This window comes from Mustela nivalis, assembly GCF_964662115.1.
Source record: "Mustela nivalis genome assembly, chromosome: 10".
NCBI classification, from domain to species: domain Eukaryota; kingdom Metazoa; phylum Chordata; class Mammalia; order Carnivora; family Mustelidae; genus Mustela; species Mustela nivalis.
Window position 1 is genome coordinate 110,079,072 of NC_139029.1, and position 225,158 is coordinate 110,304,229.

General features: G+C 41.2%; 8 protein-coding genes, 1 long non-coding RNA gene and 2 pseudogenes across 29 annotated transcripts; 5 read left to right on the forward strand and 6 right to left on the reverse strand.

Moving 5' to 3' along the window:
* The first annotated feature begins 401 nt into the window (after positions 1-401).
* On the forward strand, positions 402-10,718 carry MINDY1 (MINDY lysine 48 deubiquitinase 1). Its single transcript, XM_082685961.1, has 11 exons — positions 402-1,167; positions 4,890-4,992; positions 5,141-5,708; positions 6,308-6,365; positions 6,773-6,837; positions 7,253-7,411; positions 7,763-7,865; positions 8,404-8,546; positions 9,337-9,528; positions 9,821-9,964; positions 10,191-10,718. The coding sequence occupies exons 3-11, from the start codon at positions 5,256-5,258 to the stop codon at positions 10,269-10,271; spliced, it is 1,398 nt and encodes a 465-aa protein (XP_082542087.1). The 5' UTR covers positions 402-1,167; positions 4,890-4,992; positions 5,141-5,255; the 3' UTR covers positions 10,272-10,718.
* Positions 10,719-11,286: 568 nt separating this feature from the next.
* ANXA9 (annexin A9) lies at positions 11,287-19,961 on the reverse strand. 4 transcript variants are annotated; one of them, XM_082686012.1, is made up of 15 exons: positions 19,809-19,961; positions 19,605-19,679; positions 19,388-19,488; positions 18,793-18,878; positions 18,514-18,610; positions 17,675-17,769; positions 17,397-17,510; positions 17,096-17,186; positions 16,051-16,130; positions 15,846-15,905; positions 15,217-15,301; positions 14,991-15,086; positions 14,848-14,906; positions 11,894-12,016; positions 11,287-11,662 (listed from the first exon to the last, which is right to left on the reverse strand). In XM_082686012.1, the coding sequence occupies exons 4-15, from the start codon at positions 18,865-18,867 to the stop codon at positions 11,600-11,602; spliced, it is 1,038 nt and encodes a 345-aa protein (XP_082542138.1). In that variant the 5' UTR covers positions 18,868-18,878; positions 19,388-19,488; positions 19,605-19,679; positions 19,809-19,961; the 3' UTR covers positions 11,287-11,599. The 4 variants fall into 4 exon arrangements, with proteins under 4 accessions (XP_082542138.1, XP_082542137.1, XP_082542136.1 ...); XM_082686011.1 differs by having other exon boundaries at positions 19,605-19,682; XM_082686010.1 differs by lacking the exon at positions 19,809-19,961 and having other exon boundaries at positions 19,605-19,759.
* Positions 19,962-24,995: 5,034 nt separating this feature from the next.
* Positions 24,996-34,464, forward strand: CERS2 (ceramide synthase 2). 3 transcript variants are annotated; one of them, XM_082685958.1, is made up of 11 exons: positions 24,996-25,540; positions 30,505-30,678; positions 31,100-31,217; positions 31,416-31,534; positions 31,762-31,819; positions 31,926-31,976; positions 32,203-32,295; positions 32,491-32,619; positions 32,823-32,929; positions 33,063-33,216; positions 33,400-34,464. In XM_082685958.1, exons 2-11 carry the CDS (start codon positions 30,506-30,508, stop codon positions 33,538-33,540), a joined length of 1,143 nt encoding a protein of 380 aa, XP_082542084.1. In that variant the 5' UTR covers positions 24,996-25,540; position 30,505; the 3' UTR covers positions 33,541-34,464. The 3 variants fall into 3 exon arrangements, with proteins under 3 accessions (XP_082542084.1, XP_082542086.1, XP_082542085.1); XM_082685960.1 differs by lacking the exon at positions 24,996-25,540 and adding an exon at positions 25,843-25,922; XM_082685959.1 differs by lacking the exon at positions 24,996-25,540 and adding an exon at positions 27,572-27,594.
* Positions 34,336-68,368, reverse strand: SETDB1 (SET domain bifurcated histone lysine methyltransferase 1). 6 transcript variants are annotated; one of them, XM_082685931.1, is made up of 22 exons: positions 68,191-68,368; positions 66,862-67,132; positions 65,920-66,071; positions 53,495-53,529; positions 52,323-52,422; positions 51,346-51,471; positions 50,974-51,175; positions 50,386-50,459; positions 48,893-49,083; positions 47,396-47,525; positions 46,565-46,739; positions 46,323-46,481; positions 44,208-44,834; positions 43,651-43,767; positions 39,228-39,397; positions 37,752-38,380; positions 36,900-36,928; positions 36,659-36,791; positions 36,262-36,427; positions 35,664-35,875; positions 35,313-35,401; positions 34,336-35,165 (listed from the first exon to the last, which is right to left on the reverse strand). In XM_082685931.1, the coding sequence occupies exons 2-22, from the start codon at positions 67,119-67,121 to the stop codon at positions 35,048-35,050; spliced, it is 3,894 nt and encodes a 1,297-aa protein (XP_082542057.1). In that variant the 5' UTR covers positions 67,122-67,132; positions 68,191-68,368; the 3' UTR covers positions 34,336-35,047. The 6 variants fall into 6 exon arrangements, with proteins under 6 accessions (XP_082542057.1, XP_082542060.1, XP_082542059.1 ...); XM_082685934.1 differs by having other exon boundaries at positions 46,323-46,478; positions 68,191-68,356; XM_082685933.1 differs by having other exon boundaries at positions 46,323-46,478; positions 67,994-68,332.
* Positions 68,369-74,279: 5,911 nt separating this feature from the next.
* On the reverse strand, positions 74,280-92,454 carry CTXND2 (cortexin domain containing 2). The gene is made up of 2 exons (XM_082686064.1): positions 92,189-92,454; positions 74,280-76,213 (listed from the first exon to the last, which is right to left on the reverse strand). Exon 2 carries the CDS (start codon positions 76,138-76,140, stop codon positions 75,973-75,975), a length of 168 nt encoding a protein of 55 aa, XP_082542190.1. The 5' UTR covers positions 76,141-76,213; positions 92,189-92,454; the 3' UTR covers positions 74,280-75,972.
* Positions 92,455-101,411: 8,957 nt separating this feature from the next.
* Positions 101,412-105,153, reverse strand: LOC309842120. The gene is made up of 3 exons (XR_014299502.1): positions 104,937-105,153; positions 104,637-104,671; positions 101,412-102,880 (listed from the first exon to the last, which is right to left on the reverse strand). It is a non-coding gene; the product is annotated as an uncharacterized lncRNA (long non-coding RNA).
* A 76-nt stretch (positions 105,154-105,229) lies between these two features.
* ARNT (aryl hydrocarbon receptor nuclear translocator) lies at positions 105,230-175,595 on the forward strand. 9 transcript variants are annotated; one of them, XM_082685937.1, is made up of 24 exons: positions 105,396-105,591; positions 117,043-117,156; positions 125,301-125,412; positions 132,940-132,984; positions 138,282-138,326; positions 141,493-141,537; positions 143,614-143,827; positions 147,508-147,721; positions 150,367-150,469; positions 152,162-152,227; positions 152,637-152,722; positions 154,249-154,325; positions 159,120-159,254; positions 161,591-161,665; positions 165,749-165,900; positions 168,211-168,321; positions 168,458-168,530; positions 168,702-168,813; positions 168,990-169,092; positions 169,476-169,623; positions 170,429-170,591; positions 171,169-171,335; positions 172,074-172,173; positions 175,481-175,595. In XM_082685937.1, the coding sequence occupies exons 1-23, from the start codon at positions 105,567-105,569 to the stop codon at positions 172,161-172,163; spliced, it is 2,475 nt and encodes an 824-aa protein (XP_082542063.1). In that variant the 5' UTR covers positions 105,396-105,566; the 3' UTR covers positions 172,164-172,173; positions 175,481-175,595. The 9 variants fall into 9 exon arrangements, with proteins under 9 accessions (XP_082542067.1, XP_082542069.1, XP_082542068.1 ...); XM_082685936.1 differs by lacking the exon at positions 175,481-175,595 and having other exon boundaries at positions 172,074-174,099; XM_082685939.1 differs by lacking the exon at positions 175,481-175,595 and having other exon boundaries at positions 169,479-169,623; positions 172,074-174,099.
* On the reverse strand, positions 161,672-165,735 carry LOC309842112 (small ribosomal subunit protein eS1-like; annotated as a pseudogene). Its single transcript has 2 exons — positions 162,892-165,735; positions 161,672-162,657 (listed from the first exon to the last, which is right to left on the reverse strand). The product of its transcript is annotated as a small ribosomal subunit protein eS1-like (transcript).
* CTSK (cathepsin K) lies at positions 175,481-186,694 on the forward strand. The gene is made up of 8 exons (XM_082686022.1): positions 175,481-175,597; positions 177,075-177,198; positions 177,854-177,976; positions 178,062-178,217; positions 179,155-179,373; positions 183,733-183,898; positions 184,142-184,247; positions 186,111-186,694. Exons 2-8 carry the CDS (start codon positions 177,076-177,078, stop codon positions 186,208-186,210), a joined length of 993 nt encoding a protein of 330 aa, XP_082542148.1. The 5' UTR covers positions 175,481-175,597; position 177,075; the 3' UTR covers positions 186,211-186,694.
* Positions 186,695-196,192: 9,498 nt separating this feature from the next.
* On the reverse strand, positions 196,193-201,284 carry LOC309843256 (glyceraldehyde-3-phosphate dehydrogenase pseudogene; annotated as a pseudogene). The gene is made up of 3 exons: positions 201,258-201,284; positions 197,221-197,315; positions 196,193-196,916 (listed from the first exon to the last, which is right to left on the reverse strand). The product of its transcript is annotated as a glyceraldehyde-3-phosphate dehydrogenase pseudogene (transcript).
* On the forward strand, positions 201,165-221,212 carry CTSS (cathepsin S). The gene is made up of 8 exons (XM_082686014.1): positions 201,165-201,317; positions 202,448-202,571; positions 204,653-204,775; positions 205,844-205,993; positions 207,084-207,311; positions 208,326-208,491; positions 209,790-209,892; positions 220,564-221,212. The coding sequence occupies exons 1-8, from the start codon at positions 201,283-201,285 to the stop codon at positions 220,661-220,663; spliced, it is 1,029 nt and encodes a 342-aa protein (XP_082542140.1). The 5' UTR covers positions 201,165-201,282; the 3' UTR covers positions 220,664-221,212.
* Positions 221,213-225,158: the final 3,946 nt, after the last annotated feature.

A 225,158-nucleotide genomic window follows, 5' to 3' on the forward strand; every position in this document is an offset into this window, starting at 1 on the left:
CTTCCAGCTCCACGGTAGTGCAGAGTAGTGAAAAGAAGTGTGCTGTCATCATTAAATGCCCCCTCTCTTATTGATCCATCCCTTTATTTCTTACTGCCAGCTTTTCTGGCTCCCCTCTCTCCTGCCCCAAGAACTGGAAGGAGGTGACAGATGGGAAGCAGGCCTGTGCTGGTGGGAACAAGGACCAGAGCACAAGGGTTTGGGATCTCCTGCTTATTCAGCTAGTTCTCTCCCTGCTGCCTCTCTTCCCAGAGCCTGAGGAGTCTTCCAAACTTTCTGCACCACAAGGGGCAGTTCTGCCCGACCAGATCTATTTCTAGACCAGAAGAAGAAGAAGGAGGAGGAAGAGGAGGAGGAGGAGGAGGAGATACAATAAGGGCTTGGAAAGTAGCAGGATTTTTTTTTTTTAAACTTTAAATGGGTGAATATGTAAATATCATGCTCTTTGGCCCTGTTTCTCTGGATCCAGAGCAAAAGCTTGCCATAGCCACCGAAAAAGCGCAAATCCACGCAGCCGCTGCTGTCCAGCCCTGCTCCTCCCCACGCTCCCGCAAGGGCACTTGCTCTTCCCTATTCTCACCAGAGAGGCACAAGCGCACCGTCCCTTCCAGCGGCAGGCGGAGGGAAGAGAAAGGGTCTGTTGTTTTTCTCTCGTTGTTTCTCCCTCCCTCACTGCCGATCACCAAGCTGCTGACCAGGTCAGAAAGCCCTGATGGAAATTCTCCAGGGCTGGGCGGGCTCCTGCTCCTCCAGGGAGCTTGTCCTTGACTAATTTTTCTTTGTCCCGATGGGAAAAAGAGAGAGAGAGAAAAACCACAAACTTCCTTTGAAAATCAGCTTGTAGTCGGGGCCTGGAGCGTATGCCCTAGACTCTGCAACTCAGGAATCCCGAAGACGCTCTGAGCAATCTGGGAGTACCTGGGCTGCCCTTCTGCCTGCCCGCACCCTCCTCTGGTGACCCCAGTCGTGGGCGTGAGTCCGGAAGTGGCCACCACCAAGCCTGGACAGCCGCTCATAAACCTGTGTAGACCTGGATAAGCTCTGGCCTTGACAGCTTGGAAGGCAGCTGGGACTGTGGAAATACCCCTCCTTGGGGTCACCTTCGTCATCGAATTGCCACTACTGGACCCTCTTGCTCTATCCAGGAACAGCACCCACTTCTTTAAGGTAAAAACTTTGTTTTAACCATTTCCTTTATGCCACCCCTCCCCCAACCTCGACTGGGTTCGTTTTCCTCTGCAGCTCTGGGGAGATGTCATGGAATGTATCACCACTTTTTTGGTGCCTACAAGTCTAGATTTTGAGAGGAGCTAAGGCAGGAGGGATATGTAAAAGCGACTAGCTTGTCCCTTCATTTCCTTCATTTAATGAAAACTTCCCTCTGTCGCTTGCAAGCAAATAGACAGGGCATGGTAGAGGTGATGGACTTATTTGGGGGCAAAATTTTAAACCAGGAGTGGCATGAAGATTTGGGTCATACTGAGAAGGAGATTGGGGTGGGAAAGTTCGTGGGGGTGTGCATGTGTTATTGAAGTACCTGCCCATTTTCTATGCTTCTTCCAACTTTTGGCTATTTACTGCCCATGCGAGGGAGGGGCGAGGGTTATTTTAACTGCCTCGCCCACCGCCAGAGGATAATTCGGGCAGGAGAGAATGCGTGGGACTTAAGAAAAAAAGAGGAAGATAATGAAATCCTGATTTGTTTGAGTGCCCTCCCCCTCATCCTTTCTTGCTCTGACACACTCGTGCCCACCCCACCAGGAGTGCACCTTGTAGAGTGGAAATCCTCCATTCCATTTCTTAAGACTTAGCCCACTGGGCTTTGCCCAGTTTCTCTGACACCCAACTCCCTCCGGTTTCTAGCCCCTGGTTTCTTTTGACTCACCCCCTCACCAGCTAGCCGCCTAACCCCCACTTAATTATTGATCATTTCTAGCATTGGACAGAAAAGATAAGAAATGAATGCTGCTTTTCTCCAAGCTCTTTTAACTTTCTAAGGCTCTGCTTGAAGGCTCAGCCTAACTGTCATTTGGGAGCAGAGGGGAAAAGGAGATGAGAGAGTGAAAAAAAAAGTGTAAGGTGCGCAGGCAATTTTGGCTAGTCTGATTCTAAGTGAACAACATGTAAATGAGACACAGCTAGCATAAGTTATATTTGAAGCAAAAAGAGGATCAATTTGGGTGACCAGCCTTCTTTTGGTAACTTTTCTTTCTTTTTCCTTAAAGATTTTATTTATTTATTGACAGTGAGAGAAAGAGAGAGAGTGCGTGCGCACAATCAGGAGGAGGGGCAGAGGGAGAGGAAGAAGCAGACTCCACTGAACAGGGAGCCCAATCCCAGGACCCTGAGATCATGACCAGAGCCGAAGGCAAAAGCCCAAATAACTGAGTCCCCCAGACACCCCAAATTTCTATCTTTCAACTTCACCTCCCAGGCCTTAACCTAGTCCTGAATTCCTGCCACTTTATAAGAAGGAAGCATAGTATCAGGTTAGTAGGATGCTGGGGAAAAGACAAGATTTCTAACGTCTAATTTCTCCCCTTTTCTCACCCCGAGTAAGGCAGGGAGGGGAGCTAGGAGGTTGAAGGAGGATATTTCCCAGGGGACAGAGTTTATGGCTTTTTACTGTTTGTTATCTACAGCCTTAATTAAATGTCTGTGCTGGACTCGATGCTTAGTGCTGATAGAGAGCAGGTTAAACAGGTCCAGGGTTACATCTAAGATGACCTAGGTGGTACTAGACAGAAAGAACATACGAAGAGGTAGGGAGATGACCGTAGAGGGAGTATTTATTTATTTTAGGTTTTTATTTTGATTCCTGTTAGTTAACATACAGTACTATGTTAGTTTCAGCTGTGTTGTATAGCAGTTCAGCACTTCCATACATCACCCAGTGCTCATCATGAGGGAGTATTTCAATACCTTTTTTTCTTTCTTTTTTTCTTTTTAAAGGTTTTCTTATTTATTTTAGAAAGAGAGAACATGAGTGGAGGGAAGGGGCAGAGGGAGAGGGAGAGAGAGAATCCCCAAGGAGACTCCCCCTGAGCATGGAGCCCAACAGACACACATAGGCTCGATCTCACAACACTGAGACGGTGACCTGAGCCGAAGTCAAGTCCACCATCACGAGTGGGCAGCCCAGGGACACCTGGGTGGCTCAGTTGGGTTAAGCTGATGCCTTTGGCTCAGGTCATGATTGTAGTATCCCGGAATCAAGTCCCACATCAGGCTCATTGCCCCGTGAGGACCCTGCTTCTCTCTCTGCCTCTGCCTGCCGCTCTGCCTGCTTGTGCTCTCTCTCTCTCTCTCTCTCTGACAAATAAATAAATAAGATCTTAAAAAAAAAAAAAAAAAGTGGGCAGCCCAACCAACTGAGCCACCCAGGGACCCCTGTGAGTGAGTATTTCTTATGTAAATCAGTAATCAGCACTGTCACATTTCATATAAAGAGTGGGCAAGAGAGTATCTCTGGGTTTAGTTGATTTGGGGAGCAGAGAGGAACTGAAGAGAAGTTGCTGCCTCAACTCCAGATGTGGAAAGTTTACTGACAGAATTTGTTGGAGGACTGGTTTTTGTGCCGTAGTTATTTACCAGAGCCAGTCTCTGACCCAGGTCCCCATGGCCTACATTTCCCCTCTCGGGCCCAGAGGAAGTCCCTCCCAAATCCTTTTTGCTGTGGTTTGGGATTGTGTAAAGTTCAGTAGAGACCTGTGAGGAGAAAGACTTCTTTCTCACTGGTGTTTTATCTTTTGGGGCATGATACTATCTGTCTTGTCTGTATCTCCGCTCTTCACCCTGAGCACTCAGTGACTGCTAATCTTTTCATCCTTGGGGTAGAGTGGAGAAAAGGGAACCCTAAGGATACCAGTTTGAGCTCTGGATGGCCCCTGAACAGCTTGGGGGGTGTGGTTTGGTGTAGGGTAGTTGGAGTGACTACCATCGTGGCTAAGATGGTAGATGACGCCTGTTAAAGGGTGAGCTAAAGACCACTGAGTTAATAACGATTTGTACAGCTAACCCTTGAACAACACAGGGGTTAGGGATGCTGACCATTCACACAGTTGAAAATCCATGTATAACTTTTTTTTTTTTTTAAAGAATTTATTTTATTCATTTGACAGAGAGAGATCACAAGCAGGCAGAGAGGCAGAGAGAGAGAGGAGGAAGCAGGCTCCCCGCTGAGCAGAGAGCCCGACGCGGGACTCGATCCCAGGACCCCGAGATCATGACCCGAGCCGAAGGCAGCAGCTTAACCCACTGAGCCACCCAGGCGCCCCCATGTATAACTTTTGATTCCCCCCAAACTGAACTAATCACCTATTGTTGACTGGAAGCCGTACCCAAAACACAGTCAATTGATACACATTTTGTGTGTTAGACGTATCATATATATTCTTCCAATAAAATAAGCTAGAGAAAAGAAAATGTTATTAAGAAAATCAGGGGCGCCTTTGTGACTCAGTGGGTTAAAGCCTCTGCCTTCAGCTCAGGTCGGGCTCTCTGCTCGGCAGGGAGCCTGCTTCCTCCTCTCTCTCTGCCTGCCTCTCTGCCTACTTGTGATCTCTGTCAAATAAATAAATAAAATCTTAAAAAAAAAAGAAAATCATAAGGAATACACCTGAAACTAATGTAAATTGTATGTCAACTATACTTCAAAGAAAAAAGAAGAACATCGTAAGGAAAATACATTTACATTTACAAAAGAAAACATTTCATATATTTACTGAAAAAAAAATCCATATAGAGTGAACCTGCGTGGTTCAAACCCCTGTTGTTTAAGGATCAACTGTACTGTTTTAACATTTCTTTCTCTTTTTTCTTTCTGTCTTTCTACTTTATTTCCCTCTTTCTCTCCATCTTTTTTCCATTCCTTGTCCTTATCATTTCAGGGAAGCTGACTCCATCCAATGACTTCAGTCCCACCAGAATCCTCCCTCCCAGCCTGAAAGCCCTGTACCCTCTTCGGTCCCATGTGGTCACAGCCTGTGAGAGGTGAGGGGAGGTCAGGCTGGGGCCCTTCTGTTCACCCAGCTAAGAAAGACATGCATTCCCTATAACCAGGAGTGACTGTGTAGATGCTATCTAGCCTTCCATACTATAGTCCTTTAATAAGACTTTTCTGGGTTCATTTGCTTTCCAGCCCAATGACTTCCTTCTTAGTGGATCAGTCTCTTTTTTCCATACCAAGCCTACATTAGGCAACTCCCCGAGGGCAGGAAAGCCCTTTGGTGCCCCTCAATTGACCTCTTCTGACCATGGAACACCATCAAGCTGAGCTTCCAGACTCTGGTGAGGCCAAGATTCCAGAAGCAGTCAGCTCTGAGAACCAGGAGGTCCTCTCACAACCCGAGGAGCGGCCCCAAGACAAGGATGCTGGAGATGCTGATGGGACAGCTGAAGAACAGGAGCCTGTAGGCCAAGCTTCACTGCTGGCCCAGGGCCAGGGTAACCTTGAGTTCCCTCCACCTGATATGAGTTCTAGCCAACTGGAGCCGGCCCCTGGGATACAGCCCGAGGTAGAAACAGTGGGGGCCTGCTCCAGGCCCCAGGAGCTCCCCCTACCCCTCAGGGCCCGACAGCCTGAGCTGGATTTCTACTGTGTAAAGTGGATCCCCTGGAAGGGGGAACGGACACCTATCATCATGCAGAGCACTAACGGCCCTTGCCCTCTCCTTGCCATCATGAACATCCTCTTTCTTCAGTGGAAGGTAAGAGAGAATTTGGATGGGGGGCTCAGAAATTGCTGAGGAAAGTCCTCTTCTGTGACCCACCTCCTTGATCATTCTGCTGTTCTCAGACCAGGAAAAACTTTCCAGATTATTCTCTGTATTTCTTTAGCTTGAACAAGTGAAATAAGAATTCATAAAAACGGGGCGCCTGGGTGGCTCAGTGGGTTAAAGCCTCTACCTTCGGCTCAGGTCATGATCCCAGGGTCCTGGGATCGAGCCCCGCATCGGGCTGTCCACTCCGCGGATAGCCTGCTTCCTCCTCTCTCTCTTTCTACCTGCCTCTCTGCCTACTTGTGATCTCTGTCTGTTAAATAAATAAATAAAATCTTAAAAAAAAAAAAAGAATTCATAAAAACAAGACAAAACAAAACAATTCTCTGTCCTACTCTCGAATCTTCTACTGTCTCGCAAATGGGAATGTCTCGCAATCCTTCACATTCATTCCGTCACTGCAGTTGCAAGCCTTCTTTTCCACCACGCCCTCCCCTTCCCCTGTCCTTCTGTGTGTTTCTCCTCCAGTGATCTGTGAAAGAAAACACACACATGCCTAACCCTTTGGTCACCACTTCTGCCTCTAGGTGAAGCTGCCCCCTCAGAAGGAAGTGATTACATCAGATGAGCTCATGGCCCATCTTGGTGAGTGATTGGGTCTTGGAGAGGAATTACACAGAAGGTTCAAGAGCTTACCCTTTCTACTCAGCCAGAAATCCAGAACATTGAGGGACTTCCCATTTGGGGTTCTGATGTGGCAAGGAGGGTGAAGGTCTACAGGGCTTCTGTGCAAGGCTGGGGAATGAAAAGCAAAAATCAAGGCATCAGGAGTCGGGGATTATAACCCTACTTCTGCCCTGAGATTTCGCTGTGACCTTGGGTGGGCCTTTCACCTTCATCAGTCTATTTCTTCCTCTGAGAAGTGAAAGGTCTGGATTAGATTCTAAGGCTCTTTCCAGCTCTGAAAGTCTGTGGTCCATGACCATTCTCCAGAAAAGGAAGCAGCTTTTGGGCCAATTGGGGAAAGCTGATGAGGGGATCCTATCTTGTAGGAGACTGCCTCCTGTCCATCAAGCCCCAGGAGAAGTCAGAGGGACTTCAGCTTAATTTTCAGCAGGTGAGGCAAAGGTCTCTGGGCACAGGAATTTGCAGGTTTGTAAGGGGACATGTAGGCTACAAAGAGAAGCCTTTCTTTTGCTTCTCAAGAAGGCCCCTTAACTATGATTTCTTTCTGCAGGAGGAGGAGGATATATCTCTGTCCTAGAAAATATGTTCCCTTATATAAGATAAAGAAGAGTTGAGGCAAGGGAGGAATGGCATGGCCTGTAAGAGAACCAGGGAAAAGAGGCAAAAAAGATTAATTTTTTTTATTTGTGGAGCTAGGAGTCAGGACAGGGGAGGCTAGAGTAGCCATCATTTTATTCCCCCTACCCAGCTTTATTGGGATATAACTGGCATATAAGACTGTGGAAGCTGAAGGTGCATATAACGTTTTGATGTGATACAGGCATCATTTTCTTTTCTAACCCCAGAACGTGGACGATGCAATGACAGTGTTGCCTAAACTGGCCACGGGTCTGGATGTCAACGTACGATTCACAGGGGTCTCTGACTTTGAGTACACTCCTGAGTGCAGCATCTTTGACCTCCTGGGCATACCTCTGTACCATGGCTGGCTTGTTGACCCACAGGTGAGGGTGAGATGGCTCAAATGAGACTCGCATCCAGCTCAAAGCGAGATAGACAAGCAAAATTTTACGGGGTAGGTGTTAGGGAGTTAGGGGTTAGATTGGCTTGGGAATGGAATAGGCTTCAGAGGCTGAACCCAGTGTAGAATTCCTTGAATTTTAACCTTTTTGTGTGTGTGTGGGGGGGGTGAACATTCAAATGCAGGCAAACCGTATGCAAGTAGGTCAGTTCTTCAGAAATGGAAAGTTTCAGGAACCTTTGGTTGTAGGGTTGCAATCCTGTGGGCGGGCTTCATTTCCTTCCTAAAAAGATCTTCATTGTTTTGGTACCACCCCATGCCACCACTGGTGCAGAGTCCTGAGGCTGTGAGTGCAGTTGGGAAACTGAGTTACAACCAGCTGGTGGAGAAGATCATTACCTGCAAGCACTCTAGAGACACCAACCTTGTGACAGAAGGTGATGGCCCTGCTCTCTCTTCTGTGGGTCTTAGGTGGAGGGAATTATGGCTGCCTACATTTATTGTTTATCATCTGTCTCCCCCCACCGCCTCACCCTAGAGTGGAAACCCCATGAGAGAGAGTTTGGGAGGGGGACCTGGGTGGTCAGTGGTTAGATGTCTCCTTTTAGCTCAGGTCAGGATCCCAGGATTATGGGATTGAGCCCTGCCTGGGGCTCCCTGCACAGCAGGAAGCCTGCTTCCCCCACCCTCCCGCTTGTGTGTTTTCTCTCTCTCTGCCAAATAAATAAATAAAATCTAAAAAAAAAAAAAAGAGAGAGAGTTGGGGAAATGTCTGTTGCGTTCAAGACGTAACGCAAGGTGGTCACTCAGTAACTATTTGTTGAATGAATGAATACAGCCAGGCTTCAAGGGATTTCAGAAAGTGGGACTATCCGCAGAGCTCTGACAGGGACTCTCTGGGTGATCCTTCTTTCTACTGGGGACTTTGAATTGAAGCCAAGCCCCTCGTCCCCCAACCTTATGCCCTTCTGACAGGCCTGATTGCGGAGCAGTTCCTGGAGACCACTGCAGCACAGCTGACCTACCACGGACTGTGTGAGCTAACAGCAGCTGCCAAGGAGGGTGAACTTGGTGTCTTTTTCCGAAACAACCACTTCAGCACCATGACTAAGCACAAGGTGATGAGGCTTTGGAGATGGGGGTGGGGGTAGAGTGCTGTCACTGCCTCTTGGTTTCTTCTTCTGGGTCAGTGTGTCAGACAGGATAGGGTAGATTAAATTCAGGTGACAAATCACCCCCCAAATCCCTTTGCTTTACCACAGCCAAAGTTATTCTTCATGCTGGATGGCCATTGTGGATTGGCTGCCGTTCTGTCCCACATTGTCTTTGCTCTGGGACCTAGGCTGACAAAACAGCCTTAATCTGGAATAGGGGAGGGAAGAGAGGGGGAGGGACACCGTGCACCCACTTTTAACCCTTCTGCCTAGAGACAACACGTTTCATTTCTGCTACCTTCTCACTGGCCACAGCGAGCCCTAAGAAATCAGCCTGCCCTTGACAGGACAGCAAAGTAAAGTCCTCTCCCCGGAAGGGAATGGAAGTACATGGAAGATGGAGAGGTCTTTGGCTCGCAAAGGATTTCTCCTCAGAGCCATCAGGCCAGCCCTGAGAGCCACTGGAAGTAGGGTAGACAGCAACATCTCGTGTGGGACCCCAGCACCGAGGTCTCACACTTGGACCACAGGGACTGCCACACTCCACGCCCACCCCAACAAGCCGATGGCACATGCATAGACATCTGGGCCTTCTCCCCGCAGCCACACCTGTGAAGGATGCGTGTGCTCACAGCGACATGCTCTAACTAGCACACCAGACGAGTCAAATGGTCTTTGCATCTCAGCTGATTCCTGGTAGTAAAGTGCCTCTGGGTTGGCTCTCCCACCAACGAGTTCGTCCTTTTCTCTGCAGAGTCACTTGTACCTACTGGTCACTGACCAGGGCTTTCTGCAGGAGGAGCAGGTGGTGTGGGAGAGCCTGCACACCGTCGACGGAGACAGCTGCTTCTGCGACTCTGACTTCCACCTGAATCACTACCTCGGCAGGGGGCCTGGAGCAGGGGGTGGTGGGGGCTCCCCTGAAAAGCAGCGCCAGGTAGACCAGGTATGTGGGAAGGGGCGCGGAGAGCTAGTCTGCTCACGAGCTCTTTGCTGGAGGCGAGTAAGATGCAATTCCTCCTGTAGATGTCACAACCCACGAGACCCGTGCCCACTTACAGTCACTTCCAGACCACCTCCGTCCCCACAGATGATGTACTTGGCTGTGGGTCTTGCCCTGGAGGGGGAGCTGGTGAATGTGAAGGAGAAGCGAGACGGGTTTGGAAACCTAAAACCAGGTTGAACTTCCCCCAAGCCACGGCCACCTCACTGCTCCTGTTCTCTCCGCCTCTTTCTAGGACTACCTGATCGCCTTGTCCCTGCAGCAGCAGCCGCAGGGCACGCTGAGTCTTAGTGACTTGGAGCTGGCCCAGCAGCTTCAGCAAGAGGAGTACCAGCAGCAAGCAGCCGTGCTGCCCACACCGGTGCGGGCCTCACCACAGGTGAGCAGCTGCCCCCAAAGGCCCTGAACCCCACTCTGCTCCTTCCCGCAGTGCCAACACTTGTCCTTGCAAATCCTGCACTTGTCTCTTTAAGGAGTTCCTCCCCCCAGGGTCCCATCTTCTCTCTCCCCACCAACCCTCCTGATCCGGCCCCCAGGACCTACTAGAACCTCTGTCCTTGTACTCTTCTGGGCTGACAAGTGACCCACTGTTAAATCTCATACAGGGGAGAGGAGCCACATCTGGTCGCCCAGTCGGGGAGCGTCGACAGAGGCCCAAACAAGAGTCAGACTGTGTCCTCCTATAGCTTTGCCCGGTGCTGGGGCTGCCCTGCCTCTTTCTCGGAGGCCATGGTTGTGCTGCTTGCTTCCCCCAGCTCCACCCCTGAGATATGCAGGGTAACTTATTTATGGACTGTGGGGGATCCAAGCAGGTGGTCAATGCCAAGGTCAGATTTGGTGACATCTTGCCCTCCTATGCTGCTGCCTTCTCTGCCTCCCAGTCATCCAGGGCAACACTGGGGTTGGTGGGGTGAAGATTTCTGGTTGCCAGCTCACCTTTCCTAGAACAGTCACACCCACAGACGGACTCAGGCTCCAGGGCGAGGTCCTTGTCTAGAATGCACCTCCCCTGGCCAGGCCCTCCTGCCGATCCTGCTGGCCCGACTCCAGTTGTTTCAGGGTTTGGTTTGGGTTTCTATCTCCATTATTTGTAATGCTTTCCTAGGGGTTTGGAAATAAAACTTCGTTCCTGAGATCTGTTGTTTGCCTTGCCCTGTGGCTCTTGGGGTTAAGTATTTGACCCAATTAAGGAATACAAAAAGGTGGGGGAGGTTACAGAGGCCCGCAGCGGGGCTTTGCATGTCATTCCTAATATGGCCAGCAGGGGGAACCAAAGCCTGCCTCTTGTCTTTTATGTCTCTTTACTAGTTTTTGGTAGGTCTTCGAAATGGTAATCTGGTTTGGGAGGGGAGTTTCCAAATCCCTGCTTTGGACAGATGCAGTTTAGGGGTTGTGCTCCCTGCTAATCTAAGACTTCCAAGGCAGGGGAGGGCAAATTGATCAGATGGTCCTTTGCTACCTCTATTTCTGACCTTATTCTGGCTCCTGTTTCTCAGTTACTTTGCCAGAAATTTCCTGGGGAAGAGAGAATAATTGAGGGGTGGGGGGAACCTTGAGGGGAGCACTTATTGCAGCCCTAGAACCTCAAACAGGATCCCTGCGGAATATCCAAGTGCATATCAAAGCACCTCCAGCTTCAAGGTCTCCTCCCAGCCCATGTCCTGCTCCACCCAAACTTCAATCAGGGAACACAAACAACAGTGAAGTTTGCCAAAAGAATTCAAGAAATCAGGAGATGTTCTGGTCTGGGTATGGGAAGGATGAATAGGGAAGAAACCATCAAAGAGCTGTCTATACCCAAGACAGAGATGGGGTACCCTGGTGCAGGGATCACTTTGAGATGAGGAAACTAAGGGATTCAAAAGAAACTTCAGATTCTAGCCTCAACAAGAAGCTGGAGCATGTGGTGCTCAGTGAGGGGTTATCCTATTTGGAGGTCCAGCTGATTTCCTGCAGGGCTCTCAGATCCTTGGATGTCATGGCGTGGTAGGGAGGGCAGGAGCCCAGGGAGGCCTCAGAGGTCTTCGGCCCTGCACAGGGCTAGTAGGGCTGACCGGCAGTCCCCTTTCACTGCTTCCTGCAGAAAAAAGAGTCAAGTGTTAGATCCCACTACCACCATGGCCCAGGCATTCTGTTTCCTCCGTTGTGCTGGTCCACAACTATCTGATGTCAAGAGTTGTGTATGAAATTAACCAAAGACTCATGAGTTCTCCAAGGCATGAATATGCTAGGTGGTGTGCACGGAGGGCAGAGTGGAGTTGATGGGTGAAGCTCTGGGGCTATAGGTTAAGAACTAGCCAAGTCTCACCTGGAGAGAAGAGTAGAGGGACTTGCCAAATTTTTTTTTGAACTCAGCTCGGATGCTTAGAAGGTCAGTCTCACTTCGGGAGATAAGGATACGCATCAGGATTTGGTAATTGGGCTTGAGGTTCTGGTAGAGGGAGAAACAGAAGGGGGAAAGGGTGATAGGTAGTTAGATTCTCACAGAGTGGAGACAGGGCAGCATGGTAAATTACTCTAGAAAGGGGAAGTGAAGGGTGAGTCCTGGCAAAAGAGAAGTGTAAGAGGAAAATTTATCCTTGTCCACCCTAATGGAAAGTGATTCCGTGGGAAAGACCAGTCTCTGTGGGAGCAGCTGGGGTATCTCTCCCTCTGGCCTCGTGTCTTTCCTGGCCATGCAAGTAGCTTAGAGTCTCATTCCTCCAGATCTTGGGCGGCTCCAAAGTCAGCTACTCACAAAAAGGATAGGAGAAACTTGCTACCTATAAAGACTTCCAGCATGAAAGCCAGGAAGTTATTAACTTCCAAGTCCAGGGACGATATACCCAGCCTATCCCCACACTGAGCTAATGGAGCTCTGAGAGGGTGCAGGGTCATGTGACTTATGGTTCTGAGCCTGACCTACCAGGGCCACCCCATGGCCCCATCTGTATACACCAGTTTCTCCTGGTTTGACCCCTGGGGTCCAACATCACTGTCTTCCTCCTAAACCTGTACCAAGCCTCCCGCCTTTTGGTTAAAGAAGGTAATGCAGGGTTTGGCTTAGAAATAATAGAGGTATAATATGTGAATATAATTATAAATCATGAATTATAATTGATTAGATCAAATCATGAATGCTAATGGATCATAATAAATGTGTTATCATGAGAGATTTCTAAATAAAAACGTTGGTTGCAAAAATTCTATTTATGTCATGGGCTGGGTGCTGGCGCTGTCACAATTTCCTAATAGCTTCTTTCCCAGTGTTTCCTGTTACTTGACTCACGAGACCCTTCCCAGAACTGCCTGATACCCACACTTCTGGCATCCACACAGATCATAAATTCCCATTAAAAAAAAAAATGAGGAAGTAACAACAGGATGCTGTATTTCATTTGGAATAATTACCTCATTGTCTGCGCTGATTTCTGCTTTATCTTAAATTTCATGTATTATCAATTTTTAATTGTGATAAAGATTATTGATGGCTCCCCAATATTCCATTCTTTCCCTTCTTCCAACTTTTATTACTTCAAAGTCGTAGAATTGGGGCAATGTCCTCACTAACTGACTTTTTTTTTTAAGATTTTATTTATTTATTTGACAGAGGTTACAAGTAGGCAGAGAGGCAGTTAGAGAGAAAGGAGGAAGTAGGCTCCCTGCTGAGCAGAGAGCCCGATGCGGGGACCCTGGGATCATGACCTGAGCTGAAGGCAGAGGCTTTAACCCACTGAGCCACCCAGGCACCCCACTAACTGAATATTCTTACTGATGCATAAGTACCCTTTCTAGCAAGCCTACATTAAACATAATTTTTGCCTTGTTCCTTGAGAATGTCCTTGGCATCTTATACTTCCCTGAGAACTTTTAATAAGCATTCATTCTCTGGTTCAGACTGGTCCAAATTTTCCTAGATAGGCTTTCACTGAAGGTCATTTTTCTGAATAAATATTTGTCACAACGTATGTTTTCACATATTTCTCATGAGAGGATAAAACTGAAGCATATTATTGAGTTTTTCCTTTTTAAAAGAAGTTTTCAGAAAAATAGGCCTATATTATTTTTTGACTCCTATGTCTAGGATAAACCTGGCATTTATAGCCAAGAGCGTGGGTCCTACAATCCAATTATATTATAATCACTTACTGCTGGGATAAATTTATTGATGACAGGAATCTAGACAGATAACCACAACTCTTCAAACCAGTCTTAGTGTTGGCTTGGTGTAACAGTACAGACATTATTGGGGAAGTAAAATATTTTTCTACTGTCAAAATGGAAATCTCCATTGATGATAAAATATGTACATATATGTACTATCTTTTGAATAATTGCCAATAAGGCATGGTGATTTCTCACTCAGTACACAAGAAGCTATGCCACATACCAAAAAGATAACAACTTTTATCTTTACAATTTGGATGAGTTTTTTTATTTATAGATGTTGGGGGACAGATGTTAGGAGGCCTCGCCCAATGAATAGAATGACTAGATTCTGTGTATGGAATTACTTAAAACCAATGTCACCAATTTAAGTGTGGATAATATGGGACAAAGTCCAACTATTGTGGAGGAAGGCGGTCCTGGGTGCTAGGACTCTAATGGTATAGTTTATAGTATAGACCAACACCTATGGTACAGACCAGGAGTTGACACATGGCAGTTCAATGTCCTATAGAACCATTATGTGTGTGTGGTTTTTAATTATTTTTAAATTCCAGCATAAATAACATATCATGTTATAATAGCCATTATATGTTTTATGGGAGGCCTATATTATTTATTAGCTGTATATGACCTTGGGCAAATAACTTAACCTCTGTACCTCAGTTTTTTCATCTATTAATTGGAATGTGTATATTGTTATACACAGCATAGGCCCTGGGACACAATGAGCATCCAAGAAATGCTGGCTCTTGTCATAATTCTTGCTAGCATTGTCACCATTATTACTCTGGTGATAATTGGTGAAATTGGACATGGTGCTGTCCTCCAGAGCAAATTCATACCTATAACTGGCCACCTAGCCATCAATTAGGCCCAAATTTTGGCATCAGTGCCCTTTTGAGTCAAACTCATTTAGTTTTAACCACAGTCCACACCTGCCTCTCTTCTTCACAAGACCGTTAGCAAGCCTAGGAAAAGAGAGCTGCACTATGTTTATAAGCTAAATAGAAGGTTGTCACATGATCAACAGCATGAAACGTCCTCTTTCTTGCCTAGAAGATGTCTCCCCCCAGTTTTTGTTCCAAGGGGAGGGAAAAGAAACCTCCCTCTCACCTGGACGGCTTGATGAAGTTTATCGGCAAAGTACAGCGGTGTGTTCCTGATCACCGAGACTGGAAGCAGAGAGGGAGAGATGGAGAGAGCTGGCTTCCGAGCCAGGTGAGAGCCCTACCCCGCATGTGCTCAGCAGGCCCTACCTAGGCTGAGCAGGGCCGCCTGAGCATCTCCGTGGAAGAGGTGGTGGACGGTCTTCTCTAGCTCGTGCCCAGTACACCGCTGGTACTGATCGAACACTTGTGGTAGGTGTGGGAGGTAGTTAGAAAGATAAATGGGTGCGGAGATTGATAATCACAGAGAAGGATAAGCCCTTGGCCCAAACTCATCATTACAGTAAGCTGGGAAGACAAGAAGTCTTGTGTGTACCTCGGACGAGGTGTTCAGGATTTCGCTGGGTGAAGATTAGGACCCATGTGCCCTCTGTGCTGGGCCCTTCAGCCTGCCTTAATGCCTGGGAAGGAGGAGTAATCCGGGATCATTGGTTGGGGGTAAGGGAGCCATAGTTGTGATGTTCCCAGAATCCATCATCATGGTGGTGGAAACGGGATTCAGAGTGGAAAAGCTTAATGGGACCTGTGAAGCTATTGCTTCTATTTATGATTAAAACAGACAAACAAAAAAGGAATAGGGCTAAGATAGGGACTCTGCCCTCACAGCTCAATTCCCCAATGTGGGGAAATCCTGGCACTCAATGAATTAAATAATCTCCAAGGAAAGGTCTGAGGAGGGTTCCCCCACCCAGATGCCCCTGAGAGGATACTGTGTCAGTTGAGGAGCTCACTTCCTGTGAGTTCAGGAATCAGAGGCTAAGTAAGTGAACGGGCTTCAGATGGTCACTAATTGACACTTCATGTCCTCACCTGTCCCTGAGGACTCCTTCCCCAAGGCAAAGAGAGGTTTGCAGGACAAGCGGGTACACCTGTCCCTGGCTCTAGGAGCCACTGGAGGAGGGTGTCTTACGTGCACGGCCAGGCAAGCTCCTTGCCCCTGCTCACCTGGACATCCTGTTCCACTAGGTTATAGTCGATGATTCCAGAGTAGCTCTCGCGACTCCCCTAGAAGAAACTCTCTCAGGAGGACTTTCTGAGGGGGAGCTTTTTACCTCCAGGACAACCAACCACACTCCTCCCCTCAAAACCTTCTCTTGCTAATTACACCCGAGCAATGCTGCCCGCTCCCCCACAGGCCAGTCCTCTTCACCTTGGCCAGGGCTAGGAGCAGTTCCTGCAAGATGCCGCTGGTCTCAGATTTGATGTCCTCCTCAGCCTCAACCTGGAAATCTGGGGTAGGGTTAGGAGCTCTCTGAAGTCTGATTTTTCCCAGTGTAGCTATTCCCTGTCATATGCCCAGCCCACTGCCTACACTGTCATCTCTGGCTGGGGGGAGCTTGATGGCTGCCAGTTCCCAGGATGGAAGACAGAAGCACCATCATGGCCACCCTGAAAACAGCCCGAAGCCAAGAGTAATGCAAGCGCTGCAGGGTCATGCATCAAGCGGGGACAACCTGCTTGGGGAAGGAGGCCTTTGTTATTTGAGTGGTAGGCAGGCAGTCAGCGGGGGACAGGGACACCTCCATTGTGAGGCCAGATGGCTAGGGTCTGACCCCCTCACTGAGGCAAGGAGAAGTGACGTGGAAGGATGTGAAGAAGTGAAAGAAAAAGAAGAAGGAAAAGAAAACCAGAAGCAAGAAGTGAGAGGTAGGAGATAGATTAAGACAGGCTGAGAATGGGCACAAAGGAAAACTGGGGAAAGAAAAAAAAGGGGGGGGGGTGTTCAGATGCGGAGGAGAGAAGGCCAGTAAGCAATGAGTGGCTGAGGCATGTGGCAGTCAAGCAGGGGCCTGAGGGGGAGTACCGATAACTTAGAGAGCAGGTCCCCCACCCTCCCCCCCCCGGGATGCAGCAAGGTTCCATTCAGCCTGGGATGTGGTGTGACGGCAAAATCAGGAAGGGGCTGGGAAGATGACATGGGTACCCTCAGGACTGTCACAGTGCCCAACGTTGTCATTACCTTGGAATCTGCCCCGGAGCCCCCGACTAAGATGGCTAATCATTGCTTCTCTTTCTTTAATGATCACATCTGGCTCTTGCCCCTGGGAGACTGAATACTGGCAAGGGTGAGTTGGGGGAGACACCACAAGGGAATAGCGCTGGGGCAAACAGGTCCCCAGAAGGCTTGCCTGTAGGGAGGGTGGGAGAGCAGGGGCTGTCCTGCCATCCCTTTCCCCCTCCTCATATGCTCTTACTATGTTTGTAGACCATCAGGCACTCCTGCAGCTGGGCTGGGCTTCGGGTGGCAAAAATTTCCACAGCCACATCCTCAGGAGAACCAGAGCTCTACAAGAAATTGGGAGACCACTTTGACACTGGGCCATGCCATGAGGATGGTAGAGAGCAGAGGCTGACCACCTGTCAGTGTGGGCTGTGTAAAGGGGACCCCTGCCAAGTCGACCTTCTGGAGCAGGCAAAGGCAAGTTGGTCAACCCTCTCCTCCCCTCATTGGTGTCCTCACTTCCTTGATGGCTAGTGAGCTTCTACTCCTGGTACCTTCAAGGCTGTCCTCAATTCCTGGGCATCGAACTGAGCAGCAGGCTGCAGCAAAGCCATCACGATCCTCTCGAGGCTGCCAGAGAGTGCCGCCTGCAGGGACTTCCGTAGGTCCTACAATAAATGGTCCCTGTAGCAGAGGAGTGGAAACCATGGGGAGGGCCCCGGATGTGTGGGGATCTCTGGGGAGATCTGGTGGGCTGCTGTTGGCTGTACTCCATTTCTTCTAAGGGGCTGCTCACCCCAGTCTGCTGCTCCTGGGAAGCCAGTGGCCTCACCTGTTGGGTGCGCTCCTGGAAGACTCGAGCGATGAGCTGCCTTTGCTCTCTGCTCCTGTTGGTCAGTACGCCCACAATGGCACTGTGGTCCACACCTGAACAGAGATGAGGGCTGGGCTATTAGCTGGGCAGAAGCCAACAGAGTCTATACAGGGCAGGGACCTCCTTCTTCCCAGACTTGAAGCCTCCTGAGGAGGAGAGAAGGCGATCCAGGAAAGGGCTGTGAACAGCTGGGGTTGCAACACCTCCACTTCCATTTGGCCTCAAAAGAAGATGCAGGGCTGCCTGGGGGTCTCAGCTAGAACTCTTGATTTCAGCTCAGGTCACAGTCTTAGGCTCTGTGCTCAGCAGAAGTCTGCTTAAGATTCTCCCCCTCTGCCCCTCACTTCACCACTCCTGAGCATTCTCTCTCTCTCCCTCTCAAAAAAAAAAAAAAAAAAAAAAAAAAAAGAATTAAAAAGAAGACCCAAATAAGATGCCAAAATGGCATGTGAACCTGATCCAAAATTAGGTGAAGCTGACCTGGTGTGGTGGGGGAGAAATGTCTTGTTGATCATAGACTTAGATTAGAACCCCAGCCCTGCCATTATGAGCTGTGTGACCTTGGGCCAGCCTCTTTGTCTCACCAAGCCTGTCTCCTCACCTGTAAAATGGAAATAAGACTTACCTCACAAGGGTGTCCTGAGAATGGGAATGACATACCTACCATGGTACTTGATATACAAGAATTAAGGCATTCCACAAACATTTACTGAACAACATCACTTCCTCCTTCCTTCTTGGTCTGCAGACTGGTTTCTAAAAGGTGGATCCCCAGGGGCAGAGGGAAAAGGGCTCACCTTGGCCTGCAATGGCCCTCAGCAGCCTTTGCACGTCCTTGTCCACGCTGAAGCTCAAGAAGGTCCTGAGGGTGCCCAGGGTTCCCCAAGCTGCAGTCTGTAAGAATATGAGGGGTGGGGGGTTGGGGGGAGCATCACATGTCTGCACACGCCTGCCCCAGTGCCTCAGCAGGGCCCTTGGCCTGGTCTCAGGGCCCACTCTCCCTTTTCCCATCCCCTATTCTCTCACAGCCCTGGAGTTGATATAGTAACAGTGACTCTGATGATCACAGTCCCTACCTTGTTGGCCAGGCCCAGGTGGCTGAGGATCTCCTGGGTCAGGGATGGTTTTGTCTTCCCACTGGTTACAGACATGGTATGACTGGCTGTCCCAAGGAGGGAAACAGGAGCGAACTGTGGAGAATTTCCTGGCCCTTTGGGCCTCTTTATGACCCCCAGAGCCCTGAGGCCCATGTCCCACGCTGTTCCTTTCCCATGTTGCAGAAAGAAAATATCGACCAGTTTGGCAGGTTTGGGAGCCCAAATGGAGGCCCAAATGAAAGTCCCCATCTTCCCTACCTCTCACCCCTCCTTCAGGAAGCGAGGATTGATCAGGAATGCTGCTAGAATAAGCACCAAACAAACCCTCCCTGACTCCAGGGTGGGTCCCAAGGCTTCCAAACTTTGATCTCAGGGGGATGACCCCTTCTGAGATCCACATCCCTTCCTTCTGGTGGTCTGGCTGGGGTTCCTGAGGCGGTGTAGGGGAGGTGAGGTGATGTGGCTGGATGAAGTGTGTGGGGTAGGAGATAATAACTCTGAAAACACCCACCCCCCTTCAGCCCCAGCCCAGGAGTAAGTAAGCTTCTGTCCCCCTGCCCACCAGGCTGCCTACCTGTTGCTGGCCTTTCCCTCTCAGAGTCTCTGACAGTGACCTTCAGCTCAGCAGGTGGGACTCCGGGGCTGATGTACTCGTTCCTATGGGTGCATAGGTCCCTGACAAGGGAGCAAGCCCTCACCTTAGAAAAAGAAAACTCCTTTCTCCCTCTCCCAAGGGATCCACAAGCTTTCCCTCCTCCCTTCCCCCACGAGGGCCCAGGGCCAACGCTTACGCAGAGGTGCTGGGGGAGAGGTGGCCGCTGTCACAGCCTGGCAGTTGCCAGTGTGGGCACCAGCTTCTGTGTGGTCTGCTAGAGGAGAGGGGGCGTGTGCAGCCTGGGCTGGGCAGCCAGTCAGATGACCTCTCTAGCAGCCCCGCCCAGCTGTCACCTCCCGCTGCCGGCCCCTCCCAAATGTGGGAGAGGACCAGGCCATACCTGGTCCCACAGGCAAACCCCTCCCAAGCATCTTTCCTCCCAGGAGCCAGGCCTCAGCCCCTGGAGAGAATTTTCCTAAGCCTTTGGGCGCTCAGCGGGACACAAGGGGCTTTGTGTGTCGCTTTCCCCCGTGGGGCCAGGTGGGACCACAGAAGCCCAGTCTTTGAGTCCAGATTCTGACCTGGCTCTGCCTCTGGCCCCAGCTCCCTGGGGGGACAGGTCAGACAGGCTCCAGGCTGATTTAGAAGGCTGATAGAGAAAAACCTGTTGGGGCACATACCAGCGGGACACCCCAGCCTGCACACCCCAGAGGGGGTCCTAACCCCCAAACTCCCTATTAACTTATCAGAGCCAGCCAGCCTGGGTGGGAAGGGCAAGGGGACTGTTTGGATCTGTGAGGAAGAAAGAGAGCAGGTATTTGAGAGTGGGAGCAGATCAGCAGAGTCACGAGAGAAAAATGCAAAGGGTGTTCCCTGTGGACAGAAGCATCATGGTCCCAAAAGGCGACAGGGAGATGGGAGAGGCTACCTGGGTTCCTGTGTCTTAGATTCTTTCTGGCGCCTTTTGGCTGCGACGCAACCGCAGCAGCTAGGCTTGGGGCTGTCGGTGCACAGAGTAGCAGCTGAACAGCCCTGGGGAGCCCGGGGGAGCCCCTGAGCAGGCAGTCACTTGATCCCCACAGCCAGCTCCCTGGGACCTAGAAGCTGTCTCCTTCCTGCTTCCCTAGGGAGGTCGGGTGGGGACTGGGCACAGAAGCTGGAGGGCTGTTCCCACTCCTCTGTCCCTCTCCCCGCCAAGGAAGGCCCTTGTTGGTTCTCTTACATCCCTGAGGAGGGATCTGCCTCTCTTCCTCAGAGCAGACTAGATCTCAGAATGCATGAAGGGAAATTTCCTGGGTGGCAGTCACTGCTTCTCACTTTGTGTCCTGTTAAAGTGGAAAACATCCACCAATTTTTGCCATGAGAATATGGGTTCAAGGCCCAGCTCTGCAGCTTTTTCTGTTCTGAAATCCCAGCTAGTCATTTCAGGTCTCTGTGTCTGTTTCTTTACCTGAGAAAAAAAATGGGACTGTTGGGAGAGGCTGAAGAGGCTGAAATGTGTGGAGAGGGCATCCTGGGTGGACTGAATTATGTAATATATGTGACTGCATTTGGCAGAGAAAAATGCCTTTGAAAATAAGTCTGCTAGATTTAATAAATAAAAATACAGGACACCCAGTTAAATTAGAATTTCAGGTAAACAACTAATGATTTGTTGGTATTAAGTATGACCCAACTTTTTCATGGGATATACTTAGGATAGCAATCATTTGTTGTTTATCTGAAACTGTGATTTAACTGAGCATCCTGTAATTTACCTGGCAACTTGGAAGATGGGACTCAGTTTCAGCATGGTGATTAAAAGCAAAGGTTCTGGAGCCAGACTTCTTGAACTCAGAATTCTGGTCTGCTATGTGACCTTAGCAATTATCTCAACTTTTCTTTCTTCTTTTAAAAAATTTTAAAGATATTTTATATATTATATATTTTATATATTATTTTATATTTTATTTATCGATCAGACAGAGAGAGAGAGAGAACAAGCAGGGGGAGCAGCAGAGGGCAAAGCTGACTCCCCACTGAGTAGGAAGAGTCTGATGTGGGGCTCCATCCCAGGACCCTGGGACCATGACCTGAGCCAAAGGCAGATACTTAACCAATTGAGCTACCCAGTTATCCCTCCCTCAACCTTTCCGTGCTCAATTTCCTCATCTTCAAAGCAGAGGTAATAATAGTGTTTATATTATAAGCTATTGTGAGAATTAAATAAATTAATACATGTAGAGCACTTTTTTTTATTTTTTAAAAGATTTTTATTTATTTATTTGACAGAGAGAGACACAGCGATAGAAGGAACACAAGCAGAGGGAGTGGGAGAGAGAAAGGCAGGCTCCCCTCCAAGCGGGGAGTCCGATGTGGGGCTGGAACCCAGGACCCAGGATCCAGAATCATGACCTGAGCCAAAAGCAGATGGTTAAACCAACCAGTTAACCAACCAGTTAATGGTCTGAGCCACCCAGGCAACCAGTTAGAAAAGTGCTCTGCACAGACTAGCAGGTCCACATTTCAAAATGTTAACTTATATGTAACAATAAATATTGATATAATGTATGTTATTTTATAATGATAACTGTTACTGTTAACTTGTCTCCCTGTGGAGTCCAGTTTTGGCTCTGTTCTGCAACTTCTATCTTGCCAATCTTCAATCTGGCCACAGGAGGGCATTAGAAGCCACCGAGAGCCGAGAGCCCCCTAGTGGCCACTTGAAGTCTTCAAGGCTCTGGCTCCACCCACAGATGTCCCCGGGCTCCTTTTGCGCACTTGTTAGAAAGTGCAGTCTCCGGAGAACGTCAGGTTCTAGGTGGAGTTGGCGGGCAGGCATGGTCAGCAGAAGAGCCCCAAGGAGACACCTACTCAAGGGTCCCCCCACTCCCACCCCCGAGACCTCAAGACACTTGCAGGAGACTTCCTAGGCTGGGTTACCCCAACAGAGTGTCTTCGCAGCCCCAGTCCCATGCCTTTGGCCTTCTCTGCCCTTTAGAGTCCATTCTGGGCACACGTTCCAAGTAGGTTTAGAGGGAAATGAAGGGAGAGAGGGCTCTTATTTTCTCAGTCCGAACTTCTGTGAGGGATTCCTGGCAGATCAGCAGGGCTGAATCCCGAGTTTGAAGGCGGCAGGCTGAACCGCAACTACAGGGCAGAAGAGTAATCCTTGGGGTCCAGGAGTGTGAGAAGGGAGAATGTAAGATGCGTTTACAGCTGCTTCACTGAAACTTGGTGGAATCTCACTCCTTTTGTCCCGGTGTTTTGTTTTGTTCAACTCCAGGGCCAGATTGAGGTTGTTTTCCAATTTACTAATCACCTTTCACCCCCATGCTCTGTATTTTAGAATTTCAGAGTAGGAGGGGTTCTTGGAGATGACTGGTCTGCCACCCTCTTATTACTGACTCAGGAAGCGGAGTGAACCAGATCCAGGTCTCCTAACTTCTCCTGTGTTTTCTTCATTACTTGGATGAGGGCATAGCTGATTTGGGGTCTGTCTTAGTGGAGGATATAGGGGACAGGCATAAAAAATACAGCCTCATCTGTTGACTCATGAATAAGGTTTCAACTCCAACTCCATATTGCTCTTCTGCAAAATCTCGCACTGCATGCTTTCTGAACGCATAGAAATTCCTCCTGGGTATTTTTCTCTTTTTATGAAACCGTTTCTCCCCAGAGCTCCTGGCACCTGAGTTCCTCTGCTCACGTAGTAGCCATGCTCTAGTCCTTTACCCAAACAGGCTTCTGCATTGCACAAGCCACCCAGACTTTCCTCAGCTGGGGTCCATGTCTTTTGCTGTCCTAGAAGCCTGCCTAGATACTTAAATCCCAGCTTGAAGGCTGATGGTGTCCTCTGCCTCAGGCCACCTCAGCAGCCCTTACAGAGGAAGTGAGTCACAGCCAGGCAGGCAGCTTGGGGCACTGTGGGCGTGGCCATGCCTGCCCAGGGCACTGGGGGATGGGTCAGAAAGGTGGTGATCAAAATCCCCTGGTCCAGCTGAGGTGGGGAGTGTGTGTGTGTGTGTGTGTGTGTGTGTGTGTGTGTGTGTGGTGTGTGTGTGTGTGTGTGTGTGTGTGTGGTGCGCAGGCCCGAGCTACTGTCCTAAGTATGTTGACAGAACTAGTAGCATCATTCTAATGCTGCCTAAAGGCACTTCCCTTTCTCCAGCCACCTTCTCTTTTGTCTCCTGGGGGAGGGGGGGTAACCCCTCTTATCTTTATTTCTCAGGCCTTGACTATCCGACTTCTGTCCCCAAACTTCCCCTGCCCACTACTATCTTAAAAGTAAGTTGAACAGTCTTCAGTCCTCTAAGGAATTATTTAAAAAGTCTTGTGGGCACCTTGGAGAAACTTGGCGTCTAGGAAAACTTCTTGGGAAAAGGTCTCCGAAGCTAAAGGAAAAGAACCAAACAGTACAGAGGCATGAGGAATTAGAGAGGGACCCAAAGGTTAGCTGGAGCTCTAAGCAGAGACACAACCCTTCTGGAAAAGGATGTGTTGGGTACATAGCAGAGAGGAATCTGGGGAGGACTCTCAAGAAAGGTAGAGGGAACTTTGGATTGGAAGGCAGAAGAGGGTTACACATAAGCAGAGCTAATCAGGGAGGAATTCATCCTGGGGCAAATGAAAACAGAGCTGGAGGGCTTGCAGAGAATTGTAAAATCGGGCAGGTCAGGCTAAAAAAGGTGGCTGGTCTGGGTGGAGATGGGCCAGGGGTTGGGCCAGTAGTTCTCATTTCTCTACTGGTAGGAATGAATGGGGTGAGGGTTCTGCTACAGAGAGCAAACGAACAAATAGCTTGGATATCAGTCAGCTTCTGCTTCTCTACCTTTCCAGAAAGAGCCTTAGGTGAGGGCCAAGCTCTCAATTGGGATAGTGGGGAGGTCGCTCTCCTTCCTGAGAGCTATCAGAACACCTGAACTTGACCAGATAAACCATGAAAGAAGCTACTGTCCAAGATTCTAACTGTGACAGGACAAAAATACCAACATTTCATCGAGGTAAAAAACGAAGTTACCCCTAAGTGGAGTAAACGCCAGCTCTCTTTCTAAACAAACTTTCAAACACATCCTAGCCGCATTCCGTCCATGCTAGGATTCCAGGTCGGTTTTCTAGGAGAATGTCGCATCTTGTTGAAACGCCAGTTTTACAAAAGACTTCTTAAAACTATGAATTAGAAGAGGGAAAAACAGTGTAGATGGCAAACTCAGATACATTTTACAAAACAAAAGCTGGCAGTCGACTCTTTCATAGAACTATGGCGGGTTAGAAGTGCTGCTGCGGGAAGGTTTTACATACTTGGGTGGAAACGAGGGTTTTGTGTTGGGGATGGAGTGGAGGACCTCGCAGGGACCGCAGGCTCTGCGCAGGGAAGGGCAAGGGAATCACGAGGGTCCGCTGCCTGGGTCAGGCGGGGAGAGGAGCTTGGCCTGGGCGCACCGCACTCGGAAAGGTCTCCCCCAGGCTTCGCTCGTCCGAAGCCTGGGCGCCGTCCTCCCTCCGCCGCTCAGTGGGGCTAGAGGTGGGAAGTGTGGCAATCGGTCGGCCGGGGGGAACTGGGGGCCGCAGCAGGGCTGAAGTCGCCGACCGCAGTTGGGGGCGGGAGAGTGAGGCAGGCGCTCGGCTGCTCCTCGCCGGGCATCTCGAGGGTCTGTCCCCGAGGGCCGCGGAGAGCCCAGAGTGGCCGCGGGGCTCCGGCACTGCCTTCCCTCCTCTGGGGCTTCTCCAGGTGCCGAGATTACAGTGGGCGCGGCCGCGGGGCTGGCCAGCGAGGGCTCGGGTCCCAGAGCCGGGAAAGGGGCGGCGGCAGGGAGCGGGGGCTGGGCGCGGCTGCCCCGCGCAGAGGCCCGGGCCCCGCTGCTCTCTCTCCTCTCCCTTGCGGTCGCCGGGCCACAGGCCCACGCCCAGCCTCCCGGTTCCTGGCCCGCTCGCGGCCTTGCTCTCCCGGGCTGGGCTCGGACGCGGCTCGGCTGGGCTCGGCGGGCGGAGGAGGAAGGAGGGAGGGAGCGGGCGGGCCGGCGGGCGGAAGGGGGAGGAGAGGAGCGAGCCTAGCCAGTCCGGAGTGGGGGGGGAGCCGGAGCTCCGCGGACGCCAGGAGAGACGGAGCAGCGGCTCCCGGCCCGGCCAGGTCCGCGACGCCGCCGCCGCCGAGTGAGTCGGGACCCCAGCTTGGGAGCCGCGGGCGCTGCGCGCAGGGGTGGGGCGGGGAGCGGCAGCGGAAAAGTTGGGAGAAGTGGGGGCGGCTCCGACGCGGCTCCGCAGAGAGGGCCCCGGCTGCGGAGCGAGTGGGGGGCGACAAGGGCAGAGGGAGCGGGGCGCGGGCTCCGGGCGGCCGGGCGGGGGGCGGTGGCGGCCGCGGGCTCGGGGGCCTGTGCCGGGCGCGCTCATGGCGGCGGGCCTGGGGGAGGGCGGGCCGGAGCGCCTCGCGGGAGCGGCCGGGCCCCCAGTGCCGCCCGAGGGCACGCTGGCCGGGCGCCTCGGCATTGTGGGGCGCGTCGTCCCAGCCCGGCGAGGCAAGCCCTGCTGGCAACAGGTAGGGGCCCGGGGCTGCTCGCGGAGGCCCCGAGCCACAGGCGCCCCCTTTGTTGGGGAGAGGAGCTTGGTGACCATTTGCGCGAGAGCCCCAGCCTGGCAGTGGGCCCGCGGCGTCGCTCCTGGCCTGCACGGGTCCCATGGCTGGAGTAGGATGGTGGGGAGGGTCCTGCCGCTTTTTCTTCGGACCGGCCCACTGTGGCCACTCCGAGAGCGAGGTCAGAGCGTCCATGTGCTTAACGGGAAACAGGAAGGAGCGGCTCTGAGTGTCTGCCCCGGCCCCCCAAGGCTAAGGCTCCTATACCGTTATGGGGTGTGTGTGGCTGGGGCGAAGAGGGGGGAAGCTGCTGGTGAAACTGGTTTTCTGGGCCACAGCTTGTTAATTACCGGCCCGGAGGCTCTCTGGCAAGTAGGTTAATTGCAGGTGTGTGGCACTAATATTTGGCCTCAGCTTGGGGGTTTCTCTGTCTCCCGGAGCCAAGCTCCTGGCATCACAACCTGGGCTTAGTTACCTGAGTTCCTAGACTCAGTACGCACGGGGTTCTGAGGATCCCAAGGAATGATGCCTCCTTCACAGGGAAATGAATCTGGAAAGGCCTCCAACAGGCAGTTACTCCCACGTCTGTGTTGGAGGGGTCTCTGCCCAATACCAAAGTCCAGGTGACTGGGTCTAAATGTGGGTGGTTGACTGCACTTGTAATGGGGCTCCTAGGGATAAGGACTTGTCATAGTCTTGTCTCTCTGGCCCTAATCATAAAGTGACCTGCACAGATTCTCTGTTCTAAGGGGAATTCCTTGTCTCCCTTGGTACCCCATAGCCCACTCCCTTCACTGGGGCCTCTGGCCAGCTTTCCCCCTGGAGGCAGGGCCTCCTCGCCTCCCTGTCACTGGCCAGGAGCCTGCAGGCCTGCGGATACTTTACTGTGCTCTTCAGCACTGTCCCCGCTCTGCCTCTTTAACCTGCCGGCCTCTCCCTGCCCCTGGAGGCTCTAGTCACACTCAGTATTTGGGTGTGTTGGGGCCTCTAGTGGGGCAGCCCAGACATGCTAAATTTGGGGACCTACACGGCTGCCTGGAGCAATGACACACCTCCTGTTGGCTCAACCGTGCTGCAGCCTTCTAGTTGCTTCTGTGCTGTTGCCAAAAGAAAGTTTTCAACAAGAAGACTACTCGGATCCTCCCCCTTTTTTTGTAGTCTCTCAGGCTTCAGTGGCGGGTGGCGGCTGGAAGCCTGTGGGACCCTGTGTTTGTACGTCTCTCCTCCTTTGCTGATCCTGGTTTCCTCAATTATTTCTTCAGTAAATCAGAGACCCGCAGGACTATTTTCGTGTTGAGTCTGTGAGATCCCTTCCTCACGGACTCAGACCTCTGCCCTCTCAGCATTCTGGGTTTATAAGCCCCCAGAGCCTTGTAAAGGGCTCTGCCCCCTTTACATCCTGCTCTGAGGGGTTGGGGGGGGTCAGTCAAGAGATGGGGCGGAGAGTGGGGGCTGGGCAGAGCCCTAGTCAAGTTCCTGGTAATGCAATGCCCATGAAATCCCTGCTCTCTTGGCCCCTGTCCAGCCTGTGCCTCAGAGAGTGGCGTCTGTGTCTCTGAGGCAGGTGTGTGTGTGTGAGAGAGGAGGGAGAGACATACACAAGACACACACACTCTGTTGTATCTCCATGTGTGGGGTGAGTACATTCTGTGAGTGGGAAAATATCTGTAGGTGTGATTTCTCCATCAGAAAATCAAATACCTACCCTGAGGGCCAACTGGCCAGAAAAGCAGGGTTGTCTTCCCTATGCCCAGTTCACATCTCCTCTTCTTGCCCCGGCCTTTTGTTTATGGGATCCCGTGCTTGGCTTGGTGCGCTGGTGCCAAGAAGCCACCAGAGCTGCTTCAGGAGCAAACCTGTTGGTTCTGTGGGGCTGTGTAAGTGAGGCTGCTGGGACCCTCTGTTGTCCTCCCTGCCCCTGCCCCCCCCCCCCATGTTGAGTCAGAAGCCCTGACTGTGCTGAATCGGGTGCCTCTCCCTGCTGGGCTAGGCCCTGGGGGTGGGGTACAGTGGGCAGGGATGGGTAGCTTTGCTCTGCTAATGGAAATACTGGGCAGCAAGAGAGGGCTGTGGTCACAGAAAGCCTGCAACCCAGGTATGAGAGAGCCCCCATTAATCTGCATTTCTGAGCTGTAGACACACCATGTTCTCTGGCTCTCCCTGCTTGGGATGGGAAGGGTAGACAGGTGTCATCTTGTCTTGGGGTTGAGATAATGGCCCTATCCTGGTGCTTGCCCTCGACCACTCTCTGACCCTTTTTCTGCTAACTTCCCCAACTCCTCACCTTCTTTGTAGGTTTAGACTGGCAGAAGACAATCCTGGGTTCCAGGAGTCAGGGAGAGGGGCCCCACTCACAACCTCTGGGACCCCAGCCAGCCCTCTGAATCTTTAATCCTAAAAATGTCCCTGACAGAGAAGCTTCCTGCGTTTCCACTGACCAGGGTGGGGATGGGGCCCGACATCCAGGCCTGTCTGTATACTTTTGCTTTAGATCTCAGTAGAGGACAAGGTGGTCTCCAAGAGATGTGGAGCCCAGGAGACACATCAGATATCTTTCCCCACCCCCAATCTAGCTAAGCTAGAAAGGTGGGAAGGATGAGCCAGAGGCAGGAGGCATGCTAGCACATCGAGGCATTCTGTATTTTCCTTCTCTGCTAGACTTTCTTGATCTTTTCTCTATGAAAGTGTGTTGTGCACTTGGTTGTGTGGGGAAAGTTCCACCGTGGAGAAGTGTATTTAATTTTGTTCTTTTCAAAAGGCTTCCATCTCTTTAACTAATTAAATATTTATTCTGGCTAAGGTAGAGGGGGAAGGGGCAGTGCCCTCGGGAGCTGAGCCTAGAGTGTGTGTGAATAAGTGTTACTGGGGGAAGGTGGAGCTGAAGCTCCTTTATTGTCAGTGCTGACCTCTGACTTCATCTGAGAGCAGTGACCAGGAGTGGGGACAAGAGGGTAAAGTCCTTGAGCTGGAATACTGACCCGTGACAGGCTGAGAGGGATTTCTGAGAGGGATTTCGCAAGTACTGTGGTGGGTGTGGGCGGAGCCATGGGAAGAGCAGGCTGTGGACCAGCCCAGCTCAGCTGGGATCTGATCAGCCTTCAGCCAGTGGCACCAACTGGTCTCCAGTTCCTGGTGAGAACAGTCTTCCCACTCTCTTCCCTCCGGGTGGGAGGAGACTACCTTCTGCGTCAGCTTTTAGTTCCATGCCAGCCTGAATACCAGCACCTCTCTTCCCTCCTGAGAGGATGAGGGCTAGGTGGCCCAGAAACTTCTGCCCTTGTCATCCCACTGGCGTTCTGAGTCCCAGGACTGCCAGGCATTCTGTTGGTATTGGCATCACTGACTCCATAGGACCATCTTGCTGCTGCTCTGAGCTCCCAGCAACTGCTCTCCCCCTCAGGAGCACTGGACAATGCCTTTAGAGGGAACCTCAAAGGAGGTCTGTACCCTCCCTCATTCCAGTATCCAAGTGGCCAGGGGTTGGTCACTGCCTCCCAGTGGACCCTGGGGAGGAGGGGGGAGATGGGAAGTAACAGCTTTTCCCTGAGTCCTTGGGATGGGTGTTCCCCTGCAGACTAGTTACTATTTTATGGATGAGCCTTAATAAATAGCTCTTACTTCCACCAGATGTTTTGGTCTTCTGATTCCATTGTCTGTCCATGAATCCCTAATCCTTTTTTTTTTTTTTTAGATTTTATTTTTTTGACAGAGACAGACACATCAAGAGAGGGAACACAAGCAGGAGGAGTGGGAGAGGGAGAACAGGCTTCCCGCTGAGCGGGGAGCCCCATGCAGGGCTCAGTCCCAGGACCTTGGGATCATGACATGAGCCGAAGGCAGACACTTAATGACTGAGCCACTGAGGCACCGCCCCCCCCCCATCCCTAATACTTTACAGCCTTGCCTTCACTTTGTTTTTGAAAAGGTGCTTCAGATAGTTCTTCTACCTTATGTGCAGGAATTGGATGGCTTGGCATGGGGTGTTAATCTCAGGTGGAATAGTTTGATGTTCAGATTGTCCTGGAGCTCAGCATCTTTTAGGGACATAATTTTGCTTTACTCTGGCCTCTTAATTTTCCCCAGGGACCTTCTGGCCCAGAAGGGTTGTAGGGAAGGGTTTGCTTTAGCCCTGCAATCTGTTTTTGGGCTTCCTTTGCATGGAGGCTTTTAACTGTGGGTTGGCTTGAGGGATAGAGGGGTAGTTGGAGCGTGGGGGCAGGGGAAGAAGGTGCCTCCGGTTTTACTCAGATTGTTACATCTTCCAGGGCCAGATCCTGTCTTCCCTGTTGGGGTAGCAAAGTGATGGGGAGACCCCAAGGTTTTTAGTTCTAGAGAACTGGGACTCCTGGGGGTCATCAGCAGCATTTTCAGTTGCAGTAAATGGTAAATGTTAGAACTGGAAAGCCACCATATTACAGACAAGGAAACTGATTTGCCCAACACCATGTGGCTGGGACCAGACTCCAGGGCTTCAGTCTGTCATCTTTCTCTTCCCCCATATAGCTGCCCCCTGTGATACCCTCTGACTTCCCCCCTCCTCACTCAGGATGCTCCAGACCTTGTATGACTACTTCTGGTGGGAACGGCTGTGGCTGCCTGTGAACTTAACTTGGGCTGATCTAGAAGACCGGGATGGACGTGTCTACGCCAAAGCCTCAGACCTCTACATCACACTACCCCTGGCCTTGCTCTTCCTCATCGTTCGATACTACTTTGAGCTGTGAGCATACCAACCTTCCCCCATGCCTGCCTTGGCTGCCAGCCACAGTTTCTCACACTTCAAGTTTGTTTCTTGCTGTTTAATTGGTCCCAGACCCCGCTGTTATGGCCACCCAGATCCCTGCCTACTGTGTGCCCCCCACTGAACGCAGCATTGTCTTCCTGAGGGCTCAGCATCCCCAGGCCCTTTCCTTCAATGGTTATTTGTTCTCCCTCTCCACTCTGCCTGGTCACTTGTGAACACAGGCAGCTTTGTCAGCTTTCGGCAGCCGAAGCAGGCCAAAGAGGGAGTTGCCGGGAAACTGAGGCCCAGGATAAAGTTGTCTGAGCTTGCAGCCCTTTCCCCTCCCAGCTTAGGGGCTACCAAGAAACTGAGGTGCTTTAAAGGAGACAGACCCTTTTCACTGCTCTCCCTTCCTCAGTTATGTGGCTACACCACTGGCCGCCTTCCTGAACGTAAAGGAGAAAACTCGGCTGCGGGCACCAGCCAACCCCACCTTGGAGCACTTCTACCTAACCAGTGGCAAGCAGCCCAAACAGGTGTGAGCCGCAGGCCCTGCTCTGGGAGTTGCTGGGTGCTGCTGGGGGAGGGCGCAGGTTGCCAACGCCATGTGGGCAGGCGACGAGATGAGAGGGCAGTGGTACTGATCCAGGTTCTTGCTGGGAGGCTGTGGCAGGAGGATGGGGGTGCTGTCGAGTTCCACAGTTGAACATACTGGGCTTCTTCACAACACCCAGGCGGAGGTAGAGCTCCTGTCACGGCAGAGTGGGCTCTCTGGCCGCCAGGTAGAGCGCTGGTTCCGCCGCCGCCGCAACCAGGATCGGCCCAGTCTCCTCAAGAAGTTCAGAGAAGCCAGGTAGGGGAGGTTGGGGCCGGAGAAGCTGGGTGGCAGAGGAAGGTCTGATGTCCTGCTTGGAGGGGTGGGCCATGGCTGTGTGCAGGGAGAGGTTGTGCCCTGGTGAGGAGGCGAATTTGGATATCAATGATACTCTTGAGAGGGAGATCTCCGAGCACTTGGGAGTGGTTGGAGGGCTGTGCCACTCTCCCAGCCACTCTCCTCATCCTTTCTGCTTCCTCTTCCAGCTGGAGATTCACCTTTTACCTGGTTGCGTTCATTGCTGGCATGGCTGTCATCGTGGATGTGAGTGCGGGGTTCCTGGGAGGTGGGAGTAGGTTTTCTGTCAAGGTGGTGTGAAGCCATAGAGTGTGGGCCCCTCCTCTTTTAACCTCTCGCCGTCTCTCTGCAGAAACCCTGGTTCTATGACATGAAGAAGGTTTGGGAGGGCTATCCCATACAGGTATGAGATGGGGTCCTGACTCCTTATCTGGGATGATTAAGAGAATCAAGGTAGGACAGGACGAGGACATGTACACCTGTGTGAAGAGATATCTCTGGGACACATGGCAGAAGGCACTGTAGTCATGGTGCTAAACAAGGGCTAGAAGGGCTGGGTTGGACAGGCGAGACCTTCGGGTCCTGTTGTTCAGGGTCCCTCACCTTTCTGTTTCTCTCCTCTCTCCCAGAGCACCATCCCTTCCCAGTATTGGTACTACATGATTGAACTTTCTTTTTACTGGTCGCTGCTCTTCAGCATTGCCTCTGATGTCAAGCGAAAGGTAGGTCAGGGAGCTATGCCCCTAAGCCTAGGAGCCAAAACAAAGCCCCAGGATGGAGAGCCTTTCTCTTTGATTTCTGGGTATTTGGATGGAACTGTGGGTTAAGGGGAACTAGGTGGAAGGGGAAAGAAGTAGGATTAGAGTGGGGGCTGGGGAACACGAAAAAGTCCCCTGGAGCCTGCATCTTCTTTGCAGGATTTTAAGGAACAGATCATCCACCACGTGGCAACCATCATTCTCATCAGCTTCTCCTGGTTTGCCAATTACATCCGAGCAGGGACTTTGATCATGGCTCTGCATGACTCTTCTGACTACCTGCTAGAGGTCAGGCTCGCTGGGCATTTCTTCAAACCTAAGAGACTCCGGTGCAGGTTCTCCTGTCCCTCTCCCTTTTTTGGGGGTGGTGGTGGTGTGGGGGGTGCTGACCTTCCTGGGACCAAGGCGGTGGGGGCACAGAGCCAGTGTATATATAAATGTATACGGGAGAGTCAGGAGCCTATTTTGATGGATGGGGGCTATCTGTACAGTCAGCCAAGATGTTTAACTATGCGGGATGGAAAAACACCTGCAACAACATCTTCATCGTCTTCGCCATCGTCTTCATCATTACCCGACTGGTCATCCTGCCCTTCTGGTGAGTAAGCCAGTCTATACTCCTGTCCTCAAGGAATCAGGAGCCTTGCCTCTCCCCTTATCTGTTCTCATCCCCGCTGCCTCCTCCACCTCCTCTGTGTGTTTCCAGTTCTGTCCATCCTTTCCTGATGCAGGATCTTGCACTGCACGGTGGTCTACCCCTTGGAGCTCTATCCTGCTTTCTTCGGCTACTACTTCTTCAATTCCATGATGGGAGTGCTACAGCTGCTGCATATCTTCTGGGCCTACCTCATTCTGCGCATGGCCCACAAGTTCATAACTGGAAAGGTGACTGCTCTGTAGGCCCTACACCCTTGAACTCTAGAAACAGCCCAGACTCCCTCCCATATGAGCAGGCATCCTGCTAAGAAACTACTGTGGGGCCCTGGGTACAGCAAGACAAGCCTGCTGAGAGAGGCATTCCTTAAGCATTTGAGGATAGCATGTAACCCTTCTTTTCCCTTTCCACAGCTGGTAGAGGATGAACGCAGTGACCGGGAAGAAACGGAGAGCTCAGAGGGGGAGGAGGCTGTAGCCGGGGGAGGAGCAAAGAGCCGGCCCCTAGCCAACGGCCACCCTGTCCTCAGTAACAACCATCGTAAGAATGACTGAACCATTGTCCCTGCTGCCCCTCAGATTAACGCATAAAGCCAAGGAACTAGCCTGTCCTCCCCAGAGGACCACTTAAGCCCTGGGGAGAAAGCAAGCAAGGAGAGAGTTCTTCTACGTCCCAACCTCCTGCTTCTTTGTCACCCAGTTGCCTTTAACCAAACTCTAACCAGCCTATCCCCAGGTAGAGGGGAGGTTGGTATATCCTTTGTTAGAGGGGGGATGGACTTATTTTCCCTCTGTTATTCTAAGTTGTCCTTTCTATTGCTTTGGAGGCCTGCCTCAGCTCTGGGGGTGGCAATTACAACTCACATTCCTTATTCTTCAGAATTTGGCCCTAGCTGTTTGCCTCAGATTCCCTGACCTCCAGAGCCAGGGTTGTGCCTTATTATCCCATCTGTGGGCCTCATTCTGCCAAAGACGGACCAAGGCTCACCTTTCTAGGTTCCCTAACTTGGGCCAGAAACCAAAGCTGAGCTTTAACTTTTTCCCCTCCCGAGACACAAATGAATTGAGTGTAGGAGGGTACATATGACCCCTACCTCTGCCAAAAAGGGGGGGGGGCGCATACTGGGACTGCTCAGGTGGTCTACGTGTTATTTGCCAGCTCTCTGTCGTCACAGGTCCAAGATCTTAACTGCCTCCTTCCTCTGGCCTCATCCCCTAGGCTAGCTGGTTTGGAATAGAATGGCAACTAGTTCTAATTTTTATTTATTAAACATTCGGTGTTTTGGGTTAAAGCCAGAATTACAGCTAGCACCTGGCATTTCAGCAGAGGGACCACTTCAGACCAAAATGTACTGTTAATGGGGTTTTTTTTTTTAATTAAAATATATTAAAGATTAAGTAAAACATGGCAATAAGTGTCTGAGACTAATAGGAACTGAGAAGGGAGATCAACTAAATAAACTAAGTTAGTCTTCCTCATGGTTATGTAATGTTTTCTTTTTTAAAATTTCACATGGCAATTAAGAAAAAGCAAAGGTAGAGAAGGTGTGAGATTAATGACAGCTGCCTCTTGGGAAAGATGAGGGGTGGAAACAGCTCTGTCTCTGAAGACCCAGAACTGGGAGAATGGGGGCTGAGGAAGATGAATCAAATCACAATCTTCATTTTAACATCTTGTTAAAAAGATGTTCAAGAAGCCATACAAATCAAGGACAGTAGATATGCAGCCCTCATTCCAGGAATACAGTCTGTCAGAAGCATGAACACTTGAACAAATAAAGGCTGGGAGGGAGGGGTCACAGGAGGACCAAGGGATATCAGGCCCAGGTCGGCGTGGCAACCTCTCCCTGCCTCCATGCTTTAGGAGGTGGGAGGAGGGACCCTGCCTGCTAGCACCACATGGGAAAAGATCTGATCCAGAGTTCCCATTTCTATCTACTAGGAGCTGGGGGAAGAGCTAGACTGGAGACGTGGGGGTCAGAGTTTAACAGTCAGGAAGACCCGGTTCCTGAGGAAAGGATGGTTCAGGGAGGGTTCGGAAAGTTCAGAAGAAGGCTATCCTTTAAAGAAGACGCCCTCTGCATTCGATGGCCCCGCAGCAGCAGAGCAGCTCCTTGCCTTCCACGCTGCCCACCTCGTAGTTGTAGTCCCAAGTGAGCTCTGTCCCAGCCCGGATCCTCCTGGACAGGAAAACAGGGATGGGGGTGGTGAAGGCAGCATGCCACCAGGTGTGAGCAGAGCTGGGGCAAAAGGTGGGGGCCTTCCCCCTCTTGAACCCTGGCTGGTGCTCTTACCCAACCTTCCCCCTCTCCCTGACCCCCTCTTACTTGCTGGCAAAGAAGGCCACCCAAGGGAAGCGAAGATCGTGAGTGTCCACGAAGACATTCTGGACAAACAGGTTGGGGCTGCAGCTATGCTGTGGGTTTAAGGACAGGACCCATAAGAACAGAGAAAACAGAACCCAGCTTTGTGGGGGTGAGTGTAAGCTGGACAAAAAACAATGCCCTTTGATCCTCCCCATCACAGAGAAGTTCTAAAAGAAAGCTACATCTTTAAGATCCTAGAGATCAAGAATTTCTAACAAGTAAAGGTAGGTTTACATAGTTGTGTTAAAAGAACTAGAAATCTGAGGACAGTGGGATAACCCAGCATTTAGAGTGGAGGGAGAGGGGTCTCACATTGAGGTAGCGGCCGAGGTTGCCTTCTAGCTTGGCATCAATGATGTAGCAAGACTCTTCCCCATCATAGAACTGGCGTGTGTTCTTACGAACAGGTGCACTCTCCCCCTTTTCCACAGATGCCATGTTGGTGGACTTAATGGCAATCCCATGAGTGGACTTCAGAGCAAAACCTCTGGTTGATTTTACTGCCACCTGGCGCTTTGTCGGACCTGGACAGGAAGGAGAACAGGGTTAGGCACCATCCCACGTCACGACTGGATCCTCTACTTGCATTTCCATCCCACTCATTGCACGTAGGAATACTGATTAGCCGTGACCCTGAAAGCAAAGATTCTAATTGGCAGTTTTTTCAAGCTGGATTAGATCAGCTGGGTAAAGGAGCTAAGGCAAAAGAGTGGGGAAATGGAAAGGAGAGAGAAGGGGATGTGCTGAACATTAGCAGTTGAGTTGGGAATCAGAGAACCCTCCCAGACATACATACATCAACTCTTTTAAGATCTGAATGTTTTCTAACTTCTTTAGCTTCCCTAAAAAAGCCCCTATCCCAGCTTTCCTACCGTTCCTTCCTACTACCCCCAACATTCTTCCAGACTACCAGACATGTTCTTCTTGTCCTCAAAGTCATCCGCTTCGGAGCCAGAGGAGATGGTCTGGATATCATCGCTATCCATTGCTGTGGCTGAAGTCTGACCAGTGGTGGGCTTCCGGCTCGTCCCACTTTCCCCCTCACTTTCTGTGCTGCTAGACAATGTTAACACATCCTGGGAAACACAAAGGTGAGAAGAAAGACGAATAAATGGAGAGGACCCATTCAAGTTCTTGCTCTTTCTACAGTTAGGTAGGAAGAAACTAAGTACAGCAAGAGAAAGATGAGACGCTTGCTGAAGGAAAAGGAAGCAAGAAGTCACAGCCAAAGAACCAAAGCATTTATTGGTAATTATCAGTAAGGCCCTGAAGAGGTGAGGTACAGCTTGAGGGAGAAGGCCACTTACATCAGCATTGGACTGAGCAGAGGCCATGAGTCGTCGGCTCTGATGCATACTAGTCTTACTAGGTGGGCGGCGAAGTCCTTCAAGCTTCATGGGAGAAGGATTGTAACCATAATTTCGAGAGGTTTCAGTAACTCTAATGGAAGGGGAAGGAATGAGAGATGAGAGGGAGTCAGATGATGGTGTCTTTTATAGGCTTGAAACAAGGCAGATCTGGAAACAGGTCAGAAAGAGAGGCTCTTACATTGACATCTTGTTTCGGTCATCAGGGTCCTGGAAGAGAGCAAGTGAAGGGTTAAAAAGTGTTTTCAGTGGTCCTAGGTAACAAATCCAGCAATCAGACTTGATCCCAAAGATCTCAGCTAGTGAGAAAAAAGTATGCTAGCTAGAGACTGTTCTGCAGCTTGACAGTAACAGTAATATTCTCATCACAACACCTAAAAGGGGGTTTCTAACACTTTCCAATGATAGACGTAAGATGCTCAAGGGTAAATCTTACAAGGACAGGGACATAATTTACTGCCCATAATGTGCTAAGTTTCAACATCAATAAAAATACATCTAGAATCAACATTTTTTTTCCCCTTTAAGGATTTATTTATTGTGGGGGGGGGGCAGGATGGAGATAGAGCATGCAAGCAGAGGGAGAGAGGGAGAGACTCTCAAGCTGACTTGAGCCCAACATAGGGCGCAATCTCATGACCCTGAGATCACGCCCGGAGCCGAAATCAAGAGTTGGATGCCTAACTGAGCCACCAAAACCCCCTCGATTCTTGGTTTTTAAGTATAACAAAAGACAGCAATGCTGCAGATAATTTGAAATCAATGCTGCAGATAACCTGAAATGTAACATTTAATCTTATAAATCCTTTACTTTGGAATGAACCAGATGCTTCTTCCCAAAGTTGATTTTTAAAATAATTTGGTTCTTTAAGCACTAGGAATGTGCTGAGTGGTCAGGTGGCTGGGGCAATAATCCAGTTTGCCACAGAAATCTCCACCCAGTAAAATGAATGAAGAGTGAAAGTAAGCCACATTACATTACTACACCAGTTACACAAAAGCCACTGCTCTTGAGTCTCCTGCCACCACTTACCTCTTTCTTGGGCTGCTTGATGTCTCCCTCATCCTTGAAGCCCAGCCCTGAGGTGGAGGCCTTCTCAGCCTCCCCTTTGCCTCCCCCAGCCCGGCCTTCCCCACCTTCGCTAGTCTTGAAGGATGAACGGCTATCAGAGTCAGCAAAGCCACCTTCACTGACACTATTGCAGCTCAACCACGAGGCCACCTTGTTTTTGGGTGTCTCTTCAGAGGAAGGCGGATTGCAACCACCTACAGGAATTGCTGGAGGGACAGGAATATGTGGGGGGCCGAGGTCTGGGGGGCGGGAGTCCTTGGAAGCGGTCTCAGAAAGTCCGTTCTCCTTTTGGCCCCGGGTCTGCCGCCGGGTAGCATAGCTGCGCCACACGGAGCTGGTGCTGAAGTCCTCATCTTTACAGAAGTTATCATCGGAGCTGTCATCATTGGACTCTTCAGGATCCTCTGTACCACTGTTGCCATCCTCCTGGTCTTTCAAGTCCACCCCGCTGCTATCAGAGGAACAGGGAGCATCACTCTCATAGCCTTCCTTGAAGTTCTCCACGCTCTCTATGTGGTCCAGATTGGCAAAGTACTCATCACCCATCTCCAGGCCCTCCTTGTCTGCAAAGTCATCTGTCAGGATCTTGCCTGGGAATGAAGAGAATTAAAGGCATATTCCATGGTTATGAGGATCTTTTAGAAAGTACAGGGCTCCTTCCAGCAATACCCAGCCACTGACACACAGTCAAGACACCTCTCTTATGGGCTCTCCCTTGTCACCTCAGTGTCTTAACTCTAGTTTTTTGTTAAAGATTTTATTTATTTATTTGACAGACAGAGACCACAGGTAGGCAGAGAGAGGAGGAAGCAGGCTCCCCGCTGAGCAGAGAGCCCAACGTGGGGCTCAATCCCAGGACCCTGGGATCATGACCCGAGCCTAAGGCAGAGGCTTAACCCACTGAGCCACCCAGGTGCCCCTTAACTCTAGTTTTAAATCTTGCCCTTTCTGCCATCCTGTCTTCTTCTTCACTTGGTTTACCAAAAGGGTGTCTGCAGCTATGCTAAAAGCCTCTGGGTGGAGAGACGTGGGAGGAAATGACACACCAGGCCCTGCTCCCATGTCCCTCATCTGAAAAATCCTCACGTCCAACTGGGAAGGGTTTGTGCTATGGCAAGTGCTGTGCAATGTGTAAGCCTGATGGTTCACAGACCTGTACCTCTGGGGCAAATAATACATTATATGTTAATAATAATTAAAAAATCCTCATGTCCACTTTCAACCCTTTTCCTTCTTGTTCTTATAAAGCTCTTTGTCCCTTCCTAGTCTACCCAGACAGGCACATCACTTGTCCTGTTCTTTACATAAGAACATCCTGGCCTCCTCTTCCTCCCAAGTTCACATGTCAAGCATTTTATTCTTCTGTTTAGCTTCTCTCTGATTCAATTCCCTATCATGTCCTAACCTCAGAGGCCACTCTTTCATTTCATCACCAACCTGCATAAATACAGACAAAGGAGCCTTTGGCAATGTCATCCAAGCAGCGGATACCCCAGCCCTTGTTCTGTGTCTTGAACAGCTGTAGCCGAACCTGGAGTCCGTGCTGCACCAGCCGGTTTGTGCACATGTTTGGGTCACATTTGCAGCGTTTGTTACACTCATAGACTCTGGGAGGAGGGACAATAAACTCAATCATAACATGATTACTAGATCCGTTCTGCCCACAGAACTGTAACAATTCTTAAGGTATCATCATTTAGTAGGTAGTGATCTAAGCGAGTGAATGTACTGAACTGTCCATGCTCTTTGATTCATTTGGAAATAGAGCCCAAGGAAATAACTCAGGAGGGGGAAAAGTGATTCATGGAGGTACTTATCACACTAGTTAACAGTGAATAGCAGAACGCCGAACACCTGGAGGAAAGCGAGCAAACTGATGTGAATAAAGATTAAGAGCTGTTAGAATATGTAGACAGACTACATCAATTTATAGAAAGAGACATATAAAATAAAGATGAGTGGGACAGGCAGAAGCCAATATAATAGATATGGAAAGAGGAGGAATTGGAACAAAAGTTCTGGCATAGCAGACTTTCATTCTTTCACTCTGTGAACATTTACTAACCACCCAGGGCTTTCTACATACTGGGACTCATAACCTTTCCTTTCAGGGAGCTCAAAGATCTATTAAGTTTAAGGACTGCACAGATTAAGTATTTAAAAAATAAACTATCAAAGTTATCTAGCAAATAGTTTTACGGAGAAAACTGTCATCTTCTCAGGCATCAATATTTCTGCTCCATCTACTTTGTTCAGTGTTGGGATTTCAATTAAAGTTTCCTGACACGGAGATTTGGGAGACATCTACTTCTGGAAAGAGGACACCAGTATAATTAGAGTTGATGACACTGGTCCTGTCCTTTTGGACAAAGATTATTAGCAGCTCCTCCCTGCTGAACATATACTTTGTGTTTGGCATTATGCCAATATGCTTCATATACGTTCTCTATTCTATCCTCGGAGCAGCCCTACAAGGATTTTTTTTTAAACCTCAAAAACCATGGAAACTAAGGGGCCCATCTGGCTAAATGGGTAGAGCATGCGACTCAGGCACAGGGGTCCTGAGTTGGAGCCCTACACTGAATGTAGAGATTCCTTAAAAATAAAACAATGAAAGCATAATATACACAGAGGAAAGAACATATACATGTCTACAGCTCAATGAATTTTCACAAACTGAACACACCATGTAACCAGCACCATCTCAAGAAGCAACTTCGTTAGGTCCCCTAAAGCCTCAGTGGGGCTGTTCTGTTCAATTCTCCTGTTTACAGCTAATAATACAAGATCAGCTTAGAATGGATGAAGTCAGAATTTGAATTTAGGTCTAATCACCACCAAAGGAACCTTTCACAGTAGGTATACTGTATCACTCATTCATTCAACAATGCTTCCTATGTGCCAGGTACTGGGTCAGTTAGATGCCGGTCATACCACCGTGAGCAAGACAGGTTCCCATCCCCATGGAGCTTATGTGCTAATGGAAAAGCAAAAACAAAAGCAAGAACAAAAGCAAGTCAACATATAAATTCAAGCTGCCCCAGATCCTATAAAAAACACAAAAGGACTGCTCAATGAGAGCATTAAGGGAGTGAAAATGACCTAGTTTTAGCGTCAGGAAAGGTCTCTCTGAGGAGGTGAGATTAAAGCTGAGAGCTCAAGGTTAAAGAAGATAACCATGCAACGAACAGTGGACGGACGCCAAGCAGAGGGCACAGCATGTACGAAGGCCCCTGAGGTAGACTGGCTAACACCAGGCAAACTAGATTCAGTAACTGAAGAATATCAGCGTGGTTAGAACAGTTTTGGAGGGAGAGAGATAGGAAGGGTCCAGATAAGCAGTGTCTTGTTGCCCAAGATTAAGAATTAGAATGAAATCCAAAATGCAGTGGGAAGCTATTAGAGTTTTAGGCAAGGAAGTGACATATTATTTGTGATTCTTTGAAAATATTTCTATGAAACATTTCAAACACGAAAAAGGACATAATGGACACTCATCTACTGCCCAGAATTAGCAAATCTGGATGTTGTTACAGACTCAAGTTTTATTATAATTAAAACATAAATGATACAGTGATGCAGCTGAAGCCAGTAACTGTCTTTCCCTTTGCTTAGCTTTCAATTTGCATTCAGCACAAATTCATCTCCTGACTTCCCTGGCATCCTTCATCTCTTGTGAAGATCCTCAGACATACAGGTTTTCTACTAAGCCTGTTCTTCCAGAGCTTCTCTTGCAGCTGGATCTGCACTGCTCGCACACTGGCTGTCCCATCTGGTGTGTGGCTGTCAGCCAAGTCCCCTTCACCCCACCACCTCCAGGGTTCTCCCTCAATCCTCTTTTTGTGTTGGAGCTGCTATTTCCTGGATCAAAATGTCTTCCCCTCTCTTGACTTTTCCCCTTATGGCAAATAATTCCAGTTAACTTTCTTTTCTTTTTTTTTTTTAAAGATTTTATTTACGTATTTGACAGAGAGGAGAGTATAAGCAGGGGGAGCGGCAGGGAGAGGGAGAAGCAGGCTCCCCGCTGAGCAGGGAGCCCAACATGGGGCTCCATCCCAGGACCCTGGGATCATGACCTGAGCCAAAGGCAGGTGCTTAACCAACTGAGCCACCCAGGTGCCCCCTCCAATTAACTTTCTCTGGGAAGGAAACTAAATTGACAATTTTGAGGTGTTTCATGTCTAAAAAATGTCTTTAGTTTAACACTTAAAACTCATTGCCTGGGGTTTAGAACTCTGGGTTATAAGTAATTTCTCCTCAGAATTCTGAATAGGGTACTTAATTTCCATCTAGCTTCCCATGTCATTTTGAGAAGGCCGAAGACATTGATTCTTTATTTTTGTGGTCTATTTCTCTTCTCTAGAAGCTTTTAGGATTTCTAGTTTGTCTTCAGTGTTCTGTGGACACAATGATTTCATTTTATTATAATATTTTTTAGTGGTGATCTATTTTCATCTGCTATGCTGGGACATGACTGGCATTTTCCATTTGGAAACAGACCCTTCTTCAATTATAGGAAAATTTCTGCATTATTTCATTGATGTTTTTCTCTTCTTCTGTTCTCGCTGCTAATTATGTATCTTGAGTACCAGGTTTGTTTCCGTGTTCATATATAATCATTTTATCAAGTTTTATATCCCCCTCTTTCATTGTCTGAGTCTTTGCCTGCCTTTTTCAATCTTATATGCTGGTTTCACCTCCTCTGCTCAGCCTCTGATTGGAGAACTCAGGGATGACTGCTGGGGCCCCTTTTCTTATCTAGTATCAATATTCTCTCTAGGTAAACTCATCCAGGCTTTAAATACTGCCTCTTACTTATGTTCAGGGTTCCTAATTCCTCATGTCCAGTCCTTATACTTCTCTCCAGAAGTCTCACTGCCTTCTTGATATTTCTCCTTGGAGTGTCTAGGAGGGACCTCAAACATAATATGGCCAGAGAAAAAGCTGAGTTTCTTCCAGACCTGCAACTCCTCCAGACCTCCATCTCAGTAAAAAGCACCAACACCCACTTTATCGCTGAAGTATAAAATTTAGAGGACTTGACCTTGATTCTGCTGCTTCCCTCCCACTCCATCAATCAAGTTCTGCAGCTCTACCTCCAAATGAAACCCAACTCTACCCTCTTTCAGCTCTACTTGCTGTATGCATTCTAGAACAAGGTCCAGCAAGCACTACCTCTTGCCTATATCCCTGTAATTCATCTCCTAAGTGGATTTCCCAGTTTTACTTTTGCTGCCCTAAGACACAGTCTCCACAAAGCCATGGTAACCTTCAAAAAGTAGATGGCATCATTTGCCTGCTTGAAATTCTCTAACAGTTCCCTATCACACCATGATTTGTTTCTAATTTTTTTTAAAGATTTTATTTATTTATTTGACAGACAGAGATCACAAGTAGGCAGAGAAGCAGGCAGAGAGAGAGGAGGAAGCAGGCTCCCTGCTGAGCAGAGGGCCCAATGCGGGGCTTTATCCCAGGACCCTGGGATCATGACCTGAGCTGAAGGCAGAGGCTTTAACCCACTGAGCCACCCAGGCCCCCCTGTTTCTAATTTTTATTCTCATTTACTAAGTCCTATATAATCAGGTCCCTGCATGCTTCTCTCTGAACACATCTCCCTTGCCACCATAACTGCAGTCTGTTAAGATATACATACAACTATGAAATGGAGAACACTTTTAACTGCAACTGCTAGATCCTATTCAATCATTAGAAGTCTTCATTTAAAAGAAAGCCCAAGGAAGAAACATGTGCTGGAAATTCAGTAAGATTTAAATGATAAAACACTTGGTTTCGGTTACTCTATTTTTGGTTCCAATTTTTAGAACTCTGTCTGTGAAGTGCTTCACTTTCCCCTACTTACCCTGTGGGCAGACACTCTTCTAGTCTCTTGTACTGGTAGCCAGAGTTAGGGTTGATCTGGCCGCCCGGGGTGCAGGCTGTGGCCTGGATAGTTAGTTGATGACAGGCACATTTGGACCTGAATTAAGACAGAAGGATATGACGGCTAGAGCTGTGAGACTTTCTTTAGAGGTAGGAAGTACTACAAAAGAATAGGGAGAACAGTGAAATTTTTCTTGTCATACATGTAAATGAGAAGGGAAAAGGGAAAAGACAGTAAGAACATGACAGACCACAAGGAAGACAGAATGAAACCAAGTGGCAACTGAAAGCACAATGAAGGGACACAAAGGAAAAAGGGGGAGAATCAGAGAAAAACAAAAAAAGGGCATGTGTACCCAGGGTCATGCAGTGGGGGCCATGTCAGACCCAAGCCTCTCTCACTGCTTCATGGAGGCCTAATGGCAGGAGCTCCAGCTGAGGGAGGATGTAAATAGGAAACAAATGGAAAAAGAAGGTAAAGGAAAGACAAGGATAACAAAGTTGGAGGCAGGGCCAGCAATTACCCTACCAACTCACTTGTCACGGCACCCATCCTTGCAGTCACAACCGACCAGAAATTCTGGGCCCGTGTTAATGAAAACACCCTTGCCCGGGATTCGTTCCTTACTGTAGGCCACCTGGGGTGGGGGGGTTGTGTCAATCTCATTGACACAGGATAGGGGAACATCTTCCTTCCCGTAAGTGATGTCCAATATATAGTAAAAAGGTTTATAGGGCTGAAACTTGCGGTCCACAAGAACATATGGATCCAAACAGAACATCTCCAGGAAGAGGAAGTCACAGCCAGTCTCAAAAAGATAGCGCTCGATCTCCTGCATTGTCCGAAGGCAGAGGCCACAGGGTGTCTTATAGATAACATGAAAGCCCATCTTGCGGTTAACTCGGCGGCGGGCTGTCATCCGCCGGAAGTCATAGAGTAGTGGGACCAGCAGAGGATTCTTGCCCCGGTACTGCGCACTTCTCATAGGTCTGACTCGGGACAGACAGGTGTAGCTGCACACATGAGGTAAGTAGAAGAGCTTCTCCATGGGGGCTCGGTAGGAGGGCTCTGCTGGGGCCCGCTCCAGCATGCCGTGGAAGGCGGGAGGTGCTGGGGGTACTGGGGGTGCTGCTGGGGCAGAGGCTGCTGAGCTTAACGGTGGTCTGCAAAAGACACGTGAGAGATCAGGTAAGAGGGCAACAGGACCCTTCTGCTGCAGAAGGCCCCTGCTGCTGGCTAGCTCACTAATCTTTCAAACAGCTGTGCCCGGGAAGCCACAGATGACACAAGGAAGTCACGTTTTCCCTTGCTTTACCCAACTTGGACACTAAGAGGTCCTGGTTACTCTTCACTGAATGAAAATATCTCCACCTCACCAGTATACCTTATTATTATTATTTTTTTAAGATTTTATTTATTTATCTGACACAGAGAGAGAGTGAGAGAGGGAATACAAGCAAAGGGAGTGGGAGAGGGAGAAGCAGGCTTCCCGCTGAGCAGGGAGCCCGACGTGGGGCTTGATCTCAAGACCCTGGATCATGACCCGAATTGAAGGAAGGCACTCAACCAACCAAGGCACCCAGGCACCACAACAGTATACCTTTTCCTAAAATTTTTTTTGCCTGTGAGTTACAGACATACAGTCCAGTTTACTACCAATATTTTCCCCCTTTTATGTGTCCTACAGACTGTGATTCAAGGAAAGAGGCAGGAGTAATCCCTTTCTACTGTACCAATTATGACACCACATTCAATGAAAAGTTTTAAACAAATGACTTCTAGTGATTCTGTATTTCTAGGCACTTTTTTTTTTTTTTTTTAAGATTTTATTTATTTGGCAGACAGAGATCACAAGTAGGCAGAGAGGCAGGCAGAGAAAGAGAGAGGAGGAAGCAGCTCTCTGCTGAGCAGAGAGTCCGGTGGAGGGCTCAATCCCAGGACCCTGGGATATGACCTGAGCCGAAGGCAGAGGCTTAACCCACTGAGCCACCCAGGTGCCCCACAGGCACCTCATTTCTAATTATTTTCACACCCTGTTTGTTGGAAACTTCCCAAGTTAAAGCTTTCTTTTCTGATCACCTGGGTGGCTCAGTGAGTATTAAATGTCTGACTTTATTTTGGCTCTGGTCATGATCTCAGCATTCTGAGATCAAGCCCCGTATCAGACTCCACACTGTGTGGAGTGTGCTTGAGATTCTCTCTGCCCTTCCCCACACTTACATGGGTGTACTCTCTCAAATAAATCAATCTTTTTTTTTTCTTTTTAAAGATTTTATTTATTTATTTGACAGAGAGATCACAAGTAGGCAGAGAGGCAGGCAGAGAGAGAGAGAGAGAGAGAGAGAAAGGAAGCAGGCTCCCTGTAGAGCAGTGAGCCCGATGCGGGACTCGATCCCAGGACCCTGAGATCATGACGTGAGCTGAAGGCAGAGGCTTAACCCACTGAGCCACCCAGGTGCCCTCAAATAAATCAATCTTTAAAAAAAAAAAAAAAAAAAAAAAGCTAAAACAAAAACCTAAAAACAAGAAAGCTTTCAAGTCCAACTCCTCACCATCATAGCCTTAAGTAAGCCCCTTGGAACCAAGAATGTCCCCAGTGAGTATTTAGTCCATGCTGCCACCTCCCCACAGAAAGCCTAGGAGTTTCTCACCTGTATGTCTGGTTGCTACCAGGCTTCCCAGCAGGGACATTTTCACTGAGTGCTGGAGATGTAGGGGAGGAATGACCAGAGCCCACAGATCCTGGCCGGAAGGATGTGCTCTTTTTGGCTACCTGCTTCCGAGATTGGGCAAGCTGACTTTCTAAGCTGCTAAGAGATTAAACATCATACAGTAAAGAATACAGAAAATGCAATGTGAAAGAAACTAGTAAATAAGAAAGAATATCACTCACTCATTGTCACCTGCCTGTGGGGACAGAGGGGGTGCAGGTGGGGCAGGTGGGACAGGAGGGACAGGGGGGGTAGGAGGGGCTGTAGGCTGCAGGGGCTCCATTGGCTTGAACTGTGTCCCAGTACTGGTCAGATCCTGGGTGTACTGGACCACAGGGCCTTTGCTCCTCACGGCACCTAGAGAAAAGAGGAAACTGACCACTGAAGATGACAGCTGTGTCGTGTATACTCATGCACATACCCAATCATCAATTTACATAATATACATAAGCAGCAATGGAAACATTTTGAGTAAGTGTCAAGACTGTCGTTCCATTATTTAAACCAATGAGTGAAAACACTTACTGGCACAGGCTGGCTTCAACCCAGTAAGGCTTTATCTTTCTGCCTTAAACACAGTTTATGCTGGTAATTAGGTTATTCTTTGGTGAAAAATTTTAAAAAAACATTCTTTGATCAACTAATGATATCAGGAAAAATCAACCAAAAAGTAGGCCAGGAACATATAAAAACAAAAGCTGTCCAGGCTTTTAAAAAAATTGACAATGAATCACATACAAAGCAGATAATTCTCATATGGATAACAGAGGTAACTATACTACCACATCCACCCCTAAGCCAGTTGTTTCAGATTTTTATGGGGTCGTTTAGAATGAATCAGAGCCATTGCACTAAGTGGAGGCACCACGTACTACTGGAAACTACTCAGGACACACCTCCTGTTTCCAGTGAGTCAGTGGTGTCATCCTGGTAAACAAAGGATAGCTATTGTACACACTCCTTTGCTGCTTTGCCTGTTTCTTTCCTCCCGTTCGGTGTCTTTTAAGACATACCCATATTTGGACGTGTCCTGAGCTGTCCTCCTTGCTTCTTCTCCAGTGCAGAGGCTGAGGATGTCTTCATACTGAACATGGGCTCTAGCCGCGTAGAGCCTCGATAGATCCATTCACATCTTTTGTCATCCTGGGGGATTGGGAGGAAGGAAGGTTGGAGGGAAATGAAGCAAAGGTTAGAAACTATATCCTGCCATTTGTGCAGAATATGCCTCCATGTGCTCCTTGAAGGAAATCTCCCTGATGAATGCCAAATTCCCTATCTACTCAATAAACTTATGTTCCAGTTTCCATGACAGCCATCAGGAAAATGAAAAAGAAAATCACATATTCTTCACTTAAAAAATTACAGGAGAGACAGATGTTTATATTGAGTATAAGTGGTGTGACACAGATCATTAAGGCCTTAAGGAACAAAAGACTGAGGATAGCTCAAAGACTGGAACTCTAAGAAAGGCATGAAAGGGGAGAAGAGGACAGGTACAGAAGATCCAAGAGTTAAACTGGGCCCTGAATGATCATCAGGGGGAGCCTGGGTGGCTGTCAATTAAGCATCTGCCTTTCAATCAGGTCATGATCGCAAAGTCCCAGGATGGAGCTCTGCATGGGTGGTGGGGAGGGTCCCTGCTCAGTGGGGAGTCTGCTTCTTCCTTTCCCTCCACTCCTCCCCCACTCCTGCTTGTACGCTCTCTCTCAAATAAATAAAATCCTAAAAAAAAAAAAAAAAAATCATCAGGACCTCTAATTCTTTGATGCCTCCTTTTTGTCTCACTATGCTACCAAAACCCTGATCCTGGACAATTGGAACTGTCTTCTCTATGCCTATATGCAATGTAAATATCCTGAGAGAGAGAGAAAAACAAACCAATATGCAAATTAGCTCACAGTTAAATTTGGGATTTTTTTTTTTTTTTTTAATTTTCTTAAAAGAGAGCAAGCATGTGTGCACACGAGTAGGGAAGCTGGGGGGAGGCACAGGAAGAGCAAGCAGCAGACTCTCTGCTGAGCAGGGAACCTTATGTGGGGCTTGCTCCCAGGACCCCAAGATTATGACCTGAGCTTAACCGACTGAGCCACCCTAGGTGCCCCAGGAATTTTCAATAACCACCAGAGAGAAACAAAAAGATAAAGTAAAATTTGCTCCCAAACAGTGAAAACAGATAGCATAAGAAAAGGGAAAATTAGGGGCGCCTGGGTGGCTCAGTGGGTTGGGCCGCTGCCTTCGGCTCAGGTCATGATCCCAGCGTCCTGGGATCGAGTCCCACATCTGGCTCTCTGCTCAGCGGGGAGCCTGCTTCCTCCTCTCTCTCTGCCTGCCTCTCCGTCTACTTGTGATTTCTGTCTGTCAAATAAATAAATAAAATCTTTAAAAAAAAAAAAAAAAAGAAAAAGAAAAGGGAAAATTATGGAGGACTACAAAATCATCCTCATTACTGCCTCTTATGCTCCCCCATCCCACTCTGAGCCTTGTGTCCAAAACTCCGGGAAGAACAGTACCAGGAAGAGGATCCTGACTAGGCTGCCATCCACCTCTTCGACGCGGGACTTCCACCACGTGCCTTCCCATTCAGTCTTGATAAGCTGGCCACTCTTGAGCAGTACCATGGGGCGGTTGGGGTAAGCCGTGATATACTCTTCTATGAAGTCCCGGCAGGAGATGTCTTCTATGTCCTCCCAAGTCTTTTTCACTGTGCCAAGGAAGAAGGAGGGCTGAGAGAGGGCAAGTGGAGCAGGTCTCTCTTTCTCTCTCTCTTTTTTTTTTGTTTAAAGTAATCTCTGTGCGGGACGCCTGGGTGGCTCAGTTGGTTAAGCAGCTGCCTTCGGCTCGGGTCATGATCCCAGGGTCCTGGGATCGAGTCCCACATCGGGCTCCTTGCTCAGCAGGGAGCCTACTTCTCCCTCTGCCTCTGCCTGCCATTCTGTCTGCCTGTGCTCCCTCTCTCTCTGATAAATAAATAAAATCTTAAAAAAAAAAAAAAAGTAATCTCTGTGCTTAATGTGGGCCTTGAACTCATGACCCCAAGGTTAAGAGTTGCATGCTCTACCATTTTTGCCAGCCAGGCACCCCAGGGCTTATCTTGATAGGAAAAAAACAAATGGTTGGCAAGGAGATGTTGGCCATTTTTCAAGTTGGGAGGGAGAGAAAAATAAAGAAAGAAAACATAACCTGAGAAGCAAAACCAAGACTACCTGACAGTATTGAACCTATTGTGTAAATGCACACATAGACCAAATCAATAATAACTAAGCAATATGCAAATATAGGTGAGACACTTATTTCATAAAAATGGATGTTTTGTTTAGGAAAATTCAAGTGAAAATTCTTGCTAACCTGATGTAAGTCTAGAGATAAATAAAAAAGATCAGGTGGCATGATGAAATTGATTTAAAAAAAAATTGTCCTTCCTTCTCATTCTGTATCAGGCTACTTTTAAGGGACCCAGAATGTATTTACCGTTCTGTTATATGGAAAGGGATCAGTGTTAGTTAACTCTTTTGTAATTAAAAACAACTGCTTTGTAGAGTCTGTTCCCAAGCCAGAGACACAAGTATGGAAGGCACTATGAAAACTCCATCTAACTCAGCTTCTGCAGAGAGCACTATGCAGCTACAGATTTATACAAATGTTAGATGAAGGACAAGACTAGGAAAGAAACAACATCTCCTTAAGCCTAAATCACTCAGAAACAAAATCAAAACACAACTACAATATGAGAATCCACCCAAGGTCAGTCATGATTTCCTAGTATCCCACTCTTCAACTACAAAGATCCAGCACTAGAGACAAGCAAATAGAACTGTTATCTCCCAAAAGACATTAATCAAACTTACGCCCTTTGAGATGGAAGCACCACATATATCAGGGCCTGCCTTCCTCCCTCCATTTTCTTTTCTTTTCCTTTCAGGGCTTTTCAACTGATTATCTTAACAAGAAATATAAGGTAGAAGAGGAAATGGATAAAACTCAGAAAGGAAAGAGGGACACTCACGTGGCCGGCAAATGGGATATAGTTCAGACTGTGTGACATAGGAAGCATAACCATCATCAAAGAAAATGAGAAACCTGTAAGTAAAGAGCGATGGCAGAAAGATCAGAGGTTGTATTTAACATGATCTACAGAAATTTCATAGCTTCTACTCTTGATCACAATAGGACATACTCCTGGGAAAATGTTCTGGTGTACTACTTCCTTCCTATTACTCTTCCAAGAGTTAGGAATTCTCCCTCAATCTAACCAATTTACCTCCACTTTTCTAAAACCTACTCATTCTTGTTTCATATCAGACTCCTATTTTGCTAAAACCATTTAGTTTCCCCTTCCTTCCTATTCCCCTAACAACCATTAAACAATCTTAATGACTCTCCTCCTAGTTTTACCTCCAAGTTTTTCTTGAGGAAAAAAAGAAAAAAACGAGGAAGAATCACCCACATGATCTCTGTTGCAAAAAAAAAAAAAAAAAAAAAAATCAAGGGCTTCTGGTCACAAAAGCTAATTGTGAAATATTGACTATGGTTTGAATAGGGCAGGTGCTTTGCTACTGGTCTCCACTCTCTTTACAATCCTCTGTCCAGGTACCTGAGCTTGTTTTTGACGTTTGGTGTCTCAGCTACAATGCCAGCATAGAGCCAGACCTGATTCCCATCCTTGTACTTGGCCACCACTCGACTGCCCACAAAGAGCTTGTCAGCAGGAGGGTGGTAATCATAGGCAATATGGTTCCCCGACAGGAGACTCTTCCCTTTGTTGTCAAATTTCACCTTGTACTTCTTTCCTGGTCCTGAGTAAAGGGAAAAAAACGAACAAAAATTTTTAAAAACCATCAGTTTCTGTGTAAATCCTGACTGCTACATGAGAGACAAAAGGCAAGGCTGTGGGGAAAAGAAATGATCAGCAATGGAGACCTGCAGGTTGCCTTTTTCATTAGCGCTTCTTCTAGCTTGAACATACCAACCGTCTGGATAGCGATAAGGGTGCCTTTGTGCCATGTCTTAGTTCTCTTCTTGCCCAGGATGCGCATGCTAACTATAAGGTCACCATCTTTGCTCAGTTCGCCAGACATCTGACTTAAGGTCCCTACAAAAGAAAGCAAAGATGTTCTAAAAAAAATATGACATAGATATGGGGAGTAAATGGGAAAGTTAAGAGAATATAATATAGTAACTGATGAAAATGGAGGTAATCACTGATCCTTAGTCACTTTTGCTGCTCTCTCGACAGACAAAAAGCATAGCTGACTCAACTATTTTTGCTAACAGGAAATACTTGCATAATTGCAATTCACATGTAATTCAAGAACATCTCACTTTAACCAAGTATCTCCAACTCCTTATTAACAATATTAATTACACTCACTAAGTGCTAAGTAGTATTTATAAAACAATTTTCCATTGGAGAGCTATCAACAGCCCTATTGGACAAAGTTTCCCTTAGATCTCTTTTTAAGATCTTGAGTTACGGGAGGCTTGGGTGGCTCAACTGGTTAAATGCCTGCCTTCGGTTTAGGTCATGATCCCATGGTCCTCAGACTGAGTCCTGCATCAGGCTCCTTGCTCAGTGGTGAGCCTGCTTCTTCCTTTCTCTCTGCCTGCCACTCCGCCTTCTTGTGCATGTGCACTCTCTCTCTGGCAAATAAATAAAATCTTAAAAAAAAAAAAGAGAGTTTGAGTTCCTCTCTTCTAAATGCCATCTAGAAGTGGTCATGAGCACAGAGCTAAGAAGGTATTTGGATAAAGCCACCACACATTAGAATATCAGCAGACAAGACTTAAGCAAGACAAGGAAAACCTGTGGTATTTAAAGAACCCAACATAGGTGGAAGAGAATTCTAATGCTAAAACAGAGCCAGTTACTCATGAAATCTCTGTAGGAATTCACTTCCCATCTCCGCCCCCACTCTCTATGCTGAGATAACTCCAGACCCTAACCTTTATGTAGATCCTGGGAACTGCTCTTCTTGTTGACAGCATCCATGAACTTCTGGACATCCTGAGCGGACTTTCTTAAGGCAGCCATAGCTTCACGGAGCTGTAAGAAAGGTGATGAGGGAAACAAGGTTTAAAATAGCATGGCTTAGCCCTGAGAGTAAAAACTCGTCTTTCAAAATTCTTTTTCTCCCCCCAAATATTTTATTTGACAGAGAGGAAGACAGAGCACACAAGCAGGGGGATCAGGAGAGGGAGAAGCAGGATCCCTGCCAAGCAGGGCGCCTGATGTGGGGCTTGATCCCAGGACCCTCGTTATTGCAACCTAAGCCGAAGGCAGATGCTTAACTGACTGAGCCATCCAGACACCCCAGAACTTTGTCTTTCAAGAAACCGAATAGAATGAGTTACGGTTGAGAAGGTATGGTTACTTTACTAGGCCAAATTGCCCTTATAAATCTGGTTCAGAAATCAGCTTTAGAAAAAAGAAAAAAAAAAAAAAAAGAAATCAGCTTTAGAAACCTTCCTTGATTAATCTCACCTAGTGGATTCTACATTTATATAGCACTTAGTGCATGCATCTCTAAGGAACCTCTGCTGCATCCTCAGAACACCTATTAGGGGACTGGAACCCACAGGGCTGATTATCTTTTTTTTTTTTTTTTTAAAGATTTTATTTATTTATTTGACAGAGAGAGATCACAAGTAGGCAGAGAGGCAGGCAGAGAGAGAGAGAGAGGAGGAAACAGGCTCCCTGCTGAGCAGAGAGCCTGATGCGGGACTCGATCCCAGGACCCTGAGATCATGACCCGAGCCGAAGGCAGCGGCTTAACCCACTGAGCCACCCAGGCGCCCAGGGCTGATTATCGTGATGGCTGAAGTGACCAAATGATCAGGCCAGAAGTTTCTCCCATCTTCATATTCTTTTTTTGTTTTTTAAAGATTTTATTTATTTATTTCATAGACAGCGATCACAAGTAGGCAGAGAGGCAGGCAGAGAAAGAGGGGGAAGGAGGTTCCCTGCTGAGCAGAGAGCCCAAAGCCGGTCTCTATCCTAGGACCCTGGGATCATGACCTGAGCCAAAGCCAGAGAGGCTTTAACACAGTGAGCCACCCAGGCACCCCAACATCTTCATATTCTTATCTTTCAGTTTACCTTCCCCATCCCAACTCACCTTCTGGTCTTTGGGAGTTCTGCTCCCAGCATCACCTATGGATGAGAGAAGCTCTAATGAGTGTAAGATCCTTCCACATAAGAATTTCCATGAAATCAATAACTAAGCTACTTTTTTTTTTCATTGAGACATTCTATTTCCATGTATTATATTATATTGTATTGTATTATATATTACACTGTATACATGTATTATATTATAAACTACTTAAAAATATTATCATGGAACTATTACTAATAACTATTGACAACCACATGTAAATATGTATGTAAAAGTACTAAACGGTCCAGAAGGGGACGAGAGGGAGAATGCTCCCTGCTCAGCATGGGACTTGATCCAAGGACCCCAGGATCATGATCTGAGCTGAAGTCAGACACTTAACTGACTGAGCCACCCAAGCACCCTGTATATTTAAGTTTTTATAACAACAATTTGCCTAGAGACTATCTGAATGATTTGAAAAATGTGGTCAGTGAATGAAGCAAAAATGTTTATTCTTGAGTAGCGCTGTCCAACAGAACTTCCTGTTGTGATAGATATGCTCATCAATACTTGTTAGTCTCTCCTTTTGATTACAGCCATCCTAATTAATATAAAGTGATTCTGATTTGCATTTCCTTAATGACTAATGATGTCAAGCATTTTTTCCATATACTTAGTGGCATTTACATTTTTTTTTTTTTTTAAGATTTTATTTATTTATTCGACAGAGAGAGACACAGTGAAAGAGGGAACACAAGCTGGGGGCATGGGAGAGGGAGAAACAACCTTCCCACCAAGCAGGGAGCCTGATGTGGGGCGGGGTCCGGGGATCATGACCACAGCAGAAGGCAGATGCTTAATGACTGAACCACCCAGGCGCCCCTGAAAGTGCCTTTTAAAAAGTAAAAATATTCATGTGGTAAAAAACTAAAACATTATAAAAGGACACAAAATAAAACAGACCTCCCTCATATTCCTGCTTCTAGTTACTCTCCTTAGAAGCAACCAATATATCAGTTTCTTCTGCAGCCAGATATTCTGTAAATGTACATATGTACTCTTTCCCCTCTCCATCCTTTTACTCATATTCAACATGCAGTTTTAATGTTGCTTTTTATCCCAGTATTCCCTCTCAGTATCTATAAATCTTTCTTTTCCCTCAATTTTTTTTTATTGTGGTAAAATACATATAACATAAAATAGATCTCCTTAACCTTTTTTTGTTAGAGAGGTATGTACAAAGTTTATTAAAAATTGACATGGTGGGGCGCCTGGGTGGCTCAGTGGGTTGAGCCGCTGCCTTCGGCTCAGGTCATGATCTCAGGGTCCTGGGATCGAGTCCTGCATCGGGCTCTCTGCTCGGCAGGGAGCCTGCTTCCCTCTCACTCTCCTTCTCTGCCTGCCTATCCATCTACTTGTGATTTCTCTCTGTCAAATAAATAAATAAAATCTTTAAAAAAAAAAAAATTTACATGGTAGGTTCAGCCAGATTTTGCATATTTAAGAAAAGTTAGAAAAAATGAGAAAATTGAATATTAAAGTTTTTACTAGAGACTGATTTATAAACATAATTTGAGATTTTTAAAGTGAGAGAAACACTATATACAGATTAAGGATATAACAGCTTTGGGTCTTTTACACTTACCATCATTCAGATCACCAGCTCTTCTGATAAAGAACTGGACATCAAAACCTCAAATTACCTCATACACTTAAAATGCAATTAGCATTTTATTTGTTTTGTTCATTATGTAGAAGAATAGTTACATGTTTTAATTCACTTTTATATCTGAGGGCCCATTTCCCTAATCTTTCCAAAGACTATTAAAAGGAAGATCGTGTTGACTACCAACTTAATTTTACATATAGGTTAGCTGAGATCTTTTGAGACATCAGGACAAATATTTGCCCTTGACTCTAAATTACTAATTTTTAAATACTCCTTTTTCTTTATTATTTTTTTAGGAAGGTCTACACACAACATGGGGCTCAAACTCACAACCATGAGATCGAGTCACATGTTCTACTGACTGAACCAGCCGAGCGCCCTTTAATTACTAATTTTTAAAAATATTTTTAATAAACATATAATGTATTATTAGCCCCAGGGGTACAGGTCTGTGAATCGCCAGGTTTGCATACTTCACAGCACTCACCATAGCACATACCCTCCCCAATGTCCATAACCCCACCACCCTCTCCCGATCCCCCTCCCCCTAGCAACCCTCAGTTTGTTTTGTGAGATTAAGAGTCTCTTATGGTTTGTCTCCCTCCTGATCACTTCTTGTTTTATTTATTCTTTTCCTACCCCCCCAAGCCCCCCACGTTGCATCTCCACTTCCTCATATCAGGGAGATCATATGATAGTTGTCTTTCTCCGACTGACATATTTTGCTAAGCATAATACCCTCTATTCCATCCATGTCATCGCAAATGGCAAGATTCCATTTCTTTTGATGGCTGCATAGTCCTTAACCATTTTTAAGCAAACAGTTCATAGTATTAAGTATATTGATATCATTGTGTAAGCAACAACTTCACTGAAAAATGTTAAGGCCTAAATAAATTGTTTTTGTGTAGAAGCACTAAATAGTATGAAATTATTAGCTATCCCTATATTGTTCTTTTAATATTATCAATAGTTTTTTGGGGGAGAGGTGAGTGAGGAACATGACAGGCTGATTCTCAAATATATATAAAAGCATGACAGGTAAAAAGAGCCAAGACATTCATGAAGAAAACCAAAGTGAGGTTACTGGAGTTAACAGATGTAGAAACTTGCAAAGCTCAGTTATACACAATATAGAATTAAGAAAAAATGACAGAGCAATGAAACATAATAGAAAGTCCAGAAATAAATCACAAATACATGGAAATAATTTATGACAAGCAGATATTTCAGTAAGAAGGGGCTCATTTCAGTAAGTGGCACTGGAACATTAATAACCACACACACACAAAATTCAGATCTTTACCTCAAATATTACATAAAAAATAAACTTCAGTTGGATTAAAGGCAGAACTATGAAACTTTCAAAGGCAACATAAGAAATGTTTATAATAAAGCATCAGAGCAGAAGGGCTATAAAAACCAATCACCATAAAAGGAAATGCTAAAATTATAACTTCTGTTTATCAACGAAGAACATGAAAAGTAAAGATAAACCATAAGCTGAGAACGGTATTTCCAACTCGTAACTACAAAGGATTAGTATTTGTTACGTATAAAGACTTCCTATGAATCAAGAAAAAGACAAATGATCATTGAGCAAACAAACAAGAAATATGAACAGATTTCAAAGAAAAACTACAAGGGGCACAAGGGGCACCTGGATGGCTCCCCTCTCCCTCTGCCTGCTGCTCCCCTTGCTGGTGCGTGCTCTAATAAATAAATAAAATCTTTAAAAAATAAAATAAATTTTTAAAAAAGATTATTTATTTATTTGACAGAGAGAGACCACAAGTAGGCAAAGAGGAAGGCAGAGAGAGAGGAGGAAGCAGGCTCCCTGCTGAGTAGAGAGCCTGATGTGGGGCTTGATCCCAGTCAGGACCCTGAGATCATGACCTGAGCTGAAGGCAGAGGCTTTAACCCACTGAGCCACCCAGGTGGCCCTAAAAAATAAAATAAAATTTAAAAACCACAATACCAAGTGTTGTCAAGGATGTGGAGCACAGGACACATTATTCCATGGGCAGTTACAAACATAAAATGGTACAATTGCTTTGGGAAGCTATTCGTTATTTATCCAGTAATATTAGAATTTCCGTATCCTAAAAACTAGCAACTCCTCTCTTAGAAGTATATATATCCTAAAAATTTAGTAAGACTGCCAAAATAGAAAGATTCTTTCACATCATAAGACACTTTTTAAAAATTTTTTTATTTTTAAGATTTTATTTATTCATTTGACAGAGAGAGACACAGCGAGAGAAGGAACACAAGCAGGGGGAGTGGGAGAGGGAGAAGCAGGCTTCCCGCCAAGCAGGAAGCCCAATGTGGAGCTCCATCCCAGGACCCTGGCATCATGATCCGAGCCAAAGGCAGATGCTTAACAACTGGCCACCCAGGCACCCCACCACAAGACACTCTTGACAGAGAACAAACCAAGGGCTGATGGAGGGACATGGGTAGGGGATGGGCTAGATGGGTGATGGGTATTAAAGAAGGCACCTGTGGGCGCCTGGGTGGCTCAGTGGGTTAAGCCGCTGCCTTCAGCTCGGGTCATGATCTCAGGGTCCTGGGATTGAGTCCCACGTCGGGCTCTCTGCTCGGCAGGGAGCCTGCTTCCTCCTCTCTCTCTCTCTGCCTGCCTCTATGCCTACTTGTGATCTTTCTCTGTCAAATAAATGAATAAAATCTTAAAAATAAATAAATAAATAAATAAATAAATAAATAAAGGCAGTACCTGTGATGAGCACTGGGTGTTGTGATGAAGCACTGAATTCTACTCCAGAAATCAGTACTGCACTATCTGTTAACTAAAAATAATTTAAATTTAAAAATAATAAATAAATTAATAGAAAATGGATCGGGAGTTATGTGTAAGAATACTTAGAGCATTATTTGAAATGAAAACAAATGAGGGATGCCTGGGTGGCTCAGTTGGTTAAGCAGCTGCCTTCGGCTCAGGTCATGATCCCAGCGTCCTGGGATCGAGTCCCGCATCAGGCACCTTGCTCAGCGGGGAGCCTGCTTCTCCCTCTGCCTCTGCCTGCCATTCTGTCTGCCTGTGCTCGCTCTCTCCCCCTCTCTCTCTGATAAATAAATAAAATCTTAAAAAAAAAAAAAGACTTAGGTTTCTCTTCGGGGCACCTGGGTGGCTCAGTGGGTTAAAGCCTCTGCCTTCGGCTCAGGTCAAGATCCCAGGGTTCTGGGATCGAGCCCCACATCGGGCTCTCTGCTCAGCAGGGAGCCTGCTTCCTCCTCTCTCTCTACCTGCCTCTCTGCCTGCTTGTGATCTCTGTCTGTCAAATAAATAAATAAAATGTTTAAAAAAAAAACCAAAACAACAAATGAAATGTCAACTGGCAGGAGAATAGATATATTGTGTCATATTCATAAGATGGAATAGTATACTGTAGTAGTTATTGAACTAAGCATCACACATTGGCATGATGTTAAAGAAATTATTGAAAAATGCATATACTAAGAATCCATTTATACAGTTAAAAAATAGGCAAAACTGTAGCACTGGTAACAGTCATATGAAAAGAATGATTCCCCTACGCAGAAAACAAGTTTAAAACCAGAAAAAGTTGTTAGAAGCAATCAATTCAGGGCACTGGAAACTGACCAAAAACAAACAACAAATTGGTAAGTATTTGTTCTTGAAAAACTGCTAAAATTCTGGCAAGGAAGGTTAAGCTTGTGGACCTCTTGCCTGGGGCAGCTCCCATCCCTACCTATTCCACCTCTAGCTGGGTGAGTGGAAACTACATCTTTATCACTGAGGCGCTAGCCTGACAAGGAGTAGCGCTGTTACTCTGAGGTTGCAGATCTTGTTTAGTGTGAGCCGCAAACCAGTTATAAGTCCAACAAGGAGATCCCGAAAATGAGAGAGCCATGGACAGGCTTAAATAAATTCTCTATACATTCTTGGGTAACTATTAAACTATCCACATGCCGAGAAGACCCAGGAGAGTCAATGGAGACTTGAGAACTAGAAGTACTCTGAATGCATTCCCCACACCTCTGAAAAACTTACTGGCTGGCGCAACTGGGTGGCTCAGTTGGTAGAGTGAGCAACTCGATCTCGGAGTCGTAAGTTCGAGCCCCACAATGTACGTAGGGATTACTTAAAAATAAAATCTTAAGAATACATATATATATTTCAAAGAAATAATGACTGAAATACTTCTAAATTTGATGAAAAACTTCAACCGACAGTCCAAATTCAGTGACTCTCAAGTAGGACAAATATAGAGAGAACTGCACATAGACACATCCTACTAAAATCAAAAGAGACAATCTTAAAAGCAGTTAAGACAAAAATGACTCATATCCAGGATACAAACATTTTCATCTGACTTTCCATCAGAAATCATGGAGACCAGAAGACACTGGAATGGCATATTTGAAGTGTCAAAAGAAAACAGTCAATCAAGAATTCTATATCCCATGGGATGCCAGGGTGGCTTAGTTGGTTGGGCGTCTGCCTTCAGGTCAGGTCACGATCCTAGGGTCCTGGGATCAAGGCCCACATTGGGATCCTTGCTCCGTAGGGAGCCTACTTCTCCCTCTCCGTCTGCCTACTGCTCCTCCTGCTTGTGTTCCTTCTGTCAAGTAAATAATAAAATCTTGAAGGAAAAAAAAAATAAGAATTCTATATCCCAAGGGTGCCTGGATGGCACAGTCAGTTAAGTGTCCGACTCTTAGTTTTGGCTCAAGTCATGATCACAGGGTTGTGAGATCAAGCTGTGCGTCAGGCTCTATACTCGATGCAGAGTCTGCTTGAGATACTCTCCTTCCTCCTCTGCCCCCCAACTTGTGCATGTGCTCACTCATGCTGGCTCTCTCCCCCCAACTCTAAAAGTAAATATGAATAAATCTTTAAAAAAATTCTGTATTTCAGGTAAACAAAGGCAGAGAATCCACTTTTAGCAGAACTACAAGAAATATTAAAGGAAAGCTTTCTGGCTGAAAAAAGAGGGCAATGGATAAGACTCAGATCCTCAGCAGTGATGAAGAGCAGTGGAAATGCAAACATCTAGGTAAATATGTATTTTTCTCTTTTCTTCCCGTAACTTCTTTAAAAATAAGATTGGTCCTTGCAATAATTACAACACTAAACTGCTGGCTTTAAATATATGTAAATGCAATTTATTTGACAACAGTATCTCCCAAGAAGAGAGTGACAATGGAGCTAACCAGGTACAAAGTTGCTATATTTTACCAGAATTTAGTCAGTATTAACTTGTAGTAGATAAGAATCAGATAAATATGCAAGCACTTTCTAAAGATCTAAAAGGAAATAATCAGTGGAATTAAAATGATTTACTGAAATATTTGACACAAAGAAGGCAGTAAAAAAACAGAGAAATACAAAAAATATGGGGGGAAGAGCAAAATGATCGATGTAAATCCACCCATATGGATTCACATGAACTATGAATGGACTCAACACTAACTAAAAGCCAAAAACTGTGAGACTGGATTTAAAAAAAAACACAAGATCTAACTATATATTGCCTGTAAGAGATACATGAAATTCAAAGACAGAAACAGATTTTAAGAAATAAGGACAGGAAAAGACACAACATGCAAACAGTAACCATTATAAAAATGATTAATATTTGATAAAACAGAATTCAAGAAAAGGAGTATCATTTGAAACACAGAAATATCTTTTAATAATAAAAAATCAACTATAAATGTATATATAACAGACTCCAGAATACAGGAAGCAAAAACTAAAGTTAATTGAAAGGACAAATAATACAACAATTTTAGTTCAAGATTTCAAAACTCCTTTCCAAGTAACTGTTAAAACTAGACAGAAAATTAACAATTTCTCAGCCAACGTAACCTAACCAACATTTATAAAATACTCCACCCAACAGCAGTAGAATACAAATTCTTTTTAAGCACATATGGATCATTCTCCAAGATAGACGATACACTAGGCCTATTAAAAAACATTTAAGTAGGGGCGCCTGGGTGACTCAGTGGGTTAAGCCGCTGCTTTCAGCTCAGGTCATGATCTCAGGGTCTTGGGACTGAGCCCCGCATCAGGCTCTCTGCTCAGCGGGGAGCTTGCTTCCTTCCTCTCTCTCTGCCTGCCTCTCTGCCTACTTGTGATCTCTCTCTGTCAAATAAATAAAATCTTAAAAAAATTTTTTTAAGTAAATTTAAAAGGATAAAAATAATACAAAGTATATTTTCTGACTACAAAGAAATTAAATAAAAAACTCACAGCAGAAACAAATCTGAGAAATCTCCAAATATTTGGAGTAATCAATTGGTCAAAGAAAAATCACAAAGGAAATTAAAAATTATGAGTTAAATGAAAATAGAACACACAGGGGCGCCTGGATGGCTCCGTTGGTTAAGCCGCTGCCTTCGGCTCAGGTCAGGATCCCGGGGTCCTAGGATCGAGCCCCACATCGGCCTCTCTGCTCAATGGGGAGCCAGCTTCCTTCACTCTCTCTGCCTATCTGTGATCTCTCTCTGTCAAATTAATAAATAAAATCTTAAAAAAAAAAAATAGAACACACAGAAATATATGAGATCCAGTAAAGCAACGATAAAGGGACATTTACAGGTTTAAATGTTTACATTAGCAAGAAAAGAGTTCTAAAATCAAATCAATAATCAATAATCTAAAATTTTAATTTTAAGAAACTAGAAAAAAGAAGAACAAATCAAACCCAAGTACATGGAAGGAATAAAGGTCAGAGTAGAAATCAGTTAATTGAAAGCAGGAAAACAGTAGAGAAAAACAAATTAATCAACCCAAAAATTGGTTCCTTGAAACAAACAAACAAACAAACAAAAAGATAATCTGTTAGCTAGATTAACGAAGCAAAAAAAAAAAAGAGGAGATCCAAATAACCAATATAAGGAATGAAAGAAGAAGAGACATTACTACAGAACATAAAGAAATTCAAAAGAATCCTAAGGGAATACTATGAGTTTTATGGCAATAATCCAGACAACTTAGATGAAATGGAAAAATTTCTATAAAGATACAAATTAACAAAAACGACTTGAGAAAGAATAGAAAATCCAAATGGACTTTTTAGGTAAAAAACGTAATTAGTAATTAAAACCTTTCCCACAATAAATTCAAAGTGGTATCCTGTAATGGAAAAAGCCCAGAAATCAAAGTCTAGAGATTAGGTAAAAGTAAAGTATCCATATTTGGTTCTTAGTTTTGACCAATGTACCAAGGTAACATAAAATACTAATACTAGAAAAAACTGATGAAAAGTATGCAAGAACTCTCTGTATTATCTTTGTAATTTATACAAAAATATAAAACTATTCCAAACTAATAAGCTTATTAAAAAAAAATGTATCCACAAAGAAAAATCCAGGTTAAGATGGACTCACTGCTCAATTTATCAAACATTTAAGGAAGAAATAATACTATTTCATACAAACTCAGAGAAGGGAACATTTACCAACTCATCGTTAAGGCCCATAATACTTTAATGCCAAGCAAAAAAACAAAAAAAAACCAAAAAACCCATATCACAATAAAAGTACAACAGTTCTCATGAACACAGGTGCAAAAATTCTTAACAAAATGTTAGCAAATCTAATCCAGAAACATATAAAAAAGATTATACACTAAGACAAAGTGGCAGGGGTGGGGTGGGGTGGTTATCCCAGAAATATAAAGATGGATTAACATCCAAAAAAATCACTATTGTTATGCTCCTTATTAATAAGAAAAAGTAAAAAAACGATGATTTTTAAAAAGATTTTTATTTATTTATTTGACAGAGAGACACAGTGAGAGAGGAAACACAAGCGGGATAAGTGTGAGAGGGAGAAGCAAGCTTCCCGCTAAGTAGGGAACCCGATGCAGAGCTCAATCCCAGGACCCTTGGATCATGGCCCGAGCTGAAGGAGGACCTTAACGACTGAGCCACCCAGGCACCCTCAGTGATTTATTTTTTTAAAGATTTTGCTTATTTATTTGACAGAGAGAGACCATGAGAGAGGGAATACAAGCAGGGGGAGTGGGAGAGGGAGAAGAAGGCTCCCTGCTGAGCAGGGAGCCAGATGTGGGGCTTGATCCCAGGACCCTGGGACCAGGACCAGAGCCGAAGGCAGATGCTTAACGACTGAGTCACCCAGGTGCCCCAAAAAACCTGTAAGCTTATCTGAGGATGATACAGAAAAAGTAGCTGACAAAACCTAAAATCCCACTGAGCCATGATAAAAAACTCTCAGCAAACTAGGAACAGAATCACCTTCCTTCAACCCAACAAAGACCCTACAGCTCACATTACAATTAATGCCTAAAGACCAAATGCTTTCCCCCTGAGATCAGGAGCAAAGAAAAGATGTCTGCTCTCAAAACATTTATTCAACATTGTACTGGAGGTTCTAGAGAGTACAATAAGGCAAGAAAAAGAAATAAAAGACATCTAGATTAGAAAGGAAGAAGTAAAACTGACTTTATTTGCAGACAGCATAAGGTAATATATAGAAAATCCCAAAGGGTCCACAAAAAGCTTCTAGAACTAATAGTAAACTTAATAAGGTCACTGGCTACAAAAGTAATCCACAAAAATCAACTAAATCTTCATATCCTAGCAACAAACTATCCTGAAGGGAAGTTAATCATCTCATTCATGTTAGCATTAAAAATGAAACACTTGAGGTGCCTGGGTGATTCAGTGTGTTAAAGCCTCTGCCTTCAGCTTGGGTCATGATCTCAGGGTCCTGGGATTGAGCCCTGGGCTCTCTGCTCAGCGGGGAGCCTGCTTCCTCCTCTCTCTCTGCCTGCCTCTGTCTACTTGCCATCTCTGTCAAATAAATAAATCTTAAAAAAAAAAAAGAAAGAAAGAAACACTTACGAGAGATGTACCATATTAATGCATTAGAAGTCTGAATATTTGTTGAAAGGTAATACTCCCCAAATTGACCTTTAGATTCAATATAGTTCCTGTTAAAAATCCTAACAGGTTTTTTTTTTTTTTTTAAATCCTAACAGATTTAAAAAACCGTTTTTGATAGATACTGACAAGTTGATTCCAAAATTTATTTGGAAGTTATATGAAATACAAGTAAGTCTGGAGTACTCTCGTTAAGTGATTTTAAACATTTTTTATTTGTTTGACAGACAGAGATTACAAGTAGGCAGAGAGAGAGAGAAGGGGAAGCGGGCTCCCTGCTGAGCAGAGAGCCCCATGTGGGGCTGGATCCCAGGATCATGACCTGAGCTGAAGGCAGAGGCAGAGGCTTTAAACGACTGAGCCACTCAGGTGCCCCTCGTTAAGTGATTTTAAAATGTACCATAAAGTTACAGTAATACAAGCATGTGGTACTGGTATAAAGAGAAATATTCAGATCAATGTGACAAAAAAGAATCCGGAACAGACCCTCATATATACATGGCTGGTTGATTTTTGATGAGAGTACCAAAAGGATAGTCTTTTCAACAAATGGTGGTGGAACAACTGGATAGCCATAAGCAAAATAAACAAACCACACTCAACCCTTACCTTGAGAAGTTTTACTTTAAAAGACACCATTAAGAATATGAAAAGACCACATCTGAAAGTGTAAAATATACCTAATAAATGAATTGTATCTAGACCCTAAGTTCTTTAAGTCAATAATAAAAAGACAGCCCAATTAAAAAAATGAGAAGACTAAAGATTTGAGTAGATGTTTCCCCAAAGAACATACATAAATGGCAAATAAGTACGTGAATAGATGCTAAACTTCCTTAGGGAAAAGCAAACTACTATCACAATCTGATACCACATACACAGCATAATGGCTAAAACACTGACAATATCAAGCACTGACAAGGATGTAAAGAAAGTAGAATCCCATACTTTGCTAGGGGGAATGTAAAATGGTATAGTCACTTTTAAAACAGTGAGGCAGTTTCCTAAAAACACAAACATACACTTACCCTAAGACCTAGCAATTCTACTCCTAGTTAGAATATCCAAGAGACATGAAACATAATGCCCATATAGTTATACAGAAATGTACATAGCAGCATTATTCCTAACAGCCCCCAAAGTGCAAACAACCCAAATATTTATCAGTTAAAAAGTGGATAAAAACCTATGGTTTATCTATAAAATGGAATATTATTCAGAAAAAAAGGGGGAGGAAACTATTGTGTACATCCAGTAAGATTAATCTCAAAAATGTTATGCTAAGTGACAGAAACCAGATACAAAAGACAATAAATTGTGATTCTATTTATATGAAATTTCTAGAAAAGACAAAAAACAAGCAGATCAGTGGAGCTGAAAATGGAAAATGTAAGCAAACAGGTATGAGGACTGTTTTTGGAATAATGCTAAGTATTCTAAAACTGGACTATGAAGACTGCACTACTGTATAAATGTACTAAAACTCAAACTATACACTTAAAAGTGGGTGAATTTTATAGTATGTAAATTATACTTAAAAAAAAAAACCCTCAAAAATAGACAAAACCAAACAATCTACCATTTTGCATAGGTGCTACCACATGCATAGGTGCTAAAGCCACCTATAAAGAAAAGGAAGGGAGTTCAGAATAGAGGTTACACAGAATGGGGAAAGGAAGGTCACTCAATCAGGAAGTAGTATATAGAGGACATCTATGATACTAATAATGTTCTATTTCTTTTGGTAACAGACAAGTCCAACAGTTTGGAATATGTAGTCAGTGACAATGGTTTCTCCTTTCTTCTTTTATTTGCCTAACTTCTTGTCTTTCAATTTCTATCTGAGACTTTCTACCTGGAACCTTATCTCTTACCTGAATCAATACTGAGGACATCATCATCTTCATCAGGAATCTCAATTATTTCTGTAGGCCGGGAAGCTTCATCCTCAGAGCTACTGTCCCGGTATTGTAGGCCCAGTTTGGAATAAAAGTCCTTCACCAAAGACTCACAGTTAGTCACTGCCCTAATATTGGAACACATGTAGAAAAGGTCAAAGCCAGCAGAAATAGGTGTAAAAGTCAACAGAATTTATATATATTTAAACATACACAAGCCTCAATTTAAATAGGCCAAGTGTTTCTGTTTAGAATTCATTTTTATTTTTTAAGTAGGCTCTCCACGCCCAATGCGGACCTTGAACTCACCACCCTGAGATCAAGACCTGAACCAAAGTCAAGAGTCGGACGCTTAACCAACGGAGCCACCCAGACACCGTCCATTTAGAATTTAAAATGCTTTTCTCATAGAAAAATGTTTGTATCGTGGTTTCTGGAGTAGTTCCTCAAAAATCCAAAAGAAGCCCTGAGTATAGTCCTGTCTACCACATCTCACCATTTACCTTGTTAACTGAAAATGTGTCCTAAGTGACAACTAAGGTACCAGACACAAATCTTCTGGGTATTTAAGAGCAGATACAGGGCTCATGCTCCACTGTTACATAAGACAGCCACACTTTACAATCCTCACTCCCTAGATCATCCTACTAAGAAAACAAAGCAATTGTTTGGAAGCAGAGTAGAGGAGAAAGAAGAAGAAGGGACTCAAGATCTGGACTCCTCTATTGCTGACCATACATTAGCATCTGATAGATGAATATTCTATATATGTGTGGTTGTGAGGTCAGATTTTGGACCCTAACCTATGAGGAAGGGGAAGGTTCTACACATTTGTACCTTGTAAAGTAGAAAATGAACAATTAAACTTCTAAAATGTCTGCCCAAAGGGAGATTTCCTATTTCCCATGTAGTCCTCACCTGGATGCATCATCAAAGAGCTGGTCAACATGGGCCACCTCAGATTCCTTCTGTATCACCCACGTTTCCAACTCTGCTAGTTGCTTCTTACGCTGCTGTACACAGTCCATCTTTTCTAGTTCTTCATCAATGAACTGCCGAAGTTCCTCCATTGAGATACCCAGCTCCTCCACCACTGCTTGCTGCAGTTCTGCAATCTCTTCAGACTCCACTGCAGCTGTTGCTGCATCCAAACCAATGCACCCAGGAAGGGAGGACATGCTGTTGTCCTCTAAATGGAACAGAAAACTAAGATTACCTTTGCAGTCATAATCACCAAATTTCAGTACCCTAATAAAACTCATTCCTACACTACTAGTTATTCAAATACAGTTAAGTTTGATTCTGTTCTCTCCATTCTCCTGTATCTGACGCTAAAATTTTGCAGCATTCTTATCCTATAGACTATGGGCCTAAGATTTAAAGGTTTGAGGGGATGGAGAACACGTATTATGCAACAGGAAGCTACCGAAAATGTTTTAGGAAACGGAAGAGAACCAATTTACTGAGGAAGGTATTTCTGTTACCTGTATTCCTTAACTCACTAAAGAGATCAATCTTGTTTGCAGGCTATGCCCGTTTGAACACTTATCTCCAGCTGGAGGGGAGCGGTTGGTCTATAACTCATTAACTGGTTGTTTCCTCTTTAACTACTTGTTCGCCTTACGTTACTTAGCTTCTAAGTGGAAATTTACTTTTTTTAAAGCCTACTAACACTTTAGGCATACAAAAGCGAAGAGGTTTCCCCAAAGTAAAGGGAAATTAAAGCAATCTGGGAATAAAACGTGGCTACCTAAAAAATACAAATAACTGGAGTTAACTGCCTTTTTTTTTTTTTTAAATCAAACGGTTAAAGCAAAACTGATGCCAGAATGCCGTGCGACCCCAGAGCCACTTCTCACCGCCTCCATTTTTCCTTCGTCCGCACAGCGCCCCACCCCCGCGCTATCGTTTTTGGGGGTGCGTCCCACCCACCCCCGCAAACCCAGCGCAACCCCGCCCCCGCTCGCCTCTCGGGGAAGACTTCCTTCCACCCTCGCCCAACCTCCTCCCACAAACAAACATTCCATACAGGCCCCAGGTCTCCAAATACCTCAATTAACAGTATTTCCCACACCTCCCTGCTTCCAGCTACAACAATCCTTTTTCACCAGCCAAACCCTACACTCGAGACTCAGGGGTCGGCCTCGATGGGAGAGTACGAAACCGTAAACGAAAGGGAGCAGGGGGAGGGGAAGAAGCGTGAGGGAGGGAGGGAAAGGGAAGCGAAACAGACGCCCGGAAGCAAACCTCAGGTGCTGTTCCGGTCGCCAAGACGGTAGCCTAACGGGGTCAAACCCAAAAGCCTCAAACGCCCCTCAAGGCCAGGAAAACTCAGCCAAGTACGCATGCGTTAAAGCAGAGCCGTCCGGGGCGCACGTGGGAGGCAACTGGCCGGGTAAAGTAGGCGTGGCATGGAGTATATTGTAGAAGCTCCGCCTCTTCCGCCACCCCCAAGTAATGGCAGCAATATTAAGTTTATTGTATCAAGACTCCGTAGGCAAACACTTAGGTTTAGATTTCTTTTTCTCACCCATTGGTTTTCTTACACAGGTGCTACAAATTGTAACAAGTGGAGAAATATTAAGATGTCATAGGAAAAATGTGATAATATCCTCTCCTCCCTCCATCACTTATTCCTGGTTCTGAGGTAAAATAGTTTAGTTTTCTAGGCTTGTGTGCACAAGATCATGAATATGGATTTTTGGTTTTTTAAAGATTTTATTTTTAAGTAATTGACCCCATGTGGGGCTTGAACTCACAACCCTGAGATCAAGAGTTGCGTGTTCAGTGTGCCTGGGTGGCTCAGTTGTTGAATGTCTGCCTCCTGCTCAGGTCATGATCCCAGGGCTCCGTGCTCATGGGGAGGCCTACTTCTCTTTCTCCCACTACCCCCTGCTTGTGTTCCCTCTCTCACTGTCAAATAAATAAATACATAAAATCCTTAAAAAAAGAGTTGCATCCTCTGCCAGCTGAGCCAGTCAGGCATCCCTGAATGTGGATTTTGTTTTATTTTGCTTTTATTTCACAAGTGGACATCACTTGAAGTCAATAAACACTGTAATATTTGTCTTCTTGACAATTGGATAATACCTTATAGTGTGGCTAAATCATATTTAGAAAGATGTTCTCAGGGGCACCTGGGTGGCTCAGTGGGGTAAAGCTTCTACTTTTGGCTCAGATCATGATCCCAGGGTCTTGGGATCAAGCCCCACATGAGCCCCACATTAATCCCGCATCGGGCTCTCTGCTCAGCCAGGAGCTTGCTCCCCCCCCACCCTCTCTTCTCTGCCTGCCTCTCTGCCTACTTGTGATCTCTGTCAAATAAATGAATAAAGTCTTAAAAAAAAAGAAATGTGTTCTTAGTTTTTACTACAAATAGTACAACAATAAGTTGTACAACAAGTTGTACTATTTGAAGTAGTAGTTTTATTTTTGTTGACGATTCCCCCAAATGGAATATAAATAAAAAGAATGCATATACATATACACACACATACATACACATACTTTTTTCATTTTAATACAATCCACTGTCAAATTACTATTCAAAAAGGTTGAAATAGTTTTTACTCCCACTAGCAAATCTCTGAAAGTATGTTTACCCACACCCTCATTAAGATTGGATGTTAACTATTTAATTTTTAAGCATTTGATAGGTCTTAAAATAATAGCTGCATCAGGATAGACTAAGTTCTGTTGTGGAAACAAACAATTCCAAAGGCTTACAACAAAAACCAGGTATTTCTTGTTCACGCTGCATAATCATCTCTAGTAAGCCATTGGAGCTCTGCTAGATTATCTACTCAGGAACTCAGGCTGATGAGTAAGTCAGGCCAGAGGGAGAGACCGCTAACGGTCTCACATTGGCAGTTAAAGAGATTCGGGACACTTTTGTTAATAACTCAGTTGTTCTGACTGAGTCATAAGGCCCTACCCAACCACAAGGGGGCCAGCCAGGAAGAACAGTCATGTCTCAAATCTGGAAGGGGAGAGAATGGGGTGTATTTGATGAACCAGCACTATTGACTACTACATAATTTCACTATTGCTTTAATTTGTTCACTATCTTTATACTACCCACACCTAACTTCATTTAAAAGGTATAAACCAGAACCATCTGTGTAATAATGGAAACAGGGCCAGGCAGCCTAGAAATCCTCTCCTTGTGACCACATTTTATCTGTGCTCATTTCACCTTTCCATCAGTTTCCTGTTAAGTCCCTATTTCCAGTTGTTAAGACACTAGGAATTGAGGTACAGAGACATGAAAGTGTCCTCTAGATATTACAAATTCAGCATGTTCCTAACTCATCTTATTGTATTATTTTCTAATGTGAGCTAGAAATTTTAGATATACCACTCCCTATAAAAGACACATGCATGGGGTGCCTGGATGGCTCAGTGGGTTAACGCCTTTGCCTTCGGCTCAGGTCATGGTCCCTGTGGTCCTAGGATCGAGCCCCACATCAGGCTCTCTGCTCAAAAGGGAGCCTGCTTCCCTTTCTCTCTGCCTGCTTCTCTGCCTACTTATGATCTCTGTCTGTCAAATAAATAATAAATAAAATCTTTTAAAAAAAAGACACATGCACACACATACTATATTTATTGAATGTTTACTTCCTACCAGGCACCGTTCTAAGCACTTAACAATTATTAATTTATTTAATCCTCACAACAGTCCTATAAGGGAAAAACTATTATTGCCTCTTTTTTATGAGTGAGAAAACTGAAACATATAATTACAGTAAGTCTCAGAGCTAGGCAGTTTGGCCCTAGAGCTTATGGTCTTAAACCATTATGCAATACAGTTTGCTTATCCTAGTTTGGAGATGTTTATCGTATATTTTTCCTCCTTTCTTTTTTAATTTTACTGTTCTTGTTTGGTTCTCATATCTTCCCAGTACAGAATAGCCTTTTAATTGGTAGCCTTCTTGTAGGACTGCCCATAGAGCTTTTTAATTTATTTTTTAAAAGATTTTATTTATTTATTTGAGAGAGAGAGTGCGCGGTGAGGCGTGAGGGGCAGAGGGAGAAGCAGACTCCCTGCTGAGCGGGGATACTGATGCAGGACTTGATTCTGGGACTCCAGGATCATGACCTGAGCCGAAGGCAGTTGCTTAACCAACTGAGCCACCCAGGTGCCCCCACACAGAGCTTTAAAATACAGTTCTGATCATGTCACTCCCCTGCTTTAAAACTGTTTTCTTTACATCTATAAAATAAAGTTCAAACTTCCCAGTACAATATTTGAGGCTCTTCAGAATTTGTTACTGACTTAGCTCTCTGGCCATATTTCCAATTTTTCCCTTTATACTCCGGGTTAAGTGCTATTTCCACAGCATTACACATTTCACTTTTACACCTCCATACCTTCGTTCATTGTGGTCTGTCTTCTGAATTGCCCCTTCTCTTCCTGTCTGCTGTAATATGAATTCTTTAAGGTCCAACTCAAATGTCTCCTCTGTGAAGTTTTAATAGACCAGCATTTGTCAAATTTTATTGTGTATCAGAATCGCCTGGAGGTTTTGTTAAACCACAGATTGCCATCCCCACCCCACCCGTGGAGTAGATTTGGGTGGAGTCTGAGAATTTGCATGACTAACATTTTCCTAGTAATGCCTGTGCTCCTGGTAAGGGGACCAGAACTTAATAAACACGTATTATATGGACTCACCTATATGTACAATCTAAAAATCAAATGAAGAACAGAAGCAGACTAGTAAGTACAGAGAACAAACTGGTGGTTGCCAGAGGGGAGGCACTGGGGGGCTGTGGGCAAAACAGGTGAAGGGGTTTTAGAAGTAAGATCTTCACAGTGTGCCCAACTGGCTCAGTGGAGAGTGTGTGACTCTTCATCTCAGGGTTGTGAGTTTGGGCCCCATATTGGGTGTAGAGATGACTTAAATAAGTAGACTTAAAAAAAAAAAAGAGGCATGAACTTCTAGTTTTAAAATATATAAGTCAGGTTCCTGTGTAGCACTGTTGTTTAAGGGTCTGCCTTCAGCTCAGGTCATGATCCCAAGGTTCTGGAATGGAGCCCCAAGTCACCGACTTCCTGCTCAGTGGGAATTCAGCTTCTCTCTGCCTGCTGCTCTGCGGACTCATGCTACTCATGCTCCATCAAATAAATGAATAAAATCTTAAAAAAAAAAATTGCTAAGTGAGAAGAGCAGATGTAGAAAATGGTATATAGCTGCTGTTATTTGTGTAAATAATAAATTTCAAACAATTTTTTTCTTGGGGCACCTGGGTGACTCAGTCCATTAAGCACCTGCCTTCAGCTCAGGTCATGGATCTCAGGGTCCTGGGATAGGCTCCCGGTTCAGCGGGGAGGCTGCTTTTCTTTCTCCCTCTGCCCTTCCCCCTGCTCATGCTCTCTCTTTTTCTCTCTCTCTCAAATAAATAAAATTTTTTTAAAAACCATTTTTTTCTTACGTATACATGAAAGATCCCTGGAAGGATACATAAGAGATTAATACTCATTGAGAAGAAGGCAAATGGAAGGTGGCAGACAAAAATGGGAGTAAGGGTTTTCACAGTACACTGTTTTATACCTTTTGAATTTTGAAGCATGAAAATAGATAGTTCATTCAATATTATTACATTAAAAATTAAAAGGAAAGGAACATGCCTGGAAAGATACACCCTCATGTGTGCAAAAACAAGCTACCTTAATAGCAGTTACCTTAGGATAGAAGGATTGGGAAACATGACAGCATCTAGGAACTTCCTGCATTTTTTACCCTTCAGTAATGTTTTTGCTGTTATTGTTGTTGTTTTTAAATATTTCACTTACTCATTTGAAAGAAAGAGAGCAAGAAAGAGAACATGAGCAGGGTGAAGGTCAGAGGGGGAAGCAGACTCCCTACTGAGTAAGGAGTCTGATTTGGGTCTTGAATGATCCTGGGACTCCCAACACACACAGACACACACTTTATAGGTTTTAAACACTGGAAAGTGGCCAATAAAATTTCCCAGACTGATTACACCTGTAAGCTGTCAGTTTAAAGTGAGTGAAAGGAATGTTTAAGGACATCAGATTAACAGAGATAATATGAGCAATAAAACCCTGCCCCCCCACCCCTGCGCAAAACCAGCAACAACAACAATTAAAAAAAAAAAAAAAAACCACAGAAACCAAAAGTATGTGGATTGCAACTCCCTGAATCCACACAGCAAGGACGATCTAGCCATAGAGACTGGAAACACTCTATTGACCAGTGGCTAATCTGCCCTTTCCCCTGAACAGCATGCACATTAGACCTGTGGGTTGGCCTTGGGTCAGTCCTCCTTTCTTTTCTTCCACAGATAATTCACTTCTGGCTGCTGCATTTTTTTTTCTTAGGTTACTGTAGAAACTAAAACCTGTGATTCTCTTGCAGGTGCATATTGATGCTCTCGTTAATCATGCTTGCATTTTATTTTAGAAGGTGGGGGAAAGGTGAGTTCCCCCTGAGCTCCTGGAGGGGATACATGGGAGCCTTCATGCACTGACATCAATCTTAATCTGCTTGCCTTTGACTCTGTTCTGCATTTTGTCCTGAATTTCTTTTTATTGAAACAGTGTACAAATCATCTCTCTCCCCCTCCCTTGCTCTCTCTCTTTCCTTGTTTAACCAGTATAGCACCAGAAGAGAGTTCTTGTGAAGGCAAAGTCTAGTACCACATTGCCAACCTGCAGTTCCCCTGCCTCCATTTTCAAATAACCCTGGGGACTTACTCAGGCCAAGGAGTGGGCAATCCTGTTTCCAGGAGTCAGAAACAGAGTCAATGATCAAGTCTCTACTAACAGTGCTTATGGTAGGTTTATGTCTCCATACCATTCGGTATGGGTGTTAAAGCCTGGTTCAGCGTGGTCCATGAGAAACATGTCACCTCTGAAATGACTGCATGCTAGTCCAAGTCCCTGCACAAACACAGTGATGCCCCACGCTTAGATTCCAAGATTATGGCTCTCTGAATTTGCAGTCACGTGCTAGGTCCCTGTTGCCCAGAACATTTGGCCAGCATGGCTGAGCCTGAGAGCTTTTACAGTCACTATCCCTATTACTTACTGGGCCAGACTCAATCTTCTTCAGCCAGACCTGTGTTGGGCCTTGGTCCGTGGCCTCGCTGCCCTCTTTCTTCCAGTGAATTCTCTTATGGACTTTCCTGTCAGTTGGCTATAGTCTACTATACCAAATTTCCCTAACTTCATACTTTGGAGAGTACAGACTATGATTTCCTTTCCTTTTCTTTTAAAAGATCCCTGGGATGATGATGATAACCACTACCATCATCACCATGTGTTATGTACATGTTGCCTGCGATTCCCATAATGAATTACAACAGACTCATTTGGTTAAAACAACAGAAATTTATTCTCTCACAGTTCTGGAGGCTAGCAATCTAAAATCAAGGTATTGGGCACCTGCTCAGTTGATTAAGTGACTGCCTTTAGCTCAGGTCATGATTCTGGAGTCCCAGGATCCAGTCCCGCATCAGGTTCCCAGCTCCAGACTCCAGAGAGAGTCTGCTTCTCCCTCTGACCTTCTCCCCTCTCATGCTCTCTCTCACGCTTTATCAAATAGATAAATAAAACCTCAAAGAAAAATAAAATCAAGGTGTTGGCAGGGCTGAGCTCCCTCCAAAGGCTCTGAGGCAAATATTCCCTTGTTTCTTCCAGCATCTGGTGGTTCCAGCCAACGGTTCTTTAGTTTGTGGTTGTGTGATTCCAGTCTCTGCCTCCATCTTCACATGGCATTTTCCTCTGTCTTTCTGTATCTTCTCTACTGTCTTTTATAAAAGCCATTTGTCTTTGGTCTTAAGGCTCACCCAGATAATCCAGGATGTTTATCTTGAGATCCTTAATTATATCTGTAAAGATCCTTTTACCAGTGGCACCTGAGTGGCTCAGTGGGTTAAGCCTCTCCACTCAGCTCAGGTCATGATCTCGGGGTCCTGGGATTGAGCCCCTCATTGGGCTCTCTGCTCAGCAGGGAGCCTGCTTCCCCCCCTCTCTCTGCTTGCCTCTCTGCCTATTTGTGGTCTCTTTCTCTGTCAAATAAATAAAATTTTAAAAAAGATCCTTTTACCAAATAAGGTCACTTTCATAGGTTCAAGGGTAAGGACATGGTTGTATCTTTTGGAGGGCCCCTTTTCAATCTCCTAGATGTTATTTTATAGATGAAGTGTTGTGGGGTGAAAAAGAATGAGGGATTCACTAAAGGTAAATGATTCCCCCTCTGTCACAGAGCTCTACCCACTTGAGAAAGGCAGCAGATTTTACAAAACCATACACACTAAAAAGCTCCTATTAAGGGCACCTGGGTGGATCAGTCGGTAGGCCTCTGACTCTTGGTTTCGGCTGGGATCATGATCTCAGGGTCGTGGAATTGAGCCCCTTATGGAGCCTGAGACCAGAGTAGGGCTGCGTGCTCAGCACGAGTTTGCTCGGGATTCTTTCTCCTTCCCCGTCTGCTCCTGCCCCACTCATCTCTCTCTCTCTCTCTTTCTCTCTCAAAGAAATGCATAAATTAAAAAAAAATTTTTAAAGGTCCTTTAAAGGTTTTTTAAAGGTCCTTTTAAAGGTCCTTTTTTAAAGGTCCTTTTAGACTCTTTGTTCCTGCTGGCTTTATATTTGCTAAACTAAAGCGATCATCTCCTAATACTGCCTTTAGGAGTTCTGGCTTTCGGTAGGACTCACCAAGTATCATTGTATTACATTACATCATACAGTTATGTCCAACTATTGTATCTTAAGGACACTTGATACTGGAGAGTTGAAACCCATGGCCTTATTTTAATCAATGAGTTCAGCCTGTCTCGATCCTATTTTGTAACCATTTCCCTGAAAAGGAACAATATAAATTGGCTCGTGTTTCATCCTTTCTGTGATTTTCAACTCACCCTCATGTGCCTATTGTGGAATGCAAGAATGAGAAGGCTGACACATAGAGAGGTGAAATAATATGAAGTCTGGGTCCTAAATATCTGTACAGTAGATTTCAAATCTCCTGGGATGGAGAGTCTATCAGACTTTTTCATAGTTCAGCTCAGAGATGGTTCTGTGGTTGGGGAGCTGGCCTCGTAGGGATTCTTCACCAACTTGGCACACCGGAAAATCATCACAATTAGGAACAGAAATAGAAGGACAACAAAGGCAATGGCAAAGCCTTTGTCTACATCAACACTGCTAGACAGGTTTGAATCATCCATGGGAACACACGCCTCTTTACCCTGGTTCAGCTGTAGCTACCTCCTCAGGTATATCTTCAGGTTTGTCATATTCCTGGACAAAAGGGGTCAAAACAAAGTTTATTGGTTTGCATGTGTATGTATGTGTTTTCTTAATAACATTATGTTAAAACCAAAGAGGGCTTAGAAAAACAAAAACAAAATAGCAAGATTTATTTAAGAAGCGCTTATGAAACTGATGAAGTTAGTATGAGTGATTTTCAAAATATATACACACATAAAGCACAAAATTGTTGGAAAATTACTCCAAAGCAGAACATGAGCAAACATGTATAACTCAGACATCAGCTGGGACTTCCTGGCCCTGTAAGATCCAGGTAAAACTGTCTTAAATATCCCAGTTCTGTGTTAAGTCCAAATCCCTCTCTATGATTTTTTCAAATTCTGAGTACTTATTATAATTAACTTGTTCTGGAGTCTTAACATAAAGACTATATAAACATAAAATTATTTTTCTTTTTTTATTACTTTTTAAAAAGATTTTATTTATTTATTTGACACAGAGAGAGAGTGAGAGAGAGAGAGAGAGAGAGAGCACAAGCAGAGGGAGCCTCCTTCTCCCTCTCCCTCAGCCTGCCCGTCTGCCGCTCCCTCTGCTTGTGCGCACTCTCTCTCTCAGTGGATAGAGCAGGAAAGGACAGTGAGAAAACGAAGACACTAAAATTTTAAGTCATTTATAAGAAGTTCAACTAGGAAAGAAAGAAGAGAAGTCAAAGAGCAGTTAAGAGCCTATTGCAGAATCTAGCAAAGGATTCCATTTTTTAATTTTTTAAAAAGATTTTATTTATTTATTTGACAGATGGAGATCACAGAGGCAGGCAGAGAGAGAGGAGGAAGCAGGCTCCCTGCTGAGCAGAGAGCCCGATGTGGCGCTTGATCCCAAGACTCTGAGATCATGACCTGAGCCGAAGGCAGCGGCTTAACCCACTGAGCCACCCAGGCGCCCCGCATTCCATTTTTTTTTTTTTAAAGATTGTATTTATGTATTTGTCAGAGAGATAGAGAGAGCACAAGCAGGCGGAGCGGCAGGTAGAGAACCAGACTCCCAATGCCGAACTCGATCCCCCCAGAACCTAGGATCATGACCTGAGCAGAAGGGAGCCACTTAACCAGTGAAGTCACCCAGACGTCCCAAGGATTCCATTTCAAAGGCAGAATGAAAAGGAATCAGGTAGGATGCATCTGGTTGTAAGTGACAGAAAAGTCCACGTAAGTGATAGTAAACAATATGTAGAATTTATTAACTTACGAGGCAGAAGTCCAGAGTAAGGCTAACTTTAGCTATCATTAGATCCAGAGATTCAAGTTGTTATCAGGGTTCTGATTTTATATGTCTACCACTTTCACCTTTTTCTGTGCTGGTTTTCTATACAGGCTGACTTCCCTATGGTAGCAAGAATGGCTCCAACAAATCCCGACCTCTCATAAGCCCTCTTCACAGTATCTCTTCCTCCCGATTCCAAAGGAAGAAAGAATACTTTTGTATTAGTCAAGATTCTTGTTTGCAAGCAACAGAGACAATCTCCCTCACCTAAGCATAAAAGTATTTATTGCAAAGAGACCAGGTCCCATCCAGAATGAAGTAGAACTGGTCTTATCAGCAGAAATCAAGAGAGAGGAGGCATTTGAAACCACAGCCAAGGTCAGCACAGGAAAAATCTGGTTAAGGGCACTGCTGGTACTGGACGATTTTGCTGAGCACCACTGCTAGTGTCATTGGAAGTCGCTGCTTCTGCCCTGCTTGAACTATAAACTGAGTCACCTTTGCATCACTCAATATTCCAGTCCCTTGGCTGGTGCATCTGACTGGTCAAGGCTGAGTTATGTACCAGCACCTTAAGCACCACGGGAGGGTCTATAGTGGGAATAGACTCTTACTGACTCACATAAAGGAAGATTTTCTTCAAATAAGAGCATTTTTTGATTTGGGTAGAGAAAAAAATGATAAATATCTATTTTTGGATTGTGACCCCAATCCAGCTATATGCTGCATATGAGACTCATCTAAAATTTAAAGGCATGGGAATATTGAAGGTAAAAGGTATACAAAAAAGTATACTAGGTAAATAATAACCCAAAGAAAGCTGAGACCTTGTATTAATATAAGACAAAATAGACCTTAAGATAGAAAACATTCTGAGGGTGAGGTGTTGCTCAGTCAGTTAAGTGTCTGACTCTTGGTTTTAGCTCAGGTCATGATCTTTGGGTCCTGGGAGTCAAGTGACAATCTGGAGTCAGGCTCTGTGCTCAGCAGGGAATCTGCTTGAAGTTCTCTCTCTTCCTCTGCCTCTCCCCACCCCCCTGCACCGTGCCTGCCTGCACACATTCTCCCTCAAATAAATAAATAATCATAAAAAAAAAGAAAGCATTCATAGAGGTAGAGAGGATTAATAGGTTGTGATAAAGGGTAAAATTCAGCAGGAAGATGTAACAATTCTAAATTGTGAGTACCTAATAAAATAGTCTCAAGATAAATTAAAAAAATAAGAGTATAGGGAGAAATTGATTAAAAATGTCATTATAGGGCGCCTGGGTGGCTCAGTGGGTTAAGCCGCTGCCTTCGGCTCAGGTCATGATCTCAGGGTCCTGGGATCGAGTCCCGCATCGGGCTCTCTGCTCAGCAGGGAGCCTGCTTCCTCCTCTCTCTCTGCCTGCCTCTCTACCTACTTGTGTTCTGTCAATTAAATAAAAAATTAAAAAAAATCTTAAAAAAAAAAAATGTCATTATAGGGGCGCCTGGGTGGCTCAGTGGGTTAAAGCCTCTGCCTCCGGCTCAGATCATGATCCCAGGATCCTGGGATCCAGCTCCACATCAGGCTCTCTGCTTAGCAGGGAGCCTGCTTCCTCCTCTCTCTCTTCCTGCTTTTCTGCCTATTTGTGATCTCTGTCAAATAAATAAATAAAATCTTTAAAAAATGTCATTATAGTGAATAACGAACACATCTTTTTTTTTTTTTTTTAAAGATTTTATTTATTTATTTGATAGACAGAGATCACAAGTAGACAGATGGGCAGGCAGGGGCAGGGGGGGGAAGCAGGCTCCCTGCTGGGCAGAGAGCCCAATGAAGGGCCCTCCAGGACCCTGGGATTATGACCTGAGCAGAAGGCAAAGGCTTTAACCTATTGAGCCACCCAGGCACCCCAATAATCAACACATCTTTCTCAATTATTACTAGGTTAACCAGGCAAAAATCGGTGAAGATAAGGAATATTTGAATAATACAAATAACAAACTTGATTTATTGAACATCTATAGAACTCTGCACCCAACACTTAGCAAATCTATACTTTTTTAAAGTTGATCCTTTTATTTTTTAAAAAATTTTTTAATCAAAGAGAGAGAGATAGAGTGAGCACAAGCAGGGGGAATGGCAGGCAGAGGGAAAAGTGGGCTACCCATTGAGCAAGAAGCCTGAAGTGAAACTCAGATACCAGGACCTTATGATCATGATGTGAGCTGAAAGCAGCTGCTTAACTGGCTGAATCACTCAGGCATCCCAAATCTGTATTTTTGCATGTATTGCTTAATCCCATTTGAATTGAGTTTTTTTGGGCCTTTGGTCATGTAATACTAAAGGCATCCTAATTCTGTGTATTAAATCTATTTCTACTTGAAAAACCTAGAATGGTTTCTGTTATCTGATATAAACCTCGCTGGATACAAATAGCAAGTTGAGTTTGAGTTATCACAGGTGCGCAAGTGTAATTAATGTTAGAAAATCTATAAATGACATCATATATATCATATATATATGATAGAGGAACCATATAAATATCTCAGTGGTTGTAAAAAAGCATTGGATAAAAGTCAAAATTCAATACTAATGTAAAATGCCCATATTAATATTAGCAAAACAAGGATAAAATGGAACACCTTTAACCAGATAAAGGGAATTAAGCAAAAATGTATAGCAATCATTCTACTTAAAGGCCAAATGTTGAAAGATTTCATTTATTTATTTATTTATTCACTCACTCATTCATTCATTTCTTTATCTTAAAGAGTATTTTTTTACTTTTTAAAAAAAATTTGATTTATTTGACACAAGTTAAGATAGAGAGAACATGAACAAGCACAGCAGAGAAAGAGGGAGAAGCAGACTCCCAGGTGAGCAGGGAGCCCAATGAGGGACCCAATCCCAAGATCCTGGGATCATGATCTGAGCCGAAGGCAGATACATAACCAATTGAGACACCTGGGTGTGATCATTTATTTGTTTATAAGAGAGAAAGAGAGAGAGAGAGAGAGAGAGCAAGAGCACAAGTCAGGGGAGGGGCAAAGGGAAAAGAAGATTGAATCCCTACTGAGCAGAGAGCCTAACTCAGGGCTGATCCCAGGACCTTGAGATCATGACCTGAGCTGAAGTCAGATGCTTAATGGACTGAGCCACCCAGGTGCCCTGAAAGATTTCTTTTAAAATCAAGAATAAGACAAAAAAAAAAAATCAGTAATAAGACAAAAACATTCTTCACTTTTATTCAACATCATTCTAGCCAGCAGAGTAAAATAAGTTTTTTTTTTTTTAAAGATTTTATTTATTTATTTGTCAGAGAGAGAGCGAGAGCGAGCACAGGCAGACAGAGTGGAAGGCAGAGTCAGAGGGAGAAGCAGGCTCCCTGCGGAGCAAGGAGCCCGATGTGGGACTCGATCCCAGGATGCTGGGATCTTGACCTGAGACGAAGGCAGCTGCTTAACCAACCAACTGAGCCACCCAGGCGTCCCTTTTGTTTGTTTTTTTTAAGCATAAGGATTTAGGGGGTGCCTGGGTGGCTCACTTCTTTAAGCATCTGCCTTCTGCTCAGGTCACATTCCCAGGCTCCTGGGATCAAGCCCTGCATCAGACTCCCTGCTCAGTGGGGAGCCTGCTTCTCTCTCTTCCCTATGCCTGCCACTCCCTCTGTTTGTCCTCTCTCTCTGTCAAATAAATAAATAAAATCTTTAAAAAAGTTTTAAAAAAATTTAAAAAGCATAATTAAAAGGAAAAAATAACCCATTATACACAGTTATCATTGTCTATAGATACTCCAAGGAAAATATGAAAAATAAGCACAAGAATCTGGATAAGACACACAAGTCAATTGCACTTATAAATGCCAACAACAAACAATATGAAAATGTAGTTTCAGAAAAGCCATTATTTACAATGACATAAAATACACAAAGTGCTTAAAAATAAATCTAAGAAAATTTTAACAGGGCATGTGTGGAAGAAATTATCAAACTTTACTAAAAGGCATTAAGAGATCACCTAGATCAATGAAGGGTTATAACATGTTTATGGATTCAATATGGTAAAATTGTTAATTCTCCCCAAGTTGATCTTCAGATATAATGCAATTTCACCAAAATCCCATCAGGGTTTTTTTTAGAAAACTGACAAACTAATTTTCTGAAGTGTGTATGGGAACTCACAGGCCAAAAAATAAAGAAGACATTCTGAAAAAAAAAGTTTAGGGTGAGGACATTTCCCATATCAGTTATTAAAGTTTATTATAGAGCCATAGTATTTTTGACGGTGGAGTTTATGTGTAGACATACATAATAAGCCATTTGGCAGACTAGAAAGAGCCTGGAAACAATCACACATTTGAGGAAATTTGAATCATAACAGAAAGGGCACCGTTGATTACAGGAAAAGAACAGATTATTTTGTAAGTAATACTAGAAAATAGCTATCCTTAAAAAAAAAAAGCGAGTTTATAGTTATATGTCAAAAACAAACTTAAAAACCTTTAGAAGAAAATGTAGGAAAAGATTTTTTAAACAAGACACAAATAATACAACATATATTTTAAAAAGTTGACCAATTTTATAGTTAAGAACTTCTGATCACCACCACACTGATCACCACAGACACTGTAAAGTAAGTAAAAATACAAATCACTAACTTGGAGAAGATATTTGCCAAACATGTTTCTAAGAAAGGATTAGTATCCAAAATTAGAAGAAAACTCATTCAACTTAATTTTAAAAACATGAATAACTCAACAGGAAAATTAGCAAAATACATGAACTGGCATTCCACAAAAAAAGAATTGTAAGTGGTACATAAATACATGAAAAGGTGTTCAATTTCACTAGTAATCATGAAAATACAGATATCAATTTTTTATCCACTAGATTGCTAAACATTATGAAGTCTGATAACAAAAAATGTTGGCAAGAATTTGAGTATTGGGGTGCCTTGGTGGCTTAGCCAGTTGGGTGGGTGACTCTTGATTTTGGCTCAGGTCATGATCTTGGGATCCAGGGAACTGAGCCCCATCTCCAACTCCATGCTCAGTGGGAATTATGCCTAAGGGTTCTCCCTCTCCCTTTCCCTCCCCCTCAGCATACTCTCTCTCTTTCTCAACTAACTAACTAACTAAATAAATAACATCTTAAAAAAAAAAAGAATGTGAGTCATCTGAAATTCTTTTAAAAATTTTAAAAACATTTTATTTATTTGAGAGAGGGAGAGAGCACGTGTAGTGGGGGCCACAGAGGGAGAAGGGGAAGCAGACTCCCCACGAAGTAGGGAGCCGCACTCGGGCCAGATCCCAGGACACTGAGATCATGACCTGGGGCAAAGGCAGATGCTTAACCAACTGAGTCACCCAAATGCCCTTGAAACTCTTACATGTAGCCTACCAGCAATACAGGAGTATAAATTGGTAAAATCCCCTGTGGAAAACCCTTTAGCATTACTTGGTAAAGTTTAATTTACATATTCTCCGTAACCCAGGAATTCCACTTCTGTACATATACCAGGAGAAATGTAAAACAATGCTATTGTGAGGGCACCTGGGTCGTGGCTCAGCCAGTTTAGCGTCAGACTCTTGATTTTGGGCTCAGATCATGATCTTAGGGCCATGAGATGGAGCCCCACATTGGGCTCTACACCTAGCTGAGTCTGCTTCTCTCCATTTCTCTCTGCCCTCTTCCCTGCCAGCACGTGCTCCGTGCACATTCTCTCTCCCTCTCTCTCTCAAATAAATAAATACATCTTTAAAAAGAAACAATGCTATTGTACCATCGTATGTGCAAGCAAAAAACAGACAACTCAAATGACTACTTTCTGGAGAATTATTATATAAATTGTGACATAGTCCACAGCTGAATATTATAAGCAGCAAAAAAAAAAAAAAAAAAAAAAAAAGAAGAATGAACAAACTAGAGTTTGCATCTGAGAACATGGGTGAACTTTGGAAATATGTCATTAAGTGAAAAAAGCAAATTACAGAAAATTGTATACATCATTATTTTTATAAATCTCAAAACAATGTAAACTATTTAGAGATACATACATATGTGACAAATCTATTTTTTGAGAAACAAAGGTGTGATGCAAAAAATTCATGGTAATGGTTACTTCTGGGAGAGAGGCAGGAAGATGATCTAAAGGAAAGAGCACAGAGGTATATGCTAATGTTGATGGTAGGGTGGGTGAATGGCTCAGTCGGTTAAGCATCTGCCTTTGGCTCCAGTCATGATCCCAGGGTCCCGGGACCAGGCTTCTTCTTTTTTATTTTTTTCTTCTTCTATCAGCTTCTATCAGCTGCCTACTGCTCCCCCTGCTGGTGCTCTCTCTCTGTCACATAAGTAAAATCTTAAAAATAATAATATCTGAGGGTTTTGAAGGGGTGGGGGTGGGAGGTTGGGGGATCCAGGTGGTGGGTATTATGGAGGGCACCTGTTGCATGGAGCACTGGGTGTGGTGCATAACAATCAATTCTGTTATGCTGAAAAGAAATTAAAAAAAAAAATCTCAGATATTTCTAAAAGTAAATGATAGTTCTTATTTGGGGTTTCCAAGGCAGCCAGTAGGAGAACAGTGATCCATTAAGATTTTTTAAAAATACAATCTTTAAAAAATAAATAAATAAATAAAAATAAAAATACAAAAATTTTTATTTCTCTTTGTAAAATCTAATCTGTGCATGTTTTCTAATAGAACACTTTGTGAAAATAATACATGCAATAATAAATGCATTTTTGATCTAATTAAAAATATATAGACATAGAAAAAAAATAATAATGGTATCCTGATGGGGCACCTGGGTGGCTAGGTGGGTTAAGCATCTGATTTTTGGTTTGACTCCAGTCATGATCTTGGGGTTGTGGTATTGAGCCCCACATTGGGCTCCACCCTCAGCAGTCTGCTTCAAATTCTCTCCCTCTCCTCCTCCTCCACTTGCAATTGTGCATGTGTGCTCCCTTGCTAAAATAAATAAATCTTTAAAAAAATAATGGCAAATGTGTACTTCCTAAATTGTGTCATGGAACCATAGCGGCTTATTTCTTCCTGTGTTTCATAACTTAAACATGCTGTATAACTTCTTTCAAATTATCAAATATTACAAAATTTTTTAAAAACAGAATTAGGTTTAAGGGAGGCAGGGAAAAGTTCCCTGCACAGCAAATATTTTATCAGAGATCAAAAAGTTCATTGGGGGAACGCCTGGCTGGCTGAGTCAGTGGAGCATGAGACTTCATCTTGGGGTTGTGAGTTTGAGCCCCACGTTGGGTGCAGAGATTAATTGAAAATAAAATCTTGAAAAAAAAAAAGTTACTCGGATACAAGGCTCATTGACTCCAGAGATCACTGTGTGTTTCTGTGTGTATAGTGGGGATGGGGGGCACGGGAGGGGTGTCCAATAAAGAGCCCAAGAAGAAACAGCTTAGGGAGAGCTCATTGGAAACCCTTGCTCATCCACACAATTCTTGTTTTTTTTTTTTTTTTTTGTGGACAAACCCAAGGATAAACAAAGGGCAAAGGACATTCCTTCCAGACAAGTTAACCCCCAAAGAGAATAATGCAATGGCAATCACTAAGTATAGCACGGTGGTGGAGAACATGGATTCTAGAGCCAATTTTTCTGACTCTAATAAAACTTGATGATCCTGGGACACCTGAGTGGCTCAGTTAGTTAAGCGACTGTCTTCGGCTCAGGTCATAATCCCAGAGTCCTGGGATGGAGTCCTGCATCCGGCTCCCAGCTCCATGGGGAATCTGCTTCTCCCTCTCTCTCACTCGGTCTCTCTCTCTCTCTCAAATAAATAAAAAAAAATCTTAAGAAAAAAAAAAAGAACTTGGTGATCCTAAGCAAGTTACTTTACTTTTTGGAGACTTGCTTTCCCCATCTGTAAAATTAAGATAATAGAAAAATCCTGTTACATAGATGTTGCGGTAAAAGAAATAAATGCATGTAGAACATGCAGAACAGAGCCTTGTACACAACTGCTGTGTTAAATGTTTGCTATTATTATCCTTCTTGGATTTGCAATTTTTCTCTTGCTATGGAGTGCCTGGAAGTCAATGTTGTTTTAATTTTTCATTTAGGTGGAGTTCCAGAGCATATTCTCACGTGTCACAGTTGTGCAGAATTCAAAGTGTCTCACATCAACAGAGAAGGGAGGGTAAAAAGGCCTGGAATCTGTAGTTCAAAGCATTGACAAGTACTCCAAATTTCAGTTCATTTGGTGCTAGGAATGGAATAGCTATCCAATGTATGGTATAACCTGAAGAGAGAATTCCAAGTTGAGCTTAGGTTTTGTGTGTCCCAGAATTTAACTCTCAAAGCAAGTATTTATAATAGTAGGAAATGGGTCTTGCAGCCATTTGGTTTATTTCTAACTGGAGATTTTTCCTTTCTTTCTTTCTTTCTTTCTTTCTTTTTTAAGATTTTGTTTATTTATTTGACAGGCAGAGATCACAAGCAGGCAGAGAGGAGGCAGAGAGACAGGAGGAAGCAGGCTCCCCGCCGAGCAGAGAGCCCGATGCGGGGCTCCATCCCAGGACCCTGAGATCACCACCTGAGCTGAAGGCAGAGGCTTAACCCACTGAGCCACCCAGGTGCCCCTCTTTCTTTCATTTCTTAAAAGATTTTATTTATTTATTTGTCAGAGAGGGAGAGAGAGAGAGAGAGAGAGAGAGCAGGCGGGGGGGGGGGCAGAGGGAGAAGCAAGTTCCCCGCTGAGCAAGGAGCCCAATGTGGGACTTGGACCTAGGACCTTGGGATCATGACCTGAGCTGAAGGCAGATGCTTAACTGACTGAACCACCCAGGCATCCCTCTAACTAAAAATTTTCTTTTCTTTTTTTTTAAAGATTTTATTTATTTATTTGACAGACAGAGATCACAAGTAGGCAGAGAGGCAGGCAGAGAGAGAGGTTGAGAAGCAGGCTCCCTGCTGAGCAGAGAGCCCCATGTGGGGCTCCATCCCAGGACCCCAGGATCACGACCCGAGCCAAAGGCAGAGGCTTTAACCCACTGAGCCACCCAGGTGCCCTAAGGGAGGGTTATTTTCAAATTAGAGTCACTTCAGTTTATTAGGGAATGATTAACTAGTCTATTTTTTAGTGGGTTCGGCTCAGGTCATGATCCCAGGGTCCTGGGAGAAGATATTTCAAGTACAAACATGAGGACTTCAGGGAGGACAGCATAGTATGTTCGAGAAACAGTGAGTATTCAGTTTAGAACTGGGAATGTATTCTATTGAAGAACAGGTAGGAACCATAGCCTAAGCCAGTTCATCAGAGCCCTTACATGGCACATTAAAAACTCTGGACTCAACTTCGCAAAGAGTGGGGAGTCACTGGAAAGCTTTTAAATATGGAAATTACACCATTAGAAATATCAGACTGAAAAAAAAAAAGAAATAATCAGACTGGTAGGAATGTGGAGGATACATGAGCCAACAACTAACCTGATATTCTTCCATAAATAACAAGCTTTGAAGGGATTCAGGACAGCTCCCTCCTCCCACTGTGTCACTTTGGCAAGTGGATCATTCAGAGCTGAAGGCACTTGAGACTCTGTGGGCTCAAGAGAAACTTTTGTCTCTCTCAACCACGAAGAAAAATCTAAATTGAGGGTCTTTCCCAAAATAAGAGTCATCCGCTCTTCTTATCACCCTTTGAAGTGCATTCTTTTCCTCTGAAATCCCAGATCCCTACCCCCTTCTCTGTAGTTCAGAATGACCTATATATCTCATCTTGCCTGCCTTTGGAAATCCATGTCTATGGGGAGTTCCCTATATACACTTACTAAATTTGATTTTCTCCTGTTATATACTGTCTCATGTCATTTTGACTCTTAGTCCAGCTAGAAGGACCTTCGAGGAGACAGGAATTCTTGTTCTCTGCAGTTTTTAGAGGGCAAAAATCTACATGTTTTGATTTTTTAAACTTCTCACAGCTTAGATTAGCATAGTGCTTGCAGTCAGTAGGAAATGTTTGTTGATGTGGAGACCAGTGTCAGAAGGAACACTCTGCTTCTCATGGGTGTAGAGAATGTACAATTTGACCTTCGTCTGATGAACAAACTCAGATGGGGTAATATTAGTCATAGGACTCTTTCTAAAAGTGATGCCTGAGCTCAATCTGGGATAAGGAAAGAACACTTAAATGAAGGAAGAGTGATGGAGTCAAAAAAGCATGGTAACCTTTGGGGAAGTACTGCTTAATACAGTATGGTAAAGCTCAAAATGCATGAAAATGAAAGGTATAAAATCATAGAATCTCATAGTGGAAGGAACCTTTAAAAGTCATGTTGTGGCATTAGCCTTCTAATCATTTCTGCAAAGTCTGTGCTTTAATTATTGAGTAAGTTCCTCCTGGGCCTTTAGGGGTCAGAAGTGCCTATCTTCCAAGGTGGCCCATTCTTTAAAAGTACTTATTTTTCTTTTCTTTTCTTTTTCTTAAATTGAAATATAGCTGACACACAAGGTTATTAGTTTTAGGTAGACAATGTAGTGTGATTCAACAATTCTCTGTGTATGCTATGCCCACCACGAGTGTATCTGCCATCTGTCACCATCCAACACTATTATAATACCATTGACCATATTCCCCGTGCTGTGCCTTTCATCCCCATGACTTATTCATTCATAACTGGAAGTCTGGACCTCCCATTCCCCTTCACTCATTTTGCCCATCTCCTCACCTCCCTTTCCTCTGGCAACTACCAGTTTATTCTTGTATTTGTGGGTCTGTTTCTGCTTTTTGTTTGTTTTGTTTTTTAGGTCCTATATAAAAATGATATGGTATTTGTCTTTCTGTGTCTTACTTCACTCCACATAGTATCTTCTAAGTCTATCTATGTTGTGGCAAATGGCAAGATTTCATTATTGTTCATGGTTGAGTAATATTTGATTATATATCTATATTTGTGTATACTTATATTCTTCATATCTATATAATGTATCTGTATAAATATATAGATATTCTTTATTTATCCAACACTTGGGTTGCTTCCATATCTTGGATATTGTAAATAATGATACAGTAATAAAAATAGTTCTTTACATTGAGCCAAATCGGTCTCCTTAGCATGCTCCACTTTTAATTTAGGACCATATAGGGTAACACATATCTCTTCCACACACAGGATTTTCAGGATGTGAGACACCTTTCAAATACTTGTTAACTCATTTCTTCAATCATTTCATGATTTAATCATTTCTCAGAGGACATGATCTTTCTATCACTCTAGCCCTTTTCCGCTGAAAATGATCTCGTGTGTTTATATCCCACTTTAAAATGTGGTGCCCAGGGGTGCCTGGGTGACTCAGTGGGTTAAGCTTCTGCCTTCTTCTCAGGTCATGATCTCAGAGTCCTGGGATGCAGCCCCACATCGGGCTCTCTGCTCAGTGGGGAACCTGCTTCTCCTTTCTCTCTGCCTGCCTCTCTGCCTACCTGTGATCATGTCTGTCAAATAAATAAATAAATAAAATATTTAAAATAAAATAAAATGCGGTGCCCAATGCAGAATAGAAGACCCACGTGAACTCAAGATTATTCATCTAGGTACTATACTTCTATTGCTTGAGATAAGATCATAATGAGCCTTGTGCTAAAACTGGAATAATAGAAGATTATTATGACCCCTGCACAAAGATTACACACAAATTTATGAATCATTCCATATTTTTAACTAACTGGAATTTAACTAAAAAGTCTGAAGAAAAAAAAATCATAATGATCCTTGAAAGTCAGCATAAAGAATTTGAATTTTAGGGGTGTCTAGTTGGCTCCGTTGGTTAAGTGACTCCCTTCAGCTCAGGTCATGATTCTGGAGTCCCAGGACCGAGCCCCACATTGGGCTCCTTGCTCAGCTGGGAGTCTGCTTCTTCCTCTGCCCCTCACCCCACTCATGCTCTCTCTCTCTCTTTCTCTCTCTCTAAAATAAATAAAATCTTAAAAAAAAAAAGAATTCAAATTTTATTCTTCCAGGCATGGGGAACCACTGAAAGAATTTGAGCAGATAAATGAGAATGGCAGCCATATCTTACTGTACATTCCACTGACTCTAACTGCAATATGAGCTCTAAACCTTAAGTCTGTGTCCCATGGAGGCATAGCTTCAACACTTAGTGCAGGGCTGGCACATTGGAGGTGTTCAGTCTACCTACATAAATAAATTAATATCTAGATCAGTACCTGGCATATTAAGCAATCACAATTCATGTTTATTGAAGAAAGGTAAATCATCAAAGCCATACTTTAGGAAGATAACTAGCAACAGTATACAAAAAATATTGGATACAGGAAATAGACACCATACGGTGAAAAACAATTAGGAGTTGTAGCCATCTTGGTAAAAGGCAACAAAAGTATAAACTAGGATGACAGTTACAAGAAGGAAGGAATGGATGAGAAAGAGGATTTTACATGATATATAAGTTAAATGGACATATAGTGGTAGGAAGAAGAAAATGATAAAACTCTGGGGTTTGAATTTGGATGGCTGAAATGTTGTCATTCATAGAATTATTTATTTTAGGAATTAGCAGATATTTTAAGGGACTAAAATAGGAGTAGGTTGAATTTAAAGGTACTGGTATGATATGCTCAGGAGGCAGAAATGTGGGACTGAAGTTTAGAAGTAAAGAAAAGCAAGATCTTTAGAGCTGAGTCACCTAAGTGCAGGGTAGTTGAAATCGTAGACGTAGATGAGGTGGCCAAAGGAGAATTCAAAACAAGGGAATGTCTACTTTTATGCCATTGGAAAGAGATCAAGAAACCACAGATGGAATAGTTATAAGTAGGAAAAGCTGAAGAGTGTAGAGTCATGAAATTGAACAGATGAGAGAATTTCAAAGAGGGGTATTGTCAACAGTCTCAGATGCTATAGAGAGATGGAAACCTTCAGCATCTGGAAATTGGAAAACATCAGGTCATTTGTGATTCTTCTTCTCCTTATCTAATTAAATCTGAATTCCTGAACTTGGAATGAAAGGTCTCTAGTTTACTTATTTAAACCTCTCACTCATAACTGCCAAATTCCAGTAAGCTAATTTTGCTATGGTTAGGCTGGTATCTTTCCTCTTTCCACCTCAAAAAGTAAAATACATTCTTGTTGAAAAAAAAAAATAGAGGTGCCTGGGTGGCTCAGTGGGTTAAGCCTCTGCCTTCGGCTCAGATCATGATCCCGGGGTCCTGGGATCGAGCCCCACATCGGGCTCTCTGCTCAGCAGAGAGCCTGCTTCCTCCTCTCTCTCTGCCTGCCTCTATACTTACTTGTGATCTCTGTCTGTCAAATAAATAAATAAAAATCTTTAAAAAAAATCACAAATTATTGTAGCCTTGGATATCCAGTTTCCTTTCTTCTAAGACCTCTTAAGCAAAATCACTTTTCTTGACAGATTCAAGTGACAGATACCATGGTAAATCTAAAATATGTTTTCTAAAGTGAAGACTGGGCCTAGAATTTTTTAATTGTTCTTAAGGTTCCTGTTTTAGGAACACCTGGGTGGCTCAGTTGGTTAGGCATCTGGCTTCAGCTCAGTTCATGATCCCAAGGTCCTGGGATTAAGTCCTGCGCTGGGGTGCTTGCTCAGCCCCTTCACAAGCAGGGGAATCTGCTTGTGCTCCCTCTCTTTCTGACAAATACATAAATAAGATCTTAAAAAATAAAAGGTTCCTGGGGCTCCTGGGTGGCTCCGATGGTTAAGTGTCTGCCTTCCACTCAGGTCGTGATCTCCAGGTCCTGCAATCCAGTCCCGCTTCCAGCTCTCAGCTCAGCTGGGAGTCTGCTTCTCCTTCTCCCTCTGCTTTTACCTCTCCCCCTGCTTGTACTCTCTCTCTCTCTCAAATAAATAAATAAATAAATAAATAAATAAATAAATATTTTAAGAAAAAGGGTTCCTGTTTTGTTTGAGATGAGCAGGAGTACTGCTTGGAACTATAATAGGGAAAAGGAGGAAGGGCATGAATTTATGGGTTTATATAAAATCTGAAACTGCTTAAGTAGGAAGCAGAATAACAGCATTTATAAATCTGCAGCAGAAGTTTGTCCCCTTTCACTTAACACTTCCTGGAAAGATCAGTCCCTCTTCTATTCCTTTCCTTCTTTCCTTTGCCCCTGCCAATCCTTCCTTCCTTTCCAAATCACTTCATTTTCCCCATCTGTTGCCCTATATTTCTTAAAGACAAACAAACAAACAAACAAAAGAAGACAATAACAAAACTACCTAAAAAGACACAACTTTTCTCTCATTGACATAAGTTTACTCTAAAGGGAGAGGTTGGGATCCCTAGGTGGCTCAGTTGGTGAACTGTCTGCCTTCAGCTCAGGTCATGGTCCCGGGGTCCCCGGATCGAGCCCCACATCAGGCTCCCTGCTCAATGGGGAGCCTGCTTCTCCCTCTGCCCTCTGCTTGTGCTCTCACTCTATCTCTGTATCAAATAAAATAAATACAATCTTAAAAGACAAAAAAAGGAGAGATGATTGTGAGGAAATAGAAAAATGAAGCTCCCTTCTTATAATTCCTAAAATCAAAGACATCCTCTAGGCGATGAGACCAACAGAGGTTCCCCCAGTTTGCCTCAAAACCACCCTGTGCCTCTTACCTAAAGTTTCACTTTTCCAAAAAAGCTCTGAGGAAAGAAAAATTTCTTTACTTCCCCCAGTCATTTCCCTAAGTACTCCCCAGGCTTGTAGAGAAGTGTTATGAAACTCAGAAGAATTGTTGGAATTATTCCCAGAAAAACTTCACCAGAAAGATAATACGGACAGTTATTTACCTTTTGAGAGAGTGATATCCAAGGCTGGCTGTTGGCAGGCCAGTCTCCTCCTACTCAAGCCCATCTCTTGGCAGCCTCTCCCCTTTTTATCAACCCACTCTTACAAAAATGCAAGTGGTTGGTAGCTCTGTCCCTTCCCCACTCTCACGCTGAACTAAGAAGCTTCATGAATACTTCAGCTAAAACAAGATCAAGTTTCAGACACTCCCATAGTGAGTGAGAAAATGATCCCACTAGATTAAATTGGAGCCCAGGTCAGTAGAAGAATATTTCCACAGCTCTGCCAGGACTGGGGCAGCCAAGGTTAATGGCTCAAGTAATACCCTGTAAGTGGATCACGTGAGTGGGAGAAGATGGGTCACGAGCCAGTTTTTGGTCTATGCAGTGGTTCTCTGGATTAGTGGCATCACATGGAAAATTGTTAGAAATGCTATTTCTTGGACCTGGGTTCCTGCCTTAATGAATCTGAAACTTTGGAGGTGTTCGCGTATCTGTGCTTTAACCAGCCCCTCTAGGGGACTGTGATGTATGCTCAAATTTGAGAACTATTTGTCAACAAGATAGTGAAGCTTTAAAATCTCTTTTCCTGGAAAAAATCTTAAATTTATTTAGGGGTGCCTGGGTGGCTCAGTTGGTTAAGTGACTGCTTTCGGCTCAGGTCATGATCCCTGAGTTCTGGAATCGAGTCCCGCATCGGGCTCCTGCTCCATGGGGAATTTGCATCTTCCTCTGACCTTCTCCCCTCTCCTGCTTTCTCTTTCTCCCTCCCAACTAACTAAATAAAAAACTTTAAAAAAAAAAATTTAAAAAAATAGGGGCACCTGGGTGGGTCAGTGGGTTAAAGCTTCTGCCTTCGGCTCGGATCTCAGGATCCTGGGATGGAGCCCTGTGTTGGACTCTCTGCTCAGCGGGGAGCCTGCTTCCTCCTTCCTCTCTCTCTGCCTGCCTCTCTCTGCCTACTTGTGATCTCTGTCTGTCAAATAAATAAATGAAATCTTTAAAAATAAATAAATAAAAATAAATAAAAAATAAATTTAAAAAAAAGAGTTTACTTAGAACATTTGAATCAGAAAAGTCAAAACTATTTCACTTAGGTATTATACATGCTCACATATACCTTGAATGCAAAACTTATCACCATTTCCTCTAAGGTTTTTTTGTTTTTGTTTTTAAAGGATTTCATTTATTTATTATGAGAGAGACACTGGGAGAGCATAGAGGGAGAGTGGGAAGAAGAAGCAGACTCCTGGTGAGCAAAGAGCTCGAAGTCAAGCTCCTGGCTTGATCCCAGGACCCCAAGATCATGATCCGAGCCAAACGCAGAAGCTTAACCTACTGAGCCAACCAGATGCCTATCCTCTAAGGTTTTATGCAGTTCCAAAAAAAAAAAAATTCTATGGGACACCTGCATGCCAAGGTAGGTGCACACACACTCTTTTCTGTCTGTATGTACAATATGCTTTATAAATATACAAAATAGTTCTGGAGAGATATAACCCAGGGCTCTAAGATGGGGAATTGAGTGTCTCAAACTATACCATGTACATATTAACTACTCAAAACATTTTTTTTAATTTAGATACATTTTCAAAATATTATCACACTTTTAAAAAGTAACTCTCATAAAAGAGGTTCTATAGTTAATAATTTTTTCCTCATGCCTGTTATATATCACTGTACTAGATGCTGGGGACAGAATGGAGAATGAAGCATGGTCCCAGTTCTCACTTTCATCTTCCCAAATAATACGAAATGTGGCAATTTAAATATATTTTCAGTTTCTTATTTCTAAATTTCTCTTGCCCCTGAGCATACAATCACAAATTCCATGGTAGGGAAAACTAAAGTCTGAAGCAAAACCAGGCTTGGGGCCCATTATAACAGCTACTGTTTGTTTAGTGATGAATCTTAAAATTGTTTTATACTTCTTTTTTTGTGTGTGTTTTATACTTCTGTTTTACATAATTATAGAGGTAATATAAAGTCATAGCACATTAAAATTACAGAACTATGAACAGGTAGAAATCTCCTATTAATCCCACTCTTCAGAGATAAACTATTAACAGTTCGGTGGATTTCTCCAACTCTAATCTATGTATTTAGTATAATTATTATTATTTATAAGATAATACTTATTTTTTAAAAAGATTTTATTTATTTATTTGACACAGAGAGAGAGAGAGATTACAAGTAGGCAGAGAGGCAGGCAGAGAGAAAGAGAGGGGGAAGCAGGCTCCCTGCTGAGGAGAGAGCCCGATGCGGGGGCTCGATCCCAGGACCCTGAGATCATGACCTGAGCCAAAGGCAGAGGCTTAACCCACTGAGCCACCCAGGTGCTCCAGACAATACTTATTTTATGCTTTTTTCATTTAATAGTATACCTTGGACATCATCCCATTTTAATACCTTTAGATCCACTTCATTCATTTTAATGGCTGCTAAGTATGCAAGTTCTCCATTACGTACATATCCCTGATTTATTTTCACTATTAGTCTGCATTTGGGTTGTTTAAAATTTCTTAATAGTGTACCAACATTGCAATGGCTAACCTTGCACATATTTCTCTAAGCATTTGTGAAAAAGTTTTTGTGACATAAATGCCTCAGAATATTAAAAATATAAATGCTGGGTTATAGGATATAAACAGGTAGAATTTTAATAGGTACTGCCAAATTACACATTAAAAAGGTTACTGCAATGTGCAAACTAGGTATGAAAGTGCCTGTTTTTTCATAGTGCCGCCAATACGTTACTCTCAATCTTTAAAGTATTGGTCCAGTTAGTAGGCAAAAATAACATCTCAGTTTTTAAGATGCATTTCCCTAATTGCTATGGTATTTGAGTTTTTATTGTTTGTACATCTTACTCAGATTTCCTATACCTATACTATGCCTTCTATTCATAGGGCTATTCATCTTTTATTTGTTTGTTTGTTTTTAAAAGATTTTATTTAGGGGACGCCTGGGTGGCTCAGTTGGTTAAGCAGCTGCCTTCGGCTCAGGTCATGATCCCAGCGTCCTGGGATCGAGTGCCACATTGGGCTTCTTGCTCGTCAGGGAGCCTGCTTCTCCCTCTGCCTCTGCCTGCCATTCTGTCTGCCTGTGCTCTCTCTCTCTCTCTGATGAATAAATAAAATCTTAAAAAAAAAAGAGAGATTTTATTTAGTTATTTGAGAGAGAGCACAAGCTGGGGGAGGGACAGAGGGAAAGGGAGAAACAGGCTTCCTGCTGAGCAGGGAGCCCAATGTGGGACTTGATCCTAGGACTCTAAGATCATGTCCTGAGTGGAAGGCAGACACTTAACCGACTGAGCCACAAAGGCGTCCCAACAGTATATTTTTACTTATAATTTTTTCGATACATATTCTCATTTCCCATCCTTTGCTACTCCCACTCCTTCACTTTTGAAGCTGCTGTCAACATCAGCTTCCAGAATTTAACCTCTCTCCTCAGCCCAACAAACTCCTTCTAGCTTCTCTTGTTTCCCTGTCTCATCTCCTTCTTCTGGGGCTCTAGAATCTTCCATCTCAAGATACTAATCTAATTTGTCAATCAGTACTCCAATTCTGGGTGATTCCTCTGCTTACTTTCTTTCCTCTAGCTTCTGGGTGTTGGCAGAGAAATGCTCCGTAGTTTCATGAACATTTATACCTTCTCACTCTGGGGTCTCAGAGCATTAGACAGTCTTTTTCTTCATACAATTTTAGTCACACACTTCCCCAAATTACGCACATCTCTAAAGCCAGAACCAACACCATCTCTACCTCTTGTTTGTAGCAGTTTGACTTATTATTATTCTTTGAGAATCAAAGCCACTGCACATGAGTTGTCAGTTTCTCCCTCTTCCACTTCAAAATGTCTATACACATTTTCTCTAAAAAGGTGCCTTGATTTTTCTGAGAGTAATACTTCCACACACAGCCCTAACTTGTTTCCTTGTCTCCCCCAGCACCAGTCTTACTTGTTTTCTTGGGCATATATATTTTCTTCATCTTTAATTTGCCACTTTCACAAGACATAATTTTCTATTCCTACCTCATCCTACCTCGCCTCCCAGGTACCATTTGATTAGTTTTTCTTCATTGCCATGTTTCTTGAAAAAGTGTCGTATGCTAACTATCTGCCTATATTTACTCACTTTCTATACGTTCCTCACTCACTTGAACCATGGTTTCCACTCCATCTACTCTCCTTAGATTTGTTTCTCATCTCTGAACATGTGCTGCTGCCCAAACTCTTTTATCTTGAAACTCTATTGGCTTATATTGTCCTGCTCTTTCCAGACTCCATCTTCTTTCTTCCATCATCTGAAACAGATATTTTTCTCTCTCTTTTCTATCCTTTAATTTCTGAAGCATGTCCATTCACATTTGACTGACTGATAGTACATAAATATTCTTTTACAATAGGTCAGAACATCTATGTTATCCCAGTTACACAAAAACAGATGCAAAATAGTGTTAAGAAACTTCCTCGCCTGAAATTATAAGACTAAGTATGTGTGCATATATTTTAAAAATCCCTTGATTCCCATTCCATCTTTTTGGCTGAACTTTATTAATTAATATCTTCCCTTTCTATACGGCTCTCTTTTGTGAAAGGTATCAACTACCTAATCACTCAAGCCAAATTGCCTTCTCCTTTGCCATCCCCCCACCTCTAGTCATTAAGTGCTAACAAGACACCTTCCTAAATTTTTCTGGAATGGATCTCTTCTCCACGAGAGTTCTCTTTTGCAAGTCTATTCTTCATAAGTCTGATGTGTGAGACTTTAATTGCTCTGCTGCAGTTTTCTCTTCTTTAGTCCATGGTGATAGCCCCACGTCTGGTTGCTTTGTAGTGTTGTGTTATGGTCATTAAGAACAGTAGCACAAACACAGCTTTAGTCTCTTTCTGCTTGACAGCAATTGGTTTAACGTGTGCTTGCAAAGCTTGATATTGAGACTTTATTGCTAACAATTCTTTTAAGAGTATAGCGGAATTTTTCTTGCCTGTTGAATCAGGATGATTAGTCTTGATTTCATATTCCAGTCTGTACTGAATATAATCCAGATCAGAGTCAGCTTTCTGGAACATAAGTTCCATCTTATTGATCTCTGCTTCCATCTTGAATAGTTGACTTTTCTCAGACGCCTGAAACAGGTATTTCATGAAGCATTCTTTGCGTCCTTTTGCTTATCTCTTTTAACTAAGGTGCTGTCATTTTCTGCAACTACAGTCTCTTGCACTAATGCATAACTTTAGGTCTAGATCCCAATCTCTCTTTTGGGAAGATGCCCTATGATTTCATATGCTTAATAAGCATTTTTACCTGGAAGTCCCAACCAACCAATCCAACAAATAAATTTCAACCAAAGAAACCTGAACTTCCAGTTAGGAAAAGACATTAGGGTTCAAAGCCGATGGCTAAGAAAGAATTCTTGAGATGTCTTTGGTGGAAAAGGTGATTTTATTAAACCATGGGGATAGGACCTGTGGGCAGAAAAATCTACGCCAGGGTCATGAGGAGTTGCCTATTATAAACTTTCACACTGGGAGGGGGTTAGGGAGAATGTGAGTCTCTAAAGAATTTTGGAAGGAAGGTTTCCAGGACTTTTAGGGGGCTAGCTATTGTTTGGAAAAGGTCATTTTTTACTGTCTAGTAAAACCCAAGTCATGAGACCCTTCAGATGTATATTGGTGGGTCATATACTTGGGGGATGATTGCCAATATGTATCTTGGCGGGTAGAGATAAAGGAAGTTTCCACAGTAATTTTTATATGTTAAGGTAGACTTACAGGATCTTGGGGGTTGGGCTAAGATGGCCTTTCACCCTTAGCAAACTATTAATAAAGTGTTAGCATGGAGGCAGCTGAGTTCCTAGAATAAAGTCACTCTGACTATTTCAAGGACTTGTCGATGGGCTGTAGGCAATAAGAAAATTTAATAAATTTTCTTCTGCCTCTGTTTCCTGCATCACCAGTCTCTGATATTGATATCATCCAAAAGCTTTCTTTGACATCACCACTTCCTTTCACTCCCTATGCATAGAATCCCATGGCAAACCTTATTTTGTCACAACAGTATTTATGGCAATCATTATCTTTTCAGCTTCACTGACCTATGTCTCATCCTTGTAATTGTTTCCCTGGATTTCTTTTCTTTTTTTTTTTTTTAAAGATTTTATTTATTTATTTGAAAGAGATCACAAGTAGGCAGAGAGGCGGGAGGGGGCGGTGGGGGGAGCAGGCTTCCTGCTGAGCAGAGAGCCCCACGCAGGGCTCGATCCCAGGACCCCGAGATCACAACCTGAGCTGAAGGCAGAGGCTTAACCCACTGAGCCACTCAGGGGCCCCTCCCCTGGATTTCTGTAGTAGTTATTTACCTAAGTGGATTTTCTGTTTCTAGTCTCTGCCCACCCCCCAAATAATCTGGATTACTCTTCCTTAAAATTTTAACCTCCAGGAATAGGGTTTCCAGATAAAGGATGATCTTTTAAATTTTTAAAAATTTTTAAATATTTTATTTATGAGATAGAGAGAGAGAGAGAGAGAGAGAGAGCAAAAGCAGGGGAGCATTAGGCAGAGAGCCTACTGCAGGGCTCTACCCCAGGGTTCTGGCATCATGATCTGAGCCCAAGGCAGATGCTTAACCAACTAAGCCATTCAGGCGTCCCAAAAGATGACTTTTTAAAAAATATAAATATTTCCTATGCAATATTTAGAGCATACTTATACTAAAAAAGTCATTTGTTATTTATCTAAAGTTTAAGTTGACTGACCAGCCTGTTTGTGTGTGTGTGTGTGTGTGTGTGTTTTTAAGATTTATTTATTTGTCAGAGATAGAGAAAGTGAGAGAGAGGCAGGCAGAAGGAGAAGCAGGTGCCTCGCTGGGCAAGAAGCTTGATGTGGGGGGCGCCTGGGTGGCTCAGTCGTCAAGTGTCTGCCTTTAGCTCAGATTGTGATCCCAGCATCATCCTGGGATGGAGCCCTGCGTCAGGCTCCATCCTTGGTAGGGAGCCACCTGGGTGGCTCAGTGGGTTGAGCATCTACCTTCAGCTCAGGTCATGACCTGCGGTCATGCTGAAGGTAGATGCTCAACCGACTGAGCCACCCAGGTGACCCACAGTAGGTCATTTCTTAACCAGCTTTTAAATTTTCATTTCTATTAAAATTAGAAAATCTGAATTTGTCAGGTACTGCAATGGGTGATGGCTACCACTCATTCAGATCATTTTTGAAGAGCTGGATCTAACATGGACCTAGAATTATAGAGAGTTTTTAATTGAAGGTGGCTTTCAGTAGTTTGTTAGATCTTATGCAGAGGGCATACAGCAACCTCTAAAGTTGAATGTTTCAACGTGGGAGAGAGCAGGCATTGTATGCTGTTGCAAGGGTTGCATTCAACTCTGAAAGTATTTTTTCCCCATTCGACTGTAACAGTTTGATGTGGTTCAAAATACGTTCAATAACGTGTCATGCCTTTTTTTTCTTCTGATGAAGAAACAAAATTATCGTGTATTGAGAAATAATAAACTCTTCGCAGTCAAGGCATTTGCATAATAGTCTGGTTTTCTTAGAAAATCCTGATACTTTGTTCTTAAGATTAAAAATTGTGGCATTTATCAGAATTGGCAGCCCAAAAGAAAAGTTCTCTCCTGACCTGTATCATGGCGGTCTGAACCCCCAGAAATTGTGCCAAAGAGTTTAGAAAACAAATAAGCAAAGTAAGCACATAGAGCAAACTTCAGGAAACTATTTTGGATTGTAAAGGAGGATAAATTTAATGTTCAAACGATCCGATAAAGTATTCATTTGGAAACAAAAAAAATCAGGTCACTTAGAACTTGAAGTAATAAATTCAAGCTAATAAAAATAATGAAAACAGGGCTCAGATAAATGTACTTGAAAAAATGGTTTTTGTTAGTATTATCTTATGGGAGAAAAGGGATCTTTCTTTAAAAAAAAAGATTTTATTTATGTATTTGTCAGAGAGAGAAAGAGAGAGGGCACAAGCAGGGGGAGTGGTAGGCAGAGGGAGAAGCAGGCTCCCCACTGAGCAAGGAGTCCCATGCAGGACTTGATCCTAGGATGCTGGGATCATGACCTGAGCATCCTGAAAGGTCATCTTTTACTTCAGTCATTATTCAAAAATTTGTGAAAACATCTTCCACATTACTTATCTCACTTCACTACAGAAAAAGCTCTCTTCTAATATTTACCTATTTCTTCTCAGAGATTATGCTTATTGGCTATTATTTTACTATATTTACAGTTTGTATTAACTTGTTCTATGCTTTATCAGAATCAGGAGGAATGCTATTTGGCTACCAACTGTTCTTTGAATAAAACAGAAAGTGGACTGACATTTTGTTTATTATAGGAATAATGACCTTTCTACACTGAAGGTTACAACTCCTTCAGTGCAGATCCCAAGATATCTTTTTCAGACTTTCTCATACCTCACAAAATAATTCTTTTTTATTTTTATTTATTTATTTTTAAAGATTTTATTTATTTATTTGACAGAGAGAGACCACAAATAGGCAGAGTGGCAGGCTGAGAGAGGGGAGAGGCTGGCTCCCTGCTGAGCAGACAGCCTGATGTGGGGCTTGATCCCAGAGATCATGACCTGAGCCAAAGGCAGAGGCTTAACCCACTGAGCCACACAGGCACCTCCCCAAAAGAGTTATTTATTATTATTATGTTTTTATTTTTTAAATATTTTATTTATTTATTTGACAGAGATAGGCAGAGAGGCAGGCAGAGAGAGAGGAGGAAGCAGGTTCCCCGCAGAGCAGAGAGCCCAATGTGGGACTCGATCCCAGGACTCTGGGATCATGACCTGAGCTGAAGGCAGAGGCTTTAACCCACTGAGCCACCCAGGCGCCCCTCAAAATAATTATTTTTTAAATGAATTTTTTTCTGAATGAAAATGTCCTGTTCTGCAACTTCAATTTTTTTTTTTTTACTGTGCCAATATTTTTATTTCTCTTAGCATTCTCCCAACCTACATATAATTTTTACCTTTTGAAATATCCAAAAAATCTTAGTGGAAAGTAAGTGTTTTTCCCATTTAGACTGCAATTTGTTGCCTCAGAACTAAGTGTAGGTAATGGCTTTCTGTGTATCCTTCCAAAAGTTTTTTTTCTTATCTTTATTATGGCATATATCATACTATAGCAATAGATTTTTACTTTATTTTTAAACAAATTTTTATTTATTTTTGAATTCCACTATATTTCAGGTATATAAGATAGTAATTCAACAATTCTTTTTTTAAAGGTTTGGCACATCATTTTATTGTACACCATTTTCTAGCAAAAAAGAGTATAAGAATAAATACTTAAGTAGCATAGACAATCAGAAGAAAGGAAAAATGAATCACAATTCTGAATCGGTCACAACTGCATTTTTTGTTAAAACAAGTTGAGTTAAAATTTCCCAATTTTTGCATATCTTATATAGTGAGTTCCTCTAAAGCAGTCCTTTTAAAAAGTATATACATATTAATAGAATATTTTAGTCATTTTTCAACTTTATTTTTATTAACATATAATGTATTATTTGTTTCAGGGGTATAGGTCTGTGATTCATCAGTCTTACAAAATACACAGCACTCACCATAACAACATATCCTCCCCAATGTCCATCACCCAGCCACCCCATCCCTTCAACCCCCCCATCGCCCTCCACTGCAGCAACCCTCAGTTTATTTCCTGAGATTAAGAGTCTCTTATGGTTTGTCTCCCTCTCTGGTTTCTTCTTGTTTCATTTTTTCCTCTCTTCCCCTATGATCCTCCGCCTTGTTTCTCAAATTCCACGTATTGGTGAGATCATAAGATAATTGTCTTTCTCTGATTGACTTATTTCGCTTAGCATAATACCCTCTAGTTCCATGCACGTCATTGTAAATGCAAGATTATCATTTTTCTTGGTGGCTGCATAATACTCATATGCGTGCACGTGTGCGCACACACACATGCATACCCCATATCTTCTTTATCCATTTATCTGTTGATGGACATCTGGGCTCTTTCCATAGTTTGGCTATTGTGGACTTTGTTACTATAAACATTGGGGTGTAGGTGCCCCTTTGGATTACATTTGTATGTTTGGGGTAAATACCCAAGTAGTGCAATTGCTAGGTCATAGGGTAACTCTATTTTCAACTTTTTGAGGAACCTCCATGCTGTTTTCCAGAGTGGCTGCACCATCTTGTATTCCCACCAACAGTTTAAGAGGGTTCCCCTTTTTCTGCATCCTCGTCAACATCTGTAATTTCCTGACATATTAATTTTAGCCCTTCCGACTGGTGTGAGTTGGTATCTCACTGTGGTAGTGATCACCACAGTAAGTGTACTTTTAATCCTCTTCACCTATTTCACTCATTTCTCTACCTTCCACCCCAACCTTCCTTCTGGCAACCACCAGTTTGTTCTGTATATTTTAAGAGTCTGATTTTTTTGTCTCTTTTTTTCATTGTTCATTTGTTTCTTAAATTCCACATATGAGTGAAATCATATAGTATTTGTCTTTGACTGACTTATTTTATTTCATTTAGAATTTTACCCTCTAGATCCACCTATGCAAATGGCAAGATTTCATTCTTTTTTAAAGGTGAGTAATATTCCATTGTATACCACATCTTTATCCATTCATCTGTTGTTGAATATTTGAGTTGCTTCTGTATCTTGGCTATTGCAAATAATGCTGCATTAAACACAGAAGTGTATATATCTTTTAGAATTAGTGTAGCTTCAATTTTGAATGATAAGCCAAACAAGAAGTTTCTGGGCATTTTTCCTTATGTACTGCATATATGCTATGAAATGATTCATATTATGTGCCTCAGTGGTGTCCAACTGTTCAGAAGTACAGGGCTAATATTGCCTTTTTGTGTTGCATACTATGCATGATTTTATGTGGTATTTGATCAGGGATTTTTGCCAGTAGCTTGTTATACTTTCTTCAAGCAAAACATCTGTAGCTAGTTATACAGGCATCACTGAAACAAAAATGAGTTTTGCCATTTTTTTAACCAGGGATGTTACTTGATTTTTTTAATCCACAAATTCATTCATTTCATACTGGAAAACATTATTTTACATTCATTCTAGAAAAATACATTTTACAAGGCAATGAGGTTATTATGTTTAGTTCAAAAATGACTTGTAAGCTTTGATGGCTTTTTGAGTCACTGTTTGGCAAAAGTTCCTAACAGCCAAGGTGTAGTGGGCAGTGAACAGATAGATTACTGGTCCAATAAAATCCAATTTTTAGATGTCCATAGTTGTATTTTTCTTCTTCCCTTCCTTTTTTTTTTTTTTTTTTGATTTTATTTATTTCCCTGAGATAGAAAGAGAGCAGCATGAGCCAGGGAGAGGCAGAGAGAAAAGGAGATGCAGGCTCTCCACTGAGCAGGGAGCCTAACATGAGGCTTGATCCCAGGACCCTGAAATCATGACCTGAGCAGAAAGGAAGACGCTTAACTGCTTAACCAATGAAGTTATCCAGGTGTCCCACAGATAGTCATAGTTCTATTTTCTACTTATATATATATATTTTTAAAGATTTTATTTATTTATTTGACAGAGAGAAATCACAAGTAGGCAGAGAGACAGGCAGAGAGAGAGGAGGAAGCAGGCTCCCCGCTGAGCAGAGAGCCCGATGCGGGACTCGATCCCAGGACCCTGAGATCATGACCTGAGCCAAAGGCAGAGGCTTAAACCACTGAGCCACCCAGGCGCCCCTCTACTTACATTTTTATTTATTCATTTATTTATCACTGCTTGGATGAACTTATGTAAAGGCACAAAACTTGCAGTCTATATCTGAACTGTAGTCTTGTTTAATAACTAGCTACCTTTACCACACAATTTTGAATTGAAATTGTTACATCACTACTCCTTATGTGTCAGCTTACTCCTTTTTTTTTTTTTTTTAAAGATTTTATTTATTCATCTGACAGACAGAGATCACAAGTAGGTACAGGCAGGCAGCCAGAGAGGAAGGGAAGCAGGCTCTCTGCCTAGGACCCTGAGATTATGACTTGAGCCAAAGGCAGAGGCTTAACTCACTGAGCCACCCAGGTGCCCCAGCAAACTTCTTTTGAGTGGATAATTTTTCTTTTTTGATGAACAGGAAATACAACACAACAAAATAGCAACAAAGTGCAAAATAATTTTAACAATGTAAACAATAATATACAAATTATGTTAAAATACCTCAGTAGAGATAAATTGTACTGTTAAATAATGAGAGAAAAGGATCAATGTAATCTTTGTAGTCCATATGTAACCTATAAGAATGTGAATATGCTCAATAGTGTAATGGAATTTGTTAAAATTTGATTTAAATTTATATTAAATAATTTGAGAAATACATGTAAAGGTGGCAGTATCTTGTAGTGTTAAAACTTGTTCCTAGAGTCAGAGTTCTTCAGTTTGCATCGCACGCCATTACTTACCAGTTATCACTTGCTTAATCTCTTTGTTTTCTTATCTGCAAAATGGAAATAGTAATAGAATCTACATTACGTGTTGTGATGATTAAATGAGTAAACACACAAGACAGTTTGGGTAGCGTCTGGCTCGAATGCTTAGTGCTTCCTATTATTAAAAAATCTGTTCAGTCCTCATCTTATCACTTTCCTACTAAAAACCCATCATTATGTCCCTATCATTGACCAAAGGAAGTCATCCCACTCTTCATCAAAATACCTGCTTCATACATTGCCTTCTGTTTTGGCTGTCGGTATCTCCCTCACCTTAAGCGCCCAGATTGTTTTCCACTACTGAATTCCATACCAGGCACTCAAAAATTAGTTATTGAGTTTTCACCAGGGACAAAGGTCCTGAAAGGAAGACCAAATTCTAGAAAGGATTACAAATAACTGTGTAAAGTTGAAGCATTAGAGCACCTAAAGAGGATTTACTCGTCCGCACAGTTAGTTGTTAGCGGGGGGAATCCGCCACCTACCCGAGATTTTTAGTAAAATTTTTTTCACTTACGTCACTCGATCACTGACCTTTGACGCACAGGAGGCGGGATTAGAGAGACAGCTGGACTTCTTTTTTGCCCGCCCTCCTCCAATGGACCGGCGGGCACAGTGGCCAGCCCAACCTCTTGGCATTTTCATTGGTCAGTTTCTCAGAGCAGGAGGGCTGAGGTGTGGGTGGGGAATGACTCCACCCACTCTATGGGCGGGGTCAATCCTCCGCAGGGGCTGGGGCCGGTGGGGGGGGGTTGCCACAGCCGCCATCTTTGATTCCGCTGTGGCGGCGGCGGCAGCGGGGCGCCGCATCTGGGGAGTGGCTCTCCCCTCCCCCTCCCCCGGTTCGGTGGCGACGGCTCCTCCCACTGGGGGGGTGGCGCGACGGCAGTGGCATCTACGGCCATGGCGGCGACTGCTGCTAACCCCGGTGAGTAGACTGAGGACTAGGGCGCCTCTAAAGGAGGAGGGGCTGAGAGGGTTGGCAGCTGAGGAGACCCAGGGCTCCGGGGCAGTAGTTGGGGCTGAGGGCGCTAGGACGAACGGGGGTGGCCAGAGGGTTGTGGGGGAGGGGAGGGACGGTTGGGGGGAGGGGCCGACCCTAGGGACCTGGGGAGACCCGAGGTGGAGGGAGGGAGAGGGCTGGAGGGAGTTCCTTGGGGTGAGTTCTGTTGGAGCGGCTCCCGAAGCTGGGCTTGGCCTGCCTCCACTCCACTGGCGGCTTTCTGATGTGTGATGTGGTCCTCTTTCAACTCTGCCCACTGGAGCTGCTTGTTGCAGAATAACTGGGCAGAATGGCTCGTTTTACTTTAAAAGTAATTTGGATTTATAAACACTGCACCATGTTGCTCTTTAGCTGAAGTGTTGCACTTCGAAACGTTTAAACGTGTAAATAAAAATCTTTGAGTATATACTTAGTTTTTCTAGACTGTCCCCCCTCCCCCCGCTATCCTTTGAAACTGGCGTTTTATTAAGTTCCTATAGTGTCTTCAGCTGCTGAGGACAGAAGTTTATGTAATGGTTGGTGTTCAAGGCAGATCTTACCAACAGCTAGCATCCAGAACCCGAGGTTTAAATCTTGTTGGGTGTAGATCGAGGCAGTTCCCATTCTTTAAGAAAAGTTCAGGGGGCGCCTGGGTGGCTCAGTCGGTTAAGGGGTTAAACGTCTGTCTTGTCAGGTCGTGATCCCAGGGTCCTGGGTTCCAGCCCTGGTGGGGCTCCCTGCTCAGCGGGGAGCCTGCTTCACCCTCTCCCTGTGCCTGCCACTCCCCCTGCTTGTGCGTTCTCTCTGTCAAATAAATAAATAAATAAATAAAATCTTTTAAAAAATTAAAGGGTTGAGGGTTCTTTTGAAAGAAGAGTCAGTTTCATGTCATTTTTCAGTGAACATCTCTTCAAAAGGGGGAGCTTGGTTATTAAAAAATCTAGCCAGTCATGTCTAAGCAATGGAGTGGAGTGTATTGAGGCAGGTCTAAACAGATCAGGTCTCCAAATTCCTAGCCCCAGTCCTCTTTCCACTATATTACAGTTACTTCTCCCTGGGAAGTTCATTTTAGAGATCCTAGTTTACGTTCTTGCGAAATAAAATCCTTTTCCAGAAATCCCTATCTTTGATAGGCTTAAAAAAGAACCCAGAGGTTGGGGCTGAATTACTTGAAAATACGGCAGTGAAAGGGACTCACTGGGGTTCCCATGTTGAAGCTGAAATTGGATTTTTTTTCCATGTCTCTGAAATGAGTATAATTTAAGGTACCCAAGTTTTGCTATAACAGTTGAATCCCTATGAAATTTAGTGTCTTTACTACCCTGTTTCTGGTAACAGAGCTATTTAAGGAAGTTAATTAGTCACATGTCAACATATTATAAAATCTTTCAAACTTTTTTAGAGGAAAAGATAAAATTAATGGCTCAGGTTTTATTGCAGGAAGTGCTGATGATGGAATAAAATTGGGAAGATGCTATTAATACGGCAAACCGGACCTTGTAGTAAAATAACCTATGTGTTAATACTGGGGAGTAAATAAACACGATTTTAAACTGATAACACATTGCAAAATAGTTACATAACCCTAGTCAAGTTGCAAAGCATTTCTCTTATTAAGAGGTGGCCTGGGTAAACAAGATTAGTGAATGTTTCGGAAGCTTTTTTCCAGCAGTGTGGGTGGGGCTGCTTTATTTTGTTTTTTTTCAACAACAGTGACCAGAATGACAGTTTCTTGACCACATTTTATTACTTGATTCCTATCAGCTGAAATCTGAACCAGAAAATGGTGTTTATTTGTATAGAATCCTTGCTGATGAAGCATTTGATTTTATTATCCTTCGACATCCTGTGCCTGCAATTTTTAGATCTCCTTTTTGATGTTGAAAAATTGTCACATCTCTTCCAAGTTACTGATACAACATTTAATTATCTGGTTATTAAATTAGAAAAGGTGCTTTTTCCCTTAATTTTTTTTTCTTTTGCCTCTTTATAGAAAATGGAAGCAATCACAGCATTGTGGACTTTTATAGCCTGTTGGGTTTTGGGAAATGTGGACTATGAATGGAGGGTCATGGGATGGAAATACACTGTGCTCAGTGAAAAGAAAGAAAATGTTTTTGGCGTGCCTGGGTAGTGCAGTTGGTTGAGCCTGGGACTCTTGCTGAGATCATGATCTCAGGGTCCTGGGATAAAGCTCCCAGCAGGGTCTGCCCTCAGTGGGAGTCTGCTTGAGAGTCCCTCTCTTTCTCTCCCTTTGCCCCAGCCCCCACCTGCTAGCTGCATGCTTGCAAACTCTCTCTCAGAAATAAATAAATAAATCTTAAAAAAAGAAGGTAAATGCTTTTCAGGTCAGAATTCTTTGTTGCATTGTCAGACATTTCCTTAGAGCCATTTTAGGGATTAGAGACATACCTAATTCTTTGAGGTTTTTTTTTTTTGCTGGTTAAGATTTCCTATAGTTCTTACTAATTCTATTTTCACAAATGTCTGCAAAAGATTTTTGTAATCATTATTTAACTTTTCTCTCTAAGCTCCATTTAAGGTAATCTTCAGTGTTAATAATAATGCTTTATGATCATGTTAATTGTACATAGAGTGTGATTTAGAGAGTGTGGTGGCCCAGGCTAGTAGGGGGTAGAGACAATTTGATTGTTGGCAATCTGTCTACACAGTCAACTTTTTATTTTACATTTTTAAATTTTTTATTTTATTTTTATTTTTGAGAGAGAATGGGGACGGGACAGAGGGAGAAGGAGAAACTGCCAAGCAGGCTCCATGTCCAGTGCAGAGCCCGACTTGGGGCTCCATCTCAGGACCCTGAGATCGTGACCTGAGCTGAAATCAAGAGTTGAATGTTTAACCAACTGATGCACTGAGGCACCTGTTTTCTTTATTTATTTTAAAGAGAGAGTGTACATGCTCACATGCATGTGTAGGGGGAAGGGCAGAGAGAGGGAGAGAGAATTTCAAGCAGACTCTGCACTGAGCTCATCCTGAGGCTGGATCTCCTGACCCTGAGATAATAACCTGAGCTGAAATCAAGAGTCTGATGCTCAACTGACTGAGCCACCCAGCTGCTCCCATAGTCAATATTCTTAATCATTAAAGTATAAGATTTTCCACTCTTAGAGTCACTGCCTACTGCAATGTAGTATGATAAAGATGACAGATATCTTTTGAGGAGGAGGAGGGTGGGATATGGTGAAATACCATATCTGGGCAGCTCAGGAGGGCATAAAGGCTTAGATGGAGCGGTGAGTGCAAGGTGTTGAAAAAAGAACTGGAAGAGTGTTGCAGTTCCTAAAAGCTTTTCTCTGAGTTACTGTGGGTTTTTTTTTTAATATATTTTTTTCAAGATTTTATTTATTTATTTGTCAGAGAGAGAGAGAGAGAGAACGCGCGCACATGCACAAGAACAGGTAGAGAGGCAGGCAGAGGTGGAGAGAGAAGCAGGCTCCCTGCCGATCAAGGAACCCAATGTGGGACTTGATCCCAGGACCCTAGGATGATGACCTGAACTGAAGGCAGCAGCTTAACTGACTGAGCCACCCAGGCGTCCCTACTGTGTTTTTTACTCATAGTTGTTTTTCAGCTCTTTATTTTTTAAAGACTTTATTTTTAAGTAATCTTTACACCCAATGTGGGGCTCGACCTCATAATCCCAAGGTCAAGAGTTGCATATTCCATCAACTCCAACACCTGGCAACGCCAGCCAGGTGTTCTGTTTTCAGTTATTTATTTATTTAAGATTTTATTTATCTGGGAGAGAGAGAAAATGAGCCGGCGGGGGTTGGGGAGAAGGGGGCGTGGGGGCAGAGGGAGAGGGAGAAGCAGATCCACCCACCCCCGACCTGGCCTGCAGAACAGGTTGCCCAGTGAGGGACTCAATCCCAGGACCCCAGGATCATGACCTGAGCTGGAAGGCAGACATTTAACTGACCAATCTACCCAGGTGGCTGCCCTTGTTTCTCAGCTGGTTAAATACTTTTTAGGCTTCTTATTGAAATTTGTATCTCAGTTCTCCATACTCCATAATTGTGCCTTTTTTTTTTTTTTTTTAAATTTTATTTGTTTATTTGAGAGAGAGAGAGTGCGTGAAAGGAGAGAGGTCAGGGGGAGAAGCAGACTCCCCACGGAGCAGGGAGCCCAGTGTGGGACTCGATCCTGTTCAGACTCCAGGATCATGACCTGAGCCTAAGGCAGTCACTCAACCAACTGAGCCACTGAGGCGTCCACACAATTGTGCCTTTTAGATAAGCCTCATGGAAATGCTGCTCTGCTTATTTTTAATTTTTTTTCACTGACTCTTCTTTCTTTGTTTCTTTTGCCTGCTCATTTTCTTTTTCTTGCCCATTATACTTCTTTTCTAGTCTCATTGCTGGGGCTAGAGCTTATAACTATTAAGCTTCCTTCATTTCTATTTGCCCAGCTACTTGCTTTCCTACCTTAAGTATTTGTTTGCTAACTACTATATCCCATTCCCTTATTTTTCTTACGTGTATTAAATATTCTCAAAAAAAAATTCTCTAAAATTATCATTCCTGACTTCTCTCATAGCTTCTTTCCTATATTTTCATCTATTTTCTTTTAAGATTTTATTTATTTATTTGACAGAGAGAGAGAGACAGCGACAGTATGAACACAGGCAGGGACAGTGGGCGAGGGAAAGCAGGCTCCCACCTCCACAGCAGGGAGGCTGGTGTGGGGCTAGATCTGAGGAACCTGGGACCATGACCCTAGCTGAAGGCAGTAGCTTAATGACTGAGCCACCCAGGTGCCCCTATTTTCATCTATTTAAAACACATCTCTATTTGAATAATCTTTAACATACAATTTATATATATGCTCACCAGTATTTCCTTCAAATCTTCTACCCTTCCTAACTTTTCTGTATCTTCCATGATTATCACAGTTTTTTCAGTTCCCCAGGCTAAGCAACTGGAAGTGTTTGGATTCTTTCATGTATTTATCTGATTGGTTATCAGATACCCCCCCCCCCAAAAAAAAACCCCATATATATATTTAAACATAAAAAATGTTTTGATTATGTAAAAGTGTATATTTAAGATAGATATGTTTAAACATATATATTTAAAGTTATTTTAATCAAATTGTACATACATATATTTGAAGAGTTAATTTTACATGATTTCTTACAAAAACGATAGTCCTCCACTCTGTACTCTCAGTTTCTTCTCGGTAACAATCATTTTTATCTCTTTTAACTTTTTTGTTCTTGTTTGAATAAAATGTTCGAGAAGTTTAAGACATGAGTTTTCAAATTGAAGCGGACAGACTAGAGAATGAAAACACAACCCACATCAAGGCACAATATCATGAGATTTCAGCATCAGATACAAGGAGTATCCTGTAAGCTACAAAGAAAAAAATTGATCACTCCTCAGAAGAATCTGGAATCAGACTGATCATGCTTCTTACTAGTCACACTGGAAAGTAGAAGGCAATGGAGCAATGCCTTCAGAATTCATAGGGAAAATAATTTCCAACTTAGAATTGCAGACGTAGGCAAACTATTGGTTAGTGAAATATAAGAAAGATATTTTCATATATCCAAGGTCTCCCTTACACTCTTTTTCAAGAACTTAGTAGAAGATGTGCTTCACCAGTAATCCAAGAAAGAGAAAACATGGAATATAGGCAAAGCAGTACAACAAAGAGGAAAGCATCCATTTTGCATTCATTGCTGTTAGTTTCCCTGTTTTCAGTATGGTAGCCTCACTTTCAGCTTTGCCTGGTGTTCCCTAGACCAGGCAACATAGATAGAAAAGAAGATTTATATTCTCCAAAGAATAAAGCAGTCTTTTAATGGGGGAGTGAGGCAATTTCCCTGCTAGAAGGACTAGGGAGAGGATCTGAAAACCTACCTGCTGCTTAAACAGTTGTTGAACCAGTTCTTTTTATTTTAGCTTTCATTCACACATACCCCCTCCTCTGCACCTAGAATTACCAATTCCTGAGACTTTGGGGGATTCTGACATAAATTGTGGTGGTTTTCTGCTTTTCCTCCTGCTGGCTTAGGATTCAGTTCTTGTGGATCTATCAAGGCAATGGTCCCAGTTTCCAAAAATTTGTTGCTCTTTTCTTCCATTTTTTTGTGTCAATGGACTTTATGTCTTAAATAAAATTGTTTTTCTCCTTTATATAATTTCAGGGGGTGGGGAGTAAAAGTAGAGGTATGCATTTACCCCATTATTTTTCTTCAGAAGTGGCATAGTTTAAAATTTTAGAGGTTCTTTTAACCTTTTCATCCTGCAGTTGTACTATGCCTTTATCACCTCATTTTTGGTTAGTATAATTCATCTCCCTACTTCTATTACTTCAAACTTTAAATCTGTCATATTAATCTTTTAATTTACCTTTTCGTCTTGTCATTCTGATTTTAAAATGTATCTTATCTTTTGGTTGCTTGTTGAATCAAATCTAAGATTTCATCTTGTCATCGAAGACCTTCTCACACTTGACATTTTATTTTTTCCCCCAAATACAGGCTCTGTGCTCTATATAGGCCTGACAGCTCTTCACGCATATTTTCATACCTTCCTTTAGGATTTGCTTATGTCCTTTGTGTGGAATGCCTTTTTCCACTCCTTTACTTTTTTTGAGGCTCAGCTTAATTTGAAACTTTTCTGGCTGGTGGCTGTGTTTTCTTTACTATTTCCTTCTTATTGAGCACCTTCTCTGTGCTATGGACTATACCACATCTTAATTTAAACCATCTCAGAATCAACTTTTCTTTCTCTTAATTCCTCTAATTCATAGATTCTATATAAACCTATTACTAAAAGCGTGAACTTCTTTTTTAATTGTAGACTTTGCTTTTTTTAGGGAAGTTACATGTAATCAGTATTTAAATTTTATAGGACAAAATAGAAAAAGTATTAACAATAATAAAAATATATTCAGTCTTACTAATAACAGATAAATGAACATTAATGATAATTTTATACCTAGAAAATTGGCAAAAATTTGAAGGATTGCTACTTCTCAGTGCTGGTGGACATATGGATAATTTGATATGGTTGATGAGCCTCTTAATTGGCATAGCTTTCTTAGAGTATAATGGGCAAAGTTTTAAATATGTTCCCTTGGGCGCCTGGGTGGCTCAGTGGGTTAAGCCACTGCCTTCGGCTCAGGTCATGATCTCAGGATCCTGGGATGGAGTCCCGCATCGGGCTCTCTGCTCGGCAGGGAGCCTGCTTCCTTCTCTCTCTCTCTGCCTGCCTCTCAGTGTACTTGTGATTTCTCTCTGTCAAATAAATAAATAAAATCTTAAAAAAAAATAAATATGTTCCCTTATCATTTTCAGAAATGTATTACTATAGAAATACTGGTACCATGCAGAAAAATACACAGTGTTGTTCTTTGAAACATTATTTATGATACTGATTGTTTGAATATCATAAATATATACATTTGTACTATGGAGTACTATATAACAATTAAAAAGGTTGAACTAACTCTATTTGACATAACATACCTTCCAAATTTATTGTTATATGGAAAAAACAAAACATTCAGAATAAATATAACATGATCACTTTCTTATGTAAAAATTGCCTTTCTTCTGTAAAAATTACCAAAAAACCTTTCTTATGTAAAAATTACCAGAAAACCTTTGATATATGGTGTATAGAAAAAGATATGGAAAGGTTATATCAAAATGTTAATAGCAGTTACCCTAGGGGGAAGGTGAGATTGAAGTTTGTGTGTAGAGGATTTTACTTTTGATTGTTTGCTTCTGTAAGATTGTTGAATATTTTTAGAGACTTTTATATTTGTTTTTCTGTATATCCATATTTTAATATATTGCTTTTTCATGAAAAAAATTAATAGTAAAACCAATTAACATTTTGGTTTGTGATATATTTTTGTAAAGCTACTATTTAAGGAGTACTTACAGTATTTCAGGTGCTATGGTAAGTACTTTTCACATGCAATATCTAATATAATCTTCCAAAAATGTTGGTACAATTATTACCTACATTTTACAGATAAACTCAGAGTTTAAGTCATTTTAAGTTTAAGTCATTTTACAGATAAACTCATCTATTTAAGTCAAATAGATGGTAAGTGGCAACACCAGGATTGGAATCCTGTTTTATCTAATTTTAAAGCTTAAGCTTTGTTCTCTCAAATTTTCAATGTACCCCCCCCCCACATTTTCTTTTTTAAAAATTTGGATCTTGCATTTCCCAGTATAAAGGTGATACATGCTTAATGTAAAAGACAAAATAATAAGGATATATAGAAAATCAAATGTAGAAGTCTCTATATGCCATCTGAGAGATAACTACTGTCAGTTTATTGTGTTACATTTGCTCACTCCATTCTAGCCATGATGTCATCCACACTATTTCTAGAACTTAACAGGCATGTTCTCACCTCTGGATCTTTGCACTGTGCCTAGAATGCATTTCCCCCAGATACCTGCATGGCTTATTGCCTTATCTCCTTTTCTTATCTCTTGTCTCCTATTCCTATCTCCTTTTACCTTTTCAGTGATGTCTTTCCTCACTATCTAAAATTGCTATCCTCCTGTCCTTCAACTTTTATATACTTTTTTTCCCCCTAAGGAGCGGGAGAGAGAATCTCAAGGAGACTCAGAGCTGAGCATGGACCTGATGCAGGGCTCCATCTCAGAACCCTGAGATCATGATCTGAGCTGAAAACAAGAGTCGGACACTTAACCTACTGAGCCACCCAGCCGCCCCTAACCATTATATACTTGTAATTTGACTTCTTGTAGTTTTTTTTCCCTCCACATTTATTACTATATAACGTATTATTAGGTTGAATCATTTGAAATTTGATATCCATTTTTTACCTATAAAATGTCACTTTCATATTGTCATTCCAGTTTATATTTAAGTTATTTTTCTTGTTGGTCTCTCTCTCCCACTGGCATGTAAAGTTTGTAAAGGTTAGGATCTTTGTCTTTTCTATTTATTGCTTTATCTCTAGGATCTGGTAGTGCCAGCATATAGTAGGCATGCAATTAATACTAAATGAATTCTTCCAGACTTGGGTTATGCATATAAACTTTATTTATTTTTTAAAAAATCTTATTTATTTATTTGTCAGAAAGAGAGCACAAGCAGGGAGAATGGCAGGCAGAAAGAGAAGCAGGCTCTTCACTGAGCAGGGAGCCCTATGTGAGACTCAGTCCCAGAACCCTGGGATCATGACCTGAGTTGAAGGCAGATGCTCAGCTGCTTGAGCCACCCAGGCATCCCACATACAAGCTTTGAAAAAGAAATGTATTTTATATTTTTTTTCTGTAGCTTGTTCCATAATTATATATGATAGATAACTTTCCATTTCCATGATATAGATTCACCTCAAATTTTTTCTGATACATTTTTTTCCATTGTGGCAAAATGCACAATACATAAAATTTGCCATTTTAACATTTTTAAGTGTACAGTTCAGTGGCCTTAGTATATTCACAGTGTTGTGCAGCCATCATCACCACCCATCTCCAAAACTTTTCATCTTGCAAAACTGAAACTCTGTACTCAGTAAATAATAACTCCCCATTCTCCAAATCCCCCAGTGCCTGGATACAACCATTCTATACTCTGTCTCAATCAATTTGACTTTTCTAGGTACCTCATTTAAGTAGAGTCATATAGTATTTCTCCTTTTGTGACTAGCTTATTTTGCTTAGCTAGTACCTTTGAGGTTCATCTGTATTGTATGTTACTGCAGAATTCCCTTTTTTAAAAGGCCAAAGGGTATTCCACTGGATGTATATTCCCCAATTTTTTATCCATTTATCTGTCAGTGGACACTTGGCTTTGCTTCTACCTCTTGGTTATTGTGAATAATTCTGCTGTGGATGTTGTCTAAGTATCTCTTTGAGACTCTGCTTTCAATTCTTTTGAGTATATATCCAGAATTAGAATTGCTAGATCATAAAATAGTTCTGTTTCTAATTTTTTTAGGACTCTCTATACTGTTTTCCATAGTGGCTCTGCCAATTCATTTTCCCACCAACAGAGTACAAGCGTTCCATTTTCCCCACATTCTCACGATACTTTTTTTTTTTTTTTTAAGATTGTTTATTTGAGAGAGATAGCACCTGCGGGGGTGGGTGGGGAGAGGGAGATGCAGGCTCCCTGCAGGGTTCCATTCCAGGACCCCAGGATCATAACCTTAACCAAAGGCAAACAGCTGCTTAACCAACTGAAACATCCAGTTACCCCAATACTTGTTATTTTTTAATTTATTAAAGTTTTAAGTGTGCTCTATGGCCAGCATAGGGCCAGAACTCACAACTTCAAGATCAAGAGTCATATGTTCTACCAACTGAGCCAGCCAGGCACTCATTTATTTTTCATTATTTAAAAATTTTTTAAATTAATTTTTAAAAATTTTTGATGGTTGCTGTCATAGTGGGTGTAAGGTAATATCTCTTAGTTTTGATTTGCATTTCTTCAGTGATTTGTGGTGGTTGAACATCTTTTCATATGCTAATTGGCTATTTGTGTATCTTTGAAGAAATGTCTATTCAAGTCATTTGGACATTTTAAAATCAGGTTATGTTTTTTGTTGTAGAGTTCTCTCAAATAAATAAAATCTTAAAAAAATTAAAAAACACATCCAAAGTTCATATTTTAGACATTAAGAATATAATGAGTAATTCATCTCAAGGTTTCTTTTTGAACATTTTATTACCCAAAATTAAAAAAAAAAAGATTTTTATTAATTTATTTATTTGAGAGGGAGAGGATAAGTGTGAGTCAGGGGAAGGGCAGAGGGAGACAAGAATCTTAAGCAGACTCAGCGCTGAGCACTGAGCCCAGTGCAGGGCTTGTTCTGACTCACGACCCTGAGATCATGACCTGAGCCAAAATCAAGAGTCAGCTAGATGCTTAACCACTGAGCTACCCAGGCCTCCCGTCCAACTTTTAATGCTTTCTTTATCATTCCTGTTTTCCTTCGTTGTGTTTTCAGTGACTTAATTTTGTATGATTTCTCCTATTTCAGGAAAGGAAGTTACATTTAGAGGTAGCTTTTTCGTAAATCTGGGATATTATGTTGACTAACTGAAATATGTTATATTTACTGCTTTTCTGTAATTTCTGTGAAAATTTTTTTTGTTATTTCTTTTATTTGACTGATGTACATTTTTCCATTTCTGAGATGTAAAGTGAACAAAGAATTAGAGAATGTAGAATAGGAAAAGGAGAGAAGCCACCCACAAATCTGAGTGAATTAGAAAGGTACATAGATATTTGGGTTGGAATTGATGAAAAAGCTGTTCAGAGCTGAAGGGAGGTCCTTAGTTTCTAACAGAAATCTCCTGAAGGCTCTATTAATACAAGGATCAGGTTATGGAAAAATTCCCTAATTGCACAAAACCCTATTATGCAGGAGAAATGGGCTGTGGGGGCAGCCGGTCTGCATCAGGGATGGCTGGGCTGGAGGCCACGGCTCGGACCCAGGACCTGGAGGTAGGAGCAGGCTGGAAGAACTCTAGAGGCAGAGGTTAGTGCATTCACCCAAATCCCTGGCTTTCCATTCAGTCTCTGGGATGTGGGTGCTTTCCTCAGGCAAGGCCATGCAATTGTGATTTTAATAGAAGGTACTTGATTTCAGTGCAATAAGAATACTCCCTAACTGTGCTACTCTAAGTTCTTCCATTTGAAAGGAGCTAATATTAGTGATTAATATCCAAAATATATTAAAGGAATCATATATCATTATTATATTAGTTTCCCAGGCCTGCTGTGACAAATTAACAAACTGGGTGATTTAAAACAACAGAAATGTATTCTTTCACAGTTCTGGAGGCTCAGAATCAGAAATGAAGATGTTGGCAGCTTTAATTCCTTGTGGAGGTTCTGAGAGAGAAAATGTTTCCCTATTCTTTAGCTTGTACATGTCACTCTAGTATCTGTGTCTCTGTATCCAATGTGTCTCTCCTTCCTCTTACAAAGAAAGCTGACAGAGATACCTGGTTGGTGCAGTGGGTTGAGTGTCCCACTCTTGGTTTCTGCTCAGATCCTGATCTCAGTGCTGAGTGCTAGCTGGCTTGAGACTGTCTCTCCTCTCCCTTTCCCCTTCCTCTTGATCTGCATGTGCCCAATCGCTCTCAAATCTCAAAAAAAGAAAAAAAAAAAAAGAGCAGGCATTGGATTTATAACCCACCCTAACCCATTATGACTTCAGTCTTAGCTAATTATATATTCGGTGACCCTATTTCCAAGTAAGATCACAATATGACATTCTGTGTGGACATGTATTTTTATATTATATTATTCAGTCTAGTGCAGTTATAGAGTAGGGTTTATTCCAGGAACTCAAAGATGGTTCCAGCTGAGAAAACTTATAATTCATGCCATCAACAAACTAAAAGAAAAAAATAATTATATTAATAAATGCTTTACAAACATATTTGTTTCAGATTTTAAGGAGCGCCTTGGTGGCTCAGTGGGTTAAAGCCTCTGCCTCTGGCGCAGGTCATGGTCTCAGGGTCCTGGGGTTGAGTCCCGCATTGGGCTCTCTGCTCAGCAGGGAGCCTGCTTCCCCCCTCTCCTTCTGCCTGCCTCTTTGCTCGTGATCTCCCTGTCTCTGTCAAATAAGTAAATAATCTTTAAAAAAAAATAAAAAGTACATTCCTGATTTAGTGGTGGGTGGAGAGGCAGAGAGAGAAGCAGACTCCCATTAAGCTCAGAGCATGATGCAGGTCTTGATCCCAGAAGTCCAAGATCTTGACCTGAGCCAGAGTCAGGTGCCCAAGTGCCCCGAGTTTTTAAAAAAACTTCCAAACTGTTTTTTGAAGTGTCTTTGCTGTATTACATCTACCAGCAATGTATTAAGTGATCTACTTTTTCTGCATCCTTCCCAGCATTTGTTATTTTAATTAATTAATTAATTAAATGTTAGCTATTCTGATAGGTATGTAGTACATCTCAATGTAGCTTGAAGTTGCATTTCACTCATGGCTAATGATGTTGACCATGTTTTCATATGCTTATTTACCATTTTTGTATCTTTGGTGAACTGTCTCTTCATGTCTTGCCCCTGTTTTAGTCCGACTACTTTTTTTTTTTTTTTTTTTTTTTTTGACAGACAGACACTGTGAGAGAGGGAACACAATCAGGGGGAGTGGGAGAGGGAGAAGCAGGCCTCCCCATGAGCAGGGAGCCGGACGCAGGGATGGATCCCAGGACCCTGGGATCATGACCTGAGCCAAAGGCAGACACTTAATGACTGAGCCACCCACGCACCCGAGACTGCTTTTTTAATGTTGAGTTTTGAGTTTCTTTTTTATATTCTGGATATAAGTCCTTTCCTTCAGTGTTTTCTGCCACTCCGTTACTTGTCTTTTCATCTTCTTGCAGTCACTCACAGACTAAAAGTTTTTAATTTTAATGAAATCCAGTTTATCAGTTTTACTGTTAATGGATCATTCTTTTGGTGCCAAATCTAAGTACTCTGCCTAGGCCTAGATCCTGAAGATTTTCTCCTCCCCGCCCCACAATGTTACATAGTTTTTACATTGACATAGTGATCCATTCTGATGAATTTTTATATAAAGGGTAGAACTTAGGTTGAGGTTCAGTTTTTTCATCTACAGTTGTCCTGTTGCTCTAGCACCATTTGTTGAAAAGATGATCTTTCCTCTGTTGAATTGTTTTTGCACTTTTGTCAGAAATCATTTGGGCATATTTGTATCGGTCTGTTTCTGGGTTCCATTGCTCTGTGTCTGTCCGTCTGCCAAGACTCCATACTTTTGATTACCATAAATCTTTTTGATTACCATAAAGCCTTGAAATTGGGTAGACTGATTCCTGCCACTCTTCTTCATCAAAATTGTTTTTAGCTATTAGTTTCTTTACCTTTCCTTAAAAATTTTTAGAATTATCTTGTTTATAAAAACATCTTGGTAGAATTTTGATAAGAATCACATTAAGCCTGTGTATCAATTTGAAGAAAATTGACATCTTTATGTTGAGTTCGAATTCATGAGCATGGTGTATCTATTAGATCTGTGATTTCTTTTATCAGTGTTGTGTTTTCAGCATACAAGTCCTGTGATGTTTGTTGTATTTTTTTCTTTTTTTAAGTGATTACAAATAGCTTTTTTATTTTTTTAAAAATATTTTATTTATTTATTTGACAGAGAGACAGTGAGAGATGGAATACAAGCAGGGGGAGTGGGAGAGGGAGAAGCAGGCTTCCCACTGAGTAGGGAGCACGATGATGTGGGGCTCATTCCCAGAATCCTGGGATCATGACCCAAGTGAAGGCAGACATTTAACAACTGAGCCACCCAGGGCACCCTAAAAGGTTTATTTTATTTATATTTCCTTAAAGATTTTATTCATTTGAGAGAGAGAGCAAGGGAGAGCACGAATTGGGGAGGGGCAGAAGGAAAAGCAGACTCCCTGCAGAGCAGAGGCTGATAGGAGGCTCAGTCCCAGCAACCAGGGATCATGACCTGAGCAGATGGTAGATGCCTAACCAACTGAGCCACCCAGGCACCCCATGATTTATTTATTTATTTTAGAGAAAGTGTGAGCAGGAGCAGGGGAAGGAGGAGAAAGAGAATCCTCAGATAGATTCCCTAGTGAGTGCGAGGCCTAATGCAGAGCTTGATCCGAGGACCCTGAGATGGTGAACTGAAGTCAAAACTAAGAGTTGGCGGCTTAATCTGGCTGAGCCACCCAGGCATCCCTGTAGGTAGATTGGTATTTTAAATTTTGGTGTCTACTAGTTGCTAATATATATAGAAGCAGTTTAATCTTGTATCAGTTTTACTGGAATCACTTACTTGCTGGTGAGTTGCTTTGTTAGATTACTTAGAATTATCTACAAAGATAGTTATGCCATCTGTGAATGGGGATAGTTTTATTTCTTCCTTTTTGATCTTTATGCCTTTTGTTTCCTTTTCTTGCATTTTTTGCACTGGCTAGGATTTCCCACAATATGTTTGAATAAGTGATAAGAGGGAACATTCTTGCTTTCTTCCCAATCATAAAAGGATTGTCTTTCACAATTAAGTATTAACTTGAGGCCTTTTTTTCTCTTTTTTCTTTCTTTCTCTCTCTCTCTCTCTCTTTTTTTTTGTTGTTGTTGTTTGTGGTTTTGGGGTTTTTGGAGGGGTAGATTCTTTTTTCAGGTTGAAGACATTTCCCTCTATTTTTATTTTTCTGATCTTTTTTTTTTAAGTTAGGAATGGTTGTTGGTTTTTATCAAATGCTTTCTTGCTTAAGTTGATATGATCATGTTATTTTTCTTCTTTAACTTATTAATATGGTGGATTATGTTGATTATTAGATATTGAACCAGTTGGCTTTATTTGGTCATGTTATATAATTCTTTTGCATATTGCTCAATTTTATTTGCTAATATTAAGAATTTTTATCTGTTTTCATGACGAATATTGATCTCTAGTTTTTTTTGTCCGTTTGCTTTGTTTTTGTAGTGATTTTGTCTGTTTTGGTACCAGGGTAATTCTGGCCTCGTAAAAATTGGTATCTTCTTTCTCAACCAGTTTCTGGAGGAGATTGTGTGGAACTGATAATAATTTTTTTAATGTTTGGTAGAATTCTCCTTCTGGACCTGGAGATATCTTTTTTGAGAGTTTTAAAATTATGGATTCAGCAGCACCTGGGTGGCTCTGTTGTTAAGCGTCTGCCTTAGGCTCAGGTCATGATCCCAGTGTTCTGGGATCAAGCCCCACATTGGGCTCCCTTCTTGGTGGGAAGCCTGCTTCTCCCTCTCCCACTTCCCCTGTTTGTGTTCCCTCTCTTGCTATCTCTGTCAAGAAAATAAATAAAATCTTAAAAAAATATATGGATTCAATTTCCTAATATTTATGGGGCTATTTACATCATCTGATTTTTATTGGGTCTGTGTTTTTTCAAAGAACTGGCCTATTTTGTCTCAGTTGTCAAATTTATGTTTGTAAGTCATTCCTAGTATTACTACTTCTCTCTCATTTCTTTGAGGTCTGTAGTGATATCTGTCTTTTCGTTTTTTGTTTTATTTTTTCTCTTTTCATTTCTGATATTGGTAGTTTTTTGTGTGTTTGTTTTTGTTTATGTTTTTCCTTGTCTTGCCATTTTGGGGATCTATTTAAAGAACTAGCTTTTGATTTTATTTTTTTAAAGTATTTTTCTGTTTTCAAATTCATTGATTTATGTTGTCTATTCCTTCATTTTGTTTGCTTTGGGTTTATTTTGTTCTTTTTCTAGGTGCTTGAAACAGCCATAGATGATTGACTTGACTTTTCCTTTATTCCAGTGTTAGCATTTTAGTGCTATAAAATTTTCTCTGAGTACAGTTTTTGCTGCATTTCACAAATTTTAACTATCTTGCATTTTAATTTGCATTTTAGTTCTGTTTTTTCTTAATTTCATTTGAGACTTCTGTTTTGACTCATTGATTACTTAGAAATGTGTCGTTTAGTGTCCAAGTGTTGGTGATTTTTCTGTTACTTGTTACTGAGTTCTAGTTTTATTCCCTTTTAGTTGGAGAATATAAGCTTTGATTTCATTCTTGTAAATTTGTTTAGGCTTGATGGTCCAGGATATATCTATCTTGGTTTATATTCTGGGGACACCTGAAAAGAAGGTATACCTGCTATTATGGGGTAGAGTCAGTAAATCTTAATTAGTTGGTTGAGGGTGTCATTGAGATCTTTTGTCTTTGCCGATTTTCTAATTGTTCTGTTAGTTGAATGAGGAATGTCAAAGTCTTCAGCTACAATCATTTTCTTGTTTCTGTTTTATCGGTTTTTGTTTAACAGATTTTGCTGCTCTCTTGTTTAGTGCATAGCTGCCAAGTGTCTTCTTGGTGGCTTGCACATTATATAATGCGCTTTGTTTCTGGTCATTTTATTTGCTTTGGAATTTATCTGATTATTATTAATATAATAATAATAATGCTTTTGTTTGGTAAGTGTTTATATGATGTATGTCTTTTCATCCTTTAACTTTCAACCTGTCTCTACTGTTACATATGAAGCAACTTGTAGACTGGGCCATATTGTTTTGTTTGTTCTGCTAATCTCTTTATATTAATTGGTATATTTAGACCATTTACATTTAATAAATTTTTTTTATGTTAGGGCGTAAGTCTGCTGTTTTCTTTTTCATTTGTTTGTTTTGGTTTTTGCTTCTCTATATTTTTCTCTGCCTTCCTGTAGGTTATTTGAACTTTTTAAAAAGATTTTATTTATTTATTTATTTATTTGACAGAGAGAGAGATCACAAGTAGGCAGAGAGACAGGCAAAGAGAGAGGGGGAAGCAGACTCCCTGATAAGCAGAGAGCTGATTGCGGGGCTCAGTCCCAGAACCCTGAGATCATGACCTCAGCCCAAGGCAGAGGCTCAACCTATTGAGCCACCCAGGGGCCCCTTGAACATTTTTTAGAATTCCATTTTGAGGAGTGCTTGGCTGGCTCAGCTGGAAGAGTATGTGACTCTTCATATTGGGGTTGTGGGTTTGAGCCCCACGTTGGGTGTAGGGATCACCAAAATATTTATGTAAACCTTAAAAAATTAAAATAAATAAAAGTAAAATCTTAAAAAGAATTGCATTTTGATTTATTTGTAATGTTTGCTGGTGTACCTCCTTGTATAGTTTTCCAGGTAATTGCTCCCCTTGTATAGCTTTCCAGGTAATTGCTGGAGTGGACATTGCATTATATATCATAATATCACATAGTATGGGTGGTGTCATTTTACCACTTTAAGTGTTAACATCTTACCTCCCTTTATAATCCCCATTCGTAATTTAATTGTCATAAATGTCTCCTCTGTATACATTCAGAAACATGTCAGACAGTGTTGTATTTTTTGCTTCTGCCAGCAAATGTAATTTAGAAAATTCCAAAAAAAAGGAAAGCCTATGATTTTACCCATATTTTTGCATACTGTGTTTTTATTTCTTGATATGTATTGATGTGTTCCAAAATTCCTTGTTTTATAATTTCTTCCCTGTTTAGAGAATTTTGTTTAGCCATTTTTTAAGGATAGGTTTGCTGGTTGCAAGTTCTCCATAGTTTTAGGTCATCAGAGTGTGTTGATTTCCCCTTCACTCCTAAGTGATCTTTTCACTGGTTGCAGGATTCTGGGTTGACAGTATTTTTTTCCCCAAAACTTAAAAGCTATCGTGCCACATTCTTTTTGCCTCCATGGTTTCAGATAAAACATCTGCTGTTTGAAACATTTTTCTTTTGTAGGTAAGGTGTCATTTTTCTCTAGCTACTTCCAAAACTTATCTTTAGTTTTTTAGACATTTGTGATCTGTGTTGGAATGCAATTCTTTAGGTTATGCTTTTGGGGTTTACTCAAATTCTTGAATCTGTAGGTTACATCTCTTGCCAAATTTGAGAAATTTTCAGACATCATTTTTTAGCTTTCCCTCTTTCTCTTCTTTCCTAGTATTCTAATGTGTAATTTCTAGTGTTCTGCCTTCCATTTCACTGGTTCTTCTCTTTGTTCTCTCCATTCTGCTATTGAATCAATCTCCTTAACTTTTTATTTCAGTTATTTTTCACTTCTAAAATTTCTGTGTGATTCTTCTTTTTACCCTATTTCTTTGTTGAGGCTTTCAACTGTATTAATAATTATTGAAGCATTTTTATCATGACTTCTTTTAAAGTCTTTGTTAGATAATTCTAACATCTGTGTCATATCATTGTTATTTTTCATCCAGTTTGAGATCTTCTTGGTTCTTGGTATGATGAGTGGTTTTCTTTCTTAAAATTAAAGTTTGAATATTTTTGTATTTGAGTATTTTTGTACTGTGTGATATTGGATCTTTTTTTTTTAAATGATTTTATTTATTTGTGAGAGAGTGGGAGTGAGAGCAGGTGTGTACACAGGCAGGTGAGGCTGCAGACAAGAGGGAGAGGCAGGCTCCCCGCTGAGCAAGGACCCTAGGATCACGAGCTGAGCTGAAGGCAGATGCTTAACTAGCTGAGCCATCCAAGCATCCCAGATGCCTGGATCTTATTTAAACCTGTTTTAGCTGGCTTTCACTGATGCCACTTTGGGAGAGGAAAGGAGAATATTGCTTTGTTATTGCTAGGTGGAGTTAGAATTCCATTTATTTTGGGTTCTATATTGCATGAGTAAAATGTATAAAACTGATTGTGTGTGTGTGTTTTAGATCAGCATTATGTCACTATCACAAGCTTTTAAAAGTGAAGGCTGCAGGGGCGCCTGGGTGGCTCAGTGGGTTAAGCCTCTGCCTTCAGCTCAGGTCATGATCTCAGGGTTCTGGGATCAAGTCCTGCATCGGGCTCTTTGCTTGGTGGGGGGCCTGTTTCCTCCTCTCTCTCTCTGCCTGCCTCTCTACCTACTTGTGATCTCTCTCTGTCAAATAAATAAATAAAATCTTAAAAAAAGTGAAGGCTGCAGATAGAATATAGTACTCTCTCTTCCAAACTCTGTGAAGCAGGGGAAACTGAAGTACAGGGAATGTATGCTTTCACCAGTGTAAGAATTCAAGAAGAGCAATCTGGATATGAGCATTTGGGTTTTCTAGCAAGCCGCTGGGACTTCGTCTATACCTTGAGTCTTCTAGCAAACTCGGTGATGATGATTATCATTATCATTATCAAGAGAAAGGACTGTCTTTCTTACATGTATATTTCTAATTTTCTTTGATAGAAATGACATCAGATGTACCATCACTGGGTCCAGCCATTGCCTCAGGAAACCCTGGGCCTGGGATTCAAGTTGGAGGAGCCATTGTCCACAGGGCTATTAAGCGGCGACCAGGGTGAGTTTGGGTATTGTATCATGAATGGCTTTCCTACAAGCCAGCCTGATTTAATTAGTGGCTGAATCCTCTTTGCTATGCCCAGTCCTCTCATTTCAACTGTTTACTAACTACAGTGCTGTCAGATACCGCTCTTTAGTCCCTGGATTTTTTTCCTTATACAGAATTACTGTTTTTATCTAAGTTTCTTATATGCAGGTTTTTAAAAAATTGTTTTAAATTTTATTTTTTATTAAGATTTTTACTTTAATTACTGTATAATTAACATACAGAGTTATATTAGTTTCAGGTGTATAATACAGTGACTCAGCAATTCTATACATAATTACTACTCAGGTGCTCATCATGACAAATATACTCTTAATCCCCTTTACCTATTTAACCCATCCCCCCCCACCTTCCCTCTGATGTGCTTTATTTTAAATGAGTACCCTCAGTTAAAGTTTTTTTTTCTTTTAATAAGAGCATTTAAAAAAATTTTTTTATTTTTTATAAACATATATTTTTATTCCCAGGGGTACAGGTCTGTGAATCGCCAGGTTTACACACTTCACAGCACTCAAAAGCACATACCCTCCCCAATGTCCATAACCCCACCCCCCTTCTCCCAATAAGAGCATTTCTTATTTGAAGCATACTTTAGAATACATGGTTCTAAAAGGTATATGTAAAACAATCCATCCAAGAAAAATAGAATACATGTTTTCTTCAAGTACACACAGAACAAACCCCTGGTTAAATCACATAAAAAGTAGCATAACAAATACTACAAATTTAAGAGACCAAAATCATACCAAGTGTATTTTCCATCCACAGTGGTACAAAACTAAAGATCAACAATAAAGGTGGAGAATGTGCAATGTAAATATGAAATATTTATTATGTAGAGTGCCTCGGTGGCTCAGTCATTAAGCATATGCCTTCAGCTCGGGTCGTGATCCCAGGACCCTGGGATAAAGCCCGGCATTGGGCTTCCTACTTGATAGGAAGCCTGCTTCTCCCTCTCATACTTCCCTGCTTGTGTTCCCTCTCTGGCTATCTCTCTATCAAATAAATAAGATCTTAAAAAAAATGTAATATGTGAAAATTAAATAACACATTACTGCACAAGCAGTGGGCCAAATAAGAAATCAAACAGCAAGTCAAAATATGACTCAAAACAAAACAGTATTCTAAAACCTGTGGGATACAATGAAAACAGATGATAGAATGAAATTTATGCTATAAATGCCTATAAAAGGACTCAAATAAACAAGGTAACATTATAGCATAAGGAACTAGAAAATGAATAAATAGCTGACATCTAGTAGAGGAGGGAAATGACAAAGAAAAGTCAGAAATAAATAAGAGACCAGAATAAACAATAACATAACATTGAAAGTAGTGACGAGGGCTGCCTGGGTGGCTCAGTGGGTTAAGCCTCTGCCTTTGGCTCAAGTCATGTTCTCAGTGTCTTGGGATTGAGCCCTGCTTTGGGCTCCCTGCTTAGCAGAGAGTCTGCTTCCCCCTTTCTCTCTGCCTGCCTCTCTGCCTACTTGTGATCTCTCTTTCTCTGTATCAAATAACTAAATAAAGTCTTAAAAAAAAGAAAGTAGTGACCAGTTTTTACAAAAAAAAAAATAAAATTAGCAGTGCTTTAAATTAATTAAGAAAAAAAGGAGACTCAAAAATCAAAATGAGAACCAAAATGGAAGGGAAACAATACAATAGATAACCACAGGAATACATAGTGTGATAACAGATTACCATAATCATGTACTGACAAACCCGATAAAAAAGTAACTTCTTAAAAATGCACAAGTTACCAAGATTCAATCATGAATCTAAGAAGTAGAAAATATCCTTAAACCAATACATGAATGAAAGCCGAATTAGGTATCAAAAATTTCCCAGCACAAAAAACCGGGCACATGGCTTCATTGGCGAACCCCACAAAAATTTAAAAAATAATAATGACGATCTTTATCAGAATCTTACAATTAATGGAATAGAGAGATCACATTCACAGGCATTCCATGAGGCTAGTACTACCCTGATAACAAAGCAGAACTAAAAGAATGCAAGAACCTAGGAGTCTGCTTTGTCTCTGTATTGTTCCTCCAACTTTCTTTGACATCTATTTAACGTTTCTCCACCCTCTCACTTTCAATCTGCAGGTGTCTTTAGTTCTAAAATAAGGCTCTTGTAGGCAGCATATAGTTGGGTCTTGTTTTTTTTTTTTTTTAAGATTTTTTATTTATTTGTCAGAGTGAGCGAGCACAGGCAGACAGAGTGGCAGGCAGAGGGAGAGGGAGAAGCAGGCTCCCTGCTGAGCAAGGAGCCCGATGTGGGACTCAATCCCAGGACGCTGGGATCATGACCAGAGCCTAAGGCAGCTGCTTAACCAACTGAGCCGCCCAGGCGTCCCTGGGTCTTATTTTTTTAATCCATTCTGATACCCTGTATCATCTGATTGGAATGTTAAGTCGATTTTCATTCGAAATAATCATTGATAAATATGTATTTATAACTATTTTATATTTTGTTATAGTTCTTTTGTTGTTTCTGGAGATTTTCCCTGATCCTTTCTTGTCTTTGTCACCTTTGGTCTCTGCTTTGCACTCATCAGTTTGATATTTCTTGCAGGCCTGGTTTAGTGGTCACAACCTCCTTTAATTTTTGTTTGGGGAACTCTTCTTTATCACTTCTCTTCTGAATGATAGCCTGGCTGGATAGAGAGTATTCTGGCTGTAGATTTTTCCAGTCAACACTTTGAATATATCATGCCTCTCTTTTGGCTTGCGAAGTTTCTGTTGAGAAATCCTCTGTAGCCTTACAGGTTTTCCCTTGTAAGTTAAGGACTTCTTTTGTCTTGCTGCTTTTAAGATTTTTTTTATTAGTATAATTTGTGTATTACTCTTTTTTAAAGAGATTTGTTTATAAAGATTGATTTATTTAGGGGAGAGAGGGAGTGTGTGCGCATGGGGGGCAGAGCAGAGGGAGAGAATCTTCTCTGATGAGCTGTGAGCCTGATTCTGGGCTCCATCCCATGACCCATGGCTTGAGCTGAAACCAAGAGTAGGACGCCCAAGTGATTGAGCCACTGAGAAGCCGCAAGTAAATAAATAAATCTTAAAAAAAAAAAAAAAGGCCTGGGAGAATGGGTAGTATTTTGTCCACTTTTTTTGTTGTTGTTAAATTTCTCATTTTGTTTATTCTTTTTCTTTTTCTTTTTCTTTTTTTTAAGATTTTACTTATTTGACAGACAGAGATCACAAGTAGGTAGAGAGGCAGGCTGAGAGAGAGGAGAAAGCAGGCTCCCCGCTGAGCAGAGCCCCCAAAGTGGGGCTCGATCCCAGGACCCTGGGATCCTGACCTGAGCCAAAGGCAGAGGCTTTAACCCATTGAGACACCCAGGCACCCTTTTGTTTTCTTTTTTAAAAATTACGTAGTTAAGGGGTACCTGCATGACTCAGTTGGTTGAGTGTCCAGATTGATTTCATCTTGAGTCGTGATCTCATGGTCATGAGATGGGGCTCCGCAATGGGCCTGAGCCTGCTTGAGATTCTCTGTTGTTTCTCTCTCTCTCCTCCCCCTGCTCACACATTTATGCTAGCTTTCTCTCTCTCTCTCAAAAAGAAAAATTCTGTAGCTAATATAGCTAGTCTTTAATTTCACCAGCTAATAATAATGCAGGAGCCATCCTTGGGTTTATTTGGTAACATGAGTAACATACTAAGACTTGCTATGTGTCCAAGAGTTTTACACATTTTAATTCATTGTTTGATATGAATTTGGGGAGGTTGGTTTTAGAGTTCACTCTCTTAAACAACAATGTTATGGTTATGTATAATAGCAAACAATTAGAAGCACTATAAATTTCAAAATTAGAAGATTGGTTGAGTAAATTATAGTTATTTGAAATGGAATTCTATACAGCTATTGGAATTGACAAGTATATATCAGTACAGAAAAAATGTTTCAGTATGTTGGGAGGTTACAGTTTTTGTAACATACTTCTCTGTCAGAAATAAATATGTGTAATGTGTGTGTAGCAAAACTGAAAGGATACTTAACTTACCAAATTTCTGGATGATGAGATTATGGAAACTTTTGTTTTTATTTTCAGATTTTCTAAAATGAATAGGTATTATTGGTAATCAGGAAAATATATTAAAAGTAGTAATATGTATTCTTTTATTTATTTTTAATTTCATTTATTTTTTAATTTAAATCTGTTAATTAACATGTAATGTATTACTGGTTTCAGAGGGAGAAGTCAGTCATTCATCAGTCTTATACCCAGTGTTCATTACATCACATGTCCTCCTTAGTGTCCATCACCCAGTTACCCCATTCTCCCACTCCTCAACCCTCCAGCAATCCTCAGTTTGTTTCCTATGTTTAAGAGTATCTTATGGCTTGTCTCCCTCTGTGATTTCATCTTGTTTTATTTTTTCCTCCCTTCCCCAATGATCCTCTGTTTTGTTTCTTAAATTCCACATATCAGTGAGATCATATGATAATTATCTTTTTCTGATTGACTTATTTGACTTAGCTTAATACCGTCTAGTTCCATCTACATCATTGCAAATGCTTGCTTTTTTTTTTTTTTTGGTGGCTGCATAATACTCTATTGTACATATATACCACATCTTTATTCATTCATCTGTCGACGGACATCTGGGTTCTTTCCATAGTTTGGCTGTTGTGGACATTGCTGCTATAAACATTGGGGTGCAAGTGCCCCTTTGGATCACTACATTTGTATCTTTGCACCCAGTAATGCAATTGCTGGGTGGTCGTAGGGTAGCTCTATTTTCACCTTTTTGAGGAACCTCCATACTGTTTTCCAGAGTGGCTGCACCAGCTTGCAGTCCCACAAACAGTTTAAGAGGATTCCCCCTTCTCCATATCCTCGCCAACATCTGTCATCTCCTAACTCATTGATTGTAGCCATTCTGACTGGTGTGAGGTGGTTCTCTCATTGTGGTTTTTGATTTGTGTTGTCCCGATGCTGAGCGGTGTTGAGCATTTTTTCATGTGTCAGTTGGCCATTTGTCTGTCTTTGAAGAAATATCTGTTCATGTCTTCTGCCCATTTCTTGATTGGATTATTTGTTCTTTGGGTGTTAAGTTTGATAAGTTCTTTATAGATTATGAACACTATCCCTTTATCTGGTATGTCATTTGCAGATATTTTCTCCCATTTGTCGTCTGTCTTTTGGTTTTGTCCACTGTTTCTTTGCTGTGCAAAAGCTTTTTATTTTGATGAAGTCCCAATAGTTCATTTTTGCATTTGTTTCCCTTGCCTTTGGAGATGGGTCTAGCAAGAATTTGCTATGGCCAAGGTCACAGAGGTTGTTGCCTGTATTCTTCTCTGGGATTTTGATGGATTCCTGTCTCACGTTTAGCTCTTTCATCTGTTTTGAGTTCATTTTTGTGTATGGTATACGGAATGGTCCAGTTTCATTCTGCATGTGGCTGTCCAATTTTCCCAGCACCATTTCTTGAAGAGACTGTCTTTTTTCCATTGGATATTCTTTCCTGTTTTGTCAGAGATCAGTTGACCATAGAATTGAGGGTCCATTTCTGGGCTCTCTTATTCTGTTCCATTGATCTATGTGTCTGTTTTTGCACCACTGCTATACTGTCTTGATGATTTCAGTTTTGCAATAGAGCTTGAGGTCCAGAATTGTGATGCCACAGTTTGGTTTTCTTTTTCAACATTCCTTTGGCTATTTGGGGTCTTTTCTGGTTCCATACAAATTTTAGGATTATTTTTTCCAGGTCTGTGAAGAAAGCTGATGGTATTTTGATAGGGATTGCATTGAATGTATAGATTGCTCTAGATAGCATCGACATTTTAACAATTTTTTTCTTCCAGTCCCTGAGAATGGAACATTTTTCCATTTCTTTGTGTCTTTCTCAGTTTCTTTTATGAGTGTTCTATAGTTTTCTGAGTACAGATCACTTGCCTCTTAGGTTAGTTTTATTCCCAGGTATTTTATAGTTTGGGTGCAACTCTAAGTGGGATTGACTCCTTAAAAGAATATACATTCTTTTATTTTTTATTTTATTTATTTTTAAAAAAGATTTTATTTATTTATTTATTTGACAGGCAGAGATCACAATTAGGCAGAGAGGCAGTCAGAGAGAGAGAGAGAGAGAGAGAGGAGGAAGCAGGCTCCCTGCCAAGCAAAGAGCCTGATGTGGGGCTCAATCCCAGGACACTAGAATCAGGACCTGAGCCGAAGGCAGAAGCTTTAACCCACTGAGCCACCCAGGCACCCAAGAATACACATTCTTTTAAATAAAGACTGGAAAATAGAAAGAAAGAAGAATAGCGATAATCTTACTACCCCATCATCTCCTATAAGTTTTTTAGTATAATTTCTTCATTCTTTATATGTAGATCTTCTTAGTAGTTGTAATCTGTAATTATACAGTTTTTTATAGCCTGGTCTTTCCACCTAACCATCTGTAACCTTTTTTTTCATATTGTTAAATATTTTATAAAAGCATGATTTTTAAGTTACATAAAGGGATGTACTCAGTTCCTATTTTGGGATATTTAAGTTGTTTTAAAGATTTTGCTGTTATATGTAATGCTCAGTGAACATCTTTGTACATAATTTTTTTTTCTCTTTTTAGTCTTTTTTTTAGGGTAGTTTCTTAGAAATGGAGTTACCAGGTGAATTTTGACTAGTAATTAGGGGGCTACAGGGAGGAAGAGGAATGAACATTGACGCTGTGTACTTCATATGTAATCAATTTAGAGACTCATAATGTTAGGTTATAAGGCTAGTAGAGATGCCAAGAGTGATCACTGGGATGAGGTGGTAATATTTTGGTTCCGTAGAGTAGAGATTAATAGGAGATTGGCCTACCTTGTTACCTATAATCTTCCCTAATATTCCCTAATCCCCTGAATATGCTAAATGTCTTATAGCATATTGCTTATGCTCCTCACATGGTGCTTTCCTATTCTCATTTGTTTTGTATTTATTTTGTATTTGTCTGGGTAGAGAGTCCCTTGAGAGTAAGTCTCTTATTTTTCCTCTCATCTAGCAAGTCTTTAATGTAGCATATGCTACATGTTTATTAGATGTGTGATGTAAAGAAACATTGATTAGTAACCTTATGAGATCTTACATTGGTCTCTTTTGTAACATCACTGTTTTGGAATATGTTTCAGAAGTCTAGTAACATAGCTTAGACTATAGAATTGAAAAATGGACCTGACTTAATAATTTTTTTATTTTCATTTTTGAGTGGATTCCTGTTTCTTTGGTAGAGGTTGTACTCTGATATAAAATTTTGGCAAAGGTGGACTGCCAACTTAGGAAAATGTTAGGTAGCACAGACTCTTTTGATTGCCCAGTTTGGTAAAAGGGGCAAGTCACATATCTTCATTTGACTTCTGTCCACTTCCTGTTTTCCTTCTTCCATTTGGGTGGGTGTTCAGATAACTTGTGGGTTGAGAATTTTTAATGTCTTACTGTTCTGTGTCAATGAACTTATAATATTTATTGTTGGCTTTACCCAGGTTGGATTTTGATGATGAAGGAGAAGGGAACAGTAAATTTTTGAGGTAAGATTTTAAATTTTTTTCTCTAGATTTCTGATATTAAGAATTAGTTCATGATCTTTATATTTCTGACTTGCAATATTTTTGTCCTTAGGCCTAAGGTGAGTGCTTTATCCAAAACTAAAGTTTCCTATTATATTATACTTCGTAAAGTTTTCAAACATTTTTTTAATGGTTCTAGTGAAGAGAGGGCAGAGAATTTCCAAAACCCTCTGTTACAGTTAGTTGCTGTGTGGTTTAAAAACAACAATTTATTATTTCTCACAATGCTGTGGATTGACTGGATGGTTATTTTGTTTTCTTCGTGGTCTTTTATCCTTAAGGAGGTCAGACTGAGTTTCTTTATTATTTATTTATTTATTTGTTTGTTTATTTGACAGAGATCACAAGTAGGCAGAGAGGCAGGCAGAGAGAAAGGAAGGGAAGCCGACTTCCCGCTGAGCAGAGAGCTCCATGCGAGGCTTGATCCCAGAACACCAGGATCATGACCTGAGCTGAAGGCAGAGGCCTTAACCCACTGATCCACTCAGGCTCCCCAGACTGAGTTTCTTTATATGCCAGTGTCTACAATCTGAAGGGCAAGTCCCATTCTAAATGCTTATCAAGCCTCTGCTTTGTATTGACATTTGCTAGTTTCCATTGGCTAAAGCAAATTTTATGTCCAAGTCCTGAGTCACTGTGTTAGGAAGCTAAGGTGTAATTCATTGGGGGGTCATTAATGTACTTTTCATACTTTCTCATACCTGTTGACTTCTACAGAGCAAGAATTAGAATTTGTATCCTTGAATGATGAATCTTCTGGAACACTGAAAATGGACTTTTTGATACATTGATGGAGGAGTTCTTTCAGAGAAGGGAAATATTTATTCCTGTTAAAGACCCATTATTTGGCTTTGTTTCTAAGTAAGGAAAACAGTAAGAGTCAAAGAAAGGAAGATAATGTTGACTGCAACCTGCCATTTTTCCTTTGCAAAGTTGAAAATATTACCTAGGTGGGTCTACGTTGTTGAGTAACAAATATTTAATAAAGAAGCCCTATTTTAAAAAAGCCATTATTTTATTATATGAATGTCCAGATTTGATTTGTCTTATTAACTAGATCTTAAAAAGTAATATATTTTGGGACGCCTGGGTGGCTCAGTTGGTAGGACAACTACTTTCGGCTCAGGTCATGATCCCAGAGTCCCGGGATCGAGTCCCACATCAGGCTCCCAGCTCCACGGGGAGTCTTCTTCTCCCTCTGACCTTCTCCCCTCTCATGCTCTTTCTCACTGCCTCTCTCTCAAATAAATAAATATCTTTTTTTTAAAAAAAGTAATATATTTTATAAGTTTTTAAATAGTGCAAAGTTATGTGTACTTCAGGCCTGTTTTCCTTTCTACTTTAGACCCTTCCCCTTAGACAACTACAGTTTCCAGTTTATTGAGTATCCTTCAGAAATATTCAGTACATATATAAGTATATTAAAATGTATATATTGTTACATACATTCATAATGTCCTCGGTTTTTGTTTTTGCATGGAGGATATCTATATTGTAAATTCCTTGCCGTTGTTTAGTTTTACAATGCTTAAGTTCTGTCAAGGACATCTGGGTTTTTTCTCATTTTAGTAATTTTTATTTAGGCTTATATTTTTCACTACTAACTCGTTGCTGAACCCTACCAGATACTCTTGAAAACAACTGTAACTTGGCTACCATAAAGAAGTAGTTGCAGAGCACTGGAGAAAATAATTCTCCAAGAGAGCTCTTGAGACTTAGTGAGTATTTATAAATGTGAAGAGGGAAAGATATTTCAATTTGGGAGGAAGGATAGATATATTTTTTTAAGATTTTATTTTTTTATTTGTCAGAGAGAGAGAATGCACCCAAGCAGGGGGAGCATCAGGCAGAAGGAGAAGTAGGCTCCCTGCGGAGCCTGATTTTGGACTCCATCCCAGGATATTGGGATCATGACCTGAGCTGAAGTCAGATACCCAACCAAATGAGCCACCCAGGTGTCCCACTTTTTAAAACAGTTCTGGGAGGGGCGCATGGGTGGCTCTGTGGGTTAATTCTCTGCCTTCAAGCTCAGGTCATGATTCCAGTGTCCTGGGGTCGAGGCTTGCATCAGGATCTCTGCTCAGCAGGGAGTCGGCTTCCTCTTCTCTCTCTGCCTGCCTCTCTGCCTGCTTGTGATAGATCTCTCTCTCTCTCTCAAATAAATAAATAAATAAAATCTTTTAAAAAATAAAATAAAATAAAACAGTTATGGGAATTCTTCCAATTTGGAATCCCTAATTATAATGATAAATGCTATTGGTGGGACCGAATTGTGCATATGCATGGCATATAGGTAACCACTCGTCTTTATTTTCCTTTTTTTTTTGAAGACTTTATTTATTAGAGAGAGAGAGACAATGAGCGAGGGAACATAAGCAGAGGGAGTGGGAAAGGGAAACGCAGGCTCCCTGCGGATCCAGGACCCTGGGAGTCTGACCTCAGCCAAAGGCAGATGCTTAACTGAGCCAGCCAGGTGCCCCACCATTAGTCTTATTTATACTTCTCACTTAGCTCTGGCCCTGAGTCACTGTCTTCATTTCCACAAAATCTAGTAGTCACAAACTATATACAGATCAGTTCATTTGTTCTTTCCCCAGCCACAAAAAAAGACTATCACAATCATTTTACCTAGTGGGTCATGATACCTGAGAGAGACATCACAAAATTTATCTTTTTTTAAAATTTATTTATTTTTTAAGCAGTTGGAATTTTTCCTCTCTGGTCAGTGTGTGAAAACCTTATTTGCACTGTGTCCATAAGTCAGCACTAAATTTCTTTGGTGGATACTACTTTTGAAAGTTGTAATTTATCATATGTTTTCATTGATTTGTTCAAATGTCATTTTGTTATATTCTCCAGACACCTAAAAAATCATTTTTTAAAAGATTTTTTTTTAATTTATTTGACAGAGATAACAAGTAGACAGAGAAGCAGGCAGAGAAAGAGGAGAAAGTGGGCTTCCTGCTGAGCAGAGAGCCTGATGCAGGGCTCAATCCCAGGACCCTGAGATCATGACCTGAGCTGAAGGCAGAGACTTAATCCACTGAGCCACCCAGGCACCCCTAAAAAATCATTTTTAATAATATAAAGGCTTAGAAACTCCAGGTGCATTGTGAGAGTTACTAGTGTTCACAGTAGTGCTTCTCAACCTTAATGTGTATACAAAGCCATATGGGGTTTCTTGTTAAGGTCAAGATTCCAATTCAGTAGGTATGGACTGGCTCAGTTGATAAAGCACGTGTCTCTTGATCTTGGGGTTGTGAATTCAAGCCCCACATTGGGTTTAGAGATTATGTTAAAAAAAGGTAATTCGGTAGGCCAGGGATAGGGCCCAGGGCTCTGTGTTCTGATTCATTTCTGGAACCTGCTTCCAGCCAAGGATCTAGAAGACTCATTCTTGAGATTCAAAGTTCATATGTAAATTAAGGTCTCTCTTTTCACTTTAGGTTACATGTTTCACTAGGAGTTAGTAGCATCTGATTTAAAGCATATTTCGTGTCCTAGGAACAAACCATTTGTTCTTGAGCTGGAATTCATTTACATTTCCATGGATTTGCCCATTCTTCTCTGCTTTCCTGTTATTTTCAAAATCTGAAAATTCTTGGGGTTGGATTAGTTGAGGATTTACAGCCGGTAAAGGAGCAGTATAAATTTTGACTCTAATGTAATATCTGGTTTAACTGCAAATTTTGTGAGACTTTTTGTGAGACTTATTATTTCCCAAAAGCACTTTCTGCCCAAAGTTGATAGATCTTTGCTATATCCTGTGGCAGTAAGAAGAAAATTTAGATCATCCAGAGAGTAGTTTTTTTTTTCTTTAAGATTTTCCTCCCTCAGTAATTCCTGTAGTTTCCGTATTTAGCAGATACGATTTATTGGTTTATTAAGTACAAGTTGTTGGGATGAATGGATTGTGTTTCCTTGATCAGAGAGATAAAAAACATTGTTTATGTCATAATTTCAAGCTATCTCTTAAAACTTTCTGTGCATCAAAGAAAACAGTGAAAAGATAGCCCATGTAAGGGAGAAAATATTTGCAAATCATGTATCTGATAAGAGATTAATATCTATAATAATATTAAGAACTACCACAACTCAATAAAAAAAAAACCTGATTAAAAATTGGCAAACCACTTGAATCGACATTTTTTTCAAAGAAGATATGCAGAAGGCCAACAAACATATGAAAAGATGTTCAGCATCACTAATCATTAGAGAAATGCAAATTGAAACAACAATGAGATACCACTTCACATCCATGATGGTGGGCACCATCATAGAAATAGAAGATAAGTGTTGGGTAAGGATGTGAAAAAGTGGGAACCATTGTGCACTATTGGTTGGAATATAAATTGTAAATTTAACCACTCTGGAAAACAGTATGAAGATTCCTCAAAAAATCAAAAACAGAATCACCATATGATTCAACAACCCCGCTTCTGGTTATAAATACCCAAAATAATTCAAACAGGGTCTTAGATATTTGCACACTTATGTGCACTTCCCATTTTCACAATAGCCAAGAGGTGGAAGCAACCAAATATCTATTGACAGATGAATACATAAAGAAAATGTGGCATATATGTCCAGTGGAATATTGTTCAGACTTAAAAAGGAAGGAAATCCTGACATGTGCTACAACATGGATGAATGTTGAGGACATTATACTAAGTAAAATAAGCCAGTCACAGAATGACTATATGTCACTTACATGAGAGATCTGAAGTAGTCAAAATTAGAGAGTACAGTAATGGTTACTAGCAACTGAGGGTCAGGTGGGGAGCAGGTGGGAAGATGATGTTTAGTGTATATAGAGTTTCAGTTTTGCAAGACTAGAAAGTTCTATACATCTCTTGCACAACAATGTAAATACAGTTAGCACTACTGAATAGTACTCTAAAAATTGGTTAAGATGGTAAATTTTGTGTTCCATGTTTTTTTGCCATAATTAAAACACAACTATCCCTAACCTCAGAGTAGTGTTGACCAGGCAGTCAGCTGTGCCCTCATGAGATCATCATCTTTTTTTTTTGGAGTGTCTGATAAGGGTAAAGGAGAATATCAGAATCCTGACAAATAATAGTCATGGGTTTCTTAAGTTCTTCTGTATGGTATTACTATCTCTTTTGCTTTGCGATGCTTTTCCATTGGATTTTTTTCCCCCCTGTTGAATATTTTTACTCCTTTCTAGTTTTCATTTCAGATGAAGTAGATATAACAAGTATAATGCTTTGCGCTAACCTTATTTTTCTTTTTAGGTGTGACGATGATCAGATGTCTAATGATAAGGAGCGGTTTGCCAGGTAATGTAATAGAACATCTTGGGCCATGTTGTGGGATCAGGCAGCTCAGGCGTATGGAGTTTAATTTGATCTCATTAGGAGTTAATTACTCTGTCCCAGTCTTTCTCACACTCTGAAAGCTGACAAAATTTTGTATGAAAGTTACTGTTTATGTTCAGGTAACATGGCTTCAAACTAATGGCACAATTTACACAATGTTTTTATGTATATGATAAGCAGCTATACAGTGCGCTTGCTGGGTGTCCACAGGAACACAAGTTACGGATTTAATGGTTGCATTCATTATTAAATGATTCCACAAACTCTGTACAGATAATAGTTTTCTTTTAAAAATTGCAACAGGGGGGCGCCTGGGTGGCTCAGTGGGTTAAAGCCTCTGTCTTCAGCTCAGGTCATGATCCCAGGGTCCTGGGATTGAGCCCCGCATCGGGCTCTCTGCTCTGCAGGGAGCCTGCCCCCCCCCCCAGGTTCTCTCTCTGCCTGTCTCTATGCCTACTTGTGATCTCTGTCAAATAAATAAATAAAATCTTTTAAAAAAAATTGCAACAGGAACAATTTTTGTGGAGATGAATTTTGATTGCAATAAATGTATTTAAATTTTATTAAGATTTTGAAAAATGCTCTGCTTTTTATTTATAAGTCCTTCTCAACTCAGATGTACAAAGTTGAGGATTTATAAATAAAAAGCAAAGTATTTTTTTTTTAGAAAGTTCATTCTGTATATTTTAAATAGTAAGTTAGTTTGTTTTTTAAAAATGGAGTTTGTAGCCACCTTAGAAAAATGAATAATCAAAAATCCAGAGCTTAACTGAGTACTTATATTTATTGTGGATGTTGCTAGTCTGGGGACTATACCTTGAGAACCACTGATGTAGAAGGCTAAGAAATTCCAGTCATAGTAGCTTATAACTGTCTGAAGCCATCATGGGCTTCGAATAAAAGATTTTATTTTATTTTATTTTTTAAAGATTTTATTTATTTATTTGACAGAGAGACAGCGAGAGAGGGAATACAAGCAGGGGAGTGGGGGAGGGAGAAGCAGGCTTCCCACAGAGCAGGGAGCCCAATGTGGGGCTTGAGCCCAGTACCCTGGGACCATGACCTGAGCCAAAGGCAGACGCCCAATGACTGAGCCAGCAAGGTGCCCCTGAATAACAGATTTTGATAAATAAAATGCATATGGGATCTTCTCTAATAGCAGTGTATAAGATGGATTAAAGAGAAGCACTATAGTCAGGGAGATAGATGCAAGGGTGAATAATAAGATAGCTATCAAATCATGAGTGCCTGGGATAGAGTGGAGGCAGTGGCAATAGGAAAGGAATGGATTTAAGAGATTTTCAAATAATTTATTTATTGAAATAGATACTTATAAATACTTTAGGGTATATACCATCTCTAAAATGAGAAATTAATTATAGATATTTGGGGAATAGTTTTTCAAGCTGCCCTGTAAAGTCAAGCCATCATGGGCATCTGGCTGGCTCAGTCAGTAGAACATCTAGCTCCTATTCTTAGGGTCCTGAATTCGGGCCCCACATTGGGTTTTGAGATTACTTAAATAAATACATTTTTTAAAAAATGAAAAAAAGAATGACAGTCAAGTCATCAGATAGTACTGGTCATGCAGGTTAACAGTTTCTTGATTAAAATTCCAAAAGTCTCTATGAAGACATGACCTGAATTATTTTAGTTTTCATTTGTCCTACTTAATATAAATATTTAGACATTCACATATTTCACTTAGAGATACTAGAATGGTTAAAGGATTATGGATTTGTAATAGTAGGAGTAGTAATAATAGGAATTTTAGATATTTAAGTTTCTTTCAAACAACTTATTCCTGTAGGAGATGAAGGGTAGTTGGGCGGGGGGAGAGAAAGAGGTGGGGAGAGAGAGAGAATATGAATGAATTCTAAGCAGTCTCCACACCAAGCACAGAGCCTGTTGTTGGGCTCCATCTCACCATCCTGAGATTGTGACCAGAGCCAAAACCAAGATTCGGACCCTTAACTGACTGCGCCACTCGGGTGCCCCTGTACATGTCACTTTTAATAATGAAATATTAGTGTTTAGGCTGTTCGTATGTCATACTTAGATGTTATATTAGTGTTTTAGGCTGTTCATATGTCATACTTAGATGTTTCATTTGAGGCTTCTTAATCTATATTTATATCTATATATATATTGTTTTTCATGGAATTGATACTAATATACTGGCCTACCAACACCTTGATGTTTCTTTAGTTGCCACCCACTCTTACAATTTTCAGTCTTCCAGAAAAATTTAGTGGTAATTCTTTGTTGCCCCTCCAGGGGAGGGGGAGTTGGCACTGGGGATTCAGTAGTTTTAGGGCTTTACTGCAAAGAAATGGGAGAGTGAATAAATAGAAATTTACTACTTCAGTATCAAACCAATGATAGGGGATGTGCCAGAAATCTAATTCTTAAGTTTTATTTATGTAATTTCAGTTATGTTGTCTGTGAGTGCATGTGTGTGTCTGCATGTTACAGAGAGATTGTATTTGTGATAATTTGACATTCTTATCATGATTTACTCTTTGATTTTTTTTTTTCATTATAGGATAGCATATGTGGGGGCACCTGGGTGGTTCATTTGGCTAAATGGCTGACTCTTCATTCATGATCTCGGGGTTATGGGATCGAGCCCTGTGTCAGGCTCTGTGCTATTCTCCTTCTCCCTCCTGCATCTTCCCCCCACCTCAAATAAATAAATCTTAAAAAAATAGAAAAAGAATAACATATGTGGGTATATATTTCCAGATTGGGAGCAATGTGTGAGAATATATTCTCTTGTTTGGTTCTTGTTCAAACTATTTATTGTTGGTCTCTACAGAGGTTGATTGGCAAAATACTTTCTGTGTTCAGACTACGTTAATTTATAATGAATATTGGCCTTGCTTTTATGTCAACCTTTGTCCTGTAAGTTACTTTTTCTTTATCCTAACAAATGGCTTTGTAAAGTTATGAGCAAGATTTCTGTCCATGTTTTAATTTTCCCTTCTCTGCATCTGTTTTGTTCTATTTCCTTTTTTCTTTCCTTTCTCCTCTCTACTTCCTTCCATCAGTCTATCCATCCATCCATCTTTATTTTTTTCTTTCTTTTTATTTTAATTTTAGCTTAGTTCATTAATTCTATTTTTAGGTCGGATGATGAGCAGAGCTCTGCGGATAAAGAGAGACTCGCCAGGTAGGAGAACAGTGTCTTTAAGCATGATGAAGCAGATGATACTGCTTTTTCCTTTTTCTTACTCTGCTCTTTTCTTCCCCCTTCTCTTTGTGTTTTTCCTTATCTGTGGCAAGAGAGGACAAGATTTTTTAGAAGTTTGTGTGTAACAGGAACTTTGGCCTCCCCCATCAGAAAGTGGGTGAGTTGAGGGATTTACTAAGGAATTTAAGAAATTGCTATTAGTTTTATAGTTTCTCTTTCTTTCTTTATCTCAGCACTGTTTCACAGAATAAAAGGCTTTAGAAGCAGGGCAGTGGTGCCAGTTGGTGCTTTAACAGGGGCATACTTTTTTATCAGAAGACTAATAAGTATATCTATGTTTGCAGTTGGTTCCCACTATTTAGGCCTTAGCGTTTATTCCATACCTCTCTAGAAAGCATACCTTTTATCTTCCTGTGTAGACTCATAGGCTTAATTACTGTGTCATAGCAGTACTGGTCTTGCTTTGGTGATTGAATCTTTTGTGGTTTCGAAACCCAGAAAAGTTTTAGCACCCATGATACGGCTTTTTAAAAAAGCAGCCTTCTGGATTTTAGTGTCAGAAGTCTGTTAGATACTAGGAAGATGGGTGCTTTAAGTTTGAAAGTAGAATGTTACAATACGGACTTATGTGGTAAGACCTTTTTGCCTTTGGAAAGGAGACTCTAGAGCTCTCTTTGGAGACTGTCATCACTAAGGTAGAAATATTAGGATACTAATGATATACCTAAATTTTTCTGTTTTCTGGCTTCTGTGATTTGGGACCACTCAGAGATAGATCATTGATACCAATATGTGTTTTTACTACTTTCTCCCCTACCTCATTACCTTTTTCAGCAGGACCACAAGCCTCATTTTGTTGTCATTTCCTGCTAACTCTTTAACTTTTCAGAAAGCTGTTATTGTATGGTATGGTGGGAAAACCATTTCATTAATTGGGAGTGAGTGCTGCCTTTGGGAAAGTCATTTAGTTAACTTCTTAACCTTTGTTTGCTCTTCTCATAGATTTATGTTAGACCAGTTGTTTTTAATTTTCTTTTTTGTTTTGACAAATAACTTTTATTCTGGTAGGACCCTTAAGTGGTAATGGAAGCAAATAAAAAGGATAAAGCAAAAGCTGCTCAAGGAGAAGCAGAAATGCAGCACATTGTTTGGTTCTCTCTTTGGTGCATCCCTGTGGAAGACACTTAGGAACTCTGGGGCTTTTCAGAAATCCAGCTTGAAAACTACTGGATTATTATTTTTAACAATGATAAGATTTCGTTCTGATATTGAGGAAATCAGCACTGGAGATGTGATCCACTTACCCTGTTGAGATCCAAATTGTCTGTTTTCAGGACTTTTCCTCCCCACTCCACTTTTATTCTCCAATTCATTTTGCTCCAGTGGGGGACCCAGAAGTGACCTCTGCTAGATGATATCTTAAAATCTCTTGAGCTCAATATACTAGCACCACATCCAAATAGAGAAGGTAGGACTTTATTAATGAGATGAGTAAAACTTCAGAATCTTCCAGTTCTTTCTTCCAATGTTAAGAGTAAGAGAGAAGCTTGGAACAGGCAACATTTTATAGACCAAAGGAAAGTGTACTATCAGTTATTTTATCAGCTGTGGAACACTATACTTGGGTTGGAAAAAACTAGTCACTTTATTTTCAGCCTTAAAAAGTTGAATTAGTAAACATGGAGTCAGCCAAGCCAAGATTATTTGTCTCTCGGGAACTAAAGTGAATAAAATCAACATCTTTTAAGACTATCACTTCTTAAAACACTTTTTCTTTTCTTTTATTTGGGGGAGTGGTAATTTACATAGGAAGTGAAGTTTCCAGTTTACATAGGGAGAATTGCTGGTATCTGGTTATTCTCTGCCTTGTTGGTTTCTATTCCATGCTTGTTCTGCATGAGAATGTTGGCAAACTTGACACTCCCCTCTGAGACTTAAGCCCTCCTAAATCAAACAACTACATTTCTTCAGCAGCTTTCTCCGTATTTATATCACTCTTCCCTGGTCCCAAATGGCCAGCTGTGACCACTGGATGGGGCTTCTCTCTCCACGCAGGGAAAATCATAGTGAAATTGAACGGCGGCGACGGAACAAGATGACAGCCTACATCACAGAACTGTCAGACATGGTGCCCACCTGTAGTGCCCTGGCTCGAAAACCAGACAAGCTAACCATCTTACGCATGGCAGTCTCTCATATGAAGTCCTTGCGAGGAACTGGGAATACATCCACTGATGGCACCTACAAGCCTTCTTTCCTTACTGATCAGGTCTCTGGGATGTACAATCTGAGATAGTCTAGAATCTGTTAAAAATTTTGATCTTTTGGGGGTATATGACCATAATTCTTTTTTCTTTTTAATTTATTTATTTGACAGAGATCACAAATAGGCAGAGAGGCAGGCAGAGAGGGAGAAAAAGTAGACTCCTGCCAGGCAGAGAGCCTGACGCCGGGCTCAGTCCCAGGACCCCAAGACCCCAGGACCTGAGCTGAAAGCAGACACTCAACTGACTGAGTCACCCAGGCCCCTAGATGACCATAATTCTAACTAGTGCCTTATATTGAAAGACAGAGCCAAGCTGAGTCTGTAGATTGCTTAAAGTACAAGAATTCAGTTGTTAAGGAGAAATTCACACCATGGGAAAGTAGTTTCAATTCCTGGCTATAATATTCATTAGTATTCAAACAGTGAGAATTGCAGAATACTTGTGCAAATTATTTAGCAAGCTTATAGGTATTTTATTTTATTTATTTTTTAAAAGATTTTATTTATTTGGAGAGACCATGTGTGCACAAACGAGGAAGAGCAGACTCCCTGCTGAGCAGGGATTCTACCTCCCCACCTCTCCCCCACCCCCCAGCCCCAATGCAGTTCAATTCCAGGACTTGGGATCATTACCTGAGCTGAAGTCAGACATTTAACCAACTGAGCCACCCAGGTGTCCCAAAGCTTATATGTATTTTAAACTTCACTCATGAATGTAGCCTATAAGGTGAAATAAGAGTAGACTTGTAGGAAGAAGAGATGACTGTGTCCTATGGAAACAGTTCTCTTTGTTGCCTTTAGGGTTATAGAAGATGGAAAAAGTAGATTTCTTATTCTTGAAGCAGCTTACAGTTTTAGTGATAGAAGGAGTCTAACATTAGGCAGTCATCGTTCCTTAGAGATGTGTTCTGTTACATGTAATGAGAAAAACAGGGAAGGCAAAAACATTTCTAGCTTCTCAAGAACTTAATCTGAATATGAATATGTGAGTGGAAATCATTCTGAATATGAATTTTTGAGTGGCTGATACACACAAGTGAAAAATGAGAAGAAAATGCATACAAAGAAGAAATAACCTTTTTTAAATGATTTTTTAAATTTAGAGAGAGAGAGAGAAAATATGAGTGGGGGGAGGGGCAGAAGGAGAAGGAGAGAATTTCAAGCAGACTCACCATTGAGCTGGAGCCCAGTGTGGAACTGGATCTCCTGACCCTTGAAATCATGACATGAGCTGAAACCAATAGTTGTACATTCAACTGACTGAGCCATACAGGTACCCTGAGAAATAACCTTTCTTTAAAACTTACTAATTTTAGGTGCACCTGGGTGGTTCAGTGGGTTAAAGCCTCTGCCTTTGGCTCAGGTCATGATCCCAGGGTCCTGGGATCAAGCCCCACATCAGGCTCTCTGCTCAGCAGGGAGCCTGTTTCCTTCTCTCTCTCTCTCTCTCTTTCTCTCTGCCTGCCTCTCTGCCTACTTGTGATCTCTGTCAAGTAAATAAATAAAATCTTTAAAAAAATAAGACTTAGTAATTTATATGGGACTAGATAAATATATAGTGGAGGGATGGCTAATGTGAATAGAATGACCAGGTTTGAGTGGGGATGGTTAGCAAAGACTTCTAAGAGTAAGAAAGACATGTTCTGTTTCGATTATTAACAATAACACATGGTTAATGCAGAAAAATTCGGAAGATACAAGCAATATAAGGAAGAAAAAATTAACCTATAATGTCACCTTTTTATTCAGAGGAGTAGAAGGAAAGGGATGTGGTTCGGAAAAAAGCAGTAAGAATTTTCCAGATAGGAGTGTCTATATGAAAACACACATAGCATGGATTTTATATGTATGTACTTTAAATAGTTAATCAGTTAATCTAACAATATACATAGAAATACTGATTGAACAGGCTCTAGTTTATGCACCTTTTGTGGGCTAACCAGGTGCTTTGTGCTATGAGAAGAACAGAGATAGGAGAGAGTCACTAGTGGAAAGAGACACGTAAATAAATAAAGTATGAGCACACAATTAGTTCTGTCATAGAGGTGCAGTATTAAAGTCCTGTAGAAGTATAAACATGAACAAGGTAAGGGATTAGTGTCATAAATATTGTGAATAATTTGAGCAAATACCTAGTGAGAATGATTGGATAATTCAAGGCAAATGAAATAGTTTAGCAAGCCTTGGGAGATGATAATAGGGAAGTAGGCTGGGACCTGATCATGGAATACTTAGGTGTTATGTTATAGAATTTAGATATTAATTTTTAGGCAATAGGGTACCTGGGTGGCTCAATCAGTGTCCAACTCTTGATTTTGGCTCAGGTCAGGGTCTCTGAGTCATAAGATTGAGCCCCAAGTTGGGCTCTGCGCTGGGCATTGAGTCTGTTTGGAATTGTCCTTCTCTTCTGCCCCTCTCCCATCTCTCTCCCTCAAAATTGTGTTAGTTGATATAGAGCATTTTAAGCCTGGATTTGGGAGAATGAATGCAAGGAAAGCATTTCCTTTGTCTTGGCATAAGATGACTAGGACGATGATCTAGTATTGGAAATAGAATTGATAAAACAGTTATCACTGGAGCATGAGACAGAGTAATTAGATTTTGAGTCTTGTAGCCTGAGAGGAAGGTGATACTGTTAATCAAGGAAGGAAATGCTAGAAGAGCACAAAGGATTGTTTTTTGGAGGGGGAAATATGACCAGTTTTGAGATGTTGAAATTGAGTTGCTGGTAGAATGTCTAAATTGGAAATGTTTAAGAGTTGGTTGGAATTTAGGTCTGTTTAAAGCAAAAAAAAAAAAAAGAGAGATTAGGGGAGTCTAGAGATACAGACTTGGGCATCATTTCATAGCAGGAAGAAGTGGATATAATTTCTCAGAGAGTATGGTATAAATAGAGAAGAGAACTTAAGATAGAACCTTGGAAATATCTATACTTAAGATTTGAACAAAGGGAAGGGTACCTGAAGCAGAGAAGGGGCATTTAGAAGGGCAGCAGAAATTGGGGGATGGTGTCATAGAAGCTAGAGGAAAATAAAAGGATGGAATGGACAAAATTACCAGATTCTGGAGAGAGATAGAGTAACATAATAAAGACCCAGGAAAGGGGACTTGAATTGGCAGTCAGGAGAGTATTGTTAACCTGCTAAAAACAATATGAATGGTGTAGAATGACAATTATAGTGGGATTGAGGAATACGTGAAAGGTAAGAGAATAGAACCAGTGAATATAACATTACTCTTAATATAAACTTGGCACTGAAATAGGGATGAGTTGGGCAAAATGGAGGGAAGATTTGTATACAAGTGAGAAAACCTGATCATATTTATAGATCTGAGGGGAGAGAGAGTGAAAATGGGAGTATTTGTAGAGCAGGATCCTAAAAAGAGACCAGATCAAGGACTAAATTTTGTTAGTGGGAAACTTCTTTATTCCCCATCTTGAGTCCTGAGATGAAGGGGAAGAGGTAAATAGTGACATAGAGAGATTGAAGAAATATCTATTTTAAAAAAACTGTCGTGAAGGCAGTTACGTTTAGCCTGCATAGCTGGGGCTGTGGATCAGGCAGGAGTCAGCAATTGCTTATGGAGATGTGCATAAGGCCTGAAATGTCTTACTTGTTTCAATGAATAATACTTGGCTTTTAAGAGTTCAGTATTAACTTTTATTTTTCTTCCTTGGGCAGGAACTCAAACATTTGATCTTGGAGGCAGCAGATGGCTTTCTGTTTATTGTCTCATGTGAGACAGGCCGGGTGGTTTATGTCTCTGACTCAGTGACCCCAGTTTTGAACCAGCCACAGTCTGAATGGTTTGGTAGCACACTCTATGATCAGGTGCATCCAGATGATGTGGACAAACTTCGTGAGCAGCTTTCCACCTCGGAAAATGCCCTGACAGGTATGAATTATGTGCATGGAAAATGAATGTGAAGCCTTTTCTTTTTTCCCTGAAACAGAAGAGGTGTTTTAGCTCTTTGTTCATTAACTCTGGCAGGGCCTCTAGAATGTTCTCTCATAATGGATATAATCATTTTTTTCTATCCACATGCAGATAATATAATTTGTAGTTATTCTTAGAAAATTTTTTTATGACAGCATGCATATAAAAATTTATTACTGTAAACAAAACAGTAAAAACCAAATCTACAATGAATTTTTTTCCCATTCTAAAAGAATTAAATTATCCATGTTTCTGTCTAATTTGTATGGGTAATTACCTGGTATTTTTTCCTACCTGTTTCTGCATATCTTTGGCTTTAATACTGGATTCTATTTAATAGATATTTATTTTAGAGGGGAGTGGTTATCAGTATATAAGGTTTTTTTTTTTACGATTTTATTTATTTATTTGACAGAGACATAGCAAGAGAGGGAACACAAAGCCAGGAGAGTGAGAGAGGGAGAAGCTGGCTTCCCACTGAGCAGGGAGCCCGATGATTTGGGGCTCCATGCCAGGACCTGGGAGCATGACCTGAGCCCAAGGCAGACGCTTAACAACTGAGCCACCCAGGCACCTCTATCAGTATATAAGTTGTTGTTACTATTGTGGGTTTTTTTGTATCTATACTATTTTTTTGTCTTATTTTTCTTTCTTTCTTTCTTTCTTTTTTCTTCCCTTCCCCCTATTTTAATGCTCTTCAGTACTTTTGCCAGAGTTTGTCTAGAAGAAACACGTCTGCTTCTTAAGCAACTCTGGAAAAAAAATTTAAAGTGAAAGCAGATCAAAACTGGTAATTAAGGGCGCCTGGGTGGCTCAGTGGGTTAAGCCGCTGCCTTCGGCTCAGGTCGTGATCTCAGGGTCCTGGGATCGAGTCCCGCATCGGGCTCTCTGCTCAGCAGGGAGCCTGTTTCCTCCTCTCTCTCTCTCTGCCTGCCTCTCTGCCTACTTGTGATCTCTCTCTGTCAAATAAATAAATAAAATCTTTAAAAAAAAAAGTTGTATTAAAAACTGGTAATTAAGGGGGGCCTGGGTGATTCAGTTGGTTGAGTGTCTCAACTCTTGGTTTTGACTCTGGTTGTGATTTTAGAGTTTTGGAATTGAGCTCCATGTCAGGCTCCATGCTAAGCTAGAATCTATTTGAGATTCTCTGTGTCCTTCTTCTGCGTCTTCCTGTGTACACGTGTATACACACACACACTCAGTGTGCACGCCTTCTCTCCCTCTCTCTCAAATAAATAAGCTAAATCTTCTAAAAACTTGTAATTAAATATAAGAAAGTCCATTAATTAAATTCAGTTAATTAACATGTATTACTGGTTTCAGAGGTCTACCTTTAGGTCAATGATTCATCAGTCTTATACAATGCCCATTGCTCATATCACTGCCCTTCTTTATTTTTTTTAAAGATTTTATTTATTTATTTGACACAGAGAGACACAGTGAGAGAGGGAACCCAAGCAGGGGGAGTGGGAGAGGGAGAAGCAGGCTTCCCACCAAGCAGAGAGCCTGATGGCAGGGCTCAATCCCAGGACCCTGCGATCATAACCGGAGCCAAAGGCAGACGCTTAAGAACTGAGCCACCCCAACGTCCCTCACTGCCATTCTTAATGTCCATCACCCAGTTACCCCATCCCTTCCCCTGCCTCCAGCAGCCCTCAGTTTGTTTCCTGTGATTAAGTGTGATTAAGTGTCTTAATGGTTTGTCTCCCTCTCTGATTTTGTCATTTTATTTTTTTTTCCTATCTTTCCTTGTGATCCTGTTTTGTTTTCTAAATTCCACATATGAGTGAGATCATATGATGATTGTCTTTCTCTGACTTACTTCGCTTAACCCCATCTAATTTCATCCATGTCATTGCAAATGGCAAGATTTTGCCTTTGTTAATTGTGTTTTAGTTTTCCCTTCTTTTAGGTCTTTATGGATTTCATGTTTCTAGTTCCTTTTCTCAAAAGTTGCCATTCGTTTCTTTCTTTCTTTTTTCTTTTTTTTTTTAATAAAGATTTTATTTATTTCTTTGACAGAGCACACAGCAGGGCGAACAGTGGAGGGAGGTAGAGGAGGGAGCAGGGAGCCTGATGAGGACTTTGATCCTAGGACCCTGGGATCATGACCTGAGCTGAAGGCAGATGCTTCAGAGCCACCCAGACGCCCTTGCCATTAGTTTCTATATAATAAAGGGAGGAATAGTTTTGGCTGGAGATAGGTATTGTGTTAGTATGGCATATGAAATTATTTGTTTTTAAACAATGACATTCCCTCAGTGTGCATGTGTGTACACATGTGTATGTGCATGTGTATAAAAATGAGATCCAAGAATATAGCCTGGCCTCGTACTTGCCAACACTACTTTCCCAGCTTTCTTCCTTACACAAGGTTATCTCCAGTGCTGCCTTTGAATTTAAGAATAACATTCATTGATGGAGTTTGAGGTATTTTTGGACTTGAAAAAAATCCTTCCCCTACTTGGCCTGTTCTTTTATAAGCAAGGAGATTGAAGGGCATGAACAGGATACTTATTTATCTTGGCCTCCAGTGTCTCTCCTGTCCCCTTTTCACCACATACAAGAACACAGTCCAGACTGTTTTTCACATCATTTTTCAGGGCGTATACTTGATCTGAAGACTGGAACAGTGAAAAAGGAAGGTCAACAGTCATCCATGAGGATGTGTATGGGCTCAAGGAGATCATTTATTTGCCGTATGAGGTGAGTGTCAGGCTGAGGACTTAAGAAACTTAAGAAAAATTAAGACTTAATTTAACTTAAAATTAAGAATTAAGAAAAATTAAGAGCAGGGTGTTTGATTTCTGGTTAGGGGAGTTAACATTTTTTTTAAAGATTTTATTTATTTATTTGACAGATCACAGGCAGAAAGACAGGCAGAGAGAGAGAGAGGCGGAAGCAGGCTCCCTGCTGAGCAGAGAGCCCCATGTGGGGCTCGATCCCAGGACCCTGGGATCATGACCTGAGCTGAAAGCAGAGGCTTTAACCCACTGAGCCACCCAGGCACCCCAGGAGTTAACCTTTTAAATCTGAGCTCTAGTTGGATTAAATTTAACTGTCAAGACCCACATGAATTATAACAGAATGAAGTGTTTGATAAGGGAACTAAAGTTTAATGAACAACTCCTATGCCACATATTATAAGAGACTTGGCTGTCATCACATTTCCCACATCTGTTCTTTGGGGTTGAGTTCATGGTTACTATTCTGCTGTTAAAAAAAGATTCAAAATTAACTTCCCAGGATTACAGAGGTAATGTCTGGCATAGGATTTTATTTTAATCCAGAGTAGTTGGATTCCAAAACCTGTATTTTTTCCCAGTATTTCACAAGACAGCATCCACCTACTCAGAACATTTCTGCATTTTTCTTTTTTTCACAGAGTATTGATACTTTCTTACATCTTTCACTTAATATTTAGTGTTTATAATTGTAAATTATACTTTTTTAGTATTCTGAAGAAAGTATGGTGGTACATTCTACACAGGCAGGAAAGATACCTCTTAAAGTCACAAATAAGTTCAGGTTGTACAGTGGAAATTGCCTACATTGCACTGAGAGGGTGTTTTTTAGAAATGATGAGTAGGACATTAAGAAAGGTTTCCTGAGAAAGTTACAGAATTTAATATTATATGGCTTACTGATTTAGAGTAACTTCTGAACCTGGACTAATACCTACTATCTTCTGAGACCTTGAGCTGATTACATGACTACTTTGTGTTGTGGTTTTGTCTAATATTGGGAATTGAGAACCTCACAAAGTTGTTAAAACCATGAGGTAATAAATATTTGTAAAGATGCTTAGAAGAGTATACAGTATATATTAAATTCCGGGTAAGTTTTAGCCATTATTTTAAAGAAATAAGATAAGGAAGGTAGAGAGGGCGGGAGAATGTCCCAATATGTGGACACGACCTATGTAGAGACATAGAAAAGAGCAAGATAAATAATAAAGAAGTGTGGCAAATAGATTGGGTTGTGGTATAGAACAGGAATCTGCAGACCACAACTCTTTGTTTGTGGTTGTAAATATTTGTATTTGTAAATAAAGCCTTATAGGAACATAGCAATGTGCATTTGTTTATGTGTTGCCTATGTCTGTTTTCATGCTCTGATGGCTCGTTGCAACAGATTGTATGACCCACAAAAGCTGAAATATTTAGCATCTGGTCCTTTACACAAAAAGTATACTGACCACAGTGTAGAGAATGTCTGCATTTGAAGATTATGTGGAATATATTGAACTTCAAATTCTGGACAGTTTTAGAAATATCAAGCCCGACTTCTTTATCCTTCTGTGTCTAATCCAGAGCCCCTTTTTCTGGCTGTTAGTGGATGGAAAGTTCTTTAATAGCACAGCTTAATTGCTTTTAATCTCTCTGTTCTTTGAAACAGGTGTGGCAGTAGCTCAGTGGACCCAGTCTCCATGAATAGATTGAGCTTTGTGAGGAACAGATGCAGGTGAGGTCCTGAACAATGAAAAACCAAAGGGATGGCCAAGTACCTGTAAGAGATCATCACCTTTTCAGCCATCTTACTGTAGTACTTCTTTCAACAGCCCTCACCTTCATCCTTCACTTTTTTGGGGGGGAGAGGGGGCAATATTTTCCTAAACTTTTACAGCCTCCTTTGCTTATCTTGTTTGAAGAAGTTGCCCTACCACTTTACCAACTTTCTTTCTGCTACACTGCCTTTCTGTTTCTTTACTTTGGCAAGGGTCAGAAATATGGTGGTCACTTTTGGGTGGGAGAGGTCAAAAAGTGACCAGTTTTCTAAACATCCAAGAGCCTAAAGTTAAAGGTACTAAGCCAGCATTGCCTTTTAAATGTTACTGGGTAGGGTTTTCTCCTCACACATGTACTTCCTCTAGGAATGGACTTGGCTCTGTGAAGGATGGGGAACCTCACTTTGTGGTGGTCCACTGCACAGGCTACATCAAGGCCTGGCCCCCAGCAGGTAGGAAAGTTAAATTTCTCCCATGGTGCAGCAGGTTTGTCACAGAGTCTGAGTTAGCTAACATTTATCATGTACCTGGTATGCAAAATGTACTGTGGTATAAACTGTAAGAAAATAACAAAGAAAAAGCAGGCTCCTGCCCCTCCTGTATATTCCAGCTGGGGAGATGGATTACTCAGACTTAAAAATGATTCAGTGTTGGCGGTATCACAGAATGCAATTTTTCAACATGCAGACTTATAATAATATATACTGAATACCAATTTTCTAAGTTTTTTGTGCAAAGAAACAGTTGGCATTGAGTACAGTTAATTTGGGAAAGCTTTTTAAAGTAGAAGCATTACTTGGAGGGAGAAGAGGGAAATGACTTAATAGTAGTAACTTATAAGTGGGATATTCTCTTTAAAGGCCTCAAATCAAGATGTGAGCACATTAGCTTAGCTAGAACTTGAAGTCAAATAGAAAATGTGAGAAGGGTGGTTGAGTGCAGGAATCAGCCTTTTAAACTGTTTTGTCAGAATTTCCAGATCTTAGCAACTTTATTACTTTGCTGCTAGATGGGTGTAATGGGGAAATGGGATTGTAGGGAGAGGGAAACTAAGACAGAAGGAGGCAAGGTGGTATACTTGGGGAAGAAATCAAACTTTGTATTAAAAAAACCTGGGTTTGATTCTGGCATTGTTACTTACTAATGGTATAACTTAGGGTAAGACATTTGACCTGTATAAAAAGAACCCCTCAGTTTTCTCATCTATAATTTGGAGGTAATATATCCCACATAGAGTTATTTTGAAGATTAGAGTTAATGTAAGAAAAGCACTTAGCCCAGTGCCTGGCATATATATGCACTCAATAAATGGTAATTAAATGTAATTCAGAAAAATTAATTTTAAGTGTAGTGACATTTGAGCCTTTTAGTTTATATACTGAATAAACCATACATTTGCCATATTATACATGGTCTTTTATACTTCTGTAGTGCTCTCAAATCATATTTTTCTTGGTAAAAAGACTATATATGCAAAGACTAGAGAGAAAATGCAGCCTTCTTCCTTTTCCACAAAAAACATTGAAACTTTGGCTTCTCTCTTTTCCAAAGGACATAAGTAACTAGCTTTTGATGTTGGTTTAATTTCATTTTTAGTTGTTTGCTTATTTTAAAACACAAGGTGGGCAAGACATCTGTTGCCTGCCTCCGGTATTAGTCCTAGAATAAATGACTGTCTCCATATGTTTGGTTTGACCAGTACAGTTTTTTAGAATACTTTGAGTGGGACTTGTACTCTATAGTTTATTACAATTAATATGGCTAAAATATATGAATTAATACATGTAAAAATACTTTAAACAGTATCTGGCATATATGGTAAGTTCTGTGCAGTTGTTCTGTGCAGAGTAATTCAGTACTCTGTTATTTTATACCTAGTCTCTTCATACCTACATGTATTTTAAATCTTTTTCTATCTGAATTGAAGGCAGTTGAGTTTGAGATCCCTCTTAAACCTTTTAATTTCACCTTCCTGAAGGTGTCTCCCTCCCAGATGATGATCCAGAGGCAGGCCAGGGGAGCAAATTTTGCTTAGTGGCCATTGGCAGACTGCAGGTAAGTATGAATTTTCCACATCTATATCATCTACTTTCTTTTCTTCCTTTCTTTTTAAAAACCTTCTTACACATTTTTAAAAATGTTAATTCCAGTGTAGTTAACATATGGTATCATATTGATTTATTAGCATATTAGTTATATGAGGTGTACAATATAGTGATTTAGCAATTCTTTTTATTTATTTTTTTTTAAGAGAGAGACAGATGTGGGGTGAAAGGGCAGAGGGAGAGAGAGAATCTTAAGCTGGGTGCTCTACACCCAGCACGGAGCCCAGTGTGGGGCTTGATCTCACATCCTAGATGATGACCTGAGCTGAAATCAAGAGATGCTTAACCAGCTGAGTCATCCAGGTGCCTGTTGATTCAAGATGACTACACATTACTCAGTGCTCATCAGAAGTGTACTCTTAGGTGGGGGGTTGAGTCAAATGAGTGATGGGTGTTAAGGAGGGCGTTTGTGATGAGCCCCAGGTGCAAGAGAGAGAATATAAGCAGGGGCAGAGGGAGAGGGAGAAGCAAACTCCCTGTGGAACAGGGAGTCCAGTGCAGGGCTCAGTCCTAGGACCCTGGGATCATAACCTGAGCTGAAGGCAGATGCTTAACTGACTGAGCCACTGAGGCGTCCCATCTTTCTCTTTACTTTTTTACTGGTTTAATTTGTGGTTACCATTAGGATTGTGTTAAGCATATGGCAGTTTATGTTAAATTCATGGTCACTTACGTTTGAACTCATTCTTTATTCCTCTTCTCTTCACGTTTTAGGTATATTGGTGTCATACTTTGCAGCCTTTTATTTTGTGAATTCCTTGACTGATTTTTATAAATATACTTCATTTTGCTGGTTTTGTTTTTCCTACTTTTCTGACTCCTACTTACTGTCTCAAAGAGTTCCCTTTAACATTTCTTACAGGACTGGTTTAGTGGTCATGAATTTCTATAACTCTTGATTGTATGGGAAACTTTATCTGTCCTTCTGTTGTGAATAATAGCCTTGCTGGATAGAGCATGCTTGGCCACAGGCTTTCTTCTTTCAGCACTTTGAATATATCATGCTACTCCTTCTGTCCTGGGAAGTTTCTTCTGAGAAATCTACTGATTACCTTAAGGTTTTCCCTTGTATGTAACTGTTTTTCTACTTTCTACTTTCATTTACTTATTTTTTTTTTAAAAGATTTTATTTATTTATTTGACAGAGAGAGAGACAATGAGAGGGAACACAAGTAGGGGGAGTGGGGGAGAGAGAAGCATGGAGCCCAGTTAGGGGTTCGATGCCAGGACCCCGGGATCATGACCTGAGCCGAAGGCAGATGCTTAATCACTGAGCCACACAGGCACCCCTCTTTATGCTTTTAAAATTCTCTCTCTCTCTCTCTTTTTTTTTTTTTTAAGATTTATTTATTTATTTGGCAGACAGAAATTACAAGTAGGCAGAGAGAGAGAGGAGGAAGCAGGCTCCCCGCTGAGCAGAGAGCCCGATGCGGGGCTCGATCCCAGGACCCTGGGATCATAACCTGACCCGAAGGCAGGGGCTTTAACCCACTGAGTCACCCAGGCGCCCCTTAAAATTCTCTCTTTATCTCTTCTTTTTACCAGTTTAATTATTGTATGTCTTGGAGTAGACCTCCCTAGGTTGATTTTGTTGGGGACTCTGTGTGCCTTCTGGATCTGGATTTCTGTTTCCTTCCCCAGATTGGGGAAATTGTCGGCTATTCCTTATTCAAATAAATTTTCTGCCCCCTTTTCCCGTCTCTTCTCCTGGGATCCCTATAATTGAATTTTCTTATGCTTGCTGGCATCACTGAGTTCCCTATGTCTGTTTTCATTTTTATATCTTTCCTTCTCTCCCTCACTCTCAGGCATGCTTGATTGCTTCCCATCATTCTGTCCTCCAGCTTGCTGATCTGTTCTTTTGTTTCCTCTAGTCTACTATTCATTCCATCTAGTGTATTTTGAATTTAATTTGCTTTTTTAAGATTTATCCATTTATTTGAGAGAGAAATGGCAAGAGCAGGAACACAAGCAGAGAGAGTGGGAGAGGGAGAAGCAGGCCTCCTGCTGAGCAGGGAGCCCAATGATGTGGAGCTCCATCCCAGGACCCTGGGACCATGACCTGAGCTGAAGGCAGATGCCCAATGACTAAGTCACCCAGGCACCCTGTGTTTTTAATTTTAGTTACTGAGGTTTTGTTTTGGGGTTTTTTTTTTTTTAATCTCTGATTGGTTCTTTTATGTTTTCCTGTCTCTGTTAAGGATCTCACTGAGGTCCTTCATTCTCTTCTCAAGTCCTCTGTACTTTAAAGTCTACATCAGGCATATTACTTATCTCTGTTTTGTTTCCATCTCTTGCTGTGATTTTGTCCTGTTACTTCATTTGGAACATATTCCTCTGTGTCCTCATTTTGTCTAACTCTTTGTTTCTTTGTGTTAGGAAATTCAGGTACAGCTCCTGCTCTTGAGAGTAATGACCTATAGTGCCACGTCCCCTGTTCATCAGAATGTCGTGCTCCAGGGGTGTCTCATATGTATGTTATGTGTGCCTTGCTATTGTGGCTGAGCAGCTTTTGCCTTTAGTCCAGTCATCTGCAATGGCTCTCTGTCTAGTGTGGGCAGGGTTTGGTCCTTGTACTGGATCATTATAGTGGGCCAGTCTTGGGATGCTATGGGCTTAAGTTGAGTCAGACCAGGCATTTTCCAGATATAAGTAGCTCTGAATGCATAGGAGTGGGGTGCATGATGTTAGCAAGGTTTGCAGGAGTCAGCTATGGGAGGAGACCTGGTGTTGCAGCCTGGCTAGCGGGGGTATGCCCACAGGTGTATGCACGAGTGGGGCATGCTGTTAGCAAGTGAAGTACTGAGTGTTGGTATCATACTGGCTTCTGCAGATGTCAGTGTGTTTGTGCTAACGGAGGAAAATGGCACTAGCCAGCTCCTTTAGTACTAGAGGAATTTTCCAGTGATCCTTGCCTCTCCAGCACATGCTCTGAAATCAGTAAACAGATCTCTCTCCTTTATACCCCGGGTGTTTTTCAGAGTGCTGCTTCTGTGCTGTATCTCCATGGGGCTGTTTGTTGTGCTCTTGCTTTAAGGGTGGGGACTTGGTTTCCTCTTGCCCTCCCAGCTTTCCCATGAGCCTGCTGATACTTAAGTGTTCCAGGTTTTAAGCCCTGCTGTTGATAAGCAGTTCTTGAAATTCAGCCCCTCTGGTTTCAAACCTAATGTTATTGGGATTTGTCTTCCCTGTGGGGTCTCCCTGGTGTGATAGTCTATTTCTCTCCCTTCCCTGTGCCCACTGAGTTCTTCCTTCCTGTGGACAGTCCACGGGTCCTTTTAGTGTATCCATTTAGTCTTCCTACTCTCTTCAGTGTGGCCTCTTCTCTGCATTTAGCTGTGGAGAGTTTGTTCTCTAAGTCTTTGGTTCCTTTTCTGGGTTATTTACACCAATGCGGCTGTTATCTGGTTGTATCTATGGGGCGAGATAAGTTTAGGGTTTACCTACTCCACCATCTTCCCTGGAAGTCCTGTATCATTCCTTTTCAGTGAGAAGAACTCTCCTTCAGGACTTGTTGATGTTATTTTTCTTTTACTCTCTACATACAAATGAGTTCTGTGAAACCCCAGATTTTGGGAAGAACATAGCATTCACAGTGCTTCTCTTCTTGGATAGCAGAAGCTGAAAAGGATAAGAGAGGGAGGGAGATCTTTCCCCCTTATCTTTCATACTGTGAACTTCATAGTGCTGAATTTTCTCTTTGTAATTAATTTCTTCTGCTTCTACACGGAAGAAGAGAGATCTGTTTTTTAAAGATTTTGCTTATTATTAGAGAGAGGGAGGGAGAGAGAGAGCACAAGCAGGGGGAGCAGTAGGCAGAGGAAGAAGCAAGTTCTCTGCCAAGCAAGGAGCCTGATGTGGGACTTGGTCCCAGGAATCTGGGATTGTGACCCGAGCCAAAGGCAAATGCTTAACCGTTGAGCTACCCAGGCATTGTAGGAGAAGGGAGATATTTTTATTTTATTTATTTATAACAATTTGTTGCATTTTTTTTAAAAGATTTTATTTATTTATTTGACAGAGAGAGATCACCAGTAGGCAGAGAGAGAAAGAGCAAGGAAGCAGGCTCCCTGCGCAGCAGAGAGCCTGATGCAGGACTTGATCCTAGGACCGTGAGATCATGACCTGAGCCGAAGGCAGAGGCTTAACCCACTGAGCCACCCAGGCACCCCTTTTTATTTTATTGTTTTATGACTAGAAAAGTGGAATTATTCTTTTCATAAAATTAGATAAGTTTCTTGGTTACTGGGGACTAATTTTCTAATCAAACATAGCCTAGCTAAATGAAAGTAGGTGAGTTTTGAGTTGAATGAATTTTAATCTTTCACAAAGTTGGTATAGGATACATATGTGGGAGTGGAACTAGCCCTCTTACCCTCTCTGATTGTGATTGTCATTTTTTTCCTGTTTGGATGAGATGGAAGCTCAGAAATTCCTAAAATTGAAGTGTCGTGTCTATATATATGACCATGAGGAGATGGGAAATGTATCTGTAAAGAATGGTATCAGGGTGCCTGCATGGCTCACATGGTTAAGCCTCTGCTTTCAGCTCAGGCCATGATCCCAGGGTCCTAGGATCAAGTCCCGCATCAGGCTCCCAGCTCGGCAAGGAGCCTGCTTCTCCCTCTCCCTCTGCTGCTCCCCCTGCTTATGCTCTCTCTTTGTCAAATAAATAAAAAATCTTTAAAGAAAAAAAAAAAAAGAATGGTGTCATTTTATCTTGTTTTTATCTCTTTACTTTCAGGTAACTAGTTCTCCCAACTGTACAGATATGAGTAATGTTTGTCAACCAACAGAGTTCATCTCTCGGCACAACATTGAGGGAATCTTCACTTTTGTGGATCATCGCTGTGTAGCTACTGTTGGCTACCAACCACAGGTGAAGAGCTGGAGCTGTTAAATCATTGATACTGAAGCCTGTTTTCCCTTGGTTTTGTTGAGATTATTCAATCGTGTATTCCAGAAGAGCCAAAACATATCAGGCCCAGATCAGAAAAAGAGATGAACCTATTCTTCTTGTAGCTTAATTTATTCTCAGGTTTTTACCAATGTCATTCATCCAGTCTAGAAAAATATGGCAGCTCTCACATAGGAACAGTGGGCGTGGATATGTATTTATTTTTTGTTGTTGATATTAATACAGATAATAATACAGGAGAGTTCATTTTAATTAATTGTAATGGTATGACCATCGTTAAATGATTTCTGTAATCACTTAGGTTAGGTACATAGTAACCCACAAAATACACAAGTTTGGCCCTGGTTATTATGATTTTATTGAGATTTCTCATTCAGCAGAGCAGGTAGCTATACCAGAGTTGAGCAATAAATCATTATAGAACCCTTCAAAACTGTATGGCCAGGAGAGATTTCTGGCTATGGCTCTGTGAAGAAGTTGGCAAAAAAGAGGTCTTGAAAAAGAACAAAGTTGGAGGATTTGCAGGATTTGATTAAACACCTGTTATAAAGCTTTTGTCATCAAGGTAGTGTGATATCTGTATAGGGATAGATATACAGATCAATAGAACAGAATATAGTCTCTTTTCATATTTATGGTCAACTGACTTTCAACAAAGATGTCAGGACAATTCAGTGGAGAAAAGATTCTTTTCAACAATGGTGATGGAAAAGTTGGTTATTTCCCCACACACAAAGGACATAGACTCTTTCTTATACCACAGACAGAGATCAACTCAAAAACATAAATGCACAAGAGCTAAAGTTATAAAACTTACAGAAGACCATAGAAGATTATCTTTGTGATCTTGAGTTAGACAAAGTTTTCTTCTGTGACACCAGAAGCATGGTTCACAAAAGAAAAAACTCATAAGTTGGATTTCATGAGAATTAAAATTTACCCTCTTAATAGGACATCATTAAGTAAGTGAGAATATCATCCACAAATGGGGAAAAAATGTTGCAAATCATATATCTGAAAAAGGATTTGTAACCAGAATATACAAAAGAACTTTTACAACTGATTAAGATAAAATAAAAGATAAGATAAAAAGGGCACAAGATCTGAATAGATATTTCACCAAAGAGGAAACATGAATGGCATATAAAAAGATACTCATCATGGGGCGCCTGGCTGGCTCAGTTGATGGAACATGTGACCCTTGATCTTGGGGGTTGTAGGTTCAAACCCATGTTGGTTGTAGAGATTATTTAAAATCTTAAAAAAAAAAAAAAGATGCTTGTCATCATCAGTCAGTAGGAAAGTGCAAATTAAAACCACAGTGAGATACTGTTGTATGCCCACTAGAATGTGCACAGTGAGATACCACTATATGTCCACTATTATCAAAAAGTGTTGTAAGAATGGGGAGAAATTGTAATTGTTAGACATTGTTGGCAGACCTGTAAGATGGTATAGCCACTTCAGAAAAACATTTTGGAAAAATGGAAGAGTTTTGTAAATTGTAAGAAGTTAAATGTATACATAATCCTATAATCTAGCACTTCTACGTCTAAGCATTTACTCAAGGGAAATGAAACCTTTGTTCACATGAAGTTTTATATACAGGTGTTCATAGTTGTATTATTCACAGTAACCCCAAAGTGGGAAAATTGGAAATGTCCATTAACTAGTGAATGGATACACAACTGTGAAATAGTCATGTTAGAATACTGCTGAGTAATAAAAGGAATATACTATTACTATGTGCAGCAACATAGATGAGCTCCAAAAATCTTAAGTTACATGTAAGAAATCAGACCCAGTAGACTACATATTATATGATTCCATATGACATTTCTAGAAAGACAACACTAAAGCAGAAGGGAGGTTACTGGTTAACTAGGAGGTTGGGAGCAGATGTTGACTATAAACAGGCAAAAGAGAACTTTGGGAGCAGTGGACATGTTCTGAAACTGGATTTGTGGTAATAATGTATAAATATAATGTATAAATATGTTAGAGGCCATCAAATTGTAGATTTAGAATGAGTGAATGTATGTGTACATTAGACCTCAAATGTGTAAAAATACAGCTAAAATAAATATATAATATTCTGAAAAACAGAAATGTTTTAGAAGCCATTTGCTTAGCAGATTCTATATTCTTTTGTTTTGTCTTTTTTTCCTCTCCCCCCACACTTACTATAAACCCTAGGCTAAACACAGGAGACATAAAATCTAAGTCTTTTGCTGATAGGACAGGAAAGTTAGATAATCATAGAAGTGTCCATCTTACTCCTCTTTTTTCACTTTTAGGAACTCTTAGGAAAGAATATTGTAGAATTCTGTCATCCTGAAGACCAGCAGCTTCTAAGAGATAGCTTTCAACAGGTAACTTTTCCCCATGGTTTGGATCTGAATAATATTTTAATCTAATCAAATCTAATAGTTGTTATATTAATTCCTCAAACATTTATTGACCACTGATTGAGTACTGTGACAGGCATCATAATCTTATGTCCTTTAAAACAAAACCTGTATTTTTAAGGAACAGAAAAGGGCTAGTGTTTTGAAACTATGGGTAATATCCAAGGTATTTTGGCTTTGGCTACTCAACTGTCCTGTATCCAGCTAGCTGTATCCAAGAGACTCTTTAAAGTGCTTAAAGTATTCTAGGACTCACTGAACTGTGGGTGGTGGTAGGAATAATCATTTCATGGTTGTTGTTGTTTTTTTAAAAGATTTTATTTATTTGACAGAGAGACATCGAGAGAGGGAACACAAGCAGGGGGAATGGGAGAGGGAGAATCAGGCTTCCCGCTGAGCAAGGAGCCTGACACAGGGCTGGATCCCAGGACCCTGGGATCATGACGTGAGCCGAAGGCAGACACTTAACAACTCAGCCACGCAGGCGCCTCTCATGGTTCTTTTATAGATCATTAAGAGTTAACTCTAAACGAATAAGATTTTCATTTATTAAATGTTGAATTTTAATCAGATTCTTGGGCCAGTAGCTCTTATCCATCAGCTCATTCAGCTTTAGTACTAGTCTTATCCCCAGTGGCTTTTCCAGAACTAATACCTTCACTGCGAAGCTCCATGAGTTTTCCTAGTTCAAACTTGGGCTTCTTCAGCATTTTTCCTTTTGTTACAAAGACACTGTGCAGTGGACAAACAGATTGGTAAGCTTTTTCTGTGTCTTTTCTGATGCTATCTGGAATCAGCTTATTGACCACTTCTTTCAAGTCATTTGTCTTCACCTCTCAGGTCATGATTTCCATCATCATTTTCCAAATTCGGCAGACCTGTTGATGTTGAGCATAGGAGGTCTTCTGAATCGGATTGTTGCCTTTTTTAGTAAAACCAACACAAAATAGGGGCGTCTGGGTGGTTTATTTGGTTAAGCGCCTGACTCTTGATTACAGCTCAGGTCATGATCTCAGGGTTGTGAGATCGAGCCCCAGGTCAGGCTCCTCACTCAGCTGGGAGTCTCCTTGAGATTCTCTCTCTCCCTCTGCTGCTCCCCATCCCTGCCACCCTGCATGCATGCATGCATGCACTCTGTCTCTCAAATAAATAAATCTTTAAAAAAAATTCTGTTAACAAAATAGGCAAAGCAAGTAACCATTGGTAGTCTTAACATTACTATGAGTTTCAGTCATTGTTTGCCATTTTTTGACCATAGAGCACATTTTGTTACAGGTAAGATCCATGCCATGGAAATTATGCAGGTTTTGCCCTGAACATCCTCAGTAATTAGATTGAGTTTTCTAAGTGCAGCTTCATCATTCTGCAGATCAGCAAGGCTCACTTCAAAAACATGATCCTGAGGCCATCAGATGTGATTTTGGTTCATTGAATTCTCATGATTAGTGTTTTTCAAATATTTTCTTATATTGAACAAGTTGAAGAAGTTGGTGCTTTCACATTGTGCCTGTTTTTCTTAGAAAATGGATCACTTACTTCTTGGCTTCCCTTTTGCTACCTTTTGTTGGGTGCTTGTTCTTGCCATTCTGCATGGCACTGCTCCGGAAGCCAAAAGGCAAGAGTTAGTAATTGTAAACTCTTTTTTTTAATAAATCTTCCTAAGAAACTCAGAAAATAGTCAACTTAAGTACAAGAAGGCAAAACCTTGGAGAGGAAATTACTGAAGACAGAAACAAAAAGAAAGGAGAAATGAACAAAAACTATTTCTACCATTGGCATAATCATACTTCATTCATGCTTCTAGTACAGCGTAAGACACCCATGGTGCATATATTTATATATATACACACACCTCCCCCTACAGGAGGCCAGATACAAGCCATCTGCTCAGGCACTCACTCAGAGGCAGAGACATTCCAATACACACAGGTTGCCCCTGCAGCTCGAGCTGGCTTTAGGCACCTAAGTATTCCCCGAGGGAGTGCCCCATTCCTGGAGTTATTGTAATACCAGGTTGATGCATGGTGTGGATGGGGAGCAAATCTCCTATTCAATCTCCCTGCTCCAAAAATCCATTTAATATATTGTCCTCAGATAGAGGACGTGTCATATATTAAAATGATAGGAACAGATACTGCACTTGATTTTAGCCAAAAGGCCAAAAATAAACTAACACTGTTATTTTCAGGCCCCAGATTCTAAAAATAAGTGGTGAATTTAATTTCAGTACAGGTTTGGCTTTAGGAAGCAGTTCTTTGTAGTAGACTGATTTCTCTTTGCGCCTCAGTAGTGTTCTTACACAATAGGTATAATAACAGTACTTAAATTCAAAGGGTTATTGGGAAGATTAAGATAATGCATTTAAAGCAAATAATCCAACATCTGGAGAAAATTAGATGATGGCAGTAAGATGTCTCTCTGTCTCCTAGAACTTCAGCATTACCAGTTCCATGCACTCAGCTGCAGCTTGCAGAAGAATCACATTTTGTGTTTGTGTAGGCTCAGAAAAACCATTCTGAAAAACTATTCTGACTTCTGTTGAATCCATTCAGAACTAAGGACATGGACCTTCAGCAGTGGGAGAAGATACTGTACTGTGTATTTTAAATTCTTGAAATTCCTAACCTTACAATTTCTGGTCACAGAGTATCATTTTATCACTTCTAGAAAATGTTTGTTGCAAAACAGCTTTAATGACTCCTGTATATTCTACATAATCTTGAGGTTATTATTTTGACATTAGTTGCTGCTATGATTTTAGGGTACTTAAATAAAGGTACTTTTTAATGGAGGGTCTCCAACTACTTACTTAGCTGCTGATTTCCTGATTTTGGTATTTCTTAAGTCTAGTTAGATTTATATTTCTTTCTCAGTAATAAATTTAGTTATTTCCAACAAAGCTTGTTTTCCTTTTTTCTCCATTTTGGTTACTGTAGTGCTGTGTGTCACACCTGATTTGTGAGAAGTGTGTGTGTGTGTGTGTGTGTGTGTGTGTGTGTGTGTAAAATGTGCCATTTTATTATTGCTAAGTGAAGTATATTCCCATTTTCTTCTGTAATTCTCAGTCCGCTTTAATGTCAGCAGTTATTTCCACACAGTTATTTCCACACTTAAACACAAATGTTACCACTTTTTGTTAAAAAAAAAAACAAAAAAACAAACCTTATAAAGGCTAGGTATATTGAAGCACTGGGCTTATACTTCACTGGAATAGATATATACCTTAGTAAGCAGGTTTTGAATCCAGTACTTAGTTATGTACAAATGTAATTGTATTCATTCTGTATATATTTCACAGTGAGCACATGTAAGAATTAAAGGCTATTTAGTATTGTTTAAATGTAAATGTTCATATCTCATATCTTTTTTATTATGTTAAATAAATATTGATGTTCTTTAAAAAAAAAATTAAAAAACAACGTAGCCCAGTGATTGACATATAATAACTATAAAATGTTAGCTACTAATCCTTATTTATTGTTAGGGAGAGAGGTTCAAAAGATAATTTTCTGTTTCATAAGACTAGAAACTTAAATAATCTAAAATTACTTTATTTTAAAAAATAGAAACAAAACAAGGCTAAAGCTAACTTATTTTTATTTATAGAAACCTCCATGGCTGCTGTGAAAACAAATTCTCAAGGTTTGGGGGGAAAAACCTAGGATTGAGGAGCAACATGTAAACTATTCAGTATCAAACTACAAATTTCTACAATAGACTGTAAAGCTAAAGCCACATTATCTTTAAGGGATTTTCCACAAGAAGTGGGGAAACAGTCTTTATTTTCCTGGAAAAAAATTGTTACTCCTGATTGACTTTGACTAGAGTGGTCAGATAGCTGCTTGGGACTCTGGGAAGAAAAATACCTCCTTATTATTTAGCACTTAGCTTTCATTCTACATGTTGTTTCATCAGTAACCTTGAAAGAGACTGATACTTCAAGGACAGTATCACACAAATCTTAGGTTTGTAGAAATGGGAAATTAAAAAAAAAATTCTAAAGAAAGTTTTTTGTGGGTTTCACTGATAGCATGAAAATTTTTTCAGGTGGTGAAATTAAAAGGCCAGGTGCTGTCTGTCATGTTCCGGTTCCGGTCTAAGAACCGAGAGTGGCTCTGGATGAGAACCAGCTCCTTTACTTTCCAGAACCCTTACTCAGATGAAATTGAGTACATCATCTGTACCAACACCAATGTGAAGTATGTACCATAAAGGCCTTTTCCAAGGTTGGGACATCTCGTGGGCCGAGTCTGCTTAGCTTTATTAAGCCTGTCTCCTACTTTTCTGCTTTACCTACCTTTGTGGTAGTAAGCCATTAGTTTGAAGTTCCTCATCTTCCAACTTACTATAGGATTTGGGATAGTTCATCCAGCTAGAATAAGAGTTTTAACAAATAGTACTTCAGAGAGTAAGTTCTGAGATGTGAACGGTGTGTGTTTCTATTTTATGCTTCAACCCTTTCTAGAAACGATATTGATTTAATATCGTTTATTGCTCTCTTCTGGTAGGATTTTCATCTAGAGCAGGTGTCTGCAGACTCTTTTTTGTAAAAGGCCAGATAGTAATTATCTTAGCTTTGTGGGGCATATGATCTCTACTGAATTATCCAGCTCTGCTATTATAGCGTGAAAACAGTCCTAGCAAATGAAATGAACAAAGATGGCTATGTTCCAACAAACTTTTTATTTATGAAAACAGGCAGTAGACTGGATTTTGCTCATGGACCGTAGTTTACTGTAGACCATAGCTACATCCATTCTTGTTAGTTTTTATTCCTTGATTCCTTTCTGTTTGAGATTTTCTTTCTCAACTTGGTGAAAACCAGTTTTTGCAATAGATTGCACATGCCATGAAGTACACCCATTTAAAGTGTACAATTTTTTAGTATGTCACAGAGTTGTACAGTCTAATCTCAGTACATGATCATTTCCCCTAAAAAAATTCTGTACTCATTAACAGTCATCCTCCCCATTCCCCAAGTCCTGTATGACAACTAATCTAGTTTCTGTCTCTTTAAATTTGTGTGTTCTGGACATTTCATATGAATGGAATCATAGCAATACATGATTCCTTGTAACTGACCTCTTTTGCTTAGTATAATGTTTTAAGGGTCATCTGTGTTGTAGCATTTATCTGTACTTTTTTTTTTAATTGCCAAATAATATTCCTTTGTACGGGGATACATTTTATCCATTCATTAGTTGATGGGCATTGGGTTATTTCTAGTTTTTGACTATTTAGAATGCAGCTATGGACATTTATGTACTAGTTTTGTGTGGATATGTTTTTATTCTGTTGGATATACCTAGGAGTGGAATTGCTGGGTCACATGGTAACTTTGAGGAACTGCCACACTATTTTCCAAAGCTTCAGTATCCTTTTACACTTCCATTAGCAGTGTAACGAGGGTTCCAGTTTCTCCATATTCTTACTTTTTTTAATATACAATCCCAGTGGATGTCATTTGTCAGGTTACTTCTTTTCCATTTAATCCATCTATATAGAATTGGCCCTGAGCCTAGCTCTTGAAGATCTGCGTAGAAATTACTATCAAGTATAAATAATACCTGGTGACAACATTGAGTCTGTGTCCTCCTTCTCTTAGGACTTTAAGGTTTAATTCTTATCTGATTAGTATAGCAGAGTAGATTGAGTTAGAAATTGTATTTACTTAGGACTCAGGTATAAGGTTGTGGTCACTGTAGTTTCCTAGGGTTTCTTTTTGTTTTTGCATCTTTATATTACAGAATAACTAGTATTGTGTTTCCATTTTGTTTAAATTTTGAAATTTTAAGTACTTTTAAGAACTTGTTTTGGGGGCACCTGGGGTGGCTCAGTTGGTTAAGCAACTGCCTTTGTCTCAGGTTATGATCCTGGAGTCTCAAAATTGAGTCCTGCATCGGGCTTCCTGCTTGACAGGGAATCTGCTTCTCCCTCTGATCCTCCCCCATCTCATGCTCACGCTCTCTCACTCTCTCTCTCAAATAAATAAATCTTAAAAAAAAAAAAAAAAAGAACTTGTTTTTGGAAATAATGGTGTTCCCTATTTTTACATACTGTTTTCCCTACCAGTTTAATTCTTAAAATTTTTAAATAAACACTTTTTTCAGAAACTTGGAAAGTATGAAAAACTATGAAGAGAAGGAAAAAACTTTTCACTATCCAAAAAGAGTCTTTGTTAATGTTTGTATATATACTGTCAATTTTTTTACTTAGCTTTTAAAAAACCACAATATACAGATAAACTCATATATACCAATTAGGTATCGAATACCTAAAAGAAATTAGAACCCAAAGAGGATAAACCCTTGTGCTACAGGACATAGTTTTTGTTTGTACCTTGTCGCCCATGGTATGAAATAGCTGCTGAATTGAAATTACTTAAAGGATTAAAATTCAAAAGGGAATTTATTAGTTATTGCCTCACTTATAAGTGAATCTGTACAGGTGTATGTGCAGTGTCAGATCCTTTTTTTCTTCTCTGCTCTGTCTGCTCTCCGTTTTCTCAGGAACTCCAGCCAGGAGCCAAGGCCTACACTGTCAAACACAATCCAGAGACCACAGCTAGGTCCCACAGCTAATTTACCCCTGGAGATGGGCTCAGGGCAGTTGGCATCCAGGTAAGAAATGGTAGAAGACTCGTTAATGATCAGTGGTCCAGAGCGTGAGCATCTGCAGTCGCATTTGTTGGTTTAAGCCCTTTGCCCACATTAAAAAAAAAAATTCTTTCTCTCCTTACTGGCCTTTAATATATAGGCAGCAGCAACAGCAAACAGAACTGGATGTGGTATCAGCAAGAGATGGACTGGCTGGCTACAGTCATTCCCAGGTAAGTGGTGTCGTTGTCTTTGAAGAAGACTATGATCATTTCCTTAAGAAATGTCCCCCAGTGCCAGTTAGATTGTATGTGCATCTTTATGTGAATGTTAGGGTTATTGAATTGCCATGTTAAATCTTTCATGGTTATTTTTATCATTGTATTCCACACACTTCTGTTCAGCCTGTGACAACCACAGGGCCAGAACACAGCAAGCCCCTCGAGAAGACAGATGGTCTGTTTGCCCAGGATAGAGATCCAAGATTTTCCGAAATCTACTCCAACATCAATACGGGTATGTTTCTTCCTCATTTTCCTTTTAAATTCTCATTCCAATCACTTACTGATGTGCCTGCTGCTGCCTGACATCTTCCCACTTAATCATAATACCTTATGAGTAAATAGGAACTTGCCGAACTAATGTACTACAGCCCCTTGACTGGCCCTCCCCCTACTCCTTTTGGTCCACAGATCAGAGTAAAGGCATCTCCTCCAGCACTGTCCCTGCCACCCAACAGCTATTCTCACAGGGCAACACATTCCCTCCTACCCCCCGGCCGGCAGAGAATTTCAGGTGAGCCCCTTATATATGTGCTGCTTTATGGGGCAACTGAGGCATTCAGTTGCTAAATCCAAGTTTTATTCTTCCCTAGCTTTCTCTGGTTATTTTAGACAAAGCAGTAGAATTTGTAGGGCTTAAGATGAGGCAAGCTGCTTTTCTTCCTCCTATTTCTTTGCACCTGTCCTGTTGCTATGTTATAGGTTCCATCTTTGTGTGTCCTGATTGGTGTGTGACTGTCAGTTTTTCTCATCTTTTCCAAATTTTGTTATCAACTTTTCCTTAACCCCAGGGAAATAAAGGGGACCTAGTAATAGCAGTAGATTGTCCTGTGATTCCTAGATGTTGTAGTAAACCCATCCTTTTAATCTTTTACTGCACTATTTGTTCACTCCTAGAAGTAGTGGTCTGGCCCCTCCTGTAACCATCATCCAGCCATCAGCTTCTGCAGGGCAGATGTTGGCTCAGATTTCCCGCCACTCCAGTGCCCCACAGGGAGCAGCCCCAGCTTGGACTCCTAGCACCCGCCCAGGCTTCTCTGCTCAGGTAAAAGCATCTCCTCTGTCTGTCCCCTGTGTACTAGTTTTTCTTTGGTTAGTTAGGCTTTTTTCCATATGTAAAATTATTGTCATCTATCTTAGATAACTTCTCCCCAACCCCCACCCCCTACCTTCCAAATTTTCTTTTTGTTGGAAGTAGCTAGATAATTAAAAATATAGATAATCCCCAAATCGCAGAGTCTGTGGTTTTCACATACTCACTTTTATTCAGAATTGCTCACACAGAACATATTAAACAGATTTGATTTATAGATTTATTTAGGAGTCAGTTCTGAGTTTCCATTTTGTACTAGAAAGTAAAGGAATAAAGGAGAAAATTAATTATAATTTATACACAGTGATGTCTATTTCTTTTTAAAAAGTGGTTAAGAGCCTCATATAATATATATTATATAAGATAAGTTTAAAGCTAATATTCTTTCATATATTAATATATGCTTATATTGCACAGCAATATTTTCAGTAAGAAAGCCCAAACCAAAAAGCAGACTCCAAAATTGTTATATGCAGTATGATCTCAGTTGCATAAGAAATGTATAGGAAAATAAAAACTGGAAAAATTCTCACAACTCTCAGTGTATGAGATAGTTCTTTGCTATTTTCACTTTGTCATACCTGCCTAAAAGTAGTGTCAAAGGAAATTGGCATTAATTAGAAGAAATACAGAGTAGGAAATAAGTGATGAGCTTGGCTCAAAAGAATCCAGTCATTGACAGAAGGTTGACTTATAGGAATGGCATGTGCAATAATGTTAATGTTCCGTTTGTTCTCTATCCCTTCCTGTCTTTCAGCAGGTGGCTACTCAGGCTACAGCCAAGACTCGTTCTTCCCAGTTTGGTGTGGGCAACTTTCAGACTCCGTCCTCCTTCAGCTCCATGTCCCTTCCTGGTGCCTCTACTGCATCACCTGGTGCTGCTGCCTACCCTAGTCTCACCAGTCGTGGATCCAACTTTGGTAAGTTTCAGATGAGAAGGGAGGGTAAACTGGAAAATGACACCACTAAAGAGAAAGGATTTGGTAGTTAAAACAGTTTTCTTGGGTCCTGGGTGCAGTGACAGTCCATTTGGAATTTAAAATGTACCCACATGAGGAAGACTTTAGCCCATATGTAAAAGTATATAAGCTATATATTAAATAATGAGCAAATTTAATCTAAATGATCAAAGGACTCTTTTTGGAAAGGCTACTCAGAGAAGAATTAATTTGGGGCTGGGTTTTTTTTTTAAGATTTTATTTATTTATTTGACAGACAGAGATCACAAGCAGACAGAGAGGCAGGCAGAGAGAGAGGGGAGGAAGCAGGCTCCTGCTGAGCAGAGAGCCCGACGTGGGGCTCTATCCCAGGACCCTAGGATCCTGACCTGAGCCAAAGGCAGCGGCTTAACCCACTGAGCCACCCAGGCGCCCCGGGGCTGGGTTTTGAAGTAGAAGAGGCATTGATTAACAGAAGAGCAGAAAGTATCCATGTGCTAGTTTGTCCTCACCAGTGGAGTTAGTGGTTTAAGGTTGGGTGTCCTTTCTGTATTTCTAGCTCCTGAGACTGGACAGACTACAGGACAATTCCAGACACGGACAGCAGAGGGTGTAGGTGTCTGGCCACAGTGGCAGGGCCAGCAGCCTCATCATCGATCGAGTTCTAATGAACAACATGTCCAACAGTCATCAGCACAGCAACCTGGGCAGCCTGAGGTCTTCCAGGTGAGAGGGTGAAAAGACTTCAGAAAATCAGAAACTGGAGGAGAAAGGGTCAGGGAGCAGAAACAGAGAAAGAAGTATGCATATGGACTGAGGTATTTGGGAGTATGTGGGAGAAGCCAGATTGGGGATATATAGGGATAGATGTCATTAACTGGAACTTACTGCGTGATGCACACCGCACAGTCTTTAATCAGAAACCAGACCATTGTTAGTGATGTGAAGCACCATGCAAAGAAGTTAAAGGAAGTCACTCAGTCCCATTAAAGGAGAGCCACATTTGCACTGCACAGTAGCTTGGGTATAAACATACTGCTTGTACCTATAAAGGCCCATTTGTTTAAGTCCTGAGGGGACTGAAAGAACACATAGAGTAATCTTAGGACAAAAGAAGAGCTTGTTGAAAGAAGGCAAAACAGCTTTTGGTGGAAAACAAATGGGGTAAGAGATACTCCATACATGTTCATAGGGGCAAGCAGGTTTTTCTCCTTTTGAAAATAATGGAAAACTAGAAAAGAGCGAAAATGTGGAACTGTAGGAGGAAGCCAGAGAAGGGACTAGGAACCAATATTGTTATCTAAAGGAGTCAGAGCATTCCTGAGAGTAGGGAAGGCTCAGGGAGCTCAGCCCCGCAGAAGCTCTGTTGGGTCAGGGGTGATGCTTTAGGGTAATTTTGGGAAGAAGCTTGATAAATGTGAGGGATTAAGGTTGTGACTAGATTTGCTCTGTTTCTCTTACCAGGAGATGCTGTCCATGCTGGGAGACCAGAGCAACAGCTACAACAATGAAGAATTTCCTGACCTAATTATGTTTCCCTCCTTTTCAGAATAGAACTATTGGGGTGAGGATAAGGGGTGGGGGAGAAAAATCACTGTTTGTTTTTAAAAAGCAAATCTTTCTGTAAAGAGAATAAAAGTCCCTCTCCCTTCCCTTCCCTCACCCCTAATGTGTATCCCCTGCCCCTTCTGGTCTTTCCTTGACCTTCTGCCTCTGAGATAACATTTATAGAAGAAATGGGGTGAATCCTGAAGGCTTTGGGGATCCTTCGAAAAACTGAGGCTGGGTGAAGTTAAGAATGCCTTTCCTTATGTCTCCTGACCAGAGATTTGTGCAGAAATGATTGTGCTAGGGTCAAGAGGCAGGTTAGAGAACCTGACATCCACTATTTGCCTTGAATACTGTGGCTTGTTTTTGGAAAGAAATTCTGAATAAGGTGGGGGAAAGGAGGAATGTCCTCATATTTGAGGACAATGAAGCATGGTAGGTATATATAGGGCTTCAGGAAGTGAGTATAGACTCTTTCTGCTGCCTGGTGAGTGATGAAGTGAGAGAGGGAGAAAAAGAGGGAGAGAGAGAGAGAAAGAGAGTGTGTGTGTGTGTGTGTGTGTGTGTGAGTGTGTGTGTGTGCATGTATGTGCACACATATGTTTCTCTGTTTGTTTCTCCCTATTAGGGAGTTATGCAAAATTTGTCCCAGATTTTATCTTTGTTTTTCTGTGTATTCTTCAAAGAGTCCTAAGGAGTTAAATCTCCTAGGTATTATCCACTTAGTATTGCAGCCAAAGAGTATTTAAATAAATGTCTTTGCTGCACTTATATCTATGCCCAGCCAGTATGCAACTGTAAGCAAATATATAAAGTTTTCTGTTAATATGGTTGGTCTCTCATCGAACATATTTAGTGATAAAGCTGGGTCATTCCGACTTTTGGTGCTCTCACCTTATATGGAAGATCGGCAAACATTACAGGTGTTTAGGGTGGGAAGATAAACCCCTTTCAAAAAACCCCATACTTGGCCATACTTGCTGCATTTTTCTGTCAGAATCACATATGATGTGTGTTCTGTAGAGGTTATTTCTGCATGGAAACTCAACTTCTTGGATTAGCAGTCCCAGTGATATCTTCACTGCTGGAGTTCAAACCAAATACCAAGCCTTCTTGCAAAGTAGCCTCTTTCTCATTCTCAATTCAGTCTGGCTAGAAACTGAGACTTAAGTCTTTTCTGGATGTATATACGTTCTTCCTTTTTGCTCCCTCCAATCTTAAGATTGGATTTTGCTTTATCATTAAATCCATGGGATAGATGGGGCCTGGACTCCCATTCAGACAGGGTCACTGAGTTAACTATAGCCATATAAAATGCAGATACCAGTTATTATTCTCATTCTTTACCTTCCTCAGGTAACAGTTACGTGTATCAGCCTTTTTTTTTTTTTTTTTTTTTTGATTGGCTCAGGCCAGTATCTTAAGTGCAAGACTGAATTAAATAAGAAGACATATTAAACATAGCCATAGGAGACTGAGGAGCACAGATGGCCTTAGAGAGGCTAAGAAAGCATCATTACTGGGTTTTTCTCCCTTTTGTCTCCAGTCTGGTGCCAGGTAGTGGAGTTGAAAAGGAGACAGTTTATTTTTTTATTCTATGTGCACACATACCATATACATATATATTTATATCACAAGTTAAGAAACCAAAAAGTTGAGTTTCCAATGGAATCCTTGTTTTTTAATAATTGACTGTTTTTAAATGTGATCAGGACTATGATATTGTACAGTTATTATAGGGCTTTTGGGGAAGGAGAGGGGAGGGAGAAGACGCTCTGGGGGTTTTGTTTCTGCTTTTCCTTCAGGGTTTTATTTTTTGATTGTTTTGTTTTTTTCTTGTTGGCCATTTCTGTACTGCTGGCATCTGTGCTGAGCTTTACAGTGGCGAAAATAATGACATGTAGCAAAGATTTTAAAACAAAATATTTTTTCCTTTTGTAAACTTTCTTGTGTCGTGTGATCTTGATTGCGGCTTTATTATTCCTTTCCAGCTTATAAACAACAAATACCCACAACTAGTTGAATCCATAGCTTGAACTCCAAATATGCAAACATAAAGCACAGTGTGTTTGTAATTTCAGGATTCAGAAATCATAGGGCTCTGATCACTCAGCACTCCTTGAGTGTCCTCCTGATCCTGACTCATTCTGAGTAAAATCAGCAGGGACATCTGACCATGAGATGGGGGTTGGGGAATTGCCCAAGTCCTCCAGAGCACACTTGAGATCTGTCTGGCACATCGGATTCCTTCTCTCCAGTATGCCTTGCTCTCCTGGATTAAAAGGAATTAGGGATGGGGAAATTTAAACTATTCAGGTCTGGACTTGGTTTCCCTCCAGGAGCATATGGTTCATTAGCAAGTCTTAAAACTTACAGGCATAAACCTGTGTTCTTGAGGGTTTGTATATGCAGTCCAGCTAGAAACTGAATCTGTCCTATGTATTATCTTTTCTATTCCAAGGACTATCTTTTCCTCTTCCCCCATCTCTGTTTATGGAAGAAAATGGGAGTTTGGGGATGTGGTTTAGGTACTGAACTAGACTCTTATGATCTGTCACATGCTTGGATGTTGGGGGAATTATTTGGAGAAGCTCACATGACTGGTCTTGGATCAGGGATTTTAATAATTGAAACAGATAATGTTCATCAGGCATCCCACCATCTGAGAATTTTAGCAACAAAGAAGTCACATGTGAGTTTGTCAGCATTTAATGGCACTGATTCATGTAAAGTCATTAATAACTAGGAGTGCTAGTTTTTTTGTTACTTTCAGAACCAGTTTCATCTAGACTTCTTAGGCATATCCTTCCTCAGCGGCATCATATTAGGCTGGGAAAGCTACTGACAACTTTTAGCCAAAAGCTTATAAATTACAAGTCATTTTGGAACCTTTGGCTTCCTACATATTCTTTTCTAGTCTTTTTTATTTATTCCCTCATCCTTGCTGTGAGGGTCAGACACAAATTTGAAAACTAAGGTTTCAAAGTTGGAGGGATGGGTGATAACAGGAAAAGGACAGGAGAAGATGTAATCCCCAATATAATAAATAGTATATAATAAAGAAGGATGGGGGAGACCAGGACGGTGTCTTATTAACCATCCAAGTGAAGGTAAGCCCCAAGTTGTGTAATGTATATTGAAGTCTTTTTTTGTTTGCTCTCAAGGACAGTCCTGTAAAACTAAATACCTAGCAACTTTCCACCCTGGCACGCACACACTACACGGACACAGAAACATTGCAAATCCTCTGCCTCCTTCCCTCCCCAACCCTGCTCCTCTCAGCATTTCTTTCCCCGCCTCCCTCCTCTATTCAAATTTTCCAGCCCACAGCTGAAACTGACTTCCGCAATCCTGATGGAATAAATCCAGCACCCCTAGTCATCCGCCCACATATCTACACTCCCCAGCGAACGGAGCCCAGAGCAGATTCCTATCAGCAGGTAACATTTTCTACTTGCTAGATCATTTAGTTTCTCTTCCCTCCCTTTCTCCATTTTAGGGGTATTAGGAATGTAATGACTTGGGGATATGGTTGAGATTTGTAGGTTTTGTAAGTGAAAACAATATGCCCATCTTAGGTCATTTCCTGGCCAAATTTGCCTGGAAATCTTCAGGATTCCTGCTACGATTTTTATTTATGTATACATAGTTGTTAGTGAAAGCTAAGGATATAGGGATTCCTTTGCCCATCCCTTACAGAGTAGCCTCTCCTTGCAGGGTTTTCTGTTTTGGCCAAAGTTACTGAAGGGTTAACTTACTAGCAGGGAGGAGAACTGGTGCCCGGAGGTGTTTTTCTACTGTCTCAAAGCCCTTAACAACTCCAGATATTAAATGTCTTGTTGAATGTTTTGCCAGTCTGCAAAGCTTATACAAAAATGGGACTGTAAATTCAAAAATGCAAGCTGTATAACTTACTTCAGACTGTAAATTGTTCTTAAAATGGAAAACACAGAATTAAGCAAGCCGCTGTAAGAAATGAGTGAAACTAGAGTAAGCTTCTGAAAAGCTGTGCATTTAATGATCATAGAACCTGCTTTTTTATCTTAACATTCTAACAAACTTTAATTCTGAAGCTTTCCATCCTGTGAGGCAATTACAGAGGTTTTTTGTTGTCAGGAAAAGAAAGAAAAACTTTCCTGCCCACAGCATCTGGTTGAGATTAGGGGCAGTTTCCTGCCTGAGGAGCGAGCAGAAAGAGGAGGAAGAAATGCGTAAGACTAAGGAGACAGTAAACATCTAGAGAATAAGAAATACTGTCAGCTGTTCCCAGTCCTCTCCTGGCAAGATCTGGGAAGTATCAGAATTTGGGATAGGGAGTAAATGCATTGAAGAAATGGTTAGGTAGCAAAACTTAGCTGGAAGTCTCTCCTTTGTGTATTTTCCAATCCCCCTCTAACCTCCAACCTTGTACCTCTCCTTCAAGTCTGCAGGGGACATTAGAGGAGACAGGTGCTGAGTCCATTCTGATTATCCATTTTCTACCCCGTTTGTGGTTTTCTGTGTGTGTGTGTGTGAGAGAGAGAGAGATCTCTCTAGGTCAAAATACTTGGAACCAGATGTATCAGCACCCAGTCCAAACCCAGATCCTTCTATCATTGTTTTATCATATCCAAATCACCCTCAATTCTTTGTATTCCTTCTTTATAAATCCTTGTTTTCCTTTGCATCATGGTCCCAAGGAAGGCATTCTTATCTTTAGGTTCATGAATTCCCCATAATTACTGTGAGTGTGTGCATTTTTCAGATGAGTGGGACTATGATGGATTACAAAATTTTATTAGCTTCTCAAAAGAGTTTGTGACTCCCAAAGGTTAAGAACCACCTGTCTGGGAATATAGCTCCAGCTATTTCCTCATCCCAAGCCAGGCTATGAACCCCTTGGCAAACAAAATCTCCCCTAACTATCCCCTTCCTCAGGATGTGGGGGCTCAAGTTTCTTCTGCTGCTGCCCATGGCAAGCATTGCTCTATATCCTGAGGAGATACTGGACACCCAGTGGGAGCTATGGAAGAAGACCTATGGCAAGCAGTATAACAACAAGGTGATCGGGGGTCTGGAGGGGAGCATGGTCAGGAGCTGGAACTTGAGACCTCCAATCTTAGCTTCCAGACTCCATTTTTCAGTCTGAATACCTTAACCTCTCCAACTAAGCAAACCTGCTCCTGTTCTCTAACTCAACATATAGTTTCATTCCTACTCCTTGATTCACCCTCCCTCGAGTTCTGGCCTTTATAACTGTCACATTTCTCTTTGGGGAAGACTTCTAAGATTAATGCTATTTATCCATAAGCAATTTTTTAAAATATTTATTTATTTGATAAGAAGGGAGGGAGGGAGAGAGAGTAGCAGAGGCAGAGGGAGAAGCAGACTCTGCTGAGTAAGAAGCCCAGTTACGGATCTTGATTCCAGGACCCCAGGATCATGACCTGAGCCAAAGGCAGAAGCTTAACTGGTTGAGCCACCCCGGTATCCCTTTAAGCAATTTCCTATACATCTCTCCAGAGCTTTGCATTCTATTTTTTAGACTTGTTTGCATATTTCTTTCTGTATGCTCTTAATAATCCCACGGTGAGTTCCTCAACTAGACTATAAATTCTGCAGGATTCTAAGTTTCATCTTTTCTCCTAAAAATCTCTGCAGTATTATGTAACTTTATACACAAGATACTGTCTGTGCAAATACTATTTTCTGTTTAGGTGGATGAAATCTCTCGGCGTTTAATTTGGGAAAAAAACTTGAAGCATATTTCCATCCATAATCTTGAGGCCTCTCTTGGTGTCCATACATATGAACTGGCCATGAACCACTTGGGGGACATGGTGAGTTGAACCTCAGCTCCCGGCCTACTTGCCCTGTTTGCCTTAGTTCTCTGCTAATGCTTTGCCTTTTTGTTCTTTGTCCCAGACCAGTGAAGAGGTGGTTCAGAAGATGACTGGACTCAAAGTACCTCCCTCTCATTCCCGCAGTAATGATAGCCTCTATATCCCAGACTGGGAAAGCAGAGCTCCAGACTCCATTGATTATCGAAAGAAAGGATATGTTACTCCTGTCAAGAACCAGGTACCCTCCTTTCTCCTGGCAAGACCTCTTTCTGCTTTTTTCTTCTTTAAGTAGGAAGGAACTAGGAAGAGAAGGCAAGGAATTAAAGGATCTCTCCCAGTGCCAAGAGAATATAACCTGTTCAAGTCATCACCTATTTTTGTACATATATGTTGTTCCTATTTTTTTCTTTTTTACAAGTAGTATTGCTGTAAGCACCCTTGTGCCTATGTTTACATGTACATGTGCAAATATTTATGTAAAATAAACCCTAACATTGGAGCTGCTAGGTCACAGGCAATCAATTCCAAAAAAAATTTTTATGATCTTCACACTCTTACCAGCAGGAGAATGCTGCTTTTCCCTCAGCCTTAACAATGCTAATTATATTAACCAGATCATCAGCTAATTTAACATTCATCCAACAAACAACATCTGTTTCAGAACCTACCAGATATAGTGCTAGGCATGGAGACTCAAGATGACTAAGACATAACCAGTGTCCTCAAGAAATCCTCAGTCCTAAAAAATAGAACAGGGAGGGAAGAAAAATATATAATCTAGCTGAACTATTACTAATCGTAACAGCACTTTTTGAGAGATTGTTGTGTGTCAGAAATTTCTAAATCCTCTACATGAATTGACTTTTTAAATCTCCATAATCCATAATTGAGCAATTATCCACATTTTACAGATAAGGCACAGAGAAGTTTAGAACTTCCCGGAGGTCATATATCTTGTGGGTTGCAAAGTTCTGCTCCACTACAGCTAATGGTAACAATGGTAACACCAGTTATCAATGCAAATAAAAACAATAGAAAAATGTAACAAATACTAAACAAAGGGAAATAGGAACAGAAAGGAGGACATGTATGCTGGAATTTCATCAGGCAGTTTAGAGGGAAGAACCAAAAAGGTGAACAGCAGTGACTGATCGTTGTTCTGTTATGCCTCTCAGGGTCAGTGTGGTTCCTGTTGGGCTTTTAGCTCTGTGGGTGCCCTGGAGGGCCAACTCAAGAAGAAAACTGGCAAACTGTTAAATCTGAGTCCCCAGAACCTGGTGGACTGTGTTTCTGAAAATGATGGCTGTGGAGGGGGCTACATGACCAATGCCTTCCAGTATGTGCAGAAGAACCGAGGCATTGACTCTGAAGATGCTTACCCATATGTGGGACAGGTGAGACCGTACCACACGGTTACACAGCTCAGTAATGCCTCCTTATTCCCCCAACATGATATTTTGTACTGGAAACAATTCCAGAAACCTTGTTTTCTGTTCCCCTATCTTGCCTTCTTGACAGGGTAATTTCCCATAGAAGGCCAGGAAGATTGTCACAGCCTAGGAGATTTGGGGGGCTTAGGCCACCATAACCCTATCCATCTCTTTTCCCTGGAAAAAACAGAGCACAGGTGACCCCACAGACATCTGAGTATGCCTCCTCCACTCCCATCACATATCCCAAACCTGCCACACTAATTCACTGAATCGTGTGCTTTTATTTTGCATGATCCCAGCAAGGGTTTGGGGACTGTTACGTAAATTATGTAAGTTAACATTCTGACATGTACAAAATGAGAGAAAACATAAGTTGCTTCATACTTGTTTTTAACTTTAAAGATTTTTTTTTTTTTTAATTTGACAGAGATCACAAGTAGGCAGAGAGACATGTAGAGAGGAGGAAGCAGGCTCCCTGCTGAGCAGAGAGCCCAGTGCAGGGCTCCATCCCAGGACTGTGGGATCATTGACCCGAGGTGAAGGCAGATGCTTTAACCCACTGAACCACCAAGGTGCCCCTTGTTTTTAACTTTAGAGATAAATTTACTTCCTCCTTTAGTAATAGGAAGGAGATCCTTGTTATCTAAAAGGAAGGTTTAAGGACTTTTATATACATGGGGTTGATAGATAATAGGATTACATAGGGCTTTTGCAACAGAAGTTTTTGAAGCAGAGATAGCAAGTTTGAGTAATAAGAATGATGGTTATGGAGCACCTGGGTGGCTCAGTTGCCCAGGCATCTGACTTCTGCTCAGGTCATGATCTTGGGGTTCTGGGGTCAAGCCTTTGTCAGGCTCTGTGCTCAGAGGGGTCTACTTGTCCTTCTACCTCCCTCTCATTCCTTCTCACTCACTCTCCCTCTCTCAAGTAAATAGATAAAAATCTTAAAAAAAAAAAAAAAAAAGATTGATGGCTCCTATGTACTAAGCCATGTGCTTAGTTCATTTTCTCACTTAATTTTCATAACAGGCATGTAAGGTAAACTTATCCTCACTTTATAGGTGAGGAGATAAAATAGCACGTGCAAATTCACTGCTATGTAACAGCTCCAAGATGTAATAGCTCCCAAGATTTATCTACTGTTCACCCCTACAAACATTTCCAGCATGTCTTCTATGTAAATGTGCAAAATTTTCTTTAGTAAAATATAATACCTTGGAACAGAATTTGTCTGAGTCTTGGGGTACCTGCATCTTCAGCCTTACTAGATAATAACTAACTGTTTTACCCAAGTGTTTGGAAACATTTATATTCCCACCTGGAGTATATAAGAATTCCCACTGATTCCCATCTTCATTAGTATGTTTATCTGGTCATCTGCATTTCTTCAGTGAATTGACCGCTAATATATTTTGCACATTTTTAATTAGGTTGTTTTTCTCTTTCTCACTTTTTAAGAATTTTAAAAAGATATCTGGATACAAGTACTGTTGTGTTTTAGGTGAACATTCTTTCAACTCAGAAAAGTTCTTAATTTCAGGCTAGTAAAATTAATTTCTTTTCTTTTCTTTTTTTTTTTTTTTTTAAAGATTTTATTCATTTATTTGACAGAGATCCCAAGTAGGCAGAGAGGCAGGCAGAGAGAGACTGAGAAGCAGACTCCCCGCTGAGCAGAGAGCCCGATGCAGGACTCAATCCCAGGACCCTAGGATCACGACCTGAGCTGAAGGCAGAGGCTTTAATGCACTGAGCCACCCAGACACCCTAAAATTATTTTCCTTTGTAATTAGTGCCTTTAAAAAAATCCAGGAGCAGTAAGTTTTATTCACTCATGTTTAGTCATATCAAATGATGTCTGTTATAATAAATGCTCATTAATGTAAATGACTGAACAAATCCATTTCACTGGATACTCAACAACCTATATAGTAAAGTTACTGCAACACATTTTTGTAGACATTGGCTACACCAAAACAGACATTAATTTGTAAATTTAATCCCATTTTTATTCCATGTTGCGATTTTTTAACTATCGGGCATACAAGGCAGAGAAATTGGAGATTGAACCTTAAAAAATTTTTTTCTTTAATCCATATACAATTTTCAGAACTCCTGGGTCCTGAGTCCATGTTTGAATTCTGGAGCTGCTACTTACTATAAGGCACCACACTAAAACTGCCCTAACAGATGAGCTTTTAAATTCTGAAAACATCAGGCCAATCAGTGAAATAACCCGAATGTGGCAAAATATTTTTTTTTATTATTTTATTTTTTTTTAAAGATTTATTTATTTGAGATTGAGAGAGAAAGAGTGCACACACATGACCACAGAGGGAGAGGGAGAAGCAGATTTCCTCCAAAACAGAGAGCTCAATGTAGGGCTCAATCCCAGGACCTTGAGGTCATAACCTGAAGTGAAGACAGACACTTAACCAACTGAGCCACATAGGTGCCCCAAAATATTCTTTTATTTTTTAAAAATTTATTTATTTGACAGACATCACAAGAGATCACAAGTAGGCAGAGAAACAGGCAGAGAGAGATGGAGAAGCAGGCTCCCTGCTGAGCAGAGAGCCCGATGCGGGACTCGATCCCAGGACTCTGGGATCATGACCTGAGCCGAAGGTAGAGGCTTTAACCCACTGAGCCACCCAGGCACCCCAAAATATTCTTTTTTAAATTATTAAATATTCTTTTGACAACTTTTTGTTGTCACTTGATATAAAAAATTTAAATCCCAGGGCACCTGTGGCACAGTCAGTTGAGTGTCCAACTCTTGGTTTTGGCTCAGGTCATGATCTCAGGGTCGTGAGATTGAGCCCTGTATCAGGCTCCACACTTAACGTGTAGTCTGCTTGAGACTTTTACTCTCTCTCCCTCTGCCCATCCCACTCATGCTCTCTCTCTCTCTCAAATAAATAAATCTTTTAAAAAATTAAATTCCAATAGTATATACAGAAAAATCCCACCCCAAACCAGGTCTGTATTTACAGTTTTTTCCAAATTCATTAATCCAGGCAGCCATTTTAAAGGATTATGTAACCATGTTAAAGAAAAAAAAAATTAAACACCATCAGAACTAATAGTTGATTACTCATCCATTGACAGCTTACATCGATTAAAATGGTATATTCATCAGTCTGTTGAGAGACAGTTTAATAGCTCAGAGTTTGAATAATTTAAATGAAATTTACTTAATATCTGAAACCTTAATTTGGAAGAGAAGTGGCATCTGACTTCTAATTTCTATTCTCCTGCCCCTTCAAATGATCTCTTCGGCATTTGAGAGCAATGTGGAATGATTTTGGTCTCATAATCAATTAAAGTGAAGAATGAGCCATATACGACACATATTCCATTTTTATTTATTTATTTATTATTTTTTTAAGATTTTGTTTCTCAGTAATCTCCACACCCAACATGGGACTCGAACTCCCAGCCCCAAGATCAGGAGTCACATGTTCTACTGATTGAGCCAGCCAGGCACACCCATATTCTATTTTTTTAATATTCTGTATCTTGAGTGTTTATCTACTTTATAGCATGTATCTACTTTTTTAAAAGCAGTTGTTATATAAAACTAAAAGAACTTCTCATATGAACACATGAATGAATGGGGGGAGGTAAAGAAAAATAAAACTTGAAAAGAGATCTGATAGAGCAACAGTCAGGTAATACAGTAATTTAAGTTCATTCTAGCTTGGATTTGGCCTCCTCCCCACCGAGCAGCTGCTGACTCCCTCACATCTGAGGCTTACACATACTACATGGCCAGAAAATGATCTGTGCTTTTAAAAGCACCTTGTTGCAGAAATCCCTCTCCCATCCTGAGGGAATAAAAATTTTCTCTCTATTAAGTTTTACAGTGTTTCCTTTCACATTTGTTTAAAACCACCCAGAGCTAATTTTTGTGTATGTGCAAGATATTCAGTTTTCATATTCTTTTTTTTTCTTTTAAGATTTTATTTATTTGTCAGAGAGAGTGAGCAAAGGCAGACAGAGTGGCAGGCAGAGGCAGAGGGAGAAGCAGGCTCCCTTTTGAGCAAGGAGCCCGATGTGGGACTCGATCCCAGGACGCTGGGATCATAACCTGAGTTAAAGGCAGCTGCTTAACCAACTGAGCCACCCAGGTGTCCCTTCATATTCTTTTTTTATAGCTGTCTAAAATGGTGAGGAGAGAACAGACCTTCTATAAAGACTCTAGGTGTGCCGCCACTGTCAGTTCACTGACATCACTTAGAGCATTGGTGGAGTTTCTCAGCCACCAGTTCCTGGCCTGCTGCTTTGTCCTAGTCCTGTTTTAACCTCATTTTTTTCCAGGATGAAAGTTGTATGTACAACCCAACAGGCAAGGCAGCTAAGTGCAAAGGGTACAGAGAGATTCCTGAGGGGAATGAGAAGGCCCTGAAGAGGGCAGTGGCCCGAGTGGGACCCATCTCTGTGGCCATTGATGCAAGCCTGACCTCCTTCCAGTTTTACAGCAAAGGTAAGGAGCTGTTCCTAGAGAGCACAATCAACCCTCTCTTATGATGTGGCTTGGCAGCTTCTTGAAGGCCACTGAGCATTTGCAGTACTTGGTTTTCACATTTAGACTGAGTCTGGCCTAGGGAAACAGAACTGCTGCTACAGTGCAGCACATCTCTCTGTCACAGGTCCTCCTGACAGGGCAGGACTCAACTGGGTGGCCCTTGAACTGCAGAAAGCTTCACCTTGATAGTTTGTTTCCTAGGTGTGTACTACGATGAAAACTGTAATAGCGATAACCTAAACCATGCAGTGTTGGCAGTGGGATATGGCATCCAGAAAGGAAACAAGCACTGGATCATTAAAAACAGGTAATGATGGGCATACTAAGTTTGTCACGCAGTCACCCTCATAACATTCAACCTCATCTGCAACTTCCCAGTATTTATCTCACTTCAAGAGAAAGTTGTTTCAGCCTTTTTAGTTGTCCCTTCCCAGTTAGAGGCTATTAATTCTAGCATTTAATGGATGGACAGTAGTACTTAGAGTATGTGTTGGGTGGCTGCTCCACATGCAGGGTGCTTAGTTGTACAGAAATGAACAGAATGTTTTCAGTGATCTCACAGCCCCCTAAGAAAGACAGACCTAACTAAGCAGAACATACAATAGCACCAAGAAACCAGCAGGAGCTTTGGAATTATGTAGTTTTTTTTCTTTCTTTTTTCTATAATGTGATCAGTTTTTTAGGAAACTTTCCATCAGTCTGTTTGAAAGCAGTAGGGAACCAATGTAAAGGTTTAGTATCTTCTTGTGCAACTTTTTGCCTGTCCAAGTATACTTAGGATAAGTGTGTGTGTGTGTGTGTGTGTGTGTGTGTGTGTGTGTGTGTGTGTTTATATGTTTATATATATAAATCTGCCCACAGATTTTGAAGTTTGTGAAGAGAAACATTTTTTGGAAAATAGATATAACAACAACAAAAATTAATGTTTCCTTCCCTATTATTAGGAATAAATAAAACTACACAATACTTTAGCTCCCTATTCTCTTTAGCCACTTGTTACTTTAGAGGGCAGACTTAATGAGAGTCATACTTTCGCTTCCTCACTGGCCAGTACCAGCCCGGCAGCGACAAACTAAACTTTTTGTCCTTGGTGCCTCCAGGGGATAAGAGGCCTAGATGCTGGGGCGTTCATAGGCCAGAACAGTGCTGTAAGCAAGTGGGGTGCTGCCTGGAGGACTGGCAGGGTAGATGGTGTAGATCACAGTCCCAACTAAAGCTGAACCTGAGCACCTTTCTTAGAAGGTGCTCCTTCTCCTACAGCTTCTGTCCTATGTCCTCTCTTTCTCGACTCCCAGCCCCAAGTACTTACTCTGTCCTTTCCTGGTCCGGTTTCAAGGGTAGAGCCTTCATCCAAGATTGCTGGGAGGAAGAAGGGACATACTTAAGCAGGATCAGCATCACTGGAGACCCCTAGAGAAGAGAATAGGAGTAGGGTACAGGTCTTAAGTAAAATGTATTGGGCTAGAATTTGCTGGTTGGGGGAAAAAGAAAACTCATGAAAATAATTTGGGAAGATACATAGAGCAGTCTCCTGTCCACACCCCTTTATCTTCCATTCTCTCCACTTCTTTCCTTGGCAATCTAAATCACTCTCACAGTTTCATTCATCTCTCCTATTGGCTTTACCCACTAAGACCAAGATCACCCTTTCTTATGCTCTAGACTCGTGTTTTCAAGATCACGCTTCCTTAAACACAAATATTATACTCCCAATCTGAAACTTCCAGTGTCTCCTACACTAGGATGGGCCACAGAGCCAAACTCTTCAGGCCGATCTCAACCTACCTTTCCAGACGTATCTCCTGTTACACCCTGTCAGACACCTTATATTTCAGCCACATGATCTTAATACATGTCCCATACTTTCCTGACTCTAGTATTCATTTAATATTCCTCTGCTGGCATCCCATTTGTGAAGGTCTACCCAGTCTTTGGGCTCACTTCAAATGCTACCTCTTGAATTAAGCCTTTTTTGATCTCTTGATTATAAGCAATCTCTCCTTTGAGGCCTATAGCATTATGCCTTCTCTCCATTCCTTTTCTTTAAACTCTTCAAGGGTAAAAACTGTTTTATTCATTTTTTATACCATCAGTACCTAGCACAATAATAAGTGTTTTAATGAATAAATAAACTGAGGGTACTAAGTATTTTCCTTCATTGGTCCTACAGCTGGGGAGAAAACTGGGGAAACAAAGGCTATATCCTCATGGCTCGGAATAAGAACAACGCTTGTGGCATTGCCAACCTGGCCAGCTTCCCCAAGATGTGACTTCAGCCAGCCAACCTCATCCTGCTTTCCCGTTCCTTCCACGATGGTGCGACATCCTGATGTACTTTGGAAGGGAGTTGGTGTGCATTTCTTGAAGCAGATGTAGCAGTATAGAGATTGTCCATTCAGTTTCTCCATTTGTGCTTCAAGGGACACCCCTACTACTTTCCTTCTCTCCGTCCAAGGCCTTTATTTTTCAGTGTGGCCACAGTAGGAATTTCCCTAGAAAGATTCTCTTTCATAGTATGTAATTAGCTTTAACCACCTAGAAGACTAAGGTGACCTGACCTCTCAGTCTCCAAGTTCACTTCTTCTATATTCTGAAGATAGAAATTTCTGTTTTCCACCCCAATTCATAGATCCTTGGTACAAGTTTATGTGATAAAAGAAATGTGTTTTCTTTTTCCTTCTTTGCATTTTTAAAGGAAGCCAAGTATTTATCTCTTATCTCTAATTTAATAAATACCTATTTAGTAAACATTCATTTTGTGTCAGATACTTTGCTAGGTGCTGGAGACAGAAAGATGGGGAAAAAAACATATTTCGAAGGCACCTGGCTGACTCAGTCAGGGGAGTATGCAACTCTTGATCTTGGGGTTGTGAGTTTGAGCCCATGTTGGGTGTAAAGGCTATTTAAATAAATAAAACTTTAAAACAAAACGAAACAAAAAATACATTCCTTATATTTGATGTGCTCCCAGTTTGCTTGGAGAGTCTCTCACAAAAACAGTTCATCCTAACTCATTTATTTGTTCACTTTTTCAACCAACATTTATGAAGTGCTTACTATATACTAAGACCTTTCTAAATTTCAGGGATTCCATGGATATAAGGAGACTTCAGCATTTAGTTCTGTCTGTAGGGGAACTAGATTAAGTGACATATAAACCTGGGTCTTGAGAAATATCTTAAGGCCTTTTCTGAGGTTCTACAATCTCAACATTTGCTGTCATCAAAAGAAGAAACTAAAACTCTTTATAATGGTTTCCAAACAGTATTAACTCTAAGAGAAAGTGGCTAATAATAAATCAGTGCATCCAGCTTTGCCATTTTTCACAAAATGTTTATTGAGCACCTATTATCAGCACTAGAAAGAGTGCACATTTATGCAATACTTATCAGGTGTCAGGCACTATTTTGTTCCATTCTACACAAAAGTTATTTATTTTTGTATATAAATATTTATTGCCCTGTGGTAAGCAGTGTATTTAAGGGTAAGAGGATGAAATAAATTAGTAAGACATGGCTCTGACCTCAGGAATGTTATAGACTAATAACAGACATATAATCATCTGACACCACCCATAATGAAATAAATACTAATTATGCAAGCCCAGGAATGAATCACTAGTTGTTAACAGGATTTTAGATGAGGCTTCAATGAGAACAGAGCTTTGAAAGATCTGAATGGACAGAAAAGATGGGTGTGGGGAATAGGGTGGAGGGAAGGAGGGAATATCAGGCAGAAAGTTTTGGGTGAACAGAGCTGCCTAGAGAGCTGCAGGAATGTTGAGGGCTGGTGTGACCCAAGAGTTAGGTGCGAAGGCATCTATAGTAGAACTGAGGTGAGCAAAGTGGATTGGAGTTAAGTCCTGGAAGGCCTTGAATGCCTTCCATGTCTCAAGAACTTCATATAAATACACAGGCATGTAGTAGGCAATAAATAGTTTTGAGCTGGAGATAGACATGATCAGATCTGTATTCTAGCAACATCCTTCTGGCAGGCAGTGGTGTAAAGAACAAATAACAGATGGAGAACAAAATGGAGATGCAATAAATTGTGAAGAAAAGTCAACATTTAGGAGACACTGCACATATTCTACTTCTTCTCAAAGAAAAAGTACTGCACAGAAGAATGACTCCTGAACTTATTTGAAGGTTAAGTATGAGTTTGGCAGATGAGAAGGTGGGAAAAGGCCCCTTCCAGGCCCAAAGAATAGCATATTCCAATGTGTAGGCATGAGAGAGAACGTTCAGCAATCTGCAAGAAGTTTTTGTTGAGCTTTGAAAGTACTAAAGATGAGCCTGAGAGATATCTGACTCCCAACTGAGCAAATCCACACTGTTGTGTTATTTTGATCTGGGATTTTTTTTTTCCTTAGGCCTAAAGAACATCCTTCAGAATTTCCCTTTGTACAGATATGTAGACAACAAATGTGCTCTGTTCCTGTATGTATTTGAATATATATACCTAGATTTTCTATTGTGCTATGTTAATACATATATCTATACTTGACCAGTATCACACATTTATACTGTATTTTCATATCTAATGGGTTAGTCTTCCCCTATCACCCTCCTCTTCCAGAATTCTTCCTGAATAGTCTTGCTTTTTACTTTTTCTATGTGTTCTATAGAATCAGCTTGTCAATCTCTCAAAAATCCCACTAGTATTTTTATTTAGATCACGTTTAATTTATATCTTAATTAGGGAGAACTGACCTCCTTTTACTACTGACTCTTCCTATGTAAGAATAAGAAATGCCTTTATATTTTTTAAAGTACTCTTTTGTGCCCTTAAAGATATTGCTCATTTCTTGCTAACCTTTTTTGCAACTCAGGATGTTTACCTTTTATTATTATTTTTTTTGCAGGTTTTTTTTTTTTAACGTTTGCAGTTTAAATGGTTTTTTTCCCAACACAATTTCTAATTAGATGTACGTTTGAAAGCTGTTGATTTTAGCTGTTATTTTAGTTTTTATACCAGATACCTTACCTTGAATTCTCTTTTTGTTTATACATTTTATAGTTGATGCTTTTGGATTTTTTTGAATACACGGGTTTATCACCCACAGAGGTAAATTTTACCCCTTTCTTTCTGACTTTTATTTCTAATTTCTTCCAGCCTGCTGGCATTAGGTAAAACTTACAAAATGATGGTTAGAGTTGATAGAGCCTTATCTAGAAAATGTTATTATTTTTTAGATGCATGAAATTCTAGTTAATTTAACTGAATTCCAATAAGTCAGAATTTGTATTTCCAGTGTTCTCAATTACAAAAAAGACTGCAATTAATGATTGATATGTTAACACAAAAAAGTTTTAAAGTGATCAGACATTTAAATCTGTCATTATGTAATTTTTTATTCCTTTAATAAAAACAATACTAGCTAACATTTATTGAGCTTTACTATGCAGCTCATACTATGTTAAATGCCTTACACATAGTACCCTTGTTATTGGCGTTTTATAGATGTCAAATAACTTGCCCAAGATAAGCTAGCTAGTTAAATGGCTGAGTCAGGACTCATACCCAGGTCTTTTTTTGTTCTGTCTCCTTTTATACATTTCAGTATTATTTTTAACTTTATGTTATGGAACATTTTAAACATACAAAAGAGAGAGAGGGGGCGCCTGGGTGGCTCAGTGGGTTGGGCCGCTGCCTTCGGCTCAGGTCATGATCTCAGGGTCCTGGGATCAAGTCCCGCGTTGGGCTCTCTGCTCAGCAGGGAGCCTGCTTCCCTTCCTCTCTCTCTGCCTGCCTCTCTGCCTACTAGTGATCTCTCTCTGTCAAATAAATAAATAAATAATCTTAAAATTATAAAAAAAAAGAGAGTAGCAGAGTGAAGCCTCATGTACCCATTATCCATCTTGAATAATTATCAACATTTTCCAATCTTATGTCATCCATTCCTCTTCCACTTTTTAAAATTGAGAATTTTAGGGACGCCTGGGTGGCTCAGTTGGTTGGACGACTGCCTTCGGCTCAGGTCATGATACCGGAGTCCCAGGATCGAGTCCCGCATCGGGCTCCCAGCTCCATGGGGAGTCTGCTTCTCCCTCTGACCTTCTCCTTGCTCATGCTGTCTCTCACTGTCTCTCTCTCTCAAATAAATAAATAAAATCTTTAAAAAATAAAATAAAACAAAATTTAGTATTTTAAAGCAAACCCCAGATATAATTTCACTCATAGTCCTTATACATCTCTGAGGATTTTTAAAAAATAATCACCATTCCATTAGCATGCCAAACAAAAGTAACAATTGTTTCTTACTATTGTTTACTATTCAGTTTATTTAAAAAATTTTCCAGTTATTTTAAGATCTTTTTACTGTTAGTTTATTCAGATCAGTATCCAAACAGTTTTACATGTTGCACTTGGTTCTTACTAAGCATATTGTAGTCTTTGATAGTCACATCCCTAATGTACTCCCCCAAACACACATACTTTCTTTTTTTTATCTTCCTGTAATTGATTTCAAGGAAAAAGCAGATCATTTGCCCAGTAGAATGCCTTATACTCTAGATTTGGCTGATAGCTTGTTTTTTCTGAATCTAAGGGGCTAGTGTGCTTAATTACTGCAGTATGCCCTGTTTCTCACTGTCCTTTAGAGATGTCGTGATGAGGAAAGGAAACTTATAAGTGACAGCCCATTAAACTTGTAGAGGCACAGATATTCTAGAAATCTTGGGCAGTTTTATTCTTTTTACAGTACATATACTTTTCACTGAATCTTCAGGCTCTTCAGCTCTTGAAAAGTTTTTATGCGTCATTGATAGGCTTCATAATACTGATAAGCTGAGTTTGTCCAAGGACTTCAGGAGCCTAGTTTTTCACTTCTGGGTGAAACCTAAGCCTAAAGGCTTGGTTTCCTGAGACTGACTCTATGTACAGATTTGCAGGGTAAAGATGCTATGCTCTTGCAGATGACAAGATTGTACATACAGAAAATTCTAAGGAATTACGGGAAAACTATTAGAACTAATAAATGAGCTCAGCAAAATTGCAGGTACAAAAAAGCCAGATAAATAGATTTCATCAATATTAAAAAGTGTGCATCATGGGGCGCCTGGGTGGCTCAGTGGGTTAAAGCCTCTGCCTTCGGCTCAGGTCGTGATCCCAGCGTCCGGGATCGAGCCCCACATCTGGCTCTCTGCTCAGTGGGGAGCCTGCTTTCTCCTCTCTCTCTCGGCCTGCCTCTCTGCCTACTTGTGATCTCTATCTGTCAAATAAATAAATAAAATCTTTTAAAAAAATGTGCATCAAATTGTCACTTGAGAGAGTGAAAGATAACCCACAGAATGGGAGAAAATTTTGCAAATCAGGTGTCTAATAAAGAATTAATGTCCAGAATATATAAAGAATTCCTACAACTCAACAACAAAATAGCCCAGTATAAAACTAGGCAAAGGACTTAACTAGACATTTCTCAAAAGAAGATAGATGATCGATAAACACATGAAAATGTGCTCATCACTAGTCATTAGGGAAGTGCAAATCAAAACCATGAGATGAAAAAAAAAAAAAAAACCATGAGATGTCATTTCACATGGATATTACAAAACAGAATGGCCATTACCAAACACAAAATACTAAGTGTCGCAAGCATGTTGATAAATTGAAATTCTGAAACATTGCTGATGGGAACGTAAAATGGTGCAACTGCTGTGTAACAGCATGATGGTTTCTCAAACACAGATTTATCATATGATCTAGCAATTCCGCTCCAGATATATATCCAAAAGAATTGAAATCGGGGCCTCAAACAGATATCTGTGAACCAATATTCTTCACAGCATTAATCACAGTAGCCAACGAGCAGAAACAATTCAAGTCTCCAGCAACAGATGAACGGATAAAGAAAATTTATATACATACCACATGGAGTATTATTTAGCCTTCAAGAAGAATTAAATGATATATACTACATACTACAACACGATAACTGATACATACTATGGCATGGAAGAACACTGAAAACATGATAAGTGAAATAAGCCACACACAAAAGGACTAACTACTCCACTTACATGAGGCATTTAAAATAAGAAAATTTAGAGACAAAGTAGAATGGGCTATAGCTATTTGGAGAGAATAGAGAGGGGGTAGAATAGTGAGATGTTGTTTAATGGGTGCAACATTTCTGTTTGGAATGATGAAAGGGTTCCAAGTAGGGGAGGTTGTGGGTTTAGGAGACAAAGAATGTATTGGGGGATGCCGGCGTGGCTCAGTCCGTTAAGCATCTGACTTCAGCTCAGGTTATGATCTTGGGGTCTTGGGATCAAGCCCCATATTGGGCTCCCCACTCAGCAGGAAGTCTGCTTCTCCCTCTCCCTCTTCCTCTGCCCCTCCTCCCGATTGTGTTTTCTTTGTCTCTCTCTCAATAAATAGAATCTTTTTTAAAAAGAGTATTTTGGAATTCTCTGCATTTTCAGCTTAATTTTACTGTGAATTTAGAACTCTAAAAAATCATCTATTAAAAAAGTTTTAGAAATAGATGGTGGGGGGCGCCTGGGTGGCTCAGTGGTTTGGGCTGCTGCCTTTGGCTCGGGTCATGATCTCAGGGTCCTGGGATCGAGCCCCGCATCGGGCTCCCTGCTCCGCAGGAAGCCTGCTTCCCTCTCTCTCTCTCTCTGCCTGCCTCTCTGCCTACTTGTGATCTCCGTCTTTCAAATAAATAAATAAAATCTTTAAAAAAAAAAAAAAAGAAATAGATGGTGGTAATGGTTACACAACATTGTGAATGTTCTTAATGCCACTAAATTGTAGACTTAAAAATCATTAAAATGAGAAATTTTATGTGTATTTTATCACGTTTTTAAAAATAATCAGAGAAGTTCTAGTGACTACTGAAAACTTTATTATCTAGCCATATAATTTTGAACTAAACATAGCTCTATCACTGTTTGTTGTTATTCCTGTCTTTTCTACTTTTCTTATGGCCTATATTAGCAGATTCTTTCCCTCCATCTTCAAAATACGTGAATCTGGCCACTCCTTTACTTCTACCATGACCTCCCAGGTTAAGCCCCCATCATTTCTTGCCTGGGCTTCTGTGGTAGACCCCCTAACCCCCAACTCCCATTGTAATACTGTTTTACTGTAGCCCACACTATAGTCTGCTCTATGTATAATAGATCACATCACTGCCCTATGCAAAGCCCTCCCACTACACTTTCATTTAAGAAGCTAGGCACTGTTCTGGGAATTCAGCAGTGACAAAAATCCATGACCTCACAGAGCTTATATTTTAGTGAATTTAGAATATAATACAAAATTCTTAAGTGGCTGCAAGTATGATCTAGACTTAGGCCACCTCTCTAACTTTGTTTCAGTCCATGGCCCAGTGAAGAGTGTTTCTCTAAACAAAATAAGAATTCTGTTGAAAAGGAAGTAAGGGGTAAATGGTTGTTAAAAAAATTTTCATGTCTAGGGACACCTGGCTGGCTCAGTCAGATGAGCATAGAACTCTTGATCTTAGGGTCAAGAGTTTAAGCCTGACATTGGGGGTTAGCAATTACTTAATAGATATTTTCTTTTAAATTGGGGGTTAGCAATTACTTAATAGATATTTTCTTTTAAATGTTTATGCCTATATAAAACAGTACTTACCAATGTCCCCTCCCCAATGAGAAAACCCAGAGCTTTATCTGGTTATTGCGCTCAGCTGTAAGACCAGGATATTTTGGCTGATGTATATAGTCTTCATCAATTTGGAAATGCCCCCTTGAGGCTTGGCAACCCAAAACTTATCTAATATCTAATATATCTAAAAAATGATGATGAAGAAGGAACAGGGTAACTACAATGAAAAGTCTAACTCTGGAAAGGAGAGAATGGATGGAAAATAATACAAAGCTATCATTGTTCTACACCATATATATATATTTTTTTAAATATTTTATTTATTTGACAGAGATCACAAGTAGGCAGAGAGAGAGGAGGAAGCAGGCTCCCTGCTGAGCAGAGAGCCTGATGCAGGGCTCGATCCCAGGACCCTGGGATCATGACCTGAGCCAAAAGCAGAGGGTTTAACCCACTGAGCCACCCAGGCACCCCTACACCATATATTATATCCTGCTAGGCAGGAATGTGGAAGATTCTGCCTGGTGGTAGAGTGAGTTTTTTGGCCAGCCAATTGGGAATCTCTAGGTCTGTTGTCCATAAAGATCTTCCTTATTTTCCACCATGACCTCTGGTTCTTCCTGCTAGATGATCTTGCTTGTCCTTATTCTTCACGGCTATGCCAGAGGTGGGCATTGGGAAAATACCCTTTCTGGAAACTACTCAACTTCAGCGGTGGTATAAGCTGGGAGCCTAGACAAGCAACAGACTGCTAGGCTTGGGTTTCTTGGGCAACATAGTTTCCATAAAAGATTCAGTTCCTTCTACTAGTTACCACAACTAAAACAAAACAAAACAAAACAAAACAAAACAAAACAAACAAACAAAAAAAACACTTTTCCCAGCCAGAGGGAAATTTTTCCCAGCCTTTGACAGGCTAATCTTAACATTCACCCATCCCTGGAACTAGGAGTAAAGTTGCTTCTGAAGTCCAGGAGTGTGTGTTTTGGGGGATGGTCCCCATTTTAAAATCCCCTTCTATTGCCACAAGAAGTGAAAATGGAAGCTAATTGGCAAAAATAATTTACACTGTCAGAAATCCTTTGGCTCGGGTATTTTCTTTTTTCTTTTTCTTTCTTTCTTTTTTTTTTTTTAAAGACTTTATTTGAGAGAGAGTGTGCAAGAACACGAGCAGGGGAAGGGGCAGAGGGAAAAGCAAACTCCCCACTCAGTAAGGAGCCTGATGGCAGTGCTCTATCTGGGGACTCCGGGATCGTGACCTGAGCTGAGAGCAGAAGTTTAACTGACTGAGCCACCCAGGTGCCCTGGCTCAGGTATTTTCAACTTTTCTTCACCACTACAGAGAAGACAGATGCTGTTCACATCTATGACATTTTCATGATACATTCACAAAATAATGTCAGTCTCTGGTAGCTACCTATAAACTCTCCCCTTTCCTCTCCCAGAAGGCATATTGAAATGCACTTATGCACATATTGAAATGCACAATATGAAGACATATTTAAATGCACTACCTGAATCTGCTCTAATTCTTAAATATATTGCTTGCAAATTGTGCTACTTTATTACTACTAACAAATTATTATTATTATTATTATTGCGACTTACTTTGCAATTGATTGTTAACATATCAAGTATGTCACAGCCATTATACACTTGGAGGGAGGATCTTATCTTTGGCACCCCGAGTGCTCTTTAGTTGTATCTTGTTTTGATCTCGGTAAAATCAGGGCATCTGGTTGGCTTAGTCAGTAGAGCAAGTGACTCTTGATCTTGGGATTGTGGGTTTGAGCCTCATGTTGCATGTAGAGATTACCTTAAAAAAAAAAAAAAAGATCTCTTGGTAAAATTAACCTTCCTCCTTAGAGCAAACATTGCCAGGTGACAGAAAGAAGCAAAGAAGTACCCAGGATAATGGGGGATGTCCACTGGGATCAAATATTTTCAGTGAAAAATGCACCAAACAGATCATCTATAAAGTATTAGAATTAATGCATATTTTTTATTTATTTTTTAATTTTTTAAAGCATTTCATAGATTTTTTTTTAAGATTTTTTTCATTTATTTGACAGAGAGAGACAGCGAGAGAGGGAACATAGGCAGGGGGAGTGTGAGAGGGAGAAGCAGGCTTCCTGCTGAGCAGGGAGCCTGATGCGGGCTCTATCCCAGGACCCTGGAATCATGACCTGAGCCTAAGGCAGACGTTTAATGATTGAGCCACCCAGGTGCTCCAACATATTTTTAATTTATAACACTTCTATTTTTCCCAATGATTCAAGAATCCTTTATTGATTGATTGATTGTTTGGTTGGGTACTGCATACTTTATTGATGGCACATGACAGGGTAGGGCTCTCCAAGAACTTCCCTTCTTCAGGGGATCTGGGATGGAAATTGTGTAGAGTTCAGGAGATTCTCAGCATATTGGGGGTTAAGTTGGGGCAGGGACTTCCCATCTGCTGAGGGCCTTTCTCTCTTGCTGTCACTGGGACTGGTGGTTCAGGGGGCTCTTACTCCTTGGAGGCCATATGGGCCATAAGGTCTAATACCTGGTTGCTGTAGCCAAATTCATTGTAATACCAGGAAATGAGCTTGCAAAGTGGTCATTGAGGGCAATGCCAGCCCTAGCATCGAAGATGGAAAAGTGGGTGTCACTGTTAAAAGTTGCAGGAGAGGGGCACCTGGGTGGCTCAGTGGGTTAAAACCTCTGCCTTCCGCTCAGGTTATGATCCCAGGGTCCTGGGATTGAGCCCCGCATCAGGCTCTCTGCTCAGCGGGGAGCCTGCTTCCCCCTTTCTCTCTGCCTGCCTCTCTGCCTACTTGTGATCTCTATCTGATAAATAAATAAAATCTTTTTTAAAAAAAGTTGCAGGAGACAACCTCGTTCTCAGTGTAACCCACCATGCCCTTGAGGGGGCCTTCCAATGCTTGTTTCACCACCTTATTGATGTCATCGTATTTGGCAGCTTTCTGCAGGCAGCAGGTCACTGTCATGTCAAGGGTGGGGACATAGAAGGCCATGCCAGTGAGCTTCTCATTCAGCTTAGGAATGACCTTGCCTATAGCCTTGGCAGGGATGCCCTTGGCCATCATAGCACAGCTTCCAATAGGGCCTTCCACCGTTTCTGGGTGGGAGGGATGGCATGAATTATGATCACGAGTCCTTCCACAATGCCAGAGTTGTTATGGATGACCTTGGCCAGTGATGAGGCCAGGCAGTTGGCGGTGCAGGAGGCACTGCTGACAATCTTGAGAGAGTTGTCATAATTTTCATGGTTCACACCCATCACAAACATGGAGGCATTAACAGGAGGGGTAGAGATAATGACCCTCTTGGCCCCATCCTTCAAGTAAGCCCCAGCCTTCTCCAGACCCCATTGGACTCTACAAAATACTCAGCACTTGGGGCGCCTGGGTGGCTCAGTGGGTTAAGCCGCTGCCTTCGGCTCAGGTCATGATCCCAGGGTCCTGGGATCGAGCCCCGCATCGGGCTCTCTGCTCAGCAGGGAGCCTGCTTCCTCCTCTCTCTCTGCCTGCCTCTCTGCCTGCTTGTGATCTCTGTCAAATAAATAAATAAAATCTTTAAAAAAAAAAATACTCAGCACAAACATCACCCCCATTTGATGGTGGTGGATCTCACTCTTGGAAGATGGGAGACAGGCTTTCCATCCTCAGCCTTAACTGTGCTGTTGAATGGAGTCATACCAGAACATGTAGACTATGTAGTTGAGGTCAATGAAACGGTCATTAATGGCAACAATATCCACTTTGCCAGAGTTAAAAGCAGCCCTGGTGACCAGCTGCCAAATACAGCCAAATCCGTTTACTCTGACCTACAACATTGTGCTTCTGGGAGGGATGCAACTGGCACCGTCCCAAAAGATGCAGCTGTCTGTCAAATGGTGAGGAGATGAAAGCCCTGTTTTCATTTCTTGACATGTAAACTGGATAATTTTAATGTAAAGGTAATTAATTTTCTAGTCTCCTATACTCTATTAGAGTTATTCATCTCATTGGTTATTTCTTGGGCAGAAGGGTCAGTAATAAGTGAGCTTTTTAAAAAAAAAATTATTTATTTACTTGAGAGAGAACATGAGTGGGGTGAGGGGCAGAGGGAGACACAGGCTCCCTGCTCAGCAGGGAGCCCAATGTGAGGCTCGATCCGGGACTCTGGGATCATGACCTGAGCCAAAGGCAGGCACTTAACCAACTGAGCCACTCAGGCCCCTCATAAGTGAACTATTCTAACTATGGAAATCATTCTGTTATTAAATTTCTAGCACAAAGTTAATCACCTGCGGGCCAATGAGCACCGAATAAAACATCAGTATCATCCTAAAATTCAGAGCCCTTAGTAAGACAGTTCCTCAGAGAAACATGAAGCAGCTAATTTTGAGGGTGTGTGAGGCTAAAAGAGGGTGATTTTCAAACCTGGAGAAGGCACTAAGCTTCCTTATTCTGCTTTCATTTCCCTTTCCCGTATCATTCAGATGTTTCTTCATCTATGATTACCTGCGATAGAAGGGAGGTAACATTCTAAGATTTAGATAAGATTTAGAATCATACCGCTGCAGATTTTCTTGGTTTTTGTTTGGTTTTAATCTCTCTACAGGTCTTCCTCAACTCATGATGGGGAAACATCCGCATAAACCTATCATGAGTTGAAAATATTATAGTTGAAAATGCGTTTAATATGCTTAACCTACTGGACACGATAGCTTGGACTTGCCTACCTTAAACATGCTCAGGATCAGCCTACAACAGGGTAACAGCATCTAACACAAAGCCTGTTTTCTAATAAAGTGTTGGATGTCTAATGAACACTGTACTGGAAGTGAGAAACGAAATGGTTGTATGGGTGCAGAATAGTTGTCAGTGCATTGGTTGTTAGCCTCGTGACTGTGTGGCTGACACACAGGTGCATCTCCCCGCTGCTGGCTGGCATCAACCAAGGAGTAGCATACCACATATCACCAGCCTGGGAAAGGATTGAAATTCGAAATTTGAAGTAAGGTTTCTAAAGAACGCGTATCACTTCTGCACCATCATAAAGTTGAAAAATTCTAAGTTGCAGGCCATCTGTAGTTAAATAAATTTAACAACAGCAAGAGTGCCCCACTTCAAAGGAAGCTACCATAGAAAGACCCAATTTACAGTTGTAGAGTGTTGCGGGATGATTTTTAATTTTATAAAAGACATTTAGTGTACATGGGGTACACTATGTAATAACATGTTCCCTCAATGTATTCAAATACTGTATTTTGGGGGGGATGCCTGGGTGGCTCAGTTGGTTAAGTGCCTGCCTTTGGCTCAGGTCATGATCCCATGGTCCTGGGATTAAGTCCTGCATCAGGCTCCCTGCTCAGCGGGAAGCCTACTTCTCCCTCTGCCTGCTGCTCCCCTTGCTTGTGCTCTCTCTGACAAATAAATAAATAAAATCTTTTTTAAAATAATAAATAAATACTATATTTTTTATAGACTTTTTTTTTTTTAAGATTTTATTTATTTATTTGTCAGAGAGAGAGCGAGCGAGAGCGAGCACAGGCAGACAGAGTGGAAGGCAGAGTCCAGAGGGAGAAGCAGGCTCCCTGCGGAGCAAGGAGCCCGATGTGGGACTCGATCCCAGGACGCTGGGATCATGACCTGAGCCGAAGGCAGCTGCTTAACCAACTGAGCCACCCAGGCGTCCCTTTTTATAGACTTTTATATACCAGGAGAACAAAAGCAACAGAGAAACCTGAGGCTGTTAGCCTCAGGAGAAAGAGAAAAGAAAAGCCTTAGGAGCCACTGCCAAATGAGTATGAATCAGAAATGAAACAAAACATGTAGAAGATTGTAATTATGAAAAGTAATCCAACAAATACTGATTAGTTAAGGCCTAAACATGTGTTAAGCCGCAGAACAGCACAAAGATGAGTAATATAGGATTCTGTATTCTCAAGTTAGCTGGGGAGATGAAACTACCTTAATGTAATAAGTATAGAGTAAGTTCAAACTGGGTGGTATGATTTGTAAGTGTCATGAAAGTATATAGAAAGGAAAGATGAGTGAGTTAGAGAAGGCTCCCTTGAAGGCAGTACTTGAGGTAGGTCTTGCAAGACAGAGAGGTCAAGGAATAGAAAGAGCCATTTCAGAAAGACACGAATGACCACACAGTGTGGGAAGCCCAGAAAACCAGCTTGACTGCAACAGAGGCTGAAAGTTAAAAATCTGTTCTAGGGGCGCCTGGATGGCTTCGTCAATTAAGGTCTGCCTTTGGCTCAGGGCATGATCCTGGAGTCCCGGGATTGAGCCCTGCATCAAGTTGGAAAAGGACTACTTTTTAAAACTGGGTTCATTCCAAGGTCAGCTACCAGTTCTGTCCTCTTAAGAGCGGACAAGTTTTATGACCTCTCAGCACTTTAATTTCCCCTCGGTAAAACAAGGACAATAATTTTACGTAATTCATTGTGTTGTGAAGATTGACTAACATTACATGAAGAGTATAGCGCATACATTGGCATAACTGGCATCCAGCAAATGTTAGCTGGAGACTGTTATAATAATAAAGTGAGTATGAAGTGCAGAGGATGATAAACATAGATGTTCTGGAAACATGAAGAAAACTAGTTGCTTTAAGTATGAGGTTCATATGTGAGGATTAGATGCCTTAGTCTGTTCAGGTTTCTGTAACAAAATACCCTAAACTAGGTGGCTTATAACAACAGAATTTGTTTTCCACAGTTTTAGAGCCTAAAAAAAATTTATAATGTGGGGAATTCTCCAAACATAACAAGATTGTTCAAAAGATGCTAAATGACCATAAAAAATAAATGAGGACTATATATACTAATGTGGAGTTATTTTAGGATTTAATTTCTAAAGTATAGTTTCCAAAAATTTGAGAATATGACTTGTGCAAATATAAAATAAACATGTATCAATATTTTATTCAAGTTATCAATTGATATGGGATCAGTAAGATATTAAAACTGGTTCAAATAAGAATTGAAGTGACAGCCATTTACATTCTCTATTCAGTAGAATCTACTAGACAAAATTCATTTGTATTGCCGTGCACAGGAATTATCTACATAGTTATTCAATTTTTAAAAGATTCCATTTTTTTATTTGTCAGAGAGAAAGAGAGAGATAGAGACAACCAGGGGGAATGGAAGAGGGAGAAGCAGGCTCCCCACTGAGCAAGGAGCCAGATGCGGGACTCAATCCCAGGACCCCAAGATCACAACCTGAGCCGAAGGCAGTCACCCAAACAACTGAGCCACCCAGGCGCCCAATAAATAATTTTTAAAAAATATATTTTAATTATGAATCAAGAAATAGTTGAGTAAGAATGAGACAACAGTAATCACAGAAGTTTACAGGTATTTGTAGGAAAGCCTGGAGGAAACTCGGATTTCAGGAGCTTAATCCTATTGTCTTCATAACTAAATTTTTCCATCTGAAAGTTGGTGTTTTAAAGTGAATTATCCAAATAATGAGGGATTAAAAGGTAAACTGGAACTTCTCCTATTTTGCTGAGTTTGTTCTACTAATTGGCTCCCCTGGGGGTGGTTTTTGATGGCTTACTGTACCCACATTAACTCTAAAACTATAGGGGTGAGGGCCAGAGATAGCTGATGTGGTTAGATTTTAAATGAAACTGAAATGAAAGTTCACTTCCTCATTGCGGGTACCTCATGTGACAAGCCCAGTATCTTTTTAAAGTCAATTTAACAGAGGTCTCTTTGCTGCCTTCAAACCTTTGGAGAGGGCTCGCCTTCAGGCATGCTTACTATGGGAGCACCTGCCAGTTCTATCATGTACGTACTCTCTGGTCTTTTTCTACTCTTTGGTCTTTAAACCCTCCGTTTGTGCCTTTAGCGTGCTGTGCCTACCAGGCTTTAAACCATTGGTTCCAGGAAGTAAACGAAAATATTATGCCACTCAATTTGCCTCTTGTTTCTTTGACTAAAATAATCTATTTTTGAAAAGTTAATGTCTGTTTGCACATCTAAATCTGAGGCTGAAACATAGCTTTCTTTGGAATATAATTTGAAGCTGTTTTGAATTTAAAAGAAACAGAAAAGGAAGTAGAATCCAGTTTGAGAGAGGTAGTCACTGAATTACTATTCAAATCTTTTTGTTTTAAACATAGAAGTGGTGTTTTCAAAAGTACATAAGTGCTTCCTTTGAAATAGGTGTTTTGATTATTGGGAAAACTAGTTTAAAAAAAACCAAAATGACTCTAGGATTTGAAAGCAATACATGGGAGTTGTCTTTCAACTACCTCTAAATGTTGTGGATATTTAAATAGACCAGTTAAGAAAAGTCCAAGTATTCAAAAATTATGAAGTTAAATTGATTTTTCAAAGGTTTGCCCTCCTCTTGAAGATAGTAGGCGGTGATGTCCCTTGGTTAGATTTGTTGGCAAATCCTGTAAAGTCCCTGCCTCCCCACCCTACCCAATCCCTCCTGCCTTGGATGAAAGTTTGATATACCAGGTATCAGGAAATTTCTGAAAATCACTTTTTAAAATGCTAATAAGTAGGGGCGCCTGGGTGGCTCAGTGAGTTAAGCCGCTGCCTTTGGCTCAAGTCATGATCCCAGGGTCCTGGGATCGAGCCCCGCATCGGGCTCTCTGCTCAGCAGGGAGCCTGCTTCCTCCCCTCTCTCTGCCTGCCTCTCTGCCTGCCTGTTATCTCTCTCTCTGTCAAATAAATAAATAAATAATCTTAAAAAAATGCTAATAAGTATTAGAAGTGGTATTCCAGTCATAAATCTACAGACTATCTCCCTGTGACAATAAATCCCGGGAAGTTTCCTGTTTAGTTCTGATTTGTATTGTCCTTTCGACAGACTTTACAGTGTGATTTTTTTTAATGTAAAAATTTGGTCACAATATATGCAGCTAATAACTATTCTTCTTATGTTACCTTTCCTTTAACCAAAGGAAATGGCTGGTGTGGGGACTCCTGGCGAGCTCCTATGCAGTTGCTCAGGTACAGAATGATCCCACTCTGGATCATCACTGGAATCTCTGGAAGAAAACCTATGGCAGACAATACCAGGAAAAGGTAGGTGGGATCATCACTTGAGCAATTTGCTTTTGCTCGAGTATCCTGTACTTTCTCCCCCTCAAAATGATATTCGTACAAGCAGTGATTTCAATAAATGCTTACGCACTCATTTCTTGCCAGATTCTATTCTTGGTACCAGAGATATAGCAGGAAACAGAGCAAAGTTCCTGTTTTTGTGGAGCTCATATCATAGCAGGGGAGACAGGAATTAAGTAAATAAATAAGCAGAATATAGTATGGTAGGTGGTGATAAGTGTGGTAGAAAAAAACAAAGCAAAGCGTGGGGGATCTAGTGAGACCGAGAGCTGGAGGGCTTTGGGAGACGGCTGTGAGGGGTTGGGAGTGATTTTTCTTGATATGTAACAAAAAACTCAGGGAAGTACCCTCATCGAAGGTGACATGTGAGCTGAGAATTCATAGAAGCCAGGAAGCAAAGTTGTAACTAGAATGCAGGTTCCAGGTCAAGGGAGGTAGGGTACATGTTTGAGAACAAAAAGAACTATTTCAGTCCCTAGCACATAGAAGCACTACCAGATGTTGTTTTTTGACTTTGAATTCCCACGATGTACTTTTGTTTTTATTTCAATGCATATTTATTGATTTTTTAAAAAAGATTTTGCTTATTTATTTGACACGGAGAGAGATAGTGAGAGAGAGAGAGAGAGCATAAGCAGGGGAGCAGCAGGCAGAGGAAAGGGAGAAGCAGGCTCCCTGCCTAGAAGGGAGCCTGATGTAGGTTTCCATCCCAGGACCCTGGGATCCTAGCCTGAGCCAAAAGCAGACACTTAACCAACGGCCACCCAGGCGCCCCATATACTTATTGGTTTTTTAGACCTTAACCAGGACCTGGGTGGCCCCGTCAGTTAAGCATCTGCCTTTGGCTCAGGTCATGATCCTGGGGTCCTGGAAGGGGTCCTGGGATCGAGCCCCGTGTTGGACTCCCTGCTCAACAGGGAGTCTGCTTCTCCCTCCCCCCCCCACCCCTCTCCCCTGCTCATTCTCTGTCAAATAAATAGTATCTTCCTTTCTTTAAAAACTTTAATCCTAGGGCCTCAAATAACTAAGTCCTATATCTATATAATATTTCTGAATTTGGGTGTGCCTGGCTGGCTTAGGCAGGAGACTCTTAATCTCAGGGTCCTGAATTCAAGCTCCATGTTGGGCGTGGAGACTTTAAAAAAATATTTGAGGGGCAGCTGGCTGGCTCAGTCAATGGAGCATGTAACCCTTGATCTTGGGGTTGTGGGTTGGAGTCTCACGTTGGGTATGGAAGACTACTTAAAAATAAAATCTTTAAGATATATATATATATATATGTATAATATATATATATATTTATTTCTGGGGGGCTAAGTAGCTCAGTCCATTGGGCATCTGCCTTTGGCTCAGGTCATGATGCTGGGGTCCTGGATGGAGCCTCACATTGGTCTCCCTGCTCTGCCAGGGATCTGTTTCTCCCTCTGCCCCCACCCTGCTCTTGTGCTCTCTATCACTCTCTCTCAAATAAATAAAATCTTTTAAAAAAATCCTCTAAGATATATGTGTGAAGATGTGTGTGTATATTTTGACTCTGTAAGCAAGAATTACGTATTAATTTATTTGATACATTATTTTGTATAAAAACGAAACTTTCAATAGGATGTGCACTGAGTTGTTTTCTTAGTAGTGATGATTTTTACCCTCATCCAAGTGCCTTGAGAAACAAGGCTCTAAGTTTAAACTAGAGTAAGATGTTCAATTAGCATCACTATCTGGTTAAATGAATACTCTCTCTCTTTTTAATGACTCCAGTCCCTTGGAAGGAATGAAAATTACTTTTGATTAGTATTCTTCCTTGATAATTTATCTCAAAGCTCAAATAACATAATCCTTTTGCACACTTAATAAACTATATATAGTGTAAATGTGACTTTTATATGCATGGAGAAACCAAAAACTTCGACTCACTTTACTGTGATATTTGCTTTACTGCAGTGGTCTGGAACTGAACCTACAATATCTTTTTTTTTTTTTTTTTATGAACCTACAGTATCTTTTAAGAAATGGCTGGGACTATGTTCTTTTTCCTTACATTTTAGAACGAGGAAGTAGCACGGCGTCTTATCTGGGAAAAGAATCTAAAATCTGTGATGCTTCACAATCTGGAATACTCAATGGGAATGCATTCATATGAGCTAGGCATGAACCATCTGGCAGATATGGTAAGTAAATTACAAATAATCCTACTTTCATCTCTGTGTATGTATGATTTCCATCTTCCCAAAGGCAATTCGAAGGTAAGCAGCAAAGAAATGTGTGTGTGTGTGTGTGTGTGTGTGTACACATATGCAAAGTTAGAAAACAGTAGAATTTAAGGATGTAAGAATTTGCAGGTTCCTTGTTTCATCCTACTGTGACCACTTTCCTTAATAAAATTTTTAGAGGTATATTTGAAACTTACAGGCTAGTATTGCTTTTTTTTTTTTTAATTAATTCTAGAAAACACTGCCCAAAGATCACTCACAATCTTTTAGAGTTAAGTTACCATACTTTTGTACGTCTAGACTGATAACTCAATATAGTCTACCTGCTTTCTTAATGAGGGAGTGTGGGTATTTAATATCACAAATACTCTCCCATTCTTTTTTAAATTTTTTTCTACCTACAAAGCTTTACTGTTGAGGCCGAAATTAAGAATCGTAGTACCTCTTGGAAGAGAATACACTAGGTAGGTTAAATTTCTACTTAAATGCGGCATCTCCTTTGTGATTCTTTCTACAAGGAAAACCAGTTCAGTCCACTTTTTTTTTTTTTTCAAGATTTTGTTTATTTGACAGACAGAGATCACAAGTAGGTAGAGAGGCAGGCAGAGAGAGGGGGAAGCAGGCTCCCCGCTGCACAGAGAGCCTCATGCAGGGCTCGATCCCAGGACCCTGAGATCATGACCCGAGCCAAAGGCAGAGGCTTTAACCCACTGAGCCACCCAGGTGCCCCAGTTCAGTCTACTTTTTAGACAGTCCTTGAATAAAATTCTGCCTTGCTTTAAAACAAAAATCTGCCTCCCTGTGACTTTTAGTTTTTACCACTTTTTTCTTCTTCCCAATGCCTAAATGGGTGCTAAGACAAAGTGTGAAAGAGACCCAGATAGTTCACCTATCTGATAGCAGTACCTATGTTGGTCACAACTACCTCTGGTTTTTCTCAATTGTTAAAAACGTTCACAGTTATGGTTATTAGAATATTGAAAAGAAGGTCATAAGTGAAAGGAGATATATATATTTGTCTTGCAGACCAGTGAAGAAGTGTCATCTTTGATGAGTTCCCTGAGAGTTCCCAGCCAATGGCAGGCAAATGTCACTTACAAGTCAAATTCTAATCAGAAATTGCCTGATTCTGTGGACTGGAGAGAGAAAGGGTGTGTTACTGAAGTGAAATACCAGGTGAGTATTGTCATCCCAGGCTTCTGTACCCCAGGAAGAGCTCTCTCCTCTGTCAATACTTAGTCTAGCTACATAATTTGGCAGTGGAATCTCCCTAATGTTATTTCTAATGATTTTTGTTATTCTCATCTTCCCAATTAAATTGTAAGCTCCTTGGGGACAACGACCACATATCATATTTTATTTGTATTCTCCAAGGTTTAGTTCTTGTTTAGTCCTACTATAACCACTTTCTTCAACAAATTTTTTAGAGGAACATTTGAAACTTGCAGGGTACTATTGCTTTTGGTTTTTTAAATTAATTATAGAAAGCATTGTCTAAAGATTACTCACAATCTTTTAGAGTAAGTTAGCATACTTATGTAAATCTTTTTTTAAATATTTTATTTATTTATTTGACAGAGAGAGATCACAAGTACGCAGAGAGGCAGGCAGAGAGAGAGGGGGAAGGAGGCTCCCCACCAAGCAGAGAGCCTGATGCAGGGTCTGATCCCAGGACCCTGAGACCATGACTTGAGCCAAAGGCAGAGGCCTAACCCACTGAGCCACCCAGGTGCCCATATTACATACATATTAGTTGATTATTAGACTTAGAATACCAGTGGTTAGAACTCTATTAGACAAAACTGTGAACTGTGAATATATTTCTTTAAGACAGATTTCTAGCGCCCATGCACTGGATCTTCTACTAAGCCAATTGCTTGGGAAACAGTATTGTGTGTGAGAGAGAATATCCATCAGGAAATCTCTCCCTCCATTTCAGGGTTGAAGGAGAGGAAAAACCTAGAGCTGAAATTGTACCAGTCTAGTTCACTCATGACTAGGCTGGCACTGTTACAGTAAAAAATACAGTATGGGTTTTTATAAATTTGTTCCTATGTTTTTGTATTTCCTTTAGTTCACTTTAAGGGATGCCTGGGTGCCTCAGTCAGTTAAACATCTGACCCTCGAGCTCAGCTCAGGTCTCGATCTCAGGGTCATGAGTTCAAGCCTCATGTTGGGCTCTACACTGGCCATGGAGACTACTTTAAAAAAAAAAAGGAAGCAGCAAAAATCCTAAATTACCTCTGTGCCCTTGTCTCTGTTTTAGGGTGCTTGTGGTGCTTGTTGGGCGTTCAGTGCTGTGGGGGCCCTGGAAGCACAGCTGAAGCTGAAAACAGGAAATCTGGTGTCTCTGAGTGCACAGAACCTGGTAGATTGCTCAACTGAAAGATATGGAAATAAAGGCTGCAATGGTGGCTTCATGACAAAGGCTTTCCAGTATATCATTGATAACAACGGCATCGATTCGGAAGTTTCCTATCCCTACAAAGCCATGGTGTGTCACAAGCAAACTTTTTGTGCTGCCTGGGACCTTATGCTATCCCTTGACTAACTGAGCTAAACCCACAACCAAGCCAATCACTTGAGAAGCAGTGTATGAAAATCCTGGTCAGGAATTCTTAAATTTTTAAGAGTTCACTCCTTTTTCAGTAGTCTTCTTAATTCATCAGTGGCACACTGGTTTTAAGCAAGTATAATTCACAAAAAATGGATTTTCAGTAAGCCTTAGAATTCTTTCTGTCCATCTGCCTGGTATTTCAACTTGTTTTTCCTACAGCCTCCCATGCTCAACCTTATTCTCAGATCATCAGTCACACCATTCTCCTACCTACTAAAAAGCTAAATAATGCTCTCTTCTTCCTCCTCACAAGTTCATTGCATGTTTTGTTAGATGAATTAATATATCTGTATTACAGAAAATTTAGGAAAGATAAAGAAAATACCACTCCAAAACCTCCTACCTTAACCACCATTAATTTGGTTTATTTCTTTCAAGTTCTTTGTCCTATTAAGCATTTAAAAAACCATATGTATATGCACAACAAAAGTGAATTTCTCTTTTCCTACTAAAATAAAAATATACACTCTAGGTGTTTTTCAGATTATATGGTCTTTGTAAACCATCATTTAAACTGCAGATCATCTTGTAGGCATTATATCATCAAAAAGATTTTAAAGTTCTAGTATAGATTTTATGATCTTTACATAGTATACCTCCCCAATCCACCTGAGAACCTGAGGGACATTATCCAGCAACTTCTGCATGCATAAAGATGTTCACAATTTAAAACAATATAATAGTAATGTATTTCCGCTGTTACTGGTGAAACACGGAATGGTTAAGGTTTTGGGGAGATTTGCTTTTTCTTCTTTTAAATGAGGAAGGAACCTTAGACATTTGGAAGACTAAATGAGGCAAGAAAACATTTGAAATCCAGACTTGGGATGTTGGTGATATAAAAGAAGCTGAAGAATACTTATTTATTTGATTTATAATCTTTTTTTGCAGGATGGAAACTGCAGGTATGACTCAAAACATCGAGCTGCTACATGTTCAAAGTATACTGAACTTCCCTTTGGCAGTGAAGATGCCTTGAAAGAAGCTGTGGCCAATAAAGGACCTGTGTCTGTTGCTATTGATGCGAAACACTCTTCTTTCTTCCTGTATAAAAGTGGTAAAAACTCAGATATTTTATCTTCTTGTTATATGCTGCCCCTGCACCATAAGAAAGAATATTATCCTTACCCATCACCCCATCTCTGAGTGTTTAGGTTAAACATAATCCTCCATTTCATATATATATATTTTTTTTAATATTTTATTTATTTATTTGACACAGAGAGAGAGAGAGAGCACAAGTAGGCAGAGAGGCAGGTAGAGAGAAGGGGAAGCAGGCTTCCTGCTGTGCAGAGAGCCTGATGTGGGGCTTGATCTCAGGACCCTGAGACCATGATATGAACTGAAGGCAGAGGCTTAACCCACTGAACCACCCAGGCGCCCCTTTTTCATATATATTTTTTATATCCAGTTCTAATTAGTTAAGTAATACTCATCAAAATTTACAATACTTCATGCTGAGTACTATGATAAATTCTTCCCATGAATTATCTTATTTAATCCTCACAATAGCCCTATTTCACAGATGAACAAGTCACACGTTAACTGGCATAAAGTCATACAGTCTGGAAGTGGTCAGTGAGGATTAGAAACAATGCTATTTGACTCCAGAGCCTGGGCTCCTAACCCCTGGAGCCACTGTGCACTATAGGTACAGCACTGTGGGATACAAGGAGAGCACCTGCCAATGTTAGAGCATTGTGTTAAACCAAACGACTCTACTGTTTTATTTAAAACAAACAAACCAGCAAACAAACTCACCCAAAGATCATTTCATATCATAAAGGATAAAAATATATGGAATAAACAATTTAGGAATATATAAAAAGAAATACAGTAACTGACGTGATATAAGTTAAAATCTTTAGAAAAAGGGGCACCTGGGTGGCTCAGTTGGTTAAGTATCCAACTGTTGATTTCAACTCAGATCGTGATCTCAGGGTTGTGGAATCGAGAACCATGTCAGGTTTTACACTCAGTGCAGAGTCTGCATGGGATTCTCTCTCTCTCTCTCTGTCCCTGCCCCTGCTCATACTCACTTGTGGTCTCTCTCTCTCAAATAAGTAACTAAAATCTTTTAAAAAATAATTAGAAAAAGGTAGCTGCTTATCAAAGATTTCCAAGGGAACTGTGATTGGATTGATGCCAAAGTTGGCAAGAAAACTGACAAATACAGCATTGATGGCAAAGAATTATTAACTCTAATTAGTTTGATGAGAGTATATGTTCCTAAAATTATAATTCAACTTGCTTCCTATATATGCAAATCAGTCTACTAAAAGCAATAGCATTTTCAAATGTCCTTCACTGCCACATATGGTTCACTCTTTTTCTCCACCCACATTTTATTCTCAGGTGTCTACTATGACCCATCCTGTACTCAGGATGTGAATCATGGTGTATTAGTGGTTGGCTATGGTAACCTTAATGGAAGAGACTACTGGCTTGTGAAAAACAGGTAATATATTTGCTCTTAAGTGTATATTTAATTAAAATAAGGAATTTGATGGAGCTTCAACCAATGCTTTCCTGTGATTATGATGATGATAATAATATCAACAATGATAAACATTTATAGCTTCTTATAAAGTGACATTCAAAATTAATTACTCAGTGCTCCCATTTCTTCACTTCCTGTTCTGGCTTCAGCAGTTTTCATGATTTATCTTCTACAATACTTCTCTGATCATTCCTTCTCCTTTATAAATATCTATTCCTCTGCTTAGCCCCCAAATGTTGGTCTTTCCTCCAGGGCTCCATCCTTTGCTCATTACTCCTCTTAGCCTACATTTTTCTTATGATTTTAGCTATAACCTATATGCTGATAGTTTCCAAAGCTTAAGCCCTAGCTCTGTCCTCTGCCCTGAAATACGGACTTATTTATCTGGACATACCCACTTCCATGTATCTTAGCTTCTCCAAACTCAATATGTCCAAGGAATTCAGTTCCCTCTCTACCATATTGTCCTCTCCAGAACTTCCTAACTCACTAACCGGCAACCACACACAACACAGTCACCCAACAAGATACTATGGATTTATTGTAGGCTCCTCAAGATCTAATCAAGCAGCAAGTCAATCTAATTTCCCACATATTTGTCCTTGCCTCTGTCCCCTCTCCATTTCTTCCATTATTGCTTTGCTTCAGACATCTTTTGCCTGAACTACTCCTGTAGCCTTCAAAGTGGTCTCCTTTACTCTCAAATCCATCTTTTGTGCTGCTTCCAGACTGGTGTGTCTCAAATATGACAAACTGGGGTTATAACTATTCTACAGAGTACCCTTTGGTATAAATGTTCCCCAGTGGGGGCATCTGGGTGGCTCAGTTGGTTAAGCCGCTGCCTTCAGCTCTGGTCATGATCCCAGGATCGTGGGATCGAGTCCCGCATCCAGCTCCCTGTTCACCGAGTGGCCTGCTTCTCCCTTTCCCTCTGCCTGCTGCTCTGCCTACTTGTGCGTGCTCTCTCTCTCTCTCTTTCTCTCTCGCTGTCAAATGAATAAATAAAATCTTTGGAAAAAAAAATGTTGCCCAGTGGGGAAGACAAGTCATCCATGGTTGTGGTCTCTGCCTGTCTGACCAGGCTCAATTGCTGGCACTTGTCTCCCACTTTTTATTCCAGTTACATTTAACTATGCACAGAGTTCCCATACATAGCATTTTATCTTTAATATCTTCATACCTTGGTTGTGCTGTTCCCTCTGCTAGGAACATTCTTTCTCTTCACTTGGTTTATTTCTCCCTTTCCTTCAAAACCAGCTAAGACATTCTCTATAACAGAAATTTCCCTCTAAATCCTTGAGCTGGGTAAAATGTCTTTTTTCTATGCTCTAAAAATGTCTTATGCATACTGGAGTACTTTATGCATTATATTTAAATTGTATTCGGGATGCACCTTTGGGGTAAAGATCTGTATTGTCCTTGTATCTCTAATACAATACATGGCACACATAGAAGATGGTAGTATTTGTATGGCTTATTGGGAAGTAGTTGGGGGAAACAACATCTTGGTTCACTTGTAACCTATTCACAGCACTGATCAGCTTGGGCCTGGATCAGGGATATGAAGCAATATTTTCACTTGTATCTTTTTTCTTGTTGACTTCCTACAACGTGTATTCTAACTTCTCTTCTCTATTTTTTTTTTTTTTAACTTCCCTTCTCTATTGAAACTGCTCTTCTGGAAGACCATTTATATCGTTTAGTGTTTAAATCCAAAACCCCTTCTTAACACTTACTCATTCAATGAAAATTTATTAGAGATCTACAATGCTATGGGCGTTATCTAGGCCCTAGAAATACGAAAATAAACGAGAAATCATCCTGTCCCAAAAGAGCTCACATAAGAGTTCACTGGGGAATTAGATATATTTTTAAAACAGTAAAATACAAAACATCATGGTATAATGATATATGTCTCAATGGCTATAGGCCATAGATGAGGAGATGCCTAACTGCTTAAAAGTTTCACAGAGAAGGCACTACTTCCTTGTATTAAGTTTTCAGATGACTGGAATTGCTCATGTTCTAGAGAAGGAAAATAAATGGCCCAGTCACCTATAAAGGATATGTAATGGCACAGAAATGTGAACAGTTTCTCTGCTTTATAAACTCTGTACTACATTTATTTCTTTGGCATCTACGACGTGACACTATCCTGACTCATTTTGTGATATCAGCTTTAGCCTCATTTCTTATTTTCTTCCACCTGTCCCTCATGCTCTAGCTCCAGCTATATTAAAGCAAACTCATCTGCAACTTGAGTTTCAACTGTTGCCATTATGTGGATGATACCCAATTCATAGCCTCTAAAAACAATCTCTCTACTAACCAACAGACTTCCATGTCCAACTTCCAACTTGACAGCTTTGCTAAAAAATCCAAATTTCTGGGGAGCCTGGGTGGCTCAGTTGAATAAACAACTGACTCTTGGTTTCAGCTCAGGCTGTGGTCTCATGGGTTATGAGATTGGAGCCTCGGGCCCCCAACTGCCCTCACTGCCCCCATGCTCAGCAGGGAGGCTGCTTGAAGATTCTCTCTCTCTGACCCTCCTGACATGTACGTGTGCTCGCTCTCTCTCTCTCATAAATAAATAAATCTTTTTTTTTTTAATCCAAGTTTCTGGACACCTGGGTGGCTCTGTCGGTTAATTTTCTGCCACCGGCTTGAGTCACGATCCCAGGGTCCTGGGATGGAGCCCTGCATCAAGCTCCCTGCTCATCGGGGAATCTGTTCCTCCCTTTCCCTCTGTTTTTCCCCACTTGTGTTCTGTCTGTCTTGCTCACTCTCTCTCTCAAGTAAATAAATACAATCTTTTTAAAAATTCAAATTTCCCACCTGCCTATCCTACTGCTACTCACAACACACACATTGTCTCTCTCAAAAAGTCTAAATTCATATTCTCTTTCTCCTTCCATCTAAACGACCCTTTCACTGTCTGCCCCTGAAAAGTATTTTAGAATAAGCTGAAGGGAGAATAATTTTGTATTTTGAGTAATGCATCACCATCTTCAGGTTATCAAAGCTTTAATATCATCTTGGACTCTCCTTTCTCTCCTTCAATCCATAGCCCTGTCCATTCAGCCTCTGAATCAAATTTTATATTTCCTTCTATTCCTGCTCTAATTCAGATCCTATTCTCACCTAGCTATGGAAGTACCTTCTTAAAATGTAGATTATGTAAACTCATAGTCAAAAATTCTAAATAGTTTACCATTGTCATCATAATGAAGTCCAAATTCCTAGCCAGGCACTCAAGATTCTCCATTATCCAGTTTCCAACATAGCTTTCTAGACTTTTCTTTCCCTAGGTTCTCATACACCCATATTTACACTCTGGCCACAGTGAACTACTTACTCATCATTCCCTAAGTTTATAGCTATTTCTATTTCTTTACTTGTGCTATTTCATCTTTCTGAAATGCCCTTAAAGCCCATTGCTGCCTACAGAAATCCCACCTGTCTGTAGTGAAATGGGCACTCTCATACATTCCAATGGAAGAATAAATTGTTACAGTCCTCCTTGAAAGCAATTCAATAATATGAATCAAAACCTATTTAAATGTTCACATTCTCTGTCCAGTTTTTTCTCACATCTTGCAACGTAAATGAAGAAAATAATCTTAAATATGAGGAAAGCTTCATATCCAATTTATGTAAATTATAGCATTCATTCTTCTTCTTTTAAAGCTTTTTTTTTTAAGATTTTATTTATTTATTTAACAGGCAGAGATCACAAGTAGGTGGAGAGGCAGGCAGAGAGAGAGAGGGGGGAGGAAGCAGGCTCCCTGCTGAGCAGAGAGCCTGATGTGGGGCTCGATCCCAGGACCCTGGGACCACGACCTGAGCCGAAGGCACAGGCTTTAACCCACTGAGCCACCCAGGCGCCCCCATTCTTCTTCTTAATAGTGAAAACCAGTAAACCCCAAATGTCTAACAATAGGGACAATATTAAACCAAGCACATGTATTAGAAACTATATTTACTCAGACTATTATTAATAACCTAATAAAATACTTGAATATATATTTAAATGGAGAATACATATAAACATAAAATAAATATTAAGTTTAAGACAGTATGACCAATTTCTCTGATTTATGTTATACTAAAAGACCAGAAGGAATTATACCAAATGTTAATAATGGTTATCTTCGTCTACCTTTAAGTATTTGCAAAAGTCTTTAGCACCTGGGGGGCTCCCTCGTTAAGAGTATGCCTTCGGCTCATGTCATGATCCCAGGGCCCTGGGATCGAGCCCCACATCATCCCCCACATTGAGCCCCACATCAGGTTCCCTGCTCAGCGGGAAGCCTGCTTTTCCCTCTCCCACTCCCCCTGCTTATATTCCCTCTCCTGCTGTCTCTTTCTCTATCAAATAAATAAATAAGTAATCTTTAAAAAAAGAAAAAGAAAAAAATAAATACCAAGTTTTTAAAAAATTACCTTATTACTTTTAAAATGAAAAAAAAAAACCTCACTAAAAATCCTACTCATTCTATGCCTCTATCAAATAAATAAATAAAATCATTAAATGTTCATCGATATATAAATGGATAAGGAAGAAGGGATATATAACAGAATTTTACTCCATCATAGAAAAACAGTGAAATCTTGCTATTTGTGACATGTATGAACCTAGCATAATGCTAAGCAAAATAAGTTGAATAAACAAATACCATATGATTTCACTTATATTTAGAATCTAAAAAATAAATAAAACAGAAACAGACTCCTAGATACATGAAACAAACTATTGGTTACCAGAAGAGGAAGGGTTTGAGTGGATGGGAAAAATAGGTAAAGGGCATTACGAGATATAAACTTCCAGTTATAAAATAAATAGGTCATGGGGATATAATGTACAGTATAGAGAATATAGTCAATAATATTGTAATAACTTTGTGTGGTAACAGGTGGTAACTAAACTTACGAGGATCATTTGTAATGTATAAAAATATCAAATCGCTGTAAAATCACACTTGAAACTAACAGGATATTGTATGTCAATTATGCTTTTTATTTTTTTAAAGGTTGGGGAGGAGTTTAATCTAATCTACAGATCAATGAGTAATGGAGGCCCAAAGTTATTGGGCATAGAATAATTTTAGCCTGGGGGAAAAAAATTAAAGGCATTAGCCATTAGATCATGAGAACCTTAAACACACACACACACACACACACACATACACACACTCCCCCAAAACTAGGAAAGTACCCAGAACACCTTTAAGCCATATCTGGTGAACTCTCTAATATAAGTAGTTGCAAAATAGATGGGCCTCTAGATAATGAAGTAAGTCAATGGAGCTGATGAATGGGAGACTGAAATGCCTCCTTTTCATTCATAAATGGGATTAAGTTAGGAAAATATAAGTTGGAAAAAAGAACATATTCTATTTTCCCTCAGTGAAAGCTACTGTCTGATCTTTCAAGAGATCCTGACTCTTACAGTTAATATTCTTTAATCATTAAACATGATAGGAGTCTACATTAAACTCATATGTACTGCCTTCTTTCCATGGAATCAAAGGCTGGAAAGGAAAAAGGGAAAAAGTTAAAATCTAATGATTTTTCTTTCATATATTTAGCGATTTCTCTACAGAGAGATTAAGAATGTGCATTTGGTTTATAACTCAATTTATAACTTATTCCCACTACTCCACTGAAATCGATCTTTTCAAGATCAGCAATCACCTCCATCTTGCCTCATTAAATAGTTTTCAGGTCTCATCTTCCTGAGAATATTTGATGTATGGTTACTCTCTGCTTTCCGAAACACTTTATTTGACTTTCAGGGGATCATACCCCACCCTGGTTTTCTTCCTACTTTACCTCTCAGTCTCCTGAGTTCTGTTGTTCCTCTTATTTTTTCTTCCTTTTAAATATTATAATCCCCAGGCCTCAATTTCTCTCTATATACTCTTCTGAAGATCTCGTTTAGTGTCGGTTTTAAACAACAAACAGGTGGTGGCTCTCAGCTTTGTACCTTCAACTCCAACCTCCTTTCTGAGCTCCAGACTCCGTGATCAAAAGCCCATTATTTGACCTCTCCACTGGAGTATTCACAGGCCTCTTTAACTTAACACATCCAAAACAGAACTTTTGACTTCCTGCCACTGCTCCAATTTTTCCCATCTTGGTATATGCCAACAGCATTTACCCCAGGTCAAAATACTGGAACCATCCTTTCTTCATTTGCTATCTCACACCTAAACCATCAGCAAATTCTGTCATTTCTATCATCATTAAATTTTCCCAAACCTTAACACTTCTCAGTATCTCTGCTGTTACTGCTCTAGTTCAAGTCACCATCCATCTCTTGGTCTATAGCAATAATCTCCTAACTGGTAGTCACTTCCCTTCTTGTTTGCTTACGGTCAGTCCTCTATATAGTAGCCAGGATGATCTTTCTAAAGCATAAAGGAGGTTATGTTACTCTCCTGCCCCAAATGCCCTAATGGCTTTCCTTCACACTCTGAATAAAATCCATGACCTATAAAACATGACAATTTTTGGCCTCAGCCTGTCTCTCCAACGGCATTTCCCACTACATCTGCCCATCTCCCTCAGCTCCAAGAACACTAGCTTTTTTTCAGTACCTTTTCTCAAGAGACACTTGTAATTTCTTACATATCAAGTTTATTCCAGCTCTTTTTCCAGATCTTTGCATCATTTGCACCTTCACTTACTGTCTTTGCACTAATGTTTCCTCAGAGAAGCATTCCCTGACTACTCCTAAAATGTAGCCCTGATTCCTAACATTTCATATCCCCGTACTCTGCTTTAATTTTCTTCATAGTACTTATATTTTATCATATTATTTACTTGTTTACTGTATGTTTTTTATGTAGGCTTTGAAAAGACTTTGTCTATCTCATTTACCTCCATAATCCTAATGCATACAGTAGTATCTGGGATAGCCTAGGAAGCTCAGAACTACAGTTTATCACAAAGGAAACTGGCATACATTCTAGAAGGAATGTCTTACAAGTTAGTAGTCTATAATATGCAGGGAGAAGGTAGCATGGCCAACCATCTCATCATGTCAAAGACTAATGGGTTTCCCAGGCCACAGGACTTTTTTTTTGAAACCAGAATAGTCCCAGGCAAGCTGGACTGTTGATTACTCTAGAAAAAGTCTGTATTTTGTTTAAAGGGGATGAACTCTACTTGAGTCCAATCAAATGGACTCATACTTGGATAATAACAAACATAGCCACCTCTACTCACTATTTACTACATACAGACACTGTGCAAGTTCTTCTGGTAAGTAAGAAAATTCTAGCTTCACCAGAATTTTTAAAGGATACGCATTTTATCTCCATAATACAGAATAGGACTCCTGGTACTGACAGAGTTAAGAAACTTGCCTGCAGGTAAACAGATTGAATGAAAGAGCTATAGAACCAGTAAAAATAAACAACTTGGTAAGGACCAGAATCAACATTTGGAGCTGACTTTGCACAGTTCCGAAGGAAAGAATTTGTCCTCGTATTTATTGAGCTTGACATTTTTAAATCAGTGTTATTCTTTAAGGGAAGGTTAGCAGGACTTAGTCAAAAGAGGTCTGGGATTTCCTTTTTTTTTTTTTTTTTTTTTAAGATTTTTAAAATTTATTTATTTGACAGAGATCACAAGTAAGCAGAGAGGCAGTCAGAGAGAGGGGGAAGCAGGCTCCCGGCTGAGCAGAAAGCCCAATGCAGGGCTCGATCCCAGCACCCTGGGATCATGACCTGAGCCAAAGGCAGAGGTTTTAGCCCACTGAGCCACCCAGGCGCCCAGGTCTAGGATTTTTCCAAAGTTTGGGATAGTTGATCTTGTTCTGTGAAGCTGGGGAAAGTGGGCTATCCAGATTCTGAATAGGACCTCACTGACTGAGTTCATACTGCTAGTAATTACAACTCAGTTCAAATTTCATTGCCAGAACTTAAGTCCAAACTCAGTTTCTTTTTAATTTTTTACCTACTTTTTTAAGGCAGTGAAATAACTACAAAACAAAATATAGGAAGATATCGATTATGTAAAGTCCTGGATGTTCTGGTCTGAATTTCATCTCTCATGCTACCTCACTCACAGGAATAATGTAGGGTTAGGGTTAGTATAAATATTAGAGTAGGCTTTGAAGTAAAACAATCCTAGATTTGTGCCCTGACCTCATAATTAACCATCTTAGCAAACCATTTTACCACTTGGACCATTTTCCTCCTCACAGGGTGATAATTAAGTCAGGTAGTATAGGTTAGGGTGCTTAGCACAGAGCTAGGTACTCAATGAAAAGTGGCTATTAATATTAATAATAGTTTCACCTGAATTTATCATAATTGTTTTGGGATACTAAAAGAATACTCCATCTATTGATAAGAGGTGACAGTGGATTTTGGATTTTATTTTAAAGATATTGGGGAGGAATTAAAGTATTTTAATCAGCAAAGTGGCAATAAATGAAAGGAAACAATAAAGAAGCCCACAAAAGACTTTAAGAAGGAGTGAGCAGAGAGAGAAGGGAAATATCAGGGCATGTATTAACTTAAGGCCAGGAGAGAAGTGGGGACCACCTCGTTAAATGATACAAGAGGGAAAAATAAGACCTGCAAAGTGTTCACTGAATGGCTGATACAGGGAACAGTTAAGGCCTATCAGAGCACAGCCATTTTAAAATAATGCCATCTGTCTGCTTGCAATAAAGCCACATTTCTTAGTTTCTCCACTGCATGCAAAGACACAATCTACCTCTCCTTTGAGTCCTGAGCAAAAATTTTCAGCTGTTTCCCTTTGCCTATGGAATTAAATTACGGGTTCCATAGCCTATTGTTCTAAGTTCTTCACAACATAGCCCCAACCCAACTTTCTGTCCTCTTTGTCCCCTTCTACCCCAAAGATGTGTAATTTTCCTTTCAACTACATGTTTTGCTGCTCTCCAAATATGAACACAGTAGGCACTTTCTCAAACTCGTGCTTTTATTTGTATCCTAGTTATAGAACTTAATGAATTTGCTTCAGAGTATAATTATTTGTATATCTACAATTACAAAAATCTCAGAATCATAAAAAAAACTTAAGAAAATATTTACCTTACAAAAATCTTGTCAGTTTTTTCACTAGTCTGTGACAAAATGAGAAAATATGAATATTTTGATGTATCCTTCATAAATATACAAATGTCCTCTTAAGTTTTGTTTTGGTGTTGAAACATCATTTCTGGGTCTCTGGGTGGCTCAGTCGTTAAGCGTCTGCCTTTGGCCCAGGTTATGATCCCAGGACCCTGGGATCAAGACCACATTGGGCTCTGTGCTCAGTAGGAAGCCTGCTTTTCCCTCTCCCACTCCCCCTGCTTGCGTTCTCTCTCTCTGTCAAATAAATAAATAAATAACATCTTAAAAAAAAAAAAAACACCCCATTCTTTCTTTTACAATACAATGGTGATATAAAGAGCATTTTTTTATGTCTGTACTTGCTAATTTAAAAATTGGTAACTTTGGAGCACCTGGGTGGCTTAGTCAGTTAAGCTTCTGACTCTTGATTTTGGGTCAGGTCATAATATCAGGGTATGGGATTGAATCCCACATTGGGCTCCGTGTTCTGTGTGAGATTCTCTCTTCCTCTCCCTTTCTCCCTGCTCACTTGCTCTCTCCCTCTGTCTCTCTCTAAAAATCAATCAATAAATGAAATCTTTAAAATAACTATAAAATAAGGCACCTGGGTGGCTCAGTCAGTTGAGTGTTTTTCTTTGGCTCAGGTTATGATCTAAGGATCATGGACTCGAGACCCACGTCAGGCTCCCTGCTCACTGAGGAGCCTGCTTCTCCCTCTCCCTCTGCTACTCTCTGTTTCTCTTTCTTTCTCTCTCTCTGTCAAATAAAGAAATAAAATCTTTAAAAAAATAAAATACCTATAAAATATTGGTAACTGTATATAAATTTGTGAAATTTTTTTCATTCTCAAAGTTCATGAAATCAAAAAGCGAGAGACCGCTTTTTGACCTACAAATTCCCTCTGCAACATCTCTAACAAGCTATGCAAACCTCTGATTGAACACTTCCAGAGCCAGTGAGCTCACCTTCTCCTAAGATAGCATATTCCATTTTTTCACAGCTTTACCTATGAGAAAGTCTTACCTCAGCTCCACCTCAAGGTCAAAAAGCTGTTTGAGGGGGGCCCTTTTTATTTCTTACTTTGGAATTTCCTACCTTATGCCTTTTCCATAGTAGTTATTCAAAAATACTTCTTAGTTGGCATTCTCTAAAGGAATCTAAGTTTGAAAGAAAATAATAATTTATGATCCTGTTTTGCAAAAACATTTAACGATGGGGCCTTGGAAAGGACCATAATACCCTTTCCCTGCAGGAGGTGTATTTACAAAGTAGGAGGATTAAAGCTTTGGGGTGGAGTTTATATTGTTTTCCTTAGGTATTAAGTCTATTCATCAATATAGCACTAAAGCCTTCCAAACTATCCTTTGAAAATTGCCTGAAACCCCTGGGGAAATTTTTATATTATTTTGCTCTGATTTTGTTTTATAGCTTTTCATATATAATCACTTTAGGAAAAAAAACAATCTAGGAGATAAAAAGTTGATATTGTGATTTGATTATATTCATTTGTAATTTTGTGTTATTTCTTTTTCTAAAGCTGGGGCCTCAACTTTGGTGAGCAAGGATATATTCGGATGGCAAGAAACAGTGGAAATCACTGTGGGATTGCTAGTTATCCCTCTTACCCAGAAATCTAGAGGATCTCTTCATTTTATAACAAGTCCGTAAAATACAACACTTTCTCTTAACTTAATTTTACCTGCTGTAACCTGTAGAAATAAGTGTGTCATGACCAACTTACATTTACTGTACGAATAGAATATGTAGTTTGACTCTTTTTTTGCTTTGCAGATACTGGAAAATTTTTGCTACACAAATTAATAATGTACTGTCTGGGTGCGCCTGGGTGGCTCAGTGGGTTAAAGCCTCTGCCTTCAGCTCAGGTCATGATCCCAGCCAGGGTCCTGGGATCAAGCCCCACATAAGGGCTCTCTGCTCAGCAGGGAGCCTGCTTCCCCTCCTCTCTCTGCCTGTCTCTGCCTACTTGTGATCTCTGTCAAATAAATAAAGAAAATCTTAAAAAAAAAATAATGTACTATCTGTACGTAAATAGGTCAACCTAAGAAATCTATCATGTTTGTTTTGCCACTGTCTTATTTTACATGCTTTGTCTTTTTAGTTCCCTGGTATCGTTTTTGTAATATGATGGCATATAAATGCTTAATAAATATCTCTTTTCAACTTTGTATTTGCACCACATACCATTCCTTTCTTATCCTTAGGTAACTATTATAATCTATCATGAAGATGTAAATTGTAGTATGCTGGTGAAGGGCTTTGGCAAATATAATGGAGGAAACTACTGGGTTACTAATGTCCTGAGGGCTGATATGGTATCTTTGCACATTAAAGTATTAGATAATTTTTTTAAGGTAGGCAAATACTTAAGACGTAATCTGTTTTCAAGCACTTCGGAAGAATAATTTTAATGATCAACAATTAATATACTAATACAAATTATTTTTACCTAGTCATTTAGCAATTTAGCCAGAACATTTTGGGGGCAAATAATTAAGTCAACCTGAATAAAATAACCAAACTGCGTCGCTTTTAAAATATTCCATTACTGGGGTATCTAGGTGGTTCAGCTGGTTAAACAACCCATTCCTGATTTCAACTCAGGTCGTGATCTTGGGATTGTGAGTTGGAGACCTACAACAGGCTCTCTGCTGGGTATGGAGCCTGCTGAAGATTCTCTCTCCTCTCTCTTTCCCTCTCCCTCCACCCCTCCCCCTCTAAAAAAGTAAATGCATAAATTTTAATCAGTTCGTGCCTACTACATGAAAATGTGAGGGATGATGTAATTAGTTGATCTTAAAATGAACTTAATTTCACTATAAAGAACATTTTATTTTTTAAAAAATATGTATTTATCTATTTGCAAGAGAGGGTAAGTGCATGAGATGGGGGAGGAGTAAAAGGGAGGGGAGAGGAATCAGGAAGGGATCCCAAGCAGACTCTGCACTGAGTATGGAGGGGCTCAATCTCACGACCCTATGACCTGAGCCGAAACTGAGTCAGATGCTCAACCAACTGAGCCACCCAGGTGACCCCATAAAGAATATTTTAAAGAACAAGAATTGCTAACTATAAAAACATGATCATAATATATGACTACCATCAAAAGTGTAGAGAGACGGGACGCCTGGGTGGCTCAGTTGGTTAAGCAGCTGCCTTCAGCTCAGGTCATGATCCCAGCGTCCTGGGATCGAGTCCCACATCGGGCTCCTTGCTCAGCAGGGAGCCTGCTTCTCCCTCTGCCTCTGCCTGCCATTCTGTCTGCCTGTGCTCGCTCTCTCCCCTTCTCTCTCTCTGATAAATAAATAAAATCTTTAAAAAAAAAAAAAGTGTAGAGAGACATTGTAATCAAAAAGTATTTAGTCAAGGGGTAACTGGCTGGCTCAGTTCATAGAGCATGGGATTTTGATCTCGGGATTGTGAGCTCAAGTCCCATGTTGGGCATAGAGCTTACTTTAAAAAAAAAAAAAAAGAAAGTATTTATTAAAAATATATATTTAATTGATTATTCTTTATTTTGCCCACAATTTTTTAAGCACTATAAATGGAACAAAAACATAGGTAAGTTTTAACTTTTGTAAGTCTGATGAAGTCTATAAATTCTCAAAATAATGTTTTTAAATACATAAAATAAAATATATAGGAATGCAAAGAAAACCAACTTTATTGAAATACAGTTATTAAAATGTTAAAATATAGGGGCGCTTGGGTGGCTTAGTTGGTTAGGTGTCTGCCTTCAGCTCAGGTTATGATCCTGGGCTCCTGGGATCAAGTGTGGAGTCTGGGTTCCTGCTCTGCGGGGAGCCTGCTTCTCCCTCTCCCTCTGCTTGCCACTCCCCTACTTGTGCTCCCTCTCTCCCTCTCTGTCAAATAAACAAAATATTTTTTAAAAATGTTAAAATATATATCTGTGCCATAGCAATACATATACTTCTTTATAATGAGAATTAATAACCATCTTAAATTTGAAATAGTGATGAGTATAAATGATACTTGACAGATATCTGGGAAAACTATAATGATATATATATATATGTAAATATCTGACTTTTGGTGATAAAATTACAAGTATTGCTAATATTGTTTTATGGACTATATTCTGAATTGAAGGAAATGATAACTTTCAGTTAGAGGTTAATGAAAATAAAGCTATAATTTTTTTCCCATACAAATTATCTGAATTCTATCCATGGACTCTGGATCCTAGGGGAAGAACCCTTGAAATAAATAAACAGAGTAGGGAAATATTTAACAAAGATCTTTATTCTATTTCCAACACAAAGGGAAATTTTTAGCAATAAATAATTTCAAACTTATAGAAATAAACAGCTTTTTAAAAAATTAAAAGTTTAATGGAGGGTTCAGGGGATAGGAGAAGAATAAATGAAACAAGATGGTATTGGGAGGGAGACAAACCATAAGTGACTCTTAATCTCACAAAACAAACTGAGGGTTGCTGGGGGGAGGGGGGTTGGGAGAAGGGGGGGTGGGGTTATGGACATTGGGGAGGGTATGTGCTTTGGTGAGTGCTGTGAAGTGTGTAAACCTGGCGATTCACAGACCTGTACCCCTGGGGATAAAAATATATTATATGTTTATAAAAAAATTAAAAGTTTAGGGACGCCTGGGTGGCTCAGTTGGTTAAGCAGCTGCCTTCGGCTCAGGTCATGATCCCAGGGTTCTGGGATCGAGTCCCACATTGGGCTCCTTGCTCGGCAGGGAGCCTGCTTCTCCCTCTGCCTCTGCCTGCCTCTCTGTCTGCCTGTGCTCACTCACTCTCTGTCCCTCTGTCTTTGACAAATAAATAAATAAAATCTTTAAAAAAAAATTAAAAGTTTAAAGCAAAAAAGAAAAGAACAAACTTATTCTGGAACCTCTAAACAGGAATGGTTTGAAGAAAATAAAAAGGATACTAGCTAGAAAGTACTATAGAAAGTACATATGTGAGGTGATATAAAACCTTGGACAATTTAAGCAGCTGTGAAAAAAGAAAAAGAAACAAGCAAATTTGGGAGTCATTATAGAGTAAAAGTTGACAAATCTTTTAACTGCATAATAAAGGTAAACAAGGATTTAAACATTGCAGAACTAGGAGTCCATTGGACAATGCCACTATGTACATATAAGAAAAATATGAAGGCAGAAACTATTTCCTTGAAAAAAAATTATTCTTTTCTTACTGTTCTTAGATGAGAATCTTGATGAGAGACACATCCATCTTTAAAAATGAAAGCAAACCTTAAAGGACATAACTACTCTGGGGCACTTGGATGGCACAGCTGGTTAGGTGTCCTACTTCATTTTGACTCAGGTAGTCATCTCTAGGCTGTTATCTCAGGGTCATGAGATTGTCTGCCTCAGGCACTCAGCACAGAGTCTGCTTAAGAGTCTCTCCCTCCATCCCTCCCCTACCCTCACACTCTCTCTCAAATAAATAAATATTTAAGGAAAAAAAGAAAATGACTCAAGATAAATCAGTGTTTCCTTGTTGATGCCTGCCCCCCTACCCAGCCTTTAATTTGTTCTCCAACCAAGACCTTAAGTGTTCATTCACAAATATAAATTTGATAATATCTTTCCCAATTTCAAGCATTCAGTAGCTCCCATTACACCTAAAGTAAACCAAAAATTCCTTAACATTGACTATTAAATTCTGCATATTCTGGCTCTCCTATCTTATCTGGAGTCAGTTTTCTTCATTTGCTATGCGCTAATCCATACTGGCCTTCCTCCAGTTTTTGAAGCACTTCTTATATGAGGACCTAGTTTTCCAGCCACACTCTTCCAATAATTTCCACTCATCCTTGTGGTTGTAACTCAAATATCATTTCCTTACAAAGGCCTTCCATGTACCACCTTCTCATGTAAATTGTTTCTTTTCCTTTGACTATCATCAAATCCAGTGCTTTTCTTTCAAACCTTATATCAAATTATAACTATATATGTTATTTATATACTTATTTGTATAACATCTCTCTTCTTCATTAGATCATCGGCTGAACTAGAGCAGAAATCATGACTTACCAATTTGTACTTAGAACATAAAACAGTGCCTGCCTGAAAGTAGTGTGTCACTATTTATTGAAAGGAGAAAATACACGAGTGATGGATAAA

Bases quoted from the DNA above. Each gene is read 5' to 3' on its own strand.
- CTXND2 (XM_082686064.1), bottom strand. From the start codon at position 76,140: ATGGATGATTCAAACCTGTCTAGCAGTGTTGATGTAGACAAAGGCTTT.
- ARNT (XM_082685937.1), top strand. From the start codon at position 105,567: ATGGCGGCGACTGCTGCTAACCCCG. The intron at 125,413-132,939 runs GTGAGTTTGGGT...GGCTTTACCCAG, and splicing joins GCTATTAAGCGGCGACCAGG to GTTGGATTTTGATGATGAAG. The intron at 147,722-150,366 runs GTATGAATTATG...ATCATTTTTCAG, and splicing joins CTCGGAAAATGCCCTGACAG to GGCGTATACTTGATCTGAAG.
- CTSK (XM_082686022.1), top strand. From the start codon at position 177,076: ATGTGGGGGCTCAAGTTTCTTCTGCTGCTGCCCATGGCAAGCATTGCT. The intron at 177,199-177,853 runs GTGATCGGGGGT...TTTTCTGTTTAG, and splicing joins GCAAGCAGTATAACAACAAG to GTGGATGAAATCTCTCGGCG. The intron at 177,977-178,061 runs GTGAGTTGAACC...TCTTTGTCCCAG, and splicing joins TGAACCACTTGGGGGACATG to ACCAGTGAAGAGGTGGTTCA.
- MINDY1 (XM_082685961.1), top strand. From the start codon at position 5,256: ATGGAACACCATCAAGCTGAGCTTCCAGACTCTGGTGAGGCCAAGATT. The intron at 7,412-7,762 runs GTGAGGGTGAGA...CCACTGGTGCAG, and splicing joins GCTGGCTTGTTGACCCACAG to AGTCCTGAGGCTGTGAGTGC. The intron at 9,965-10,190 runs GTGAGCAGCTGC...AATCTCATACAG, and splicing joins CGGTGCGGGCCTCACCACAG to GGGAGAGGAGCCACATCTGG.
- CTSS (XM_082686014.1), top strand. From the start codon at position 201,283: ATGCTTACTATGGGAGCACCTGCCAGTTCTATCAT. The intron at 201,318-202,447 runs GTACGTACTCTC...CTTTAACCAAAG, and splicing joins GCACCTGCCAGTTCTATCAT to GAAATGGCTGGTGTGGGGAC. The intron at 209,893-220,563 runs GTAATATATTTG...CTTTTTCTAAAG, and splicing joins TACTGGCTTGTGAAAAACAG to CTGGGGCCTCAACTTTGGTG.
- ANXA9 (XM_082686012.1), bottom strand. From the start codon at position 18,867: ATGTCTGTAACCAGTGGGAAGACAAAACCATCCCTGACCCAGGAGATC. The intron at 15,087-15,216 runs GTACACACAAGA...ACCTACCACAAG, and splicing joins TCCTGAACACCTCGTCCGAG to TGTTCGATCAGTACCAGCGG. The intron at 11,663-11,893 runs GTGAGACTTGGC...TTTTTTCTGCAG, and splicing joins CCCTCTACTCTTCTCTCCAG to GAAGCAGTGAAAGGGGACTG.
- SETDB1 (XM_082685931.1), bottom strand. From the start codon at position 67,121: ATGTCCTCCCTTCCTGGGTGCATTGGTTTGGATGCAGCAACAGCTGCA. The intron at 53,530-65,919 runs GTAAGAGATAAG...TCTCATCCATAG, and splicing joins TGTCCTCAGTATTGATTCAG to GTGATGCTGGGAGCAGAACT. The intron at 51,472-52,322 runs GTTAGGGTCTGG...TTTCTTTTGTAG, and splicing joins TTCCCAGGATCTACATAAAG to GGACCTTAAGTCAGATGTCT.
- CERS2 (XM_082685958.1), top strand. From the start codon at position 30,506: ATGCTCCAGACCTTGTATGACTACTTCTGGTGGGAACGGCTGTGGCTG. The intron at 31,218-31,415 runs GTGTGAGCCGCA...CACAACACCCAG, and splicing joins GTGGCAAGCAGCCCAAACAG to GCGGAGGTAGAGCTCCTGTC. The intron at 31,977-32,202 runs GTATGAGATGGG...CCTCTCTCCCAG, and splicing joins GGGAGGGCTATCCCATACAG to AGCACCATCCCTTCCCAGTA.